The following is a 288,358-nucleotide window of genomic DNA, read 5'->3' on the forward strand; positions in this document are numbered from 1 at the left end:
GGGGCGTGCTACAACCAAGCGAATACGCGGGAGCACTTATATTGTGACAATGGCTATGTGTGAGTGCACAGGTGTCAGTGAAAGTGTAGGGACCTCAAAAAAGTGGTTTATAAAAAGTTAAAAAATTCCCTGGCATAGTAGAAAAAAATGTTTTATTCACTTCTCTAGCTGGGAACATTAAGAAGGGGTTGTGAGGTAGAGCAATAGCTAACTACCTAGTCGACATGTTTCGTAAGCAGTCCCCTACTGCTTACTCATCAGGACCAAAAAACGATCCCTACTAGAATATACTCAGTTCTACAGAGATATGCCTACTGTCCTACAAACAGCACAGCAAAAATAAGCTGACTGTTTGCGCTTCGGGGCATGAGTTGGCCCAGTGAAGCAAAAATAATACAAATAGTACCAAAAAAGGACCTATTATGGTCTCTGTGGAGAAAAAGGAAAAAGAGAGAAAAGCAACACATATGCGTAAGTTTACATCGCAATCCAATGATAAGTACAGACACAAATTAGTTGTGTACCAGCATAAGCCTAATTGAGACCCGCGCTTTTTAATATGCAGTATTAAGCATCGCGCTCACAAACCCAGCGCATAATGTTTATGACGCTCAAAACGCTGACACGCCCAAACCAGCGTGTGAGAGCGCGCCCGGCAACGTGTCTAACCTTCGAACAATCTGTATTGAGCACCGCGCCTACAAACCTAGCGCATAATGTTTGCGAGCCTTGAGACGCCGATACGCTCACACCAGCGTTTTCGAGCGCACTCATCTACCCGCCTAACAATAGCTCGGCTAACGCGTCCAATCACCTTAACACACTGCATTAACACGCTGCATCTTAACGAAGGCACTCATTGAGCACCTCCACGTATTCCCAGAAATACGAACCACTCGGATATAATAAAAACATCCCTAACGGGCCAGATGAGGTTAGACCATTTGACCTGAGCCCTCCCCAAACCTTACTGACGTTATTATTATTCTGACTAACTGGTTGCTGGGCACTGAGAGACCACACACGAAGGGTGATTATAAGGAATTATATAATGCACCCTTCCTGAGAGGTACTTCCAAGATATGTTTTGATTTGATATGCCCACATGAATGGAATGCACTTAGGTAATCTATGTGGAGGAGTGTGACTCAATGGTTAGAGCGGCAGACCCTGATGCAGAGTTCTGGCTAGGGACCAGGGTTCGATTCCCGCCTCGGCGGGGTCTCGGGCTCAATTTCCTCAGACCTGTTAATTCTCGCCTCGGTGCCTATTCTAATCAAGGGTCCCACGCTGCAACTCTGGGCAATAGCTTGCTTAGCCTCCACACCGGCCCCAACAGCGCTAAGGATGCCTGGCTTCACCCTGGGGGTGCCCAGGAGTGGACACTTCACAGGGAAAGCCAGGAGGGGTTCCACAGCGGTATGAGTATCAGCGCCAGGAAACCGCATAGGCGACACCGCAAGGTGACCGTCTGGTGACAGTGCGCTCTATAAGTACCATGACATTTACATTTACATTTACTACTGTACAACAGCGGTAGGGCATAGCCTAATTTTGGATGTGTCTAAGAACTAATTTTAAGCCTTTACCCGATATGGAGCTTGGTAATAAAGCCATACACAGCGACCCAAGAGTGTTGCTGGGTCAGAGCTGACCATAAACATTTCACCCGCCCCTCCCACCACCACTAGGCAACTGTGTGTAAATAGAATTCATGAAAAATGTTTTATACCATTTGCTGTTGTGCTTGTTTTCCTCCCTTCCTCCCCCCCCTTTTTAGCCTTAAACCCCTATGGTTCTTTCCCCTTGATGTAAATCCTACCGGGTACTGTTGACACCTAGACACCTTGACCTATAGGTGAGTATACATGTGACCCTCACTATAGGTTGTGGACGGACGCCTGTACAGTAATTGCTGCTGTTTTTAAACCTTATATTTTATTTTTAGCTTTACCTAGTAGTGCTGTGTTAAATAGCAGTGTGATATGGAGTCAATACATACTGGTCACTAAATTATCACTGGTATGTCACTATCTTTATGTCACTGCACCCACCACAGCACGGCTTGTTCACGGTCACTAGAAGGGAAATGTTGTCACCAAACCATGGTAATGATCTCTTTTGTCTCCCTAGGCAAGAGCTGTCCCATACAGGTAGTACAACTTTTTTGAACTGATACTTAATAAGGTCATGTCTCACTATAGATAGATGTAACCATTAGGTCCTGAAGAATCGCTGCCAGTGTGCATAGGCGAGAAACATGTTGACCTCACGATATGTATTGTAGTCCTGGATCGTTACGTGGAATCCTAATTTTCCAGCGATCATAGGCTACTCACTGTTTTTACTTGTGGCAAGGGACCACCAGAATAAATTGATCTCCGGTACCTTGTGCCACATTTTAACCCACTTATTTACACTATCCGTTCTTCTCTGGCCCCTCACTCGCACTTCACCCTTAGGCAGTTGGTAAAAAGATCTCCGCCAAAGAGCCCCTCTTTGAGGTGAGCCCGTTGGGCATTGCACCGCCTGCCCAACGAGGAACAACCGCCAATGATGAAGCATGACACTCGCAAGGGTGTGTGAGGCCATTAATACCAACATATTGGATACCCAGGGTAGCCCTCCACCGAGCACTACCTTATCCTTTCTTGTGACCGTCGCCCTACCTTTAACTTTTCCTACCTTCAAACCTACAGGAACAGCCGAGTCTGCCTTTGCTTGACTTTATCCCTTTGGGCTCTAACTGTGGCTGGACCTTCCATTCTGAGGTTTTCCTGAATGGTAATTTGAGCCCTTGGATCTTGTAGAGATCCACTTCCCCTCCTTTTTGACACACAGCCCATATTGTGTGTCACGCGGTGGCACTGTGTGAGTTGGCAGGTATGCATTTTGTGGCACTTCTATTGCTTCTTGCAAAACATTTGAGAGCTCTTCGCTGCATAAAAGGACCAATGCCCTCTCTGGTCGGACTTCTAAGTGCCACTGTCTTATGTCAACAAGATGTTTGCTAATATTCAGCATATAAAAACTAGACCTACAGATATATGGCACCTCTGCCCCTCTATTTTTCGAGATAGTATGGAGATGTCCCTGACGATTGATTAGCATTGCTATCAGCTGAAACTAACTAATGCTAACTTTTAAGACAGTTTATATAGTACACACATCATCTAGAAAGGTATAATGCAGAATACGTGATCATGGCATCCTGGATCGCATCTTGATATGATTTTGAACTTACTTTCTGAACACTAACGGGCCCATTATGATGGCGGGCGGATTGCCCCCGCCAGGCTGGCGGTGGCCACCGCCAGCCTGGCGGGGGCAATCCGCCCGCCATCAACTCTCGTTTCCCCCCCGCCATATTAGTACGGCGGGGAGGACCTCGGCGGACGGAAAGACCGTCTATCGCTTTTCCGCCCCGGTCGCCTTGCGGCCGGGGCGGAAAAGGAATAATAGGGTGGCGGTGTCTGTCAGACACCGCCAGCCATATTATGATAGGCATTTCACAATGCCTTTCCGTGTCGGCAATGCCGCCACGGAAAGGCATGTGGACTTCACACTGGGGGCCCCCTGCGGGCCCCCAGAGTGAAGGACAGTAGGGGGGTGCACACAGGGGGTACCTGTGGTACCTCCCTTCATTTGCATTTACAAAGCGGCAGACACCACGCGGTGCCTGCCGCTTTGTAAATGCAAATGCTGGAAAGCATTTTTAGCATTGTGGCGGGCGGTGCAGAGAGCACCGCCCGCCACAATGCTAAAAATACAGGATGTGCCCGCCACTGTGGCGGGCACATCCTAATACCACCCCTGGGACCCCCGCCCTTATGGCAGGCGGTCCCAAACCCCGCTAGGATGTCCGCCCGTCATCCTAATGACCCCCTAAGACTTTTTCGCATGCCATGGAAACTACCGTTATTTCTTTAAATGGGGCAGTAGTTTTGATACGTGATGTACATATTGAAATTTGAGATAAATAAAGTTAATAAAAAAAAAAGGAATTTTTGTCTTGTAAAATGAGGGTTTTTTTATATCACAGAAAGGTATTTTGCGCCCCTAAGACCTGTGATTTTGCAGTCTTCAGGGTTTGCATCCACAACATCCTTTAGTGCATTAGGGACCCAAAATATTATTTTATTCTTTGGCTATACATCATAATGTCCAGATGCTGTCAGGGTGACTTAGTGAGATAATTGTTCACAGATGAATAATGCATTTATCTACAGGTCACATGTTCAAATCCTAACAATCCTACCTGAGTCTTACATACTACTAAATCCAGTAAATGGAGTACTGTTCAATCGGGTAATAGTAACACTTGTTACAGTGATTAGGAGTAGTAGAGGTTTGGGAAAAGGTGCTATACAAAAACAAGTCATTATTGTTATATTACATGTGTTTATTTGACACAACACAAGATACACAAGAGATTATTTATAAGCCCATTGCACCACCAGTATGTCACTTTTTTGACGCACGGTCTCCGCAATGGCCCTGTCCACATGTACAAGGCTACGTGACTTTTCGTGGCCTTGCAAACATGGGCCCCTATTAAGCATTACTCTGCGTGAAAGGGGCATTCCATGAGTGTTGCCGTGGGTGTTCCCAAGAAACATCCAAGGAACTTGACGCATTCTCAGATTTACAACATTCTGTAAAACTGCGAATGCATCAGATTCATACGCCTGCCCAGTGGAGGCGTATGAATGTTGCAACAAGGAGAACATTTTCAATTTTTTCCTTTTTTTTTTTTATATGCATGCAGCATTCTGCAGCACGCATAGAAAGAGGAAAATGCCATTCATAATTGCTTTTATGCAGGAAGGTGTTCCTTTCTGCACAAAAACAATCATTCCCGCAACTCAGGCACCCTTGCAAAATGACGGAAGATTGCCTGCACTGGATTATGGCAGCCAATTGTGCACCAGCGCAGGGGGAAGCTAAGGAATGAGTCGTATTGTTGTTAATATGACAAATATCTGTATTTTGAAAATGATACAGCATGGTGCAACTAAATGGCTTGAGGTGCCATGTCATTTTCTTGTAGATGAGGCCCACAGTTTCCAACGGCATTTGATGCTGTTTGGCATGCAACAGTTGTCTGATGAGTTGACAAGCTGCAGTGTGCTTTTACAGGTGATTAGTCCTTGTGATACACAAAAGCAACAGTTTTCCGTGTGCTCATACCTGTAGTTTAACTGCGCTGGTTGATCAAGAAAGGGTTTGCCAGTTAGTCTAGTGTGGATTGTACTGGAAAAAAGCTGATAGCTAAAACTTTATCCACTCCTTCTGGAGTTAAAAGCAATGATTTGTCTTTGCAGGGTTTACAAAAAGCTGTGGTGTATATTCAAAACTTCTTACCCTATTCCATGATTATGTTCAACATAGTATCAGCAGCGGCTGCTGCCAAAATAAAACGGTGAGGCAGCACGGGGGCAAATAAATAAAAGATAAAAGACTCACCTGCTTTCTTCTTGAGCTACCAGATGCCTTGGTGCTCCTTTCTTAAAACGGTTGGCCAAACTGACATGTGCTGCATGTGCACATATGAGACAATAACAGCGTATTCTCTTTTGCTGCCTCTAAATCTGTGGACCTTGTTACTATCTGAATCACCATGTCGATCAGAAGTGGAATTAGTACTGCATATGTCACATGTGGCATGAACAATAGGAGTACCGATGCAAACTGGGAGGGAAACGCTATCCAGACTGGAAAATCAGCAAAGATAGGCGAGTGACATGTTAGTACAAAAGATACTAAACCAGAAAGAGGCATGATGCGGTGCCAGACAAGAGGAGGACATGTGAGGATCTCTAATGTCTTTCTCCTACTGGCATCACCCACATTGTAATCACCAGATCTCAATGTTGGAGCTTGGGGAGCAAACATAGTGGAGGAAATCATTTAAATGGAACTGTGGAAATTCAATGATTGTATTGTTGGATCAAGGACTAAGGGAAGAGACGTTCAGGAGAGATCAACAAGATGAGGAAATGGGGTATACTGGCTCTCCCTAGTGCCAAAACCATCCTCATGTTATCGAGTAGGCTGTTGTGGTGACAGGACTGCAGCAGGCAAACAAAACCCTTGGTGGAATATCAGCTATGAAAGATGGCCACCAGATCCCCCGCACCTGAACAGTCTATATTCTGGATTGACACGTGCATGAATTTCTACAGTGAATAATGAGAACTTGAAGCAGCCATTCTATCACCCCTCTTCTCTTTTATTACTAGGAATAATATCATTACCGCAACAACTACTTCTACTACTCCTAATAATATTATAATTAAATATTAGTGTTGGAAAGGCGACCCCGGGGGAGACAGAAGGTGTCTGACTGTCCGCCCCGAGACCCACCTCTCTGTATGGTCTAGGCCGAGCGCCATAGGGAGGCCTCCTTGGCGAGGCTCCTCTCCTACAATCGTAACAGCAGAGTAATCACACTACTTACAGATAGACACTACACAGGAAGGAGGTTCACAAGAATCTTTATATAAGTCCTCGAAGCAAGTTCTTGGCAGGATAGCGGCTAGGATCGAGGGATCCGTAATGTCTTGATCTCGGGGAAAAGGGGGTAGCGGGACAGTCTTGGCACCCACTGGTGCGTGGATAGTTCAAGGGTTCAGGCCGCGACAGCGTCAGCAGGGCATCGAGGATAGTTCAGCTTGGTCAGGCCGCGACAGCGTCAGCAGGGCCTCGAAGGTGGTTTAGCTTGGACAGGCCGCGACAGCGTCAGCAGGGCCTCGAAGGTAGTTCAGCTTGGTCAGGCCGCGACAGCCTCAGCAGGGCCTCGAAGGTGGTTTGGCTTGGACAGGCCGCGACAGCGTCAGCAGGGCCTCGAAGGTAGTTCAGCTCGGTCAGGCCGCGACAGCGTCAGCAGGGCCTCGAAGGTGGTTTAGCTTGGACAGGCCGCGACAGCGTCAGCAGGGCCTCGAAGGTAGTTCCAGGTGCAAGAGTTCGGATCAGGATCAGCCGCGACGAGGTCAGCAGGGCTTCCACTCCAGATACAACTGCCGTCTTGATCCGGGGCTGGCCCAGATATAGGACTGGAGGGCTTTGATGTCCGGACCCTCGCGCCTGGGGGTCAGAGGGGCCGGGATGAAGGTGTCCAGACACCCAGCAGGGGGGCGGAGCCAGCGCCCAGGGAGCCGGGAGAGCGATCGATACCAGGCGTCCGGGGGTGGGGGAAGGCCCCTCGAGACTCTCCTCCTCCGGGGTCTGGTCGAGTGGCCACTTTACCACCTGGGAGGATCCTGGTGCCTCAATGTCTGGGCTTCGCTGGGGCCGGACCCGGGATGGCTGCGGCCACGTGTTCGGGGCGTGAGGGTCCCAAGATGGAGTCGGGCCGGAAAGGGTGGCCGGGTCAGGGTGCCAGGCTGGCAGCGTTGGCGAGCAGGTTCCGCCGGGGTCCCAGGGAGGGGGAGAGCTGTAGGTGGCCGGGGAGGCTGCTCGTGCCGATGGTTCGTGAATGTGCGGGTCAGGGGGGTCGATAGTAGGTAAATGGAGGGCCGATGTCGTCCCGGGCCCGCCATGCGGACGGGGTCGGACCACGCCACGAGGCCGTGTCCAACACACGTCCCCTCCAGCTGAAGGCGGGGAGAGTCACCCATCGTCCTGGGGGCTCTCTTCGTCGAGGCGGAAAAACCGGGACAGGCCGTCAGCGTTGGCGTGGTCACTGCCAGGGCGATGCTCCACCGTGAAATCCATGCCTTGGAGGGAGATGGGCCATCGCAGCAGTTTGGGATTTTCGCCACGCATGTGCATCAGCCACCTTAGGGGCCGGTGGTCAGTCTGCACCCGGAAGTGGGTGCCGAAGAGGTAGGGCCTGAGTTTCTTGAGGGCCCACACGACAGCGAAGGCTTCTCTCTCGATGGTGCTCCATCGCTGCTCTCGGGCCAGCAGCCGCCGGCTGATGAAGGCCACAGGATGGTCAGTTCCCGCGGAGTCCATTTGCGATAGGACCGCCCCGATGCCGTGTTCCGAGGCATCGGTCTGGACCACAAACTCTCGGCTGTAGTCGGGGGCCTGGAGCACAGGGGCGGTACACATGGCTGCTTTCAAGGTCTCGAAGGCCACCTGACACGCGGGTGTCCACTGCACTTTTTGGGGCCGGTTCTTCGAGGTCAGTTCCGTGAGGGGGCCCACAATGCTCCCATAGTTCTTGACAAAACGCCGATAGTACCCCGTGAGCCCCAGGAAGGCTCGGACGGCGGTTTGGTTGACCGGGGGTTCCCAGGCTAGGATGGCGTCGATCTTGGGTTGGAGGGGAGCCACTTGGCCGCTCCCCACTTGGTGTCCCAGATAGGTCACGGACCCTTGGCCTATCTGGCACTTGCTGGCCTTCACAGTTAGCCCGGCCCGGCGGAGGGCGGTCAGGACCTCCCAAAGGTGTTTCAGGTGCTCAGCCCAGTGGAGGCTGTAGACCGCAATGTCGTCTAGGTAGGCGGCACTGAACTCTTCTAGCCCCGCCAGTACTTTGTTTACTAGTCTCTGGAAAGTGGCCGGGGCGTTTTTCATGCCGAAGGGCATCACCTTGAACTGGAAGTGGCCGTCGGGTGTGGAGAAGGCTGAGCGCTCCTGGGCGCTAGGGGTGAGGCCGATCTGCCAATACCCGGCGGTGAGGTCGAAGGTACTGAGGTACTTGGCGGCCCCCAGGCGGTCGATCAGTTCATCGGCCCGGGGGATGGGATGTGCATCGGTTCTCGTAACAGCATTCAGCCCCCGGTAGTCGACGCAAAACCGGAGTTCTGGCGGGGCGCCAGTTGCGGCGGCCTTGGGGACCAGGACCACTGGGCTGGCCCAGGGACTGTCGGAGGGTTCGACTACCCCCAGGGCCAGCATCTTGGTGACTTCCGTCTGGATGCAGGCCCGAACTCGGTCGGGGACCCGGTAGGCCCGGTGTCGTACTGGCTGACTGTCCCCGGTGTCGACATCGTGGACACACCATTGGGTAACCCCGGGGGTGAGGGAGAACAGATCTGTGAATTGTCCCAACAGTTCCTGACAGTCTCGGCGCTGTACGGGGGTCAGGTCGGGGGAGAGAGAGATCCCTTCGACGGAGCCGTCCTTCTCAGTGCACTTTAGGAGGTCAGGCAAGGGCTCGGAGTCGTCTTCGGTCCCATCGTCGGTAGCGAGTAGCAGGCTCAGTTCGGTGCGGGCAAAATGAGGTTTGAGCCGGTTGGCGTGCAGAACCCGGAGGGGGTTCCGGGGAGACTCCATATCCACGAGGTAAGTGACGGGGCTCTTGCGCTCGATCACCTTGAAGGGCCCCGACCATTTGTCCTGGAGGGCACAGGGTGCGACCGGGGACATGACCCAGACCCGCTGGCCCGGCTCGAACTCGATGGAGGAGGAGTGCTGGTCGTACCAGCGTTTCATGTCCTCCTGACTGGCCTCCAGGTTGGCCTCTGCAAGGGCCCAGAACTTCCGAGTCTGGTTTCGGAGGGTCAGGAGGTATCGGTAGACATCCGGGGGTGCGTCTTTGATGGTAGTTTCCCAGCCCTCTTTGACCAGGCTGAGCGGACCTCGGACAGGGTGTCCGTACAAGAGTTCAAAGGGGCTGAACCCCAGGGATTTCTGTGGTACCTCCCGATAGGCAAACAGGAGGCAGGGCAGCAGGACGTCCCATCTGCGTCGTAGTGGCTCCTCTAGGCCCTGTATCATTCCCTTGAGTGTCCGGTTGAACCGCTCCACAAGTCCATTCCCTTGGGGATGATACGGGGTGGTGAACTTGTATGTGACCCCGCACTGTTGCCACAGGGACCGCATATATTTAGATATAAAGTTCGTGCCCCGATCGCTCACGACCTCCCGGGGGAATCCTACTCGGGAGAAGATCCCCATCAAGGCTCGCCCCACCACGGGAGCGGTGATGGTTCTGAGGGGGATGGCCTCAGGATAGCGGGTGGCGTGGTCCACCAGGACAAGTATGAAGCGATGCCCTTGCGAGGTTTGAGGGTCCAGGGGCCCCACAATGTCTATTCCCACTCGCTCGAAGGGGGTGGTCACTACTGGAAAAGGTTGGAGCGGGGCCTTCACCTTCCCCCCGCTCTTTCCGCTGGCTTGGCATGTCGGGCAGGTGCGGCAGTGGTTATGTACATCAGTGCGCATTTTGGGCCAGTAGAAATGGGTCACCAGGCGGCTGTAAGTTTTGTCCTGCCCCAGGTGCCCTGCGAGGGGCACATCGTGCGCCAGGTTCAAAAGGAAGTCTCTGAATCGCAGGGGAACCACTAGCACTCGGCTGGCCCCCAGCTCGGCAATTTTCTGTTCACTATATAGGAGGTCGTGGTCCCAGTAGACCCAGTGGGACCCTGAGGTGTCCCCGGTAGCTTGGGCAGCGGCTTGTTGGCGGGTCCCCTCGAGGGAAGGGCAGGTCTTCTGTTCCTGCCGAAATTGTTCTCGGGTGGGACCACCCTCTTGGCGCCATTGGGCGAGTTCGGGGATGTCGCTGAGCTCGGGGTGGTTTCCGGGCTCCGAGGGCCTGGTCTCGGAGTCGCATTCTTCATGGATGGCCGAGGGTGGTGGCTCGGGCCACTCTGGCTCTTCGGTCGGGGCGGCCTCGGTCGCTGCCGGGGCTCGGGCCGCCATAGATCGTGTCGTCGCACAGACCCACTCTGGTAGTCCCATCATTCCTAGGTGCTCTCTCCGCTCGACTTGGGCCCAGGGAGAGCTCTCGAGGTCGTTCCCAAGGAGGCAGTCCACGGGGGCGTCGTCCCGGACGGTCACCTTGAGGGTGCCCGACACTCCCCCCCATTCGAAGGGAATTCGGGCCATCTGGCATAGAGTCTCGGAATTGTCGGCGGCCCTCACGGGGCAGCGTACGTTCGGGATGATCTGTTCGGGGGTCACCAAGTGGCAGCGGACGGCGGTCACACTGGCTCCCGTGTCTCGGAGGGCTTCGGTCTGCCGTCCATTGATGTGGACCCACTGACGGTATTTTCGAGTGTTGCTCGGTAGCGGGGCCTGGGGGACCATGTCTCTATTGCCCAGGCAGGCTAGGGCCATGGCGGCCGGTTCATACTCGATTTGTTCTTCCTCGTAGACCTCTACGTCTTCTTCTCCCTCTCCTCCCAGAGCTGCAGCAGCGAACTGGCGGGTTGGAGGCCCAGTGGTGCCGGGACGCTGGTTCAAGGGGCAGAGGGGGTCACTGGCATAGTGGCCGGTCCGCTGGCATCTGTGGCAAGTAACGTTCGGGTGGGGCCCCGGCCGTGCTGGGGGGTCCCTCTTCAGGGACGGCGAAGTGTTACTCGGGGGGAACCCGGGAGGGGGGCCCCGGTCCGCGGCTGGCGGGAAGCTTCGGCTCTGGTTCTGTCCTCCTCCGCCCCCCCGCTGGCGGGGGTGCCCCCGGCCGCCCTGACCGGGTTCTCCTATCGGTGTTCGGGGGACCCGGGTGCTCACCCATCGATCTGCCTCGACGGCGAGTTTCCGGGGCTCTGTTAGCTTGCTGTCGAGTAGATGCTGTCGGTGCTCGACAAAGCAGTTGTTGGAGAGGTGTTCCCAAACGATGAGGTTGAACAGCTGCTCGTAGGTGGACACTTTGCTGCCCTTTATCCATCCTTCCAGGGCCCTGCTATAAAAGTTCACGTACTCGACCCACGTGGTACCGGGGATTTTCTTGCAGTCTCTGAATCTCTGCCGGTACATCTCGGGGGTGAGGCCATACCGGACAAGCAGGGCGTCCTTCATGTGGTCATAGGAGGACATTACGTCGTCGGCCAGTTCTAGCAGGGTGTCTCTTCCTTCGCTGACGAATCTCCCCCATAAGCCGGCACCCCAGTCTGATCGCAGAATGCGGTGCGCGGTCATGGCAACTTCGTACGCCTTAAACCATTGCTGGATATCGTCATTCTTGTAGTACTCCTTTACGATATCCTTCGGGATGTGGACCTTTGGGTCGGCAGGCGGTGAGGGGTTCCGGGCTACCGTGGCGCCAGTTCCTTCGAGGTTGGCTTTGAGTTCGAGTTCTTTGAGGCCACGCTCGTGCTCGTATGCAAGTTTTTTTTCTTCCAATTCTCTTTGCCGCCGCCTCTCTTCCAGATCTCCCTCTAATCGCCGTTGTTCAAGGGCCATTTTTTTTTCTGCTAATTGGAGTTCTCCGTCCAGCCGGAGTCGGGCGAGCTCTAGTTCATGGAGCCGACTCCTCTCTCGCTCCCGGGCATCTTCGTGGGAGAGGCCCGGGTCCCTGTTGGCGGCTCTTTCTTCTATGGGGGCTATGGCGGTACTCACGGTTACTTCTCGGACAATGTCTTCGTTCGTTTGGGGTGGGGTCTCTCTGGTCTCCACCCAGGTTTGCAGCGCTTCTTTGAAATCGTCTTTTGTACTTAGTCCAGTGGTAGCGATACCCAAGTCTTTGCAAAATTGTTTAAGTTCTTTATGGGTATACTCCTCTAACAGGTCTTTCTGGAATTCTGCGGTCGTTCCGGCCTCCTTAGTAGTCATCGTGGCTGTGGATCTCTGTCAGTAGTGACGTGTTACTCTCTGTACGATTTGTGTGGGCTCGGATCCCGTCGCTTGCCACCAATGTTGGAAAGGCGACCCCGGGGGAGACAGAAGGTGTCTGACTGTCCGCCCCGAGACCCACCTCTCTGTATGGACTAGGCCGAGCGCCGTAGGGAGGCCTCCTTGGCGAGGCTCCTCTCCTACAATCGTAACAGCAGAGTAATCACACTACTTACAGATAGACACTACACAGGAAGGAGGTTCACAAGAATCTTTATATAAGTCCTCGAAGCAAGTTCTTGGCAGGATAGCGGCTAGGATCGAGGGATCCGTAATGTCTTGATCTCGGGGAAAAGGGGGTAGCGGGACAGTCTTGGCACCCACTGGTGCGTGGATAGTTCAAGGGTTCAGGCCGCGACAGCGTCAGCAGGGCCTCGAGGATAGTTCAGCTTGGTCAGGCCGCGACAGCGTCAGCAGGGCCTCGAAGGTGGTTTAGCTTGGACAGGCCGCGACAGCGTCAGCAGGGCCTCGAAGGTAGTTCAGCTTGGTCAGGCCGCGACAGCGTCAGCAGGGCCTCGAAGGTGGTTTGGCTTGGACAGGCCGCGACAGCGTCAGCAGGGCCTCGAAGGTAGTTCAGCTCGGTCAGGCCGCGACAGCGTCAGCAGGGCCTCGAAGGTGGTTTAGCTTGGACAGGCCGCGACAGCGTCAGCAGGGCCTCGAAGGTAGTTCCAGGTGCAAGAGTTCGGATCAGGATCAGCCGCGACGAGGTCAGCAGGGCTTCCACTCCAGATACAACTGCCGTCTTGATCCGGGGCTGGCCCAGATATAGGACTGGAGGGCTTTGATGTCCGGACCCTCGCGCCTGGGGGTCAGAGGGGCCGGGATGAAGGTGTCCAGACACCCAGCAGGGGGGCGGAGCCAGCGCCCAGGGAGCCGGGAGAGCGATCGATAGCAGGCGTCCGGGGGTGGGGGAAGGCCCCTCGAGACTCTCCTCCTCCGGGGTCTGGTCGAGTGGCCACTTTACCACCTGGGAGGATCCTGGTGCCTCAATGTCTGGGCTTCGCTGGGGCCGGACCCGGGATGGCTGCGGCCACGTGTTCGGGGCGTGAGGGTCCCAAGATGGAGTCGGGCCGGAAAGGGTGGCCGGGTCAGGGTGCCAGGCTGGCAGCGTTGGCGAGCAGGTTCCGCCGGGGTCCCAGGGAGGGGGAGAGCTGTAGGTGGCCGGGGAGGCTGCTCGTGCCGATGGTTCGTGAATGTGCGGGTCAGGGGGGTCGATAGTAGGTAAATGGAGGGCCGATGTCGTCCCGGGCCCGCCATGCGGACGGGGTCGGACCACGCCACGAGGCCGTGTCCAACAATTAGGAAGAATAATAATAAGAAATTGTTAGAAACAGCTTCACAATACACTTCTTCCGTTTCTCATCACAGCAATTAACAGGTGCTGGCAATGCATTTTATGGTGCAATAAATAGTACATAGTAGCACGGAAATATTTAGGTTGTTTAAAAAGCCCATACACCATGGAAATCTTTGGCAGATCTTTAGATGCTGTGGAATTGGTATCGCTGCGCTCAGACATTTTTAAAACAGGATGCGTCGTATTTGCAAAAATACAGCGCACACCTGCGTTTACCCTAGCGCAGGCACCCTTGCTCTATGTTGCAAGAGTGACTGCTCTGCAGGGGCAATATTTTATGCACAGGAAAGGACACCTTCCTGCAAATAAACAATCAGTGAAGGATGTTTGCTGTTTCTATGTGTGCTCCAGAATGAGGCACACACAGAAAGAGCAAAATGCGAGGAAAAGCTAATAAGTGTGGCGTTCTGGTGGCAATATCCCAATGCAAATATACCCCTTTGTTCCGCAGTTCCACATTTACAGAACACTCAGCCTCCCCCTTAGACTAAGTGACTTGCGTTTAGTGCTCGCCTGAATATGCAAATGTGAAAGATTTTTATAACGAAGGCAAATGGCTGACTCATTCCCCCGCCTACCAGGTAATCCTGACCTGCTACAACACGGAGCCAGTAAATATCAAATAATGGCTGCATATCCAACTGTCTTTTTTTCTTGAGGTCATCTGCAATCTGTTCGGCGGTAGGCATCTCTTGCATGTTGCAAAGCTCTTAAGTGCTTTGAAAAGATGTTTGTCAGAACATTTTAATAATGGAAGTCAGAGTAGCAAAGGACAGCAGCGGCTACCTTGGTAACCTTGGTCCTGGCTTTGATGGACCCGTTTTTAGAAGCCCTGATTCCTCTCTGCAGGTTCCACCCCTGGGACCTTCCTCTAGGCCAGTGTTTTTTAAATTGGTGGTTGTGACTCACCCGATTTTCAGTGGATTGGCAAAGTCCAGGCAATTGATAAAGATGTCTTTAAATTCTGTATTTATCTTGTCACATTTGCTGCACTTCAAGAGGTCAATTGTCAGGCTATGTCTTCTGTTGCTTTTTTTTATTTCTGTAATTTTTTAAATTGTAGAAAAAAATATATATTTACATGGAGCATAACATATACATGGGTGGGGGAAGAAAAAGACGAAAAAGAAACGCCCGGGGGGGGGGGGGGGCTGCTTCGTTTTCCAGCTTACAGTCTTATTGGGGTAAAGTCCGATTTTCAGTCGTTCGAGCGCGACTTTGTCGTTTGGTCCTCCGTCCCCCGTCTTCTGTTGCTTTTTTAACACTGGAACTGGTTTTTAGGAACGCCTCTTACTTTGCAGTAAGAGAAAGAAAAATATAGTGTATTATGTGACAATCCTGCTGGGGTACACCAAGTGTAAAATGAGAGGAGTGGGATTACATTTTTTACCTAACACACAACAAATTGTAAATATCTGTAAATTAGTCATACACATTGAGCGGTTAGGAAAGCACAACGAAGTACATGTTGTTCTAATTATGAAGTGTGATGGATATAAAGATTTTAATAGTATCAGAACAAATCAAGACACTTTACTTACAGATGCACAAATAATACAAATTCACTGAAACTCAATTTTCACACATTATGTGCGTGCAGTATAATTTTACTAGTAAAACTGTATGTCTTGCAAATATAGTGACAATTTCAATGGAAAATGTGCTGTTAGCCAGTGGCAGCCACTGTAAAACTCAAGGGGAGGGTGGGGTTGAGGGGGGGGCAGGCATAGGACGGGGGATTACGGAAATAATTCTGATAAAATATAAAGGTACCTGTTGTGATGCTGCCAGCCACCTCGGTGCTGCTCTTTTCTCCTGATGGTGTCCCAGCAGTCCCTGAGAAATTAGCATAGGCTCCCCACCCAATCACAGCACTTCTGTCAATAGCATGACAGAAGCTTCAGGATTGGTCTGAGTGGCTTGGTTTGCCACTCAGACAGTGCCTGGAAGCCTGTGCTCTTACTCTAACACAGCTGGGTTGGAGAACCTAAGTGCGCACAATGGTTTGGCCAGCCTAAGACTGACGGCCAAACCGCCATGCACACGTACAGTGTGCACTACTCGTTCCCTTCTGGCTGTGACAACAGTCAAGCCCCGTCTAGACTTGGCTGGCTCTAGAGGGAAATGGGAAAAATAAAATAATAATAAATCCAATTTATTATCATTTTATTTTTACCATTTCCCTCCGCCAATGCGGAGGAGTAGCGGCTGCTGTTAGCAAATAACAAGGCACTTCAATACCATGCTTAATTACATTACAAAATCGCCCACATAATGTCCATTAAAGCTAGCCGGGTCGCGAACATTTGTCATACTAAAAAGTGGGTTGTGGTTCTAAAATCTTTGGGAAGCACTGCTCTAGGCCCTCAACAGCACAGAGGAGGTTGCTGAGGGGCTTAGGGTTGGGCAAACGTCCAGATGTCATCAGGGTCAAAGGACGCATGAAGTAACGCCCATTGCCACTGACATGTTAATGAATTGACAGTCCATGATTTTTTTAGTTACAGTCACAGGGAAAACAGGTTGAAAACCATATAACAGTATGCATGCATCTAAGATTTGCTAAAGGAGAAGTTGCACCTGAGATGTTAAATAGTATTAAAGTCAGTGGCGTAACAAACGTTGAGGGCCCCCCCCCTTGCAAAGTACATGGATTTGCCCTCCCTCCATAAGTCTCAGATCAGGATACTGTGCTGAGGGGGTGCACTGGAGCGCGTGCCCCTCCCCCCCTAGCACCGAAGGGGCTGCAGGGGCCTATGTTGAGCCAATGATTAAAGTGTTGGATGAGATAGGATCTTGTGATATGGACAGCTGACAGCAATAGCAGGGAGCATGGGTGCATCAGGTACAAGCAACTACAGTCAAGGATTGGCGTACATCCACTTGCTTTGTGGATTGCCAGTAATAGTACCAGGAAAGATGGTACTCACCAAGAAACTCAAACAGTGTGGACGTCCAACAATACTCACAGGCAGCATGGGAGCTCAGTAGCAGCCACAATCAATCCAGGGTGTCAGCAATATGCAAAGGCACTATAAATCATCAGCAATAACCCCAATAAGTGCAGGTGCTTGGAAATAATCCCGGGCAGGATAGGTACTCAACAATAATATGCAAATGAGAAGAGGGTAATGGAGAAAGTCACTGCGCTATTGCCTCAAAGGACATCTCGTCAAGGTGGAAACATGCGCGTATATATGTTCTTACATATATAGATGGGCTTCCCACATTGAAATTACGAGCCTCAGTGACTTTCAATGATTTCCATATTTTGATATTAAATATAAAAAATATGCAGATATTACTTTGATATTAAATATTAAAATATGAGAACTATGGAAGGCTGTTGGTGCTCGTGAATTCAAGTGCATAAGGGCAACCTAGCAAGAATAGAGTATTGCTGAGTCAAAGGAAACTAACAAGTGAGGGACTGCAGGAAGGTCTGCTTCAGCTAGTTAAGTTGAAAGTTAAATTGTAGAAAACAATATTGGTTTGTGACAATTGAAGTTTACAGTTCCTACTGAAAATAGTGCAGCTATGCAACTTCATGCTAGTTATCTTGATATTTGTTTCATAATATGTAAGTTGTGCTATTATTTGCCATTTGGGCAATATGAAACTGCACAGATTTTTCTGAAGTGTGAATTGGCATTCCTGACTACCATTACATGTTCAAATAATAAACACAATCTTTCTCAGGCCAAACCACAAAAGTCACTAAATAAACCAGTGCTCAACCCTTTGATAGTTTGGCTCAAAAGCAGTCTGCCTTAACTTGGAGGCAATATATAAGTATTTTTGAAGCACACAAACAGCAATAAAGTGAAAACACACCACAAAGATGAATCCCAAACCAATTTAGAAACAGAGTAAACTGTAATGAATTAAATGATGCAAAAATACACATATTCAATCAGTTGAACCAGAGATATTCATTTTAAATGTTTATTAGAAAATAGTGCCAGGAAGACCAAAGCGCTACTCCAACTTATCTGGTCATGCTAGAACAGGATAAAGTCACAAGTTCAGGCTGACCCCGATGGAGCAAGGATCGGACAGAAGGAACAGGATAGTCCTGCTGAAGAGTTACTTTCTCTGGACCGGCATGAAGAGTTCAATTTGCCTTGGCAGGCACGCAATGAGGAGGCTTTTGGTGCAAGGAGCACGTTGAGCATTGCAGACAGTCATTGCTGTAGCGCAAAGAGCCAGCTGTCACTGGAGCTTCGAATGATGTGCAAGAGAGAGTCTTGCAGCAAGTTGATAAGTTGATGCATGATTTATTGTGGTGTTAGCTCTTCACATGAGGTATATAGATAGATGAAGATTTTCAACTTCCCAAAGTCCCAAATTTGCAGTCTATTATAGGAGTTTCAAAGGTCTATAGGAATTTTACTTGAACCAGACAAAATGTGAAAGTCTTGTTATTCCAATGGTGAAGTGAGACCTAAAAGCAGCCTTGAAAAATGTGTTCACACTAGCCTCCTGTTGTACAGCGTGAGTGTAGGCCATAAGCCTGTCTCCAAGCTAAATTGGAGTGTAAGGGAAAATGATACACATGTCCACAAGAAAGCTGTGTGCGTTCCACCATGGTTTTTTGCCTGGCTGGATAGCAGATGATCCATCCATCATACACACCACGGGGGACCCCACATGGGATTTTACTTTTATTCCATATAGCAAGTCCAGTAAGTAAACGATCGTGACATAAAATCACAGACAGTTCTGCCATATATTCCTCATATGCCGAATAGTCAAGTATATAGTCATCAGAGTACACAGTGTATATACAAATTTGCCATGTAGCACAACATTTCACAGTACAGTCATTACTGTTGAACGGACTGGCAATTGTTCAAGTGTGGACGTTTCGACCCCATTAAGTGTGTCGGTGTTTCCGACCTTACTCGCAGGGTCTTCCTCAGGACAAGTGGAAAGTGTTGTGGGGGGAAGGGGCACCTAAAAAGAACAAGCATTTTTCAATTCAATGGTTTCGGCATTCTTGAAGTTAGAGCTATTGGCATTGCTCCTGACATTATTTTTATTTCTGTTTTTGTTTTTAAAACATAAAAAAATGGCATTGTCATTTACAAGCACAAGCACTGAGGGGGGACAGGAGAGCAAGCACAACCAACGAGCGGGGGAGGAGAGCAAGTACAACCAACGAGTGGGGGGCAGGAGAGCAAGCACAGCCAACGAGGGGGGGCAGGAGAGCAAGCACAACCAACGAGGGGAAGAGCAGGAGAGCAAGCACAAGCAACGAGGGGGCAGGACAGCAAGCATGAGGTGGCAGGAGAGCAAGCACAACCAACGAGGGGAGGCAGTTGAGCAAGCACAACCAACAAGGGGGGGCAGGAGAGCAAGCACAACCAACGAGGGGGGAGGCAGGCGAGCAAGCACAAGCAATGGGTGGGGCAGGACAGCAAGCACAAGCAACGAGGGGGTAGGACAGCAAGCACAAGCAACGAGGGGGCAGGACAGCAAGCACGATGTGGCAGGAGAGCAAGCACAACCAACGAGGGGGAGCAGGAGAGCAAGCACAACCAAAGAGGGGGGGCAGGAGAGCAAGCACAACCAACAAGGGGGGGCAGGAGATCAAGCACAACCAGCGAGGGGAGGGCAGGAGAGCAAGCACAACCAGCGAGGGGAGGCAGGAGAGCAAGCACAACCAACAAGGGGGGGGCAGGAGAGCAAGCACAAGAAACGAGGGGGGACAGGAGAGCAAGCACAAGCAACGAGGGGGCAGGACAGCAAGCACAAGCAATGAGGGGGCAAGACAGCAAGCATGAGGTGGCAGGAGAGCAAGCACAACCAACGGGGGGCAGGAGAGCAAGCACAACGAATGAGGGGGGGCAGGAGTGTAAGCACAACCAACGAGGGGGGTAGGAGAGCAAGCACAACCAACAAGGGGGGGCAGGAGAGCAAGCACAAGCAACGAGGGAGGGCAGGAGAGCAAGCACAATCAACGAGGGGGCAGGAAAGCAAGCACAAGCAACGAGGGGGCAGGACAGCAAGCACAAGGTGGCAGGAGAGCAAGCACAACCAACAAGGGGGGGCAGGAGAGCAAGCACAACCAACGGGGGGGGGCAGGAGAGCAAGCACAACCAGCGAGGATGGGCAGGAGAGCAAGCACAACCAGCGAGGGGGGGCAGGAGAGCAAGCGCAACCAATGAGGGGGGCAGGAGAGCAAGCACAGCCAACGAGGGGGCAGGGGCAGGAGAGCAAGCACAAGCAACGATGGGAGGGGCAGGAGAGCAAGCACAAGCAGCTAGGGGTGGCAGGAGAGCAAGCACAACCAACGAGGAGGGGCAGGAGAGCAAGCACAACAAGCGAGGGGGGCAGGAGAGCAAGCACAACCAGCGAGGGGGGGCAGGAGAGCAAGCACAACCAGCGAGGGGGGGCAGGAGAGCAAGCACAACCAACGAGGGGGGTCAGGAGAGCAAGCACAACCAACGAGTGGGGCGGGAGAGCAAGCACAACCAGCAATGGGGGGCGCAGGAGAGCAAGCACAACCAACGAGGGGGGCAGGAGAGCAAGCACAACCAACGAGGGGGGGCAGGAGAGTAAGCACAACCAGCAAGGGCGGGCAGGAGAGCAAGCACAGCCAGCGTGGGGGCAGGAGAGCAAGCACAACCAACGAGGAGGGGGCAGGAGAGCAAGCATAACCAACGAGGGGGGGCAGGAGAGCAAGCACAAGCAACAATGGGGGGCAGGAGAGCAAGCACAGCTAAGGAGGGGGGCAGGAGAGCAAGTACAACCAACGAGGGGGGGCAGGAGAGCAAGCACAACAAGTGAGGGGGGGCAGGAGAGCAAGCACAACCAGCGAGGAGGGGGCAGGAGAGCAAGCACAACCAGCGAGGGGGGGCAGGAGACCAAGCACAACCAACGAGGGGGGCAGGAGAGCAAGCACAACCAACGAGGGGGGGGGCAGGAGAGCAAGCACAACCAACGAGGGGAGGGCAAGAGAGCAAGCACAACCAGCGATAGGGGGAGGCAGGAGAGCAAGCACAAGCAACGAGGGGGGGCAAGAACACGGGCACAATCAGGGAAGATAGGGAAGAAAAGTGAGCACTCACCGGAGGACTCGGCAGCTTCTCGGCTTCATCCGGTGGTGGTCGGGCAGAAATGACGTCAGAAAAGCACCACCATTTTCGCATTTGGGGACGTGGTTTTTGCTGTTGAGTGACGGGTGACGTCACGGAGTTAAGAATTGCAAAAAACAGGCCCCCGAATCCGAAAAAGACGGGGCTTGACTGGAGTGATTCCCCTCTCCTCCAATGGGTGGCCTCCATTTAGGAAGCCAGCCAATGGAGAAGAGGGGCGGGTTCAAGCCCCCATACACTGTAAACATAAAATCTTGGCTGCGCAACACTGCTGCGCAGTGTACGCTAGGCCGAGACCTAAAAAGGATGGTGTGTCATATCCTTGCTAAAACTAGAGAACACTTAAAAACGTCCCAATAGCTTGGGCTTAATCAATATAATTACCGTGAATGCAATCACGGGGGGCCTCTCACTAGTCAATGGTGGAGCAACAGGGGGCTCCGTGGCTCCCAAAGGAAACTCGAAGGTAGGAGTGAGAAGATACCTGTGGGAAGAAGGTGTCCATCAGCCAAAATTTGACAATTAATTTAAACAAGTATGATGATGGGAGCTGTGGAAACTCGGCACTTACTCCCATAAAAGATAGGAAGCTATCGTGTGTCGGGTTATAAAATCCCAAGTATATTTAGAGAACGTCTGGTACCTCAAATCAATCAAGGGTAGAGACCAGATTCAATCTAAAAGGAGGACAACAGGCCAGCTAATATGTGCGTCCCAGCAGACGATGTTCATATTTAAAGATAATGCAGAGGCACAGAAACATGCGGGCAGAATGCAATATTAAAATACCAACTTATGTGACCCTAATGGTCATGTTACAGCCATCTGGCAGTTACTCTGAGAAAACGGTATGCAGTGCTTCAAAGTAATCGCTTTTGGACGGACTGCACATGGTAGCGGGGAGCGTGATTAAATAACGCAGTATGATTATAAGCGTGGGAATGCTCGTTAAAGCAGCGTGACAACAACCATGCATTTACATCGGTAAAGCGGCGTGACAAAAACCATGTATTTACATCAGTATTTATTTATTTAATTATTTTTTAGATTTATACAGCGCGTACAATTGCCCGTAGGCGTCTCGGCGCTAGAAACTTGCTGTAACATGACCATTAGGGTCTCATGCGTTGGTATTTCCCATGCTTGCAATCATACCACCGAATCTAATGTTTTACCATTACTGATGTAAATGCATGGTTGTTGTCACGCCACTATACCGATGTAAATGCATGGTTGTTGTCACGCCGCTTTACCGAGCATTCGCATGGTTATAATCATACCGCGTTTTTAATCACGCTCCCTGCTACCACGTCCAGTCCGTCCAAAAGCAATTACTTTGAAGCACTGCATACCATTTTCTCAGAGTAACTGCCAGATTGCTGTAACATGACCATTAGCGTCGCATGCGTTGGTATTTTGATATCACATTCTGCCCGCATGTTTCTGTGCCACCTCATTTCGGCATTATCTTAAAATATGAACATCGTCTGCTGGGACGCACATATTAGCTGGCCTGTTCTTCTCCTTTTAGATTGAACCCGTACCCTTCCCTTGATTGATTCTGGGTAACAGACATTTTCTATATATACTTGGGATATTATAACCCAACACACAATGGCTTCATATCGTTGATGGGACCATTCATTTTTTAAATTCATTCTGAGTAAGTGCTGAGTTTCCACGGCTCCGATCATCATACTTGTTTAAATGAATTGCCGAATTTTGACTGATGGACACCTTCTTCCTACAGGTGTCTTCTCACTCCTACCTTCGAGTTTCCTTTGGGAGCCACAGAGCCCCCTGTTCCTCCACCATGGACTAGTGAGAGGCCCCCCCTTGCATTCACGGTAATTATATTGATTAAGCCCAAGCTCTTGGGACGTTTTTTAAGTGTTATCTAGTTTTAGCAAGGATGTGACACACCATCCTTTTTCTTTTTAGGTGCCCCTTCACCCCACACCACTTTCCACTTGTCCTGAGGAAGACCCCGCGAGTAAGGTCGAAAACACCTACACACTTAAAAGGGGTCGAAACGTCGACACTTGAACAATTGGCAGTCCGTTCAACAGTAATGACTGTACTGTGAAATCTTGTACTACATGGCAAATTTGTAGATACACTGTGTACTCGGATGAATATGTACTTGACTATTCGGCATATAAGGAATATATGCCAGAACTGCCTGTGATTTTATGTCACTATTGTTTACTTTATCTCACTACCTGCCTGTCTTTGGCACCCTGTTTGCACCCTCCCTTCCCATTTGTCTGTTAAGGAGAGTAGCTCTAAACATATCTGTCTACTCCTTAATACGAGGTCATTGCATCGCCACACTCAAGAGATCTTTGATCTTCTGTCAACTATCAGTCCCACCTGTCTGATGCTTACTGAGACATGGCTCAATGATTCCTCTAATCCGGACATAGTGGCTGCCATTCCCACTGACTACACCATCTATCGTCAGGATAGAGACAAGGGAAGGGGAGGAGGAGTCGCCCTGATTGTGAAGAATTCTCTTCCGTGCACGGTCACTCACACACATACCATCGAAGGGACCGATTCATTAGCCTTCACCATCTCTTTATCACCGCAACAAGCATTGAAGGGTATGATCGTTTACAGACCCCCGGGCGCTGTCGGCTCTTTTTTCGAGGACCTCCAACAGGCCATGTCGGTCCTTGTTTTGAGATCGGAGCAGTGCTTATTGGTAGGCGATTTTAATTTTCACATGGACGACCACAATGACCAAAATGCCATCAAATTGTTGGATATTACATCTACCCTGGGCCTTTCCCCTTATCTTTTTGGTCCTACCCACGATAAAGGCCACACACTTGATCAGGTTTTTTCCACCATACCTATCATGAACGTTACACTCTCGCCTATCGTTTGGTCTGACCATTTCCTGGCCCACTTCGAAATACATTCTATCTCGGCCCCCCCTGCCAGAACTACGAGACAGCAGGGCAGCAACTACAGAACACTGCACAGGGTGACCTCGGACATGCTCACACATGCCTTAATTGATCACCCTGTGGTCTGTACTGGGGATCTAGAGGAAGATCTGGAGAGCTTACAATCATGGCTCCTCGCCAGACTCGATGAGTTCGCTCCCCTCCAGCCACCCAGGTCCGCTGCTCGACGGGTCTCTGCTCCCTGGTTCACGGAGGACCTAGCCATTGCCCGCAGGCATTGCAAAGTGGCAGAGCGTGCATGGAGAGCCCAGTATGAGCCTGAGGCTAAACAACGTTATAAAACAACGATGAAGGCATACCATGTACTTGTTCTTCAGAGCAAGAAACGATATCTCGCCAAAAGGATTGACGACGCTGCCAACTCCTGTAAGGAGATTTTCTCAATCGTGCGGGAATTTACTGGCCCTCGGTCTGTTTCCACTCAGAGTGCCCCGACAGAGATCTGGGCCAACACTATTGCCAACTTTTTTACCACCAAAATCAGGCAAATCCAGGCCTCCTTTCCGCAGAGAGACCTGGACAATGTGTCTGTGAGGCCGATTGAGGCAGTGCCTCTGTCTCCACCGGGCCCAGTCCTGCTCGATTTTCCTCCTCTCTCGGCTGACATATCTTTAACCCTGATGAGGAACCTTAAGTCGGGCTCACCATTAGACCCATGCCCGGCAAAATTTCTGGCGAGAGTGGCAGATGCTATAAATCCTATAGCCAATCCCATCCTTAATCTTTCTTTGAGCGAGGGCTTTTTGCCTCCGACCTGGAAGCAAGCCATGGTCATTCCTCTGATCAAGAAACCTAATCTTGACCCGGAGGCTCCTTCCAACTACAGACCAATCTCGCTCCTCCCAGCACTGACCAAGATCTTGGAAAAGCACGTACATGGCGTGCTCTCCAATTTCCTGGAGTCTAATGATCTGCTCCATGAGTCCCAATCGGGATTCCGTTCCAACTTAAGCACCGAGACGGCGCTCTTGGAAGTCTCGGAGATCATTAGAGAGGTGCTGGATATGGGAGGCAGAGTGCTGTTAGTCATGCTAGACCTGTCGGCGGCGTTTGACACCGTCCCCCATGAGGATCTCCTCATTAGGCTCCATGACATCGGGCTTGGGGGGACGGTGTTCAACTGGTTTTCTTCCTTTTTGGCCAGCCGCCGCCAGACGGTCTGGGTTCCACCCGGATCCGCCGAGATGCCGCCATTGGGAGTCGGAGTGCCTCAGGGCTCTATCCTGAGCCCCACTCTTTTCAACATCTTGATGACCCCTCTGGCGACATTGGCGGAGTCCTATGGGGCCCGGATCGTCTCTTATGCTGACGACACTCAGCTCCTCTTCACCTGTCGTAAGGGTGAAGAGTTTGATGGCGAAGGGATCCGCGAGTGCCTTGGGGCTGTTTTTAGCTGGTTTTCACAAAACAGCCTCAAGTGCAACTCGGATAAGTCCGAGATACTATTCTTCGGATGCCCCTCTGAACCAGATTGGCGAGGCTGGTGGCCTGTAGACAAGTTCCCTCCCACACAGTCATCTAAGTGGGCTAAGAACCTGGGAGTCAAAATCGACAATGAGCTGTCGCTCAAATCCCAGGTGTCCACCCTTACGGGAACCTGTTTCGGGATCCTCAGAATGTTGCGCAAGTTTTTCCCCTTACTTTCGGAGCAACATCGGAGGATTACCGTTCAGGCCCTTATAGGGTCCAGATTGGACTATGCTAACGCTCTTTATCTGGGCCTGCCTGAATACCTCCTCCAACGCCTGCAGATCACCCAGAACGCTGCTGCGCGTGCCATCTTTGGCCTTCATCGTCGGACTAGTGCCTCTCATCTTCTTGCATCCCTTCACTGGCTCCCGGTGCGGAAGAGGATACTGTTTAAGACCATGACTCTTGCCCACAAGGCCTTATATGGCACTGGTGCCAAGTATCTTCAGAGGAGGCTGGACTTTTATCGACCGGCACGCTCCCTTAGGTCAGAAACTTTGGCCTTGGCTCGGGTTCCACGTATCAAAAAGGCTCGGCTAGGCGGCCGGTCTTTTAGCTTTCTCGCTCCTAAGCTTTGGAACTCATTGCCGTTGTCTCTGCGGAGCACCTCTAATTTGCTTATTTTCAGGAAAAACTTGAAAACTTGGCTATTTGCCGGATAATTCTCCCCTTTGTGGCCCCTTTTTTTGTTACTGTTGTGTTTTCTGCCCCCCTTTTGGTTTGGAGCTCAAAGCGCCGGGACACTCCTTTGGAGTAGCCGTTGCGCTATATAAGCCCTAATTTAACATAACATAACATTAACATACCACACTTGGATCACAACCCTCCCCCTTTTTTTCTCTTCTTCCTTTCGGGCAATGTCATATTGAATTTTGACATACAAATATATGTAATTCAAAATCTGTTCGATGAACTGACGCTGAGTTTCAGTGTGATTAAATAACACTGAAACAACAAAAAGTTTTTTATGTTTACCTAATTTCGAATGTTGTTTTGAATTTTACTCCCCACCCCACACTAATGTCGTTATTGTATTGCGACCACCCTAATATATACTGTTTTGTTCCCAGGTCCCAGTGATTCCGGGTTTACCCTTTTTTGTAACCTAACCGTACCAAAATTAACGGCATTTTCCTGCTCTGTAAATTTCTGCGGGTCTTCATGCGTGAAAATGTTCAGGGTGCTTTAATAATTGAAAATGTCAATATTTCAGGTCCCCTGCCAACAGAGGCTTATCAGAGCCCTAGCTTTAGAATTTAATCGACAAGGTCAACTTGTATCTGGCTCTCAATTTAAATACTCATGAAGACTTTTGATCAACCTTAAAGAATTGGGAATGCTCAAGGGGTAGTGCAAGTAAACTCTACACCTATATATTGTTGTTAGGTATTATGGACCACAAGCATTAAGCTTATAAAGTGTTTCTTCTACATTGTTCAGACGCAAGACTTTTTTTAGAGTCTTATAATGGCTGCAATTTTGGTTTGCCACTTGCACCATTGGCCAATTAGTAAAGGTTCCACCTCTTTGAGGATGAAACCTTCATTTCATCATCATGCTTTTACCAAAAGCAAGAAAGACAGAATCTGAGAATAAAAGCTAATGAGTAAGACAGGAAAACAAAGACAAAGAGAGGAAGTATAGATTAACGAGAATTGTCAAAGTCAGAAGGCCTCTTCTCTGGGACCGAGGGGCTTTGTCAATGTTTTTTGCTATGCTATACAAAATTTGCTATGCTGTGCAGCTTGTTTAAAGAATGGTTGAAAAAGCCTTTGAAGAAACCAGCTGTAATATTTTGCAGGCTATTGCACCACAACGACATTTTTTTCTTGATGTTACAGATCCAAGTTGGATGAGTTATTTAAAAAAAAACAAAAAAAAGAACAAAGGTGTTTTTAAGAAAGTGATGGAAGCAAGGAGGATGGAAGCAACACTGGGTAAAGCAACACGGAGGCATGGGTGGGGGCGGAAGAAACACTGGCTCATGGGTGAAGGAAGCAACATGGAGAGGGTTGGTGGGGAAGCAACACAGAGGGTGTGGGGTTGGGAAAAGCAGACGACAGAGAGGGAGCAAAGTAGAGCTCTGGTGGGAGTCAATGGATGAACGAGACCTACGAGGAGCAGGCAGGGGAGAATCACACGGGTGGGGATGCAATAGCGGGAGTAAACAAGGGCAAGCACAACATGGAAGAGGGCATGGAGCAGCACACAGGTGATAGAGAGTAACAGCACAGAGACACAAGGGAGACAGGTGGAAATAACATGCATTTCCACGGAGAGCTTAACTTTAAAGAAAAAAATATTGTTTGAAAACCAAGCAGTTGAATCATAGAAGTCAGCCAAACAATAGAGATGGCAAAGAGGCTATGCTCCATGGGATGGACAAACACAAGATTGACAAGCTGGGACACGAATAAGAAGGAAGAACGTGAGAGCGCCAAAAAAGCCACCTAGTGGAAAGCAAGTGGTAAGGCGAGATCCATGCCACTTTATGTTCTTGGTAAGACTTCAGTATTATTTTTCAACCAGAGAGCTGAGCTGTCTGGTTGGCTGCATCTAAAACTGGTCTTTTTTAGGTTGGAGGTTTTATATATTCATCAAGCATTCTCCAAAATGTCCAAGACCTCACAATTGTGCATCTCTGAAACCAACCCTGAGTAAAACATACCAGTTCAACTAATCTTCACAATCATGAACATGTACATTCTTACACATGCACTCATCAACACATTATCTATAAAAACATTCCTTTGCAATATATATGCCTTGTATTCCCTTACTTCTTGTGTTTTTACATATCCTTCCTCCATGATTACACACTGACTCGAGCTAGATACTGGAAATAACAGAAATTTTGCACACAAAAGTAAAAGGCTCAAAATTCGAATCAAAATGAGATTCTATTCCTCCTAAAAAGCAAAAATAAGACAAGAACAATGTTCCCTCTGGAAAACAACCCCTCGTTAACACAGAAACTACAATACTGGAGTGAGATTGAGTGTGAAAGTAAATACATTCCACCACTGAATATACAACTAAGGGAGAAACATTAGACACAAAATAAACTCAAAATAAACTTCCATTTCATGACACGAGGTAAGATAATAAGTCTTAAAATTCACATTAAACAGGCGAAATTTGAACCTAGTTTGTTTATTCATGAAATTTATATGTATGGTAATAATATTTGAAACGTGGAAAGGGGAGAATTTGCACATATTTCTTCTTCTTCCACTGTTCTATATACATTTAATTAAAAAAGGTACAGGTATTACTGTATCTTTGCACATTGTAGAATAATATTTGCAACATCAGATGCTCCATTGATAACAATAAAATGGCTTAGGGCTAATAATGGCTGGTACTGGCCTTCTGCTTCAACATTCCAAAGTTTTTTTAATTTAGAACTTTTTACCTTCACCGGGTGGAATTTTCTAATAGCCTTCTAGCCCTTAAGCTTCGGGCTATACCAGTCATTAAAGGCCCTCTCTTTCAATATATGCACTTGCTGTGGCATTTAACAGCTGGTATACCCCTCGGCAGAAGCCTATAAGGAATTTGAACACAACAACTAAAAGTACATTGAAGACAATGGAGTGAAGAAAGTCCCTAATGGCTTGTACGAACCATCTGCTTCAGCACATCAATGTATTTTTTTTGTCTGACCCTGTTTAATTTAGAACATTTTGCCCTCTGAGGTGGTGTTTTCTCTAAACTCAACAATCCTTCTCCCTCGGCCTATATTGGTTCTCAAACAGCAGCGGCCGGTGCAGGTAAGCACGGTGGGGAGGGGAGGGCACTGCGGGGGTAATGTTGACAGACGACGGAATAGAAGTTATTAATTTATTTAATTTTCCCTACTCTGTCGTCTTTCGAAATCCCCCCCCCCGCAGCACCCTGCACCACCGCTCCACAGCGCTTGCCTACATCGGCTGTTGTTGTTAGCGAAGCCCCCCCACCCTATTCTATATAGTCTGTGCCCTTAGCTCAGCATTTAACTTGGGCAGATGGACTTAAACAACTAATAAGTTCTCTGTATGACCTATATATAGGACCACGTTTTCGTAGTTCCCAGACCAGTGTATCATACAGTCCCCATTCTGAGGGATGTGGGAATGCGCAAGGGGTACCCCCACACCTGGATATACTGATTCTGTAGGTATAAGAATGTCCATGGTATGTTGCAGATATCAGTAATTCCATAATACCAGAATACCAGAGTATTCCAGCTTACATCCAAAGGGTCCCTTGAGAAAGGGTAACTATGACTTGAAGCCCTATAACAGCACCTGATTTTGGCGATTTTTTTAATTTTTATCCCTTCTGATAGAGAAGGTATCCACCAACAATATTGAGTTTAAAAAGTATTGGCTACTCCACAGGGCCTACTGGACGCCATCCAAGCTCCACAAGGTCGGCATCGCAGAATCAAGCACATGCTGGAACTGCCAGAAAGAAGAAGGCACCCTGGAACACCTCATTTTCACCTGCGTGAAAGTCAAGAGGTTCTGGACACAGATCAACACCTTCTTGAATGATATGCTCAAAACCGACCTAACAATCAGCTTCGTAAGCCTGGCGACAGAACACCTAACCGCGAACCTAAAAAGTAGAGAAGAGAGAGAACTCCTAGACCTACTCCTCACAGCAGCCCTTAAAATAATCCTAACGAACTGGAAGAACACAGCCAAAGCGAACTTTAAAACATGGATTAATTGGGTCACTTTCCTGAGAGGAGCAGACAACATCACAGGCAACTTCTCAAAAGAACACAACGCCAAACTACACATGTGGCGCCCACTCGATGACCACCTGAGGAAACCCCAGTAAACCCCCCCCCCTTTCTCTCTTTTTTCTCCTTCTTCCCTTCTTGTAATTTGAGGGAAAACAAACGACAAGAGCGCGCATCCACAAATGGACTGTTATAGAAAAGACCGCTATTGTACGCTCCACCTATATATATATATTTTTGTATGGTCTTTTTTTTATATGCCAATAAAAGTTTTTAAATAAAAAAAAAAATTAAAAAAAAATGTCCAGGCAAATATCGAGATCAGAATATAAATTACCATGATATAGCCAAAGTAAATATATGGAGGTAATTATTGATATAATATAATTAACTCAATATATACGTACCTCAACAGTATGTTAGGAGCCGTAGGTATGTGCTTACCAACATATTATAACAGTGAATATTGTATCCACAATATTCTGTCAGGATTATATGTTGGTACCTCAGAGATTATACGAGATGTGAGGTATTACAATGTTGAGTAAGGACCTGGACTGGAGTATTTCCACACCTTAATTCCCAATTTGGCACATTGTCTGAATGAACTGTTAAATTAATCAAAGGTTGTAATGGAAGTTTATGTCTATAGCTTGGATTAGAGTTCTTGGTAGGCAATCATGATCAGGCCAACTTTTAAAGTATATAATGAGTATTGTGAGGCAAACTGTGAGGAAATCCTATTAAAATACACTGTACACATTGCTAAGTGAAATACACTTTGCAATGTTTCTTTCATCTCACTGATTTCAATCTTTGAAATGACCTGATTGGTAGTGTATTTCCATTAAATAATATTGTAAGCCTTATGTAAATGTTGTGACAATAAACTGATATAATAATAAGCATGGGAAACCATGGCTTCCACCCTGATAGAGGGAGATGCAAATACACAGGAACCAAAGCACCAGACCCACTCATAAGGTCTGAATAGTAAACCTATATTATATAAATATGATTGCCTTCATGACATAGTGTTAGTCAATAACTGGGCCACGATATTGTGGAAGGCTGACATGTTGTGCTATTCTGACATACAACCTTGTGGAAGGTCACAAGACCTACCACTGGAGCCTCCGCCGCTGAGAAAACACAATGATGCATAACTATATGCATACCAAAATGGGTATCATCCATGATCAGACTTTCTTGGGTAAACTGACAATTGACCCTGCGCATATTCACATGGGTAGCAGGGCCCCCATTATTGTGTAAACCCGTGACCAGAAGAGTCTGCAATCTGAGACACCTATCACAACCGAAAGGCCAAGGACTTTGCAACAATGAAACTATTCAAATACCACATTCACAACATACCATGTAAACACCACATATCATAACATAGGGGTTGAGTAATATAATAAATGATGATGTGTTGCCAAGCTGGGTGTCTCCCAAGGACCCATTTTTTGCACTCTCCTCAGCTCTGAATACACTAGCCCCATCAAGAATCTCATTTTAAGCACCCTACACCACTGCAAAAACTATACTTGATCTCCATTACTACTCTTCACTTGCAGTAACCTGTTTTGCCACTTAAAGACCAACAAAATCCTGCAATATTTACTCTGTTGACTTCTTCAACATGAGTGGCTCAGAGTATACAACAGGACCTGATTTAAAAATTCTCATACTAGCATTTAATTTGGCCCACTAACATTATCTTGATACATTTTCCAAACTGTTTCCTCTGTGCCCCAAGCTGTTCCTTATTCATACCACCCTTTCATCATTGGGCTACCCAAACATCTTGTGAAATCTACTTATTTATATGATATTTGCTCTAACATTCACACAGAGAAATGCACGTTACTGCCCCTGAGGATGGCTAAGTCTGCAAGAAGTCTAAACCCCGCCCCAAACCACTTTATTTTTTAATGTCCTCAATAGAGGCCCACTGTGATCAGCAACACCATATTTTATGATGCCCTGCCTATTTTCTGATTGAAAGCAACAACCTCTATCATACCAAACACAACTCATTCCATTCGCCCTCTCTGCCATGTTCCGTCTTACCACCATACGTATAAGCAACTACTCTACAACATTTATAGATATACTTTCTAGTTAAAATGCTTGCTAATGAAGTCAATGCAAAAACACAAAGAGTGGTATGTTATATTATGTTATAACAATTTATTGTGCGCACTACTACCTGAAGGTGTCTAGGCACTCACAGTCTCCAATAGAAAAACTGAGTCGGAAGAACTAGTTTCTAAAAAGCCAAGTTTTGAGCAGTTTCCTAAACTCCAACAAGGAGGAGGACTTCCTGAGAAGGAGCGGAATGGCATTGCATTCCTTAATAGTATTGTAAGTGAAACTCCTTCCCCCCCAATTGGATCTTTTAATTCTGGGGGTGAGCATCAGGAAGGCATTGGCTGAGCGAAGTGATCTGTTAGGAGAGTACCAGCTAAAAAGGTCCTTCAGAAATCGTGGTCCTTCTCCATGCAAGGCCTTAAAGGCCGTGCAAAGAGCCTTAAATTTAATCCGCTGGCCGACTGGTAGCCAGTGTAATTCCCGAATGCCTGCACTAATAGACTGATATTTCGGGACATCCAGGACTAGTCTTGCTGTGGCATTCTGTACTGCCTGCAACCTTCTGACTAAGTTAAATTGTAGATTGATATACAGACCATTGCAATAATCCAATTTGGATAACACCAGGGAGGTCATCACCGTTTTTCTAGTATTTATGGGAATAAAAGGCAGAATTTTCCGTACCACTGTGATGGTAAGGAAAGCGGAAGAGACCACCTTAGAAACTTGGGACTTCATGCCAAGTTTATCATCTATAATGACCCCCAAATTTGCTGCCTTAGCCACTGGTGTTGGAGTACTACCCAATGTATCCGGCCACCAAACCAGAGACCACTGAGGGGAAAGATTGCCTAAAAGCACCACCTCAGTTTTTCCTGCGTTCAGCTTGCGGCAGTGTCTACCCATCCAATCGCTCAAGGAGACCATACAGTCATGAAGTTTGGTTGAACATTTAATGTCCTTATCCACTGCTGAGATGACCAGCTGAGTGTCATCAGCATAGGAGGTTGGACATAGGTTAAAACTCCTGATTAGAGGGGCTAATTCCGAGACTTAAATGTTAAAAAGCGTGGGGCTCAGGTAAGACCCCTGCGGCACCCCACATGGAAGGAGGAAAGGTGCAGAGTTAAAATTGCCCAGTTGCACAGTTTGTGTCCAGTCTGAGAGAAATTACGTTAAGAGAGAAAGAGCCCATCCTCCTATCCCGATGGTTTTTAGGCACTTAACTAAGCTCGTATGGTCCACGGTATCAAAAGCCACGGACAGGTCAAGGAGAACAAGGGCTGCCGACCCCCCCCACCATCTAGTGTCTTGCAAATCTCCTCAGTGGTTTTTATAAGAGCCGTCTCGGTGCTGTGACCCGCTCTGAAACCAAACTGACTCTGATCCAGGATTCCGTTATCCATGATAAAAGTGGAGAGTTCAGTATTTAGCCTTTTCTCAAAAATATTGGCAGGAATAGGGAGGCTAGCAATCGGACGGTAATTGGCAGGATCAGCAGTATCTAGATTAGCTTTTTTTAACAGAGGCAAGATACAAGCTTGTTTCCATATTGAAAGGAAATGCCCTTGCAATAGCATCTGATTAAACACATTAGTTAGCAGTGGGCTAATAATGTGGCTGATGCTTTTGAAAATCCTGGGGGGACAAGGATCATCCGGGGATCCTGATTTGGTAGAAAAAAGGAGAGTAGAAACTTGCTCAGAGCAGGCGGGATAAAAATCTAAAAAAGCCACTTTGCCCACTGGTACTTGAGCTACGTTATTAGTGACTGATCTATGCGTGGTGTATAGGTCATATATTTGGTCCACCTTGTACTTAAAATAGTGGGCAAGAGTGTTGCAGAAATCTTGATTAGCGTTGGCAGCGCCATCTTTAGGTGCTGAAATAAGGTTCTTTATAGTTTTAAAGAGTTCCTTGCTGGACGTGCCAGCCCCCTCAATTAGCATCGTAAAAAAACTGACTTTTTTCCATAATTAGCTCTTTCTTGTAGTCAGCCAATGTGGCTTTATATTTTTCCTTCTCTGCTTCTTCATAGCTTTTCCTACATCTTCTTTCCTGCCTTCTGCATGCTTGCTTATCTAATTGAGGGGCCGACGAAAACCAAGGGGCCGACAGAACGTTCCTATTTTTATTTATCACTGTGGTCGGAACTACCATTGCAAAATTTGACTCTAGCCATTTAGTGTAATTTGTGGCTGAGACTTCTGCTTCCTCGTGCAAAGCAGGTTGGCGTTGAACTAACTTGGCATCCAGGATACTCTGGTCAATTTTTGCCATGCACTGCCGAGAGTCTTACTGCTGGCCATTTTACCAACAGAAGGTTGGAGCAGGTTGTAACTGAACAAGACAGCATGGTGATCCGTCCAGGTCAAAGGGAGTGAAGATGTCTTAGATATGGCTGGATTGTTGGTGAAAAGCCCATCCAAAGTGTGACCTACTACATGCGTGGGATAGTGTATGATCTGCTGTAGCGCCACTTCTATGGTGGCATCAAGAAGTTCACGTGTATCCCTCTCCTCGTGGAGATCAAGATGGAAACTCATATACCCTAGGATAGTAAAGAATTCCGAATGGAGCTCTAGCTAATAATGAGTGAAAAGTAGTAAGGAACCTATTTCTAGGGCCAGGAGGATGATAACTTAATATACCATTAAATGTCTTCTGGTCATCAATGGAAATCTTAAAATGAACTGCCTCACAATCCGGTGAAGGTATGGATGCGCTGAGGGTGTTGAGCTCATTCTTATGAATAATTGCAAGCCCTCCCCCTTTTTTAAGTTGTCTATCCTGTCTGACAACTTTATACCCATGGGGGACAGTGATGTTGAACTCTGAATCAGATGATTGGTCACCCCAGGTTTCAGTGACAAACAGGATGTCCAGTCTATTATTAGTAATAAAATCTGCAATTTCATACTTGTGTTTGATCAAGGATCTAGCATTAATGAGTGCTAGCTGGAGCTCTCTTAATTCCGGGGCTAAAAAGTTCCATATTTTGTTGGGTTTGGGAAAGAACCGGGTGCTCCTCAAGATTTTAATAATTTCTGCACGAAGAGGCGCTTCACAGGGGAACAGTGCACAAGTCTTACTCCTATATTGGTGGAGGGCGTGAAGATTATCCCCTGAGTAAGTTAGTAAATCCCTACCTCTGATGGAAGGTCCAGGGGTTCTGGCCCTAGGCCCGGACCAGGCACGGACGGGCGCAGATGGGCTTGCCTTAGGTGCGCCTTTGGCGCGCCAGCGACGCGTCAGCTGCGCGTCCCCTCCAGCCTGCCCTTAAATATGTGCAGCAGGAGAACTAGAGCGTCAACCTGGGCGGAAGTGCGGCCCCGGAAGAGTGTAACCTAACTGGTCTTCCCTCCGCAACAAGCGGTACAAACCGTGGCGGACCGGTGAAGCCAGACAAGCAAGAGGTGAGCAAGAGGTGAGCAAGAGCACCCAAAAGTGCGAGTGCGAGAAAGAAGTTAACATTTTGAATATGGCTTAAAAAGTAGACGTACAAAACATTACAAAAACAGCAGCAGTACAGAAATGTAGTTAAAATGTGCCAGAATATCAGAGCAGCAGCTTAAGTGAAGGGCAGCCAGAATCCAGGCTTCAATGGAGAAAGAAATATCATCTGGTGGTGCACAGAGATGAAGATGGGCAGCCTGTGAAGACTGCAGCACACAAAGCGTGGAACATATGTGCCAGAGCAGCTTGCTATGGGACTGAAAAACTTGGTCCCAGGCTGTTCATTTTGAGGCAGGGCCAAGACTGATTTTCCTGTTTGGATTGATATGGAAAGTACGAACGTGATTCAGTGCAATGCGGCTCAAGTAATTAGCAGTGGTTGCAATTAATTCAAACATTCATCCATCAATTTTTTATTCTTCATTTTGACAAATGCAGCACAGGAAGCATATAGGGCCTGATTTAGAGTTGTGGCATGGCGGAGTGCCCTGTCTAAAAAAATAATGGTCCACTTGCTCATTTAGAGTCAGGCAGGTCTACACTTTTCCGAGGGCGGTGCCCCTGTTGCCTCTCCCGACACAAACCCTACACCGACAATCTGGCAGGGTTGGAGTTGGCAATGTAGGTGCAGTAGACTATCTGCCATACCCCGGCTGTCCCTAACAGAGATACATAAAAATTACCCCTACACCCTGTAAGAAAGCTCCCCGCTTTAAGAGTTTGGTTTTGTAAAGCAAAAGTTTTTTTGAAGAAGCTACCTGAAACCTGGTTGCAGCAGAGCAGACATTATGTACTTTCAGAGGAGCTGGTATGGGGTGCTCATCTGAAGGCTCCTCTGGAGTCGTAGAGATCACCCCAGGAGGAGGAACCTCTAAATGTTGGTGGGTGATAGTTCGGGTGGTGGAGGTAATTACCTCCATCACCTTGACGGTCTGCGGGTTGCCTGCCATACTCTAAATAAGATCTCTACTTTTTGTTGATGTTTTTAAACTACGAGTATCACACTCTTGTGTCGCCCTTTTGTCTACAGATAAACATGAGCCCTGTCTCCTGACATTTCTTCACCACTCAGCTGCCTTCACACTATTAAACAACCCACCCTCATTCACATGCTGAAGTCCCAACATTTCAGAATGTTTTACTGACATGATTAAGAAAGATATTTAAGAACTCCTTTTAGCTTTCTAGAGCTCTAACAATAATTTCTATGACATAATGAACCAATTTCATTCATTTATAAAGGCAATGCTCAAAGTTTTACAGCTTTGATTACATCAAGATGGCGTTCGGGTGTGCCATAATAACAAATACAGAATTCTATTGCTCTAGTTGTACATTTGAACATTGTGGGAAACTGCAGTAGAACACTGGGGGATCAACTGCCAGATTTCAGCTGTTGTTGGGCGAACATGTCCTACACATTGTTCTCACATGCCAGGCTGAGGAAGATAGTGTGAAAATATAGAAATTGTGCTCTCACAGCTTCTAGAGCACCTTCCAAAATATTTTTGAGAAAATCATGCGAGAAAACAGTTTTCTCTTAAACATGGTTCATCAAATCACAAGGGATGGTCAGCACTTTTCACAGGGCAAAATTACCTGAGAAATCACCTGAATTCCCAAAATTAGCCTAATACCACCAACAAAAGATTTGGATTGTGACTAACATGTGTTCCCACTTTTCACATGTATTACTTTTTGTGACAATCAAAGCAGGCAATCACTACACTGCATTTAAATGAAGTCCTTTAATGGCTGCCACAAATGTGTCCATCTGGTGAGCACTCAGTCGAGAGGGGTGGGAGTCCTTGTGGGACTTCCCCATATGCCCCTGGGGCTCAGGTTCTGCTCACCCTACCCACTTTTATTTTTTAACTCTTTTTCAGAACACAGGGGCCATACCCAAAACATGTAATGCTTGTCATTACATATTCATGTTGTGCCCAGCAAATCAGTTTTAAATAATCTCCAATACATTGGCCAATCAGTGCATATGTGGACACCAACGGTCAAGATATACCTAATTTCTTAACTCCTTCATTTCCCCTCTTGAACACTACTTTCTCACAAATGGCTGAACCAAATCACAAAAGAAAGATTATGAGTAAAGTTCTAACTTTTTGGCAAAATTGGTGTAATTCAATTAAAACAATTGTTTCTTTACCAAAAGCAGAATTTCCTGTGGGAATTACTATTCAAAATCACATGGTTGCCCTTCATTCTTTTTTCTCATCCCTCACTTCACAAATCATTTAAAAACTTTGTTTTTAGAAAATTTCATGCAGATTTGTCAGACAGATGCAAAGTTATTAGTAAAACAAAAAATACTCTTTCTATAACCCAGTGGATTGTTCTGTCCAAAATTGGGCAATCACTGAATGTGATTATAGCTGTGGTCTGCCACCTCAATTACAGTACAATTCCCTGGCCAAAATGAAGGGGGGTTTCAAAAAAGATGTTGGTTCACATTTTGGCTCCCATAGGTAGTTTTGCTTGCACATAAAGCAAAACGTGCTAAATTGATTTATGCTAAAGTTAGCATGAAAGTAGTACTTTACTCAGAAGCGTGTAATCTGTTATAAAAAATATTTTTGAGATCTAGGCATTTACAAAATGCTGCTGGGTAGACTTGAAAGGAGTAAAACGTGTATACAATTTGGCTGTTGTAGACCACGGTAGCTCAAACACCACATCAGTTGCCATCTGCAAAATAAAATTTAAAAAAAATAGATTCCTCTTATAGGTCAAAGGAACTTTCTGCATTTGTCAATCACTTTTGGTCCAGACACAAAAAACCCAGGCACCCAACCTGACATCAGAGATTGGCTGGTAGCAAGAGTAAAATTACTCTTGCTGCTGCCATTGCAGTATGTGGGGCATAGCCCCTGCATCCAAAAAATAGAAAGGCGGCATAAGGGGACAGGGTGAGAACACCCTGAAACCCATCCCTTAGTGAAGGGACTTTCCACATACTAAAATAGCACTGGTAGTCCTCGGCCGTGACAACAAGGTCTCGGACTTGATATAGATGGAGCCCTGAAAATTAGACCGCGAACGGCAGGCACCATCTTAGGTGTAACAAGTCTGTGGCCTAGTTATCAGTGCCATTTCACATGGGACAAGTCCTTGGCTTGAAAAACTAGTCCACATATTAAAAAGACATTTGAGGAATGTTTTAGATTTAGAAAATGATAGTTTATCTACATAAAAAGCCCCCCTAGGTGTGCACTGGACTAATTTTTGGATGGTCATTCATATTTATATTCATTCTGTGTTTTTAAGTGTGCAAAGTCTGTGGCCTCTATCACATACGCATGCCAAGAAACAAGGGCTTCACTTCCTGGGCTGTCTGTGGGAAATTTTACATTTTAAAGAACTCTCCAAGATTCTGGGTGGATGCCAACTCGGGTAACATTCTTGGCAAAAGAGGGAGAAGCACCACTTTACAAAGAGCAGGAGCCTGCACAGTTGTATTTGGGGAAGAGCTCATTTCCAGGAGAAAGAATGCGGACAACAGCCAGCAAGGTGTTACAGGACTGTAAGAAATTGGGGTATTAGTTGAGGGCTGTGAGAACCCACCTCAAATAATACTCACAAACCTTGTCAGGGTGAAACACAAAAGACACTAAATAAACCTGTGCCTACCCCTCTAGGCAGTATGTAAAGCATGTATGCAGTAGTAAAACAATGATTAAGTCACAAATGCAAAACAATAAAATTCTCAAAATTATTTAGAAAAATAGAGCATAATTTAATAAACAAAATGACACCGAAATAACATAAAACCTTTAAAAGGAACCAAAGTTATGAATTTTTAAAGGTTTAAGTAAAAACTTTGCATTCCCTCAGAAGGCCGTGTGATTTAATTGGGCTCCTCGACTTCTTCATATCACACAGGCTTGTGTTCAATGTCTCTTTGGGCCAAAAAACTGATCTATTTCCATTTTTGACCTGTTCTGCCTCCAACATTAGTCATGTCTTTCCTCCATTCAGACCCGTGATTTGGCACCTCAGGTTTAAATATGAAAACGCGGGGGCTTGGCCAAGATGGCAGCGTGAGAAGGCGGAAAGCTCCGTGGCTCCCGCTGATGGCCCAAATAGCACCGGCCTCCGGGCCGTAATTGCATTCAGTGACGGCGGCAGAGGGGCGATTTGTCCAGTGTGGCCCCATGTCTTCTGTTGGTGCCGGTAGTGGCCGCTGAGAGTGGCATGCGCCCGGGAGCCGGAGGAGCCCGTTCCGGTGACCTGAACGCGGAGGCCTGAGGAGGCGGTTCCCTACTTAGGAATCAGGTTGACACCGTCCCTACTGAATACGGTAGATAATAATTATGCGCAGTTACGGGACAGGAATTGGGGCAGTGGAGGCACTATCCCTTATCCTGGTTGGGTAGGGTTGCGGCCATAAAAATGACGGTTCTTCCGTAAATTTTATATTTGTTTCGCACTATTCCCCTATGACCTCCCAAGGGGTGGATAAAACAGACGCAATCTGAATTGGCCCAATTAATTTGGAAGGGGAAGAAACCGCGCCTCAAACTCAGATTAGCGATGCTCCAACCCAAACATGGTGGGATTGGCCTCCCAGATTTGTTATCATATTTTCAGGCGGTCCAGCTCCGATACTTGGTGGAATGGAGTATGTGGGAGTCTGAAAAGCACTGGCTTTTTCAAGTCCAGGCGGTGGCCGGCAGACCTTTACAGGAGGTCCCCTTTCTTCGCAGGCATCATAGACCCCCCAACTTGTACGCCTCGCACATCACCAGAGTTCACCTAGAGGTTTGGGATAGGACGTACACTAGTCACGAACTCACCACTTTTCCGTCCCCGCTTACTCCTATTTTGGGCAATCCAGATTTTACTGCAGGGCTAGACGTTGTGGCCTTCGCGGGCCAGCGGCCTGCTGGATGTCGATTTCTTTACCATCTATATGCAGCTGATAAGGTGATCCCCTTCTCTAACTTTCGTCAGGAGTTTAGGTTGCCTGAAGGGGAAAGACTTTGCTGCCTTCAGGCATGACATTGAGCTCTCAGCGAGCAAGTCCGCTCTGAAGCGGACAGACAGCTTACCCCCTACGAATATTGGTTAATCACGCGTAAGACTGACAAGAAATTATCCTCTGACCTTTATAAGATGCTATTGAATAAATATACACATGTTTATAGTGCTAGCAGGATGCGGTGGGAGAGGGAAATAGACAGGACTTTTACGCTCAAAGAATGGGAGGGTATTTATTTTAGGGCAGGTCACTCCGCTTACCATATGGGACTTACAGACACTCTAACAAAAATAGTAACCTATTGGTATTACACCCTGGAACGTCTTCACAAAATGGATCGTACTAGGAATGCACTTTGTTGGCGAGGGTGTGGACAGGTGGGGAATCTGGTGCATTTGCTCTGGGACAGTACACATCATCAGGGCTATTGGAAACAGGTTCTAGATGAAGTGGACGCACACTTTGACACAGAGATACCCCGACTCCCCTCATACGTCCTTTTGGGACTTACAAACCCCCTGATGTACCCGCTACGGGCCCGTAGAGGTCGCTTGATTGCGATTGCGCTAGGCTCAGCTTTGCAGAATATTGTAGTACATTGGAGGTCTGCGCTTGTTCCCAATTTGCAGGGATGGCTCCATCGTCTGTGGATGGTGCTTGGCATGGAAAAACTCTCTCTAACAGCGACTGGGAAGGGAGCAAAATTTGCGGAATTGTGGCAGCCCTTTTTGTCCCTACTGTCTTCTGAGTTTCGTGAGGTTACATGCCCACGATATTTGAGACTGCTGCGTCTCTCGGATGTGGCTGGTGGAGAATAGAACTGGCGGAAGACTGTGGCTTCATTTGATGGACAAGGATCAGGGGAAGGGGTGGGTTAGGGAGGGTAGGGTAGGGGGTAAGGGAAGGGGGGGTCCGGGAGTAGGGTTTTTCCCTTGTTTTGTTTTCCTCTGTCTCTTTCTAACTGGTTTTGTTTTTTATGTAGGGGCTGTACACACTTAGACATGGTATCGACTATGGTCTGTAGTCGTGGCTCGGACGCAATCTAGCCGGTGTATTTTGCTTTGGTTAAGCTACTTTATGTATTGTCATTGATATTTTATGTATGCTTATTGTGTGTCATGCCTTTAATAAAAATGATTTAATACTAAATATGAAAACGCATACAAAAGATGCCAGCAGGAAAAGAACAGAGCAGATGAAATGGCACTTTGCCAAGCATGTTGGAGGATTCGCTGAGCTGTCAAGAGGAGGTGGTGGACCTAAATCTGAGAATTGTTGCTCTATACTGTATGGAATGTTAACTTCAAATCTGTACATGCCAGTTCACCTCCTGAGGAAGGGCTGGTGTTCGTTGGTGAACCAGAACGCCACTGTGTCTGTTCTGGTTGGAACAGAGTTGCAATTTAGATTAATTCATTGTTGTGTCCCCTGGCTTGAGTCTTGCCAACCCTGGCGCAGCCATGGCGACCCCTGGAGTTCGGAAAGTCTCAAAGGCAGTGCTACTGTGAAAAATAGTAGTTTTATATTTTTCACTCAAGTCTCGGGTTGTTGCTGTTTTGGAAAGCAACTGAACTTGATGGAAACTCTGTATAGCTTCAACTATGAAAGTTAAACTGTTGCCATTGGTATGGACCTGCCAGAAGTGTTTCCTGGCAACAAGCTCACAGGCCGCCCTGACCCCAACCACCACAAGGCATGAGGCAGGAACTATTCTGTGCTCCGTTGACACACAATACTGGGGCCACACAGCACAAGAAAATGATCATGCCTGGACACCATACGTGTGCATTGTGTTTTTTAATTAAAAGATGGCACGGCTACTGCTTTTGCCTTATATTAGAAGGGAAGGTGCACAACCTCCAAACTCCAGAGGCACATCTGAAAATATTTCACCTTAACTGCACAAGAGCTGAGAAGAATGGCAAGCCACTATCCAGTATTACCCAAAGGCAAGCAGCAGAAAGTTCAGATAGGGGATGGAGGGCAAGCAGCAGGTAGGAGTAGAATTCTTTGTTATTTATTAGTTGCTGAGTTGAGCAGCCAAACATCTTCACAATTGTTATGTTATGTTATGTTAATAACACTTTTATAGCGCACAGCTGCCCCAGCCAAGGGGCGTCCCGGCGCTTCTGAAAGAGTACCCAAACACAACACAGCCGTACAGGAGCAGAAACGCACAGATCTGGAACCTAAGGACTATGAGGGAACAAATAAATTTGGATAGCCCTCCTGAATTTCAGCAACTCATCAATTTCACGAATGTAAGACGGAAGAGAGTTCCACAGTTTTGCAGCCAGGACCCGGAAGGAGCGACCTCCCGCTCTACATAATCTAAACCGTGGAACCACGACCAGGTTTTGGCCCAAAGATCTCAGGGGACGCGAGGGCACATAATTGACACGCAGAGCTACATTAAAGCATTACTTCAGTACCTTTAAATATGTCCAAAGAGCTTCCAAGTAGCCCCATGTCATGGGTAAGATCATCAGCCGTATGTGACTTTTTAGCCAATGGGATTTTGCACAGTGACATTTTTACAACAATGTTTTCAATGTTAAGGGTGAAACTAACAGTTCCTGACTACAATACATAACAATGCAAGGCTCTTCTAAAGGTGTCACATTGTATAATGCTACTAGGCAGCTATGCACTGTACTCACTACTTTTGTATTCTTTAGTAATGCAAGTTGTATGGAACTCAAAGCACAGAAAAAAAAAGTATCCAAATCACGACTGGGCACACTTTTTAACTCAGTCCCCGAATTACAATAAGAATTTTGATGGAAAATGGACAGTGGTTATTTACGCAAATTTATGGCTATATTAATACTGTGTAAATGCAGATTAAGCATCAGTGCCAACTTTGGGGAACTGCTATGCCTGCACTGGGTGCCAAGGCCAAGAAAGCGCCCTTTGCATGGCAGGTTGGAGTGAGACAAGAGCTGTCTACAGAGATCTTTAAAATCCTGGTATTTTTCTGAAGATAATGACATGACATCTCTGGTGGTTACTGCATTTGGTGGAGAGATCTGTATATTGTCTAGCCACCGTTTTGACTCATGATAAAGTAGCATGGATGGTTAATGTTCCCGCTGTAAAGCACAATTTGTAACCTGCAGGTCACAGATTTATATTTTACATAGATAGCTGAGTGGGTCACTGTTTTTGTCAGAGAGATCCTTTTGCTACTTGGAATTCATACGTTACAATCCTTCTAAAATAGTGCACGGAGCTATCAACTCGCTCCAAAGCTCTGCATCAAGACATAGATTTAGAAACATGTTTTTTTCCTCAATCTTTGGTTACTTCTAAGGTTGCTAAAAGGGGTTTCTTTGGATAAGTAGTATAAAAGTATTAAAATAATTACCCCAATCATTGTGTTATGTTTCACTTCCTGAGTTTATGGTGCAGGATTACAAATACTTTGCACTTGGTTTGCATCACCAACGTGATGCAAACCTGGTGCAAAGTCTTATTTTGGGGTTTACTTTTCCGTTAAAATCTTCAATTGCAATGGAAAATATCCCTAAATTAGTACTAAGCACTACTTTGCTTCACCCAAGCGTGCCATGGGTAATACATGTACATTACTATGCACCCACTCATGGATTTTGAAGCTATTTCCTATCTATTAACTTTGGTAGAAAGGGATTTGCATAAAATATTATGACTCCTCAAGGGAGGCGTAAAGTTGGTGAACAGATTTATTTTCTACGAACCTTTACAACTGTTCTTGTGTGCTGCACTGTACAGCACGCAAACAATGTGGTAAAGTGTAAATTATATGCTGGAAGGGCACACTTTAAGTGTAAAACCTATGCTTGACATCAGGTACAGGTGCAAGGGTATGTGTATTGCCACAAGGCAGACTAAGTTATGTCAACACCAAAGGAGATAACAACAGCACCATATATCAGTAGATATGGTGCTCGAGTTTCTCACCTTTTCAGGCAGTGCAGCGCAGCAACTTAGGTCACTGCACTGCGTGACTACTTAGTAAATCGCGCCTTTGTTTCTCCAGACCAAGCACTCTTAGCATATACTGCCTACCAGTATGGCTCCTACATCTTGGAGTACTCAGTGGTCCGAAGCAATATTTACTATGCATTGACTAACCCATGTGTATGACCCACTGTCTCTATATAACATGACTGTGATGTAAATCACTTTGACATGCTACATTAGGGTGAGTAGCACAATATAAAAATCTAGCAAAAGAGTTATTGGTGCCAGAACCTGGAAAAGCTTAGGGGCATATTATCAAGACAGGAGATAAAATTATCGCCGCTTTAGCGGCAGAAAAACTGCTGTTAAAACGGCGATAATGGGCTCGATAATATGCTCTATGGAATTCCAGTTGAAGCCCATGTTAGATGTCCTTCACATATAACATGGGCTTCAATTGTAATTCCATAGAGCATATTATCAAGCCCATTATCGCCAATAATTTTATCGCCTGTCTTGATAATATGCCCCTTAGTTCGCAAACAGACACACATTGCTGAGGCTAGAGAATATAGAAGCTAGAGAAATGGGTTCATGGTGAGAGAACAGCAGAAGGAAGCAAATGGATGGGGTCATTGCAATCGCACACTCACGGTCTTGCAGCTGCCATAGACCAGTCTGTCTGTAGGCCCACCTTATGTCATTAAGATTAGAGTTGGCCCACGACTCCAAGTCAGCTAGGTTATCAAAGGTCACACGATGTCACTACCTATAATGTCATCAGGTCAAAGGTGATATAATGTCACTTTCTTCAACATTCCAAGTGAAAGGTCACATAATGCAAATTTCTATGAGGTAACCGGATTAGAGGTCATGTGATGTCACTTCCTGTGATGTCATATAGGGTTCCAAGAGCATGAGAAGTATTTTCTGCTGCCCCTGGTACTTAGTCGAATTGCTGTTCATGCATGAAATCCATCCGCTATATATCAGATTGTTTATCAGATGCTTAAAAAAAGAGTAACAAATTAGATCAACCAGAGCATCATCTCTTTCAAACTAGAATCAAATGTTTGCATCGCACATTCCTTAAACGAAATAACTCATATGCACTCCATACAGCACTGTTGGATTGAGTTGAATTACTCGTTTCTGCGACTCTCTGTTTCATTCTCTGTGAACCACTGCCATCTTCTGGCCAAAGTATGTAGGATAAAGGCAGATCGTTCAAGAAAAGGTAAAAGAAGTTTACTAGTTCTCTTAATTTAGGAAACTGCCATATTCTGGTAGCCCAGACCAGTGGAACAGCTGACATTGACTTTATAGAGACAGCCTCATTTATACTTGTCTGTGGTGAGGTAAAAATGAGGGAAACATGAGGAAAAAGTGGGTTTATAGGCATCGTACTTCTTCCTCATATTTAAACCGTTTCCGCACCCGCTCAGAAATGGTGGAGAAATCTTTATTTAAAAAGCGGAGCAGTGGGGTGGGAGCTGCAAAAAAAAAATGCTATGAAAATGTGGTTTAGTATTCTGCTTTCGTATCCTCCAACCATCTACTTATGGATTCCTAGATGTGTGTCAGGAAGGTGGGGGTACAAGTTAAAGTTTGCCAGGATCGAGTTGGTTTCAGTGTTGTGCTTTTAAAATAATTGTTTTCATGCATCATTCAGGAAGTCTTTTTTCTAAATAAATGTTTAACTGTTGGACTTGGCCCCTTTTTGCAGGGTCATCCCTGAACTTTTTGACATCCTCCTAGTCTTTTTTTCTGACCTGGTTTTGCTGGTTTTAGGACTCTGGGCACATTAGCACTTCTGTCCAGTTTAAAGTGTGTGCTCTCTGTGGTAAACATGTTTAGATTGGTCATTTGGCGTATTAAATTTACCTGTCAGTCCCTGGTAAAGTGGTATCTCAGATACCCAGGTCCAGTAAATTAAATCCTACTGGTGGGCTTGCAGCGTTGCTTGCGCCACCCACCAAAGTAGCCTTTCAAACCTGTCTCAGGCTTCTGCCATTTCAGGACCTGTGTGCGCAGTTTACTGCCGCTGTGACGTGGCACCTAAAGTGTGTGCCACGTCTGTGACCCCCCCCCTTTTACTGCATGTCAGTCACCCCTAAGTTAGGCCCTAGCTAGCTCTATCGGCAGGGTGCACTGTAGGTAAAAGGTAGGACATGTACCTTAATTGTGTGACATGTCCTGGTAGTGACAAACAGCCCTTTTGGTTTCACACTACTATGAGGCTGCCCTCTCATAGGAATGCATTGGGGATTCCCTTATATGTATGTCAGTGGTAATTCCTGACATGAGAGGGGCAGGGTGGTCAAAGTTTAGCATGTTTGGAATAGTAATAATAAATGCTGTGTAATGGTGTGTGCAGATTTATTATCACTATTTTAGAAATGCCACTTTTAGAAGTTGGATTTCTGTGTGCTATGTGCCTTTGTGCCTGCCTGATGATGTGTATTACATGTCTGGCTCTGGAGTGACGGGAGCTGGTGAGGTGTGTGGCTCCAGAGGGGCAGGGTGAGTCAGTGCTAGGCTGAATAGGCAGATCTGCATTTGGAGTAGTGGGAGGAGTAGCCCCTGACCCTGAATAGGTCTGTGCCTGTCTTGTTCAAAGCTGGCTCCACCCCCCTGTGGTGTGTCTGGTGCCAGAGCTTAACCTGACAAAGGAGGGTGTGAGCACTGTATAGAAAGTTCTTCAGTACCCCCCCAGAACCAGTTGAGACAGGTTCTCCAAGCCCTGTGCCAGGGAAGAACAAAGACGAATGGAGCATAAATATTGGGGCTGTGACCCCATGTATGTGTGCTTTGGTGCTTACTTGTACCTGTTCTGAGGCGAAGGACTACTGGGTGTCAGGAGGAACTGCTGTGGGACCCAGCTGCTATCTCTTGGGGGTCCCTACGTGCTGGCCTGTCCGTGCCCAGCTCTGCCCTGGTGACTTTGGACTGAGGGAGTGGCTGCCCTGGATTTCCCCTTCTGCTAGATAGGGAGCTGATGGACATTGCCCTGAAGAGCACACTTGGCACAAGAAGGACACTGCCCAGACTGGAGAGAAGTAATCTAGAAAGAGGGCGTGCTAAGCGCTTTGGCTTCTTTGCCTTAGAACCCTAGAAGTGGGCTCAACATTCCTAGGTGCGGTGGGTGCAGTGTGTGTTCACGCCGTGCTGGGGGCAAGGGGCAGCCATCCCAACACAAAGAAGTTGCGGAGGCTTCGCTCCGTATTGCGTGGCTGAGAGGCTGGAAATTGACAGAGTCCTAGCGCTGTGATCAGCTGCTGGCCGGAAGTCAGGCCCAGCTGGTGCCTGTTTGTAGGAGGGGCTCCCGTGGCCAGAGAGAGCCCCGCGTGTTGCCAAGTCTGTTTGTGAGCCGTCCGAGTGCGACAGCATGAGGAGCGATGGCGGGAGCCAACTCCACATTCTTACGCCTGAGAAAAGTAGGTCCTTCTTCTAAGCGTAGCGGGAGCAGAAGCGTCGCACAAGAAGTAAGTCAGGCAGGGGTGAAGCCTGATTGTGGGCGGGCCGCCTTCTGAGGGGGAAGCAAACAGAGGCCTCGCTACGTGGCCTGCCACAGTAGCAGCCCAGAGGAGAGCCTTTGCAGCCAAGGGTTTGCCGGGTAAGAGATCCGCTTCACATAGTGTCCTGGCCAGGGGAGGCCGGTGCGGAATCTCCACCATCCCCGCATTTGTTTCAGACGGCGACACCGCGGGATCATGGGCAGCTGCCTTAGAGGCAATTCCTCTTTCTTTTTGTCCACAGAATGACCACCCGGCCAACCAGAGGAGGGCTGACCCGCCGTGTTGGCAGCTGACCTTTGCTGGGATGCTAGTAAGGGGCTGCCAGTTACAAACCCTTGAGTGCCTGGAGAATTGTCATATTCCCTGCTGTAGGTGGCGCAGAGACCTACATAGAGGGAACAGAGGAACCCAATTCCCGCATAGTACCTAATAAGGGCACAGGTACCTATGGAACTTTTGTGAGATACGTGCCTAGGACACCGTGACTATTGGGATGGTGGCCTGAAAGGTGATTTGAGATTACTGGCTGGTGTACCTCATATCTCAGGTGTCTTACCTTACAGCTTCTGCCCGATTGAAATGTATAAGTGGGGATCCTTTTCTAGAGGTGATTCTACTGTACTGTGTGCCCACTACTGGTAGTTAGTATGGTGTACTACTAATGATGTTTAGGCATAATGACATAATGAGTTGTGCTGAGGGCAGAACTAGCCAGTAGTTACTGGTTATCCTTGTTGTAAGGTGTTTATGACAGTGGCCCGATTGGCCTGGTGATTTATGCATAATGTGTTTATGCTACAGCTGACTCTACCAGTAGTTACTTGTTGTCCTCACGAATTGTGATATGTTGCTTCTGACAGTGGCCCTGTCATGTATATAAGTCCCCTGTAAAGTATTGCCTAGTGTCAATTGGCACAGTGTATATTTGTGATTATGATCTAATGTGTTTTTATGAGTAATACAAAGGCTATTTTTACATAACCTTGTGTGGAATTCCTTTTGCGGTGTGCTTAGTGTGTCGCTGTTGTGTCTGTGTTGCGCAAACGCTTTACACATTGCCTCTGGGAATAAGCCTGACTGCTCGTGCCAAGCTACCAAGGGGGTGAGGAGGGGATATCTTTAGTGTGTAACTCCCTTGCCCTGACTAGAGTGGTGGTTTCTGACTGTCTGAGGTACATACCCTAGCAACCCAGAAATCACATTTCTAACGTTAACAATAAACCCAACTGCATGCATAACATAAAAGGATGTGGCCTAAGGGCCAAAGCTGCTGACTTTGGAACTGCAGAATCAGGTTGGAGCCTCTGTGTAGGTTCAACATTCAGCGATTCCGGGCAAATCACTTAATCTCTCTGTGCCTACCAAAACTGAATGTGTCCTTGTGTAATGTAACTAACTGGTGTTCATGTGAATCGCACCAATGGGCCACGTTCCCGCTACATAAAACTGCAAAAAAAGGACCGCACAAGACTCCTACCAACATAACACCTTGGTAGTAGGGCAGGGCAGGAGGAAACCCATGATGGTAACTGAAAAGTCTCCAGAGGGAACAAGTGACTTTACCAGAGTGCTTGGTGCCAGACAGATCAGGAATGGAGAAGTATGCTCAAGACATGCGTTCTGTCCCCAGCGCTGACTGTGGAAAAAGATTCTGCCTTTTGTGCACTACTCCTTTTTGGTCAATATAACTCCAACAATACTGCATGTTGTTCTAAGCATACCATGTTGTATAAATATTGTGCTCACCTGTTATCCACTTATACAGAATCAGAAACATAGCATGAGCTTATAATGGGAGTTAAACTTGCTGTATTACATAGCAAGCATAAACACCATTAGCAAAGCCAATTGGTCTCAGCAATGCAAGAGATATTGCCTTTGTCACTGTCAATGTGTTTCAGCATTGCATGGCCAAATGATAAGTATTCCCCAGGCAGATGCTGCTCCTAAGCGTCCGCACCTGATGCGCTGTTAATATTTGGCGTAACCAAGGGCATACATGAACAAGCCATTCCAAATTAAACATACCAGTTGACAGAGAGCAAAATACAATATGAAATGTGTCAATTCCCTATAACGAGTGCTGCCAAAATTACCTAGTAAAATCATAATAGTTATTTTGTTCACCTCTCAAGAACAGAAGGGACAGCCTGGCTTAGTGCAATTCATACGTATGACTTGTGTGTTACTCACACATGCCTGCTGCAGGCACTCAACCCACTGAGCTATCCGACTGGCTAGAAGTATCACAGTAAACAATCCTCAAAATACAGAGATCATTGCAACCATAGATTCAAATTCAGGAGTCCTTTATTAAATCAATTCCCTCTTCCTAGTAGATGGTGCTTTGTGGGTCATTGTTGTGTCTATCTGGTTTGACATAAACATGGTATAGCCTGACCATACCTCCCTTCCAATCAGTGAATTGAATTTACAATGACCACCTAAATGTAAAGGCCATTGCAAGAAAGTGGTGAGCCAGCTCATAGAGCCACTGTATCATTATCACTGGGTCACGTGGCCAGATCGTGGCAGGGCTAACTCGGCCTTTGGATGTTCTGAGGTCGATAACATCAATCCTGTTCATTTGTGTAACAGTAACAAGCTTTGCATACTGAGATATGTCAGCCTTAAAGTGTTATCGGTGTTTAGACATTGTGCAAATGCAAAGTGCCTCTTTGGTAGGTTGCAGTTTTTAAAATCTGAGTAATGTTAATTTAGTTTGGTGCTGGGATCAACATTCACCAAACCTACATCTCAAATGCAGAATGCCATCTGTTGAAAATACCTTTGTTTATTTTGTCTTGCAATAGGCCTTTTACTGATCATTTCCTTTTAACCTGTAATTCTGCAAAATAATAAATCATGTGCTTGTGCTGTATTCTAAACCAAAAACGCTTACTATACAGATGCACTCCAGCGCCCAGGAGTGCAGTTGGTGGCATGTGGTGTTTTACAATGACCATCCAGTGAATTGAAACAAGCCCTTTCCGCAGCTTCTTTTATTAGTAACCAGTGAGCCCAAGGTGACGTGTTCCTGTTTTTTTGTAACTGTCTCAGGAGTGGGGAAGGGGGTGAGAATGAGTGAGTGAAGGGCTGCTGAAATGAAGCAGTCACATGTCCCAGGGCAATGTATAGTACTTAGGAAAGTTAGTGTACTGTAGGATGGAATATAGTACAGAGAGTACACTGCCCCCTGGTGTGAAGTGTTCTGTCTATAGAGGGATGTGTAGGCTTTATGGGACAGTATTCTGTTCTGAGGGCTATGCATGCAATATTGGGGGGCTGGGAATAGAGTCTCTGGGTTAGGAACAGTGCACTATGTTCTAAGGGGGCAGAGTTTGGTTTTATGTGGAGCTTTAGTCTGGAACTTAGTATGTTGTGCATGACATATTGAGAGTTAAGAGACAGTGTTGTCAGGAGGCAGGGGACAGTCTTCTTTAGTAGAATGCATTCTAGGGACTATGCATGAAGTAGTGGGGTTATGGGGTAGTCTTGTCTTCTAGGGAGCAGGAGACAATATCCTGGGTGTTGTCCCTTCAGTAGCCAGGAGTAGATAGTCAGTAGACTCCAACAATGGTTCCAGTGCATTTAGCATGTGTGTGTGTGGAGGGGGTAGTAGAGGGTGTTCTGCGGTACGGTGCATTGTTTCTTAAGGGTCCTTTTGGTTTGTTCTTATTAGGCAGTATGTAGTCTTCTGGGTGATGTGCATGAAGCACCGATGAATAGGGGGCAGTAGACTGTGTCAAAGGTACCATTGCATGTATTATGTGTGTAAGAGGCAGCAGAGGGAGTACTGTGCTGCAGTGTAGTGTTTCCTCTGGGTCCCTGGGGACGGTTTTATGGGGGCTGAAGGCAGTATCCTTGGTGCTGTGCTTGCAGCACTGGGGTGTTGTGGGCAGTAGACTGTGTTCAGGGTACCACTGTATATATTATGTGTGGGTAGGAGCAGTACATGGGGTTCTGCAGTGCAGTGCAGTGTTTCCTCTGGGTCCCTGGGAGACAGTCTTCTGGGTACTGTAGGCAGTATCCTGGCTTGTAAGGGGCAGCTGTGCATGACGTATTGCAAGGTAGGGGACAGCATGAGGCCTCCTGTTGACAGTGGAAGTTCTTCTAGGGTGGCTGTGTGCTGGGTACAGGGATTACAGACTCTAAGGCTGGGGGTGCTGGTGGTTGCAGTGTACTGTGCCCTGAAGACACAGTGCACCAGCTGTTTGTGTCATGCCCCCAGAGGGTGTCCCGGGCATGCCTTACCCTGCCAGCCCCCGAAGAAGAACTTGATGGCCTTGGAGGTGGTCCGGGGCTTTGTGCTTTCCACCGGAGAGCCCATGGTGATGCAGGGACAGCAGCAAGGTGACAGCAGCAGGTCATGGAAAGTAGGTAGCGACAACAGACTGGTGTCAGGCCACTTCTGCGCCTCATCCCTTCCTCTACCGACACCTGCCCACCATCTTAGAATGGAGGTTCTGGCCTGCGCAGAACCGAAGCGCAAACAAAACAAGGACTACTTTGTTGCTTACTGAATGCGCCATAACCTTTTCCGTGCTGATGACGGAACCTCTCCAGGGCTTACACTGAGCGGACGGCGAACGCGGCCAGGAACTGATATCGACTGCTTAGCGGTACACAACCAAACATTGTTCGGATTCATTACGAACTCTCCATCTTCTGGAATTCAAAATTCAATGGGATAAAACCAAGGCGTTTTTTCCTTCTAATACAGAACACGGCTCTCCCCGGCGGCCATCAATCAAAATTGGACCCCCTGAGCCAGCCTACCACAGTGCTCACACCCCTACACCTGTCCTGAGGAAGGCCCCAAAATGAGGATTAATTAACCCTTTGCCAATAGGGGTCGAAACGTCGACAACACCTTTCAAGCAACATACACTATAGGACCACAAGAAGCTATCACTGCCCTATGTGTAATGTTGTTTTGTGGGAACTCATGATCAACAATAGACTGTAAAGGTTCCATCATAGATTACTGAATTGTGTTTTTATCACAACGCCTTTACCCTGTCCCTCACTGACCTAACCACACCTATCCTACCTTAAGTACTGTCCTTTTCTTGCACTTATGAGCACTGTATAATAATGTATAAAAGACTGTGTATTTCCAAAAGTGTTTCTGATACAGAAGTATGTATTGACACAACCCACTGAATGAATTAAATTCAGGTTATATCAGAGGAACACATGTGTATATAGTTTTGCATTTACCTATGGTCCACTGTTGAGTTGTTTTTATGAATGAACACTGCGCCGACCATTTCACATTTGTACTTCCGTCATCAGCCGCGGTGGCGCTGTGCTGATGACAGGGCGGTTCCGTCATGGCCCGCCCGACGCGCCTGCTCGGCGCTGATTTCGCACCTGTGCGGCACGTTCTATTAAGCGGGCGGGGCCATGACGGAACCGCTCCGTCATGAGCACAGCTCAACCGCGGCTGGTGACGGAGCGGTTCCGTCACCAGCATGGGCGTGCCGCGCGCCCCCCGCCCCCTTAGTGCTGCGGCGGAATAGCCGCCGCAGCGAAGGTGATATATGGTCGTATAGTTTGGAATTTTTTTTTTACATACTTAGCGTAGAAAATAGATGTTTTTTATATTAATGATTCAACTTTAAACATTAATATCCTTACTATCACAGCGTTCTGTGTGTACTTGAAGGGGTGACATTGAGCGGCTCCAGGGAGGGCACAGGGTTTAATGGAAGAGAACAAGCGCTTACTAAGAAAATAGTTAAAGCAGGGTTGGTGGGATGAGAGGTTTAGCATAGAAAGCAGCAACTGGCGGGAAGTGGTGGTGGGGTGACAACACAGAGAGATTAAGGAAGATTAAAAACAATAAAATTTAAATGCAACTATCAACATGCGGTTGGTGGTGGAGGGGATGGGCACGAGGACATGAAGGGATTTACAGAATATAATTCAAAATAAGTAACTCTGCAGGCACACAGTGGAGAAGGGGGACATCAAGCTTGGAAGTGACAACAACATAGCTTCCGGCTCAAAAAGTGCTCCGACCAAGGAAAAAGTAGTGCCTGAATCAGTTGTTAAAATGGGACATATATAAGGCTACAAATAATGGGGCAGTGCTCTGTGGAGTGAACAACTGACGAAAAGGAGGGACAAATAGGAAAGATTAACCACTTAGAAGCAAACGTTTTTAAAGGACACTGAAAAGCAATGGGTGGGTTTAAGCCTATAAAGTGTATACAGCATGTCTTCAAGAGACAGGACAATCGCTGTCTACTCGAGAACTAATGAGAGTGTAAGTAGGTGATGGCAGTGCAAGAGAAATGTTGCAAAAGCACAGAGGAGGCCTTTTGCAACACTCAGTTGGCAGCAGTGCTTAATCTATAAACACAATAAAAAAAAGTGTCAGAGTATAATCTATTTCTGAGAAGCCCTATCACACACATTTACAGTGACAGGAAAGCAAAACATCAGTACTGAAGAAACTGTATACACAACTATAGCATTAGATTATAGGTTCATTAAGAATTTAGCTAATGCTTGATATTTTTGATTAACATTTATTAATACATGAACATCTATCAACATGCATCTTCTCACTGCACAGTAAACCATACGATGACTGACTAACAAATCACAATAAGATTCATTGTTGGGTTGTTTACGTGAAGTCGGTGGGGCGTACAGGCGAGGTCTTATGGGCCTATAGCAACACATTCATGAAGGTAGCAATCAAAAGTGCAGCTGGTGCATTGGCACTTCAACCTAATCCTAGTCTGGGGCAAATTTTCTCTGCTTGTATTAGGACACAGGGCACCCTTGCTACATCAATAAAAACATTAATTTTCCAAGACAAACTACAGCTATGTGTAGGATAGCCAATAGGCCTCTTTTTATGATGGCTTGTGCACATCCTCATTTACCTTGCCATTTGAGCTTGAACGTGGGGTGACATATTCAGGGTGTAGTCAAGGAGTTTTTGGCAACCCTAAGTGAAGTGAAATGTTGACAACTGCCATATAAAATCCATCAACTATGCCACCCACCCTCATCTGTATGCTATAATAGGGCTTATGCCAACCATCTTCTTGTTTGTTTCCTGTTTCAAATGAGATGAGGATGTCAAGAGAGTTGAGGTCTCTGCCAAGCTCAGACCTTTGCCAAAGATTCCTGAATTTCTCTCCTGATGGGCATTGGGGAAACTAGGAGTCCAGTGAGGGAATCATAGGCAGAGGGAGCCTGGACTTATTCCTTAGCTATTAGCACAGCAGTTTAGTAAGGTAAACTATTTGATTATAATGCAGGTGTATTTGCTTACCGTTCAGTTCCACTGTTTGTGCAGTGTTTCTTCTGGTCATGTCCTCATTGTGGCGGGAAATGGCTCTGTTGTCAGTGCTTAACGTACATGCACTAACTTTCAATTTCAAGCTACTGATCAAGAGAAACTTGCACAGTCCCCTGGGGCATTTTGTTTCTATAAATGTTCAGGTAAGTGTAACAAGTGAGAGGAGAAGCATTTGTAATCACTGCAGATGTTGTTTTTCCTGATTTCCGCTGGGAAGCTAAAATCCTCTGTGGAGTCTGGCTATTTATTTCCTGCTTGTTATCATGAGAAAACATTTATGAAATATTTCACCATCTTCTTCAAGCTCCTCTAGAACCCCCTCTCACCCATAAGACCAAGGCAGGGCAGAGGTAATAAGGAGGAAAATTGAATCAGGAGTATAATTATAGAAACGTTGGCTCCCTTAAAATGAAGGCAGTCTGGTAGTAGAAAAGGGACAAACCAAGAGGTTGTATATCAGAATGTAATAGGATCTGATGACTGCAAGGGAGCAGTATTACCTTGCTGTCAGAAGGGTAAATATATTTTAAAGGGTTCCTTCTGTCCTTGTTAGAGAAAATATAAGCTTTCCTGTTCCTGAGAACCCAGGAACCTAGTAGGTGACTCTTCTGGGGCAGTTCAAGACTGCTCCCTCTGCTGGAGTTTCTGTTCAGCAGAATTTAATGGAGGTAGAAGTGAATGCATAGAAAGACCCTGATAGGATTTATTTGCAAGATTTATGGCACAACTCTGTCTATAAGAAGATATGGAGAGACAGCTACCAGATACAGTACATGTTCATTCTGTGATAACCAGCCTCCATAAAAGATCCTCAATGGAGAATATTTTGAAGGTCCCTGCTGGAGAGAACATGGATTCCAGGCTTGAAAAAGGGTATATTCGGATTCACACTGATCATCTGCATGCAGGGTTTTATGGAGCCTGCTTTGCACAATCCCTGTTTACAGATCTTAAGGCTCTACTTGAAGCATCTCAAGAGGACCCTAAGGAAGATCTGGAAAGATAAGTTATTTCTTTGTCAGACACTTCATTTCATGTAGTACGAGCTTTACCAATACCTATGTGGGCCAAATTGCAGCCCATCGAAATCTGTTCTTAAAAGACTGGAATGCTGATGCTGCTCAAAGGTTTGCAGCTCCTAATGTGCCTGTTGAGGACATTCAGCTGTTTGGTACTAACTTGGAAGATGAGCTGCATGGCATCTTCATAGAAAGGAAACATACTTATCCATTCAGAAAAAAGCAGAATTAGATCCTCGCATCATGAAAACGGAAAATCTCTTTCAACCACCCTTCAAGAAGACAACAGTCATCAAATTAATCATCAGAATTCCTGTTTTAGTTGCATTCCAAGAAAACTGAAACAAGAAAATACTACCAATTTGGCCAAGAATTGCTGGTTGGTGGTCGAATTCCCTATTCCCCAAACAGATTGGAGAAATTAAGTCAGACAGTTGTGTTCTGGACATTGTCTGAGAGTGATCCATGATGGAATTTTTCTCCCCTCCACCATGTCCAGTGACCATTCGTATGCCCTCGCCAAAATGTCCAATCAAGAGGAAAGCTGTGACTGAAAGAGTGTGTGCATCAGTGAAGAAGAACGCAATAATGCCTGTGCCAGAGACAGATGTTGGATTGGGATCTACACAATTGTCTTCCTGTTTCCTAGGTGATGGGGGTATATCAGATTGTAAATAACTCAAGAGATTGAGCAAGTTTTTGAAAAACATCACTTTCAAAATGGAGTCTGTGAAAAAAAATATTCCTGTGATACCCACACATCACTTCATTTTCACAGGCGATTTGATGGGAACATATTTCCACATTCGTATTGCTAGCTACCACCAGACATTATGAGGCCTTGTACTCAAAACCTGCACTGGCAGTTAAAGGTTACCCCCTCTTGGACTACGTTCAGTACTAAGAGTCTTCATGAAATTATGTTGCTTTGATTGTAGAATATCTTCGGGGATTGCCTTTTATACCGGCCCCCCATAGAATAATAGACAACTGGATTGCACAACATCCGTAAGTGATAAAAAGTCAGTTTACATCTATGAAATCCATGTGTCTTACATAGAAGCAAAATATATCACAGTGAAAAAGGTTAGTAAGGTATAGAAAAAACACAAAGTGCATCAGTGTCTGGGCATATGTTTTATCACAGGGTCTATTCGATATTGTCGAAGGATCATATTGACCCAACAGAAGCAGAGGTGTCTTCTTATGCTACCCAGGCACATTCTAGTCAAAAGTGATCTCTCCCATGGATTGTTAATCATGACCAAATAAGGCATTATTACAGTTGTTGTCTGTAAAATGGAATATTCTCACAGTTGTTTTTTCATTTCATTCTCTTCTCTAATCGCGTTGGCAATCAACACGTAAAACATTTTCACCCATTTATTATCCCCTTTAAAGATGTTATGGGTAGCAAAAACAACTCGAGTCTACCAAGGGCTTTGGCAGTTCTCTTACAGTGTTTGACCAAAGGGATTATGTTACCCTGGTCGCATGTGCTATAATATTTCAAATGAGGGCGGCATGTTTGTTCCTCATGTTGATGCCCACAGAAGCAATGGTGGCAATGAAATGTGGTCTTCAACACGCAGCATGGCTTGTTGTTCATGGAGGAAAGAGGGGGGACCAAAAGCGAGTAGTCCTAACAGATGGCTACATAATCGATTCTCTTAGAATTCTATTTATTCAGTAAATCAATAACTTCAAAGAGCAGCCCCGTAGGTCGATAGTAGTAGACATCTGCCCTTGTATATTTAATAATGAGGGCAAAACAGGTTTGCTCACAGTTCTCTTTGCAAAGTCAAACAGGGCCCCACTGAGCGGTTAAACCTTAGGCATATGTTTGAAAGATTTGATAATTACAGAGAACATTAATCAAATATCACAGCTATATATGAGTAGAGGTTCACCTTCATAACACAATTACCCTTAACTGACATTGGTCTAATTTTGCATGTTTGTGTTTCACACACCATACAATGGGTATTTGAGAGGTTGGTCTCAAGATCTAAGGTGTCCATAAATTAAAAAAAGTTGTCAATAATACCCCTAAGACCATTGGGAGTTTGTGCAATCAAAACGACATCATCTGCGTTTAGTCAGATCGAAATAGGAGCTAGGTGGACAGATGGCATGGCTTCCCCCAATAAGAACAAAAAGAATTTCAGCTCATTGGTGTCTACAAGGAAATAAATAGGAGCCAAAACACAACCTTGGCTGCCGCCCGCTGTAGATCCCTCTACCCCGACCTTACAGATGCCATCACCCCACAATGTAAAGCACAAAGGAAATCTACTAGATCCAGTCCCAAACCCAGATTTGAAAGAATCTTCCACTGCTTAGACCTGTCAACCCGGTCAAAGGCCCTACTAAGATCCAAGAAGGAGAGATAGAGTGCCCCTCCTGATGACTGAAAATTTATTCAGGATTAGGTGTAAATTAAAACACTGTTCCTGCATTAGAAACATCTCCCAAAATATATTGTACCACTGTTAAGGCCTTGGTTTTTTCATCCCATGCCCCTATGTTTGATTATACAACCAACAATTATAACAACTGAATCTAGCAAAGAAATTGGTGATAACAAGGGGAGAGGGTCATGTTGTAGTGTCCTCCACAGCCCGGTAGCACAGTACAGACAGAGCTCGGTATTATACGTCTTTATTCTCTAGAGCAGACGTCTTCACTCTGTGGGGCGCGACCCCCAGGGGGGCCCTGGAGTCCTGGGAAGGGGGGGCGCGACCCCCAGGGGGGCCCTGGAGTCCTGGGAAGGGGGTCGCACATTCCCCAGCCTCACTTTGCCTGAATTCTAAAACATTTGCTTTAATTTTGGGAAAAAGACAGTTGTACTGGCACAGCTAATTTCCATCGTTTAAAATGTTTCAGCTGAGTCTCCTGTGCTGTGAAGCTTTCCTCCCAGGGTGCATCCTCTCCTGAAAGAAATACAAATGTGCCCCATTAGTTAGTCGGCGAGTGTAAAAGATGCTTGGGACCTGGTGAATCACTCCAAGCTTTGTGATGACAAATATTTTTTTTTCTTTAGAGTGGTTGTGCAAAGAGGTAACAACTGAAGTGTTTGTTTTTCATTGAACTTATACAGCAGCCCTTAGTACCCCTAAGGAGGTGTGGAATGGACAGTTAGGTAAAAAAGCAAATGCATTACATACTCCCTGGTTTTACCAAAATCTACATTTTGGAAGCACCATTTATTTTAAGACTATTTTGTATCAGTCTTTATTTTACTGTGTGTAATGCAACGCAAATATGAAATAATAACTTGCATACTCATAGTGCTTTCTGTCACAGGCTCTGACCTCGTAGTACTAAAAAAACACTATTCTCCACTGCACCAACCAAGATTTAATTCTGTGGCTCTCTGGTTACACACAGACCTCTGCAGTGCATTAACTAATTGTGTTTCATAATGTACTACAGTGCATTTCCCACTAAGTAACAACTTTTTACATTTATTTTTCATTTACGCTGCCCATTATTTCATATGTAAGTACCTGATGGCGAAAGACCTAAAAAACATACAGAATATTTGGGGCTTATTTATGCGAGGCTTGCGCCACCAGAACACGCGCTTCTTTGACGCTCCTGCGGCGCAAGCGTCCCAGCCATACCTATGAGGTGACGTAAAGTCACTCTGCATGGCTTTGCATGGCCTCATAGATATTCGGTAAGACAAAGCAGGGCAAGTTTCTGCCTCGACCTAGCTCTGCATCAAGGCGGTGTTCCAGGGGTGCTGCGTGGGAGTATCCACACAACACCCATGGATTTTGATGCAAATGGGAACAGGGCAGACCCCCGGAAGCTTGTTTCCTTTCCAGTAAAGAATTGGCTTGGTAGTTTGGTCTGCCCTGTTCCCATGATGCACTGGGCCAGGGACAGACTAATTTGCATGTAGCCAGGTTCTGAACTGGGATGGTGCAGTGAGCTAAAAAACGGTGATGGATCAAGCCCTGATCTTTTGACTGGGTATGAGTGTTCTGTTTAATTCAGATGCTCCGTCCATCACCACCCCCTTTTCTGAACCCAGACAAGGAAGCATTGAGGATGCATGCACTTTTGGTGAAGAGAATAAAGGGTATACCTACCCTCCATTTACTTTTATTCCATAACTTCTATACAATATTCGGCCGGAGGTAGCCGAGGTAATAGAAATAGATTCCTTCTGGCCACTCAGAACCTGGTTTCCTTTGCTTCAGTGTCTAGCTTTCCTTCCTCTTTCGATTCTTTCCCTATCCCCATCTCCTTTCACACTGTTGTCCCTTGCTCTAACTGTTATGTTTGTGTGGAAAATGAAAGGCTAGGCTTACCAAAGAAACGTCTTCCACTTAGGTAGAAGATAATTAAGGATCCAGGATACCGTCAACCTTAAGATCATTTTTTAGGTACTGGGATTCTGTTCACAAAAGCTTTGCAGTCTCTTGTTCTTTACCTTCTATTTTAGAATTTCTACTCTGAAAACTCAATTAATTTCATGATACTGATGTTTGGAATCCAGATTGCCTAAGAATTTTTGACTTTCTAGTCTTCTTTCTCATCCTGTTTCTCCAGCCCAAAACGTTTCTTTGATTTTTAAATCCCTTCAGACTCATTCTTCCACACATCTGACAACAGCTCATTTGGAAATTGTTTTCTTACAATGTGGCTTTGTTTGTAGGTCTCATGTCAGCTTGTAGGATTGGCAAGCTTTTGGCTCTGTTATGGTGCCCTGCATTTCCAAACTTATTTGCGAGTGGAGTAATATTGAAACTTGATCCTTCCATTATCCCAAAGATTAATTTCTCCTGTCAGAACCCCCGGCAGGTTGCTCTTCCATCTGCTTTCCTTCTCCTTCTTCTGATGAAGAACAATTATTGCATTGTCTTGATGTCAGTAGAGATATGTGAGTTTTTGTTGACAGGTCCAGTACATTAAGAAAATAATACCACTTGTTTGTAGTGTTTGGTCTAATCAGTAGAGGTAAGAAGGCAACCAATCTGGCACTGTGTAAATGGATGAAATCAACTATTGCACTGGCATATGTAGGACAGGTGAACTCTGTCCGGGAACTAACTCAAGAAAGATCAACAAGAGGCTTGCCTGCCTCCTGACCTTAATTTTATGGAGTTGTATTACAGGAGATATGTAGAGCTGGAACTTGGGCATCAGAGCACACGCTTGTGAACTGCTACAGTATATAGACGATTTTGAATATTGATGAGAACCCTGGTACAGCTACTCTTAGCTTTGCAAAGGCACAGTTTCATCAAGAACGTTTATTTTTGAATGTATGTGGGCAGTAATTCAACAAGGTTGATTTAATTATTATGCATTACATTTCAAGTGCTTGCATGTAGGGGATCTTGAGGTTTTTCTTGTTAAACGTTTTCAGGCTTTAATATACCTCATACAAAATAACTGAGAGGAGTGTGGTTGACATTGAATTAATGGCCAGATTCCTTACAGGTAATCATCATTACTTTTACTCATACTACTCATCTTCATCGCAGTCATTACGAATCGCCCACCCTCCCTTTTTACATAACAAAGGAAGAACAGGACGATGCTTAGAATGCCAGCCTAGCATGGAACCCAATTATGGTTGGGCAGTGGTTGTATTTTCAGCACTGCTGTTTATTTTCTGTTTCGGGCAGTGGAATTCCACTTGAATGAATACTAGGATTACCAGTACTATACTTGAAGAAGATTAAGTGAGAGGTCCATTGAAACTCTGCCTAATTATGGGCCCACTTTACAAAGGTAAACTTTGACCTGAAGTCTAAGGGCCCATTTCACGAAGGTAAACTTTGACCTGAATTCAAAGATTACCTTTGTGAACTAGACCCTAAGACTTCTGGTCTAAACCCAATTCGGAAAGGTAAACTTAGACTTGAAATCTAAGATTAGACCTGACTTCAGGTCTAACTTTAGGGCCTGATTTAGATCTTGTCAGATGGGTTACTCCGTCACAACAATGACGGATATCCCATCCACCGAAATATAAATCCCATAGGAAATATTGGGATTTATATTGGAGTAACCCGTCCGCCAAGATCTAAATCAGTTCCTTTGATTTGAAGTCTAAACTAAGACTTCAGGTCTAAGTTTACCTTTGTGAATTGGGCCCTATCTGTTTGCCCAAGGGCTGCAAATTTCCCGGAAACTTGTAGTCAAGGGTTGAATGATTTCATGATGAAAATGGCTTTTTAAAGGAGACATCGGAAATCAAACATTTTATTCAGAATGAATAAACATGTTTAGTTTGGTGCTTCAATTCAGCTCAGATCCCCTGAGACAACGCGAAGCACAACATATCAAAGAATCTTTCCCATTTTTCTTTTGTACCAAGACCGCACCAAGTCCTTTGTCACTTGCGTCAGTGTACAACATGGTGGGCAAACCAGGAACAAAAGCATGAAGTGATGGTGCTTTATTCAATTCTTTCTTTAAGTTCAAAAACTCTGATTTGCAATCAGATGACCAATTAAAAACAGAATTTTTTTACTATTAATTTCCTTAAGTTATGTGTTTTCTCCGCAAAATTAAAAATGAATTTCCCGTAAAACTCTACCATACCTAAAAAAGAAAGAAGTTCTTCTTTACAAGTGGGATCCTTCACTTTATCAATGGTCTCTACTAATTCCATTTTTGGAAAGATTCCATTACACGTGATACGATGTCCTAGATAGTTAACCTCCTGTACACCAAATTTGCATTTCTCCCTTTTTAATGTCATGCCAGCACTTTCCAACCTTTTTAAGACCATGGAAACTCGAGTATCATGTTCATCAGCACTGCCACCATATATTAATAGATCATCTTGGTAGCACTTTACACCACTTAGTCCTCTCAATATCCTTGACATGATCCTCTGAAATACTGAGGCCGCAGAAACTAGGCCAAACGGCATTCTCCTGAACTTAAAAGTACCCATCGGTGTTATAAAGGCAGTTAGGTCTTGGCATGAATCATCTAATTCTACCTGGTGGTAGGCAGAAGCGAGATCAAGAGTAGTAAAATATCTCGCTCCTTCTAAAGTGGAAATCCTTTCATCAATATTAGGAAGTGGGAACCTATCGACTACCACCTCCTTGTTTAATGACCTCAAATCAATGCAAAGACGAATATCTCCTGAGGATTTCTTTGCTATGACAACAGGAGCAAGCCATTCTGTGGCTTCAACTGGAACAATGATGTTGTTATTTATAAGTTTATCCAACTCAATTTGTACTTTAGTCTGTTCTGAGAGAGGTATTCTCCTAACTTTAGCCATGACCGGAATTGCATTCTCTTTCAGTCTAATTAAATGTTTATACCCTCGCAAACATCCTAGTTCATTTTTAAATACATTAGGAAATTTCTTTGCTAACGCAACAGATAAATTTACATTACTTGTAGTATTAAGGGAATCAGATATTTCTTGGATTTGAACTTGAGGAGAAGCATTGGGATCAAGAGTGACACCCAACTGTCGTTGATGTAGCCAACCTAATAATGCATCTCCCTTTTTAGAAATATACACTTTTCCCACAATCTTACGAGAACCTAGTTCAATTTCAGCCAAAAAGTAACCCAACATAGAGATGGGTTTTTCACTATATCCTAATGGAACAATATCACATTTAAACATTTTTACTTTTCCTGTAAATAGATTATTAAACATTTCCTCATCAATTATAGTTATTTTGGAGCACGAGTCAAATTTTAAGTTTATCATGTTATTCTCTACTTTGACCATAAATGAGGGATGATCTGATTCACCATCATTCACTTCAAAACAAATTGATCTTACTTGAGGTTGTGACCATCTTCTCCTAGGATTATCATTGCTTTGTGGCTTTGATCTGCAAAATCTAGCATAGTGACCCCTTTTATTACATATGTTACAAATTGTTTTCAGGGCAGGACAAATAGGTGAATTGGCTAGATGATTAATTTGACCACATCTAAAACAAGAGAACCTAGTATTTGGTGAGTTCATTTGTCTATATGTTCTTTCATCGGGATTTGGCCCATCAGTTTTTTTAACTTGACAAATCGTTTCATCAATTTTTACTTCTTCTTTAGAATCAGCAACAGAGGATTTATCTTTTTCCTTTTTTAGTTCTCCAACACATTTCGTCATGTGTTCTACTTGTTTAGCAATTTCAAGTACTTCTTCAAGAGGAGGTTCGTCTTTTAACCAAAGCTCCTTTCTTATATCATCATGAGCACACCTTAGGACAAACTGATCACGAATCCTTTCATCAAGAGATTGGCCAAAATTACATGAGGAAGAAAGTTTTCTTAGAGAAGATACATAGTCTTCGACGGATTCATCTTTCTTTTGCTCTCTGAGGCCAAAATGGTACCTTTCCATTATGGTGCTGAGTCTAGGTAAGTAATGTCTATCTAGTTGTACTATAGCAATTTCGTATTCATTTAGATTCCTTTGTTCCGCAGCTGTAAGGTCAGGTAAATGTTCTAGAACATCTTGTCCTTCTCCTCCTAGGCAATGTAATAAAAGTGAGTGTTTTCTCTCAGCACTGAGATTTGTTCCACATACTCTCGCATAGTTTGCAAAAATTCTTTTCCACTTTTTCCATTTTATGTTCGGTTCACCAGGACTGACCAGAAAGAACGCTGGTTGTGTAACATTTTGCATTTTGTGTACTTATAAAATTTTATTTCTAGGTAAGTCTCAGTCTTTTATTTATCATAAGTGTTATTTGTTTTTTTATTTATTGTAATATATTATTTCACATTTTAATAAGCCAATTTAGTGATTTGAATGTCTTAATAATAGGCTTATTCAATTATTTGTATTAATCCTTGGTTGATGTTCTTTGTATATTTTCTCTGTGTATCTCTTTAAGCGTTTATTCAGTTGTGTGGAAATTGAGACTGTTAAAGATGCTGTTCTCCAATGCGTAATAGACTGTTCAGACACTGTTTTCCAGTTCAGACACTGTTTTCCAATGCGCTTGTGAAGCTTTTTATCCAGCCGTGTGGAATTGAGGTTGTTAAAGACGCTGTTCCTCAATGCGCAAAAGCCTGTTCAGACGCAGTGTTCAGACGCTGTTCTCCCATGCGCTTGCGAACCCGCTTTCTTTTGTACTATTGTGACGTGTTATTGTGACGTGTCATTTTCTTTAGTAAAGATGATTGGTTTCGCGTTGGAGCGCACCGCTGTAGCGTTCATGAAACGCAGCGTACGTCAGCGTCAGACGTTTATGTGCGTAGACGAACGATAAGTGGAGCGCGAGGCCAGTCTAGCGCGAGCTAAGTCACGGAATTTTAAATAAATAGTTTATCTCTTCAATATATCGGCCCCATTATTATCTTTTGCCTTATTATTGCCAGATATAGTCCTCCCGCTCTCCTCACCGCATTAGTGTGAAATTACAGCCGCTGGGAAGTCGACGCTTCTCTTTTCTTTTCTGCCGCTGGAGGAGAAAACGAGGTATTTTCTTTTGTAAGTTGTTCAGGTTGAGGTGTCCAATCGTCGCCAGTGTAAAATTGTATAATTATTAATATATTAAATACGAGGAATCAGATAATTTGGATGTAAGTGGGTTTAATAAAACCTCATCCCATGAACAGCCAACAGCAACTGACATGGTGAGAATCTTCAGGCATACATATTCTTAGAACTTGGAATATGAATAGAACATTGAGCATTAAAGGGGAAGAGGCAAATATCACAATTAAGCCTTCTGATATCCTTGTTTATGTAATCAATCAAATTAGACACAGCTCTCGATCACATGCAGGCATCATGGGAAGGACGCCTACTTATACACAGACCTCAGAGAACCACTGGGGGAAAAATGGTGTGTCAGATGCACCTCAACCCTTGATTGAGCACTGTTCAAATGAATACCAAAGTTTAATATTTTCTGGAATAAACATCATCACATGAATTGCCAAATTTTTATGTATTTCCACTAGCCGCACATATTTTTTCTAACATAGGGCCCGACCTACTAAGCCATTCAGCAGTTGCTAAATCACATAGTTTGCAACTTCTAAATGGCTCTTTACTATTGCTAAATATATTTTGGTTACCAAATTGCAAATTCGGTTTAAAAATCTATAACAAATCACAATTTGAAAGGGGCATACTTAAATAATACACATTTAAGGGGCACTTTTAAAGCTTACATACCTTCCAAATTGCAATTTGCAATGCAATGTATCAATGGTTTGTGACAGGAAATTTGATTGCAAACCATTTAAAAGTTAGCAACCAAGCAGGTGGTAGCCAATGCCAAGGGGAGCCCTTCCCTTTTGTGAATGTTAGAAAAAGTGTGTTGGATAGTATGGAGTGGTCCAGGGGACCATTGCCAACTCTCAAACTTACTTCTCAGAAATAGTCAACATTTTTTGTTAAACACTGCTCGGTTTCCTTTAAGGAAAATGGACTGCATTTTAAAAAATGTTTTGTTTATTTAAATGTGATTACAGACAATGTGGTCTACTGACCATGTCAGAGCACCACACCTGTGATGGCATGCAATCAGAGTAAGTTGTAACTTGGGATCTACCTCATTAATATTAATGAGATAAGCCAGATTGCAATACCCTCTGAATGGTGATTTTAGGAACCAATATATTATGGTGGTTTGATGAAACCAGCAGACCTTCATCCCTGTGATGGCATTTAATCGAAGTTAGCCACAATTTGAGACTCATCTCATTAATATTCATGAGGTGGACCAACCAGATTGCAACCGATTTTGAAGACAAATGTTTAACCAACCGTATATAACCTAGGTCTGCTCACAAGATTTAATTCAATTCAAAACACTTGGAGCACAATTTGTGGCCACCTTTTGCAAATACAGTCTTACTCCATCTGTGCTATACTACATTAGGAAGATTTTTATTTTACTGTTTAGTTTTCCTTTCATATGCAATTTCACCTATATGTAGGCACCCTGAATGGCCAACATCCAGAATAACATCATGTTCTAATAATATATATAACACACATGTTTGTGAGATACTGTTAAAAGTACATGTTGCTACTGCTACCCAAATCACTGATGCTCACATTATCAGCCAAAGGACGATGAATGTTTGCATATGCCAATTGTTAGACCTGACATCCTTGGTATGTTAATCCTCCAACCCTTTTGCCTTCACCCTCTCCTGTTTTCCTCAATTAGTTTTGTTAGCATGTGTTCGTTGCCACTGCTAACCAGTGCTTGAGCTCTCTTATTCAAATATAGTAAAATTGGCCTACATCTAAATGGTACATTTAATTTAAGTCCCTAGTAAATGAGACTACATATACCAAGGTCTTGTAAATTAAATGCTACTAGTGGGCCTGTGGCACATGTTATGCCACTCATTAAAGTAGCCTTTTAAAACATGTCTCAGCCATGCCACCGACTGCAGCCTATAGTGCAGTTTTAAACTGCCATTTCAACCATTCAAAATAAACCTTTTGCCAAACCTAAACCTACCTTTTTAATATTTGTAAGACATCATCTATAGTAAGACCAAAAGGCTCATAGGGCAGGGTGCACTGTGTTTTAAAAGTAGGAAATATATACTTAAGTTTTACATGTCCTGGCAGTGATAAACTCCTAAAGTTGTTTTTCACTATTGTAAGGCCTATTTCTCCTATTGACTAACACTGGGTTACCTTATTACATTTAATAAGTGATAACTTTGGATTGGGAGCCGATAGAAATATGCTGTTTACAATCCCATTAACCGTAATTTAAAATCCTCTATAATTGTAAAGTCGGATTTTGAGTCACAATTCTGAAAGTTGCCATTTTGTTGTCCTAACCATTTGTGTCTTACGACAGTGTCCTGAGTAACATGACAGTGAATCACTCTGTGGTTGTGGTTTGTGCATTGCTTTCAGACAGTAACACAAAGGGGGCTTAGGTGTAGAAAGGATGGGCCATTCTTCCAGGATGACTGGGAGGGGGTGTACCCAGCTACACTCACATGTGAAAGGATTTTACCTCCAGCACCAAACACAATGGAATCAGGCACCAGGCCTGTCCTTTCTTTTGTCACCCCAGACAGTTTGGAGCCATGAGAGGGTAAGGGGAAGACCTTTCCAGAACCATATTTGGGGGTAGGACAGGGAGTCCGCCCACACAAAGTCTGGCACCAGGAATGAATACTGGACCTCCAGAGCCACTCTTCAGAATGTCGCGGGACCTGTTAGAATTACAGAAGAAGGACTATCATGTTGCCAGAGGACTCCTGTGCTGCTTGAAGGGCGGCCTTGCTGTCTGAGAAGGGTGACTGCTTCTACTTGCCTCCACCACCGGCTAACAACAGTGACTCCGAGGGTCAGCTGGCTGACCTCCTGTGTGAGCTACAGGACACAACAAGCTTTATAGGGCTCCTTGAACTGCCCAGATGACCTGTTGTACTGGTCTTGAAAAAGGACCAGCACTCCTCCTCCTGGAGTGGGTCCTGACACCCAGGAGCTACTCCCAGGTCATGGACGATTAGCTGGCATCTGAGAATGCTCTTCCCTGCCTAACCGTGGATTTCATCAAATCAAATGCAGTGTGATGCAGCTAGACACAGGACCCTATAGTATAGCCCCTCACAGCCCCTGATCAACGGCCTCTTAGGGACCAACGAAGTGTGATGCAACGTGAGGCAGAACATTGCATCGCAGGCCTGGCAGCTCCTCATCAGAATGGCGCAGAGTGATGCATCTCGATGCCAGCTCTGCATCGCAACCTTCACAGCTCCTGATTGGAACCGATGCAGTGGATTGAAACTCGACCCAGGACTTCGCATCGCAGAACCGGGCTGCTCCTTATCGGAACCGATGTTGATCAACACAAAGCCTTGCATTAAATACATAAAATTCAACTCTCAGTAGGTCTAATTTGGTCCCTAAATCTGACACATGCTCCCTCGTGTTCGGCATGTCTTGAACTTGTGACTTTGTTCTGGTCCAGCATAACCAGATAACCACAGCTGGCGCTTTGTGCTTTTGGTGCTATTTTTACTAAAACCTTTAAACATATATGTCTCTGCTTCCCTTCTTCTGTTATGTTGTCACTTGATTACTGTTCATGTGCTGCATAAATACTTTACACATTGCCTTTAACTTTAGCCTGACTGCTTTTGTGCCAAGCGGATCACTGATAGAATATCGACCCCCAAAATATCCCATACACAAATATTGATCTATAATTATCAATGATACCAACATCCTATATTTATAATGGTAAGTACAAAAATATAGAGAAAAGAATATCGATGTAAAAAATATAGTTGTCCAAAATATCGATTTTATTATATGTATAAAAAATAATATTAAATATATTAAATAATAAAAGTAACTTTAAAAAACAAATTATATTTAATATACATTGTAACAAATATACTAAATAAATGTAATTAAAAAATGTAAACATACGTATATAAAATCTAATATATATATAAATGTATAAACTGTTCATTTTATTTTTTTTATAATTGAATACATGAAAATCTACAAATATATATATATATATATATATATATATATATATATATATATGAACTCCAACCTGTCCCTGAACGCACTTTACGTGCAGACACGTAACGGGGACTCCAAATGACGCCACAGCCAGTCTGAATTCAAAGGTGATAATCTTTTATTGGTGCATGCAGGGTGCAAAGCCTAGTCATACGCGTTTCGGGCACCGGCTGTGCCCTTGCTCACTGACAATTTGTTAAAACCATTCCACAGTTTTAAATACACGTAAGTACGGCAAATTGCGCGCCAACTTTCCCCCATAGTCATGAACATAATTGAAGGACTAGAGCAAATGCAGATCACAAAAAGTAAATGAAACCCACTCGGCCATATTGGAACGGTGTAAGGCATTGAGATCCCTTAATAGCTTGATGGCTATATACATCCACAATGTGTATTTCCAATATAAGTGCCTTCTACAGTTACGCTATTAAAGGTCATATAATTCATATTGTGCATGACAGCATAGCATGTCCTTCAATTGTTTGTTAAAATGTCCAAACTTGTGTCAAACCACGAGAATAATTTGATGAAATAACTTCCCTATGTGTGCATCTGCATATTAAGAAAAGCTATGTATTTATAAAGCCCTTTATATATATAGATATACACCAATAACATAAAATCTAATAAAAAACATTACATTATAAATTAAAACATTAAACTATTTAAAAATCCTCTTCAGTGAGTGCAACAGTAGGTAAAGTGTTGGATAGCGGAAGAGTAAAAATTACTATTCCCACTACAGTGAGTGCAACAGTAGGGAAAGTGTTGGATAGCGGAGGGGTAAAAATTAATATTGCCACTTCAGTGGGTGCAACAGTAGGAAAAGTGTTGGATAGTGAAGGGGTAAAAATTACTATTCCCTCTCCAGTTAGTGCAACAATAGAGAAAGTGTTGGATAGCAGAGGGGTACAAATTAATATTCCCACTCCAGTCAGTTCAAAATTTAAAAGAAACAAAATATCACCAACACAAAATATTTTAAAATATATATATATATATAAAAATATGTAATACATCTAAAAAATAGAAACATATAATGTAAAATAGATTTGCCAAATACCTAGAAATATTATATTAAAGGCCAAAGCTGAACTTCTTAAGGCAATAAAGCAAGGGGCTTGCACTGTGACGATAAGGGCAAGAAGGTCAGAATACAGAAACCAAGTCCAGAATGCCAAGATTGATTGGGACACTGACAACTGGTGCGAAATGGTGAGCGCTCTTAATTTTAAAGACGCTCGCAAATTTTGGCAGATTGTCAACAATGGCTCTGCAGATCCAACACCAGCAGTAGAAACAAATATTGCCCCCAGTGCTTGGGAGGCTCATTTCAGCTCCTTGTATTCCTTGGCCGATATAGATCAACAAGTTGAAATTTGTAATTTACCCAGGGGCCCTGGCTCTGAAATTCCCCAGAATGAGTTTACAGTTGAGGAGGTTGCAGTTGCCATTGAAAAATTAAGTGCTTAGAAAGCCCCTGGCTTGGATAGGCTGCCTGGAGATTTGTTCAAGAACGAACCAATTGCATGGGCTCCTTATCTACAGGTCCCTTTTAATTCAATTTTGGGTGGGATGGAGGTACCTAGTACTTGGCTGGGGGCAGAGATTGTACCGATCTTCAAGAAGGGCTCTCCTCTGCTCCCAGCCAACTACAGGCCTATCAGCCTCATAGACGTCCCCCAAAAAGTTTTTGCTAGGCTTATTCTCGACCGCTTATTGGAGTGGATGCTTGAACACTCTATCCTGAGCCCCTATCAAGCGGGGTTTAGAAAGAAGGTTTCCACTATAGACCAAGTTTTCCGCTTGGTTCTCCTATATTGGAAAACTGTAAAGTTGGAGGGTGGCAGCCTCTATACCGTTTTCGTAGATGTACGGGCCGCATTCGATCTCGTACCCCGTAGAAAACTCTGGTCTGTTTTTGTCCAACATGGGGGTACCACATCACCTTCTAAACATGATTATGCGCCTTCACATAAACAACTATGCGCAGGTTAGATGTGGCCGGGATGGTTCACTTTTCCACAGATTCCCCGTTGACAGGGGGGTGAGACAGGGTTGTGTGCTTGCACCGACCCTGTTCTGCCTCTATGTCAACGGGGTAATCTCTCATTTAAATGAGGTACTTGACAGCGATGCCCCTAGACTTGCCGGAAGCAGGGTGCCGGCGATCATGTTCGCCGACGACACCCTGTTCCTGTCTAAGTCACCCATGGGGATTCAACGAGTCCTCAAGGGTTTTGAGGAATTTTGTGGAACCCATGGTCTTGAGATTAATGCTCTTAAGACCAAATACATGATTTTTAACCCCCCATCTAAAACACGATCTAATCCCTGCATTGGTGGTAATAGGCTGGAGAGGGTCCAAACCTTCGAATATTTGGGGGTGACCTTAAATGAGCATATGTCTTGGTGCCACCATCGGACCAAATCGCAACTCAAACTGGCCCAAATGGCGGGAGGAGTCATTGCCCTTATAAATAAAAACAAATCATCCATCAAGGCAATTGCCCCCCCCCCCTAGAGATTTATAGAGCTCAGGCTAGGGGCGCGGCTATGTATGGCAGTGAACTTTGGGGCCATATGTGTCGCCGCGAGTTAGCGGCAACGGAGAATACATTTATTAGGCAACTTTTATCTCTCCCCTCAAGTACTCCCCTGCTGCCTATGAGGCTCGATTTGGGACTAAGGCCACTCGACGAAGATTTGGGGGTTAGGCCCCTAATCTTTAGGCGTTGAGTTTGGACCACACCAGAGCTGGCAAGCTACAGGTCTGAGCTTCAAGAGGTCGTGAACTATCCAATCGCAGGGAATATCCCCTGGTTCCAGCACATAAAAAATGAGTTTGTGTGTTTGGGGCTACCCAATATGTGGCTTGACCCTGCGACCGCCTGCTTCACGTTTTCAAGAAAACAGCTGCTCTCACTTTACCATGAAAGTAAAATAGTAGCCCGGAGACAAGCCACACAGTCAGGTACCCTGTCCGACTCCTTCCTAAAGGCTAAGGACACCTACAAACTGGAGGTATTCCTTGATGTTATATTTCCATCCCACACTAGGAAATTGTACCTACAGTGGAGGTACGGATGTCTCCCAATCCGAGCCTTCACTAGTAAGTGGACTGATCCCTCTTTGAGTCATTGCCCTGGGTGCAGCTATCACCAAGAGACTAAGCTGCACATACTCTTTTTTTGTCATTCCTATTGGCAAGCAAGAAGGAAGTGGTTAGTCCCGACCTGCAGAAATCTAGGTTTCACTCATTGTATGCAGGCATATAGGGTTTTGAAAACTGACCTTTCTCCCATGATAGTGTGTGCGGTAGCAAAATACTTGGAAGTTTTCTGGTTGAAGAGAAGAAGTCTTCTAACTAGGCCTGTAGATTAAACGTACAATGTCATAATCATCATCACATATAATTACTTTTTATTGATCTTGATTTTTTAACGGATTAATTTTACTGTTTGCCAGGATGATATGTAAAAAGACACTGGCTCTATGTTCTTATATATTGTAGTTTTAATTTATGTAATGAAATGTACTTTCTTGTTGCTGCATTGTATCCATGTTTGCTTGTATGGATACTTCGGCCGAAATAAAGATTCTGATGATGATGATGATGATAAGCGCTGCGAGGCCTCCGAGTGAATGGCGCTATAAAAATATAATTTTTCATTTCATTTCATTTCATATTAAATACATTTAAAAATAATTTACAAACAAATAACTATTTTTAGTTAGAAATTATTTATAAACAAAAACATTAATTATTACTTAAATGTAATTTTTTTATTCCCTACCCTATAATACCGCACAATTCACAACATCTACATTTTTCAAACATGTACCACCATAATGAACATAATTAACTATCAATTAAAAAAATATTATTAATTAAAAAACTCAAACGTTACCCCTATATAACTAAAACTCACACAAAAAAAAGAAGCAATTACTCAAATTAATTATAAATTGATAAATTAACATTAATGATCAACTCATTATTAATTAATTAAACATAAATTACTGTCCATCCTCTACCCCTATAAACCTCACAACCCACACATAAACATCATACTAAATTTCCATAATTAATTTTAAAATAATAAATTAATCAATTAACAACTACTTAATAATTTATTAAAAATGAATTACATCCCACCCTTTTCCCCTATAAACCCCACAACTCACATCTGAAATTAATTACACAATTGCCATATTTAAATTGTAATTAATTAATTAGCATTAATTAACAAATAATAAATAATTAATTAAAAATAAATTACTTCCCACGTCTTACCCCTATAAACCCCACAACCTGCTCCTAAAAATTGGCACAATTAACATAATTAATTACCAATTAAATAATTAAAAATAATTAACAACCAATTAATAATTACTTAATAATAAATGACTTCGTACAATTAGCACGATAAAATCTAAATTAAATAAATATGAATATATTAAAAAATCATTAATTTATGATAATTAAATTACTTCCCACCCTTTACCCTATAAACCCACAACCTGCTACAGAACTAAAAAAATGCAAAATGTTATTAAAATAAAATTGATAAGTTCTAAAAATGTAACACATATATTAAAAAACAAAAACAATACTTGTGCAAAAAAATATCACTTACATTTTAAATACATACTAAAATACATAACACTAATAAAAAAATCGATATTTTAAACAACTATATTTTTGCAGATGATATTAATGACTTCGATATTTTAAAAAAACGATATTTCTTACCTTAAAATCGATATTCTTGACCACGATATTCTTGCTGTCGATATTTCTGTGTCACGATATTTCCAACTCGATATTTGTGTAAGTCAACATTTCCAACTCGATATTCTGCCTGCATACAGTGCCAAGCTACAAGCCAGTTAAACAAAAGTAAATTTGGGAGAGGAGTTGGCCTAACGGCTAAGGCACTCGACCTCGGACCTGGGGATCTGGGTTCGAGTCTCGGTAACGACGCCAAAAAACCTCCTGTGATTCTCGGCAAATCACTTAATCTTCCTGTGCCTAAAATGAAAGTGTGTCCTCATGTAACGTAACTGGTGCTATGTAAAGCGCTCTGATACCTGATTTGGTTCGGGTCTAGTTCACGCTACATAAAACTCTGCAAAAAAAAATAAAAAAATTGTCTTTTGTGGTTCACTCTGATAGGGATTTTGGTTGTCGTCTGAGTGGGGCCTCCACCACCGCAACCAATAACCCCATTTCTTACACCAATATAGAATAGAGCTTTATGACCTTTAGTTAAAAAAGATATTTACAGAGGGTGCAATAACTCACTTAGCTATCTTACCACTACCTTCTGTACTTGCTCACTTGCACTGGACATTGCTCAAGATTAGAAGTGTTAAGCATCCTAACACCAGCATTAGAATATGAGTCACCTTGGCTGGCAATTTTCCTACATTATATTGTGAGGATTCAGTACTTGCAAGAAGATTGTTGGTGAAGTAATTCAGAAGCTAAGAGACAGTAAATCTTATTTGATCTTTTCCTCAAGACTTGTGATGGTTATAAAAAGGGTCTTATTTACTCTAGGCAAAATACACAAATAGGTATGAATGAGAGCAAAAATTACTAATCTGTGACCTTTTCAGAGCAGGGACAGTCCATATGGGTAATAAACAACTGTGGGTGGTGGTGAATGAAGGTGTTACAGTGTAGCTGTTTGCACAATATTGTTGCAGAGCTTAATCGATGTAAAGACAATCACAGACCTGACCTTCTCAGCAACTTATGAATTAGTAAAAGGGATCATCTCGGCAAAATAAGAGGAAGCAGATGGGAGATGTTTGCAAGAGTCACCAATAAGTGCGCGTATTCCGGGTTTGTGCCTGTTGGTCAGATCTCAGGTAGCTGAATACTGACCGACAAGATAATGCAAGTTTCTCATCCCATCAAAAGGCAACCCCACTTGTTGTGAGTTTTTATTTAAAACAGGTGTTAGATATTCCGTCATGCAATATTGCTGTATGTGGTTTCTTGATTGGCTGATCATGAGCATAACAATTAAGCAACAGGCCCTGCGTGGCTGCATTTAGTTTGAAGGCCATTTGCCTTGTCTTCCAGCTCCAGATAGAGACACTTCATTACTTTTTGGTGAAGAGAACCTGCAAGGCTCTCGCAAACAGAGAGCAACGATGCTGTTTACCCTAGGCACCCCTTTTTTCCTGGTCACATGCTGGCACTGTTGTATTTCTTTTTCTATCACATAAAGGGTCTGCGTGATGTTAGGGACCCATATCCCACAAAACCATCTTGAAAACACAAATGAAGGAAACGAGAATGGAATGGCACCGTAAGTCCTGTCACTATCTTAGCATTAACACAAAAATGAGTACGGCGACAGCTTAAGAGCAAACTACGTGGTGTACTTTATGCTCCAATTTGTTTAGTCCAGTGCACGTCTACAGATGTTTTTGGGGAGGAAAAGTAAAACTTTGCTTTTTAGCTGTGAAAGGTCATCCTTAATGGAAGAGGAAACCTCACACACTTAATAGTGTCATGCTTCATCATCGGAATCCTCTCCCCACCCCAGAAGGTCAAAGTCACTAAGGCAGACTCAAACTCTTCGAAGGGCAGGTACATAGATCATTTTGGTCTTGGCAGAGTTACTCATGAGATAGAGGATAGACATCCAGAGTTGAATTTTTTTGAGGCAGTGAGAGTTTGGATTGGAGATCAGCACTAAAACTTGAGGAGACGAAATCTTTGAGTGCACCTCACATAATAAAGATAAAAGAAAACAGACCAAAGTATGAGATGATGTCTGCAAAGAATGTAGTATGGATGTAAGAGGGCAGAGGGACCATAACTGAGCCCTGGGTATCAGGCATTAACCGCATGCGCGCTAGCGGTTTTCCCGCTGCGCGCTGCTTTTTTTAAAAGCCGCGTTACATGACGAGCTGAGCTCATCATGAGCGTGCGCGCGGCACAACTCATGACGAGCTCAGCTCGTCATGAGCGCGGAAGGGGTTAAGGGGTTGGATTAGAGACTGAAAAGCACTACGAGAAAGAAACATTTACTTGAAAGATGAAGATAAAAACAGTTGAGTGATTGGTTTGAGACTGCTAAAGTTAAGAGTGTAGAAAGCAGGGTGGCATTGTCAATGTCATTAAACATGGCATCACGGTCGCGGAATATTAATATTGACAATATATTCTAATGAGCAGATGTGATGAAGCAGGAGACATGACAAAGTGCAGTCTCCCTGAAATGTATGAATCCAGAATGTAATGGGCTAATTAGATTATGGGTAGAGAGGAATGAAGGGAGATGACTAAGTACAAGATTTTCCAAGATTTAAGAAAACAAGGCTAGAAAACTCCTTCTATGCTCATGACAGAATGGTTCTGTCATGAGCAAAAGTGCCAGTGTGCTCATGACAGAACCATTCCGTCATGAGCACACATTAAAAAAATCCCTCTGCTGTAAACAGCAGATGGATTTCATTTTTTGTTTTGCTTTGGGGGGCGGGGAAGAGCTTCCCCAACCTCCCAAAGTATACTGTCTGTTTTCATTGTAATGACGATCACGCGCATGGCGCTCTGTCGTCATTACAATTAAAACGAAACGGAAACTTAGTTTCAGTTTTACAGTTTTGGTGCTTGTGGGGCTATCTCAGCCCTCCGAGCACCGAAAAACCTGTAAGGGGTATTGTTGGAAAGGGCAGAATCACCCATTTCCAATGGTTCTCTTCCCTAGTGGATGCCTGCTTGGGGATCGTCCCAGGAGGGCGATCCCCAAGCAGGGATCCACCCACTAGCCACCAGGGAGGGGGGAGCGGCCCCTTGGGCAAGGGCCTTTCCACCCCCCTACAAAATTATGACAGACAGCCTTTCTGCCCCCCTGGGGAGCAGATGGGGCAGTAGCCCCCAATATGCCCCCCCCTCAGGGGTACAGAAAGCACCCTAGGTGCCAGGGATTTGTTTTTATATGCCTGGGGTGGGGGCTGCCCAGAATGGGCGTGCCAATTCCCCCACCCTACCCCCCAAAGAAGGAACAAGACTTTCTGCCCCCCCCCGAGGCAAATGAGGCAATAGCCCCTGATTTGCCCCGGGGGGGGCAGGAAGCCCACTAGGCCCCAGGGATTTTTTTATTTTATATATACGTAGGGGTGGGGGCTGCCCAGGATGGGTATTCCAATGCCACACCCAAATGATACAGTCTTTCTGCTCCACCTGAGAGGCAACTAGGGCAATATCAATCAATCAATCAATCATGGACATTTGTACAGCGCGCTACTCATCCGGTAGGGTCTCAAGGTGCTGGGGGGAGGGGTCCGCTACTGCTCGAAGAGCCAGGTCTTGAGGAGCTTCCTGAAGGAAAGTTGATCCTGGGTCAGCCGGAGGTGGATGGGGAGGGAGGTTCCATGTCTTGGCTGCCAGGTAGGAGAAGGATCTTCTCCCGGCGGTGGCTTTGCGAATGCGTGGTACGGCGGCGAGGGCGAGGCTGGTCGATCGTAGCTGGCGGGTGGGCGCGTAGAAGGTCAGGCGGTTGTTGAGGTACTTGGGGCCCAGGTTGTGGAGGGCCTTGTGTGCGTGGGTGAGGAGCCTGAACGTGATCCTCTTGCTGACGGGGAGCCAGTGCAGGTCTCTCAGGTGGCCGGAGATGTGGCTGTGTCGGGGGACATCCAAGATGAGTCGTGCGGAGGCGTTCTGGATGCGCTGGAGTCTTTTCTGAAGTTTGGCTGTGGTTCCGGCGTAGAGGGTGTTTCCGTAGTCCAGTCGGCTGGGGACGAGTGCCTGGGTGACCGTCTTCCTGGTTTCGGTGGGGATTCATCGGAAGATCTTACGGAGCATGCGCAGGGTGTTGAAGCATGATGATGAGACGGCGTTGACTTGTCTGGTCATCGAGAGGAAGGAGTCCAGGATTAAGCCCAGGTTGTGTGCGTGGTCCGTTGGCTTGGGAGTGGTGCCCAGGGCAGGGGGCCACCAGGAGTCGTCCCAGGCGGAATTCGATGATCCTAGGATGAGGACTTCCGTCTTGTCTGAGTTCAGTTTCAGGCGGCTGTTCTTCATCCACTCTGCGACATCTTTCATCCCTTCGTGCAGGCTGGTTCTGGCGGTGGCGGGGTCGTTGGTGAGGGAGAGGATCAGCTGGGTGTCGTCAGCGTAGGAGATGATGTTGAGGTTGTGTTTGCGTGCGATGGCTACGAGAGGGCTCATGTAGACGTTGAAGAGGGTTGGGCTGAGTGATGATCCTTGTGGTACGCCGCAGATGACTTCAGTGGCTTCGGATCTGAACGGGGGGAGGCGGACTCTCTGGGTTCTTCCGGCGAGGAACGAGATGATCCACTCCAGTGCCTTCTCTTGGACTCTGATGTTGCTGAGGTGCTGCACTAGGGTGCGGTGGCAGACAAAGTCAAACGCTGCAGAGAGGTCCAGGAGGATGAGGGCCGCTGTTTCCCCGTTGTCGAGCAGGGATCTGATGTCATCAGTGGCTGCGATGAGGGCGGTCTCGGTGCTGTGGTTGGCTCGGAAACCGGACTGCGAGGGGTCGAGAGATCCATTCGTCTTGAGGAAGGCGGCAAGCTGTCTGTTGACGGTCTTCTCGATGACTTTGGCAGGAAAAGGGAGGAGCGAGATGGGGCGGTAGTTCTTGAAGTCGGTGGGGTCTGCTGTTGGTTTCTTCAGGAGGGCGCTGAGCTCCGCCTGCTTCCAGATCTCCGGGAAGGTGGCGTTGTTGAAGGAGGTGTTGACGATGTCCCGGAGTTCGGGTGCGATGATGGAGTCGACCTTGTTGAAGACGTGGTGAGGGCAGGGGTCGGTTGGTTATCCGGAGTGGATGGTGTTCATCGTGCGGGTGGTGTCTTTGGTGCTGACCGGGGTCCAGGCGCAGAGGGTGGTGGTAGGGGGGCGCTGGTTCGGTGGTAGGGTGCGTGGTAGGTGCGCCGAAGCTGTTGTGTATATCGGCGATCTTGCGGTGGAAGAATGAGGCGAGAGAGTCGCAGAGGTCTTGCGAGGGGGTGATGTTGTTGTTTCCGGTGCTGGGGTTGGAGAGCTCTTTGACGATGCTGAAGAGTTCCTTGCTGTTGTGGGCGTTGTTGTCCATTCGTTCTGTGAATGCTGTCTTCTTGGTGGTGCGGATCAGCTGGTGGTGTTTGCGGGTGGCGTACTTGAGGGCAGTCATGTTGTCTGTGGTCTGGTCGTGGTGCCAGGCTTTCTCGAGGGTGCGGCAGTTCTTCTTGGAGTTCTTGAGTTTGTCAGTGAACCAGGAGGCTTTCTTGCTGCCGGGTCTGTTGGGAGTGTTCTTCAGTGGTGCAACATCATTTGCGCAGTTGGTGAGCCACTGTGTGAGGTTGCTGACTGCTTCGTTGGGGTCCGTTGTGCTGGTGGGAGGGTTCTGACGGAGGGAGGTGGTGAGCTGCTCGGTGGTGATCTTGCTCCAGCTCCTGTGAGGAATTTGTTGCGGGTGGTGGTGGGTCGTTGTTCTTCTGAAGCTGAAGTGGATGCAGCTGTGGTCAGTCCAGTGGAGTCCGGTGGAGTGACTGAAGGAGATGTACCTGCTGGAGGAGAAGACGGGGTCAAGCGTGTGGCCAGCGTAGTGGGTGGGGGTGTTCACCAGTTGCTTGAGTCCGAGGTTGGCGAGGTTGTCCAGCAGGGTGGTGGTGTTGCTGTCCTTGTTGTTCTCCAGGTGGAAGTTGAGGTCCCCTAGGAGGATGTAGTCAGCGGAAGGGAGGGCGTACGGGCTGATGAAGTCTGCGATGTCTTCGCTGAATTGTGTGCGTGGTCCTGGGGGTCTGTAGATGAGGGTGCCTCTGAGGGTGGTCTTGGGATCGGTGTGTATCTGGAAGTGGAGGTGTTCGGCGGTGGTGAAGGTGTCGTCGGAGTTGGTCGTGATGCAGATGGTGTTCCTGTGGACGATGGCGATGCCTCCTCCGGTCTGGTTGACGCGGTCCTTCCGGGTGATCTTGTATCCGTCCGGGATGGCTGTGGCGATGTCAGGCGCTGAGGAGGCGTTCATCCAGATTTCTGTAAGGAAGGCGAAGTCTGGTGATGTTGTGTCGAGCAGGTTCCAGAGTTCGACGGCGTGTCTGTGGACTGAGCGGGTGTTGAGCAGGATGCCCTTGAGGTGGTTGCTGCTGGTGCTCGGCTTGTCGGGTGCGGTGCAGGTCTGGATGCAGGTGAACTTGCAGGCTTGGCAGGTGAAGGGTCCGTGGGTGCGTTTCAGGGTGGCTCGGTAGCAGGCGGGGTTCCGGCCGTGGTTGAGTGCGTTGAGGGTGGCGGCGTCGTAGGTCCGTCACGTGGGCTGGCCTCCTCGGGGGCCAGGGGTCCTGGCGCTGGGCGTGGGCCAGGCGCGGACGGGCGCAGACGGGCTTGCCTTTGGCACGCCTTCGGCGCACAATCGGCACACTCGCTGGGCGTGAACGCTGTGCGTACGCGCTGACTCTGCCATAAATGGAGAGTGGGAGGGAGGGAGGAGCAGCTGGGAGGCAGGAGCGGGGTGGCGGCTAGGAGGGGGCGAGGGTACAGAAAAAGAAGGGGGGCAGGGCCGCGGGGGAGCAGCGGCAGGGAGCGGGGGAAACAGCGGAAAACAGGCGGCAGAGGGGCACAAAACCGGATAAAAACAGGGGCACAACGATCAGACAATAAGCACAAGATTGGGCACAAAAGCAGAGAAAAACACAACACAACAGGCGACAGAGAGAGGCACAGAACCGGAAAAAAACTGGGGCACGACGATCAGACAATGAACACAAGATTGGGCACGAAAGCAGAAAAAAAAACACAGCCAAGGGGCACCTGAGCCCAGGGGGCAGCGGCGAACAGGCGTCAGCAGCAGGGGGAACCGGCGCACTCAGGAGGAGCCACGCGGCGAGTGGAGCGACCGGCTCTGACCAGGTCAGGTCAGCCCCTTATCTGACCCCCCTGGGAGGCGGAAAGCCCACTAGGCACCAGAGATTTTTTTTCCAAAGTTGGGGGTGGGGTCTACCTAAAATGGGTATGCCAATGCCCACCCCACACCTCAAAAAATGCCACAGTCTTTCTGCCCCCCGAGGAGACAGATTGGGGCAGTAGCCCCTGATCTGCCCCCCAGGGGGAGTCAGAGAACACACTAGGCGCCAGCGATTACGCTGGGTTTTTTATGCGTGGGGGTGGGGGTTGCCCAGAATGGGCATACCAATACCCCCACCCCCAAACTAATAAACTAATAGTCACAGTCGTTCTGTCCCCCCTTGGGGGCATATCCGGGCAAACCCCACCCCCGATTACCCCCAGGGTGGCAGAAAACCCACTAGGCACGGCCTTGTTTTTAGCAATGTGCCTACCTGTGGGTTTTGGGCCTAAGCGCAACTGGCACATAGGGAAATCTAGCAAACCTGTACACTTTTTTTAACTAGACACCCAGGGGAATACAGGATGGGGAGATTTGTCTGGCTCTCACCTGGTTCTGTTACCCAGAATCGTCACATTTCTGTGGTGGAAAGTTCTGGAATCTGCGTGGATCCACAAAATTTCACCCATCACGCATTTCCCAAAGTCTTCCGAGAAAAATGGTACCTCACTTGTGTGGGAAGGCCCAGTGCCCGCAAAAGGAAATAGCCCAAAACGCCTAGCTGTAGATTTTGAACCCTAGCTCTGCCGGCACCTAAGGAAACTTAGCAAACCTATACATTTTTGAAAACTAGACACCCAGGGGAATCCAGGATAGGGGGACTTGTCTGGCTCTCACCAGGTTATGTTACCCAAAATCCCTTGCGAACCTCAAAATCTGTAAAAAAACAAATTTCCCTCACATTTCTGTAGTGGAAAGTTCTGGAATCTACGTGGAGCCACAACATTCCACCCACCACGCATTCCCCAAAGTCTTCAGAGAAAGATGGCACCTCACTTGTGCGGGTAGGCCTAGTGCCTGCAACAGGAAACGTCCCAAAACGCAACATGGACACACCACATTTTCACAGTGAAAACTGACCCTTTTTTTGCAAAGTGCCTAGCTCTAGATTTTTAACCCTAGCTCTGCCGGCACCTAGGGAAACCTAGTTAATCTATACGTTTTTAAAGCTAAACACCCAGGGAAATCCAGGATGGGGTGACTTGTCTGGCTCTCACCAGGTTCTGTAACCCAAAATCCCTTTCAAACCTCAAAATGTATCCAAAAAACATGTTTTTCTCGCATTTCTGTGGTGAAAAGTTCTGAAATCTGCATGGATCCACAAAATTCCACCCACCCAGCATTCCCCAAAGTCTTCTGGGAAAAATGGTACCTCACATGTGTGGGAGTGTCAAGTACCCGCAACAGGCAATGGTCCAAAACTTATTGATGAGACATCAAAATTACCTATCACAAAAACAACTTGGTTTTGCAAGGGGGGTCCCATGGGTTTTTGCCCCAAGGCTCGGCGGCCATCTTGGGAAACATACCACACCCACACATTTCTGAAAACTAGACATCCTGGGGAGTCCAACGAGGTATGGCTTGCGTGGACCCCCCCAAAGTTTTCCTACCCAGAATCCCCTGCAAACCTCAAATTTAGCTGAAAAAAATTAAAATGTTCTCAAATTTCTGTGTGGGAAAGTTCCGGAATCTGCATGGATCTACAAATTTCCTACTACCCAGCATTCCCCCAGGTCTCCTGATAAAAATGGTACCTCACTCCCGTAGGTGGGTCAAGTACCCGTGACAGGCAAGGAATCAAAACTTATTGAGCAGACATCAAAATTACCTATCACAAAACAACCTGATCTTGCAGGGGGGGGGGGGGGTAACCTGGGTTTTTGGCCCTGGGCTTGGAGGCCATCTTAGGAAACTACCAAACCCACACATTTCTGAAAACTAGACACCCGGGGGAGTCCAGCGAGGTGTGGCTTGCATGGACCCCCCAACGTTTTCCTACCCGGAATCCCCTCAAACCTCAAATTAAGCTGATAAAATCAAATTTTTCTCAAAGTTCTGTGTAGGAAAGTTCTGGAATCTCCATGGATCCACATTTTGCACATATATTCTTGTGTGGAATCACCGTGCTGGCACAAATGTCCTACCCCACAGTGTTCCCCTCAGTCTCACGAGTAAAATGATACCTCACTTGTGTGAGTGTCCAATGCAGAATTGCTTAAAAAAAAATTTTTTTTCAATGTAGTGCTTAGAATTCTCAGTTCTATACCCTTAATCCCTATGTTTTGGGCTCTTCCCAGTCACAGGCTCCTGCCCCACCCACACAACCCACACAAGTGAGGTATCATTTTACTCGGGAGACTGAGGGTAACGCTGTGGTGTAGGACATTTGTGCCGGCACCGTGATTCCACCCCAAAACATGTAGAAAATGTATTTTTTTATCTAAATTTGAGGTTTGCAGGGGCTTCTGGGAATGAAAATGTTGGGGGATCCACTCAAGCCATTCCTCGTTGGACTCCACCGGGTGTCTAGTTTTCAGAAATGTGTGGGTTTGGTAGTTTCCCAAGGTGGCCGCCGAGCCTGGGGCCAAAAACCCAGGAGACCTCCTTGCAAAACCAGGTTGCTTTGTGATAGGTAATGTTGATGTCTCCTCAATACGTTTTGGGCCCTTGCCTGTCGCTGGTACTTGACCCCCCCCACGTGAGTGAGGTACCATTTTTATCGGGATACCTGGGGAAATGCTGGGTGGTAGGAAATTTGTGTGTGATTTTTTCAGCTACATCTGAGGTGTGTAGGGGATTCTGGGTAGGAAAACGTTGGGGGGCTCCACGCAAGCCATACCTTGTTAGACTCCTCCGGGTGTCTAATTATCAGAAATGCGTGAGTTTGGAATGTTTCCCAATTTGGCCGCCGAACCTGGGGCTAAAAACCTAGGTGACTCCCCTTGCAAAACCAGGTTGTTTGGTGATAGGTCATTATGATGTCTCCTCAATACGTTTTGGTCCCTTGCCTATCATGGGTACTTGGGGCACCAACATGAGTGAGGTAATATTTTTATCGGGAGACCTGGGGGAACGCTGGATGGTAGGAAGTTTGTGGATCTACTCAGATTCCAGAACTTTCCACCACAAAATGTGAGGAAAATGTGTTTTGTTTGACAAAGTTTGAGGTTTGCAAGGGATTCTGGGTAACAGAACCTAGTGGGAGCTAGACAAGTCACCCCATTGTGGATTCCCTTTGGTGCCTAGTTTTAAAAAGCTATATAGGTTTACTAGGTTTCGCAAGATGCATGCAGAGCTAGGGTTAAAAATCTACAGCTAGGCACTTTGCAAAAAAAGGGTCAGTTTTCACTGTGAAAATGTGGTGTGTCCATGTTGCATTTCGGGCCGTTTCCTGTCGCTGGCACTTGGTCTACTCACACAAGTGAGGTACCATTTTTCTCAGAGGACTTTGGGGAATGCGTGGTGGGTGGAATTTTGTGTAACCACGCAGATTCCCAAACTTTGCACCACAGAAATTTGAGGTAAACGTGTTTTTTTCGACGATTTGTGAGGTTTGCAAGGGATTCTGGGTAACAGAACCTGGTGAGAGTCAGACAAGTCACCCCATACTGGATTCCCTCGAGAGTCTAGTTTTAAAAAATTTATAGGTATGCTAGGTTTCCCTAGGTGCCGGCAGAGCTAGGGTTAAAAATCAACAGCTGGTCACTTTTCAAAAAATGGGTCAGTTTTCACTGTGAAAATGCGATGTGTCCACGTTGCATTTTGGGCCATTTCCTGTCATTGGCACTAGGCCTACCCAAACAAGTGAGGTACGATTTTTTTCAGAAAACTTTGGGGAATGCGGGGTGGGTGGAATCTTGTGGACCCATGCAGATTCCAGAATTTTCCACCACAGAAAAGTGATGAAAATAACTTTTTGGGGACACATGTTGAGGTTTGCAAGAGATTCTGGGTAACAGAACCTGGTGAAAGCCAGACAAGTCACACCATCCTGGATTCCCCTGGATATCTAGTTTTCGGAAATGTATAGGTTTGCTATGATTGCTGGGTTTCCCTAGGTGCCAGCAGAGCTAGAGTTCAAAATCTACAGCTAGGCACTTTGCAAAAAAAGGTTCAGTTTTCACTGTGAAAATGTGGTGTGTCCACGTTGCGTTTTGGCCTGTTTCCTGTCACGTGCCCTAGGCCTACCCACACAAGTGAGGTACCATTTTTCTTGGAAGGCTTTGGGAAATGCGGGATGGGTGGAATTTTGTGGATCCAAGCAGATTCTAGAACTTTCCACCACAGATATCTGAGAAAAATGTGTTTTTTTTCAAAGTTTGAGGTTTGCAAGGGATTCTGGGTAACAGAACCTGGTGAGAGCCAGACAAGTCACCCCATCCTGGATTTCCCTGGGTGTATAGTTTTCAAAAATGTATAGGTTTGCTAGGGTTCTCTAGGTGCCGGCACAGCTAGGGTTCAAAATCAAGAGCTAGGCACTTTGCAAAAAAAGGGTCCGTTTTCACTGTGAAAATGTGGTGTGTCCAGGTTGCATTTTGGGCCATTTCCTGTCTCGGCCACTACACCTACCCACACAAGTGAGGTATAATTTTTATATGGCAACTTAGGGGAACACAAACAATATGTAAAAAATAAGTCACTTTGAAAAATGACCTATAATTCACAGGCTGGTATGGGTACCCACAATTCAGGAGATGTGCAAATAGTATTGGTTCTAAATTCTGTTTTGTTCCCATATCAGAAATACAAAGGTGACTCTTATACCGATTTTTCCCTGTTTATATTTTGCCAAATGAACTGCTATATACCCGGTACACAATAAAAAACCATTACAAGACGCTGCTCAGTTATTGGCTCTGGGTTCCTCGAGTTCTTGGTGAACCTATAAGTCCTATATATCCCCACACCAAAAGGGTCCTTCGGATGTAACAGTATATTGCTTTCAAACATCTATCATACTTTGTAGAAGTTACAGGTAAAAACATTGGCACAAATGGCTGTTTTTTTTAACTCAATTTCAATTTATTCTATTTTCAACTGTTAGTTTCTATACAAAATCATTGATGGATCTACTTAAATGACCCCTTGCTGAATTTAAAATGTTGTCTACTTTTTAGAAATGTATAGATTTCTAGGATCCATCACTGCTTTCATACCCATTTTTTCCATTAACTGGAAGGAGGTTGAAAGCACAATAAATAGCAAAAATAGTCTATGTCCCAGAAAAATGCCAAAACTGTATACAAATGTTTGGTTTTTTGACAAAGGTCTGCTTGTCCCTGAAATCTGGTAAGATGGTGATTTCAGCACCACAACTCCCTTGTTGATAGCATTTGCAGGGAAAAAACCAACCACTTTTATCTATAGCCCTTTTTTCCCATTAAAAAAACGCATTTGCTGTATTTTGGCTAATTTCTGGGTCCCCTCCAGGGGAATCCACAAACCCTGGGTACTTTTAGAATCCCTGTGATGTTGGAAGAAAAGGACGCAAATTTGGCATGTGGTCAAAAAGTTACGGGGGCCTAAGTGCGAACTACCCCAAATAGCCAAAAAAAGGATTTGCAAAGGGGGGGGCTAGCAGCGAAGGGGTTAAGAGTAGAGTTGGGCATCTGTCTGAAGGGTGATCCCATCCCCCTCCTGAAAATCTTGCAGGGACTGCTGGTATGTCTGTTAGTGCAGAACTGTCCCAACGTGGACTTGATAGCACATGTGCAGGTGTCGGCACCATAATCAACTTTTACTGAAGCATCGAATTCCCATCACCCCCAAGTGGCAAAAAGGATTGGTAAGATGCCCTCTGCCTGGTGGTGCAGCCATTGTTTTTGTGACCTTGATGTAAGCATGAGTCCCATTCAAGGGGCTTCTGGAGCCCATTTTCTGCTCCAGGCATCTCTGACATGTACACATGTCCGGAAGACTTCAAGACTTTCATTGAAGCCACTGGTATCAAGCACTTTCGTATGTAACGGCACAGACGCTCCACCATTTTGCCAACTTACATTGAGGGAGAGGTGTGGTGCAGAGGGCAGAGCTGCTGACTCAGGGGCTCGGGCTCACGGTTCGATCGCCGGCGGCTGCTCAACTCGACATCATGAGACGCTGTGCAATAGCTCACCTAATCCCGCCGACGGCCCCCAGCACCTTTAAACCGTAAGGAGTGATATGTTTGCACTTTACAAATAGGAATTATTATGAGGTACCTGCAGTTTAGTTTCTTTCAGTAGCTTATCCTATATTTCGTTATTTTACATACTGTGTAGGCTCTTTGAGCAGGCTACATGCGGTTGTAAACAGCAGGTGTCGGGGCAGTGGTTTCGGTGTCACAAAATACGTGTCTCATAAGTGAAAGGACAGGGGCACCATATCTGCGGGTAATTACACCAAAGTGTATTCGACGTCAGGAACAGTGGCGTAGCTAGCCCTCTGGCCGCCCGCGGCGGTTCATGCATTTGCCGCCCCGGTTCAGTGAAGAGCGGGGGTTGCTGGCTAATTTTCTCTGCTTGCCCTGCGGCAAACACACTGAGGAGCAGTGGGGGGCTTTTGCCGCCCCGAGACGGCAGGTAAGAGTGGGGGAGACCACCACCCGCAAAACTTGTGCCGCCCAGGGCAGACCGCCCCCGCACCCCTCTAGCTACACCACTGGTCAGGAGTTCCTTCAAGTGTGCTAGTACAGTGGCTTCATGATCCTATATCTAATATTTCTTCTCATGATTGGGAACTGAAAGTTATTTGGCCCTTTTGGTTAAGAGAGCAGAGAAAAATTACTATTTCCTTACAATCATTAGAAATGATTTGGAACATCTTAATTATTAAAGGCTGCACGCCTGAAAATGCTTAATGACAGAATGACAATGTTCACTGACAGAGCAGGATAAAAATCAGGGGTGTAGCTTCAGGGTCGGTGCTTGGGGTGTTACACCCCCTAGTAAATGTATTTTCTGGTAAAGAGATGGGTCCAGGTTGTGAGAGGTGATCCTGGTATATGATGTCCCCTAATTAAACTGGGCACCTTGCACCAGTACAAACAACCCTTATGGTGATTTAAGAGGTCAACGATAACCTTATGAAAGCTATCCAAGTGGTAGCTGTTTAGAGCAGCCTTCAGGCTAAGTCCTGCAGGAATGTTAAGCAGCCTTTTTGTATTGGTTAAATGAAAGGAGAACCACACAGTAGTTAAAGGACTATATATTTATTATTATAAGACCTTAAATACCTCACTGTATCTGCTACACATATAGATAAACATGCAGATAAACATAAAGCACACGCTACTTTAGCACAGAAACAATTGTAGGTAGCACTTATACACAGTGGGCTCCAGAGGGAGACCAAACCATATACTAAAATAGTGGTATAAGAACTACGACTCGAGTCAAGACAGAGTCTAGAGTGTGTAGAATTGCAGGGACCCCAAGGAACCACCCAAGGTGAGTAACTAGGGACCCCATGGAGGATGGGTGCAGTGTGAGAACACAAATGCGTGCTACGGGCAATTCAAGAGGAGTCGTGGTTACAGTTTTAAAGTTAAAGGACCCTTTCCAGTGGATTACAAGGAAATCCTTTGGAACATAGAAGGTTGGGGAGCCACCCTACCCGTGGATACCAAAGTACCAGAGTTACCTATTCCAGAGAAGCCGGGTGCATAGGTCTGAAGAGGGGTCGGAAACCGCTGTCATTCTCAATGAGAGAAATGCCACTGCTGGAAAGAAGAAAAGTGTCCGGTGGAATTTGCAGGTGGACTTTTGATGGAAGGAACCTGAAAGCAGAGGGGACAGAGTCTGGGTCACTCAGGAGTAACCAGGGCTCTGTAGACCAATGCCTACCGATGTTGGGTGCTTCAGGTGCAAAGAAGGAGACCTTGACTCTACAGCTGCAGGGACCAGGAGATGTCGAGGATGACCAGGAACCGGTTTCTTGTTCAGAATCTTGTCCACGTCGAATTTAGGGTCCTACAGCCAGGTAAGCCCTTTTGTACCCACGGAAGAGGAATGGACAGATTCAGGGGACCCTCCCAGGGGAGGGTCAGGACAGGGGGGTGGTTACACCCATGTTCTTTGTCCAGTTTCATGCCGGAGCAGGAGCCAACGGCTCCCAGAACTGGTTTGGACTGGACTAAGCACAGGGACACCAAATGTGTACCTCGTGCAGATTTTCAGGCACTTTGGAAGTGCATCCACCAAGCTCCAATACACTAACTCCTGTCTGGGAGGTGGTCACACCTCCCTGTGACAGGATGCCTATCGTGCTGCATTCCTTTGCTCGAGCTTGGCTCAGCAGCTGGAGGGCAGAAATGTGCCGCTGGTTGGCAGCATCCATTTTATGTTTTACGGGTCAAGAAGGCCGGTACCGGGAAGACCAGGGACCCCCGAAGCTTGCTTCTGAGGGGTGAAATCATACGTCCCACACTGGTTACCGGTGTGGAGGTTTGATACCAAACAGGACATGTTTTGTTTCAGCCGTTTTTGAGATAGCATTTACCGCAAGGTTATAATGCACCTGTACCTGTATGTCTGGCTGTGTCACTGACAACACGGGTGTATGGTCTCTGTAGGCTGCAGAGGGGCTCTGCTCATGCAGGGGCACCTGTCTCACGTAAAACCCAGCACCCTGCCTTCAGGATTGTCAAGGCCTGCTATAGGGGTGACTTACAGGTTTTAATGTGTAGTGACCTATAGATATAGCAAAACCCATATCTATCGTAAGTATTGCATGCACCATCTTACACAAACTGCAATGGCAGGCCTGTAATTCCATTTTGCATGGCCTCTCATGGGCATCATAATGCATGCTTCAGTCCGAGGGAGGCCTTGGGGTACCTATGCCTTGGGTACAGGTGTACCATATACTACGGACTTATAAGAGTACCCCAGTATCCAATCTGGAGTGTACCTAAGTACACGTCATAACATTTTAACTGCTACCTCGCTAGCGGGTTTTCCCGCTGTGCGCTGAATTTTGAAAAACGCGCGGTTTGTGACAAAGCCAGCTCGTCATCCGCGTATCGCAGGTAACGCCCATGACGAGCTGGCTTTGTCATCCGCATCGAAGGGGTTAAGGAGAAAGCAGATAGACTGGGGTCCTGATTAGCAGGATTTGTCAGACTAGTCAAAAAAATTGAAACATCAAGTAAAAAGTGGGGATAAACATAGGAAGCAGATCCTACTTTCCTACACAGGTGCTTTCAGTCGGGTATGATGAGGTGTCTGTCGGATTTCACCTGGAATTATTCCATACACACAAATAAAAATGCACACACACTCTCTCCCTCTCCGTCTTCAAAAATATTAGTTATTTTACAAAAGATTGTTTCCTCTCCCTTCGTATGTGTACCAATCCTCATTTGTCTCCCTCTCCACTGACCCGTTAGCTCCTCTCATGCGCCCTGCTTGTCATAATAGTGTGATTTTAACATTATATGCCAGTGTGATTGTTGTTAAATCCGAAGTTCACCCCCCCCACCCCATGCACTCCCCCTCCAGTCTTACACCAAGACACGCCCCTGGTGAAAATGCTGCATTTAGCCTATGTTCACCTCTAAAATATCTGCTATAAAATTATACACAAATGTTAGAATGTTTGCTTTTGAGAACAGTGCTAGACTATGAAAAAAATGAAGGCCACATTTGGGCCATGTGCCTGAAATCGCGCCAGTTTGAAGAACGCCGAAGAAAGCTTCCTTTATTCATGTCCTCGGTGGAGTTTATTGTAATTGTACAAATGTCAACTCTTTCGAAGGGGAGCCAGCGCAAACATCTGAACTGCCCTCTGAAGTTGGCAATTCAAACAGCAGAACGGTGCCTGAATGCCATGCCATGCCAAGACACTTCACTGGAGGTTGCCCTTTAAAAATGGGGCCTGGCCAAGTGACGCAGAGGGAACGTGGGGGGAGGGGAGGGACTAGGGAGTGAAGGACGCACAGGCCCATCCACACAGGCATCTGTACTGTTACGTTTTATGCGAGCAGCCCTCCCATTCAAGTGATAGTGCCCATTTCTGTGGATTAATGTAACCGGAATAAAATTATAGTTGTAGCATACTTGGGGGTAGAGAGGCACGCAAAAGGGCTGCCCCTATGCCCCCCATGTACTGGCTATGTAAACATTGGCCATATAAATACATCAAAATCCGGGTATCCCACTGGGGGGGGGGGGGTCGACGATACCATTTCTTTATTTGCAGATGATATTCTTTTCGACTAAGGAGTCTCGGGGTAAAAAGTGTACGAAGCAAAATTGGAGCTTCTTCGTTTGGGTCTTTCAGACATGGAAATTCAAAATCTTAGGGAACACACTCCCTTTAAAATTAATACCAACGGAATTTGCTATTTGAGTGTTAACCTTACTTACTCACAGGCGGGTTCCATGCCCACATGCCCAAACTTTGGAAATATATCAAACTAGACATAGATACATGGAACCGACGTTATATCTCATGGCTGTGATGTATTGAAGTGATCGATATGAATTTTGTACCCCAGCTGCTCTTCATTTTCCAGACTCACCCCTTGTGCATTCCATAATCAACGCTGTTCGGCTTCAGAAGAGCTCTAGTTTAATTTGTTTGGCAGGGTAAAGCTACAAGAGTATCCAAGAAAATTCTGCTTGCACCAAAAGAGAAAGGGGGTTTAGATTTTCTGCATAACCTTAACTACTATAGAGCTGCACAATTAAGACTAATAAGGGGAATGGTCTTAAAGAGAATCCTGTAAACACTGGTTCCATATGGACAGTGCCATTGTAGGAAGGTCATTATGAGACATAATTTGGAAATCATGCAAATAGAGTCCTCAGAATGCATACGGTAGACAGACAACTAGTCTTTTAATGGAGATATGGAACACCATGGCCACTAAATGTGCCATCACAACATTTTCTTCACTCTTAGCCTGTATTTTAGACAACCTAGACTTTACACCAGCAACTGACCTTCCACCCACATCAGGAGAATGATATTAGCTATGTTCTTGAAAGGAGAGATTCAAACCTTTTTCAACTGATGGAACACACACAACCTTCTGAAACAGGAACAGTTCAAGTACCAGCAGATACGTAATTGGGTTCTGCATCCACAAATAAAAGAAGAGCTGCATGACTACTAACACAGGGAGAGTGGCTTCTTACAAAAAATCACAAAATCAGGGAGTGGGTATCAGCTTATTATAAATATCTCTGTGCCTCACCGATATTGGCCTCTTGCTCTTATATGCACACGTGGGTGGGTTACAGCATTCCAACACAACATCACTGTTCAAAGTTGGGGATAGCTATGGAGGGATATATGAATATAATTCGTCACTCCAACACAGAGAATCTGCACGTAAGGTAATGACAGGCTGGTACCTTACACCTGATAAATTGTATAGGATGTTCCTGCAAACGACCACAAATAAATGTTGGAGTGGGTGTGCGATTATTGGGAACCCTTTACTTGTGTGGTAGAGTTGCCCCAAACTGCAAAGTTATAAATAAGCCCCAAACTGTGAGCCCTAGATGGAGTTCATGGTGTTGGAATATTTAGGACACCATGGCACTAGAAAAAGTAATCAGTCGTGTGGCCAAAAAGACAGAGAAAACCTAGGGAAAACTGCTATATATGGACAATGAAAAAGGAACTGTGACATGCCCACTTAGACTGCATGCATTAAGACTATTTGATTGATTGCATTTGATTAATCTAGACATGCATGTAGATTCAAAGGTTAGAGACCGCTGTGGAACAAACATAGAAACATAATCCCTTTATTCACTGCGACTGCGCTGTAGGGCTTAGGATGCCTATGGTGCCCCTCTAAACTTCCCTATACTGTGTTGTGCCTGCCCCACAGTGCAGAGATGTTTCAAAACATCAATTTTTCAATAGACTCTTGTGCTGCGGGCCTTTTCCGCCCGCCGCACAAGCTTCCATTGTAAAAATGGATGTTATATGGGAGGTCCCATTGTAAGGGTGTGGTCGTTTCTGCAACGGTTCGTCTGCGCAACATCGTAATACGACCCTAAGTGTCTGAGAGAGGCAGAAGGTATTTTTCCAATAAATGTAACTTAATGTGTGAACTGTGCATTAACAAGATTATTTTATCTTGGTGAACCTTTAAAAATATATATATATGTTTACTTTTTGCTATTATTTTCAGGTAAATATTTGTATTTTATGTTCACAAGTTTATTTGTATATATAGTTTTATGCTGTGAGTAGTTTTTGTCAGTGTAATATTATTTTTCAAGGTAAGAGATGCTTTATAGATCATATGGTGTATTGTTTAAACTTTAATATACTTAACTGTTTTATGAAGATATTGTGGTCTTCTGATTTTGGTCGATATTTTTGACTTTACAGGCAAAATATATGGCCATATTTTGTTGTCGATATTTTTGTATGTGATATTTTGCCAAACAACCCATTTGTGCATGATTTCACCCAGTCCTGGGTATTAAATCAGAAATGTGTACAATTTGCACTCACAATTTGTGACAGGTTTTACTGCCACTAATTGCAGGAACAAACTCCTGCTCTGGGTGCAATTTTCAACCGGAGGAGTGAGAAAGGCTTTGTGATTCTAGGACATTTTACTATTGGGATAAAGCTAAGCTTTTATTATGATTCATATGTGATGTTACCTGGTCTTTTGGTAGTCGGTTTGCTATAATGGAAGGTTCTTGATATGCTGAAGTCTCTTTTGGTAACATAGTGTCACGAGCCATATTTAGAGCATTTGACAGAGATGTCATTGTCCCATTCGAGCAGTAGACATTAGGCCATATGTAATTTATGAGAATTCTGAAGATAGCAGTAGTCAATTAATCAGTGCTAACACAGTCCTCATCCTCGATTCCTGCAGCAAGGGATGTTCTAATTGTAGAATTCATGAAGACGATGTAGGGCAGTTTGCCAGCATGCCAGACTGCCTGCGACTGATGGCACTGTATCTAACGGGTGAGCTGCTCAATGCACATGGCATGTACAATGCGCATGTGAGACAAAGTCCTGTTATCAGAGGTATTGGAACACTTACCGCTATTGGAGACTTGATAGGCACCATGGCATTTCCTCATGTGTATCCTCATGATGGATAAGCAGCAAGCCAGCCTGTTTCCATTGCATTCACTGCGATTAGTAATTTAGTATGTCAAATGAGGAATATAAATGATCACCAGTTATGTTTTCAGTTCTTGATTTTTCCCTTGTAAGCAGGAGATTGGCCAAACTGTCAAAGGACACTAGCCTGCCAAAACAAAGGTCTCTGCTTAGGCATTTCAGCACTACAATGTTCACACTCTTTAACACTGTCCCTCACTCACACTCTTTTTCTATCACTCTCTCGTTCATCTCTCCCTCACTCTACCACTTATTCTCACTCTTAGTCTCATTAATTCACACCTTAATCTAACAAACTCTCCTATCTTTCTCACTCTTACACTCGTTCTCAACCCCCCACTCTTGTTCACTCTCACTGTCACTAAATCTTTAACTTACATTAAATCACTCTCATGCTCTCTCACACAGTCACACTCTCGTGTAGCCTTTCTCACACTCGCTTTTCCACTCTCTCCCACATTCTCTCAGCCACTCTCACTCTTTCACACTCTCCATGGGCTTGTAAATAAGGCACACAGTTCCTACCAGGGGAATGGGCTAATTCATAAAGCATTAATGGGTAATCAATCAATCAAGCAATCAATCATTTGTAAAGCGCACTACATGACCGCGAGGGTCTCAAGGCGTTGGGGGCGGGGCGCTACTGATCGAACAGTCAAGGCTTGAGTATCCTCCTGAAGGTCAGCAGGTCTTGGGTCTGTCGTAGGCTCAGTGGAAGGGTGTTCCATGTCTTGGCAGCGAGGTGGGAGAAGGATCTCCCACCGGTGGTTGTTCTTCGGATGCGCGGGACGGTGGCGAGTGAGAGATCGGCGGAGCGTAGCTGGCGGTTGGGGATGTAGAAGGAGAGCCATCTGTTGAGGTAGGCTGGGCCAGTCTTGTGGAGTGCCTTATGTGCGTGGATGAGGAGCTTGAAGGATATCCTCTTGTTGACGGGGAGCCAGTGTAGGTTTCTCAGGTGTGGGGTGATGTGGCCGTGGTGTGGTACGTCGAGGATCAGTCTTGCCGAGGCGTTTTGGATGAGTTGTAGTCATTTGATGAGCTTGGTCGGGGCTCCAGCGTAGAGGGTGTTTCCGTAGTTGAGTCTGTTGCTGACGAGGGCCTGGGTGACTGTCTTTCTTGTATCTGTCGGGATCCATCTGTAGATCTTGCGGAGCATGCGGAGCGTGTGGAAGCAGGAGGAGGAGACGGCGTTGACTTGCTTGGTTATTGAGAGCGTTGAGTTGAGGATAACTCCCAGGTTGCGTGCATGATCGGTGGGTGTCAGGCTGCCCCCAGTGCCGTCAGCCACCAGGAGTCGTCCCAGGCTGAAGGGTTGGAGCCGAGGATGAGGACCTCCGTCTTGTCCGAGTTCAGCTTCAGGCAGCTGGTCTTTATCCAGTCGGCAAAGGCTTTCATTCCTACATGGAGGTTGGCTTTGGCGGTGATGGGGTCCTTGGTGAGGGAGAGGATCAGCTGAGTGTCTTCGGCGTAGGAGATTATGTTGAGGTCGGGCTACGTGTGCGAGCAGGGCCATGTAAATGTTGAAAAGCATCGGGCTGAGGGAGGATCCCTGGGGTACGCCGCAGATGATCTCGGAGGCTTTGGAACGGAATGGGGGAGGCGGACGCTCTGGGTTCTACGGGAGAGGAAGGAGGTGGTCCGATCCAGAGCCTTGTCTCGGATCCCTGCGGCGTGGAGGCGTGCCCCTAGTGTGCAGTGGCAGACGGTGTCGAAGGCGGCTATCTTGCGGTGGAAGAAGGTGGTGAGGGAGTCGCACAGGGCTTGCGACGGCGGGATGTCGTTGGTATTGGAGCTGGGGTTAGAGAGTTCTTTCACGATGTTGAAGAGCTCCTTGCTATTGTGTGTGTTGTTGTCGAGGCAGTCATTGAAGGAGGTCCTCTTGGCCACCCTGATGAGGTGGTGGTGGTTGCGGATGGCGTCCTTGTGTGCTGCGTGGCTGTCCGGAGTTTGTTCACTGTGCCATTTCTTCTCTAGTTTCCGGCAGGCTTGCTTGGAGGCAAGGAGTTCTGGGGCGAACCAGCTGGCACTCTTGCTGATGTCTCTGTGGGGGGTTTCTTCAGCGGGGCGAGGGTGTCGGCGCAGTCCTCAATCCAGAGTCTGAGGCTGTGGGCAGCGTTGTCGGTGTTGGAGGGTTATGTGGGTGGGCAGAGAGCGAGGTTTGCGTGTAGTTGGTCTTCGGTGATTTTGCTCCAGCAGCGTTGGGGGATCTGTTGGGTGCGGTGGTGTGTGGTGGGTTTCTGGAAGGCCAAGTGGATGCAGCAGTGGTTGGTCCAGAGGAGTTCGGTAGTGTGGCTGATGGAGATATGCAGGCTTGAGGAGAAGACGGGGTCGAGCGTGTGGCTGGCGGAGTGGGTGGGCATTGTGACGAGTTGCTTCAGTCCGAGGTTAGCGAGGTTATCGATCACAGTTGTGGAGTTGCTGTCGTTGTTGTTCTCAAGGTGAAAGTTCAGGTCTCCGAGGAGGATGTAGTCGGTGGAGGTCAGGGCGTGCGTGCTGATCAAGTCGGCGATGGAGTAGCTGAACTGGGGTGGGGTCCAGGGGGGTCGGTAGACAAGGGTGCCTCTGAGGGTGGAGTTAGGGTCTGTGTGGATCTGGAAATGCATGTGTTCGGTGTTGCTGAGCGCGTCATCGGTGCTAGTCGAGACCCTGATGCTAATGCTGTTCTTGTGGACGATGGCGATTCCTCCTCCGACTCCGTTGGTGCGGACTCTGCGGGAGATCTTGTAGCCGTCTGGGAGGGCTATGGCGATGCCGGGTGCGGAGGAGTTGTTAAACCAGGTCTCTGTCAGGAAGGCGACGTCCGGGGATGTTGTGTTGAGGAGGTCTCAGAGCTCAACGGCATGCTTGCGTGCAGAGCGGGTGTTCAGTAGTATGCATCGGAGGTGGTTGGGGTCTTTCTTGGTGGGTGGTTCGTCGGTTCTGAGGCTGGTGTAGCTGCAGTTCCGGCAGGTGAAGGGGCCGTGTGTGCGTTTCGGGGCGGCCTTGAAGCAGGTGTGGCTCCGTCCGGAGTTGAGAGCGTGCAGAGTGCTGGAGTCGTAGTGGCGGCAGCTGTCGTGGCGGGTGTGGGGTCCAGGGGTCCGCAGACGGGCTTGCCTTAGGCATGCCAGCGGCGCGGCCGCACAGCTGCCAGCATATATGGGGAGGTGGGAGGGAAAAGCAGCTGGGAGGCGGGAGGCGGGGGCATCAAATGGCCAGTGGGCAGTCAGGGGGGCGGGCCACAGGGGACTCAGCGGCGAGGGCGGTGAGGGACAACAAAGGTAGCAGAAGGAAAAAGGGGCAGAGAAACGAGCGAAAAACGAGTGGCACAGAGGGCAGAAGGGCACAAACAAATGAGTGGAATAGAGGGCCGAGGGGCACAAAACACGAGTCGAACAGAAGGCAGAAGGGCACAAAAAATAGGGAAAAACTAGTGGCACAGAGGGCAGAAGGGCACAAAAAAGCGAGTGGGACAGAGGGCAGAAGGGCACAAAAAACGAGTGGAACAGAAGGCAGAAGGGCACAAACAACGAGGAAAAAACAAGTGGCACAGAGGGTAGAAGGGCACAAAAAAACGAGTGGAACAGAGGGCAGAAGGGCACAAAAAACAGGTGGAACAGAAGGCAAAAGGGGCACAAAAACAAGGGAAAAGCGAGTGGCACAGAGGGCAGAAGGGCACAGAAAAAACGAGTGGAACAGAGGGCAGAAGGGCACTATAAACGAGTAGAACAGAAGGCAGAAGGGCACAAAAAATGAGGGGAAAAACAAGTGGCACAGAGGGCAGAAGGGCACAAGAAACGAGTGGAACAGAGGACAGAAGGGCACAAAAAACGAGTGGAACAGAAGGCAAAAGAGGCACAAAAACTAGGGAAAAGCGAGTGGCACAGAAATACCGTAAAAACGAGTGGCACAGAGGCAAAATACAGAATACAGAAATACAGGGGCAGCTGAGAACAGAAGGCACGAGAGGCACGAGGGCAGCGAGGGGAACAGAAGGGAAAACCAGGCAGGGACACAGGGGCAGCAAGGGGTACAGAAGGAAAGACCGGGCAGAGAGAGCACGGGGACAGTGAGGGGAACAGAGGGAAGAAAAAGGGGCACAGACCACGTACAGGCAGCGGGGGAAGACAGACAACAGCAGTCACAGACACAACAATGAAAATACAAGCAATACAATAAAAGCAATAAAGCGGAGGATGAACAAACCTACCTACGGCCTACCACTGGCCACCAGGGATGAGGCGCAAGTGGTAGCCTGCGGGTGGTGGAGGGCCTCTAACGCCCTCAACAGCAGCAGCTGGGGCAGGGAGACACAGGCGGTGCTGTGCGGAGGGGGAGCGACCTACCTGGTGGGGTAAGGGAATCACTACTACAGAAGTATGCTTTTATGTACTCTGAGAAGCCTTTGGGTATCAGCCTTGAAATGTCCTTTAAGTAAAAGTGTAAAGAGGGCACAGCATTTTCTATTTGCACTAACTTTATACGAATTTTCCCTGAATATATCCAGGTAATTCCCATTTTAGATGTTTTGTCAATTCACAAACGCATGTAAGAGTACATAAAAGAGTACTGCTTTACGTACTCTGATTTTCCCTCTTGAAAAGGCCCCGGAATATAAAAAAGATCTGTGTGGAAGTGTTTGGATTACATAGTGTAAATCTAGCTACAAGGTAATACACAGCTGTATAAGTGAGGCGTTTCCAGTCAAACCGTGGGAGGAAGAAGCATGATGCACACTTGGTGGAGAAGTTAGGAGAGGTTCCAAGGATTCAAAGACAAGGGGAGCCCCAAGAAGCAGGTTATAATAGGGCGCAAGAGGTTCTCGGTACAGTGGGGGAAGTCATGGAAATGAAGTATAAAGACGAGGCTTACCAATTTATTGTTGTGATGAGAATAGGAAAAGAACAAAGAGGAGTGGCCTAGGAGATGGGAAGGGTAACGGCAGGAATTATTTAGGAAAGGCCAGCAATCTATATAGATTGGGGTAAATACTGCAAGACGGTGCTCTTTGAAGAGGCGTGGCTTAAACTGGTTCCAGAGTGGAAGGCAGGAACTCAAGGTAGTAGTTATGGATTGGGGTGCAGAGCAGCAGCCTCGGTGCACAGAAAGAAAAAGACCTGGCATTTTGTCTTTTCCTACCTGTGTTTCATGATTCCCAGTCTGGCAATGTTTTGCTTTAAGTATTTGTATCCATAGCAATGGTGGGTTATCTTAAAATGCTTGTCGTTCTGATCTCAGCTGTAGGTTGTCGACATAATACACTATGTATTAAGACCAGCAGGTATAATTAAATGTACTGATGTCTCAAATTTTAAAGTTACAATTTTTTTTTCTTATTTTGTTAATTTTAGTAGTTTCTACAAATTGAGTATAATACTATAACCCCGAATCCTAATTATAACATTTTATTTTACATTTTGAAGTAATTTTCTCACACACATACAAAGGAACAGTCACTCTTAGGTTGAATACCATTTACTATTACAAGCCTTTTCCTTCATTGTCCTTATCTGTCTCCATTTAAATTATTTTTTCATTTTGTTTTTGTCTGTATTAAAAACATTGAATTGAAAATATCTAATTGAAGTAACACATTACAACGCCACTGCAATCTATATTACAACTATCTCATTATTCTATGAAAACCTACGCAAATATTAATATATATGTATATGTCAGATTCACACTCGAAGTACTTAGGGAGTATTGAGTTAGCTGGTCGACTTTACACACAGTGCTTTGTGTAAAGTATGCATTTTGCCTTTCTCAGGATATTTAAATAAATGCAAAGTAAATGAAAATGTTAAAACATAACATCTCTTCTCAATCAATAACTTTATTTGATACTTTTCAGTAACATAAAAGTATATTACAAAATAGATAAAAAGCTTAAATTTTTTAAATATCTCTTCGTTTATACAGTGCGATTATTAACATTCAAGAAAGTAAACAATTAAAACAAAGTGCCATTTACATCCTCTCTGGTGACTTTTTTTTAAAAGCGAAAATTGTCCTATGGGAATACCCCTGCATGTTTTTCCTTATTTTCAGCACCTGCCATATATAGGAAGACATTGTACAAAATACACATGGGGTGTGTAATTGTTGCAAAAATAGGAGTACTGCTCTACATTATCTAAATTAAGGGTTTTACATACAGGGAAAATATATCTCTTCCTGGAATCATCGTAAAATTTGCAAAAGAATATCATTTGCAAATTAGTTATAGGCGACACACTATCACATGAGCACATTGCTAACTCGGACAAAGAATATTTTCTCAATATTGACTATCTGCTGGAAAGAAGAGGTATATAAAAAAGATAAAAACATGCAGTGTATTTTCTTCTACTGTTATGGTGAAATCTACAGCCTACATGAAGGGAGATCAGCTGCCTCAAAGTTGTCCTTCCAAGGTTATATTTCTCTTAATGTGCTGCCTTTGCTTTCAATTAATTTGTTTTTCATTTATTTGTGATTACCATCAAGGTGTGGAAAGAAACTAAATATCAATTAATCTCCTTAAATCGCTCAGTTTTTCATGAGCCATCAAATTACGTCATTATATTCTTATATATGTTAATAAGTACTCAAAGGACTGAATCCAATATGTCTTTCAAAAATCACTGCTTGAGTTTCCTATCTTCAATCTATCAAATAGGACCTGATAACCATTCCTTTATATCATTTTTGGTACAAAGATGCCAGTTGTTAATCCTCATTCCTATGACGCTATGTTTCCTGCCAGCTTTACTATAGATGGGAGGCAGCATTTTAAAATGGGTTTGTAACCATCTCAAGAGGGCCACAAAAATGTGCAATGCATATGTGGTGTGCATCTTTTAGGAAATTATAATATTTTAACAAGCCCCATTCACAGATGGCCATCATGAAATGAATGCCTTTAACATTGGCCATCGTTGAACGGGATTCGTTGAAATATTAGAACATGCATTAGAATATTTCCACTGCAGATGTCTGTGCATACGCATCTTTAATGCCTTTCTAATATATGGTGAGAGAGTAATCATATATTTTGGGGAAATAGAAATATATTGCAGGCTTAGATAGTCAATTCACAAACATTAAACCTCAGTGAAAAGTGTTTACAAATATGAAAATAGCAGGAGCCCCAAGTGAAGTAGCACTTATGTAAATTCTAAAATATTTTCATTTCCTGGACTGAAATAAAGGCATTGTGTTGATTCACTTCTATTTTTACTATCAGGGCAAAGATGAACATGTCCTCTCAGCTCTTCTCCAGCTCTGCATGCAGAACCAGTGGGTGCCATTTTAATCATAGATAATCCAAGGGTGACCTGAAACGTTTGCCCTTTTCCCACAATGGATAAAAAAATTACAGAATGCATGCGAAGATGGCCATTGTGAATGAATGCAGATCCACAAAGGCCATTTTCTAATTTTTAAAGTTAGGTATAACAAAGGTTTTGGCTAAGCCAACAGGTTTCATGGCGTGGAAGTTATTACATGATTATTAGAATTGAGAATTATTAGGTTTGAATCTTTTTATTATTACAGATGCTATGTCATGAAACAATAAGGCACAACACCACACATTTCAATAATAAAAGAAGATCAAGAAAAACAAACCCAACACCCCCTCCCTTCACCCTTCTTCCATTCTCCCTCCCGGAGCTCACCCAATACATTTCAAATACACTTTACCCCGCACCCTCAAGTACAAGTTGATATAGCATCATCCAGGCAAAGCTAAGGCCTACCAGCCCCATTGTCATTTGATGCAGATGGAATGGATTCCTGTGGGAGCTCCAGGAGCCTCAACAGGCGCAGGTACTTGGGGCATGAAAGCTCCCTTATCTCCGTTCCGAGCAATGTAAAGAACAGGCGCCACAGATCTGAGAACAAGGCTGCATCTCCCTGTAGTGAAAGAGTTATGCATTCCATACCCAGAATGTACCATAGCTTGTGCAACCACCCCTGATGTTTGGGTATCTTGTTAGTGCCCCAATAGGACAATATATTTTGCAGTGCCGCTTCTAGGGCTATTTCCATTTGTTTTCCTTTACGTGATTTAAGGGGAAACTCGAGCTTGTTGGGCAGACCTAAAATAACATACGCCATGAAGCGCAGTATCTGCGTGTTGAGGTGGTTATCTATAGCAGATAATACTTGTTCCCAATATGAGGAAATAGCTGACGAGTCCCATAATATGTGCGTTAAGGTGCCCTCCATTCCGCAATTTATCCAGCAGTGCAGGGATCGGTTGGGGCTATACCTGTGTATTCTGAGGGGTGTCAGGTACCAGTATGAGACTATCTTGTTCACTGTCTCGATACTGTAGACGTTCAATGCAGAATGGCACGCACAGTAGAAAATGTCCCTCCACTCCCCCTGTGACAACGCCCGCCCTATCTTTGTTTTCCAACACCATTGCCCAGCCGTGGGGGCCGCTGCCATAGGGGGGTGCAGCTGGTCATAGAGTGCGGTAATGAGGTGTGCATTGGATGTCTTGGTGTGCAGCCATTTTTCGTAGGTAGTTAGTGGTCTCTGGGCTCCCGGTCGCACCGAGGGGTGCATGACCCAGTGTCGGATCTGATGGAAGCGGTATCGCTCAGATTCCAGCAAAGCGAATATGGAGGGAAGGTCTTCGAAGGCCAAGGGGCCGTCCACATCAAAGAGGATCTGCACCCCTCTCTATGCCAGAATTGAAAGGCCCCTTGAACCAGGCCTGGGGTATATTCCGTATTTTTAACTATAGGTGTAAAGGGTGATGGAAAAGTAGTCAATCCATATTTTATCGCAGTGGAGTCCTGGGCTTTTAAGGTTGTGCGAATGATTGGTGAGTCGTACAATCCAGCTGGGTGTTGGATCTTGTGAAGAAAGGGGATTCCCCAGAGCGCCTGACCTGCAATTGCTCTCTCCATAAAAAGCCAATGGTTTTCCAACTCCCCACAAGACCATACTAATAAGATATGTAGCTGTGTTGCTTGGTAGTATCGGGTCATGTTAGGAACCCCCAGTCTTTCCTCCCGGGGGTCTGTAACTTACTTCTTTGCACATTCTAGGTTTTTTGTTGGCCCACACAAATATGAAAAATTCCGGTTGGAGCGATTTAATAACTCTAGGAGGGGGCTCCACTGGGAGTGTTTGAAAAAGGTATAGAATTTTGAGTAAGGCATTCATCTTAAGTGCCACCACCCGTACGAGCAAGGAGAGGCTATAAGGCCTCCATCGATTTAAATCTTTACGGATCAGGGTGAGACTAATAATTTAGGGTGACTGTGGTGCGTGTGGAGGTCGTTAACTTGATCCCCAGATAAAGGATCGACTGTTTCCCAATGGCATGTGAGAGCCTCTTTAGAATGAGCCTGTAAGGAGACCCCATAGGGCCTGCGATTTTACAACATTAACCCGAAAACCAGAGGCCTCTGCAAATTCTCCAAGTTCAGCAAAAAACGCAGGGATGAAGGTGCAAGGGTCCTCCAGCATGGCGACCACATAGTCTGCATATAAACGAATAGTATGGGTATCCCCCCAAATCGGACTCCTGAGATCAATGGGCTCTCCCACACTCTCTGGGACATAGGCTTTATATAGAGTGCAAATAGGAGTGGGAAGAGCAGACACCCCTGGCTTGTCCCTCGGGTAATCGGAAAGGAATTGGAAGAATGGCCGTTCACCCAGACAATGGCTGTGGGATGGCTATAACCGCTAAATACACATTTGCGGGAGCGGTCGCCCATTCCAAACTGCACAAGGGTAGCCTACAGATACTTCCAGTGTACTCGGTCAAATGCCTTTTCAGCATCGACTGATATCAAAACCCGCTCCACATTCTGATGTTGGGCTTTGTCAAGGAGATAGAGTAGCTGTCTTGTATTGTCACTGCATTGTCTATTGAACATGAAGCCAGACTGGTCCAGGTCCACCAAAACCGGCATCATAGGGCTATCCTTGCCACCAGGATCCCCATAAATAGCTTCAGGTCAGTATTCAAAAGAGATATCGGCCTGTAAGAAGTGCAATGTCTGGCGTCTTTCCCAGGCTTCGGGTTCACTACAATTAAGGCCATTAGCATGACGGGGGGGATTTCGGAAGCTTCACCTATCTCGCTGAAGAGCCTGGTGAGGATAGGAACCAAGGTGGTGCAAAATGTCTAATAAAAGATGGCAGGGCCAGAGGACTTAAGAAGCTTGAGGCAGGCAATTGCCGATATCCCCTCCTCTATACATATTGGGCTATCAAGACTATCCACCTGATCCGCTGTTAAATTCAGGAGAGTGCCCCCCTGGAGGTAAGTAAGGGAGTCTGATTCTGAGAGATGTTGGGCTGTGAATAGTTTTGTGTAGAAGTCGCGAAAAGCTTGTGTTATGTCTGAGTGATTAGAGCACTCGCTACCTGTCTCATCCTAGATCATGTGGACCGAGGCTGCCTGGCGTTGGGCATGGAGTTTGTTGGCTAGGAGATGCCGGCACCTATTTCCTCCTACGTAGAATGAATGGCATAACCAAAGGGCGGCAGACTCAGTCTTATCCAGATCCAACCTGGCAGGTAGCCGAAGCGAAGTTTCTAGTTTTTGCCATACCCGTGGGGCCCCCATCCCCTATGGATAGGCTCTAGCTCCTGCACCTGCTTTGTGAGGTCTTCCCTCTTATCCCTCCTAATTTTATTGTCCACTGCAGAGGTAGCAATAAATTCACCCCTCGCAAATGCTTTAAGTGTTTCCCAAAGTGTCGCGATGGAGACGTCAGGGGTATCATTGGGGGTCAGGAATGCTTTTAATGCTGCGTCGAGGCCTTTTATCACCTCCTGGCGGTGTAGGAGCGTATTGTGCATTCTCCATGTATATACTGGTCTTTCTGGGGAGGGGAGTGCCAACATGAATGTCAACGCGGCATGATTGGAGTGGGAGCGAGGTTCAATATCGGAGGCCTTTATGTTTATGAGCAGCGAACAGGACCCAAAGTAATCTATGCTGGCATTTGTTTTATGTGGGTGTGAATAAAATGTGTAGTCTGTGTATTGCGGGTGTAATATCCACCAAAAATCGACCAGCACCAGGTCCCTCAGCCATTCCCGCCCAGCCCGTGTGATAGCACCTGCCTGTCCATGTCTCCGTGCCGACCTGTCTAGTTGATTATCAAAGAAAGGTATAGATGTCATTCCCCATTATAAGTTGACGGTCTGGTGTGGTCTATAGATGCATCACAGCTCGCCTCAGGAACGACTCCTGCTTTTCATTTGGTGCATATATAGAGCCAATAGTGTAGGATTGAGCGTCAATGGTGACTGAGTAAGCCAAAATTCTCCCCTTGCTTTTGGCCCGTTTCACACCCACCTTGCCCCAGAAAACGCGCAACACGAGAATTGCGACCCCAGCTGTTTTGGTGGTGTGTGAGGAGAAGTATTGTTGTGGGAAAGCCCTTGATCTGAGTCTGTGTATGTCCCTGGTCAAGAGATGGGTATCCTGTAGGAGGCATATTTGGGCTCTGGATTGATCTTGATAAGATAACACTGCCCTTCGCTTAATTGGATTATTTAACCCCCTTCGTCTTGATATAGTTTCAAACTAGAGCTCAACAGGAGATAACCATCCCTCCAGTGCCAACCCCCATAAGCACACTCAGGGGATTCAGAAGACTCGCCTTTTAGAAAGCAACTTCTGCAGTTAGGACTACAAATTTGTGGAGCCCATTAGGAAGAGCGAACTAAGGAGAAAAACTAAACCCCCAACAAATAAACGTACATGACAAAGGTTAAACATCATGGTGTAAAGCATTGTCCGAAGCAAAGCTCCTAAGGGAAATGATGATGAAGGATACCAGTGGTCAGTGTCTCCCTGCCCCCACCTGGGCCAGACCCCTTAGGCTATGATAAGAAGCTGGACGGAGGTCATCGCTAAGCGTCTGCTATTTTCTCCCCCCATACCATTTATTCACTGGAAGGGTCCCCTGCGAGAGTCGCCAATACTGCTTGCAGTTCTTTAGCCATGGTGACCTAATCGGGGTGAGATACACTTGCTGGAGATTTAATTGTAGTCCACTCATGGCTGCTGCGCCAGTTTCTGCTGATTTTTCTTTGTTGTGGGCCTTTTTCCAAAAGGACCTCTAGGGACAGGAGTCTACAAGCCTCCACCACGAGCAGAGCTTTCCGAGTTTGCCATTGTAGGAGAAAATTAGCCGAAAAGAGTGGCCCCATGAAGAGATGCCAGCTGACCTTAGGTGTGTGGTAACTGGCCGGAAAGTTTTATGTTTCAGCAAGGTTGAGGCAGACAAGTATTGGTATAGGATTGGTTTCTGACCCTTGTACTTGAATGTGTAATGATCTCTGGAGGCACGCAGAATCCTCTTTTTAAGTTGGTAATCGTATACACAAGTTAAGATGACGGGTGGAGGGGCATGGGATGGTCTCCGGGGGCCCACTCTGTGTGCAGTCTAATTTGATACAAAAATCCTCCGGCGCCCCCAGAAGCACACAAAAGAGATCTGACACCATGGCCTCGATATTGCTCTGTTCCTAGTGTAATGTCTCTGATACAAATATTGTTGCACCTAGACTGGTTTTCAAGGTCTTCCGTGTGCGCCTGGAGGTCGAGGTTATGCTCGCTCAAACTAATAACTTCTTGCTGTAGGCCCTCTAGCTCCTCAGCCCTACTTGATTCGTGATCCTCTAGTGAGTTAACTCTCTCCCCTATTGAGTCTAGGTTGCGGCGCACCTCCCGGAGGTCTGCCCATAGGTCTCGTTTCATAGTGGTGAGATCCTCTCGGAGGGAAGCAAAGAGGGACTCCAGGAAGGAGCGACTGACCGGGCCCTCTACATCATCAGGTCCTCCTGATTCTACTGATGGCCCCTGAGGAGGGGGGTGCCCTCCGAGTGTGACTGGGGAGTCTTGAGAAGCAAGTCCTTTACTGACCTGTCCTTTTTTATTCTTCCAGTGGCAATGTCTAGACTCGCACTCACTTTGATTAGCTCTGTTTTTCCCCCTCCAACAGGGAGCAGCGATAAGGTTCAGTCCCTCCCGGGCTGTCTTCTTATGACTTCAGGGGAGTCCGCGCATATCTGTCTCGGGTCTCCCCATTCCCCATTCTCCTTCACCTCCAGCTCTCTGTCATTTGCGTGGAGTCTCCAAGGCCCCCCAGAGGACCCTGTCGGCAGTCCATTAGCCGCTCGAACGACCCCTCACCAACTCAGGGTAGTACCAGTACGGTCACGGCTTGGAGTCTCGCTTTTTCAGACAAGGAGTGAGTCTTCAGCTTCACACTCTCTCCACGAGTGCCGATGCCCCAGGCCTCCCTGTTGCTATCTTCGCCCGCTGCCCGACACTAGACCGTACCTCCTACAAGCTTTCCCAACTCAGCGTGCCTGCTTTGCTCCATTGTGAACTCCAGGGCTGTTTGTGTTGTGGTCCGTGGGTACAATCCTCCACTCCTCCCCTCCAGTCACACTGCACGTCCGGGGGTCTATTTAAATGCCAGGTGCCCCAATATTATTTGAACTCTCCTCACCGGTGGCCCCCGGCCAGGCCGTGCACCCATCGGGCCTTTCATCGCACTCACCCGCTGGGTTCGGATTAGTCCTGGGGCCGCCTGATTTCTATGGGCCGAGGGCCAGGCTTCTTCGTCTCTACCTCCTACCATAAGGCCAGGGAGCCACGCCCCGGCTACCGTATCCCTGGCCCAGCTCACCGCATGCTCTCTTCAAGGGCGCTCTGCAGGCCTACAGCATGGCCGCTCCTGAGTCTTCTTTGCTTCGGGCCAGGTCTGAGGGCCAGCAATTTCACGGCCGTCTGCACCGTCGCGCACCCTTGGCTCCAGTTGAGCTCTCCGCTGGCTACACTACTGGTGGGGGGAGATTTCCCCGTGGAGATTCACCTCTGCCGGTCCCCGAATCCGCTGCTATAAATCGGGCGTAGACAAATGAGAGTGGAGAGATGAGAGAGCATGTCCTACCGCTCCGCCATCTTTTCAACGACCCTAGAATTATGAATTATTAACAACGTACAGAATAGAACTCTGAGCTTGAATTCACATGTACATTTTTTTCTAGAGTTTTATATAGCACAGACTTGACCCAAAGTTATCAGAGCACGTTACAAGAGCACCAGTTGTGTTACAGACTGACACATTCATTTTGGGGGGTGGGGGGGGGTGTTAGGCTGGGGTAGATTACGTGATTTGCCCAAAATCACGGTATGTTGAACGTCCCTGCAGAGACTCGAACCCAGTCCCCCCGCGTCGAGGTCCACCGATCTGGCCATAAGGCCACATCCTCTCCCATGCTGATATGATACTATTACATTTGAAATTATTTTGATATCGCCTGTTGAATTTTATTTTCTTGGATTATGCTAACTAAGCGTCAGAGAAGGCTCGAAGCCATCAAATTCAAAATGGAAGCCTCATCATGTCCGTGCTCTGTTTATTATTTCTGCTGCACGCAATCAAGCACTTCATTTTTATTTATTTCCAAGTGACACAGTTCTTAAAGAAGACTAATAATGGCTCAGTATTTTAACTTTCGGCGAGGTCCTTCTGCTTGCATGAGGTATTCATTCATAATAGTTCACTGCTGCTTACGTAGCTAGTTTGTTCAGATATCTCCGGATGACCTTAAGTCAGAGGGATCTGAATCAATATTCACATAGTGGGTTAGTACTTGGGTGAAAAGGGTGTATGATTTTTAATAAAGCAATGTCCTGATTCATTGAGAATTCCATCGCTTTTTGCTCAAATCATGTTGGTTTTGCACTTTCAATGTATTTCTACGGAGAGCTTTCCTAAACCCTAAAATTTGGAGGTGAGCCAGAAACCTTTCCTATGTTACTAGGGGTGGTGTCCGATTTCTGACTGATTTTGCTGCTCATTTGGGACTTACAGTATTTTTTTGTTTGCCTATTATTCAAGGCAGTCTTCTTGCCAAGAGCCTGCGTGGTAATGATTTTATGCAGCTGCATTCTAAATATTCTGTTTTGTAAATGTTTGTATTACATCTTTCTTAAATGTTCTAATTTCTCCCTAGAATTTACATATTGAGCCATTCCTTATTTATTTTACTTCATTTTTTGTTATGCTGGTTTGCACCTTATTTTGGGATGCATTGCCTCATGAAACTGAGGTTTAATACCATCCTAGATCCATCCGCCCATAGGCGTGCTCCTAAGATATCTTTAGGGGTGTAAGTTTTAGGGGTACACCATGCCCACAATGGTGAATACATATTTGCTTTGCCAATGCTTGCTCTTTTAATTAACAATTTTTATTAGAGTTGTAAAATACAAAAAGATCAAAACATTCATAATTCAAAAACAGTCTCATGATAAACAGTTTACAACATCTGATAGCTAGATATAATGAAAATAAAAAATGTGTATAAGAAATATTAGCAAAGTGTTTTAGCCTGTTCAAAATATCTACTATGAAAAAGCTTAAGGTTAAGGCTGGAGACATTAAAGGCTTAACTCACCGTGTTTCATTTGAAGTACGCGCACGGTTACAAAGGAGAAGAGGCTAAATTCCACCAAAGGGAAGGAAATTAGAGCTCAGCCTTAGAAATGCATGGCCGCAAAATCCTGCAATCCCCCACTGCAGAGCTAGAGTAGTTTGTTGTACACCTGGTACCTTTCTAGGGCAAAGCAAAATATTGAAGCAAGTCTCCTGGAAGTGGCACATAGGGTAGGGTTGTGTCCTGAACTCACCCCTCCGTAGGATGGGGGGCGTAGTTGCAAGTCTTGTGGGCTTTTGCAAACTTCAGGGGTGATTCATTCACTTAACTATCAAATCAAATCAAAATCAAATTGCATGATTCTGTTTGCATGAGAGGGACCTAACTGTGCATTTTAAACATTACATATTGCATGCCCTGAGTACTACAATTGTGCATCCCTGGTCCATTCTCAATTTGTTAAAGAAATAGTCCTGGGGCCCAAAGTTTTGCTCAGAAGCTCATGTCCGGGCGCTGTTGAAGGTCGGGCTTCCAATACTGTGGCTGTGTAAACTTGATTCCACCTCATACCTCTTTATTCCACCACCAGACACTCCATGCAGCCTTATCTAACTAACTCTTGCAGGTTATTTTTCATCCCCACTTTCTCCCTTTGTCGCAGGTTTTCTTTCTCTTCCTCCTTGTGTCCCCCTTTTGTGTTTTTCTCTCTCTTGCTCTAGATCAAAGTTTGTTGATGAAAAATAAGTGATCGTCCCCAAAATCGAGTGCCTGTTGCCCCCACTTGAGTATGGATTTCTCCTTACTGCCTTTACCACCAAGCATTTTACTTATTAGTAGTTCTAATTTACACCTTTTGAAGGTATTTTACTTTCACCTTTCTTTCCAAGTTCAGCTGCTATCAGTCGAACCTTCTGAGAGGGCCGCCATCTTTTTCTGACTCTACCCGTTTGTCCAAACTGAAAGTAATCTATTGGTGCAGCGCAGCAGGAATGGAAACCAGCCTGCCAACAAAAATATCTACAGGCTAGCTGGGGAAAGGCCTCGCAGAGCAGTCCTGAAGCCTTTCCAGCCCTCTGACGCACTTTTTCCACAAAGGACACTAAAACAGCTGGAGAGGGCTCGTTTGAAATGGAAGTATTTCAAACTCAGGCGTGGGCAATGACGCTGAAACCAGAGGTGCAGAGGGTGATGCAGAACACTTAGATACCACTGAAGGTGTTGGGACAGGCAATAAGCAACAAAGAGCCCTTTTATTTTTTTGCAGCGTTTAATATGTGTTAAAGGACAGGCAGTCAAAGGTAAGGCAGTTTCTTGGACAAACTGCTGCCATTAACGCCAACACAGAAAGTCATTTACAAGTCCAAGGTATTAACTGTATAATTGGGGGAATAATCTAATTTTCAAATATTGATACGCTTCCCACAGACTAGTACTGTGTGAAAAGATAAGAATACAGTATGTTGAGGGTTTTCTAACACATGTAAACAACAAGCATTTGCAATGCAATAGGTCTCGCATTTAAGCGAGTTTAAGCTATTGGCATTGTAAATGGCAATGCCTTTTATTTATTTTTTTAAAAAGAAAACAAAAATAAAAGGCATTGTCATTTGCAATGTCAATAGCTGAAACTCGCGTAAATACAAGACCTATTGCATTGCAAATGGTTTTTAGATTAGTGAGTTGAAACGCTCTCTTTCGGCCCACGCACCAAATTAATTAAATAATGAAGTGCGGCCACTAAAGTGAAAGCGGACCGCGCTGCAAATACAAAAAATAGTGCTTATCGACTTATGAAAGAGACTATGTAACGCCACAAGTAAAAAAGATCCAGTCCTCATGGGAGGTGACAAATAGCGAAAAGGGCGGTAACAAAGAGGGACTAACAAGCCTCAATATCAATCAGAAACCAGCATTTACCAAGGACAATGACAACAGCCAACTAAAAACATGGGCGAAGAGAAGGCGAGGCATCCACAGCATACACACCTACTGCATGCCTCGCAGGGTGAGCAGTGCATGTGTGCTGCCACTAGGCTCGACCTAAAAACATTTTAGCGCTTTGCAAATTAAATAGGGCAAAATGTGTGAACAGCAGGGCATACCGTGGAGCATACCGTCTGTTAATACTCAAGTGAATTGAGAACAAAGCTTTTGATAGGTTTGATACAAAGACACAATCATTTTGCTGTATGTGATACCTACAAGGTTGCACTAACTCTGATGTATGGGCATGTTTCAATTAACCTGATACTACTCAAACCTCAGAATTACAGTATTTTGTATCATAAATTGCATCTTACCTTCAAAACGACACATTAGCAATCAGCGCGAGCAAGATCATAGTCCTCGTTGTGTTACAATGCCATATCTTAAATGTATATGTTCTTCTATATGATATTGTTAACTGATCCCTATTTTTAACTTTGAATACCTTTTTATGTAGCTGTATGATTGAATTTTTATTCTTTGTTAATAGTATACTTTTTATGCCGTTTTTTATTGGTGAAATAAAGTGATTATGGCTGACACACTAGCAATTACTTAGAGTGCTATGAAATGGTAACTATGGGCGCAATCACAATTTTCCCACATATAATGACCGTTTGGGCTCATTTGATTCTGATTATGAGTTAAACTGTAAAACAACTTGTGTCATGCAATTTTAATTCATCGTTGACAATGTAGAAAAGGCCCTGCCTTAATACCACCAACATGATGCCGGTGGTAAAGGCACAGATTAAAATGTGCCACTGCCTGCCACAGGAATTTAATGAGTGTTGGCTCAATTTTACTTGAAAAAAATGCTCACTAGAGAAGGAGAGTCCAGCAGAGACATTATTTCTGCCAGGTGTGCAACGTCCATTGGGCTCAAAAGGCTTCAGCCCCCCTCCCTCCCGCCACCCCCGTCGTGTGTGTTAGCCCGGGTAAAACAGCTTCCCGGGCACACACACACACAGAGGGGCATATTACCAAGGGTGGCGATAGGCAATTATAGCCGGTTTAGCGACCGTTTTTGGCCGCTAAGCGGCGATAATTCTATCGCACTATTAGCAAGCTGTCGCTAACTGATGTTAGCGACAGCTTTTAGGCGATAGCGAGCGGTTTGGGGCAAGCATTGCATGTCAGCGATATTTATCGCTAATGACATGCAAAGTAGGCGTACCCAACCTGTTAGCGACTGAAAGCAGTCGCTAACCTCGCTATCGCCTATTAGCAAGGCAGGCGTAGCGATGGAAATATTCCCGCTCTCGCCAAAAACCAACGCCTGCTCAGACCAGTTCTTAGCCATGTTATCCAATGGGAGGTGGATAACATGACTAAGAGCATTTTGTCGCTAATGCGTGAATATCGCTGTATTCTCAGCGATATTCACGCATTTCGCCTGATTTGTATCGCTTTTGAGATAAACCTTGCTAGTAGCAAGTTATCTCAGCGATAAAAACCGGAGATGCGCGGCGATAAAAATATTGCCACTAACCCTACTTAGCGATAAATATCGCTATTTGTTGGTAATATGGCCCAGAGTTTTTAGCTGCTGTGGGCTGGCCTCCATCTTCTTACAGCTGCACCCGAGTACTTCACAGGTCTTTAAAAGAACATTTCTTACTAACGAGTCTTTGTTGTTTTTTACTCCTTCTTAGAGCCCCTGCATCTCCACTCTGCATATTGCTGGAAGAGTCTGCCCACCCCAAAATAATTTTTTAGTAACATCCCCCCCCCCCCCGAAATTTGACTCTAGTTGCTCCTCTGATTTCCGCTATCGGTTTATACGTCAAGCTGTACATATGCAAGTAATTTCAAAATACTCCAAAAACAACAAATAATGGAGACATTTTGCTCAACATGTTGAGCAAATGCACTTCAAATTTGCACTACCCAATACCGTATGGCTTTTGTGTGTATTGTTTGTCCAGTCACAGCATTTTCTTGTTGTCCATTCTCATGGCAACATATTTATGCTGGGCGTTACTTTTGCAATGTCTCAGTGTAGTGTGTCAGACTTTTCATCAACTGTGCACAAAATGTTTCTAATGGTTTAAATAAATGGTTTTGGACCTACGGAGGGGTAATGAGGCAGTGTCTGAATTGTTTAGAACTTGTAAGAGCTCACTGCAAAAAGCCCACTAATAATGTCTGGACACTTTTACACTTCCATCAACATGCTTATGTAAATCACTTCCACAATCCTAGTGGCAATAGCCAACAATACACATACCTTTAGCACACTGCCTCTAAACCTAATACAGGGGAATGGAAGGATGCTCTTACAAGGGAGAAAAATATAAAAGAAGAATGGCAGAGAAAGGAAGATAGAGAGAAAGAGACTGAGAGAGCAGAACATTATTTTACCTACTTTAGCATACCCTCCTGTGTTCAGTGAGCTGTTTAGTTGCACCAATAGCAGTATATAAGTAATGCACAATATCAACAGTAGCAATAAATCAATAAAGTTCATTTTCAGAGGATGTGGGGAGTACATCAGACAATACTGCACCACGGCACAAATTTGCAAAAATGTGCTTCAAATTGCATCTATAGTTCCTTGCTGTTCCACCCACAATTTTTTAATAATCGGTTATACCCTATTAGCTAAACGTGTTCTTAAATTTGCTATTTGATTTTGCACAGCTCCTATGGCTTATATCAAGACAAGGCTGATTGCCAGCAACCCCAGCCACCCTACCCCCCCCCTCCCCCACACACACACAAAAAATGTGTTCCAACGCAATTAGACGCCTGGCAGAAAGAGGAAGAAAGCAGTGTAAGGGAAGTACACACATTCTGTATCGACTACCTGGCTGACGCTGTTTAATTTCTAATCAGAGACATTTTAAGGCATGGGCAGAGTGGGCTCTGGCCCAGGGCCCCAGCCTTTCAGGGGCACCTGATAGCACCTGCTCTGTTCTGCAGAGTGCCTTGCGCTGATGACCTTGATTATTTTAAATATCGTTTTCCTTTAATTTATTTTTAATGTGGGTGATGTGTGAGGCTCTATTACAGACATGTTGCAAAGAAATGCAGTGTTTATGTTTCATGCAACATAAATAAAAAAAAATTAGGTCAAAAAAGGACATGATATATGAGAAATGGGAGGGTTTCACAGAGACTATTTGAAGTAATATTAGTGAGCCGCTGCTGTGTTACAATGTTAAAAACACGGGTCACTATCCCTGAATATTTGATGTAAACATATTTAGAATTTGGACAAGTGTACCAGTCCACAGTCAGTGACCTGGGTAAAGAGAGCATGAAAAAGGTGAAATTGGATCATACATTCAAAGCTGTTCCCTAAAATGACCACCCAAAATACGTTTCGCCCAGGGCCCCCAAAATCCTTAAAATGTTTGTTCCTTATTTCTAAAACCGTAGCTCCTCCATTCAATTCCTTCATTATAGGGGCGCGTTTTAATTCACGATCCGGCCCAGTGCTCCGCCTGCTGCAGTCCTGCCGAGTATCACTCTTCAGGTGTGACGCTCACGCATTTCAGTGCGGTGTTCCGCAACACCGCACTGAAATGAATTGTCACGCATTATGCCACTCGCCAGGGCGCGCCACCAGCGGCGCCTGTGCACTGGCTCTGTTGCTCCGAGGGACGTGCTGCGAACAGCTGCAGCTTGCTGGGCTGAGTTCAATAAATAGTAAAAGAGCCATCTGCTCTCAGCTCTGGCGTGGCTGAGAGCGCTACAATGAAACAAATCTGCCCAGACTGTCGTGCCTGGCTGGCACCGCGTGCTTTCCTTTGACTCTCTGTCACTGCTGCCAATGATTTACCGACCGACGGGGGTCCCTCTTTCAGCAGTCGATGCTACTGGCTGTCAATCACTGTGGCACACCAGGGTGCCCCAGTGCCGTCACGTCCGGAGGAAGAGGAAGTATGGCAGAACGGCGGCGACTCAATCTGAGTCAGTCGAGTCCTCCTCGCTGGGTGCGCAGTCTGTGCTGATTCTTCATTCTGCAGTGTGCAGGCAGCGCCGCAATTTAATTAAACCCCTGGCGTGCCCGCGTTCACATAACTTGCCAGCCCCTGTGACGGAGGGGGAGGGGGGACTCGGAGAGTGACTGACTGACTGACCCAGAGTGAATTAATTTCACTCGCCGGCGACACAGGACACTGAGGCTTTAATCACTAGTGACTATCTTGGCTAGACTGTTCAGTTTGGAGACCTTTTTGATTTGGTCTGGTGCTCGATTTCTCTGGCTATGTCCAGACAAAAGAATCAACAAACCACGTGTCAAATAGTATCCTTAATAATAATCTGCATAGATGCCTGTACCTCGCTAAACACCTGACCCCCCCAGTACCCGAGACGAGTGGTGCAACCCCTCGCAGTGTACTGTGTAGAGGTAGTCGGGCAGGCAGCATGCCGTTAGTCGATTTTTACAGAGCACCACGGAGAGAGGTATCACATGCTGGCTGTGAGATGGGAGGACCGGTAAGTCAGTTCTCATGGGTACCTATATGCAAACTACATTCCTGGTACAGCTGGAGTAACATTGTAGGCCATTAAATCAAACACAAGACATTGGAGAACATCTGGTATTACCACTAGACCTGCAGACTTTAGAACGTAGGAACCAGGTTCAAGACTGAGCATTGGCTCAACTTCGTGCAAATGTTCACAAGTGACTGGTTCTAAAACCAAATCTGACCTTCACTAATCTAACTGGTGCTCATGTAAAGTGCTCCAATGCACGCTATATAAAACTGCGACAAAAAGCAACGAACAGGAGTCCAATTTGCACCTCAAAAAACAATTTAAGTCATTTATTTTGTGCTGTGGTCATCTACTGGTAATAGCCATAGTCATTTAGAAAATACTTAGTAATCACAGAATACTTTCTCTTCTTCGGATTAATATATGTACACCATCTGCGACATGTTATACATGTACAGAGTACAGTCAAACTGATATAACTTATGATATTTATGTTTCCTGTGTCTTAATTACTTGATTTTACTTGCGAGAAAGTGTCACTCGTAGTCGTTGAAATGTCACTCAAAATGTCACTGAAATTATGAAAACGTCACTCGTAGCAATCTGAAACCTTGGCAGCTATGCCGCTGCACAAAGGCATGAGTCAGAGGATGGGCCTGAGAAACGCTTAGTTCACACACTGAATTCCAGCACATCCACCTTGTGCGTTTACCCCCTAATTCAAGGGATCGCCACTGCTCGCATCACCGAAGGAGAGGCCTGTGGATTGTCGGCTGTCCTCTCGTCGTCCTGTTATTCCCCAGGCGGGGATGGCAGCTTTCCCGCGGTTCCGCTCACAGGCGCGAGCTGGGGTGATTTGAGGTCTCCTCGTCACAGGAGGTGCCGGTGCTGACGTCAACGCGCTCGCTCGAGGGACGCGTCAGTCTGGGCTGAAGGAAGCCATAGGATAAACATTCTGTGAGCAGCAGAGACGCAGACAGGTTGCAGAGCACAGCAGGCAGTACTCCATAAAGGGAACACGAACAATCTACTCAGACGTTTATACGTTCTTTATCTTTGCCTTGCGATGAGTGTCAATTATAATTAGCAAAGAACATCTCTTTACCCTGCTGCTAAAACATTCCGTGGAAGAAAAGGAGTGAGTTGCCTTAGAAAACTAGTGCAAAACAGAGCGTGTAATTAAAAAAGGCCCTGCACGGTGTGCAAAAATAGATGTGTGGCTCTGTGGCAATTTATGTAATCCGTAATTTAAAAATTTGACACACGCGGCGGCTTAACAGGCAAGCATTTAGAAGAAGCAGAAGCAATGTAACAACCTGCAGGGTGTGATGAAGGCTATAGAACGGCAGACAAGTTCCTATGCGAGCTATGTAAAATAATGTATGTTATCACTGAGCGTGGTGGTTGCATTAGGGTAACCACCAGGGCATCTTGGATTTGCAAATTTAATGTGTGTGCTTTTCCGAGAGGGCCAAATGAAACCATAGAAAGGCAGGTGTTCATGCATGTTCCAGTAAATATTGTTGAAAACTTGCATTTCATTTGCGCTAGTGCATCACTATCTACGTTTTCTGGGTTTACAATAACAATGAAGTCATTTTGTGCCCCTCTGTGGATGCAACGCTGTAGTCTGCTTGCAAGTATTTTCGAATGTCCCAATATTTGATTCTCAAGATCTGATCACACTAGGGGAACATGTACAAGGGAAGTGGCGGAGTGAGGCGTTACCCTTCCTGGCTTAACGCCTCACTCTGCCACTTCAGAAACGCAGGGCTGCACCATATTTACAATAATATGTTGCAGCCCTGCGCTTCCCCCTGTGCTGGCGCTACACTTAGCTGCCTAGCACCAGCACATGTGTCTGTATGAAGGGGAAGATTGTTTATGTGCAGGAAGGCCCCCCTTACTACACATAAACAATCTTATTAAGCAGCACACATAGAAGTTGCAAAACGGCATTTAAAAAAATTGTTTATGTGCAGGAAAGGGGACCTTCCTGTACATAAACAATAATTGGCCTTCTGCTGTTTTCATGTGTGCTTGACAACGCAGCACACATGAAAACAGCAAAAACTAAGAGAAATGAAACATTTCTCATTGCGCTAGGGTAAGATCAGGTTTTCCCTGGTCTTAATTCTGGCGCTGGCTCTTATTCACGCCTCTTGTAAATAGGGGACAGTGTCAGAATCAATGAGTGTTGCGGTGGAACACCCATTGCAAGACCCATTGCCCTCCCCTTTCACGCTAAGCATAGTGTGAAAGTGGGCCTTATTTACAAGGCAGCGTTAAGGCCCCTTACTGTGGCTTAACACTGCCTTGTAAATAAGGCGAAGCCCGTATCACCACAAGAACTAAAAAGTGATGTTCCCATGGCAATAGGGGCTTGAAATATGCCCCCATGTTGCATGGCTGATCCAGCGTTGTGGCACGCACTAAGTCCATTATTAAAAGTAGCATCAAGCTAGCCACTGAAGCCTCAGGTCAGGCTCGAGCCAGGCACCTGTTTCTGACTCAGCTCATGGGCCCCTTGTGCCCCGTGCCCAAAGCAAGCCAAGCCTTAACCCCTTTGCCGTGCTGCAAATTCCGCTGCGGTACGAGGGGGGCGCGGCTGGCCGTGGTGCTCGGGTACTCAGGACGGCTCCCGGCCATCATGAGTCACAGTAGGCATGTGCTCATGATGGCCAGGAGCCGTCTGAACTCTGCCCACTGATTAATTCTCTGGCACAGGCTGGGAATTAACGTGCGTGGGCGGAGTGGCAACGTTCGTACGGCTCCCGCTCATCATGTGCACACGACTACCGTGACTCATGACGGCCTGCAGCCTTCCTGAGCATGGATGTGGTTAATGTGGCTTCTGCCTCACTTGCTAGGAATCAATGACAACAAAAAAGAACAAAAAAAGTGAAGAGCAGGTTGCTTGAAATAATCTCAGCCATTGGCGGCAATCCAGCCCATTGTTTTTTGCCCACAGCATCACCTCAGACAGGAACCACCTATATGCAAATCAGCGTTGGTCCTTCTCCAATAGGAACAGTCCAGCCTAAACTGCCAGGCCAGCAGGAACACAAGCAATCTGTGACAGGTTTTAGACTTAAAAATACCTTTCAGCTTATTTGAAAGATTTGAATTAAAGACAAAGCAATGACCGTTGATGCAAAACAGAAGATAGCTGGAAATACACATCTAGTGGCTGGATTACACAATGTGAAACCAGAAAACCTGGGATCAATCCTTGCTTTCCACCTTGACCAAATTGTGTGATCATAGGGAAATTTTATTTCAACATGCCTCCTTTTGCTTCATTATTGCATATAAAAGCACATTGAAACACACATGTTCAATAATCAATGCCACATGACAATTGACAATTGACTTGCCTTGTATACAAACTATCACTTGTAATAAATAAATTTAAATGCAGCGATATAATATGATGCAATAAGGCGAATCACTTCCGCTTGTAATAGAAGACACTTTTTTGAATTGTCAAGAGTCTTTATCATATTTTTATATGATGTTTGTTGAACAAAATGTTGCACAATTTACTAGGCAAACATTTTCATGACTCATGTGCAGGCTTGTGCACAGGCTGTTTGTGCCAAGCCTGACCCTTAGGTCAGCACAGGCTCAGCACTCCCTGCAAATTAGTTGGCTTGCTCACTTCTAAATAAAAGTGGGCCAGATGAGTTGAGGTATTTAACTCACTGATACCTTGGTGTTCAGTATTTACCTGGTGCTGTAAATACCTCAAGTTCAAAGTTTCTCTTGTCAGAATTACGAATTACAATCAACATTTGGTGCTCACTGATTAAAATTCCTTATGTACCAGATATTATCATGCATGTTTGCTCCTACTAAAGTTCAGCAGGTTTGACTTCCCAAAATTCACCAGGATAAATTTGTGGGTATGAGGTCATTCCCTACCTACTCATATTTTGGATCCGTGAGAAAAAACTTGGGAAATAGTTCTAGTTTTCCTTGTTTGCATTACAGAAGGTCTGAAGTGATAGTACTATTTTACGGTGCCACCTAGCAGCTGGACTGACAAGATTGAACAAATGGGACCTGGCATAAATCATCCTTTCATTGCTAGGTCAAGTATGATAAGGCAAATACCTTTTTCTATGAAAATGTATTTAATTGAAAAATATGTGATTTTATTTTCGAAAGGGGGAAGACCCCCAACCCTCTACAAATCTTTTTTCATCCATCTATCAAGATTATTTGTATTGCCCATTTTGAGTAGTTGGAAAGCTTATGCTTAATATAGATGGGATAGTTTGGTTATGGTTGCAAGCCAGTGATCTCTGTGATAGGCCTGATTTATTTATTATGTAAAGTTACAACAAAAGCAGTATAAATGACCCATTTATTGTGAAAACCATATGTTAAAACCTATAGGTATTTAAGATTGGATTGTGATTACACTGATTGTTACTAAACTCTTGTTAAGAATTGGTTTCTGGTTGGGACAGTGTGTACCCTATCTAAGCAGAAACCACAATCCAAGTCAGGGTAAGTCAAATACATGGCAAAAATTAACCTGTGCTCACCCTCTGGTAGTTTAGCACAGAGCAGGCAGGCTTAACTTGAGAGGCAATGTGTAACATGTTTGTGGAACGCATCAAAGGGTAACAGTGAAAACATCACAAAACAATCCACACCAGCTTAGAGATGTAGACCATTATATTCTAAACAAAGCAAGATCAAAATGATAAAAATCCAATAAGTCGAAGTCAAGATATGACTCATAAGGGCCTGATTTAGATCTCAGGGGTCAGGTTACTCCTTCACAATGGTGACAGATATCCTGTTGGCCAAAATAATAAATCCCATAGCATATCATTGGATTCATACTTCGGCAGACAAAATATCTGTCACCATTGCGACGAAGTAACCTGGCTGCCGAGATCAAAATCAGGCCCCAAGTGTCAAAATAGAAGTAAAACAGGGTTGCAGTGGACAAGGACAAAGTCAAGAGTTCAGGCTGCCCGTGACCGAGCGCAGGCCAGCTAACAGACCCACACAGGGCCAGCTGAGCAAAGTACCTTATTTCCTTGCCACAGAACAAAATGGGGGTGTGATGCATTGATGCTCCCTACTCAGTTGAGGTTGCCATGGATTTCTCCATGCAGTAGTGGTAATGTGTCTTGGCCGGGGACAAAGCGTCCATTCCAGAGTGCAGCAGTTCAGAAGGCGATGCGCTAGGTTAATGCCACCCTGGAGGCAATGCGGCGATCTCCACGCTGTGGCAGCGATGCGTGGGTTCCTGATGCAGTGATTCTGTAGGCGCTGCAGCGATGCCGAGTGCGAAGGGCCGGGTCCAGTCCTCGCAGAGGCAGTGAATGGTTGATCACGATCTTGCCGCAGGCATTGGTTCCGATCCGCAAAACGATATCGATGTGCAGGTTCTTTTCAGATACAGCACTTTAAACTCCCTTCCAAGAGCCCTGGCCTGGATTTGGCAGAGCAGGACTTACAGCAAGTAAAGTCCAGGTGCTGGGTTGAAAATGAAAGGCGAAGTCTTTGATATCCCTGAGACTTCAGCAACAGGAGGAAAGGCAACAAGCCCTTGTAGAGACTTAGGTTCAGGGAAGTAGAGAGTAGGTCCAGTCCTTCTCACTCCTAGGCAAGAGGCAGCAGGCCAACACAGCAAAACAAGTTAGCAAAGTTGCAGTCTCTCTTACAGCCCAGCAATCACCAGGCAGCAGCCCAATGAAACAAAGCAAATTAGCAGAGTGGAAGACCTCCTACAGCACAACAAACCTGGAAAAATGTCCTTAGTTAAAGTAGTGTTCTGAGTTGGTGGGGGTCAGAGGCCCAGTATTTATACCACATTTGGCCTTTGAAATAAGGAGACTTCAAAGAGATGCTTTGAAGTGCACAAGCCCCTGCTTTCCTGCCCTGACTACGGACTCACTTCAGGAATGTATGCAATCCTTTGTGTGGGGACAGGACCAAGCCCTTTCAGGTGCACAGTGTCCGCTCCTCCCTCCCCTCCTGCTCAGGATGACCTATCAACATGCAGATGACTAGGCAGCCACAGCTATCCTTCATTAGTGTGTGCCTGTCTAAAGTGAATGCAGGAAGCCAACTGTCACCCACCCCAGACGTCTACTTAAGAGACAGGCAGAAAAGCACCAAATGGTATATTAAAAAATGGCAACTTTCTAAAAGTCGCATTTTCAGAACTACGATTTAAAAACCAACTTCAGCATCCGTTGTATTTTACAACTGTGATTCCAGAGACACTATATTTGGTTTTCCTATCTTTTCCCAGTTGGAAACTGCACCTATATAATGTGAAAAGTTAGTTCCATTGTTATCCCATGGGAGAGATAGGCCTTGGAGTAGTGAAAAATGAATGTAAGAGTATTTCACTAAAAGCCCATGTGAAACGTAAAAGTACATATCCCACTTTTAAAATACACTGCACACTGCCCATGGGCTTGGCAGGACCCACCTTAGGGGTGACCTATATGTAATAAAAAGGAAATTCTGGGCTTGGCAAGTAGGTTAACTTGCCAGGTCGACATGGCAGTTTAAAACTGCGCACACAGGCTCTGCAGTTGCAGGCTTGAGCCATGTTTAAAGTGCGACTTAGGTGGGTGGCACAATCACCATCATCATCATCATCATAAACTTTATTCAGCTTTTCAAATAAAAAACATAAAAGTTACACTTAAAACAGTACGGACAGATATAAAAAGGAACAAAGTGCCCCCAACCTATTAATGTACACAGTCAGCAGAAAGGATACAGTATCTCACAAATATTGTTAAGTTAACAGAATGAAAAAGGATCTAGCAGCCAAATGGGCATAAAGTTCTAATCGCAACTCGATCTGAGCCTAACTGCCGCCTTAAAAAAACTAAGGGTCTTCCATAATGTGGACCCTGAAATTAAAGCTAAAAATGTAAAAGCGGGACGTACCTGATTAAAATGTAGGAATCTTAAAAGTGGGATTATAAAAGTCTTCCTCGGTACCTCATAAAAACTACAAAACATTACAAAACGGATCATGTCCTGCGGAGACCTGTTGTCCCAACCGCATAAAGGCAAGATCTGGCCTTTGTTACACCCTGGGGATGGGCAAGGAGAAGATAAAATAAATTAAGATGGAACCTTGTCAATAAAAAACGATCATACGTGTTTGGGAGCCCAAGGAGATGTGGTTCCGTTGATTGTACTGATTTTAGGATAATGTATCTCCGTACGCTGGGCTTAATTACTTCTGACTCCTCCCTTTTTACTGCCTGCAAGCTAAAAAATTGCTCCTTAGCCCAAGCCCAATCTTTCCTGGTGATGGTTACCGGGTCACTATAGAGTTCAGCCCTCCTAAGAGTCCTGAACCCATCCCCCATATATTTTAACCAGGGGATACAGGTGTGTGATTGAGAGCCATGCAGTTCCTTATGATATCTCTGTGGGTACACAGACAAAATATCGAGTTTTAAATTTCGATATACAATTATATCGAAGTTTAAATATCGAAGGGACATAATATAGAAGGTAAGTAATATCGACACTCTTAATATCGATATTAGTAATATCGAAGTTTTAAATATCGATGTCAGTAATATCGAAGTAAATAATTTCGATGTTACTAATATCGATTTTTAAATAAATTTTGTGTATATTATATTGTATTTATTATGTTTAATAATTTATTTTTAATGTAATTTAATTAAATGTTGTCTTTTAGAACTGTAGCGGGTTGTGGGTTTATAGGGGAATAGGGTGGGAAGTAATTTAATTATGTTAAATTAATTATTAATTAGTAGGAATTATAAATTAATTAATTGAGAATAATTTTTAAATAATTATAATTAATTGAATAATTGATAAATATGTTCTGTAGCGGGTTATGGGTTTATAGGGGAATAGGGTGGGAAGTAATTTAATTATGTTAAATTAATTATTAATTAGTAGGAATTATTTATTAATTAATTGACAATTCTTTTTAATTAATTTTAATTAATTGATTAATTGATAAATATGTTCTGTAGCGGGTTATGGGTTTATAGGGGAATAGGGTGGGAAGTAATTTAATTATGTAGAATTAATTATTAATTAGTAGGAAGCATACATTAATTGTTATTAATTGGTAAATAAATATAATTAATTGGTAATTAATTTTAAATAATTCATTAATTGATAAATGTGTTCTGTTGCGGGTTGTGTGTTTATAGGGGAATATGGTGGGAACTAATTTTAATGTAATTAAGTAATAATGAATTATTTTTATAAGTATGTTATTTCAACCCCTACGCTATCCAACACTTTCCCTACTGTTGCACTCTCTGGAGTGGGAATAGTAATTTTTACCCCTACGCTATCCAACACTTTCCCTACTGTTGCACTCTCTGGAGTTGGAATAGTAATTGTTACCCCTACGCGATCCAACACTTTCCCTACTGTTGCACTCTCTGGAGTTGGAATAGTATTTGTTACCCCTACGCTATCCAACACTTTCCCTACTGTTGCACTCTCTGGAGTTGGAATAGTAATTGTTACCCCTACGCTATCCAACACTTTCCCTACTGTTGCACTCTCTGGAGTTGGGATTGTAATTTGTAATCCTACGCTATCCAACACTTTCCCTACTGTTGCACTCTCTGGAGTTGGAATAGTAATTGTTACCCCTACGCTATCCAACACTTTCCCTACTGATGCACTCTCTGGAGTTGGAATAGTAATTGTTACCCCTACGCTATCCAACACTTTCCCTACTGTTGCACTCTCTGGAGTTGGAATAGTAATTGTTACCCCTTCGCGATCCAACACTTTCCCTACTGTTGCACTCTCTGGAGTTGGAATAGTATTTGTTACCCCTACGCTATCCAACACTTTCCCTACTGTTGCACTCTCTGGAGTTGGAATAGTAATTGTTACCCCTACGCTATCCAACACTTTCCCTACTGTTGCACTCTCTGGAGTTGGAATAGTAATTTTTAATCCTACGCTATCCAACACTTTCCCTACTGTTGCACTCTCTGGAGTTGGAATAGTAATTGTTACCCCTACGCTATCCAACACTTTCCCTACTGTTGCACTCTCTGGAGTTGGAATAGTAATTGTTACCCCTACGCTATCCAACACTTTCCCTACTGTTGCACTCTCTGGAGTGGGAATAGTAATTGTTACCCCTACGCTATCCAACACTTTCCCTACTGTTGCACTCTCTGGAGTGGGAATAGTAATTGTTACCCCTACGCTATCCAACACTTTCTCTACTGTTGCACTCTCTGGAGTTGGAATAGTAATTGTTACCCCTACGCTATCCAACACTTTCCCTACTGTTGTACTCTCTGGAGTGGGAATAGTAATTTTTACTCATACACTATCTAAAATGTATTTAGCTTTTTTATTAGTATTATGTTGTTATTAATTGTTATTTATGTGATTATTTTATGTATATAAATGTATTAGTAATTTATTATATATTTTTTTTTTTATAAGTTATGAAAATAATTAATTTAGAGTTAATATTAATGAAAATATATTATGTATTATATATTTATTAATATTAATTTGTATTACATTATGTATTAATTTTCAATATTATAGTACATTTTTAAATATGTTTATTACATTTATAAGTATTGTTTTGTTAATATTAGATTTTTATTTAATTAAAAAAAACGATATTTTACAAAAACGATATTTTTGTCATTCTATATATTTTTTTCGATATATTTGTACTTACCTTGTTAGGGATAGGATTCCTATATTTTTGACTTCGATATTTTTGTTCCGATATTTTTGTATATCGATATTTGTGTTATCGATATTTTGTCAGACATTCATCTCTGTGTAATGAGGTCCCCTTATCCCCCCACACTTTAAGCCAGTATAGTAAAGGGCAAGACGACAATAGGTCTGACAAGTAGGGTATACCCAGTTCTTTGTGTGCTAAAAAGGTTGGGGTTCCCTGAGGCACACATAGCAGTTGTCTTAAAAATCTATTTTTAATTCTTTGTAACTCTTCGGCCTTGAAGTAACCCCAGATTTCACTACCATATGAAACCTGCGCTACGTACGTGGCTCTATGTATCTCCAGTATTGCACCTATTGGTTTTCTGCCCAACCAGGAGGCAAAGTAAAAAATGGCCGAATTGGCTCTTAAAAAGTCCCCTTTCTTCTTTCTCCTTAGAGAGCCCCAATTTAATTTTGAATCCAACATGACCCCAAATAAGAAAAAGCCCCAGTTTTGGGAACTGATGTGGACCCCACCTTAAAATTAAAGGACTTCCCTGTACCGGGACCCACCTCCATCACATAGGATTTGAACTTGTTGACTAACAGGTCCCAGTCCTCCATACAGGGCCGGCTCTAGGGCGGTGCCACCGGTGCCACCGCACCGGGTGCTAACTTCGCACAGGGGCGTTAAAGCACCTGCTTCCCCTTTCCTGGCCTCTAGCAGTGTTCAGGCAGTAATTAAAATGTCCATAAAACTCCGGTGATTCATGTTCTTCCAGGCGAGATCGGAGTTTTGTCTAATAGAAGTTTCGGCTTGAGGGAGTTGTTAATCTTGATTCGGTAGTGCAGAGGGTTGATATGCCTGCTGCACAGAACATGTACCGTGCAGATCACAAAGTGAGTGGAATGTAAACAGATCCGTGGGTTACTGCGTTTGTCAGAGACTTCCTTTTGTTAGCTACCATTTACAGTGAGCTAATAACTGTCATCAAAGAACTGCGTGCAGACTTCAAGGTATAGATTAGCGCGTAAGGGTTTTTTCCTCAGACTTTCATTATTCTAATGTTGCAAAAGGGTTCAATTGGGTACAAATGTGTTCTTGTCATTAAAGAGAGCCCAAATCCATTGTGTTACATTTTAAATTCAGAGTTTGTGCTTCTCCACACAAGTACTCTTCAACTATACTGCCTACCAATATGGATGACATGTGAATTCACCCCTTGTTATCCTTTGTCTTATGTAACATGTCCTATACACTGATTTGCACACCTATGATTGATAGTCTCTCTGTAATGTGTGCGTTATGTACAGTGCTCTGACACCCTTGACTTTTATGAGTAACGCTATATAATGTATTAAATGCATCTGCGAGAGAGTGGTTATGGAGACTGTTAAAGGGTAGTAGGGAGGGAATCCGTGGCGGAGGTGGTCACTGGGAGGGGGGCGCCAAAAAACATTGTCGCACTGGGCACCACCAGTGCTAAAGCCGACCCTGCCTCCATAAATTCCTCAAAGAAATTGAGGAGGGTTTGTAGTCCTCTCTCTGTCCTAAACATGAGGACAGCATCATCTGCGTACAATAGTGCCGGCAGACCACGCGGACCCACATGTGGGGCATCCATCTACCTGGGTAACAGTCAGGGCCTTCTCCAAATCATTAATATAAAGATTAAATAAAAAAAGGGGCCAGGATACAGCCCTGGTGCACCCCTCTCTGGATAGGGAATTGCTGAGTAACCTGACCCTCTTTCGTAAACCGTACCACAGCTTTAGTGTCCCTGTGTAGCTCTCGGAGGAAAAGGACGATCTCTTTCTCCACACCCATGCACTGTAAACACTCCCATAACTTGTTTTGGTTAACACAGTCGAATGCGGACAACAAGTCCATAAATGCAAATTATATCCTGCCTTAACCAGCAACTGTGTATTTACTAATGATCATATACAAGTTCAGGCATTGGTCGATTGTGGACCTCCCTGGGCGAAAGCCATATTGTATATCTGTCAAGATGTTGTTAGCATCAGCCCTTGTGGGCAACCTTTCCAACAGGACCTGTTCCAGCACCTTGACAGATATATCCAAAAGGGATATGGGCCTGTAGCATAGGGTGCTATCTCTATTTCCTTTCTAAAAAATGGAACTATGGTCGATAGGGACCAGGTGCTAGGCAATTCCTTGCTTATAGTAGCATTTATAACCGTAGTGAGGATTGGCACCCATAGTTGAGGTTTAGATAAAAAAAGGTCTGGAGGGATGCCATCAGGGTCAGGTGCTTTGTTCTTGGACAGCCCTGCTATACCTTTACTGACTTTCTCGGTCGTAATAAGGAGGGATGACTTCCCTCCCGCTGCAAGTTGACATATGTCTGCTTGCTGGCAGAACATTCCCTCAAAGTGACAGACCCAATCCTCTTCTGTAATATGTGCATCTAGGGACTCAGAGTTTTCCCCTGACAGAAAAGGGCAGTTGACAATGCTCCAAAACTGAGTACTATTTTTCTGGCGAAGGCCTCATTACATTTACTCCAAGCCTCCTCTTTAAGCTCATTCTTCCGCCTTGCTATTTCAGTTTTGTATATTCCTCGACTCACCCTTATCGCAGCTGGATTCCTTGGAAGGGTACTCAGGGCCGCCCTCAGGTTCCTAGCTGCCCTTGAGCAGCCATGATCAAACCAGCTCATGGCACGTCCCTTCCAGGATGTGGGTGGGGCCTCAAGAAGGAGTGCAATTAGGCGTGAGATGGTCAAGAATGCCTCCAACGCGGCATCTGCCTCCACACATCCAGTTGTACAAATGTCAATTTCCCTCTTGCACAATCAGTGATGCAGGCTCACTAGTAGCATTTAATTTACAGTACACTTAGTGGCCCTTTAAAACAACACGTGTCAGGGCTGCCACTGCAGCCCATATGTGCAGTTTTAAACTCATTTCAGCCAGGCAAAATAAACCTTTAACCAGGCATAAACCTTCCCTTTTAAGACATATAAGTTACCCCAAGGTTAGCCCTTAGGGCAGGGTACAGTGTATTTGAAAAGTTGGAATGTAGTTTAACGTTTTACATGTCCTGGTTGTAAAAAACTCTTACATTTGTTTTTCACTATTGCAAGGCCTACCTCTCCCATAGGTTATCATTGGGTTTCCATATTACATTTAATAAGGGGAACTTTCAATTGGGAACAGGTAGACCGGTCGAGTTTGGTGTGTAAATAATTGTAATTAAAAGCCCTGTTTAATGGTTAAATCAGATTTTTTGTCACAATTCTGATAATGCCACTTTTAGAAAGTTGCAAAAACAACAAATGATGGACAGAATGTTGAACAATGTCAAACATGCACCCCCAGTACGAAGATCTGGACCTAAATCCATTATTTATTTGCTCACCACGCCATTCCAGGTTGGACCCAGCCATATGAAAATCAGTCTTCATCCTGCCCCCACGGGGAACAGTCCAGCCTGAACTGCCAGGTCAGGTCCTCCCGGATCAGAAACAAGCATCCTAGGAGCAGCTTCAGGGTATCACCCCTCATCAGCCAGGAAAGCTTGACTCCATTGGCGCGGTGAGCACAGGACCCACCTCAGGGCATACCCGTCCGTCTTAGGGTGAAAAATGCAAAAAGAACAAATGATAGATGGAATGCTGAACCCTGTAAAGCACTCACCCCCAGTAGGAGAGATCTGGGCCTAAAGTCATTGCTTTTCTGCTCACCACACCATTCTAGCTTGGACCCAGCCATCTGCAAATCAGTCTTGACTTTGCTCCCCATGGGAATAGTCCTGTCCAAACTGCCTCAAGACTGATTTGCATATGAATGGGTCCAAACTGGAATGGGGTGCCTATATATTTATTTATTGTTGGCCCCGCTTGTACAGGCAGATGGGGTAATGGAGATCTAGCTTCTCCTATATACCCGATTTTTGATTTTTAACCCTGTTAGGGGGGGAAACAATAAATAAATATCTAGGCACCCATTTAGATAGTCTTAATCACTATTCTTTCTGCAATAGGGATCCCTCATATGAAAATATTATTTTCTTTTCTATAAAAAAACAAGCGTTCAACTCTGAGTGTTGGTCTGCACCAGGGTGTGTTAGCAACCCTATGATGAAGCATGCCACTACATATTGGGTGAGGACATTCTTAAAAACGCCTTGGGCTTCCCAGTAGGTTTCTTTATTTTCTTTTCTTTTTTCACCTCTTCAATTATTACTTGATTAGTATATTCCCAGCTCCTTATCTCAGGAGCAGACATTTGTCCTTCTTGTGTAGTGAGGTCTATGGTCTGGTTGGGAAAGTGAGGGAAGGCTCATTTCCTAGTCCCTCCTTGTTTTGTGTATGTATAGTACAAGTCAGGGCACACTGATTCCAATAAAGGAGGGCCCAACAGTGACAGCTGCAAATCTTCACTTCGCCTTAAGCCCAAGATCATGCATTACAATGTCTCTATTTGTCAAATTCATTTCTGTAACCATTCATTCATTTTTGAAACCTATGTACAACATACCTGATTATAGTGCCCACCAATTAGATACATACAAATGCATGACACATTGTTTGCTTAAGCAAAGCTTAGTTATTATGAGTTTTTAAATGGTACTGCCGATGTGGGTATTTTTGAATCTCAAACATCGGGTATAATCATTGAATAACCCCCGCCGTTAGTCGTAAAGACCTTTGATAGTCTAGAAGGAGAGGGTATAAGAAGCTATCATTTACATCAATCACCACGAACAGCGAAGTCAAATTGGCACTTCACAAAAATCAACAAAGATTTAGAGTGAGTCTAAAGGGATTGATTATCAATTCATTAGTTCAGTAAATATTTAAGTTTTAGTCATCTTTATTGCAGATTCAAATAGTCTAAATTCACTATTTCAATATCAGATAAAATAGTACATTTGTAAAACTTACAAATAGAGTGCAGAATATGCAAAAAGTGTGTTCTCTAAAGGAAAATCTCTAAGCTAAATTAATGAGGATTAGTTGTAAATGGTATGTATTTTAAGTAGGCAAGGTAAGGTGTTAGCTTCAGAAAACCAAATGAAGGTTTCAGATGAGAGAATAGAAATGCATAGGCATGTAGCATTAGCACTCACTCGGTGGAGTTTAACAGAGGCTAGAAGGGTCTTCTCAGCTCAGTCAGCAAGCATCTGTAATATCTGCTTTCTAAATTCTGCAACAAGGTCTCCTGTCTAGTCCAAGGAACACACGTTAATATAATTCAACAAAACATTGGTTGCAACATTCTTCTATTTTCCAGCTTCATTGAACCAATCAGTCTTCGGCTAATTCTGTGATCAGGTAAACTCCCAATTTTTCATGTCTTTAAAGTGGATTTTACACAACCATGTCCTTGGTTTGTTACTTTGAACAGATTTTGTGGTTCAGACAGTTCTTTCCATGAGTCATGTTTCCTGCCATCTCCTCTCCGCCCTATGAGAAACTCATTATCAGTTGTCTAATATATAAAACATGCCTATTCACTAGATAATAGAAGGGTTTTGGAAAATTACAGCATTTGTAGTGGGAATAAAGAAAAAAACATATCATGCAAAACAACAGTTTAAAAACAAAACCGATCTCTTAATCCTAATGCGTGAACTTAACATTCAAAACAACATCTTAACTCGTGTGCTTGCTAATATTAGCTAATTGAGATTGCGGACTTCAAATTTTTGTGTTTACTGTGCACATGTTATTTAACGTTAAAAATTTCACTTTAATACATACGTTTAATTAGTAAAATGAGAAATGTCGCTCTTTCAGTTCATAATTTACTGATCGCTCGAATGCCATAAACTCACCTTGGGAGATAAAAATCATGTGACCAAAACCCTGATTTAGAATATGGCAGGTAAATAAATTCAAAATGGCTGCATCTGAATTACTGCAGTGGCGAGAAGCAATGTTTAGAAAATAACCAATGGTAACATTGTTACCACCAGTCATTTCCACATCTCGTCTGTGGCAGAAAAGGCAATTGGAGACATTTCCGAAAATCACTAATAATTTAAGGGAAAATTGTTACCAGTGGGATGTAACAAATGTCCATTAACCAAGCAACTGGATGTTTCTTCTGTTCTATCCTCATTCTGTATGTTTCAATTTAGACAAAGAATGCTTTCACAAATATCAAAACCAGCTTAGACTGACCCAGAACTGATGGCTCGGTAATGCTTGTAGTGCCAGGCAACACTAGGGTTTGCCTCTCTCAAGAAACGGGCTGATCTCTATCAGCTGTCTGCCAGGATCCTAATTCTCGTCTTCTTTTCACAGTGTTTGACTAAAGGGGTATGCCCCTACCGCGACCAGAATAGCTGCGCAATTCTCGTAGCTCAAGTAATTATATACTCAAGCGATAGATATGCGCATAATTGATTGCATTTGGATTGGTTTATCACGAACTATGGTTACTATGTTTTTAAACTATCACTGTAAAGTAATGATATTTCACGTTAGCCGCTGTGCCACATGCCGCATGCAGAAGTTCTCGTTCTTTTTTAGTGCACCACATACTATCACTAGACTTAGATGATAGTCCACGTGAGTCACTGCGCCACCTGACTCACGCAGCAACTCGCACTGCAGTAATGGTCACTAATAAATTCTACAACCTGAAGCATGCTTGTATACAAAAATGACACACGCATGTTTAAGTGCTTACTGAGCAGTTAGTTGCATGGAATTGGTATCAATGCTGACACACAAGTACGTGACACTGAGTGCCTTGATGCACAGCACAAAATGAACAAGTGACAAACTTCCCAGAGAAATTGAACAGCATGAACTATGACTTATGTCTCTGTTGTTTGTCTTGATTACTTGTTATTTCTCCTTCCAGGTAATTTCTAGCTGTGGACCCGTAAGTACGGTCGCACCACAGCATGCACAGCACACCGTAGGGCGTGTCCTGAAAAATCAAAAACATGTGGCATAATTTTTACCACTTTCACTTTTTTATCACCCTCTCACTTTAATGTGGTCCTGAAGAAAGCCTTATAATTTTTTAACAAGGCTGAAACATGTTGACCAACAGGATAATAAAGAACAATTACCAGTCTTCATAGGTTATCCACATCTCCGTTTTTAGCCCCTTTCCTGCTTCTGTCGGCCAACGGCCATTGCAAGCACTACCTTGGTAGTGCTGCGCACGTCCGTTGGCCGATGCGGCCCCGCCCACTTAATTAAACCACCACACAGTGGCAGAATTCGCGCCACGGTTAAGCGGTTAGTATACCCTGAGTCGCTGGGAATAAATAATCAATCAGTACGAATCCCCAGAGGTATTTTTAATTCACACCACTTCACCACATACACCAAAATCCTGCTCCGCTGTAATCAGGCGTTGAAGCACAGCTGGGTAGCATTCGGCTACTCAGCTGGGAACCCGATGATGAAGCATGCCACCAACTCGGTTGGTTGGGGGGTCATCTAACAAACCTTAGTGTTGCCTGGCACTACAAGCATTACAGAGCCATCAGTTCTGGATCCGTCTAAGTTGGTTTTGATATATATGCCTAGGAACAGGGACGGTCCCACTTAACAGTCCTTGCTCTCTTTTTGGTTTATCCTGCTTTCACAAATAGCCGGGTTATCTACATGAATCTTGAGGCAGCGAAGTAAGTAAACACACATTTTTTTTAAAAGAAGGTTTATTTAAAAGGTATGGCCTCCAGGCAAAATAACAGTCAACGAAAGACAGGAGAAGGCGACTGGTAATTACCAAAGAGGTCCTGCCAGAGAGTTGTGTAGAAACTGTACTTACTTCATTAGTGAGAGTTGTTGGGAACAAAAAGATTTGGAAGTCCTGTGTAGCAGCCACCCACAAGATATATCAGTCAATGAATTAGAAATAGATGCCAGGGAAAGACAAGGCCCCAGAATGGGTATCTAAGCCATGCCATGGATATCATAGAAACCAGGAAACACAATTAGAAGCTCCATTGCACCTCTTGTCCTTTCCTTTGAGATTGATAGATACCCAATGAGATTAATTTGATGTTTGTCCAATAAAGGATTTTGCAGGTTGTTTTTTAAACTCATATTGAAAATGGTCAGTCTAATCCATAAAATATTGCATATTAGAGTTAATACTCCTTATTCAGGTTAGTGTAAAATCATATTCCACTAAAATGTTTTTAATTTCTTCCTCTGATTCAGTAGACCCCTCTACCATCACCTCTCTCACATCAATTGTCGAGGAACACATATTTGTAGTCTATCTTAAATTAATACTCATTGAGTGAATGTAATACAATTCCATAAAAACTGATGTTATGTTATATTTTGTTTTATGGCGTGTATCTGTATAGAACACTTCTACTATTTGTAATTGGCCTGTGCCACTCCCCGAGGCTTGGCACCCTTCACGGCGCTACTCTACACATGGTGGTTTTGTTGTTATTGTCTGTTGTTTGAGAAGAACTTGTTCTCCAACGTATTATTTAGTAATTTATCATTGGCTAATGATTGAGTATGAAGTGTCCAATCCTGTTTGGGATCTTTGTCGCATTTTGTGTGTATGGATCTCTGTGTAAACATATGGACTTTCCCAAGCATTTGCTTCTCCAGTTGTGCACTGTTGTCCATTGAAACGCTTGTTGAAGTTGTTATGTTAGGAGACACCATTAGCTGGTTATATGGCTTAAACGCAAGGATTCACTAACTTAAGAAGCATAGGTATATGTAAATTTATGAGAAGCTATTGATGTGCTGCTGCCGTGCCAATGCGTAACCAACTAACAGAGCAATTTCAAACATATGTGAGGAATTCTGGTTTATGTGTTTTGATAGGAGGAGGGTTGAGTCATATTTTTTGTTGGTTGGTCTTGCTTGGAGTATAAACAACAAAGGATATATCTGTGTGGTCTGTTAAGAATGGTCTATTTGATTTCGCGGTGCGATGTTGGAAATACGCATACAGTGATGTAGGTGCACACATAACAGTCATATATACATAAATCGCATCAGTTATGTAAATTAGATACCACGTTAAAAATATGACAATTTTCTACCCCTTTTGTATCAGGAAGGGACAGACGAGATGATTTTGTCATATTTGTATACATGATTTTCTTGGTACCAGATGTTGTCTACGTCAGTATAGGTCTCTTCCTACAATGTTTAGTAAGTCAGAGCAGTTCCATGGAGTGGGCATTGTGCCCTCGGGTTGCGCCCACTAGGAGATGGGTGAAGGTAGGGGCGCTAGGCACAGAGTTGACACATAGATAGAGGCAGATTAGGGGGTTGGGTGAAGGTATAAGGGTATGAGAATAAAGAATTGAAACACACCCAATACTCAACTTATAAATACAGTTGTAGTAAAATCCTGGTAGATGTGAATACACAGGTGTATTTGTAAAGAGGCAGCAGGGCTGGAGGCATGCCATTCTTATTCAGTTGCCGAACATGAACAACAACTCTTCCCTTAGCCAGATATAAGTTTCAGGCCTTATTTAGGAAGGTCTTACACCGCCGTTGCATCATTTTTCAGTGACGCAGCGGGGTTATCGATGTGCCATACAGTGACCTATTTACAAAGTGACGTATCTAGGGAGATGTGTCATTTTGTAAAAGCCTGCGCCACAATATTCCTGAGTCAGGTATAATGTATGCAGGGTGGGTGTTCCCACGTAAAATAGGCTTGTAGACGTGACACAGGGAAATCTTTGAGATTTCACGCGCCAATATTAGGAAGCCACTGCGTCATAACCTTACGCATGCTTCAAGCAGTGACGCAGGGCCTTTAACACCATGTGTAATGATACCATTGATGGATTTGCGTCAGTTGACCAATACACACCAGCAATGCATCATTACTTGCCCACCAGATACATCAGGATTCTTGACTTATCTGGTCAATCCTTGCTACATGAATGCCATAGTGTAAATACGGCGCATCCATGTTGTCGCAAGGAGGGTGCAATCAGAAGTGTTGTATCGCTGTTTTTCTTCAGCGATGCAACACTTTTCATAAATGAGGCACTTAGTATAAGGCTTGTGCATTGCAGCACACATCAGGTATGTTCTGCATTCCTTTAGTGTTGATATGGTTGGAAGCCAGAATATTGAGCACAAAGTATTGTGCTGCAAGAATATAATTGCAAGAATATGGACTACCAAGATATTGTGAAAGTAAGTATATGGATGTATGACGTTACAACTCATACTTTTACAACGCATGCCATTACAACGCAAAAACTTTTACAACGCATGTATTTACAACGCATGTTTTTACAACGCAGGTACCTTTACAACGCATACCATTACAACGTAAGTATTGGTAAGTATATATTCTTTTTTTTAAATTTAAAATAATTGAAAATAATATAATTTAATTTAATTTAATTTAATTTTATTTTATTTTATTTTATTTAATTGATTTAATTTAAATTTAATTTTATTTTATTTTTACCTTATACCCCTGTACCCCAAAAACCCAAAACTGACCCTGAACCCTAAAAATACCCCTGTACCCCAAAAACCCCAAACTGACCCTGAACCCTAAAAATACCCCTGTACCCCAAAAACCCAAAACTGACCCTGAACCCTAAAAATACCCCTTTACCCAAAAACCCAAAACTGACCCTGAACCCTAAAAATACGCCTGTACCCCAAAAACCCCAAACTGACCCTGAACCCTAAAAACACCCCTTTACCCAAAAACTGAAAACTGACCCTGAACCCTAAAAATACCCCTTTACCCAAAAACTGAAAACTGACCCTGAACCCTAAAAATACCCCGTTACCCAAAAACTAAAATCTGACCCTGAACCCTAAAAATACCCCTTTACCCAAAAACTGAAAACTGACCCTGAACCCTAAAAATACCCCTTTACCCAAAAACTGAAAACTGACCCTGAACCCTAAAAATACCCCTTTACCCAAAAACTGAAAACTGACCCTGAACCCTAAAAATACCCCTTTACCCAAAAACTAAAAACTGACCCTGAACCCTAAAAATGCCCCTTTACCCAAAAACTGAAAACTGACCCTGAACCCTAAAAATACCCCTTTACCCAAAAACTGAAAACTGACCCTGAACCCTAAAAATACCCCTTTACCCAAAAACTGAAAACTGACCCTGAACCCTAAAAATACCCCTTTACCCAAAAACTGAAAACTGACCCTGAACCCTAAAAATGCCCCTTTACCCAAAAACTGAAAACTGACCCTGAACCCTAAAAATACCCCTTAAAAAACCCAAACATATAAAATTTAAAATATAATTATATACTTACCAATACTTATGTTGTAATGGTATGCGTTGTAAAGGTGCCTGCGTTGTAAAAACATGCGTTGTAAATACATGCGTTGTAATGGTTTTTGCGTTGTAAAAGTTTCGTTGTAATGGTAGTGCGTTGTAAAAGTTGCGTTGTAATGGTTGTTTCCCAAGTATATAGAGATAAATATAGATTTACTATTCTTAACTCTGCATCCATGTGCATTAAGGATACCTTATTTTTGGAGAAAAAAAAACAGCGTCTTTTTGATTGTCGCTTTAAATACAGATTGCAGAGAGACCCAAAATTAATGCTGTAGCTTGGGTAATGTTTGTGGTAAAATATTAAATTGTGTTTGGAAGCTGTTACCATTGTGAATCCATGTTTTTTGAAGTTGAAAAACATGATTAGAGAATCCTCTTATTGAGGAAGCCACACTCATGAGTGTTGAAATAAAAAAAAGCATTTGGTGCCAGATGATGCCATTCTCTTAAGTCTGTTTTTTAATTCTGTTTAAATACATCAGGCAAAACTCTGGCATTACAAAATTACAGCATAACAATTATGAGTGTGTTCTAAGAATCACAACTTGTCACTTGAAACAGTTTAGTAGATTGGCCTGGATATACTGCCATTGTTAAAAGGCAGAATGTGTAGGAATCTGTAGTTCTGCCAAAGCTGGCCTACTAAAAAAATTCCTCCCTACCCACTTCAAAGCTACTCTCAATGCTAAAGATAAACTTGTCTCCTGTGCCAGACAACTGGGTCACAACACTCCAATCCAAATAACTCAAAAGGCTAGAAAGAAGTCTCTTCAAATCTGCCTGTCATGTGGCCTTGCATGAACTGACCACAGATTACCTATCCAGTAAATGTATAATCTATGGAAGCTCCTCAAGAATTCAAAGAGAAGACTCTTAGGGCTTAATTACGAGTTTGGCAGTGTGGAGCGGAGTCCGCCCGGTACCGCAACGCCAAATCCGTATTCAGGCCGCCCACCAGGTTACAAGTGTTTCTTGTGTCTGATAGACTTTTTTTTTACGTTCCTACGGCGGTGCCTCAGAAAATGGGCACTGCAATGGGAACGGCCCCCTGCATGCACCCCATGGCCCAGAGGATATTTACTCTTTGTCACAGTTATCATGGAGGAGGAATCGTAATGAAAACCGTGGCTGATAGTAAACTTGTAATATGTTTGGCGTGACTAAGGCGGTCCCTCCAAGCATATTGCTGCCACTATAACGCCACATCACTGCCAGGCAATGGTGGTTTCCTGGTGGCTGCGGCAGGGCAATGGCAGTCCGACCGCCCTAATTGTAATAGGGCGGTCGGACTGCCATTGCTGCGCCCTGCGGTCCGCGGACCACCAGACTGGTATTTGAGTCCCAAGTCTTAACCCAGAAACTCCCCTCTTAAAAAAACCACAGGAACTCTGAAAAATACTTGCTCATAGAATGCTCAAAAATCCTGGAATACCATAACTCCGACCACAAAGGACAAATTAATTCTAGAACACCTTTAAGAAAGATCTTAAAGCCCTCCTCTTCATAACTAATGCACAGCACAGGTACACATTCAAGTCCTAACACTACCCAAGTGCTGGGGCAACCAAAAGAAATTCGGAGCTGGACAGGAAATTTTTGGTTGCTATGATATCAGCTGGTGATCTCAAACATTATCCACTATTCTTATTGATCCCTTTTAGTATCGTTATAAAACACTTGACTTGTCATCCAGGTTGTTTACTTCCCCCTTTTGGAACTTTCATTTCTTTCACTATGTGTACACTAAATTTTAATACTAATCTGTGACACAATTTACAGTCCTATCCAAAGAGATCTGATGCTTAACTGGGTGTGGTTTGCGCTATAGAAAACTGAAAATAAATAAATAAATAAATAATAAACTGATTGGGCACCTTACGTCTTCCCCCCTCCCCCTCCCCACATTATCTGTTGCACACACATGCCCCACAGCTATGATTATTCTGGCAAGGGATTCTGTGCACTGCAGTTATGCTCGGGCACATGCCTTTGGTGAGATTCTTAACGGGAGTGTGTTTTTAGCCCATTTTGCTAATTGGAATTGGAGTGTAGAAACTGCTAGCCTTCTTGTAGGCATGTCACTGGCAGATTCCTGTTGGCCTTCATGGTAGTGGCATAGCATGGGGGGCGGGGGGCACATGGTCAGTTGCCCCGGGTGCTAAATTCTTAGGGGGGGGCGCAAAGTTGTTAAATAAAAAAAATTGTACTACTAATTTATTTTATTTTTTTAACATTTTGCGCCAGGAAGTCCTAATGGTCCACGGGTTAGGGGACGCAATACTTGCCTTGTCCCGGGTGCTGGCAACCCACACTATGCCACTGCTTCATAGAGCCCCTAAATGGGCTCTGCCTGTTACTTTTGTTGTTTTAAGAAGAAGTGGCCTAGGCACCCAGAACTGCGCAATATTAATATAGATTCAGGGAGATTAGGATCAATACCTTGAAAATTGTTTATGGGCACACCACTCTGGGAGTCTAGCAACGAATCCTGAAAAAGGACACTGGGGTTCTCTCTAGTCCAAAAACAAAGTTTGATACTTTATTTTGTTAAAGCGAATCCTCTTACTGAGGAGTCCACTCTCATCAGTGTTGAAATAATGCAATAGTAAGAAGTATTTGGTACCAGGGAATGATGGCGTTCTCTTGAATATACATGTTTAATGCTGTTCCACCTCTGCTTAGTTGCATTGGACAAGACCACAAGATTACAACCTAAAATTCCGATTGTGTTTTGACAACCACAACTAATTTACCACCCGTATATGTAAATTGCGTAGATATAGTGACTATGGTAAAAGACAGAGACCCATTAGCACAGCCATTTTCAGAATATGATGATGAGTGACAGTGGCCCTGTGACAAACTCAGTGGGACTGATGAACTGTAATCTGATTTTTCAAAAGGCACTGCAAAATGAACGTGCTGTGCTTCTATTTTACAACTTTTTCCCATACCTCTAAAATATTAAGATAACTACCTACTCCACCTCCTCCCAATTTTGAAAAGGAAATGCATTTTCTTTTTGTCAAGGAAGGGGAATGAGACACATTCAGTGCTTAGTTTAAGCCGTCAGTTTCCGGTGCACTGGCACTTAATTGTGAACACCGGAACTTATGAGGGTCTGCCACATAGTGGCACAGTCTGTCTCATTTAGAGTGAGCACGGCAAAAGTTGTTTACTAATTCAATATACCTTAAAAATGACTAATACCTGCCGCCCAAGTCCTTCTTCAAGGTTTGGGGCCTGGAATAGTCTGAATTGTCACTTGTAGGATTGTGATGGTTATCAGTTTTGTTGATACAGTCATTGGCAGGGTTAGAAGGGGGCAATGAGGGGTACAAGCTGCAGTGGCCTTCTGATGATGGCCCAGGCACTTATTTGTAACAAATGAAGCACTGGCAGCCGGCGCATTGCCCTTAAATAGCATGCAAGAAAAGATGGCAGCTGTGGCCAGAATGCGGCTTGTATTTATTGACATCCAGGGTTGGTTTCAGTAGAAAAGTGGCATGGGTGCTTCCCCCCTCAACCCCTCTCCCTCAGGAATTAAATGTTCATCTCAGGCAGCAGCAGCAGCACTGATATTGAACATTTGGAATATTGGTACTACAGGTAAAGAGTAAGGAGTTTACAGCTCTCTTGGCTTTTACTGCAGTTGCTCGCTGAGAGAAGGACTGTGACTGTGACCATCTGTGTGTCGCCAAAGTAATAAGTACCTTTTATATTTAGGGCCTGGTCTAGACGTAATGTGACAAGTGGCTGCAGTCCTACTGGATCACAGTATGTTTGGTTGAAGGTACCTTCCTGCAAGTTTACAGGCTCTGTTCCTTCTAGGTTACAGCACAAAATATGTGTTGTGTATGTGATGGTGTGGTATGTACTAGCAATCAGGTGCCTCCTTTGCCATTTACCGAATGCCACTAAAACACATACTAGAAGCTCACCTGTTCATCAGGTAAACACACTTTGTATTCATTATTTAAAGTCAAGAGATACTTGGAGAAGTGTGGCTCAATGGTTAGAGCGGCAGACCCTGATGCAGAAGTCTAGCCCGGGACCAGGGTTCAATTCCCCGCCTCAGCGGGTCTTGGGCTCAAAATTCCACGGACCTGATAATTCTTGCCTCGGTGCCTATTCCAATCAGGGAGTCCCACTCTGCAACTCTGGGCAATAGCTTGCTTAATCTCCACAACGGCCCCCACAACGCTAAGGATGCCTGGCCTCCACCTTGGGGGTGCCCAGGAGTGGACACCTCACAGGGAAAGCCAGGATGGGTTCCACAGCGGTATTCGTACAAGCGCCTTGAGACCCTTGCGGGTGAGTAGTGCGCTATACAAGTATCAATTTACATTACATTACATTTACATGTGTTGGAAATGGCCCTTTTTGCAGGGTTATTCCCAAACTTTTTGTTTCTTCCTCCTTTATTGTTCCTGACCTGTGATTGTTGGCAATAGGACTCTGAGCACTTTACCACTGCTGTTCAGTGCTAAAGTGCATATGCTCTCTGTATAAATTGTTATTGTGATTAGTTATCCATGATTGCCATATTTGTTTTACCAGGAAGTCCCTAGTAAAGTGCACTGAGTGTGCCAGGGCTGGTGATACAAATGCTACTAGTGGGCCTGCAGCGCTGATTGTGCCACCCACATGAATAGCCCTAAAATGGTGTCTCAGGTCTGCCACCACAGTGCCTGTGTGCAGTCTATAAACTGCCATGTCCTCCTGGTCAGTGTCCCCACTGACCAGGCCTAACATTTCCCTTTCTGTACACATTGGACACCCCTATAGAAGGCCCTAGGTACCCCATGGACACGGTGCAGTGTATATGAAAGGTAGAGCATGTATTGGTGTGTGTGACATGCTCTGGTAGTGAACTACAGCCATTTTCGTTTTTCACTATTGAGAGGGCCATCTTACCCATAGGCTATAATGGGTAATGCTGAGTATAATGTTTACCTGCATATCTTCCCATAGGAGCAAGATAGAAATTTAAAGTTTGGTATCCCTTAACTCAGAATTTAATAGCACATCTTTTAGGAAGGATGGTTTTTAAATCATGTGTTTGAGTACAGCACTTTTAGAAAGTGGCTGTTCTCTTGTCTAACCTTTCTGTGTGCCTTGGCCTGTTTGTGAATTGACTGTCTGGGTTGTGATTGACAGGGCTGGGGGATTCCAGGGGACAGAATGAGTCCGCCCAGTTGTGAATAGAGAGATCTGCATCTAGATGGCAGAGAGGAGTTCCACCTGGGACCAGAATAGGACTGTGCCTGCCCCCCACAGTGCTGGCTCCACCCCCTGTGGTGCCTCTGCTGTCTCTGCCCTGCACTGTGAAAGGAGAGAAGGAATCATGTCAACAAAGTGCTCCAGGGCTGTGCTTTCCCTCCACAATGCTGGCTCCACCTCCTGCGGGGCGTCTGATGTTTCTGCTCTGCACTATGGAAGGAAAGAAGGAGTCATGTAAACAGAGTGCTCCAGAGCTGGTTTGGACCGGGCTCAGAGCCCTCCTGCACAAAGGGAACACAGACTTTTAGGGGTATAAGTACAGGACCCCAGACTACAGAAAATTAGATCATCCTGGAATCAAGAAGGAATCTCTGCCAAGGAGAAAGCTGGAAGATTGAAGAAGGAAGACTGTCCTGCTGTTGCTTTGCTGGACTGACCTGCAGTTGCTTTGCTGCCAAGGAGAGGGGAAGAACTTTGTTGTTGCTTTGTCCCCTTGCTTGAAGAGATCTCCAAGGGCCTGTTGTGAGCTGGCCTCCTGTTAAGAAGTCCCAGGAACAAAAAAGCAGCACCAGACATGGCTTGCATTCCACTCTTGCAAGCCATGTCTGGTGCTGCTCCATGTGGTTTCAGGTAGGGAAAAACCAGGCCATCACCACCTTCTTGAATTTGAGGTGGTTGTCAATGGCTCTTATACTCCTCAAAAGGGATTTACATAACTTTGCAACGTCCAATGGAAATAATATATCACCAATAATCTTCTTGATAGGCGGTGTGAGTAGATGTGGTGCCAACCTGGATTGCAGTGTCTTTTTCAGCGAGCTTCTCTTGAATTTTGCTGGAAGAAATCTGGCTCCTTGCATTTATGGACATGTGCGTTATGCAAAGAATCCTAAAAGCAGGTCTTCTGGCAACAAGTGATCTAGTAAAGATCCTTTTTAAAACGGGTGATTTGGTCTTGTAGGCCTACATGTACAAATTGTCTCACTACTGCATTTTGAATTACTTGCAGGCATTTCATAACTGAAAGTAACCCTCCATGATACAGACCTTTTGTGTAGTGCATATGTGAGGTAACAAGGGATATAAACGCCTGAATCTTAGGAGGGAATCACAATTGGGGATATGTTGTGGTGTTCACTTAGTGTGAAATTCACTTTTTGTCTCTTGGTTAAATGAAAGCTCGATGGAGAAGGCAGATTTCAAGGTGAATCCTAAGTGTATGAATTTTGTTGCTGTTGATATTGCTGCCCCAAATTGCTGGAACCATCTTGTCAACAGCTGATAGTTTTTTTGCTCACCGTATGTCAGAAACATCATTTTAGATTAATTGAATTTAAGTGGATTTGTTATTATCCAATGTTCAGTTTCTTGGAGACAGTGCCTTGCCTTGAGTTTTAAACTTTTCTTGGATTTTTCAATTTTACCGGGTCTGGTGGCTCAGTGGATTAAAGCAGCCACTGTAGGGGCCTGTGTTCGACCTCATGCTCACAGGTTCAAATCCCAGCGGGTCCACTCAGCCTTTCATCCATCTGAGGTCGATAAAATGAGTACCATTGAGTTGGGTAACAATAAGCATTTGTTATTCAGCGCCAGGACACCTACGGGTAATTGTGTGCTTTACAAATACACCTGTTATGTTATGATCTGTGTGTCATCCAAATATTCATATCAAGTAGACAGAATTATACATTGAAGAGAAGTGAGGGAAAGTATCAAACAGACAGAGTTCTATGACTAAAGATGACAAGAAAACAGGTCGAAACACATCACTTACAATACCATACAGTACAATTTTACAGGCTGATGCCAGTTTTATAGATGATGAAGGGGCATATGTATGAAGCCCATTTCCCGTTCGCAAACAGGCCTATTCTCAGAATGAGCCAGTTTTTGAAAGGGAAAAAGCCTTTTTAGGGTATCATCCCAAAAGGCCCTCGCAAAATAGGGAATCGCAAAATTTGCAATTCCCTATTTTGCGAATGCATTTAAGGAATCGCAAATTGTGTTCAATGCACATTTTCAAGATATACTTCCTGAAGGGTTAGGAGTTCAATCCACTGGCGAAAAGAAACTGGAGCTTGGGGCCCCCTCATTGCAGGGGCTGCAGGGCCTGCATTACGCCACTTGTTTAATCATTCATTCAGCTATTTTATTTATAGATCATGCTTAGGGTAGTGGTCGTGCAAGACAACATACAAATTACACATTCGAGGGTCATAGACGGGTCTAATATGAATTACTCAAAGAGTCACAAAAGAGTTTATTGTATTTCATTGATAAGCCAATTCTCTTCACAAGGTGCTCGATGTATTGCCATCCACTTGGTCTGTCTACTGCCAGTTAGACCATTCCACCAGTGATTAATTTGAACCGGTGCTTTCTGGTGCGAAGAGGGGGCCCCAAGCTCCAGTTTCTTTACGCTAGTGGATTGAACTCCTAACCCTTCAGGAAGTATATCTTGCCAATGTGCATGAAACTTGTACTACAGCATTAATGACCACATATAGCAAACTGATTAACAGCTATAACTTCCAGTATACATCGAAATTCCACAACAACTTGCGTCCAGAATTAGATTTTTTAAGACAGTTTGCAACATTCATTTGTAATAAATTGCCCAAAATACTCCAGGTTTGACATGACATGACAGCTGCATGATAAATATCACGACCAGCTGAACTCCTTGTGCATGTCTATAAGGGCCTGGTTCATGTTTTGGTGGATAGTATGCACCGTCACAAACGGGAGTATGTAGCGTCTGCCGCATTACTAGTGCATTATATTCGGCGGCTCTTGAAATACGGCGGACAGGAAATCCATCATGTTTGTGAGGAGCAGCCTGTCTACCGAAATATAGATCAAGCCCTAAGTGTCTAATGTTGTAGGCACCCGCAGAGGAGAGTGCTACCCACTGCTTAATTTGTAATAAAAAAATATGTGACAGGGACCTCACCAGTCGGCCACTGCAGCTTTAACCGCCCATTGCCTTGCCAGCGCTGCCAACGACAATAGCTATGCAACTACCAACCATAACTTTCCTACAAATGTGATTATTCTGACTATTCCACGCTCCCAAAGCTTTAAGAATTGCTTGGGTGTCAGGAATTAATCGTTTTCAATGTATATCGAATTAAAAAAAAACAACTGTTAAATACACAGACAGCACCACCATGTGTCAGACTGTCATATTTCCTGTGTTTACCGTTAAGTGCCAGAGCCGAGCACCGGGAACCACCAGCACAAATTAAGCACTGGTGCTACCCGTCCACAAAGTGCTCTTTAAATACCCATACCACAACATATCATAAACGTGTATAAGTCAATGAGTCTGGGTGTTGTGAATAGTTCAGAGGGCTATTTACATTTGATACTCAAAACACTTTTAACGAAAGAAATTGTGTAATTTATCTACTGTATGTTGTCAGCTTTATTAAGATTTGGTGGACCGAACTTGCTTAGTTTTGCATTGTTATGTAGTAGCAATAAGCATGGTTTTGATGGCTCTAGGGAACATAGTCAACCACCCCCCCCCCTTCAATCCCCCCACCCAGAATAGACTGGAGGGCAGTGGACTTCGTTCAGCACTGGTCAGACAGAAGGATGCTAAGGCCAAGAAGAAGCGTTAAAGAATCGTCAAATCTGCACATATATTTTAGGTACATGCATTATTTGGCTGCACCACCCGCCTGAAGTATTCGAATACTTCATGAGTTTCTCATCAAAGTGATTGTGAAGTATATGGCTTGTCAACCAATCTATGTATTAATTTGTGCTGTAAAATGAAATGTTTGACTCCATTTTAAGAAAAGAGTGTTTTGGAGAGCCAAACCTCCGGTTCCTTTACTAAAAAGCGTCCGAGTAGGGTTGTGTCAGCTCCAATGTGCAGTAGGGGAGATCTGGGTGTAACTTTTATAGGTGCTGTGGTACTCGGGCCGAAAGCTATGAGAGGGCCGCCCCACCCAATTATGGTTTTATTTGCCGCTAAGCCGGGGTTAAACCATGCTCTGGGGCTGCTTTTGCTTCCGGTCCATCACTGGCAAAGAAGGGAACAAATGAGAACACGTGATTTAAAGTCACCACTTTCCTATCTCCCAATGGGGGCTTCACTGTCGACCAATAAACCCATGTTATAAACAGAAACACCAATATATACACAAACACTGCACAATAATTCAGGATTTCCCCTTCCACTTTCTGGGACGAGGGATGAGTCCTCTTTAGTACACTGCTATATTCATTCACCAAAAATCGCAAGCGCCCGTTGCCCAAGGTCACACAGGTGGCAAAAAAGCAAGACGTGTCAACAAGGGATTTCCTGAAATGTAAAGGCGAGTTCTCATGGCAATTTTGGATAAACAAGGAACTTGCGCTCAGTAACACAATCTCGCGGAGTACAGATATCTCATTCTCAATTCTTCCCTCCAGCAGGCGCATTAGTCATAGCATATTAAATGCTGAAAACTTCCATTTTAGGTAAAAACGTGCAATGTCCTCAACAGATATAAACATGGCTAGATTTGCAGTTCTCTGTGGATGATACGCTTCCATTACTGGTTGAGTTGGACGATGATTAACGAGTGATAAAGTCCCTTTTAAATATCGCCCCCAAGGGGAGCTCTCTGAAGTTAAGCCGCTCTGTCTCCTTAATTAGGATCACTGTGTCAAATGCAGGATTAAAACAAGATATTGAGAAAAATGGGAGGTTTTTCTACTGTGTAAAAGCATCTCTGTTAAAATATGGTCCTGCAGCTGTTAAATTTACCTTGAAGAGGAAACGCACTCCCACAAGCCACACACCCACCACACACACACACACACACACACACACACACACACACACACACACACACACACCCACCCACACACACACACACACACACACACACACACACACACACACCCCTCCCCCCCCCACACGCACACATCTCCAAAATGTAAACTTCAAATCCCTGCTTAGACATTTTTCAAACAGGTGTAGATTTCTGTAAAAACCCTTTGTAGTTACTGTAGCGGTCTAGTTGCCTGGAAAGTGCCACCCGAGACCCCAGGGCCGGACTGGGACTGGGACTGGGAACCAAAACCGGCCCTGGCAAAGTGCTCGGCCGCCCCCACCCCCTGGTTTTCGGCCGATTTTGTTACAGGGCCGATTTTGCAGCTATGCTGCAAAAACGAACCTGTAACAAAATCGGCCCCCAGGGTCCAAAACTAGCCCCCGCTCGTGCGGCGCACCAGGGGATTGCCCGGTGCCCGCTACGGCCAGTCCGGCCCTGCGAGACCCGTGGCCTAAAGGGCCTTTACACATTGTATCAACCTCTGGCCAGGCGTGGTTAGAGGGTATAAATAAATGGGCTGGGGTCGCTCGGGACTTCCGGCCCACTCTGTGCACTAAGGTTGTGGTGTCAGTTATTTGCGCAGCGACATTGCTTGGCACCAACACTCTGGGCCGCTAATATTACAGTTACCAAGACTGATCATTGATTCTATAACGACTGATTTACTGCTGGGTCTGACTGGCCTATAGGGTAATCTAGCAGTGCCAGAAGGGCAGGTCTGACACGTCAGTAGGTGTGCATAAACAAAGAGATTCTATCAATGTGTGGTGATTTAATTTTTATATTTATTTTTGTGGGTGGTGAAAAAAAATAATAATAATAAACTCTCTCTTAGGGTGGTAAAGATGAGAGCACAATGTGCTTTTTAAAATACCCCTCACACACTAAAAAAATCCAGTAGTGTCATGCTTCATCATTGGGGTCTTCCCGTCCCTCTACGGGGCGGGGCGTGCTGCGACCTGACGAACTACGCGGGAGCACTAGTATAGTGACAAGGCTATGTGACAGTGCAAAGTGAGTGGTGTCAGTGAAGTGTAGGGACCTAGTAATGTGTGGGAATTAAAAAAGGCTAAAAATCCTCTGGCTAGTGGAAAAAAACAATGTATTCATTTCCCTAGCTGGGGACGTTAAGAAGGGGGTTTTGAGGTAGAGCAATTAGCTACAACCTGGTCTACATGTTTCGTAGGCAGTCCCCTACTGCCTACTCATCAGGACCTTCTATTGGCCCCTACTAGAATAAAGCTTACTCTGAAGAGCGGCAATACAGGTAGAAGTAAGGCAATATGATTATGCGGACAATAGCGCCGCGGTGAATACCTACCGATTGTCAGCTCATGGGGCACACCACATGCGCCACAGCAAGACCATAATCAGGTCATCTTTTTTGAAATTTTTGCTTCCCTGGGGCCAGCTCATGCCCTGAAGCTAAAACTAACAGTGGATTTTTACTGTTAGTTTTTAGGACAATAGGCTTATCATACTTAGCAACTGAGCTTTATTCTAGTAGGGGCCAATAGAAGGTCCTGATGAGTAGGCAGTAGGGGACTGCCTACGAAACATGTAGACCAGGTTGTAGCTAATTGCTCTACCTCAAAACCCCCTTCTTAACGTCCCCAGCCAGGGAAATGAATAAATTGTTTATTTCCACTAGCCAGAGGATTTTTAGCCTTTTTTAATTCCCACACATTACTAGGTCCCTACACTTCACTGACACCACTCACTTTGCACTGTCACATAGCCTTGTCACTATACTAGTGCTCCCGCGTAGTTCGTCAGGTCGCAGCATGCCCCGCCCCGTAGAGGGACGGGAAGACCCCAATGATGAAGCATGACACTACTGGATTTTTTTAGTGTGTGAGGGGTATTTTAAAAAGCACATTGTGCTCTCATCTTTACCACCCTAAGAGAGAGTTTATTATTATTATTTTTTTTCACCACCCACAAAAATAAATATAAAAATTAAATCACCACACATTGATAGAATCTCTTTGTTTATGCATATCGGATTGGAGGGTGATTCTGTCAATACCTCTTCACTTCCTCTATTGTTTTGGAACGTCAGTAGGTGTGCCGATTTTTGGTATTTTGTGGACCTGTTTTATGGTCTGGTGAGTTGGTTTTTACTGTTGATTCCCCGGATTGCCACAATTATTCCCTGCAGCAAGCACAGATGCATGCGGTCACCCATACCGGTTGTATGACATGACAACGCATGCTTTTACCACTCATGCCATTACAACGCAATTTTTACAACGCAAGTCGTTACAACGACTTGCGTTGTGGGGCGCTGGATAGTGGAATAGTTTAATTTTCTATTCCAACTCCAGTCCCCGTGGATAGTAGGGAAGGTGTTGGATAGAAAATTAAACTATTCCCTATCCTACAGCGCCCCCCAGCGCAAGTCGTTGTAATGACTTGTGTGGTAAAAGTTGCGTTGTAAAGGATGTTCCCCCCCCATACCTAGCAAAACAGCTTGAGTTTAAAAGTTCAAAACAACCCAGGTTTACAAAGGTGGACCACTTATTTAATTATCTGGTTTGCTAATAGGGACACTTATACTTTGGTGCCTGGGCCTATTTTCTATCTCAGTACAGCCAGTGATTAATTTGTAACATAATGAATGCTAGTTCCCAAAGCACTGCTCGTAAGACATTGGCTGGTGCTATTAAATGTCCCTGTGTAGAATACCAAGATTGCGTAGTCCTGAAACCACCTAATTTCTCTTCAAACCATTGCCAGACACCCACTGCCCTTTTCTCTCACAATTGCAGACTCCTGCCTTCTCCCTGTTGATGGTTTTTCCATCTTCTCTTCCCTCCCATTTTTTGTGTTTTCTACTGTCTTGCTCTTGGGGAATGTCTGATTAGGAAAAATATGTGCCGGTGCACCCTACTGTCCCAAAAATGAGTGCCGGTAGGCCCCACCAGAAACCACCTGCTCACATTAAGCATTAAGTACAGCCCTGCTTACTGAAAAACCTAGACATCACTTTGAAAACCAAAAAAAAAACTACAAATCATTGACACTGAATTACAGGTTATTAAATGTATTCATGTTTGTTTGCTCTAGTGTAAGACATCAATATACTATCTGCCATTAAATAAGTAGTGAGATACTGTTGACAGGATATTAATGATTATGGTGTTCCATTTTCGTACAGTCTGAATCATCCCGGCTCTATATCATTTGATTAATTGCGGCCTTTTATCTTGGCCCCTTTGGAACAATGTGACTGCTCAGCCCACCTTCCAGCATGTTGCCACCCTTTCAGGGCATCAATATGTTATGTTATGTGTATTTGTATAGCGCATCAGTACACGAAGATATCCTTGCTCCATGCTGATGAGTGAGTAGATAAACTGAGCTTTTTTATTTTCTCAGGATCGTTCACAGTAGAGGCTTCTATAAATCTCCTTCAAAATGCAGTACAACAAGGCTAGTACCAGAAGCAGGAAATTGATTTACCTGAAGAGCCAAGTCTCAGCTTCTTATAAAACTCGAGAAGCAAGGAAAAGGCTCTGATGTGTAGTGAGAGTTTGTTCCATGCTTTAGGAGTAATGTAAAAGAAGTCTCAACCTTCAGTTCTGCTTCTGTGACTGTGTGTGATGTATGCTAGTCATGGTCCGACTGAGCGGAGGTACCTGGATCGTTGGTGCAGTGTATGCGGCTGTTCAGGTAGGCTGGGCCTCTGTTGTGTAGTGCTTTGTAATATTTGATGAATAGTTTGAACTGTACATACTTGCATATCGGGAGCCAGTGGAACTCTCTCTGGTGTGGTGTGATGTGAGTGCTTCATGGGTGGTTGAGGATGAGTCTGTCGGCTGCGTTCTGTGTGCTTTGCAGGTTTCTCTTGAGATGTTTGGGGATTTCTGCATGGAGAGAGTTCCCCTAGTCTAGTCTGCTGGTAATGAGGGCTTAGGTGATGAACTTTCTGGTGGTGTTCAGTAACAGCTTGTTGATCTTTCTCAGCATCTTAAGAGTGTGAAAGCAGGATGTGGTTATGGTGCTGACCTGGGCGGACATGTCCAGCTTGTTATGACTTGAGAGCGTGAGATTTCTGGCATGAGGACAGGGGGTGAGAGAAGGTCCCAGATCTGTTGGCCAATAGAGGGCAGGCGCTGGGCATGGGCAGCGTGGGCATCTTCCCAGGGCCCTGCGCCTGCTTGCAGCCATAGGGCCTTGCACATCTAAAGACTCCAGAGTTTTGAGGCCCAGTGGGCCCCCTAAGAGTTGATATTGTTTCTTTTTTTTGTCAATCTCCCCTGCTGCCCCTCCCAGTGGGCCTAATGGCTGCATCTGCATGTTTATGACAGCAATTAAAAGTGACCTTGAGTGTATAGTGCGCCCTGCCCCGGTGTGAATAAAAAGCAGAATATCCTGCAGGGCGCGAAGCAAAAGATAGAGTGTTGGCGCATCACAATGGACACTGCCTAGCTATCCTAGGATGAAGGGAAAGGGTGAATAAAAGGGGCAAGACATCCTTAATAAGGTGAGGTGGGGAACAGATAGGTGTGAGTACGGCAGTGTGACAGGAGGTGCATGCAGAGGAGCAGAATCAGCATGTAAAAGTGTCTGGAGCAGGGCTTAAGTGTGCTGGGTCACTCAAGTCTCCGACTCGGTAGTAAATTAAAATGGGCATTGAAAAGGGCCATTATCAGGCCTTATATTCATGTCCTTAACTTTGCCTGAAAAACATTGAACAGGTGTCTGCACAATTAATGTATTGCACGTTAGCAGGTTTAGACTGGTCTATAGGGCAGTCAGGCTGTGCCCCATGGTCTAATCTGTCAAGCAGGGTTTTGAGTGGGCTGGGTCCTGAGAGAGGTCTTTATGGGGCTCTCCCTGTTTGCCCTCACCCTCAGAGTGGAAACAAAATCTCAACTCTGCAGCAGTACCACCCTTCACTGCCTTTAATGAAACTTCAAAGAGACTTGTTATAGTTCTTTCACAGTCTCATCCTTTCAGCACTGAAGCATATTCAATATTCTATACGACGAAGCCATAGTTGTTGCTGACTCATCTCACGCAACTAATAACCACTGACAAAGACAATAATCCTGGCTTGTTGTAGGTGTAATGTTACTTGTTGTATTATTTATCTGGAAGCCCTGACAGAAGCAGCAAAATACCAGTCAGGTGGCACGCTATGCTAAGCACAGATTTATAGCTTACATGTTTTTAAGCCACGCTCTTAATTACATCGACCACGCTCCTTTGAAATATACCCCTCTCCCCAGTATTTTCATCCCACTTCAAACCCTGCTATGAGGTCAGTATGTAGGCCATTTGTTTAGCTATTTGTTAAACTGCTTTTTGGTCAGGTGAGCTGGTTTGTACTGTTGATTTTCATGGTATTAAATCAAACATTGCGTACAGAAAATTCATATCAATGCAGTCTTCCATATCTTACAAAATAGTTATACAGCATGTCTTTACAAGTAGAAAACTGCCCTAGTTTGCAAACACAGGAACTCTTCTAGCTACCTAATTCACTAAAGGGGGCCCCTTTTATTTTGGTACTGGGGCCTATTTTCTGTCCCAGTCTGACGCTGTATGTTAGGCAGGGCCACTGGAATTATGCTATTTTGCAGAGGTGGCCATTTTTGCATAATTATACATTTGCCACATAATCCATCACCTGCCGCATAATCTACAGTATTACCAAGTTTAAAAATGACAAAACAATTAAGTAATACTATTTCAAAATGTGCCACATTATACTGCATAATTGTCATTTCTCGCTACATAATTGACTCAACTGCCACTTAATTTAGCCCTCTCCGCTGCATAATTCCAGTGGCACTGATGTTAGGGTAATCCATGGCACTGATTTTTTTCCTGTTTATATTTCACATGCTTTACTTAATCTTGCATTACCCAAGAGTGCTAGCTGTTTCCAGGATGTGTGTTTCTGTATTTCATTTCACAGCGTATGAGTCTTGGATGGTGCACACATTTTACTGAGTCACCTCCAGGTGTTTATAAAAGGCTACAGTTGAGCACTATGGAGTTGAGGCTGCAGGCAGCACAACTTTCACACTGTGCCTGTGGTCATCCCAGGCTTTGTTCAATTCCAAAAGCCAGCAAAAAAGTATAATATATTTGGCTGGCCATCTGGGGGCTTATCCGTATATATACGAATTGGCCACAACACAAAAGCTAAAACCGTGTTAGTCACGGACATGGTTCAAGCTATTTACCTCCAGGGATTAAAACTGAACGGCCACCCATTAACAATCCTCCTTTTGAATGTCTATTTTAATTGCAAAGACAAACCAAGACACTCCGAGATGAGAATCTTGGTTGACACACTTGAAGATTTGCTCAATAATCATTCAAATAGTGGAATCATATTGGCCGGGGACTTTATCACCCAGAATCTGGGGACAGCAAATGATGCCCTACTGCACAAAAATCGGGCTGGCTCTTATTTAATACATTTTTAAACACGTACAGCGTGAGGCCAATACAAGATCCACTACTCACCAACTATGTCACGAATAATGCTTCAAAGGGGAAAACCAAACCTCCAATTGATTACATCTTCATGTGCAATCACTTGCATGATCACGCAGCTGCACTATGTAACCCAGTGCTGCAGACTAGTGACCATCTCCCATTAGCCACAGCTATTTTGCTGCAAACAGCAAGTCTCCCATACATTTCCCTCATAGGTCATTCCAATGGGGAGGAAATTCACATACTTTTGAGAAGGCTAAAAGGGAACAAAATAGACACGACTAGCCTGTTAAACTGGAAACGTAATTGGTCCATGTTTGCGAAAGATTTCGCAGCTGGCAATATAGCAGAGAACTAGACCAACTTGGCACCAGAGCTGTATCGCCTTTTGTCAGGCAAAAGACCACACCATCAGCAAGATTGTGAAGAAAGAGAGTGCTGCCAATTTCAACCAAGATGTGAAAAAATCGCACAAAGTAAGCTGGCCTTGAGACAAGCCAACCGTGAACATAAGAGTGAGGGTTATGACAAAACACTTCAAAATTGGTTGCTAGCAAGAAAAGCTCACAGGAAAAACCTATGGGACCACAAAAGGCAACTGCAGGACTCGCAATGGTTGCATATCTTCAGCCTGCTGACGTCCAGTAAACAGGCTGAATTTTGGTCATATATCAACAGGCTGACAGGTTATGGGCACGACCGGCACAATGGGGTCGCCAGCCACACATGGGTCTCCCATGTGACTAAATTGTACTGCAGTGCTCCAGATCATGGACCAGCACATCATCAAAGAGTTCCTAGTAACACCATTTCGATTAACTCTCGCACACGGATCACGGAAGAACCATTTGAAATTTTTGAAGTAGGAAATCGGGTATTGCCAATATTAAAAAAGATCAGAAAAGACGGGCCCCGGGACCCAATGGCCTGCCTGGAAGCCACTTCAAAGTAGACAGTGATTTCTGGGGAACCTTATTTACTCCGCTCTATCGGTTTTGCCTGGATAACTCAAAGGTGCCCAAAGCTTGAAAAGGCTCCTTGTTTTAACAGATTCATAAAAAGGGCGACACTGGAGACCCAACCAATTATAGGTTGATAGTCCTTTTGGATATTGAGCCAAAAAGATATGCAAGCCTCCTCCTGCAAGACCTGCAAAACTGGGCTAATGATAATGAAATTCTTCCAGCATATCAGTCTGGTTTTAGGCCAGGAGTTGCAACATTAGACAACATCCTAGCGATTGCCTACCTAGTAGAACAGTCTACTAAGAAAAAACAGCCCCCACTCTTCGCATGCTTTGTGGATTACTCTGCAGCATTCGATGGCATCAACAGGAATTTGCTGCGGAGGAAATTACAAGATTGGGGGATTACGATTACTCTGTTGAAAGCAATCACTCCTCTCTACACCGGAACTTGGGTATGAGTGAAAGTAATGACGAACTCGGTGACCAAAAAAATCTACACAGACTGTGGTCTAAAACAAGGGTGCGTACTGGCACCCTTGCTTTTTAACCTCTACACTGCAGACCTCTGCAAAACAATTTCCAAAGCCAATTTGTTACCTCCGAAAATTGGGTCTACCAGACTGTTTTTACTGCAGTATGCAGACGACATGGTGCTTATGGATCATACCAAAACAGGTATGCAACGAATACTGGATGCATTAAACATCTATAACAATGAAAACAACCTAAGAGCAAATGTAGGGAAAACGAAGGTTGTAATCTTTGAGAAGTATATGAATAAATAGTGGAGAATGGGTAACCTGAAAATAGAGACAACAACCAAATAGAATTACTTAGGATTTCGGATCATGAGCAGTGGGAAGTCTGCAGCACACACTGCATCCATTGAAGCAAAAGCCAAGGCAGTGACGTATGCCCTCTGCAAACTAAATTCCATACTAAGCACTCCGACAGCTGGACCCGTTAGAAAGGTTATAAGAGCCAAGTTACTCCCCTCGATTACATACGGCCAACTAGCATTTCCTGCGGCATCAATCAAAATCATGGAACGCGCCAATTACCGGACATTTAAACAGATCTTTCATATACCTGCCCATTCTCGAAACACCTTGGTACGCCTTGAATTTGGGCTAAACAAACAGCGCTATAAACATAAACATTGGGCTATAAACATTGGGCATCGTTTGTTTGGTACTACCGTGGGGTTTGTGCTGCCACAGTGAAGGCAATCTTGAAGGAAATCTTTGTGAAAGGTAACAACTCGTGGGCCAACGGCCTTCCAACTGCTTGTACTGAATTGCTCATTGACTTGTCCAACTTGCAGGATTGTATTGATCAACCTGGAACCTTAAAAAACATTCTAAACAAACAAGTTAGATTGCAACCCAAGGAAGAGGAACTGGAGTCCTCCAGCAGCAACATCAGGCTATTAGCCAGTTCCTTCCATGATAAACTGAGCCAGCCATACCTTGACTCTGCCCTGAATAAGTCAATTTTAAAGCAAATTCTGTCAGTGAGATTGATGGTACTACCGATAAAAGACATCAACAGCCGTTGGAAAACATTAGAGGTTGTTACTACTTGCAAATTGTGTCACCAGTATGAGGAATCCATGGCCCACATGGCCTGTATATATCACCGTTTGAATTATGCACGTCGCACTTTACTGAAACCCTTGTTTTTAAATATGGGATACGCACCTGTTTATATGCCATGAAACTTCTCTTTAAGCTGGCGATCCCAATGGAACTAGCAAGATTAGCGAAATTTGCCAACAAGGTGAAAGGACTATTACATAATGACTCAGTCAAAGACTAGAGACAAACGGTAGTTTTAAACTTGTGTGTAGCATCCTGCTACAATGAATACAGACACTATCATTTACTTATACTGGAGCTTTATTCTTGTACATCCTGCCTGTCTCCTGTCCCTACTCTAACTGCCCTCATCCTGTCCTGACTCCTCCTCTTCCCTCAGCCCACCTAGCTCCTCCCATCCCAGCTACTAGACTGTCAACTATATTACATCTCCCCCCTTCTTAACAAAATGAGCTTAATGTCTTCAGTGTTCGCAATTCTTCAATCCACCACACGGGCCGGCGGACGGCCTGTTTTTCAAGCTTCAGTAGTGTTGAATCAGTGGTGGGCTTGGCTTTGGTCAATCTTTCTGTTGTCTTGATCAAGGCATTCTTGATCACATTGCGTGTAAACTGTTGACTCTCGCGGTCCGCAGTCCCCATGTTTCCTTCCGGTGGTGTAACTACGGTTGGTTCAAATGCTCGATCTCTTTCACGAGTGGATAATGTTCCGGTCCTCTTCCGAGCGCCCTCATCTACTTTTGCTTCCTTTTGTCTTGTCCGGCCGAGGGCAGCACTGCCCTCAAATTCAGAGTCATGTATACCAGACAGTACGGTGTTACCTGATGAGACTGTCTTGGTTTGGTTTGGTAACTCATTCGCCACATCTACCCTTACTTCCTTTTGGCTAGTCCGGTCGAGGGCAACACTGCCCTCCAATTCAGGGTCATGTATGCCGGGCAGTGCGGTGCTATCTGATGAGACGGTCTTGGTTTGGTTCGATAACTCATTCACGGCCTCGGGTTGTCTGGCGAGCTTGTGAGCTATCGGTGCATGGTGATGTTTCTCTCTCATCTGATGATATTTCTCTACTGACACGTCCGGCTTTCCTTGCGGAGTGACTGGCTGGTCCTTTCCCATCCGGTTACTGAGGTACACTGTCTCTGTCTTCCTTTTGTAGGTCCTGTGAGTCAGCCTTGCGGACCCCTTCAGGGGTGACGGGGTCTGATCTGTGTCTGAATATACTTGTGCCTGACATGACAGGTTATCCGGTGAGGTGGCTAAGTATTCAGAGACCTTAGTGTGTGACATGTTGCTCTTGACGGGAAGGATGTCCTTTGGTTCCATGGTGCGTTCGGGTGGTTGACGCCATGTCTGTTGTCGGGACCATGACTTGGTCGACTCACGGGATTGGACAGACATGTTCTCTGGGTCAGAGAAGTCTTTCGTCGACCTCCAGGATCGGGCAGATGCGCTCTCTGAATCAGAGGAGGTCCGGGCCATACCCCTTTTAAAGGATCGGACAGATGCGCTCTCTGAACCAGAGGAGTCCCTGGCCATAGACGTGCTTTCCGGGTCAGAGAAGTCTTTTGTCAACTTCCAGGGTTGAATGGATGTGCGCTCCGTATCAGAGAGGTTCTTCTTCCCATTCCTTCTCAAACATTTCTTTGAAACTGTCTTGGGTAATGGATTTTGGAAGTCCGTAGTCCGCGACAAATTGCTCTTTCCCTGTGAATTGTCTTTGATATGCTTCTCCGTGTGCCTTTGTTGGAGCATCTTCAATGCTGTCTCATTTGGGGGTTCGTTTGATGACCCCGTGCTTGTTCCTTGTGCTTGATCCCAAGCTTTTGCCTCTTTGTCCTTCTCGCCTGAAGTTAACGATTTCCTCTCCGTTTCTTCGTTGTCGCGGGAGCCAAATATGCATGGATCTTTTCTGATTCGTTGCTGTGGAAGATCAGTCCGTCTTGTGCGATCTGTTTCTCCTTCACGCTTGTTTGATGCTCTAACACCTCTGATCTGGGGGTGATGTGGTCTCCTGCCAGATGTTTCCTTGGCCTCGTCTTCACTGCTTGACGACTGATGTTCCTGCGCCGACTTCAGGTGTTGACCAGTGCGACCCCTTCTTCTAGGGTTTGTCTTTCTCTCCCACTTGTTGTGCAGGATGCCCTCTTGTCCAGGAGTGCGATCTGTCCCATTAGACTCTCTTTTCTCATCAGAGTACTGTGTGTCATGCTTTGAATGACTCCTTAAGGAACTCTTGAGGGGTGAATAACTCTTTGGAATTGTCTTTTGGATGGTTGACTCTGAGTCATCTGACTCTGAATAATCCTTGGTTGACTTTGAGTAGTCAGACGCTGAGGAGTCTGACTCTGAGTAATCCTTGTCGCTTTCTTTGTCGCTGTATCTTTCCCGTTGTCTTTTTGAATGACTCCCTGAGGAGCTCCTGGGGGGTGAATAACTCCTTGGAATTGTCTTTTGGATGGTTGACTCTGAGTCATCTGATTCTGAGTAGTCCTTGTCACTTTCTTTGTCACTGTATCTTTTCCGTTGTCTTTTTGCTGGTCTGCCTTCCCTCTCTCTCCTTTCAGTTTTGTTTGTTTTCTGAGTTCTATCTTCCCAGGTATCTTGATGGTTTGCTCTCAGGTGCACGTCCCTGAATCTGTCTCTTGCTTTTATCTGCATTCCAATTTCGGCCTTCTTGATGATTTCCTTTAACGACCAATGCCCTTGCAGGATCTTGCGCTTGGTGTCAGGGTTTATGCAACCTTCAACGATCCGAAGTCGGACCGCATCCTCATTTGTAAAAGTGTTGAAGTGGCAGCCTCGTACCAGACTTTGTAACCGAGTGATGAAGTTTGGCAACGGTTCGCCTGGTTCCTGCCGTGCTGTATTGAAAACTATGCAATTCTGATCCACATCTGTCTGTGCGTTGAGATGGGCACAGAGCTCCCTTTGGAGTCTTTTGTAGATATCTGTATCCTCTTTGGAAAATGTCCTGATTGGGCAGCGGCCCTCAGGACCCACCAGACGGAGGAGTAGTATCAGACATTTTCTCTCTCTTTGCTCACCATTGGCTTTTAAGAAATCTTCCAAAGCTTCGAGCCACCAGTGTCGTTTGAGATCCGAGATCCACTCATCAGTCTGCACCGTTGGGGGCGGTACCTCAGTGTCTGGAGTGACCCGCTGTGCTACGTCTCTTCCCGCCATGAGAGAGGGAGATTCTGGTCAAGGTCTTTGGTCTGGTTGTTTGCTTAGAAATTGATAGTCTTTGTAACCATCCCAGTATGCGCTGTATGAGCTGGTGAACGAACTTGGATGGTTCTACTTTCTCCGGGGTCCTCTGTAGGACTGCCCTCCTCTGGGTCTTCTGCAGTTCTGCCCAGCAGCTCTTCTCTCTTTGACGCTCTTTGGTTTGTGCTCTGTGTCGTCTTTATCTGTCTCTTGCATTTGCTTATGCTTGTTCCATTGTGCTGTTGTCTTTGCTTGGTCCTTGTGTTTGCTTGTGCTTCTTCTGTCTTGGTTGCCAAGACTTGTTCATTGTTGTTCACGCGCCGTTGGCCACGCTTATTTATTTGCCTTACCAATGCCTATTTCTTGGCATTTACCAGTGCCTGTTTATTGGCATGCGCCAACACTTGTTTGTTTCCTTTCGCCACTGCTTGTTGGTTCCTACTCGCCACGGCTTGTCTGTTGGCTCTTGACAGTACTTGTTTGTTCTTTGCCAGGGCTTGTTTGGTCTTCGCCAATGCTTGTTTGGTCTTCGCCAATGCTTGTTTGGTCTTTGCCAATGCTTGTTTGGTCTTCGCCAATGCTTGTTTGTTCTTGGCCAGTGCTTGTTTGGTCTTCGCCAGTGCTTGTTTGGTCTTCACCAATGCTTGTTTGGCCTACGCCAATGCTTGTCTGGTCTTCGCCAATGCTTGTTTGTTCTTCGCCAATGCTTGTTTGGTCTTCGCCAATGCTTGTTTGTCCTTCACCAATGCTTGTCTGGTCTTCGCCAATGCTTGTTTGTTCTTCGCCAATGCTTGTTTGGTCTTCGTCAATGCTTGTTTGTCCTTCGCCAATGCTTGTTTGTTTGGTGACGCCTGACTTTAAAATGGCCGCTCTCTGGACATCCAGGGGTCTCTCTCTGGGTTGCCTGACTTCAAAATGGCCGCCCGGGTACTGCTTAGTGATGTCCTCTAAGGCGCCTGACTCTAAGATGGCCGCCTCCATGCACTCTCATTCTCCACGAGGTCTTGGTTCTCATGCACTCCTCAGTTCACTCACCGATGGTCTCTTCACTGGATCACCAGGATTTCCGCAGCTCAGCTTCGATGCCACTCTCACCCTACAGGTAGGTCAGGGGGGCGTTGAGCTCCGGTTTCTCTCGTCGGCCACTCGCCGTTTCTCACGCATCGGGGGTGAGACCCGATGTCGGCTGACTCTGCACTTTCTCTCCGGTGCCTCTGCAGGAGTCACTTGACTTCCACATCCACGAGTCACTTCAGTGGGACTGGGGTGGGCTCCCAGTATCTCCTTTATCGTCAGCGTCACTGGGGCAATTCCGGCGCTTTCTTTTGGCGCGAAAGCGTCTTTCAAACGCCGGCCATTCAGCAATTATTTCCGACCACTTGCCGAAATTCACGCATCGGGCGTGAGGTTTTTCCGCCGTCGGGAAATGCACAAACCCCGATCGCTGCGCTCTCAGCAGCGCTTGACAGCGGCGCTTCCCAGACGACGTTCGCTGTTCTGGGGCACTTCTGCACTCACTGTGTGGCGCTGTACAGGGTCGGAATGGGCTCCCGACTCCTGTTTCTTTCTGGCTGCTGGGTTACACACACTCGGCGGGGCTCGCGCTTTCAGCGCCACAGGGTTTCTTCGACCGAGCGTTTCAGCGCTCCCAGGTCGGGATTTCCTCGGGGTTCCCTGGCTTCTTTGGGTCGCGTTCACTTGTTCTGGGCCACAATCATCAGGCCTCAGCTTTACTCGGCAGCGGAGCTCTTCCCTCGACGCTGCATGGGACAGGGTGCCTGTATGTGGTCTCGTGGGCTGCAGTCAGTATCATCCCACCCTCGTCGCCAGTTGTAGCATCCTGCTACAATGAATACAGACACTATCATTTACTTATACTGGAGCTTTATTCTTGTACATCCTGCCTGTCTCCTGTCCCTACTCTAACTGCCCTCATCCTGTCCTGACTCCTCCTCTTCCCTCAGCCCACCTAGCTCCTCTCATCCCAGCTACTAGACTGTCAACTATATTACATCGTGGTCCCCCTTTTTTAGGTTTCGCGTTAGCGAAATACCTATTGCTGCCTAGTCAGCGCTGAAGGGACCACAGGCCGGGGCACGAGCGCCGATTGCATCTCGTGGACGCGCACGCATGCCCAGCCATGCACATCTTTTGCTCTACATTCCACAATCACAGCGTCAGCCTCTCTCATTCACGCGCGCACACACAGCTACACTCACGGAAGCATGCACACACACACACACACACACAGGTAGACACGCACACACAGACACACACCCCCACGACTAAGCCCCACTTACCTTATCGCATCAGCAGCCTCATCCGCCACTCCTGACTTCTGCTGCCACCGCTCCTCTGGGCCGGCCATCCACTCCGTGGGCGCATAAGAGGAAGTCCCGCCCTACGACAGCCGTGAGCGTGCACATCCCGACACCGGAAGTTCGGGAGAGTGCACGGTCACGTTGTATTTTTAGCAGACTTTTGCTTTTCTTCTTTGCCGCTTCTCACGCCCTGTCTTCTCGCTATCTGGCCGGTGCTTGCAGGAGGCTGCTGTAGCCCGAGGGGACTCTCCTCACACATCCCTCTGTTGACATAGTTCCTGCGCAGTGCGCGAGCTGAAACGCCGCATGCTTAGGGACTGCTGTGCTCGCGCTGAACCTCGGGAGACCCCAGGACTGCCGCTTCTCGCCTTCATTCTTCTATGGAAAACCGCTGAAAACTATGGGTTCCCCTGGAAAGCAGGTACAGCTATAACCAAAAATACATTCATATTCCGAAATAGTTTCCTACTTTGAAATCTTATAAACGCGTCTTGCGAAGCGGTTTCCTGGAGCAGAGAAAATGTTTTTAGCAAGTCCTTTCCGCTGTGGTTTCTTTTGAGACAAAATCCTAAAAATGTGAGAAATGCGAGTAATGCATATAGAAGAAAAACATGACTATTTATCTGGACAATTTCAGCTGGGAAATAATCTGTTTTATATACCGGGTGTGCTGCACAGAAATACTGCTCTGTACTTACGTTGTTTTGAATGAACTTTCATTGTAGTTCTAAACTCTAGCATTACTAAATGACTTTTATTGCAGGCAAATTCAGGGACGAGTTTAGCTTAATTCAATGTTGGTAATTCAGATTCCAGCACTATTGCAATTAAATAGAAATAAATGAAATGTGGTTTCATTGGTCACTAGATTATATTTATTCTTGATCACGATAAATGGGAAAAGTTGCTATCAGAAAGGCAGTTTTGTAACTTTCAAAAATAGAATTAGTGCACGTGCAATTGCATCATTTTTTCCACACTCTCGAAGCTCATGTAAAATGTGTCCAGGTGAAACCAGGACACTTCACGAAGAGCAGGTGAGTTACAGCGTGCGTTTAGTTTTGCTTAATGCTAATTTTATAAATTGCATAGACCACGAAACCACACACGAGCCAACTTGCTTAACACAGTCCGTTTTTGAGCTGAAGAACTGAACAAGCATTTACAATGCAACGGTTTCGCCTTTGGAAAAGTTAGAGCTATTAGCAATGTAAATGACAATGCCATTTATTTATCTGTTTTCAAAACCAACACATAAATACAAATTTTGTCATTTACAATGCCAATAGCTCAAACTTTTCCAAAGGCGAAACCTTTGCATTGTAAATGCTTGTTCTTAAATTAGTAATCACCAGAATGTTTTAAAGAAATGATCATGTCTTATATATTACTAACAGTTTTGTTAAATGAAATGATCATGTTTTATTTATGTTCAAAAAAGTGTCTGGACGGAGCGTTCTCCAACCAGCCTTTTTTCTTTTGTTAACAATTTTAATTAACTGAAACAATAAACAAATAAAATACACTGTGCCTGTCTGTCGGTCAAAAAGGTGTTCAGAATACATGATCATTCAATACATGGCCCCTCTGCAGAGCACAAACAGCAATGGTTCCGTATACCAGTTGTGATTCTCTGCAAATGTGTGTGAAGGAGTTACTTATTGATCAAAACAGTGACACGGTGAAAGTAAAATAATTTATTGTTGTTACTCATTTAGCTTAAACAGCTAACAGCCATTGACAAAACCAATACTCCTGGCTGTTTTTAGGTGTGTGTCAGTTGTTATAATTTATTTCTGGATTCAATGATGGAAAGCACAGAGAGAAACCAAAGTACTTGTCAGATGGAACATTAGGAGAATCACAGAAATTTAGATTATGTGTTTAAGCTATGCCCTTAATTACATAGTCCACATCCCTTTTAGAGTCCCACCCATTTTTTCTTGCGGGAAGGGAGAATGGGGAAGATGAGAGATAGATATTATGGCCAGAATCAATGCAGACAAGCTGGTAGATAGATGAGGTGAAGGGCATTGCATGCAAAAGACAATGATGTAAGAGGGGTTGAATCCACGCAAAAAGGTAATAGGTAGGGAGACTGGTGAACTTTAAAATGCAGAGGTCCTTAATAAAACATACAATAATTTATGGTGTGCCAGGCAAGCCTCAACCTTCCCAGTGATTTCAGGTTTTCACCGTCCCCAAGAATACTTTGAAAAGTGGCAGAAGATAGTATGTGTGGCTCAGTTTAAATAAATAGTGGTCAAGATGCCAGATAAGGGATCCATTCTATCCAGTCTGCACCACTTTCCTGTGCCTCATTCTCATAAAATAACTGCACTCCTGTATTTTCCCTTCTTCCTTCTATAATTCCCACTTACTTTCCCACGTGCTCCATTTTACCCTTTCAATCAATACACTTTCCTGTCTGCAACATTTACTCCCAGTAATCACCTCTCCTCATTGCGTACTGTTCTCTAATCTGCTCTATAAGCTACTGCTACACCATTATAACTCATATGTACCGTACCTGCATTGTCTCCTCTATTCCTAGAGGAGAAAACAGGAGCAAGCACCATTTGCATGTGAGTCCTAATGTAAACATTACTGCTAATTCAGGTGAAAATTCTCTGCTCAACTCTTTCTGCCACACCTGGTTCAAAATGACCCTGACCAAAGAGAAGTCTAAAAGTTATCTCCATTTGGACTCAAAGTATATAGTCTACATTAGACAGAAGAACCATCCAGGAATTTGACATTTCAACTTCCTTCAGAATGCAGGTTTATCTAGGGGAATAACAGTATTTATATTGCAAGTGGCAGTAGGTCACAAGTTTTAGTTGGCTATCAAGAAAACATATTTACAAAGCTTAGTACTGGTAAATGTGTGATATTAAGAGCTATATAAAAAGTTATTGATCCATTTACTTTTCTTTGCACTTGAAGTATTCCTACCCCTTGAAAGGTGTTCCTACTCAAGGGTAGACAATTCAATTTTAGAAAAGTTCAATCAAAATGAATACATATCTGATTTACACCAAGGGCTCTCACTGATTTGCGCAAAATATTAGTTTATGTTCGAACTCGGAAATAGGAAATACTGCATCACAGAAGGTACATGGCAGAATAGTGCCAACACACTACACTGATCCACTGTCCTAGCTTCTCAAATAAAATCAATGTACAATCATGGTTGCTACTTAGATTATACATCTTTTTTTACATGTGCAGTAAGGCTATGATATTGGAAAATCAAAAAGTCAACATGCGGTGAAAGTCTTCTTAGGAACGGGACATTGTATGATCACAGGTGATTCCAGGCTCAATGATTTTTCACACAGTGTGATAGTTGGCTGATACAATGTGGGACTGACTGCACAGCATGCCATGGCTTTAGGGTGGAATCAGAAACCTGGCCAGTGGGGAGCAAAACAGACTGGGGAAACCTCGAGCAGTGGACAGTCCAACTTACCAACTGGTACTGAGACAGGTTTCTAAGTACCAGCTCTTCCCCTCTGGTACACTCAGTCCTCAAGTCTGTGTCTCTGCACATGAGTTTTCTGACATTCCAGAAGACAGGATTGGATCCGAGGCTAACCCTTCTATAGCCTCTATCATGGCTTTTGATAGGGCTCGGGGCGAGACGGCTACACAACGATCACCACCCAAGCATGCGCCTATATTTCGCAGGACTGCATTTCATAGAGCATGCACTGTTTTTATTGGTTTGTGAATGTGTGAAGGGTGCAGAAGGAGCATAGCACTTATGAAAGTAAACCGTCAAACTGACTATTAGTTTGGGTGTTTATACATTTTGCCTTTAAAAGCTGTTGAAAGTAGATTTTTTTAATACCTGTTGATACTTTGCAGCGGTACTCTGGCCCCCTCAGGCACCAGCCGCCACTGGTAAAAGGATTGGGGAGACTGGGATGGTGGAAGGGTAGAGGTGGATGTAAAAGAGAACAAACAAAACAAGACGAGAGATTGGGGAGAAAAGGGGCAAAGATCAGCACATGCATAGGAGAAGTACATTTTATACCGTCAGAACCAGCAAGAGTAAGGTAGAGGCGGGGGAGAGATGAAACATGATGAGTAGAACATGGAGGGAAGAGTTAGATCTAAAGAGTGCAGAACCATAGAAAAAAAGTTGAGGGTGGAGGGAAAGGTAAAATGTGCAAGATAGTAGGTAAGAAGCTAGGTAGAAAAGCAGGGGAGAAGTAGCTGTTACAGGGTCAGAACAAGTGAGAAAGATTAGAGGCTGGGGAGAGTGGAGAGATGAAGTGTGCAGCAGGGAGGAGAGAGAGGGAGGAAAGAGGAGCAGAATCAGCTAGAAAAATCAGAGTTGGGGAAGGATTAGGTGAAGTGTAGAGCATGGAAAAGGGCAATGGATGAAAGAGATTCAGAAACAGCGAGACAACGTAAGAGGTCTGTGACGAGGGGGACCAGGACTCGGGCCCTCCGGGCATACCTGTTAATGTCTCCCCTCTTTTTGAACAGCATACGGACTCCTGGAAGACGCAAGACGATGCGACGTATGACCCCGGGATGCACGAAAAGGACCCGTGTTTCTTTAATTGGGCGGAGCTGGAACCAGAACCCGCCCCCCAACTCAGGTAGAACCCAGCCCAAACACGGCTCAGGTGTGTGTTACACCCGGAGGTGGAGAAGGAGAGCGGTGGCGAGAGGACAGAGCGGAGTGGAGGACGAGGAGAGAGGAAGATCGGTGGCGAGAGGACGGAGCGGAGTGGAGGACGAGGAGAGAGGAAGATCGGAGGCGAGAGGACGGAGCGGAGAGGAGGTCGAGGAGAGAGGAAGATCGGTGGACGGAGGAGGCGAGCCAGGAAGAACAAAGGACGGAAGAGGCGAGAGAAGATCCGAGGACTGAGGAGGCGAGCAAGGGTGAGCAGAGGACGGAGACATCGAGGGAAGAGGAGCGGAGCCCGTAAGGAGCAGGAGGCGGAGACCGAGACAACAACGACAAGCCAGGAGGCCACCGGGAAGGCGCATCGCCCAGCCACACTTCCCGAGAAGTGTGGCTAGAGCAGGTACGGTCTCGCTTCACGGGTTGGGCGGTACGGAGGTGGAGTAAACCGCACTGAGGAACAATCGGCACACCTAGCACTAAACCCCCCCCCCCTCACTTACCGACACTTGGACAGGGTTTCGTAATCAGCCCGTGTGTGTCCTCACTTCCCCCCCACTATCAACCGGCTAGGCAGCGCCTGGCTAACGCTGGTTTCTTTTTCTTCCTGTCGGTTGCTGAATCATCATGGACAACGGCGGAAGAACGGCCTACAACTCCCAGAAGACACCGGGAGCGGCGGCTGGGAGCCACGAGATCCACAGCGGAGGAGACCGACGACCCCCTCCCATTCTACCGCCTACCAGTGCAGAAGAGGCGTCTGTACAAAACAATAAAACCAGCTTTACCTAGATTCCCGTTGTCTGTGAGCCTCTTTGAATCCACAAGCGAAGGGTCACAAGGTCGGAGGTGAAAGGGGAGAGGTGTATTGAAAGGGGACTGATGAGCAAAAAAAAGGTACAAGACTGGAGTAGGAGATGTGATGTGAAGGGAAGCACATGGATGGGAGCTGGTCAGAGAGGCAGAACCAGCAGAGGACGTAAGTAAAGGGGGAGAGAAAGGTACTAGTGAGAGGCGCATTTAAGAGGGGCAGAATCAATGGGTACTCTAAGAGTCAGGCAGGCAGAAGAAGTGAGTGTAAAGCATTGTGAAGAGAGAATACTTTGTTGTTTAAAGTTTACATAAAACTACAATCAATAATTAGGTTATATAAAAGACATCACTAAATACTTATTAAAAATCGATGAATTAAAAAAAATATATATTTTTCTCCCAGACCTGACCGGCCTGCCTCACAAACTTTACAAGGTTGCCCACTACTTCTACAAAACCACTTTAAAGCACAATAATACACCCTCTGGTATTCTTCTTATGCCCTCAGCATTAAACAGTCAGTCAAAAAGCTTTTATTATCGGTTAAAAACCATATAAAAGACAAAGATATCCATCATATACAACAATACTATGTACAAATAAATTAGTAAATAGATATAAAAAATTCATAAAAAGACATCAAAACACGGCGTACTTAAGTTAAAACGAGCGTTGGTATCTCTCTATTGTACACAGTTTGGAAGCTGACCCACCTCGCAAGATAAGTAGAAAGAAAGAGGGCCACCCATGTTATAACTATTTGGAACCCTTTAGAATCGCGCACCTTGTGAACCACATTGACAAAAGAAATTTAGAGGTCACAAGAACAAACATAAAAGACGTATCTGATTTAAAAAGTCTAAAAGCCTCTCTGTAGTCTCTTATGCCTCTAAGCCGGCAACACTGAATTAACCACTTAGTTCTTGCCCTAGAATAGGAGGGGCAGAAGAGCAGAACGTGAAGATATGTCTCTCTGCTAGCCTCACATCCTGGGCAAGTACTTGTGTGAAGTGGTATTTTTGACCACTTGTCGGTGGTTTCCCTCAAGGGAAGTGTGCCATGCCTAAACTGGAGATAGAGTTTCTTAGCCAAAGGTGGTTGGATTTGGTCTAAGAATCTCTCAAAAGAAGGGTGGGCCTTAATCTCTAGAAAGGCATTAGTGAGCCTACCCAGGGTCGAATTTGTTGATAGGAGAGCCCTCCCGTACTCTTTCAGTGCTATGCCCAATACCTTCCTAGGGAGCGAGGCACAAGCCTCCTCAGGGGAGGACGACAGGTCCCCCCTACCCAATTTCTGTGCGAGGCATTGGATGTACTTTAACCACGTGATCTTGCCCGCACCCCCTCTGGCTAGCAGATCCTGCAAGTCTTCCCTATAGCTCTCGAGTTCAGGGGTAGCCCAAAGTCGTCTCCAGTATAACAGAGGGCGGTTTGAAACAACCTCATGGATTGGCACCAGACCTAAGTCCAACCTATTGGAACCAGGGGAGTGCTCTGAGGAAGGCGCAGGAGGCGTCTTATAAAGCTGTTCTCAGTGAGGGAAAGGGGGGCCACACTTGCATGCCCCCAAAGTTCTGCACTATAAAGTGCGCCACCTCTTGCCTGCGCCTTGTAAATTTCTACAGCCGGTCCCATAAGTTTGAGGGAAGATTTACTGTGAACTTCTAGGATACCACCTGATGACTGGACAAGTTTTATATTGGCTTTGGCGATCTGTGAACCCCAGTCCATTTTATCATTGATGGTAACCCCCAGATACTCGAAGGTTGACACTCGGTCTAGGGCCGTTCCATCCAGATGTGGGTTGGGGCAGTTCGAGTGATTCGAGTTAAACGGCATGTATTTCGTTTTGGCGAAATTAATTTCCAGGTTCCTCATTTTACAAAAGCTAGAAAAAGCTTCTAATGTTCGCTGTATACCCCCCAGTGTTTTTGACAATAGGAGGGTATCGGCAGCGAACATAAGTGCCAGAATTTTCCTACCAGCTAATGAAGGGGACTCCAGATTGTTCTCTCCCAGTAAGTGGGCAATAAGGCCATTGAGGAATAGGGAAAAGAGCGTAGGCGCTAATACGCATCCTTGTCTGACTCCCGTTTCCACTGGGAAAGGGGAAGTCAGTGCCCACCCCTTCCCATACCTCACCCTTGCGTACATGCCCGTGTGCAGCAGCTGGAAAAGTTCACATAGGTAAGCCGGTGCACCCATCTCAGTTAAGATGACCCAAAGCTTGTCCCTCTGGACCAGGTCAAAAGCCGACCGCAAGTCCACGAATATCAAATACAAGCTGCCGCCCCCCAGAGTAACAGTCTTCCAGTAGACCAGCTGGAGTCTAAAAAGCTGGTCTATCGTTGACACCCCCGCCCTGAATCCAGCCTGCAGAGAGGACAGAATGTTGTTGTCATCCATCCAACTCTGCAGCCTGGTCAGGAGGACTCTGGAAAAAAGCTTCTGGAGGACGTCAATCAGGCTTATCGGTCAGTAGTTGGCCGGGTCCAGGGGAGAAGCCTTTTTAAATATGGGTACAATTTCGGCACCTAGCCATGTAGAAAGAATGGCAATGCCCTGCATGATGGCATTAAAAAAAAGTGCAGATATATGGTGCCCATACCCCGTCCTCAGTTCGATACAAATCCCCAGGGATTTTATCCAAACCTGGGGCCTTTCCCGGGATCAGGCTCCTAATTGCTGCCTTAATTTCCAAGATCGTAAATGGGTAGCCATCATGGACCCTATCCAGCACAAGGTCTGTATCAGAGGTGATTACAGCCGCACAAGGAGGCGCCAGCGCCTTCACGGCTCCCAGTGCATATAGAGGCTTAAAGTGGGCAAGCCACACCTCCTCACTAAGGTTGGGGATGATGGCAGACGCGCCTGAGGCCGAGCCACCACGAACCAAGTTCCAGAATAACCTGAAATCACGGGCCTCAAGGGCTTCTCTAATTTTCACCCAATTGTCGGCTTCCCATTCAGCCTTGGCCGCATAAATTAGTCTTTTATAGGCAAGCTGAGCATTTCTAAAAGTCAACGGGGTGCCTTGCTTCAGCTCCTTGATCAAGTTAGATTTAGCCTCCCTACATCTTAGGTTAAACCAGTGGGCTTGCTTAACTGGCTTCCCCCCACCAGTGTGAGATGTTACAAAGAAATCAGTCAGTTGTTTGAATAGGGAGGTATGGGTAGCCTGCAAAACCAAAAGGTGGGAGGGCTCGTGGTCACCTCCCCCGAGTTCGCTAACCACATCTAGTGCCCCCGCTACGAGGTTGTAGATCTCCGCTACCCTATCCGGTGCTTGGGCAACCTTCTCCCACCTAACTCGCCTGCCTCCCGAAGTCTGGATGAGATTGGGGGGGGGGGGTGAAGTCCTGACTTCTGGTAGTGATTGGTTCCCTAGGGGATTCACTAGTTCAAGAGAAAGTAGGTTGTGATCACTATCAGCCCTAGGTACTACAGTAAATTCTTTAAGATATGGCCATAAGCCCACGTCTACAAGTATATAATCAATGGTCGTACTTTTCCCTGGCCTGTTGAAAGTACAGGCACCTGGTACGTCAGGAGAAAGTCTCCCATTGCAGGCCCTTAGGGAGAAAGTAACAGCCAGCTTATTAATGGCAAGTGCCAGCGGCGTTAGATGCTTTGAAGCATACATACTGCATTCCGGAATAAAGCGAGCCTCATCCTCTTCTGAAGTAACAGAAGGAATCCCAGGTAATGGCTCAAAGTGGCAGTTGAAATCTGCCCCAATGATAATGTGGTGGGAAGGGGGGAAGGAAGATAATAGCACCTCAAAAGCCTCCAGGGTAGATAAGGCCTTCTGGATGGGAACAGGGCGCAGATAGATATTTACCACCGCCAAAACCAGCCCCTTACCAAATGAAAGTGTGATGCACAGGATATCTAGGCATTTGGTGTCCATTACCTTGACAATGCATCCCAGGTGCACCGCCACCCACGTGCACAGCCCTCCCGAAGGTCTACCCCTTGACCCCTGAGATGCCGCTTTATAATAGGATGCAAAGCCTACCCTAGCGGGAGCAGACAAGAGCCAAGTCTCTTGGAAGAGACAAAGGTCAAAAGTATCAACCAGCTCTCCCCATTCGGGGTTTTGTAGCTTTGTCCCCAACCCAGCTACATTCCAGGACCCAATCATTGTAGGGCGAGCAACCACTAGCTCTGTTGTTGATACACTGGGGTAAGCATGACCAGGGGAGGTGGATATTTGTGAGGCTCTACATCCCCACCCGCCCCTCCCGCCGCCTGCCTATCCTCAAAATTGTGTGTTGGGGTCTGGGCACCCCGAGTTGGTGGTAGTCAGTCCACACTGCTCAGAGCCCTATAACGGTTAACCAAAGGGATATTAAATTGGGAGGGACAATTACCATGTGGGAAAGGGGGTTGATGTTCACGCTGGGCCGGGGCCCAGTTTGTGCTGTAAAAGTAACTCAAATGTCGAGTATTAACAATGCCCGGGATAGCCTGGTCACCACTCCCCACAATTTGTTTAACTATAGCTGGGTCCCTGAAGTTGACAAGGATACAGTCCCCCTCAATATCTTTCGGTCTGGTTCCCAGCCAGTTGACCCTTCGTACGAGCATGATCTCCCCCTGGCCCTGTCCCATCAATGGTTGGTGTATATTCAGCCAATGAATAACCCTATTTTTCAGTGCTGAATAGGTTTCCCCTTGGGCGTTGTTTAGCCCTGGGACTCCAGTGAGCACCACCACAAACGGAGCTACATCAGGTGGTAGCTGAGGGCAGGGAGGGGGTTTCACCTGGCTAGCTTCTTGAGGTTTGGTAAAGCGAGAAGTTTGACTGCTACCAGTGGTAGATTGCTGCCTTATAGAGACCTGGGGGCAGGGAGGGGGGCTAATCGAACTGTCCAACACCACAGTGGGCGTCTTAGTGCTCATGGGTAGTCCGATATTCGCTGGGTTTTTAGTAGATTTTTTAACTACGCCCCGTGCCTGAGGTTTTAGGGACGGGGCCGGGGGGATACTGTGTCCCTGTCTGGGATCTAAGGCGGGTGTCTTACTGATGGCAGGGCCGGCACTCACATCCAAGCTCCCTAGGGTGCTAAGTGCCTGCGCTTTCCCTGCACCCTTGTTGTTAATAAGGGTCGCTAGCCGATCTATCCTAGATGACAATGTCTTAAAGTGGGAAGTTATCAGCTGCTCCATATGGGCCTGAAGGTCTATAATCATATGAGTGGCCCAGAGTGGCGGCCCAGGGATAGCTTTAGGCAGGCCGGGCTCCGGCAATACCTCAGCCGTAATGAGAACTACTATGTCAGCCTTTTTGCGTCCAGGTTTCTGGGTCCTAGTTTTCTTGTTCAGCCTTGTAACCTTCCTTATCACTGGGTTGGGATCCGGCAACTCATCCATGATGAGGGCACTGGCGTCTGGGACCTGCTGCACACAAGGTAGATCTGCAAAGGACATAAGGATCGAAGTACTTTCAAAGGGGTTTAGTGTGGCCTCTGGCACATCACCTTCTACTTGTTGAGGTATAAACCCAGAAGTTAACGAAAAGTGCCTCTCTGTGTTCTCTATGGCAGTAGAGACGACGCCTATCGTTTTTTGCAGCATTTTGTCTATCGCTGTGAGAGTGGGGAGGGGTTGGGCGGAAGCAGCTTGCTTCCTTGTCACGGGACGTGAGATGGTACTCAAGTTAGTTTTCCCCATATTGAACTCGTTGGTTGAGTGAGGGAAGGCTATGGGTAAACTCTCCTTATACTAAAAATAAGTAAACTCTGCGTTTGTCAAATTAAGAGATAATAACAAGTGCGGTCCCTAACTGTTGAACATAGACCAGTGGGGACAAGCTATGACTGAAAATAAGCTGCTGAGGTGGACCTGTAAGTTTTCAAACAACAAGGTTAAAAACAGATACACCACCTGGTAACAATTAATTTAAAATTAATGACCATAATAACTCAGAGGTCAGAGGTATGGCCCAGCCCTGCCACGTCCTGCCCCGGACAGCCACAGACGGCCCGCCCTTTCCCCGGGCTTTGCCCGGCTCGTCCCGCGCGCGTCCCGCGAAACGCGGTGCTGCTGATGGATTTGAAGCAGCTGTGGGGGGCGTGGCGGGAAGGTGCCTCCTTGTCCCGATGACTCCTGGGCACTGTAGTGCAGCATCCCTCTTGGCCCCTGCAGCCCCAACAGCGAACGTTTCCCGCGGAAACGTGAGTAGTTAGCAGATGGCAGATCAGGGAGCGTGATACTACTTCTTCTCGTGGCCCCCACTTCACCAAGAGCAATCCGTTTTTCCTGCGTCGGCAACAAAAGTCTCCCGCGAAACGCGGTGCTGCTGCTTGATTTGAAGCAGCTGTGGGGGGCGTGGCGGGAAGGTGCCTCCTTGTCCTGATGACTCCTGGGCACTGTAGTGCAGCCTCCCTCTTGGCCCCTGCAGCCCCAACAGCGAACGTTTCCCGTGAGTAGTTAGCAGATGGCAGATCAGGAAGCGTGATACTACTCCTTCTCGTGGCCCCCACTTCACCAAGAGCAATCCGTTTTTCCTGAGTCGGCAACAAAAGTCTCCCATTAAACATTAACTTTAAATATTGTTTTCACATTTCTAGTTGGGCTGGGCATAGGCACATTATATGTTCAATGGTCTCTTTGGCTAACTTGCATTTCCTACACAACCTGTCAGTGCCGCCTTTTAGTTTCCATGCATCATCAAAAGCCTTAGAAGAGAGATTAAAAAACGGATCTCAGAAACGTGGTCTTGTTCTGCAGCCACAAATTAAAATCAACCTAAAGTTGCATTAAGCTAGAAAAGATGTCTATGATATATCTGCTATGCTTATATCTGAATGCTGCATCAATGTCCTTACTCAAGGTTAGGATTTTCTCTCCCTATTTTTAACACTAATTTGTGTGCTGATCTAGGTATGGATGCTAGTGTCACTATTGAGGGGAGCTTATATTCTTCCAGTAGCTCCTCTGTGGACAGAACCAGTAGGAAATAGGACAATCCTGGGGGTATAGGAGAGATGGGTGTAAGAGGGACAGAATACACAAGGTAAGGTAAGAGTCTGAGAGAAAGATGAGAAAAAGAGTACAGCATTGAGAGGGAGGTGGATTTAAGAGGGCCAGAAACAACAAGGAATGATAAGATGGGAGGGGGAGAGATGGGTGTAAATGAAGTAGAGCAAGGAAAGAAGTTATGAGGCTAGAGGAGAGATGAGTGTTGATGGGGAGCAAATGGATTGTCATGGAGAGGGGCTTTGCCTTTACACTGTGTTAAGTTAGCTTGAGCTTATTAGAAGTTTAAACACCATTTTTCCTCTCTGCTGCTTTTGCACTTTGCCCACAATATTATAAATGTTTAGAGTCTAGCAGAATATTTTGCTTTACACGAGAATAATATGTTATCCTATAGTAACAGCCTTGCTTGGTAAGCTATGTCTGAACAGTGAGTCCCGAGGCCTTCAAGGTTATTTCAACACAGTGGTTGTTGTTCGGTCTGATCAGCGCACGTTCTAGACATAACACATATGCAGCTGTGGCCACCTCTGATTTTGCCCGTTTAATAATGCACTGCGCAGAGCATGCAAACACAGTTTGGAGAACATTTGCATGCAGAGAGCTGGTGTAGAAAATGATGTGATACCTTTCTACTAGGACCAGAGGTATGGGGCCGCCCTTGTAATCCCAAGAAACCTTCTGTAGATATAATTTAATATACTAGCAAGGAAGGGTAAGATTTAGGTGCAATTTAGCCTTCTTCCCTTTAGCTTTTTAACATGCTTTCTCCCTTTGTATTTTATGGAATAGTAACTATGCTGATAACCTTGTTGCTTATAATATGTCTGCTTGTATTAGCTAGGACACTGCGCCTGGGAACACGGCATTAGAAATAAATATTTCAAACTTGCACGTGTCTTCATTTACTCCTCGTTTTGGACTGGTATGATAGTATAACGAAAGAGTGTACATGTGTTCCACGTTACCTGAGGTGTTCTAAGTTCATGTTCTGGGTTGTCTAATCATTGGGGGTATAGAAGAACCAATGAGACACTGATTGCTAGTCTGGTAGGCGATTTTGGATACTAAGGTGAGTTTTGGTACACCCTAATTCACTGAGGTTCCAAGTCTCTATGTACAGTTCTATATAGGAGCAGAATCCCTGTGATTAGGATTAGATGTGTGTATATAACAGAGACAGACCCAGCAAGGGAATAAAAGCAGAGTGGAGAAAGAAGTAAGGGTGAGAGGAGCATAGAAGAAAGCAGAACCTATCCAAAGATGGTAAGAAGTTGGACAGAGAGACACAGGAGAGGGAGGTGGAAGTTAGATAGGCAGAACCAGCAAGAGAAACTTAAAGCAAAAAAGTAACAGTCTAAAGGGGAGGTAAAAATGCTCTTAAAACCTTCAGCTGGTTCAAAACCTATCAGCATCTTCTGGCATATGTTGTTGCACCTTTCTCGAAAATCCTAGAAAAAAGAAGTCAACTTCCAAAATGCTTTCCTAAAAAGTACTTTACTAATTGACATCGTACCGGTTGACTTCTGACAACTCTAGGAGTTTGAAGTAGCATTTTGTGTAGTGTCAGATGATTTGTGGCTGAGTATTGATCATGGAGTTAGATCAGCCTTAATAATACTAAACTTTAGTGCCACATTTGACACTGGTTCCCAGCCAGTGCTTACAAATCAAATAGTACAACCTGGAATTTAAGGTATTTCCCTGGTGTGGCTTACCTCTATCATATCTGGGAAATCTGAAAAAATCCATGTGCTACCTATTTCTGTTATGTACTAAATCTTTAACTTGTGGATTTTTGTGGGTCTGCACTGTTTAATCTTTATCAATCCCAGTTAGTCTTATTCATACAGTCCTTTGGTTTCTTGCTGGTATCTTACGCATATTAATAGTCAAACATGATTTCACCCAGTGGCAATCAGGTCTCTGCCGAAGAATATGTTTGTACGTGCATGCTAGCTGTTGATTTCTAAATGAAGACACATTCATTAAAACCTTATAGTGACAATTCAAGGGTTCTCATTTTTAAAGGACCTCATACCATATGGTGTTCTGTAGTGAGGGCTGGGCCTTGTTACTCACACTGCTATGTTAGCATAGGCTTATTAGAAGTTTAAACGCCATTTTAACTTTTTGCTGCTTTTGCACACGACACTGCTTATAACTGTTGTTGTAAGATAGGCTGCATGAAATGCTTCACATGAGAATGGCTTGTTTACAACATCCCTAGACTTACATTGTGACTCTAGTCTGCACACTGAGTGCTAAAGCCTCCAAGGTTATCATAACAAGGTAGCTGTTGTTCAGGCTGATCGGCTCACATTTTAGCCATAACACATATGCAGCTGCAAGCCAACGTGATTCTGAAGCCTTTATTAATGCACTGTAACCATGATTTCACACACTTGGAAGAAGCCCGTTTTTCCAGAGAGACAGAGAGCTTTCGCAGATCCTGATGTGATACACTTCTGCTGATTCTAGAGGTATTGGGTCCCCCGCACAAGCCTAAGAGACCTTCTATATTTTATAAAACATAGTTCGTAGCTCGGGAGGGTGTTATACTAGGCACTATAAGACCTATTTTCACGATCATTGTAATATTATCTCTCCCTTTGTGTTATTTGGAATTGTAACAATGCTGATCATATTATTTCTAATCATATGTCTGCTTATGTTAGCAAAAATACTGCATCTTAGAGCACGTCGTCAAAATAAATATTTTAACTTTGGCCGTGTCTTTATTTACTCCTGTTGTGGACTGGTATGAGAGTATAACGAAAGAGTGTTCTTATTTCCCACCATTCCTGAGTATAACCTAAGTCGCATGTTCTCGGTTGTCTAATCATTGGTTCCTTTGCTATAGGACGAAGAGCTAATGTGACACTGATGCTAGTTGGTTAGGGTTTCTAGGCACGAAGGTGAGTTTTTTTGGCACACCACAATTCACTGAGGTCCTGGGTCTCTGTGCACAGTTCTGTGTAGGAGCAGAATCCCTGCGACATGGCGCACCTAACGTTGTGGTCTTATTTTGAGACTCGGTTGCGATGTTGAAGGTGATATCCCAGAGGTACTTGGTATTGCAGGTGGTGCAGGTACATTTTGGCGCTGTGTTCTACTTTCTTTGTAAACATTGTTCACAGGATGTAGGGATTAAAGGTGCTTGTGCATACTAGCAGTGCCACAGGAATATTTTTTGTCTGTGTCGTAAATAAACCAAGGCTAAATTCCTTACTGTCTGTAGTGTAGATACAAAGCTGAATTCGAGTTGTGAATCCTACTGTTCGCAGTGTACATCAAAGCTACTATTCAGCACAGTTATATAAGAATGCTTTGTTTTCACTTATTTTAACAAAATCTGAATACATACAGTATAATTGACTCTGCATTAAATACATCAAGGCTGAATTCTTTACTGTCTATAGTGTAGATGAAAAGCTGAGCTGAAGTTGTAAACCCTGTTGTCCACAGTGTAGATCTTAGGGTGGACTGCATTATCTGTAATCATAATTGAAGTGGAAGATAGAACATATATGCAGCGTACATTTTATTATTCAACTAAATCTATAAGTGATATAAAATAAGTTTTTGAAGGAAGCATTCTAGAGGGATATTGTGTAGGATTTGAAAGGTGTTATACTTAGTTTGGTTTGCACTGAGTTAGTGGTATCTGAAATAACAAGGTTCTGTGGAGCCTGCGATGATGCGCGGTTCGAGCAGGCCGCACTGATACTAATGTTTTTTGTCTTGTAAATTCTACCTTAGTAAGGCAATGTGATCATGATGTTTGGTGCACTGAAATACTAGTACCTTTGGCGCTTAGCGTGTACATATCCTGCGATGATGAGTGGTCGGGGGGTACAGTAATTGGACTAATGTGTATTGTCGATTGAATGGAGCATACATTCTTTTAAAAGGGACAATGTGTCTCATTGTGACACAAAACTGTTCACTCTTTTTTGCGATGATTTATAGTGCACTGAGTTAGTAGTATCTTTGGCGCTGAGCTTGTACGTATCCTGCGATAATGCGTAGTGCAGGGGGGCCGAACTGTGAGCAATGTTTTTTGCCTAGTGAATTCTGCCTTAATAAGGCTACGAAGAGATGACTTGTGGTGCAGTGAGTTAGTGGTACCGAAAGAACTCAGCGTGTGCGTACCCTGTGATGATTAGAGGTTCAGGGGGGTTGCAGTGGTATAATATCTCTTGTCTACTGGAATGCGTCATGTACAATCGTCTTTCTACCTGAATGGTGAGCCCTCACAATGTAGATCGAAGGCAGTAGTTATCACTGACATCATGAAATTCTTTATGTCGTATATTTTTACAAAATCTGAGGACATAAAGTACAATTAACTCTACCTTAAAAAAAACAAGGCTAAATTTCAGGCTGTTCGTAGTATAGATTGAAAGCTGAATTCAAAAGGTGAACCCTGCTGTCCGTACTGTAGATCGAAGGCAGAAATATCGACAAATTATTTTTGTCACTTATTTTAACAAAATCAGAACACATACAGTACAATTGTCTCTGCATTAAATAAACCAAGGTTGAATTCCCTACTGTCCGTAGTATACATGCAAAGTTGACTTCAAGTTGTGAACCCTGCTGTCTGCAGTGTAAATTGAAGGAAGTAGTTGACACAGACATCAAGGAATGCTTTTTTTGTCACATACTTTAACAAAATCTGAGGACACAGTAAAATTGTCTCTGCCTTAAAGAAATCAAAACTGAATTCAATGTTGTCTGTAGTGCTAATGCGCCACTGGTATCAAGTCGTAAACTCTGTTGATCACAGTGTACATTTGAAAACAGTACTCAGTACTGAGGAATGTTTTTTGTGGCATCCTTTAACAAAATTGTCTCTGCCTTACATATATCAAGGATAACTTGAATGCTGTCCGTAGTGTAGATGAAAAGCTGAATTCAAGTTGTGAACCCTGCTGTTCGCAATGTAGATCTTAGGTTGCACTGCATTATCTGTAATGTACTCCATACATTGACAGTTGCATATGAGACTTATAAACTGGTATCAAGTGGTGAACTCTGTTGATCGTAGTGTACATTTGAAGGCAGTACTCAGTACAGTCATTGAGGAATATTTTTGTCGCATCATTTAACAAAATTGTCTCTGCCTTATATAAATCAAGGCTAACTTGAATCCTGTCCGTAATGTAGATGGAAAGGTGAATTCAAGTTGTGAACTCTAATGTACGCAGTGTGGATTGAAGGCAGTAGTTGACACAGACATTGAGGAATGTTTTTTGTCACTTATTTAAACAAAATCTGAACACATATAGTAAAATTGTCTCTGCATTAAATAAATCAAGGCTGGATTCCTTTCTGTTGATAGTTAAACAAAATATGAGGTCAAGACTGAACTCAATGTTGTCTGTAGTGCTTCTGCAGCACTGGTATCAAGTTGTAAACTCTACTGACCGCACGGTAGATCGAAGGCAGAAGTCTTTTAGTCTCCTCATTTGCTCTCTTGCGAAGTTTCCCGGATGTTTTGTCTGAAGATGTCTCCTCATACTTGCTGTTCCACAAGAGTATTTTTTTTTAGGGTCACCCCTGCACAGGACCGCCTTGCAGATTTTGAAAGTGACTTTGGTGGCATTAACCTTCTTCTGCATCAGAGGAAAAGTAAAAAAGTTCCAGACAATTGATGTATAGTTCTCTGGAGGGGGAGGTTCAGGCATAAATTCTTAATTTCCAGAGTTTTCTGAATTAGAAGATGCTTCATTAATAGCTATTTCTCTAACTTTGCTGAGAAACAGGTGTGCAAAATTGAAAAAGAGTAGATCTTGCTAGTAGATGTCTTCTCCTCAGAAAGGTCTAACAAGAGTGATTGAAATGGGTGGGGTACTTCAATACTTACAATAGGAAGTGTAATGAACCAATCAAATCTCTTTTTTCTGGTCACATGGTGTCTGGGCACGGTACACACATGCAGGTGGCACCTAACTCGCACCGAGCGCGACTTCGCGAAATTGCATTTAAAAGAAATTTAACTTTATTGAAAGTTAAAGAATATTATTTTTATAATTAGCTCAGATAAAGTCTTGTCTTAATATTTATATTAAATACATATATATAGGTTTTTGAACAGTAAAAAATTCCACAGGAGTCCAGCACCTACCGCGTCCCTTGCATATGACATCACACGCAACCGTGCGACCGTCATGTCGCGTAATACGTACATCTCGCGTATGCGCCACGAGTCGTGTACCAGTTCCATAGCGTCCGCGTTCGGAAAGTCATACTTGTCGCACACCATACGCAGACCCTAAACTTAAATCCTAAAATGGCGGATATGTTCCACGCAGTGAACAAGAAGGGTGCACTTTGGTTGCGCGATTGTCAAACAAAAAAAGAAAAATATAAGTATATTTAAAAGAATATAAAATAATAAAAAAATATATATATTTATTTTAAAAAAATATGTGTAGAGTATTTAAAAAAAATATAGACCAAAAATAAGTAGATTAAAAAAAAGGTACTTAAAGAATATAAAAAAAATAGAACACAGAAATATATTAAAAAATTATCATTTAAAAATCCTTAGAAATTCATTGAAAAACCCATAGATTTCCGACATGTTATAGTTAGGAATTAGCATTTAAAAAACCTTTGAAATTCACTGAAAAAACCATAGGTTTCAGGGGTGTTATAGTTAGCTCGACATTTCACTCATACAAAACCATTGAAATGTCTTCATTATAGTTAGTTGTACTAACTGTAACTCTCGCGCCTGCAATCCACTGGTGATGTTGTCACATATTACATCATTCATGACATGGTCAGTGACATCACTGATGACATCACTGATGACATCTCAAATGACATCCTGTTCAACCTTAATGTACACCTACAACAAACAACAAAAGGGTTTGCTTTTGGTGTAACTCCGATGCAATTATTAATACTCATTCAGCTCCCGCAGAGTCCCATAGCAATCCCCGGATCTTACTGTCGTTTTGGACTCGGTGATCCACTCGTAACCCACCACAATTATAAGAGCCTGATTGTGAAATGGCTGTAATCTGAATATTTGGTATGTGGATAGACTCAGGTAGATTGCTTTGTATTAGTCTACCTCGGAACCTACCAATGCTGCCTCAGTAAACTGTTTATGGAATTACATTTTGCTCAAACAATGGAGATGAAAGAAACAGTTGTAGGCAGTTGAGGAAATTTACCAGGGTAAAGAGAATTGCACCTATTTTATCTCTGAGATTACACACCGGCTTGAGACTGGGCCCCTCCAAAGGACAGTTGTTCTCCCAGTGTTGTGCAGTCAAAATTATCAATAATTAGGATTTCTGTCTCCCCCTCATTGAGTTTGAGCCAATGGTCAGCCATCCACTTATAGATTTGTCCAAAACAGGATTGGAGAGATTTTGACGACCACACAATATCATCCAGCTGTATGATAAACTGACTATGAATATAAATATAGAAGACAAATTCACGGGAACTGATGAGTCTGGGCAATCGGTCAATACAGATGTTAAACAAATTAGGAGAAGATCTTAGACCTAATGGATCGGGCCAAGAAATACAGGAAATAGAAAGAGAAAATATGAGTCAGAAAATTATCAGTATAAAAGAGTGCAATCAAGTCAGCACTGAACACTTCACTCTGAAACCGAGAGATCTAGAATAATCAGCAACACCCGGCACCTTTAGAACAATCAACAACATACACTACAGCCTGCATATAAGTGAGCACTGTCAAGAAGACTGACAGTAACGTGGGCTGCAGAGAACCTGCTGCATGAACATCTAGAGCCTGCAATTAAGGTTTATTTTGACACTGAATGGATTAGGTACAACTTTTATTTGAGTTAACAGAGCCCCTACAATATCTTCAAAAAAGCTTTGTGCACTGATGTAATCATTAAGAAGCTGGATCTTCCTTGTTGATTAAGTAAGTTACTTTATTCAAGTTATGATGTTAAGTAGTAAGTTATAATGACAACCCCATCAGGAGCAGCTGTCCTGCTGCTCAGCCCTCACCCAACTGACATTCACCAAGCACTAGCATTCCACTCATCCAACATTCTACATCTCATTCATTCTTGCTGAGCAGCAGGGTGACTCAAGATACAACATATCTCCCTTCGTTATGGGAACAATTGTAATGCGAAATATAACAATGAATTAATTAAGATAATGAAATACAACATATCTCCCATTGTTATGGGAACAATTACATTGTAAAATATAACAGATGAATTAATTAAGTTAATGACCATATGAAATGTACACATAGTCACAAACTTAAAACAATGCACAAAAATGAATATGCAATATACGCAATACCATTCTACTAACCAAGAAGATACATCTTGAATCGCTATACCACGGTTCACCTAACAACAAAAAGAATACAACTCGAGACGCTAAATAACATCTCATCTCGTACACCACAGTCTGGGCAGAACGTCACATAGATCCCTGAAATAAAGCACTATCCTTCACTCTTCATCATCGATCCCAAATACCACAAATCATACCAGTTGGCCAGACCAGTACAACAAGCAGCACCCACTGGAACAAACCTTAACACTAAATAAATCAGGAAACTACGTGTACCATTCAGACAAATGAACAAGCCCCTACATAACTCATTCATACTCACGTCCCAATCACAACCCTGACGTGCGAGACAACAAACATCTCCATCGCAACCCTGACGTGCGAGGTAACAGACATTTTAACCGCAACCCTGACGTGCGAGACAACAAACTTCCCCATCGCAACCCTGACGTGCGAGACGACAAACATCCCCATCGCAACCCTGACGTGCGAGGTAACAGATATCTTAACCGCAACCCTGACATGCGAGACAACAAACATAACCATCGCAACACTGACTTGCGAGACGACAAACATCTTCATCGCAACCCTGACGTGCGAGGTAACAGACATCTCAACCGTAACCCTGATGCGCGAGACGACAAACATCTTCATCGCAACCCTGATGTGCGAGGTAACAGACATTTCAACCGTAACCCTGACGTGCGAGACAACAAACATCTCCATCGCAACCCTGACGTGCGAGGCAACAGATAACCACATCGTAGACAACAGACATCCCAACCGCAACACTGACGAGCAAGACAACAAACATCCTCAACGCAACCCTGACGTGCGAGGCAACAGACATTCTTATCACAACACATGTGATGGACACTCCCAACACAAACACACCACTCATACACAACATACACTGTGGAACAGCTCTTGGTGAAAACATCATCAACAACCAAACAACAACAATGAAGAGAGTTGTCCCCAACGCTGGCTCTTAGACCCAGCACACCCTAAAGTTGTCAAGTTCTTGTAACTATGTTTCTAATGTAAGGTCTACCACCCCGACTTCATGCTTGATAGGCTTTCTTGACTATGCTCCAAACATGGTCTCTCAGATCCGCCACAATTACAGGAAGCATAGTCCCGTTACAGCGATCAAAAATGTTTCACAGTTCTCTTTGTGCACGCCGACTCGTTTCAATTCTTGAGGCCCTTGAGCAATTCCTGCAACAGTCAGGTTCTAAATTTCGCCAAACTTCTCATAAATAAGTTAACGCCATATGTATAAATGTTCTGAAACAGTACCTGGTTCACGCAAACAAGTTCCTGGTAATAACTATGGCAATACCTTTCCGTCATGATGAATGCCAAGAATTGTCACATTCAAAATGGAAGCATGTATTACAACGTCGAGACGGGTGGTTCACGGCAAGCACATGCGTCAAAACATTTTCCAGAAGAAAAGACGTCACAGAAGATAACACCGATGCTTGTTGCGATGTTAAACCAGTCTCGAGGAGATTTCAAAACAAAAACGGTAACTGTTGTTTCTCTAAGTTCATGAAAACGGTCATCAAAATAAAGTGTACTTTTCCAAGGTAACTTTTCAAAAATGACGACAATGTCTCGACAGCCAACCCCACTTTTGCCTCATATATTTTCGCACCTCAAGTTCACAATAATTTGTCACAGAAGAGGCTCGATTTCCGCCTCCGATTTCAAGCAAACCAGGCGGCTGTTGCTCCGTATGGCTCAATTTGTTACTACAGTACTCAGCTGCTGTTGTTGTACCAGCCACACCGAGGCTCGAAATTCAGCCTCCGAACCACAATCCAATTACAGATCAGCTGTAAATAAACCCTAGGAAACACTGGAAAGTCTTTCGCCCCTGGGTTATCTGATAATGGCTCGATCTTTGCTCCAGAACATCCGACTAAACAATTGCAGGTAATATGTACAGACTTCTCACTGAGACCCGATTTTTGCCCCGTGTACATATAAATGGTAGAGCGGCAGTCATTAATCATGCACTCTCTAAATGCTCACACTTCTTCTCCGAGGCCCGATTTTCGCCCCCGATTATAAATAAACAACAGAGCTGCAATTATTGTTTCTCTCCACCGAGGCTCGACTTATCTTTGTCCCTGAACTCCAATCAAAGTACAATTCATCACTCTCCACAGATGCTCGATTTAACTGCCTCCGATCTACACATAATGACGCAGCAGCTGTCAACGTGTAAATGCTTTACACTGAGGCTCGATTTACTGCCCCCGAATATAATTAACAACACGGTGATGGATCTGGCAAACTCCGGTTTCAGGGCGACCGATGTACGGGTCACTGATGGGGTTAGTTTGCCAGTTTGCGTCACACACCCTTATTTTAAGATTCATTTACCTCGAGATATCCTGGTTCCGATTTCTCTTTTCATCATGTACCTTTTCTCTTCAGGCTTGAATTTCTCTGTTTTTCCTTAACAGTACTCCTTATCTTTTCGTTTTCTTTTATTTTGCACGCGTAGATTCCCCAAAGATGTCGCCAAATGAACATTCTACATCTCATTCATTCTTGCCGAGCAGCAGGGTGACTCAAGATACAACATGCACCTTTGGAGCAAGGGTGTGGGCAGTGCCCAATTTAGGATGGGACGGCATCTCTGTTGCAGAACCCTCTATCCACAGAATGGTTATTCCTAAGTCCTTCTTTCCCTGATATAATGACTAAGATAGTTGGAAACCATGGTCCATTTGGGTTTGCCCTGACATTTCTGGGGCTGAAGTTCTGCAAACAAATACGATTTATTACCATGAGAGTAATCTGTCACGTATATTCGTATATTGGGTAAAATAGTTTAAGAATAAAGATGAGTTTCATCAAAAAGGATAGGACACTTGTAACCACTTACTCCAAGAGATATATTGAAATATGATGAAAAACCCTCATAAACGTTGTGTTTTACAAGAAGCGGTATATGTTGTTCTCCGCCCCACACAAACGTTATGGCAACAGTCATTGGGTTTTTGCATTCAGTATCTTGCCAGCCTCACCCGAGGCGATCTCTGGTTTTATCGTGGCAGTGTCCAGAGAAAGTTTGAGTGACCCCACTGAAGCTGAAAAAGTGAGTAAAATAGTTTCCAGGCGATACTGTATTTTATTCAAATCGCTGGTCCACTAATTAAAATGTAAGGGTATGCTCTGGGGATAATTAGGAATCCTTAGCATAGGTCATTAGGACAGAAAAAACGTCAACATGTTTCTGCTCTCTTGGCCCGTGGGTCTAAGAGCATTCGTCAGGACAACAATAAACACACACAGTTAAAAGTATATTGTCACAAGACGCGGAACACGCGGAACACGCTTCCAACGCGGCCTGGGATTTAAAGTCCGTACCTCCTGACGGGACCTGGTAACAATTACCTAAAGGTTCATTCTGTGTACACCCTAAATAGAGGTGACTATTCAGAACCTACATGGGTAAGACTATTATGTTGTATAGACCCACTATTGTCACAAAATAGTGACAATATACTTTTAACTGTGTGTGTTTATTGTTGTCCTGACGAATGCTCTTAGACCCACGGGCCAAGAGAGCAGAAACATGTTGACGTTTTTTCTGTCCTAATGACCTATGCTAAGGATTCCTAATTATCCCCAGAGCATACCCTTACATTTTAACTAGTGGACCAGCGATTTGAATAAAATACAGTATCGCCTGGAAACTATTTTACTCACTTTTTCAGCTTCAGTGGGGTCACTCAAACTTTCTCTGGACACTGCCACGATAAAACCAGAGATCGCCTCGGGTGAGGCTGGCAAGATACTGAATGCAAAAACCCAATGACTGTTGCCATAACGTTTGTGTGGGGTGGAGAACAACATATACCGCTTCTCGTAAAACACAACGTTTATGAGGGTTTTTCATCATATTTCAATATATCTCTTGGAGTAAGTGGTTACAAGTGTCCTATCCTTTTTGATGAAACTTACCTAGTTATGGGGAACAGATAGGACACCTATTCCTCTTCCCTCATTTTGATGAAATACTCTAAGAATAAAGATGATCAAAGCTGTATACCACTACAGGGCAATCTGTTGGACAGGCCACATGAAGGGCTCGCTCCCTCCCCGCAGGACAGGGCCCGGGCCCCCGTCAGCACCATTGCCCGGCCCAGCCGCCATCTTGGACACGGCACCACGCGGCCGTGCGGCCTCAGCCCGACCCCAACCCTGGGCCTGGCCAGGCCCCGACATCCCGGCACCACCCTCCACCCAGGAGGTGAACGGCCCACTTGGCAGGTCAATGGGAGTACGAAGTGTCGATGGCTCTCCCCCGCCAGGTGCCGAGCACCCCCAGCCTCCTCGGGCGCAGCCTCCACCCCCCTGCTGGGTGTCTGGACTCCCTCATCCCAGACCTCCCGACCTCCAAGAGCGAGGGTCCGGACATCAAAGGGCGCCAGACCTATAACTGAGGCAGCCCCAGGACAGGAAGGCAGTTGTATCCTGGAGTCGAGAGACACCGCGACGAACTCATCCTTGACGGACTGCTGGCGCTGCCACAGCCCTGCCTTGTGAACTATTGTCCTGCCTGCTGGCGCTGCCGCGGCCCTCTGCAACCTTCATCCTCGTTGGGACCTGCTGGCGCTGCCGCGGCCCGTTGTAACCTTCATCCTCGTGGGACCTGCTGGCGCTGCCGCGGCCCGTTGTAACCTTCATCCTCGTGGGACCTGCTGGCGCTGCCGCGGCCTCGTTGCAACCTGCATTCTCGTGGGACCTGCTGGCGCTGCCGCGGCCCGTTGTAACCTTCATCCTCGTTGGGACCTGCTGGTGCTGCCGCGGCCCGTTGCCACCTACGACCTCTTCGGGACCTGCCGGCGCTGCCGCGGTCTGACCCCTCCGAACACCGAGCTCGAGGATTGTGAGCCATCACCGTTACACCCCCGTACCCGTGGGTACCCAGACTGTCCCGCTACCCCCTTCCCCTACTAGAGACTAGAATTGAGAGGATCATCGTGTCCTGATTGCCTTGTATCGTACCACTCTACTCCCAGAAGTGCCTATAAAAGGTGTTACCCTGAACTTTGTGTGGTGTCCATCTGTGGGGGGGAAGTTACCTGTCTGTGCGATCACTGTGCTCGGCCGACCCTCCAGGTCCCCGTCTAACATTGGTGGCTAGCGGCGCGATCCGAACCAACGCGTACCGTACAGACAGTAACTCACCCTACGACTAAAACCACAATGACGACCAAAGAGAGCGGATCGGCGGAGAAGTTCCAGATGGAAAAGCTGGAAGAATACAACCACCGAGAGCTCAAACAATTTTGCATGGACTTAGGCATTGCTACCACCGGGCTAAGCACAAAAGAAGACTTCAAAAACGCCCTAGAGGCCTGGACAGAGACAAATACCGCAACCCCCCGGGACCCCGCAGCCCCGGAAGTCAACACCACCCGGACGGAGGAACGGAGAACAGGCCCCTCCCATGAAGAGATCCAAGAGCGGGAAAAAAATAGATTACACGAGTTAGACTTGGCACGACTCAGATTAGACGGAGAATTGAAACTGGCGGAACAAAAAATAAACTTAGAACACTTACGGCTCAGAGAAGAGCGAGAGGAAAAACAGAGACAGAGAGACCTCGAAGAAAAAAGACTGGCATACGAGCATGAGTGCAAACTAGCGGAGATAGAAATGCGCAAACTGAACAAAAACCTAGGGGTGCCCGAGCAACCGCACTCCCAGGGTCCTACCGAGCAGAAGGTCCACATCCCCAAGGATGTGGTCCGAGAATATCACCGGAACGACGACATACAGCAGTGGTTCAAGGCCTATGAGATTGCCATGACCGCCCACCGGGTCGCTCGAAGTGACTGGGGAGCCGGTCTATGGGGGAGATTCGTCAACGAGGGTCGTGATGCCCTGCTGCAGCTTCCGGACCATCAAATGACGTCCTATGACCACATGAAGACCGCCCTCCTCAGTCGATATGGACTTACACCCGAAATGTACCGCCAGAGGTTCCGCAACTGCACCAGGATCCCAGGTACGACGTGGTTGGAATACGTGAACTATTTCAGCCGAGCCTTCGAGGGGTGGATCAAGGGTAACAACGTAACCACTTACGAACAACTCTTCAATCTCATTGTGTGGGAGCACCTCTCCAACAACTGCTTTGTCGAGCTCAGGCAGCACCTCCTCGACAGTAAATTGACTGAACCCCGGCAGCTCGCCACCGAGGCTGACCGGTGGGAGAGCACCCGAGTGGCCCGGAGTGGGCCGAATGAGCAGAACAGAACCAACCAAGGTCACCATCGTCCCCGAGGAGGAGGAGGAGGCCCGGGCCGGGGCAGAGACGCCGCCCCGGCCGCACCCACTAACGCCACCCCGGCCCCAGCAGGCCGGGGAAACCCCCCGATGCGCCCGGGGTTCCGAGCTAACGTGACGTGTCATCGATGCCAGCGAGTCGGCCACTATGCCAGTGACCCGACCTGCCCGAAGAACCAGGCCCCCGGGCCCCGCCAGATGGCGGCCGCCGCCCTGGGAGAAGAACAAGTCTCCGAAGACACGGAGACCTATGAGTCGGAGCAGTTCGAGTGGGAACCCGCCGCCATGACCCTGGCATGCCTAGGAGGAAGAGACATGGTTCCGCGGACTCCCCTGCCCGCCAACACTCGGAAGTACAGCCAATGGGTGAGCATCAATGGGCGCAAGGCCGAGGCCCTGCGTGACACCGGGGCCAGTGTGACGGCCGTCCGCTGTCACCTGGTGACCCCAGAACAAATCCTACCAAACGTACTTTGCCCCGTCCGATCGGCAGATAACTCGGAGAGCCTGTGTCGGATGGCCTGCGTCCCCTTCGAATGGGGAGGAGTGTCCGGCATGCTGAAAGTAACTGTCCGTGACGATGCCCCCGTAGACTGCCTCCTGGGGAACGATCTCGAGAGCTCCCCGTGGGCCGCTGTGGAAAGAAGAGAGCATCTGGGGATGTTGGGTCTCCCGGACTGGGCGTGCGTAACCACCCGGTCCATGGCCACCCGCACCATCCCTAGACCAGAAGAACCAGAATGGGCAGCACCTCCGCCCTCGATCACTCCAGAAGAAGACTTCCTCCAGACCGACCACCCGGACCCCACCCCAGAGGGGTCCACACAGCCCCCCGAGCTTCCCGACCTGGCTCAGTGGCGTCAAGAAGGGGGGCCCACCCAGGAACAATTCCGGCAGGAGCAAAAGACCTGCCCCTCCCTCGAGGGATTGCGACAGCAAGCGCTCGCCCAGAGCCAAGGAGACACCACCGGGGCCCACTGGGTTTATTGGGACAATGATCTCTTGTACAGCGAACAGAAAATCGCAGAACTGGGGGCCGGGCGAGTGCTGGTGGTGCCCCTCCACTTCAGAGACTTCCTGTTGAACCTAGCCCATGATGTCCCCCTGGCCGGGCACCTGGGCCAAGACAAGACCTACCACCGCCTGGTGACTCACTTTTTTTGGCCCAAAATGAGAAATGACGTATCCAACCATTGCCGGTCCTGCCCGACCTGCCAGGCCAGTGGGAAGAGCGGCCGCAAACTCAAGGCACCCCTACAACCATTCCCCGTGGTGACCACCCCGTTCGAAAGGGTGGGAATAGACATTGTGGGGCCCCTGGACCCCCGAACAGCACAGGGACATCGCTTCATCCTGGTCCTGGTGGATCACGCTACCCGCTATCCTGAGGCGGTCCCCCTTCGTACGATAACAGCCCCAGTAGTGGGTCGAGCCTTGATGGGGATCTTCTCTCGAGTGGGCTTCCCCCGGGAAGTCGTCAGCGACAGGGGTACGAACTTTATCTCAAAATACATGAAGTCCCTCTGGCAACAGTGTGGGGTCACCTACCGATTCACGACCCCCTATCACCCTCAAGGGAACGGACTGGTTGAGCGGTTCAACCGCACGCTCAAAGGGATGATTGGGGGGTTGGAAGAGCCCCTCCGTCGCCAGTGGGATGTGCTACTACCGTGCCTTCTCTTTGCCTACCGAGAAGTCCCCCAGAAGTCCCTCGGCTTCAGCCCTTTCGAACTCTTGTATGGACACCCGGTGCGAGGCCCGCTCAGCCTAGTCAAAGAAGGCTGGGAAATGCCCCCTCTAAAGAACCCTCCAGATGTTTTCAAGTACCTCCTAACCCTCCGCAACCAGGCCAGAAGGTTCAGAGAGATGGCAAAAGCAAACCTGGAGGCCAGTCAGGAGGACATGAAAAGGTGGTACGATCAAAATGCATCCTCCATCGAATTTGAACCCGGCCAACAAGTATGGGTAATGTCTCCCACCGAACCATGCGCCCTGCAAGACAAATGGACGGGGCCCTTCAAAGTAATCGAGCGCAAGAGCCCTGTCACCTATCTCATCGATATGGAATCTTCCCGAAACCCTCTCCGGGTCCTCCACGCTAATAGACTGAAACCCCACTTTGTACGCTCCGAACTCAGTCTCCTGATGGCAACCGACAATGGACCCGAGGAGGACTCCGAACCCCTTCCTGACCTCCTACGGTCACGGGAGAAGGACGGCTCCGTGGACGGGGTCCGACTCTCGGAGGCCCTCACCCGGGAACAGCGCCAAGACTGCCGAGTCCTCCTGCTCCAGTTCTCCACCCTGTTCTCCCTCACCCCAGGGGTCACCCCCTGGTGCTTACACGACGTGGACACTGGAGACAGTCCCCCTATCCGCCATCGGGCCTACCGCGTACCAGATCGGGTACGGGCCTGCATCCAAGAGGAGGTGGCCAAGATGCTCACACTCGGGATCATCGAGCCCTCAGACAGCCCCTGGGCCAGCCCAGTGGTACTGGTCCCCAAAGCGGCCGCCCCCGGCGCCACGCCGGAGCTCCGGTTCTGCGTCGACTACCGGGGCTTGAATGCGGTCACCAGAACAGACGCACACCCCATCCCCCGAGCAGATGAACTAATCGACCGCATGGGAGCTGCCCGCTACCTCAGCATCTTCGACCTGACAGCGGGCTACTGGCAGATCGGTCTCACACCCCGGGCCCAAGAACGATCGGCATTCTCTACCCCTGATGGCCACTATCACTTCAAGGTCATGCCATTCGGCATGAAGAATGCGCCAGCAACATTTCAGCGGCTAGTAAACCAGGTCCTGGCAGGACTCAAGGGATTCAGCGCCGCCTACCTGGACGATATCGCTGTGTACAGCCACCACTGGTCCGACCACCTCCACCACCTCCGAGAGGTGCTACAGGCCCTCCAACGAGCTGGCCTCACGATCAAGGCCAGCAAATGCCAAATTGGCCAGGGGTCCGTGACCTATCTCGGGCACCAGGTGGGAAGCGGTCTGGTGGCCCCTCTGCAACTCAAGATCGCTGCCATCCAGTTGTGGCAGTCCCCCATCACCCAGACCGAGGTCCGCGCCTTCTTGGGACTCACAGGCTACTACCGACGGTTCGTGAGGGACTATGGCAGCATCGTAGGGCCCCTCACGGAACTTACCTCCAAAAACCAACCAAAGAAGGTCAACTGGACCCCAGACTGTCAAGCGGCCTTCGAGAAGCTGAAGGCCGCCATGTGCTCCGCCCCGGTGCTCCAGGCCCCCGACTACAGCCGGGAATTTATCGTCCAAACAGATGCCTCCGACCATGGCGTTGGGGCAGTCCTTTCCCAGCTGAACCCCGAAGGACTTGACCAACCAGTGGCTTTCATCAGCAGACGGCTCCTGGCCCGAGAACGACGCTGGAGCACCATCGAGAGGGAGGCCTTCGCCGTGGTGTGGGCCCTCAAAAAGCTCCGGCCTTATCTCTTCGGCACCCACTTCCGGGTCCAGACCGATCATCGACCCCTGCAATGGCTCATGCAGATGCGGGGGGAAAACCCGAAACTACTACGTTGGTCCATCTCCCTGCAGGGGATGGACTTCACTGTGGAACATCGACCCGGCCAAGACCACGCCAACGCGGATGGCCTGTCCCGCTTTTTCCGCCTCGACGAGGAAAGTCCCCAAGAAGATGGGTGACTCTCCCCGCCTTCAGCTGGGGGGGACGCATGTTGGACAGGCCACATGAAGGGCTCGCTCCCTCCCCGCAGGACAGGGCCCGGGCCCCCGTCAGCACCATTGCCCGGCCCAGCCGCCATCTTGGACACGGCACCACGCGGCCGTGCGGCCTCAGCCCGGCACCACCCTCCACCCAGGAGGTGAACGGCCCACTTGGCAGGTCAATGGGAGTACGAAGTGTCGATGGCTCTCCCCCGCCAGGTGCCGAGCACCCCCAGCCTCCTCGGGCGCTGGCTCCACCCCCCTGCTGGGTGTCTGGACTCCCTCATCCCAGACCTCCCGACCTCCAAGAGCGAGGGTCCGGACATCAAAGGGCGCCAGACCTATAACTGAGGCAGCCCCAGGACAGGAAGGCAGTTGTATCCTGGAGTCGAGAGACACCGCGACGAACTCATCCTTGACGGACTGCTGGCGCTGCCACAGCCCTGCCTTGTGAACTATTGTCCTGCCTGCTGGCGCTGCCGCGGCCCTCTGCAACCTTCATCCTCGTTGGGACCTGCTGGCGCTGCCGCGGCCCGTTGTAACCTTCATCCTCGTGGGACCTGCTGGCGCTGCCGCGGCCCGTTGTAACCTTCATCCTCGTGGGACCTGCTGGCGCTGCCGCGGCCTCGTTGCAACCTGCATTCTCGTGGGATCTGCTGGCGCTGCCGCGGCCCGTTGTAACCTTCATCCTCGTTGGGACCTGCTGGCGCTGCCGCGGCCCGTTGCCACCTACGACCTCTTCGGGACCTGCCGGCGCTGCCGCGGTCTGACCCCTCCGAACACCGAGCTCGAGGATTGTGAGCCATCACCGTTACACCCCCGTACCCGTGGGTACCCAGACTGTCCCGCTACCCCCTTCCCCTACTAGAGACTAGAATTGAGAGGATCATCGTGTCCTGATTGCCTTGTATCGTACCACTCTACTCCCAGAAGTGCCTATAAAAGGTGTTACCCTGAACTTTGTGTCGTGTCCATCTGTGGGGGGGAAGTTACCTGTCTGTGCGATCACTGTGCTCGGCCGACCCTCCAGGTCCCCGTCTAACACAATCCCTCTCCCTAATAAATTAAATCTCACTCAACAGAGAAGTACTAAAAGCAATATCCTATCCCCTGGGATCCAAGATAGGCTGGAGCTACAAATCATGTAGTTATCCACATAGGAAAGGTAACTCTCGTATCTACTCTTACCCAAGACAAACAAGGGGAAGACAAAAAATTTCTTAATACTGCCCTCACACACTTTGCTGTGTCATGCTTCATCATAGGGCCGCATCATACATCCAGGTGCAGACCAACACTCTGGATGGAGTGCAATGTGTTTTTTTTAACGAAGAACAGTGGTGAGGGTAGACAAAGTAGGAAAACGTGATGGAACACACAAAAAACACGTACAAGAACTTGATACAACTAAAAAAATGGGAGGTCTATTCCCCTGTGAAACAGGACCAAACAGTGCAGTACATATACGTAAATTCTTTTATTATGTCTGTGAACCCCTGGTAGGATTAAAAATACACTAAGGGGTATAAAGGGGAGGTAACGACCCCTATAGCCCCACTGCAGATACCAACATGTTTCTGCCAATATTATGCCCCCACAAGGGTCGCGCTGGCATTCATCAGGGTGTTGGTCCCTAATTAGTGGTCTTCACCCAAACTCAGGTGTTTTACCTTTTTATTCGGTCTGTAGATAATGTCCAATTCTTTTATACTCTGCGGAATTTCCGAGAGGGAACTGATTTCTATGAAAACAAAAAGTGGGGAGAGAAAACATAAAACCTCTCAAGTTTATGTACCCCTTTGTCTGTGTGTTCCTCCTATGTAAAAACAAACATTATCTTCAACCCTTCAATTTAAAAGCAGGCAGTCTCTCAGTAAAGGCCCAGAATAAAAGTGTAACTGAACCCCAGTCCATCCCACCTGGGGCCACCACACTCCCAAGTCACATCTGATTACTCCATCATCATACATACTATTCACTTGCCCTTATTCCTCCAGTGTATGTCATAAATCCATTATATATCATATGTTTGTGATGTCTTCATTTCATACTCACACAAGAAGTTCACAAGTATTTCTCTGAACACGGGACTTAAGTGCGACTGTGCTCTCGCCGTCACACTGTGGAATACAAAGCACACATAAAGGTTGTACAAGATGGGTGATATATGTCATATCCTTGCCAAAACACCCTTCATTTGTTATATCTATAAATGAGTGGTTCCGCTATCCTCTCACAATAGGTATTGTACCTTAATTCGTCCTGGCTTTTCCCCTTCATTGTGTTACTCCCAAAGTCCCCTATTTTTAAGAGAATATTGAAAAAAGTAGTGCTGCCACATACACACGTGCCAAGAGCACACAGTCTCTCAGCCTATTTCCATGCGCCGAGATTCTCAATCTCTGTGCCTCCACTCGGCTATCTGTCCACTTACTAATCACAAGAGACACGCAGGATAACGTCCTCAAATCAGTCCACCTCCGATAACGAATGACCACCATTTTCAAGTCAATTCATAATAGTCTTTATTCGATCTCATAATCATAAAAGACATATACAATTTAAAAAAGTAATCATAGTACTTTGACAATATTGCAAAATACAAATACCCCATGGAAACATCCAAAGTTACATAATTCATTTATACTTTAATAAATAATTTAATAAAACTTCATTAAAAAAAAAACAGTTTATACCCATAAAACATCACCATCATGTAATAAAAACCAAGTTAATTGATCAGGTCTTTTCATCCTAATTTTTCGTTCCATGAGCATGAATTATCCACATGCCATGTAAAAATTTCGAAATGGCTATTATGGTTAGCTCTTTCTCATCAGTTTTTAAGATCTGTATGGCTTCAGTGCCTGAAGTAACCCCCAGTGACTGAAAGATCGGCTTTAGCCATTTAAACCTTACATTCCGGTATACTGGACAAATAAAAAGAACATGGCCAATGGATTCCAATTGTGTTACACAGAACAGGCAATTCATACATGAACCTGCACCCCATTTGCCCGTAAATGCATTGATAGGGAGAGTACCTATCCTAAATTGGTGGAACCATTTCCTGTCACACGGGACCGCTATAAGGTCCCAGTATTTCTCATAAGCAGGGGCATGTTTGGTCTCTAGGTAGACCCTAGACAAAGAGGTGCTGGTCATGGTTGAGAATCGTTTTATCGTGACCATGTTCCAGTATAACTCTTTTAGCTCTTTACGAGATGGGAAACTTGCATTTGTTGGATTTTGCCACAACGAACTCAACCCAAGGTTGCTAAATATTTTCTTGACCTGCTTGAACCACAGGATTTTTCCTGCACCTACAGTGTCCCTAACCTCCAACAGAGCATGGGCATATTCAGTAAGCTCTGGAGTGATCCAGAGCCTTCTCCAGTAGGCCACAGGTCTGAAACGGGCCACATCCTCCAGATATTGACTACCCAGATCATAATAAAGTGGTAGTAGAGGGGTGGATTGTGGTAAACCTGTGATGGACCGCATGAATTTATTTTGCAGGGTACTGAGTGCAGATAAATCACTAAAGCCTTATAATTCTGCCCCGTACAATACAGAAGCTGTAATTCTTGCATTATATATTTTCAATACCGGGGAAATCGGCTTGGTATGGGATTGATGATGTTCTCTTAACAAGGCACCAGACAATTGGGCATGTCTAAGCAACAACATGTCCAGGTGTGAATTCCACTTAAGTTTTGATGTAAGTATTATGCCTAAATACGTAGAAATATTTGTCTGCTCCAGTGCAACACTATTCATAGTGACTAGCCCTTTTACTTCTTTCTGTTTATGAAGGACCATAAACTTGGTCTTGTCAACATTTGTGCTGAGTCCATGGTCCTTACAGAACAATTCAAATCTTGTTATAGCCTTCTGGAGCCCTTGCTGTGTCTTTGATAATAACAACGTATCTTCGGCAAACATTAGTAAGGGTATTTTACTACCATTTAGGGTCAGCGCATCAGTGGGGTGGTTTTCATAATATTTGGTCACATGATTTATATAAAGTGAAAATAAAGTAAGTGCCAATACACACCCCTGCCTGACCCCACGTTCAACCTGGAATCTGTCAGTCACTTGGGCATGCTGACCCCAACGAACTTGGGCAAAATTCCCTTCATGGAGTTTAATCACAAAGGACAACAATTCCCCAGGCAAGCCCTGTTTGGCTAAGACATCCCATAACCTGGCTCTAGGAACCAAGTCGAAAGCCGACTTTTGGTCAACAAAGGCGGCATATATTCGCCCGCCATTGAGGATAACGACACGCCAATAAATTAAAACAAATCAAAAAACGTGGTCAATTGTGCTCCGATGGGAACGGAATCCTGCCTGTAATGGGGATAGAATATTACATTCGTCGATCCAATCCAGGATGCGGGCCAACACAAGCCTAGCTGTAACCTTTTGCAAACAATCAATTAGGCTGATAGGCCTGTAGTTTCCTGGATCCGATTGATCCCCTTTTTTAAAAATAGGTAAGATCTCAGCGCCTTTCCATGACTCAGGTATTGGGGAACCTTTCGCAATCGCATTTGCAAGATGCTCAATATATGGTACCCAAAGAGCCTTATTAAATAAGAACAAGTCAGCAGGAAAACAGTCAAGTCCAGGGGCTCTGCCACTCTGTAAACTGTTAAGGGCAATTTTAACCTCCTTTTTGGTAAAACACAGTACAGGAGAATCAGCTTGTGCAACCCAGTACCCCTGGGAAAAATCTAATTCTACGGGATCACCAGCAAATTGTTTGTTAAAGTGGGTTACCCATAATTCGGGTGCCACATGGTTTGTCGGTGGTTGACTAATACCACCCTTACCCCACTTCAACAAATACCAAAAACCAACCATGTTCCTTTCAAGGCTGGCACCATACAACTCCTGCCAGTATTCCTCATCCCACTCTTTTTTTGCTTTATGTTGAGCCAGCTTGTACTCCACTCTTGCTCGGGGGATCCTATCCCTGCCCTTAGATCTAATAACTGAAGCTACAGCTTTATAGGCCAACTTGCATGAAGTGCCATACCATGAGTCTTTGGGAACCTTTGTGGCATCTTTCATGTTTAAAATATTTACGGTAAAATACCCTTTCAGGTTGTTAAAAAGATCATTATGTACCGATGTAACTTTGGTCTCATATCCTGGCTTAGCCTGGGAGCTACGGAGGTCCACTAGGGCATTTGACACCAGGGTATTAATAGCCTCCAAATGGTCTTCATTTAATATTAGTTTTGACCATTTGACTCTTCTAGTGTCATTACTTAGGTGGATTTCTACTCCCGGGGAGCAGACAACATCTCTATCTGTGCCCATACAAGCTATTTCCAATACCCGGGGGTTATGGTCACTCTCTACCCTATCCTTAATGGTCATATCTATTAATTGTGGCCAAAACTCCTTATTAACTAAAATATAGTCAATAGAACTACCACTATTATGGGTTGCTGACCCCTTCTTGTCAGACAGAGTCCTCCCATTAGCTGCTCTTAAACCATGCTCAAGGCATAGAGATTTTAACTGGATGGCTGCCTCTGTCCACTTCTTAATTGGGGCCAAGAGTAATTTGGGGATTTCCCATAACATATCTTCTTCGTGGCCCAGATCAAAGTCATTTAAGTCCAGGGGTTCAAAGGTACAATTAAAATCACCAGCCACCACTATGTCTTTTGTTCCTTTGTACTTATTAGGATAAAAATCGAGGAGATCAATGGTACTAGATGCTTTACCACCGGGTAGACCTCTAGCACATACATTAAATATTATGAGATCATTTGCACCCATTCTAGTTACCTTACTTATCAAAAGATCCTTTCCCTCTGTATCCATCTCCTGGACAGTATGCCTATCAGACTGCCTTACCCAGGTAATAAGCCCCCCCATCGGTCTCCCCCTTTGGGCGACAATAGCAGGTTTGTAAAAGTTAATGTAACATGTTCTAGATACCGGATCAACTAGCCATGTTTCTTGTAGGGCCACAACATCATTATCATCAATAAAAAACTGCCAATCTAGTGACTATAATTTATTTTTTACGCCCGTATATTCCATGAAATTAGGCCAAATTTGCGTTCCTCAATTCGAGGAACTCCACTATCTATTACTTCAATAGGACTACCCTCAACCTCGGAGTTAGCCCTGTCAGTTAACACACTCATGGCATCTTGACATGTAACCTAAGGGCTTTCCTCCACCTCTGTAGAAATACCATTAAATTGATGTCCAACCTGGGGAGTAACTATATCCCTTCGGAGGGGTCGGCTTTGATAACTAGTTTTAGTACATCGCATCTCGCTAAGGACGTCAATTGCTAGAATCGTTGTTATAAAGTACAATCTGTGTCTTCAGGCGGGCCCAATCCCGGTCACGTGATCGCAACACCTGGGCTCCCAGCAAATGTGCGGAAATTAAAAGAGGACTCTATTGGTAACAATGTATATGCGGTCTCACAATCACCGCCATGTTAAAAGTACCTTTTTCATTCTTTTGGGCATTTTACGCATTTATTTAACTGCCGTATCACAAACACCCTTTCATCTTAAATAAATTACTGCCACTACTTTCCATTCGGGATAGATAGCTGGTGGTTCACTCGTTTGCATTATTTTATTTGCAAACCATTTCCAAATTCTCTCTGTCTCCACATATCCAGATCAACAAGATAATATTAAGCCCTTTCCACTAATTCCTGTCCGGGAAGCCTGATTCACATACACCCCTTACATATTTACTCGTATCTTGCTCCTACCTGTCTTACAATGTTCAAGACAGTAGTAGCGGACATTCAATGAATCCTATGGAGGGTGCAGCCGAAATGAGATCCTGTTTCTAGGCTCTATAGGATATTCATTATTATCAATAAGAATAACCCTAGCGGTACACATAAAGACAAATATAGATATCTTTTGGGAGCTTTTTAGTCACCTGTGAAAAGTAACAAACCTTGTCTCAACTATTTCATACAGCATAGAACGCACAAGTGCTCGCCTTTCCCAGTATCCCAAAGACTAGTTATCTTCTTGTTATACCATGTAATTGAAACCACGGAATACAGTCATTAAGTCCATTAGTACTACTCTTGAGCCTCTCTACCCAGCGCTGTTCCCTTATTAAAAGGAAATTTACAATGTCATTGGTGTCAGGTGGAATGAAAGGCTTGTCAAGTACTGTCCATCTCAGTTCTAGTTCACTATGGCTACACTTATGAAAATGGGACGTCATTTTGGTGTTCGTTTTTCCACATCGGTCTTAACTTTCCGAGTTGTCATTCCAACATACTGCATGTTACACGGGCATTTAATTAAATAAATACAATTTTCCGTGTTGCACGTAGTGTGTCTTCTCAGTTCCCATGGGCGACTAAAGCCGATGTCCACACTCTTCCCATTCATAGAAAGTGGGCATGCCCTACAGTAGCCACACGAATAATGACCTGTTACTGGTGGTAGGATCAAATTCATATTCAAAGTGTTGGGGGCACTCCTCGATGTTCTTGGGTGAGAATTAACAATCATGTCTTTAATACTGGCACTTTTCTTAAATGAGAAAAATGGCATCTGTTGGTCTAATCCATTTGAGTTCAGAATCCTCCAGTTCTTTTGTATGATTTTCTTCACATGGTTGGATGCTGTATTAAATGTATCCACTTCAGGAAGATTGCAACCACGACATTCTGATACCGACATTCGCTGATGGTTAACTTCTCCATCCCTGTAGAGGAGAACTACATTTTCCTATCCAGATCAAAAGTTCTAACAACCGATGCCAGCAGTCTGGGTTAGGGGTAGTCTTGAACAACCAGATAGCTCAGAGTCTGTGGGATATATCGGAAAGTTCCAACTCATCAAACTGGACTCTGGGACTGAGTGGGCTGGCATTTCTATTTGAGATATATGCAGAGCGGCCACGTGGTCGTCCCCTTCCACCTTTATCTCTCATTATAGACTTGATATTGCTCAGGGGTCTGAACTGTCTTTGGGTCTCAGCTACTAAAGGGATCAATGTGTTATCAAGATCTTATTTCTGCTTTCTTTATTGTTACACCAGTCTGGTTTTTTATGTAGTTCCTTTGATTTCAGACATTTTGAAAGCTCACCTTGCATTGTGAAAGATCTATGAAATTGAAAGTCAAAAAAAGTCCTCCCTTACCATTATTGTCCGGTGTGCTCACTTTAGGGCTGATAAAACTGCTGGACTAGCACTGGGAACGATGACTCTCGGGTAGCCATACGCTTTATAAAACTGGTGAATAGAACAAAATAGAATGGAAGGGATATTGCTTTGGCATACCTCAATGACTAAGGAATGGGACAAGATAGAAGAAGAGGGGGGAATTCTCAGATTACTTTCCGATAATCTTCAATACTTTGATTCTTCCTTACTCGTCCCATTACTTACGACCTTCCCATCACACCCTGTTCTTTCTTCAGCCCTCATTCATGACTTATGATGGAAAAGGAAGGGTTTGGCGAGGGGCGAGAATTTATGGGAGGTCCTTGGCTTTTTTTATGGAAAGAAAAAACAGCTTTACATTTGTGTTGATGTGAGAGTCAATGGGTACACTCACTTAATCAGTAAGCAATGGGACGAGTTTGGAAGAATCGGAGTAATGAAGATACTTGTAAGTAACCTGAGTATTTTAAATGGCCTGTAGGCCTTAACGTAAAGACAGACAATCATTGAAGCATTGCATGGTGATCTGTTACACCTGATGATGGCCACTCACAAACCAGATGTGCATGATATAAACTAATTTACAAAATGCCTGTTGTGGCAAAATTTGACATCATGTGCCATTCACCCACTGATGATATCACAGACTGGACCCCTTTCCCACTCTTAGACTTTCAAGAGCTTCCTATTTGCTGCAGAATGGCTAGGAGAACTGCAAGGAGTGGAAACTATGGGAAGTAAACATGACGCAAGGAGCTCTTTTCACTTTTCTCTTCCTGATCCTGCCTTCATGACCCTTTAGTTTCGGCCAAGGGTAGCAGAGTCGCTGCCAGGAGTATCAAATGGTAACGTGTAGCAAGTGCAGTGCCATGTGTAGCACCTGTTCATACTGCATTATGCTTATAAACATAATATACAACAAAGTACTAGGCTAAAATGGACCATCTGAAAAATCAAGAAAAAAAGAGCTGTTAAGAAATAAAATTGCGTGGAATTTGTGTGGCGTATGCAAACTGGATAGAAACAAGCAACATCGATTATCTGTTTATCGAGTATCTAGTTTGTTTGTCATGAGGGAAGTGATTACTCCTGTCGCGGGTGCTATTACTCCTACAGTTTGCAGCATATATTCGCCGTGACAAACTTTCTTGGTGGGAAGGTGTGACGTAGGATGGCGCGATGTAAGAGCTCATCAACTGGTAACACAACAAGAGCAAAGGTTGATTTTGAAGTGCTGCATGAGCAATTATTTGAGCACTAGGCAATTATCTGATTTGATTTCATGTAGCACAGAGCATGTTGTTATGACTCATTTTCACATCAAGTGGTTTTGTCCTTAAGCAGCAGCCTGGGTGCCATCATCTTCTCTACATGTGTAGTTTTTATGCAGATCCCCATCCAAAGTTCCAAGAATCTCCTCAGAAAGAAGAAGCACTGACACCTCCTTAGTTAGAGCCTCCTTAATACACATTTACCCACAATCCCATGGCGGACAGGGGATCGGAGGGGAGCAGAGGCATTTGCTATAGTAAAGGATTTCTCCTCAGGGGGTTGTGCAACTTGTTTATTCTGGTGTGGGCTGGACTGGGTTTTCAATGTTCAAGACCTTAACAAAGATTGCCCAGATGGCTGCTTGGTTAAGTCCCTGAGTTTTTGGCATGGAATTTGATGCGGGCTGAAGTGCACATTTCGGAAAAAATTGCAACATCAGGAGTGTACAGGCCACAGAACGCTGCTCAGTCTAGTTGTGATTTGAGGGGCAAAGGCAAACAGACAGATTTGTAGGAAGTAGATAGTTTACATAGTTGGATGCCGGCATAATAGTGAGAGAACCTATATCTGCCAAGCAAAACAATGCAATGCAAAATATTGTATGAACCACTTAGTCAAGTAAGGTGAGAGTAAGCACACAAATCAACTAGTGACCCATAAGTGGGCTGTGAATGTTTCCTATCCAGGCTGTTGCCTTCTGCTCTTTCTCTGTGTCATATCCCGTTTGGGGACATGGAGAAGGATATTGTATTACTCACACCTAATCTCCTAATAGACATATCAAACCAAAGGCTATCATAGTCTGTCAAATCCTCACTACCCCAGTGCCAACATCAAGAAACACTTGATCAAGGTCAGTGGCCAAATGCCCTTAAAAAAACACAGGATTGCTCCTAAAATCTTTACCTAGAAATCCCATGCAGCCTCATCCCAGTAAAGTATTGTTTAAATTTTAATAGATTTTTCTAATGATATTGGTCTAATTTGCTTACAAAAGCATAGTTTCCATTAAATGTCCCTAATACAAATCCTTGGTTTAGAATCTGCATATCCAGTGGAAAAGTTGCCTTTCAGTCTTACTATAGTTTGACAAACCTTACTGGTTTATTGTTGCAATTACATTTGTACAATTTACCATAACATTGCCTGAAATCATAGGAGGCCATGCGCCCATGCTAATGCGGGAATACCCCTTAAGAAAGGGCCGGCGCAGATAGTAGCAGCCCTGTCTGTATTACAGAGGGGGCTGCACAAGTGTCTGCCTTTACTTCTGCAATACTAAAGTGTCCCAGAGTCACAGAAAGTAAGAGCACACACTTGTCACACTCCAAGGCATTTTGAGTAATATGACCCCTGATTGTCCACCTAAAGTTGCCCAAACATCTAGCAAAGTTATGACTAATGTGCTTATACTCATGAGATGCCTGGCCAGCCTATTTAAATTAAACTTTTTAAAAAGTCATCATCATTTATACCTTGCTGGTGACACCCAGAGGCTCTAGTAGAGAGTTTGTCAGTAGTGTAAAAAATCACGCGATGTGCTGAAAGTGTATTTCCATGCATTCAACAGGATTTTTCTCCATGGAGTCGGGATTCCATGCATTTTAGAGAATTGTTCTACATAGGGCCTGATTCTGATGCGGTTAAGAGAGCATTGCCACCTAGGGCCTTATTCTGATGCGGTTAGGAAGGCCTCCTAACAGCATTTGCTCCTTCCAAAGTGGATCGGGAATGTGTCTTCCCAACGGAGGGCCCAATTATGATGCGGATAGGAACATATGCTCCCATTGAAGTCAATGGGAGTCCAACCAAATCGTATGGGGAAACATCCGGATACATTGTACTCCGTCGGTCGGACTCTCCCGATCAGAGTGGGTCGGAAACCATTTCCAAACCGATTCAGTCGGGAAGCTTTCCAACCCGCATCAGAATCGAGCCATTAGTCTGGATTGCATACATTTAATAGGAACTTCTACATTGTGATGGTATGAGTTTCACAACTTTGTCCAGCTTTATCTTAGGAGAAGTTTCCTGCACCTGACCTTGCAGCAATGATTTATTTTGCTGTTGGATGTTCCCTGAGAAGACATACTACTGTAGCTGGGAATTTTACTGGGGGCATCCAATCCTCCCACAGTCTCCCAGGGATGAGGTAGGAGGGTGGAGATCAGAGGGCAGTGCAGATGTGGGAGGATTGTAGGGGCAGCTGTCGCTCCTAGAAGTGGATAGTGCCTGGTGCAGGACACAGCAGATAAGGGCACAGTGCTTCACTGACAAAATATCGATAGCAAGGATACAGATGAAAAAAATATAGATGAAAAAATATAGAATGCAAAAATATTGACTCCTTATAATTAAAAAGGTAAATACAGAAATATTGAATCAAAAGTATCGAAGTTAAAAACATAGATGTAAAAAATATCGATTAAAAAATATAAATAAAATAAAATGATATATATTAACCCCTACCATGCGTTCGTCGCAAGCACTACCTCTTTAGTGCTGCGCACGTCCGTTGGCCGATACGGCACAGTCCACTACGCTAAACTGCCCACCGCAGCGGAATTGCCGCCACGGTTAAGCAGATGAATAATTTATTTTAAATATATAAGCGCACAAACATAATAATGTATACATATACATATATTTACTTTAAAATAATTTATTAACTCTTATCCTTATTTAATTTTAAACGTTTAAATTATATAAAAATAAAATATATACATATATCAAAAATGTACAATTAAATAAAAACATTCTATAATTAATCACAACTTTAAACTATAAAAAAAACTTAAAACATGCATTTCACAATACAATAAATACAACAGTAGGGAAAATGTTGGATAGCGGAATAATTAAATTTACTATTCCAACTCCAGTTAATACAACAGTAGGTAAAGTGTTGGATAGCAGAGGGGTACAATTTACTATTCCCACTCCAGTGAGTGCAAAAGTAGGGTAAATTTTGTATAGCGGAAGAATTACATTTACAATTCCAACTCCAGTGAATACAACAGTAGGTAGAGTGTTAAATAGCGGAGGGGTAACAATTACTATTCCCACTCCAGTGAGTGCAACAGTAGGGAAAGTGCTGGATAGCGAAGTGGTAAAAATTACTATTCCCACTCCAGTGAGTGCAACAATAGGGAAAGTGCTGGATAGCAGAGGGGTAAAAATTACTATTCCCACTCCAGTGAGTGCAATCGTGGGGAAAGTATTGGATAGCAAAGGGGTAGAAATTACTATTCCCACTTCAGTGAGTGCAACAGTAGGGAAAGTATTGGCTAGCAGAGGGGTAAATATTACTATTCGCACTACAGTGAGTGCAACAGTAGGGAAAGTGCTGGATAGCGGAGGAGCAAAAATTACTATTCGCACTACAGTGAGTGCAACAGTAGGGAAAGTGTTGGATAGCAGAGAAACCAAAATTACTAATAACATTTAAACAATTGAAAAAACTTAAATAATATTAAAAATAAATAAACAATATTTTAAAAATATACGATTAAATATATTAAACATATAAAAAAACACATATTACAATATTATTTACATATAACAAAAAGGTACAACTATTCTAATAAAATAATTAATAAATATATTTATAGTCAATATTTAATTAAAAGGAGCAAATATTAACAAACAAATTATTTAAAGCATAAATGAATTAATTGTATTATTTAAAAAAACATGTATTGAGTACACGTTCTTTAACACTATAATACCCACAACACACACCTAAAATTAATTACACAATTACCATAATTAATTACGTATTAGTTAATTTAAATTAATTAACAATTAATTCATTATTCATCAATAAAAAAAAATACTTCCCACCCTTCCCTCCATTTACACCAATAAACACCACAAAACACTCCTAAAATTAATTACACAATCACCACAATTAGTTGCCAATTAATTAATTAAAATTAATTAACAACTAATTATTAAATAATTAATAATAAATTAAGTTACACATTTAACACTATAACATCTAAATTAAACAAATATTAATACATAAAAAATAATATATAAATATATTATAAATTAAATTACTTCCCACCCTATTCCCCTAAAAACCCACAACCCACTATGGAACTAAAAACACAAAATTCAAATAAATAAAAGAATAACTACTAAAAAAAATCAATGCATTTCATATCATTAAATTACTTCCCACCCTATTCCCCTACAAACCCACAACCCGCTACAGAACTAAAAACGCAAAATTCAAATAAAAATAAAACTAATAAAATGTTATCACATATAATAAACATACAATCAATTCTTATACAAAAAAACATACATCACACACATTTAAAATATATACTAAAATACATAAAATTAATAAAAATTGATATATTTAACAACTATAGTTTTGAAAAAAGATATTAGACACTTTGATATTTTTTAAATCAATATTACTTACCTAAAATCAATATTCTTGACCACGAGAATTTGTCTGTCAATATTCCTGACCCACGATACATGTATTATTTTTTATTTCTATTTTTAGATAAGAAAAACAAAGTAATAACAGTTGACAATAAAGTGATACAGTGCATGTATACATTTACAAACATTTCATTTCCACCAACCAACATGTTCCATACATTACATATTGTCACCTCTGCTTTGGTAACTGCTTATTTTCAAAGACTCACTCATTCCTGCAAGGGGGGGGGGGGATCATTAAACGGTATACACAACATTGAGCCATGATATTTTTGACACAATATTTGTGCAATTCGATATTTTTTACTCGATACACTGGGCATAGTACTGGGTGGGTCCTGCTAAAGATAATTGTATGGGGCAGGAGCATGGGGACTAGGGCTTTTACCTGGTGGTATAGGGCTCAGATAAGGAGACAGGGATGGCTATGGCTAACAAGGAGCACCAGTCCACCCCATTCTCATCGCAGCCAATCACAGTGCAGAAACATATTCCTATTACCTCAAGGGACCACTATAAGAGGGCTTCTGAAATACACAAGGTTGACAGTTTGATGACTTTGCATCTTCGCACACACGTAATCTCATTTGTGGTTATGTTAAGATTACTAGTTTCCCAGTTGCAGTAACACAATTACTAGACTGATCGATTTTCCATAAATAGCCTGGCAAACTTTACTTGGAGAGTTGTGGTTTTGTTCACACCCAGGTCCCTCCAGTTCTCATCCCATTCATGACTTATGAAGATAACCATCTCCCAGACAGAAAATAAAACAGAGGAATTCTGGGACCCCTACCCCACCCCCTCCTACTAGTAGTACTTAACCAGTATTTACCCTGCATTCCCCCTGTTCTTTTTTTCTGTCTGTGGACAGAATGGGCCGACGTTCTGCTGTGAGCTGCTCCTGCTGGTCGAGAGTGGCGGTCTTCTTGATTTCCCCGTCTGACATCTGGACTGTCCTCAGCGGGGGTTTTCATTAGCCTCCCAGCCTGCAGGACTAGCCGGGGGCACAGAGGTTGCCAGCCGGCCCTTTGCGTCTGGTGCTCTGGATCATTTCCGGGTTGCAGGCGTGCGTCTTCCTGATGGCTGGGCCGGGGGTAAGATGCGCTGTGGCAACATGTCTCCACCCTGGAGCTGGGGCTGGGTGTGTTCTGTAGTTGCTTGGCTGACGGTAGGGGGCAGCTGGGTCCCCGGCGCGCTGGCATGTGGTGCGCACATGGGCTGGTTATGGGGATGTTTTTTGGCAGTCTGTGTATTGGGAGTGTGCTGCCCTGAGGGTAAGTCCTGCATAGTGGTTGTGCTGTCTTCCTACTGTTTGCTTGTTTTTGCGACATGGGTGTTTCTGGCTTCCTTCCAGCAGGGGTTCTGTTGCTCCTTGTATTTTAGGCATTAGGTTGTGTGGTCATCCTTTTTATCACTAACTCTAAAGTAAAGTAAAGTCCACATTTGTAAAGCGCACAATCACCCGTAAGGGTCTCTAGGCGCTGGGGGCCGTCGGGAAGATTAAGCGAGCTATTGCCCAGAGTCACATGGTGCTGGGCTAACCTGCCGCCGGAGCCGGGGATCGAACCGTGGTCTCCAGATTCCAGCGTCAGTCGCCCTGGCCGCGGCTTTCTTATGAAGCTGAGTGGCCATCCTTTCACTGCCCTGGCTAGTATTCCAGCAGGGCAGAGATGTCGGCTGGGAGGGTGCCCGGTCTTCCTGCATACACAGGGTGCCTTGTGCTAGGGTCTCACATGCTCTCTCTGTATTTGGTGATCCAGTCTAGGGTCTTTTATGTAAATCAGTCTTGACCCTGTTCCCCACGGGAACAGTCCAGCATGAACTGCCAGGTCAGGTCTTCCCATGAGGAATAAGGTCAAGAATGATTTGCATATGGCTGGGTCAAAACTGGCATAGTGAGCAAAAGAATGATGGATTAAACCCAGATATGTAACTGGGTTGAGTGATTGAGAAGTTTCAGCACTACTTCCATCACCCTGTTGTGTTTGCTATGTTCGCCCTAGGTGGCCAGGGTTATGCCCAGACATGGGTCCCTTGCTCACTGTGCCCCTGGATTCAAACTAGCCTAGCTGATGAGGGGTGAAACCCTGAAACCGGTTCCAGGATGCCTGTTTCAGGTCCATGGAGGACTCAGCCTGGCAGTTCCATCTGGACTGTTCCCATGAGGAACAGGGTCAAGACTGATTTGCATATGGGTAAGTCCAAACTAGAGTGGCATAGCGATCAAAAGAATGATGGATTAAACACAGATCTGTGACTGGGGGTAAGTGGTTGAAAAGTTTCAGCACTCTGTCCATCATCTTGTTGTGTTTGTTTTGCAATAATCTTTATCGCTTCTACTGCTGTGTCTTTGGCTCGGGGTTGGTGAGCCTGGGTGTTGGCAGCCTTGGGCCCCTATGGGTGCCCTTCTGGCTTTTCGTGCACCATTGGGTGTTAGGTCTGCTGTGGTCATCCTCTGGGCCTGTTGTTTGGGTGACTTTTTTCCCTCTTTCCCATCCTGTGGTGTCGCACCTGTCTCCCTTTTGAGGTGTTGCCTTTGGACTTGGAGTCTCTGTTGTTAGTCCCCTGGCCAACCTTGGGTGTTGGTTGTCGTTGCTCAGTCACCTTTGTGGTGGTTTTCTGGACAAGCTCCCTTCCGCTTGGCGGTGTGGGGTTGGGGCCCTGAGGGCCAGAGTGCACTGATTGTTAGTCGTCTGTGGTTGAGGGGCCTCCTTTGTGCCTCTGGTGGCTTCTCCTTTCCTTTTTGTTCTGGGGCTGGTGTCTCCGGCTGCAGTGTTGGGTCCTTATTCTTCAGGTGACTATTCCTGTTGGTCTGTCCCTGGTTTTTGCTGGGGTTTTCTGGCTGCTCTGGGTCTTCTTCTGACTGCGGCCTTTTTTTGGGTTGGGAGTATGGCAGACTGTGTGCTCCAGCCTGTTTTTTTTCTCTGGTTCTCCTGTTTGCTTTGCTTGTGCTTTCAGTGTGGTGTCCTTGGTGTTCTTTGGGGGTTTGGAAGCTCGGTTCCTCGCTTTGGTATGCTCCATAAGTCATAAATAGACAAGGACTGAAGGGACTATTACTTACCGGTACGTTTCATTACTCCTGGTCCCGCTGTCCTCTTCCCATTCATGGCACCCCTCCCTCCTGGATGGCCAGCCTTCCTGTTGGTGGCATGGTAGTTTACGGGGAGTGCTGAGTAAGTACTGGCTAAATACTACCAGTGGGAGGGGTTGGGGTAGGGGTCCCAGCATTAATCTGTTAGTTTTCCTGTCTGGTAGATGGTTATCTCCCTAAGTCATGAATTGGACGAGGGCAACGGGACCAGGAGTAATGAAGATTTCCTGTAAATAATAGAGTATTACTAGATTACTAGATTGATCGATTTTCCATAAACAGCTTGGCAAACTTTACTCTGAGACCATAGAGTCCTGGTTTTGTTCACCATGCCTCATTCCTCTCTGAGCACAAGTAGAAGACTGCTAACCATTCTGTTTCAAGTAAATGCACTACAAAGGTGTTAGGTTATTGTGATAACCGCACAATGATATGCATTTACTTAATTTCACCTGGCTAGCTCCACCTCCAATGGATGTTTACTGGTATAGGAGGCGGGCAAAGTCCCTACCCAATTTTGTTCATTAATCATGCATGTCACTAATATTTCCCTAAAATCTGGAAATAAATGCAGATGCTCTATGGGCCGTGGCCTTTTATGTTCCAGATGCTCTCAGTGAGGCTGAGTGATAGCTCTGCATGCAGGTTAATCACAATGCAACTGGCACCGTGTTAGGTTTATAAAATAATTGACTGCATTGTAGGCATTTAAATTTTGAAAAAATCTACAAAAGAACACGTAGTCTCAAAAATTGCAACAACATTAAATGCAATGTCAGACCAGTTCTCCAGGCCTTTGCCACTCAAGGGCAATCAAGCAATCCTTGTGGAAGAATATTGCAGATGCCCTTCGAACCACAGGAACCAGGCACTACTATGAGCTCACTGAGTTCTCGAGCAATTCATCTTTTGTCTTTGAAGTTCACGAGATATTATGATCAAACAGTGAAGGTTTACTCTTGTAGAGGGGTGCTCACTACAATGATTAGTTATATTTTGATTTATATTAAGAAATATGGTTAGTAACTTCAGAAAGGTATGTAACTATGTCAGTGTCTTAATGAGTCCTACGTGCACCTCAAACAAGGCTACAGTTACAAATCTTAAGCAGCAAGGCAATAGCCAGAGTGTAGTGTCAGGGTCGTCTGGCTACACTCATATCCTGACAAGCTTCAGCCAAAGATGGGGATCCACTGAGAATCCATTGCGATCCCCAAGTCTCTCTCATGCAATCAACCACTTTAATCCATTGCCATCCCCAAGTCAATCTCCTGCAATCAATCACTTTAATACTTATGATAGTAAGAGAAGAGGAAAAGGGGAACGAGAAAAGAAATTACTAGACCATGTGCAATGGTGTGGCATTGTCAGGAATACCCATTCTGGGTAGGTGTCTAATAGAAGACTTGTGTGCTCAATGACTCTCAGGCAGAAGGTGAAGTGAGTTCTAGATAGAGAGGTTAAGTGCTAGAAAGTCAATGAATATGAAATACAAAGCAAGATCTTGACCAGTGGGAAGACTATCACTATTGGAGGAGTATCTTACACTGATTGAGGATCAGAGAGACCAGAGTGAGACCAGACACTGACCAGGATACCAACACTGATTCAAGGATGCTAAAGAAAAGGGAACTCTTCGAGTGGCAGCAGTCAGATGGTAGATGTTAGACCTGGCCCTCTCTGCAGGCTCACCACAAACCTTTTGCCTGTCCTCTCCACTTTTTTGCTACATTTGTTTTTGTTGTACTTATGACTCTGTGCACTTTACCAATACTAACCACTGCTAAAGTGCTTGTGCTCATACCCTAAACATGATTTAATTGGTTTTCATCTGATAGGCATACTTAACTTACTTATCAGTCACATTTAGAGTGGTATACCATATACCCAGGGCCAGTATAATAGATGCTGCTAGTGGAGCTGCAATAGATATTGTGCCACCCACTTAAGTAGCCCCTTAAAACATGTTGCAGGTCAGCCATGCAGCCTAAATGTAGTTTTAAAATGCCTATTTGACTTGGCAATATAACCCCCTTGCCAAGTCTTCTACTCCCCTTTTATTGCATATACGGCACCCCTAAGATAAGCCTTAGGTAGCCCGCAGAGCAGGATGCCTTGTAGTTAAAAGGTTGGACATGTACTTTTAAGTTTTACATGTGCTGGTTGGGTAAAAATGGCTAAATTTGGTGTTCACTAATGTGAGGCGTACCGGGTGTATGTTGTTACTTAGCATACCGTTACTTCACAGGTATTTACTCCGAACTTTTTAATTCACAAATACCATTACTAAGCATGATTTTAATGCCCATGCTTTTACTTCGCAAATACATAGAAATACTTCAAAATGCGTTTTCTGAGCAGCTAATTATTACCCATACCGTCACAACACGTTGTTGGTAGTTTAAAACTAAAAATTATTCGTAATTGTAACCTATCCCCTGGCACTGGATGCCAGGGAAATAGGGCTTTCGGGTGGGGGAGCATTTCAAAAATACTTGTTAAAAATTAATACTCGGGTATTATTTTAAATACTGATTACTTTTTTTAATACTCTTTTTTCGAAATCTTATAATTTTATAACATATGTCCAACATTCATTAAATAAAATATAATCAAAATCATGTCTTTTAAAATATCTAATCGTGTCTTCATCTAAAACACATAAAAATATGCCTCAATAGTTAATATCTATCCAAAGTCACATCTACATGCATTCCCTTTCTAGCTTACATCGCTAATGATTATTTTTTGCACTTACAATTGATTCTTTTCTTTTCGTCAACAATCTAACTATCCTTTATCCTCTCACCATCTATTTTCTACTACATCAATAAGTGTTTATTATAATTTGTAAATCAGCTTACCTGCAGATCGTACCTCCATGCTGCTCCAACTTTACGCGTTGAACCTGCAAATGACGTTTTACGTTATCGAGTCTTCGTTCCTCAGAATCCTAAAAATAGAAAAAGGACAAAAGTCACAATATATAGCAATGACAAACTGTGATGAAATACATGTAACATCTTTTTCTTTTTAATAGGCTTTACTAAAAATATAGTAAAACATATCATCCTAATCAAACCGTGGGAAAACTTATATATTATACACACTTTTTTTTAAAAATAATAATATAATTCTTTTTTTAATACAGTAATCCATTACATTAGTCTTACAAATTTTTTAAAACATTTTTTATCAATCTATTCCATAAATTGTCTAGAAACGAGCTAACGCTATTACTTTAACCATTTAAATGTATTACAATACGCTTACAAAAATGTTGTGTTTTTTAAAAACAACTTACCTTCATATGTGTGTTTAATGCATCTCCTGCTCTCCTCTCCAATCCTCCCTCTGATGAACATTAATGTGTTTCTGTTTCCTTTTTCAACTAAAATAGAAAACTGTAAATTTAGCCACCTTTTTTATTCAAACATTTTTAATCAAATATTTAATAAAATCCTCTTTTACATTACTATTATAATTATGTTCATTTTTTCTCAATAATAATAACCGACAATCAATTTCTCAGTTAAGCTGTATGCTGAATACATTTATCAATAATACTTAAATCTTTTAATATTTTACTAATCAATGTCTTTCAATGTATGCATCTCCTCATCTCCCCGCTTGAACGTGCTGCCTGCCAGTCCAGCTGGCTCCCTGTTCTTGTTACCATTGCCACAGTGCATACCTGTGACTCTGTGTCAAATGTATTTTAATTAGTTAATTCTCGGTTATTTTTTCAAAAGTACCCTGTGTTGTTCATCAGAGTGGCAGACTATTAACATTATTACAACTCGGGTATTTTTTGGGAGTACCGTTTTTCTTAATTCTTTTTTTTTGTTCATCAGAGTGGCACATTATTTTCAGAATTAATACTCGGGTATTTTTTTCAAACATCCCGTTTTTCACTAAATATTAAGATCTTTAATATGCACAGTAATTCTATTATGCGCAGTAAGTGCATGCAAAGTAATTGAACATGAGTAGTAAATGCATGCTAAATAATGGCATCTGCAAAATAAAATATGGGTAGTAATGGTAATGGATGTATGACGTTACAACGCATACTTTTACAACGCCTACCTTTACATCGCAAGTTTTACAACGCATACCATTACAACGCATAATGCTTTTGGGCGCTGGATAGTGAATAGTTTAATTTACTATTCCAACTCCAGTCCCCGTGGATAGTAGGGAAGGTGTTGGATAGTACATTAAACTTATTCCCTATCCTAGAGCGCCCCCCAGCGCTATGCGTTGTAATGGTTTGCGTTGTAAACGTTTCCTTGTAAAGGCTGTATACCAATGGTAATACGAAGTAATGACCGCGAAGTGGCTGTGCCCTGCCCTCGTGCATAGGACTTATCACTTCCACATTGTCACTGCAGCCAGCTTGGAGCCAGGGCAGGGAAGTTAACACATGTAATGCACTTCAAAGAAACTTTATAGACGCTTCTCCCACCCTCCAGAGGAAGGGCACCAGGTATAAAAATAGGACTCTCAGATCCATTCTTCAGTTCACTCGTTGGCCTGCGGAAGGACTCTCAGAGGACTGCCTGCTGCTTTGACCTGCTGTGTACTCTGCAGATCTTCTTTGCTGTACCTGGAAGGACTGCTTTGCTGTCTGGAGCCTGCCTTGAAGCCTCAGAGGCCACCCTGACTTTGAGTCCTGCATCTGCACCTGAACCCTGGACTACCAGAATGACTCCAAGGGCTAGTTTGATGGTCTCCTGTTCAGTCAGAGCCACAGGGACACAAAAAGCCTCCACCATCTTGAACCCACCCCTGGACCCAGCCTGAGGGAGTCCTGACAAGGACAGAGTTAAACCCGAAAAGGGAAAACAGGAAGGAAGAAAGCAAGAAAGATGCACTGATGCTAGGTGCTGTGCTGTTACATATGTTCTACCACTATTGATTCAGAAGTGGAATCCTGAGCTATGAAATTCCAGCCCATGTGGTAGTTATCTGTCCAGTGGTGTCCAAATGTCATTACTCAGCCTTCCAAAGTTTCCACTCTCTTCCTTGTCTGAATTGGATGATTATATGACTCACTTGGTGTTTGATGATTCAATAGTGACATTGTCTATGGCAGGTCTGGACTGATCTCATGTTGAAGTAATAGCTTAGTGACCACTTCCCAAATCATTTCAGGACTCAAATCCAGATACACATATCAATGTATTAAGTACATGATCAAAAGGAGTGTACCTGTCTTCTTACAGAATGCCTTGGGACAGCGCTACCCTTTCTATGTTAACAGTAAATATTTCCTTTTCTTGTATTCTCTTGATGGTTCAAACAAATATAATTGCACGTTGCTGGGATAGGCACTTCGGTCTATGCTGGAATCAGCTCCCTCACAAAGGGGAAAAGAGTCAGAGCCACGATGATGGGAGACAGAATTATTTGGGCATTCCATTGGGGTAAGTGTTGTGGGCAGAGGAGTCTTGAGTGCAAGCATTAGTAGCAGGCACACACCAACCCTCACACTTCTCTTCAGTGACTCTCAGGGGGAACAACGGTGTCACAATTATGATGCAGGCCTATGGGCTCTCATGCTTCTCTTCAGTGCCACTTGTCATTATGATCTTCAGTCCAGCCAGGCAGCTCCTCAGACCATTGATGATGGTTGTTGCTATCTCTTCAAAGTCTTTCACACCAGTACACCTGGGAAGCTAGACTTATCAATCAATCAATCAATCAAGTCATTTGTAGAGCGCACTACTCACCCGTAGGGTCTCAAGGCGCTGGGAGGGGGGGGGGGGCCGCTACTGCTCGAACAGCCAGGTCTTGAGCTTCTTCCTGAAGGAGAGGTGGTCTTGGGTCAGGCGCAGATCGGTGGGAAGTGAGTTCCAGGTCTTGGCGGCCAGGTAGGAGAAGGATCTTCCTCCTGTTGTCGCTCTTCGGATGCGGGGGACGGCGGCGAGGGTGTGGTTGGTTGATCTGAGGAGGCGCTTGGGAGTGTAGAAGTTGATCCGGTTGTTGAGGTAGCTCGGGCCTTGGTCGTGTAGGGCTTTGTGTGCGTGGGTGAGGAGACGGAAGGTGATTCTCTTGTTGACCGGGAGCCAGTGCAGATCTCTCAGGTGTCCGGAGATGTGGCTGCGTCGGGGGATGTCGAGGATGAGTCTCGCCGAGGCGTTCTGGATCCGCTGGAGTCTCTTCTGGAGTTTGGCAGTGGTTCCGGCGTAGAGGGCGTTGCCGTAGTCCAGTCGGCTGGTGACGAGGGCTTGAGTGACCGTCTTCCTCGTCTCGGTGGGGATCCATCGGAAGATCTTACGTAGCATGCGCAGGATGTTGAAGCATGACGAGGAGACGGCGTTGACTTGTCTGGTCATGGAGAGGGAGGAGTCCAGGATGAAGCCCAGGTTGCGTGCGTGGTCCACTTATGAAGTGATCTAAATCAGGCAGGTCCCCCACATTGGTAGGTGGTATCCATTCTTCTTTTTTTCTTCATAATAATTTATTGACGTTTTTAGTAATACAAAATCTATTACAGAGAAGAACACAAGGGCGAAAAGAAAACCAGTTAGGAAAAACTACTATCAATGTAAAGACGTGCACATCATTGTAGCACTTATGAATAGCATTGGAAATGTAGGCTGTTGTTGTTTGATAGGAGTTGCGATAAGGGATTGTAGCTTGAGGCTATAGTTTTGGTATGTGGGAGAGATATTTATCAATAGGCGGTAGAGGATATGATTAATCTCAAGGGGGTGTGTCAGTAGCAAATAAAAATCATACACATCATTGTAGGTGTGGTCTGGTTCTTTTTCTATATTCTCCTATATTCTGTATTCTTATATTACTCTTGAATTACAAGAATATTATAAGAATTATATTATATTATATTATATTATATTATATTATATTATATTATGTTATATTATATTATGTTATATTATATATCATGTCATGTTATATTATATAATTATTATATTCTATATTCTTCTTTTTCCATATTCTTCTAAATTCTTTTATTATTCTTATGTTACAAGAATATTATACGAATAATATTGTATGATAGTTTAATATATTATATTATATTATATTATATTATATTATATTATATTATATTATTCTTATATTCTATATTCTTCTTTTTTATAAGTCAGCACCAGACTGGCAGTTTTATCTGCTGAACAACTTCCAGGATACTGGAGAAATTAAGGCCAGTTTGTAAGGCATGTAGTCCATGGTGATGTGGAGCTCCGAGGAGGTCCGCATCCACATATCGTGAAGATACATATATTATAAAGGTAAAAATATGTGGAGTTATGCATAGTAAATCTATACTTACCTATATATAGTTATATTCAAACTATTTGTTCACAATATTTTTGCATGTTGATGTTTGTAACTCAACAATGAGGTGCCATACCTAATTATGAGTCAGGTGGAGCGTTATTCCTAGGGGAAGTAATCTTTTGCCTGGTTCCAAAAGGGTTGGTGTTACTGTTCCCGAAATTAGCATCTCTGCAAAAATCTGAGCTAGTAATTTTGGGTCTGGACTGGGAAAGCCAGCTAGTGTTGACAGGAGTAGAGCAGCTGTAGGCAAATGCACAGCCCAACCAAATGTTTGGCCATACAATGTTCTACCCACAATGGTCTTACCATTCCATGCCCCTGCCTCTATCTCACAGCCCCTCACCCTGTCTAACTTTCCTTCACATCACCAGCAGCAATTATATATATGCATCTTCAAATCACGCCTGGGGTTAGCAGCAAAGGCCTGGGACAGACAGTATCCCACATCGTCTCACAGCTACATCATAGGGAGCTAGTGATGCTTCCCCTACCATCCCCAAAGAACTTGATCAGCTCACTGGCAGCGCCCCTGCTTCTGCCCGCAACCTTATATGGCTAGCCGCCAGTGGCGACTGCCACGCAATAGTACAGGTGAGACGGAGGGTGGCAAAACCTTCATGCGCACTTAAGTGCCACACCCATTCCTCCCCCTGCTGGGTGCCCCGTAAAACTGCCTCAGTACAGAAATAGAAAATTATAATAACATTGTGTTATTATCATTTTATTTTTCCTTTTTTTCCTTTTTAATAGTGGGGCAGTGCCCTTCGACCTTTGCAGAGGAGCCGCTGCTGTACCCTTCTTATTTAACACCTGCTTAATAGCAGGTGGGGGAAACAACCTTTATAACGCAACTTTTGCATCGCACTACCATTACAACGCAGTCATTACATCGCAACATCTTTTACAAAGCATGCCATTACAACGCAACCATTACATCACATGTCACTACAACGCATACAATTACAACGCATGTCATTAGAATGCAGTAATTACAACGCATGACATTACAATGCATACCATTACAACACATAGTACCCTTACACTATCCAACACTTACCCTACTGTTGCCCCTCCTGGAGTTGGAATAGTAATTGTTACCTCTATACTATACAACACTTACCCTACTGTTGCACCCCCTGGAGTTAGAATGGTAATTTTTACCCCTATACTATCAAATACTTACCATAAATGCAATGTAATGGTATGCATTGTAAAGGTAGTATGTGATGTTTTGGAATGCGATGTAAAGGTAGTTTCTTAAAATGCGATGTTGTATCATGAGATGTAATGGAATGCTTGTAAAGGATGTTGCGATGTGAAAAATGCGTTGTAAAGGCATGCTTTGTAAAAGTATGCGTTGTAACGTCATACAACCGCAGGTGGTAAATGGGAACATGAATTCACACAATATTGGGAATTCTATGCAGAATAGAAGCCGGAAATAAATTGTCCGAATAGTTATTCCTCTATTCCATAGGTTATGAAGTTGAACTTGGCCATAACTGGTGAGGTGCATTCGCATGGTACTGGTGTTTATGGAAGTGGAGTTTGCACCTCATTTACAATGATAATCTGACCCCCATTAGCTTTCATTAAAAAAAAAAACATGTGCAAGAAATAATTCATTGAGATGCCATGGATACTTTAGGTTGCTTTTCCGTCTTTTTGGGATTTTTACTTGCCTTTAAGGGTAAAGGGGGTAGAGAAAGGCATAAGGAGAGAGAGAAGGCAGGGAAGTAGGGAAGAGAAGGAACTAAGAATAGAAAGAAGGTAATGAGGAAAGGAAGGAGGAGGAGCAAGGATGAGCCAAAGTGAATGGAAGATGTAGACATGAATACACAAGTTAGGGAATCAGAAAAGAAAGTGAGGGGACAAAGTAATGGAGATAGGCGAGAGACGAGGGAGGGGAAAGGAAGAAGGCAGAAAGCACGAGGGGAGATAAGGGAAGGTGTGATAATAAAAAAGAGATTGTAAAAAGAAGGGGTGAGAGATAAGGTCATTGCCAGTAATGGTCATGTGCTACACTTGCTCGCATGATGCAGAATAGAGTTGCTATGACAAAAGTTACACTGGCTGCTTTAAAAGGCAGCTGGCAGCAACAATTAGTGATGGCGCACTCACCATAAATGCTGCTGGCTGCCGGGCACTCCAAACAAATGTTCTTCTCCCCGCACTGATCCAGGGATTGATGAGGAGCAGGAAGGAAAGGGAGGGACTTCCCTCCTTGTGCTACACAAATCCAACCAATCCTGGAGCTGCTCTCATTGGAGCAGGCTAACCCAGCACTCATTTTGAGGCTGAAGCCCTGTGCCTGCAATCCCTCTGCTGTTTTACAGCACTGGGATTGCTGGCTTTGAAGTGTGCATGTCAGATTGGACGGCTGTAGGAGCCGGCCAATCTGACATGGTACTTGAACACCTAAAACTTCATCCTGCACTCTGCAGGAATATGCCCCGCCTCCACCATCCACTCGCTACGGCTGGAGGCATACAAAATGATAAAATGGTAATGACCATTTTATTATTCTGTGTTTACCACTGTGCTCGCAGCAAGTGGGGCGACGCTTTTCTGCCCAGGAAAGAAGCCACCCCTGGCTGCTTTTGATTACCAGGTGGGCCCTACTTCAATTCATAGCAGCAAGAAAGTCTTGTACAGTCCTCGATTATATTCCCTCTCCCTTGAGGCGAGGCATTCAAAGAATCTGCCTCTGGTCCCTGACAGGCGAATACTCGATACTCAAATGGGGTTTGCTTATTCCCAGTACAGTGGTACCTGGGCACTCAAATTCAACGTTAGAACCCAGCTTCTGGAGGGAGCTAATAAAAAAGGATTGTCTTCATCTTTGTCATGGCCACCTGGGAACCAAGCTTCAGAGGATTGCTCTCTGATTTTGTGGTATGGGACTCAGGTTAGCTCGGGCCAGTCATGTGCTGTTGCTGCTTTCTTGCACCTCCAGCAGAATAGGGTGCAGGGTATAAGGGCTGGGCAGGTAGCTGGCATCTTTGTCTGAGATGTGTGCCTTTGGCCATTACTTTGGTCATAGTCATTGTTCAAATGTTACTGCTCTCAGCCCACAGGCTGACCTGCTGGGGCTGCCTGTTCTGCTTAAGCACAAATGATCCTTCCACAGTCGCAGCCAGCATTGCTCGCAGGTACGGGGCATGGGGGTCATGGGGGAGTCGCCAGAGGGAGGATTGCCCGGGTGGTTCGGAATTACATTTTTAAAAACTTCTTACCTTGAGCAGGATCCTGCGTCTTCTCTGCTCCTGCTCTCCTGTCTTGGACAGGAACAGGAAGCAGGCAGCCAGGCTCCCTCCCCTGACCAATCACAACGCTGCAATGCTGAGTTTTGATTGGTCTGAGCGCCGTGACAAGGCGCTCAGCCAGGGGCTGGAGGGGTGGGCATGTTTTTCATGCAGGCCGTACTGCAGCCTGCATGGAGAAGGGGAAAGTTTGGTTTGGGTGGCACGAATGTGCAGAAGAAACAGTCATTGCGCAGTCAGCAGTGGGCAAACCACTCCTCCCCTGCCCTGCTCAGCCCTGCACACCCACCAGCTGCAAAACAGCAGGACATGAAACATAAAATGACAATAAATCTAAGTTATTATCATTTTATGTTTCTCACTGCTTAAAAGCAGTGGGGCGATGCTCATCCGCCATAGCGGAGGAGCCGCCCCTGTGACCTTGCAGCCGCGGCCAGTGGAGGGAGTTCCGGTCGGGCAGGGGAGGGGCTGGGTAGAGGGTGATAATTTCAGAGCGCGCCCTGCATCTCATTTTGCGATGCAGGGCACGGAACGAAATTAGTTTTATTAGTTAAATTGTTTACTTACCTGCAATCATCCATATTCCGGTGTTTATCACCCCCCTCCCCGCCTGCCTGCCCCACGGAACTCCCTCCACGGGCCGCGGCTGTGACCTTTCAGCTCTGTTCAGTTGCTATGACTTCAAACCAAGACCTGGGTACTTAGATTTACAATATTCTCTTTGGGGAGAGGACAACAGTGGCCTACCTGGCCGCCAAGACCTTCTCCTACCTGGCCGCCAAGACCTGGAACTCCCTCCCGACCCACCTCCGCCTGACCCAGGACCACCTCGCCTTCAGGAAGCAGCTCAAGACCTGGCTGTTCGAGCAGTAGCGCCCCCCTCCCCCCTAGCGCCTTGAGACCCTCCGGGTGAGTAGTGCGCTCTACAAATGCTATGATTGATTGATTGATTGATTGAACAGTGCAAAGGCAGCAGGGAGAAGAGGAAACAGGAACACTGACTTTGGCTAAACCCCCTGGACCACCTCACATATACCTACGGACTCTCACAGGCATGACACAGTTACAGGGAATCAAAAACCCTCTGGAACATAGAACATGGATTTACACACGAAGAACCGGTAGGCAGTCTTCCCACTAGGGTACAGGTTAATAGACCTGTATCCAGTGCTTTAAATGGGCCGGTACTCACCGGTACTCAGTACCGGTACTTCTCATTTTTATCGCTCTGAGTACCTGCACTTCTCTGCTGCCAAGGAGAGCAGTGCTTAATTTGAGCCAGAGCTTTCAGGTGCTAAGCACCTGCACTTAATTTGTGTCCGGTGCTCGGCACCGGCACCTAATTGTCATTACTACACTTAAGGCAGTCTGCCACAAGGTGGAGCTGCTCATGTAATTTAGAGATGAGCAGTTTATCAGTTGTTTAGGAAAACCATATACGTTAAAAAAATAACTAATACCTGCCTTCCCAGCCATTCCTTTAGCTGTGAGGACCTGGAATAATCTGAACTGTCGAATTTACACGCAAGAGAGATGGTTAGTAGATGTTTTGGCAGCAATGACAGGGGTGATGGGTGGTGCAAGCTGCAGTGGCCTCCTGATTCGAGCCCTGGCACTTAATATTTTACAAATTAAGCACTGAAGGAGAGTACCGGTACTCATCAAAGGTAGGCTCATTGTTGCTAGTGCTCACGAGCACAAACGAGGCTGTCTGACAGCCAAAGCGCCTCTAGCCCAAGCTGAGCCACCCCAAACAATTCAGCAAGGCTCATTTGCACAATGTCCGAAGTTCCCCACCAGGCTGTGTTTGACAGATCAGGACCCATTCAGGCCCTGTGTTGTCAATCACATTCACGTCATGGTGTGTATTTGTGCGCACACTCGAATCCAGGCATCCCGCTGACAGCAGCAATAACAGCAATTAAGAAAGCCGCGGGAGATAAGGAGTGTAAAATGGCCTTTATCCCACCAGAGTCTTTTGTGTGAGTGTCTGTCTGCTTGTGACTGGGTGTTTGCCTGCTTGTGTGCGCATGTTGAGAAAAGCGAGTGAAAGAGGTAGAGAATCCAGACACTAGGGAGGTATTTTAAAGGACATTCTTGGAATGCTTTGCGTGAGCATTGCTGCTTGTTTCTGTGAGTGCGCACTCAAGAATATTTAAGTAATTGGCCACATAGTAGAAGTGTCTTATATGTCGTGTCCTTAGCCCCGCCTACTTGCTACAATCATAGCTCATTTTAAGAGTACCTGCACTTATTTTTTCCCATTTAAATCACTGCCTGCACCACAGGAAAAATGCCATGCTATAGGGAGCACCACCGTGGGAGTACCCCCGTCGCCCCAACTGAGTCTTGGTGATCAATGTATAAAGTCACAGAGAGGACCTTTATTGATTTATAACGTTTTCAGGCTTCTCATGACATGCGCAACGTGCAAAAGAAAACATACTGAGTCAGTCAGAATGAGAAAATGAGAAGCTCGTCACAAGGAAAAAAAACGGTATAGGGGGACTTTCAACACTGCATGGAGCGTGCCCTAAATAGACCTAAACACGCAAGAAAGATAATCTGTCCTGTCTGCAGCGCGTGTCCTTATGTAAGCTATTACTCCTGACTGAGTATGTCGGTGATTACCGCCGCTGTTTGCCACTTACGTGCGCCACAGAGGAAATTCCTGTCGGGAACGCGTGACGTAGGACGGAGCACTTTAAGAGTCTCATAAACAGATAACACAAGGCGCCCAAAGGTAGATCTTGATTCCCCGCGAGCAGGAGCTCGTGCGATAATTAGAGCGCCACACAATGTGCTCATTTCGTTTCATAGAACACAAATCACGGCGTTCTGACTCATTTTCAGAAGGAGGGGCTTTGTCGTCGTTAATAAAGCGGCGCAGTGGGGTGGGTCCTGGTGCGCCCGAGACGGATTCAAGGGGACAAAGCTACGAAGTGGGAATCCCCTGAAGAGAGTGGGTGTTTTGACTTAATTTTCTTTCCTGCTGGTAGAATCGATGCCGGAAGCCGGATTGATGACTCATTTAAAGTGCTTCGTTTAAAAAGTGATGCAAGTCGACTGTTTAGATTGATGGCTGCATGTGAAAGATAAAGGCCTTGGCTAACGTGTGCCTTTTTTTCTGTATTTGTTTTGTCTAAGTAGAGGCCTCGATGTGATTGCAGGCATGTTAATGGGTAGGGCCCTCTCTAATGCAGGGCACTGAATAACAGTGTTGGGACAACATGGCAAAAACTCTGAATTGGTATGATTTTGTCTTACACTGTCCAAAGTAACTTCCTGTGCAAGGCCCTGGCTGAGAAAACATGATTTTTTAGGTACGAGCCTCCATTTTCCTGTGGGCTCGGCTCTTTTGCGCCACCAGAACGTCACTTTTTTGACGTTCCTGTGACGCAATGTACCGCAAGATATTTACAAAACCACGTAAAGCCACTTTACGTTGCTTTTCATGTCCTTGTAAATATGTGCCCCAGAGGTGTTCCATGGGTGTTGCTGTAGGTGTTCCTATGCAACAATCATGGAACCTGACACGTTCCCAGATTTCCAAGAAATCGTAAACCTTGTAATGCGTCAGAATCTAGTGTCACCCCCACACCCCCGGTCAGTGTTAGGGAGGCACAACTAGGAGAATGTTCATTTCCCCCTTGTTCTATTTGTACTGCATTCATAGAACGAGGAAATCACCTGGAATGTATTGATTTTGTGCAGGAACGTGCCCTTTCCTACTCAAAATCAATCAGCCCTGCAACGCAGGCACTTTTGCACCATGGTGCAGGGGTGCCTGTGTTGGCGCAAGGCAGCCCATTGTGCCCCAGCACAGGGGAAAAGTCAGGAATGTGACGTATCTCATAGATACGGCGCATTCCTGCCCTTTTGTTTTAACGCAGTTCAGCACAGCAAGATTCCTTGCGGCGCAGCCCTGTGCCGAAACCTCACAAATGAGGCCTCCGGTTGGAAGAATGGGATACACATATCACCTGATGTGTGTAATATATGCCCACGTATTGAGGGGCTTATTTACAAGCCCCTTGCGCAGCCGGTATGTCACTTATTCCCATGTTAAAAGTGACGCACCGCTGGCGCAAGGGGCTGGTAAATAAGCCCCTGAGTCCTGGGCAATCTCATGCATCGACGGTTCAAGGTGACCAGCTATCCCAAAGACTAATGAATGTAAGTATGTATGTTTGCATGTATGCACATAGTTTCTATAGTGCTTTAAATTAGGACAGGCATCCAGGTGCGGTACCAATCACTGAATCAATCATTCGCCTTTGCAGGACTCTGCTTCTTGTGATGTACAACACAAAGCTATTCTTCAAGCAATGAGTAGAATCTCAGGAGAAGCTTACCAGATGCCCTAATGCACATTAGAGGATTTCCTTTGGTCCACCGGTAGCCCAGGAAGTCTCTACAGGATTTAAGTGGTTTTCCAGGACATCTTGGTACCTGGAACTTCTCTAACCTGCTTGCCAACAGGCACAATTCCCAAAGGGAAAGCTATTCCAGTGGGACAGCTTCCTCTGTGAATCAGGCACCCCCCCAGCTCGAGTGTTGTTTGGGATCACCGATTTACACCTGCTTTGCTGTCGTAAAGCACTGACACATGCTATTGTGAATCATTTATGAGCAGAATCCCCTTTCACACCACCTTGTAATTACAATTCGGAATATGCCACAAAAGGCCAGTCGGGAAGGCTTTGCCAAATCACAAAACTGCTTCGACATACTGTATCCTTGCATTTTGGGGTCGCAAAGGTTGTAATTGAGTGAATCACTTGTTTTTACATGGTAATTTACAATGTGTTTTGATGAATTTAGTACTCCGTTGTCTAGCTCCATGGAGTGTAATGTTGATTTTCAGATGTACTTTTATGTGGAACTCTTCGGAGTTCCAAATCATAATAAATAATTGATTGATACATGGTAATATATAATGCAACATCGGGCATTGACTTGTGAAGCTGTATTTGTTTAGTGCATAGCTTCGCATCCAGAGCCAGGGAGGTAGACATGCTTAAGTAGTGCCGCATGCTAGATATATAAAACTTTCTTTTTTTCATATGAAGAGATTTTTCCCTGCTTAAACACGTGCCTAAATGTGTCTAAGTCAGTAGCACAGATACTGATAGGCCTTCCGGCAAGAAGCTGCCAGGGTTTATTAACCAACAACACACACCAAACAGACAACAGAAGCTACTTGTGTGTAGGGAACTAATCTCAGATTGGAAGCCGTACTGAAGGAAAAGTGAACTATATGTATGATATTTCATCCCAAATAGCTTCATACCGACCTATTTTTACAAGTAGATAATATTTACAGCTACAATTCACCCATTGAAAAAATATTGAAAAAATGTTGTGACAGACTAAGGGCCAAATTACGAGTCTAGCGGTCTGAAGACCGGCAGACTTGTGTGGGTGCTGCAGTGGCGGTAAACCCACCGCCACACCAGCAGTCCAACACTTCAATTCCTGTGTTCATGCACTCCAGTTTCTGCATGGCATGGACTTTACAATCCATCCAGTGCAGGAACTGTTTTGGGCGTTGCCATTGTGGTGCCAATGTTCAGAGGCATCACAATAAAAAGCCAGCCAGACATGAGGAAACTCACAATCTGGTGAGCAGTGCACACAGAGTGTTTACCTACATATGAATCTTCAGGTACCATAGCATTTATATTTGTAAATGTTGTTGTTTAAAACCTATGTGTATATGCATTCTTTATTAACAATGATGTGCATGACAAGTCTACCCATATTCAATGCTTTATTTACCTATGTTGGAATATCTTTGCCTGTCCCACATAATCCTAGAAGCGAACAGTTGGAATAGATTTGCTATTGTAGGTCGAATTTTTAATATACTAATTGGTATATTTGATGCTGCATTGATAATTCTCACATAGGCTGTGTATCAGGGTCACGCCCAGACTGGGAACCCAAAGCAGACCTGGCAATTCTTCGAAGGCAGGGGGGCGAGGTGCAAGTCTGAAGCACTGCTGCTTTTTTTTACAGGGGGCTGACACTGCAGCACTGCTGCAAAACTGGCCCCCAGTAACAAAACAAGCCCACCGCTGCAAAACCAGTCGTCAGCCTTCCAGGGAAACACCCGATGCCTGCTACGGCCAGGCCAGCCCTGATCAGGGTGTACAAGAACTCAGATCCTGAGGACAATGCAAGACTAAGGTTCCATTTCTTTTATTTCCATTCACAGCGCTAGACCACTGCTTATTGAAAGCAAAATATGAAGAGAAAGTGCCTAGAAAAGGTCTTCATACATTACATACTCATGTTTACCAATTAATTTTTCTCATTGAGCGTTAAAATACACCATTAAGCACTATCTTTCCAAATTATATCTAAGGGCAGTCTTAACAAACCCCTTAAATTGTTTCCGTTGTTAGGAGTCAAGTCTGTTTCAGTTTTTGTGTTTTTTTGTTATTTTCACAATAATTCTTTGGTGAATAACCCAAAGTGGTCTTCCAGTCTGCAATGGGTTTTCAATGTCTCCGGCCCAACCTGCTTTAAAATACACTATGGGCCTGATTTCGATGTCGGGTAGCATTGCTTCATTCCGACACTGACTTGGTCCTGGAACCAACCGACACCAGGTCGGTGGTCTCGACCGCCTCATTAGGATGTGACCAAACACTGTTCGGTCACATTCCTACATTTCACTATGGGAGAATGCATTATGACCTTAAACAGCCCGTAATGCAGGCTCCCATAGTGAAATGGGATGTATGGTTCATTCCTGCACCCCGTGGCAAACACCTGAAGGTGCCTGCCTCAAGGTGCAGGGATCAAAAGGGGGGGCACCATAGGTGCCCCCTCATTCTCCAACCGGAGGCCGTGCACCAAAGGGGGCCCTGCTGGAGGCCCCAAACACGCTTTCTGACATGGTTTCCATGTCTGATAGGCCGGCATGGTAAGGCCGGCATGAAAATCATGCCGGAAACCGTGCATTGTAATCTCAAGGGTGGAAAAGCCCGCCCTTGAGATTACTGGCCGGATTCCGACTGGCCGATGGGCTCTTCAAGCCAGTCGGAAGCCAGCAAGAATGACTGGGCGGTTTATTTTCTGACTGCCTATATTTGAATTAGGCGGTCGGAAAATAAACTGGGGGGCGCATTGTGATACGGCTTGGAAGGCTCCGACCGTCGGTCAGAGCCTTTTATGCCGCATCGTAATCGGCCCCTATATGTCCTAAAAAATAATTGGAGTAGACACCAATCCTCATATAAAGTGTTATTTAAATACTCATGTTTTACCAATGTTACTGTTGGAGTATGTTGTAAGATGCATCATTTGATTCTATGTTTCGTATAAATCTTCTTTTTAGCTTGTGAACAGGGGCCTCCTGTCTCAGGAAGCTAGAGTGGTTATCATAATTGTTAATAAATATTGGGGCCTATTCACAGAGGCACTTTTACATATGAGTAAATCTATACGCATGAATGCATTCTTGCACTGTGTAGGCAATTTACTACTGATAGCTAATCATTATTTCCAAGTGTATATTTACTACAAAGTGTAGATTCACAAGTCCCAAGCCCCTAAAAATGGGGTGTCACCACATTCTCTAGTGTAAACTCAATGGTCCCAATTCACAGAACTAACTTAAGACAAAATTCTAAACTTACTACCATTTTGGTATTCACAGAAGGCACTTACTCATTTCGGTATTCACAGAAGTCATTTGGGAGTCCTAAAGTTAGGAGTCCTGACTTTGTTACTCCTAAACTTAGAAAAATCCTAACTTTAAGACTTTCGGTATTCACAGAAGGCATTTAGGAGTCCTAAAGTTAGGACTCCTAACTATACTACTCCTAAACTGAGAAAAATCCTAACTTTAAGACTTTCGGTATTCACAGAAGGCATTTAGGAGTCCTAAAGTTAGGAGTCCTACCTTTAGGGAACATTCTAAAAGTTAAGTGAATTTTCCAAAAAATGTTTTTACGGTTGAGACATTATTTCTTTAAAAAAAAATAACATGACATTCATTTTTTAATTAAAAAGGGTTTTTAAATATTTTACAAAAAGGAATATTTATTTATTATTTATACATATTTCTATAAATTACATTTAGATATATATTTTCTAAAGGCTGGAATAATTAATTTATATTAACTTTATTTCCTATAGGCTGCTTTTTTAAGTACCTGTCTCCCATTATTTTCAGCTGGAGTTCAATTAAGACTGTTTGGAGACATTTTTGGCGGCAGTGGTTTTAGAAGCAAAGTTTGTGAATAGGAATGGGGTTACACTTTTGTGGGTGCGTGCATTTCCCTTCCTAAACTCCTCCTTAGCCCAGACTAACCCCTCCTTAACCCCACTAAACCTCACCTATTGAACTCCTACATCTTTGCTAATTTCCTACCACTCCCACTGTTCCTCCCACATTACCACAAAAATGTAAACTTACAGAAAAGATAACACCTATGTTTGCAAATATTATTTTGCAGTTTGTGAGTAGTTTTATGGAAATACTATTAACATACTACAAAAGGAAGTTTGTGAATATACCCCATTGTATTTGTTCAATGTCAAAAAGTTTGTCAGCTGAGAATTTCTGCAAATCAATATTATCGTCCAAAATATACATTCTGCTTTATAAATGTCCTACCTATTATCAGCACAGGATAGAATAATACAGCTACCCCTCAAAAGATGGTAATAACAAAAAATGTTCAGTATGGAGTACTGACTGCTAGAAAACAATTATAACCTCCTTTGTAAACAGTGAAATGTATGCATTAATGCTCTGAAAGATATTTTTGACTGTAGTGGACATAACTGCCCAATATAGAAACCACGGTACAGATTAAAATCATAATATTGTATCTCAGGAATGAGACTAGTTAGAAAAATAAGCAAAAAAATATTTGTAATAGTTATTAAATATTCAATTCAATTTACGCGAGCAAATCTTTTAGAAAGTTACCTTTTCCCTGCCTGAAATTCTTGGAGACTTATTTGCATTTGCTCTCAAACTTTCTCCAGTTAGGGGTTAGCATTGGAATATGTGTGAACATGGTGTAAAATGCCTCCCAGGAGCAAACAATAGGCAGACCTGAATGGGCAGAAGTGACTCATCTGAGCCTAACAGCATATGCAAGGGGGTGGCTGTACACATCTGTTTTGACATTAAAGTGTCAAATCCTGCTTGAGTGGTAAATTCTGCTTGGCAGGTCTGCTAGATTTTACATATAACACTTGGTGCTCACTTGAAAGGACAGGAACAGGGTGGCAAGAGGATTCTTGTGTATTCTCTGTCTGGTTGCAGATGAACCCTGCTTTGTCCTACCAGACATCTGACTCAGCGTTTATTTAGGGTGCAGTGGCTGCTTTAAATTGGATTTCAGTGTTAGTGGGAGGACACTAGAATTAACACAGTACACTCCCCACACATACCTCATTCCTCAGTCCTTAGAGTCCATGATAAGTGTGGCTGAATACTTTCACCATCTTGAAAATTCCCAAAGTGGGTAGGGTTGGGCCTGGAAACTTTTTTCCTCATTGGTTAGGCCCAGGAGCTAATCCCACCCACTAGTTCATTCCAAGCATAAATGTGGCACCTCCAAGCACCCACTTCTGAACAATTTCTGGAACTGAGGAAGACCAGAAGACCATCTGTGTATGACTTGAGAGTAGACTTGAAGAACTGGATCTGTTCCCTCTCAGGACAAAGAAGTGGACTCCAAGAATTATAAGACTCACCTCCTGTTCAAAATACATACAGAAACCTACTCAAGGCCTTTCCTGTAACAGCCCAGTTGACCAGTAGCAACTAGACCTGGACTGGACCATGCTGTTGGCCCATTGACTGACACCCTGTGAGTTTCTAAGACCCTACCCTGACACGCCTGGTTGGTTTTTCCGACCCACACTCCATCGCAGTTAGCCTCAAATTGCACGTTGGTCCTGGTCACTTAGTCAACCGCAACCATTGACTATGATTGACACTCGTGCTTTTTAGCACTATTTATAATTAAAGCTTTAAAAAATATCTCTGTTTCCCCTTATTAGATTTTTGTTATTGAAGTGCCATTTTGGTTATGAACTTTTACTCTATTATTCTAATTTAGTTTGGGATTTGGATTATTTTGCATTTAGATTTTATTACTGTTTAGGTTCTGATAAATTCTTTCCACATTGCCGTAAGTTAAACATGTTTGCTCTTTGCCTTATTATCAGGGGGTTGAGCTCAGGTAATTTAGTGCCTTTAAAGGTTCACCCTGACAAGGGTTGTGAATATTCTTTGAAATGGGTTGTCACCCCACCTCTTCCTGAATTATTATCCACAATACTACACTGTCCATGCTGTCTCTCCCACTGTGTCATATTTCTACATTGCTCAGAAACAAACCTCCAAAGCTTTTTAGGTCGAGCCTAGACGAAAGCAAAGCGAAGCTTTGCTGTCTAGGGCTCGACAACTTATGCTATCACTTTTGGGGGAATGTGGACAGCAGACTGTCACGAGCTTCTCCTGCCGGAGATTTGACCTCGTGGGCGCGCTTTGGCGCCTTGGCTGCTTGGTGGTGCGCGCGCTACATCGTCAGTTTCGGTTCGTGGGCGCGCATTGGCTGCGCGCGTGCTACATCGTCAGTTTCGGTTCTTTTTCTTCTTCTTAAAAGGGGCTGGCGTCAACGCGTCTTGAACGTGTGGCGTGTCTCTATATTGAGTCAATAATCAGGGTCCGGGTGGGACCGACTCCCCAACTAGGGCCCAGGAAGCCGCGAGCGCGGCTCTCCCCGGAGCAGCGGGAGAGCCGCTCATTTAATATGCGGCACAGCCCATAATGCCTTGCAGGCCAGGACCGGACTGCAAGGGCAATACAGCGTTTTCTTGGGGGTCTCGTTGGAGCGGCCCTGCTGACCAGGTGGGGCCGCTCGGTGGCACGGTGGCAAGGTCCGTAGCTCTTCCCCCCCCCCCCACCTGACAACACTCACCGGGCTCTGCTGGCGGGGGCTACACGAGAGCTCCCGCTCCTCGGGGCTCTTTCCGCAGCACTTCTCTTTGCTCGCGGTGTGACTCCTCGGCTCTGCAGCTCTTCTCCGGGGCCTGTGGGACAAAAGGCTACTCCTCTGCGCAGGCGGCTCCGGGGCTCTCCACAGCTCACGGGAGCCCCGGGCCGTGGGAGGACATTTCCTCTCCTTTCTCGGGTGCTCGAGGAGGCGGGACTTCCGGCCGCGATGCAATTGGCCGGGTGGCCGGCTGGGCATTGTAGGCGGGGGTTGAACTGTGAACGCGCACATCTCTTTACACACTCTACCACACGTTCGTGAGCGAGTGCCCGAGCTGCAGATCACGCTGTTTTTTTTTTATCCATTTCACGTGAAGCGCTGACATCTTTGGACAGCCTTTCAAAATTCCTTTGTTGTGGGTAAAAACTTTACTTTCTCCCGCCTTTTGGCTGTCTGTTCCCGCCCTACAGACTAACACTTATTTTTATTATCGGCCATATATAGTGTCTGCGCAGTGCTTTCTCTTTTGCTATGGCTTCTTATCTTAGTTTACGCCTGAGGTCCAAGCTCTGCTCCTATCTCTGAGCACCGTCTGTTGTCCATCTGTTGTCCGTGTTGCCTTTGCTACCGCCCCCCTCCCTTGTTTTTTAATGTAGCAGAGTGCACATGCACTCTGCTAGTTTTGTTTGTCTTGCGGCACCACTTTACGTCACGCATGCTTGTTATATGAGCCCTTTCCCCACCCGCGAACACAAATGCAGCATTTCCCTTTGGTCGTCCGAAGGTTTGGAGGTTTGGACGAATGAGGGGCACGTTGGGCTCACACTTTGCCCTCAAGCTGAACTGCTCTCTAACAAAGTATGGAAATGTTGATGCACTTGCCCCATGTGCTTCCGTCTTCTCCATCCAGCTTCACAACTTTCCTGTCTCTGGCAGAATGACCATGAGTAACACCGCTTCCAATACTTGGAACACATGTCCAACATGGCTGCCATTTTCCCCTATCAGGGACACATGCAAGTCCTTCCTCACGTTCCATGGCGTTGCCCTGACACCAGAATTTATCCCTTCACTCCACATAGGACGCAGTTTTGCTGTACGGTGATAACAGTATGTCACTTCCCACAGCGGTGCACTTACTATTTCTTTTTTGTATTGTGCCGCTCTCATTTTCATCTCCTTTTCTAGTAGAGACGGGTTACCAGGCACGGGTATCTTGTATTTGGATCATCTTAGGGCGGCCCCATGAGAGCGTGCTCTCTACAAATGCACCATAGATACGCGACTATTTATTTATCGTATTGTCCAATTCTAGGGTGGTTCATGAATTGCTCATTTTTACAGATTACTTTATTCAGTCCAGTTGTTCTTTTTGTGGAGTGTACTCATACTTGCCAGTACTGCTAATCTCATGGAGGTTACGTTCCCGTGATTCCTTATGGGCCCCTTTCCTTATTTTTTTACTGATGTACCTATCGCTCCTTGGTAGGTGCCTTTATCTATGCGCACATTACACAGTGTATGTATATTGTGGTACTATTCTTCACATGTGAGGGTGTGTACTGAAACTCCATGTTGTACTCATACTTGCCAGTACTACTAATCTTTTGGCGGTTATGTTTCAATAATTCCTTATGAGCGCCTTCCCTTATTTTTTGTAACGCTGTACCTATCCCTCAGTGGGTGCCTTTATTTATGTGAACATTTGCACAGCTTTCTGTATGTATATTGTTGTAGTATTCCTTAATTTCAGGGCATTATTACCTTATTAACTTCACCAATCCTCGATATTTGGCATTTTTCAGACAGCTGGTTGTCCATTGGGGACGAACTGTTTCCCGTCCCCGCATCCTGGTGGGACCGGTACTGGCCCCCAGCTGCATTTTAATGAGTTTCTCCTACTGCAGGCATGACATGCTTTCCTTCAAAATTCAGCACGCCATGCACACTTTCACTTTTCAAGCAGCCCCGGACAATGGCAGCCGCTTCTTTGAATTGAAATGGGTCTAGCATTTGCAAGAATTTCAGCTATTAGCATTGTAAATGACTATGCCTTTCATTTATGTTAATTATCAAAACAGATAAATAAAAGGCATTGTCATTTATAATGCCAATAGCTTAAACTCTCCCAAATGCGAGACCTATTGCATTGCAAATGCTTGTTTTTCAAGCAATGTCCCTTACATGCTGGGAGCTTTTTCTTTCTTGTCAGGAACATTGTGGCTCTTTTCTTCTTTGCAGTTCCATGGTTTGCATTGTGGTAACAAAGATGGCAACGTGTATCAGAAAGCTCATTCTAAGTATGAAAGTCTTTCTAAAATCCATTGGAAAGTTGATCCTGGGACTGCTGTCCTGCTACTAAGATGTTCCTGACAGCATAGCCAGCTGACATTCAACTAGCAGAAACAAAGTGGTTCCCCTTAGGGTTGGACTGGGAAAGAAAATAGGCCCGGACACCAAAATAAAAGTGACCCACATAAGTAAATTAGGTAGCTAAAAATGTTGCCAATGTTTGAAATTGGGGTAGTCTTGAACTTGCAAAGACACAGTAGGTAAGTGGTTTGCAAGGTATGGGAGAATCCATGGATTTGAGCTTGTTGCAGGCAATGATGGGTTTAACATCAGTGAAATCAACAGTAAAAATCAGCTCAGCAGACCATAAAACAGGCGCACAAAGAGCCAAAAGCCTGGCCAATACACTGATCATCCAGACCAGCCCATCAGGAAGTGCCTGATTGCACTACAGTCAAATCCGGACCTCAGGACTGCCTCCTCGCTCTGGGAATTCAGGAAAGGACTCAAGACCTGGCTGTTCAAATGAACAAGATCACCACGCGGCAGTTAACAACTCCAGCGCTTTTAGACCCTCACGGGTGACTTGCAGTGCTTTATAAATCTTTGATTGATTGATTGATTGAAGAAATAGATCATTAGAATGGCCTGATGCCACCCATCTTTAAATGAGGCCCAAAATATGTTATATCACATTGTTTCAAATAGAAAGGAATGCCATAAACCACAACAATTTCATAAATGCATTAGTACCTTGTCCTAAACTTTGGGCTATAAGGCATATGCATATTTTATTTTTGTGATTCCCACATAACACTCCCCAGAGCAACAGCAAGAGCAAACAAATTGAAAGAACTCAGTATTGCACCTGCTTGCACAAAGCAGACAGCAGGTTAGCAACTGATCAACAAAGGCATCACTTACAGGTTTAATTCAGTAAGATCACAAAACTTTCTCCAGCATCACCGGCAAATTTTCTCTAATACTGTATCTGCATTGTTAGTGGAATACCATATTTGCCAAGAAAACTTTTCATTGAACCTTAACGTAAGCAGCAGTTTAATATGTGATGTAATCTCTGTTGTACAAGATTACTGAGGTCCTATTCAAAGAAAGCTCAGGTACTGTGGGTATTGATACACTTCGTCTGGCAACTTTGTGTATCAAAACAATGAACAGACGTGTCAGCACACGAGAGCTGGCTTTCTGCCCGATACTCCCAGCGATGGCATACTTTGTGTGAATTTGCTAGTCAATACTGACAACCAGGGCTGAACTCGGAGCACAAACCAGTCCTGGCAATTCAGTTGGACCGGCTCTGTGGGGAGGGGGGGGGGGGGCGGGGGGATTGGGGGGAGGAGCTAGTGAAAAGCACTGCTGCTGCTTTTGTTACAATGGGCCGATATTGCAGCACTGCTGCAAAACGGCCACCAGTGAAAAAAGAAGGCCCCCACCACTCAAAAAACGCCCCCCACCGCTCCATATCATCTGGAAAATACCCGGCGCCCACTACCCACTATGGCTTGTCCGGCCCTGCTGACAACAATCGCACAAATCTTTTTATTTCTTTTACCACACACAGATATACATGCAACCAAAAAGCAGGATAACTGAAGTCTCAATAGGAGTGGGGGAGGGGGAGATTTTTTATTTTGAGGGAGAATTAGGGAACCAAATTGATTTCTCTATTGTGAGATTCTATAGTATGGTAAAGATGATTTTGTTATATCATACCACAAGCATGCAATAAGATTTATGAGTTTTTTCAATATACAAGACGATACACCTAATTAGTAGTACAGGTGCTATTTATTGCATCTGATAAATAATGATACCACAGGGTACATTATTTATTGATATGATAAATAGCACCTAATATGAATCTGTGGGGAATTAAAAAACTGTCCACGTTTTCAAATTGAAGCAACTCTGATTTTTAAGAAATTCTGCATGGTCTGTAAGGTGACTACCCAAATTTGTGTCCACTGCAGGACATGTTTGTGGTACTAGATTAAGGGAAAGTAGCAAATAAATGCACTATATCCCTTCCCTATGAAAAAAGATAACATCAATAAACTCCTGACCTTCTGCCCGCAATGTGCTATTGCTGTTTAGATGCTGCCTACAGTGAGATAAAAGCATACACAATGCACTTTTTCATTCCCTCAAACATGTCCCTTGTTTTCCTTGATCCTGGTCCAACTTTTCTATTTCTAATGCCCCTTCCACCACACTACACTTTTACGTAACCATGATATCTTGTTAGGTTTCCAAAATGTGATTGTCAGGTTGCACGCAGTGCTTTACAACTGTTAAACATTCTCTGACCCCAGTGGTGACCGCCATACACAAAAGGTGGTGAGGCGGGTGGGCTTTGCGCTGGAGGCATAACACGGGGGGGGGGGGGGAATACAGTATTAAATAAATAAATAAAATGTACCTTATGCTGCCGGCCGCCTCCAGCATTACGTGTCTTTACGCCGCCTCTACTCTTCCTGCCTGCTGGTCCAAGCAGCCCCTGGGAAAGACTCCCGGTCCATTCCCCACGCTGCAGAGCAGGGCGGGATTGGTCTGAGCAGGCAGGAAAGAAGCTCTGCTCAGACTAGGGAGTCTGTGGGGTTTCTCTAGCCTGGCTGCTCAATGCAGCTGACCTAGAGAAAACCTAAGTGCGCATGTATGTTTTGGTCGGCCTGAGACGGCCGGACAAAGCACATGTGCGCACTTAGGGAGTGGTGTGCACGTAGCACTCTTCCTACCACTGACATGCATAAACCCCGCACCTCCCAACACTGCTGGCTCAGAGCTGGCAAATGTAAAATAAAACGATGCAAGAGCATCGTTTTATTTTATATCCATGTGCATGGTCCAGCCTGAAATTCTCTGTGCACCCAGTGACAATTACTGTTGCCTGTGCTAAGCTGCCTGCTTTTGCATCCTAGTCATTATAAAAAAAAGTGTTCATATCTCCAGCCCACACGCAGTCACAAAACTGGTCCACTTCACCACAAGACGGGCCTAAACACTGCCACAAAACAATCCCACAATCTCACGTGTCAAGCAGGTCTTACTTACATAGTCAGGTTGTCATATAGGCCAGTCCGACCCTGTGGAACCACAATGTCAATACCAACAAGAATGTTTGGTTGCACGGAAAAACTTGACATTCAAACTGGATTTCTTTGATTTATAGTATTGTATTGGTGTATATGTGTCGTTTTTCTTACCTCTTTTTCGACTCCAGGGTCGGACTGGCCGTGCCAGGCATCAGGTGTTTCCCCAGGATGCTGGAAGGGTTGGAGCCAGTTTTGTAGTGGTGGAGGCCGGTTTTGTTATTGGGTGCCAGTTTTGCAGTGGTGCTGTAAAATCAGCCCCCAGTAACAAAAGCAGCAGGCAAGCATTTCCTGCCCCTGGGGGCTAAGCAGTTTGTCTTCAGGGGCTGGTCCAAGACCATTGCCAGAGCTGCTTTGGGTTCCCAGTCAGGCCCTGGTCACTTCCTGGATTTACACTTCCTATAAGTTTGAGTTAAGGCACCAACCGCCACTCTTAAGCTGGTAATAAATGGTCACTTGTTGTTGCTATCATGGATGGTGTTCTGCGTACGCTTTTAGGGACAGATATATCAAGTGTTTTACCGGTTGTGACTGGTAGAAAGCCTCTTGGGATGCATCAACCAAAATGCATTCGCAAAATAGGTCATCACAATTTTTGCGATGACCTATTTTGCAAATGCAGTGATGGAATCATAATTTGCGATTCCCAAAATGAAATGCAGGAAGCATTTTAATAATGCAACTTTGCATTAAGGAATCGCAAATTACCATCAACTTCAAGTTGATGGTAGTTTGCAAATCATTAGAAAAATGCACAACATTTTATTTTTCTAAGTGCCACATGGTGCACACGCAAGTCCTTAGGGCATGTGTGTGCGCCACATGTGCACACTTACCTTTTTTGGAGATGCATTAGGGGGGCCTTAGACCTCCTAGCACCCTTGCAATTGCATTCGCAATTTGCGATTACCTATTAGAGAATGTGTAGGAATCACTATTTTTTTAGCAAATCCTACATACATTGCATTTTGCGATTCCAAAATAGTGAATCGATAAAATTCGCTATTTCAGAAACGCAAAATACATTCTTGCTACATCTGGCACATAGACATTAATTCACTATCAGCCTGATTCATGTACATGCCGTTTTGCGTGTCCCTAATAGCGAATCATAGCGATTCGCTATTGAGGACACGCAAAACGGCATTCATGTAGGAATTGCTACTTAAATAGCGATTCCTACATGTTCTTTATTTGCGAGTAGCAATTTGCTACTCGCAAATACTCCCCATTCATTCCTATGGGCCAAGAGGCCCATAGGAATGAATGGGGATTTGCGAGTAGCAATTTGCTACTCGCAACTAAGATAGCGATTTTAAGGGTGCCAGGGGTGTCCAAAGGACGCCCTGTAGCACCCCTAAAATGCACTTTTGGACAGGTGTTGCGCACACACATGTCCAAAGGACATGTGTGTGTGCTACATGCAACTTTGAAAAATGCTTTTAAAAGCATTTTTCTGAGTTTTTGCTATTTACCGACAGGTCTGACCTGTCGGTAAATAGCGGCCCCAAAAGTCCAAAATCGCTATTTTGTTTTGTGTCATGAATAGCATTTGAGGAATCTCTATTAGAGATTCCTTAAATGCCATTCCACGCAAATATGCGAATTCTTACATAGCGATTTTTGCATTTGGTATCATGAATACCAAATGCAAAAATCGCACTCGCAAAGGGCCAGATTCTCAGAATCTGGCCCTTTGCGAGTGCAAATTACCTACATGAATCAGGCTGAAAGCTTCTTACAAGTAGGAGTTCAATTTAGGTGTGCAACTTGTGATGAAAAAAGGGCAATCCTAGATCACCAAGTCGGCATTGGGGGAATTTAGTTTGTGACTATAATAATTCCTCCAGGATCTTGAAATCTTTGCATTTGTAAATATTGGTTTAGGGAGCGGTTGGTGGTTCAGGCAGGCCCACCTCCGTTAAAAAGTACATAAGTTTGTGGATGCTGCTGTCCCAGTTCTCATTCAGACTTGAAATGTAACAGATTTTCTGTTTTGAAATATATATTTTAAAAGGTTTTTAGATTTAAAAGCATTGTAAAGATTATTTACTATACTATTTCATTTGTTTCACAGCAACCAAGTTAACATAATTTTCTTGAAAAAGGAAATGTAATGCCTATGAACAAACAGTGGTATTGCTCTTAATAGAATGAAATAAAAATAAGAATGTTAGCTGTCAATGGCAATATGAAAAACAAGGCAACAAACTACGCGTTGTTCTAAAAGCAAGAGATTGTCATTGCTTTGCGTACATTGGCTCTACTGCCCTTTATCGATGCCAACTTTTGCTTGCACAAGAGGCACTGTCGCAGCACTGACTTCAATAGGCAACGTCAAGTACGCACTCAACCCATTCAGCAGGTTTTTCTTATGACTCAGCCCTTGCCTCACTGCTAAAAAGAGCATTCTCCTACGGTATTTCTCGATGCCACAGCCCTCGTAAACTTCCACACTTCCAGCTACACGTCCTCACACTTCACCATATCCCAAAATACGTCAGTGTTAGCGGGAAACAACCTTTACAACACAGTCATTACATCGCACTACCTTTACATATCCATATATTCAGTGCTAGCACCAATGTGAGGATTTGGAGGAAAGAAGAACAGAAATAAAGAAAGATAAATGGTGGCCACACAATAAGGAGATACATGAGCCATCAAAGTCAACTTACCAGTCAATAATATCCACATCGAAACACAGTCCGAAAATTTGAATGTGAGAAAAAACATTTTGGAGCATTTAGGTTCAGGTATAATTTATCCTTTTTATGTAGCAGTATTACAGCATTTTGCATCAGCGCTAGAATATGTCACATATTTTTTCAGACAGGAGATTAAGGGCCAGTTGTACGAAGTATTTGTTTTGCGAGTTCCTAATTGCGTTATTATGCTAATCGCTATTAGGAAACCGCAAAACACGAATGTGGAAAAGCTGTCCGGTCCCACTCTCCGGCAAGAAAATGAGTCGCTTTGCAAAATAAGGAATCCCAATTTGGAATTAGTAATTTGGTCGCAAATAGTGAAGGCATTAAAAAAAATAGAGATTTTTACTTCTTTGTTGAGGGAGATTACCCCTGAAACAGGAAGTGCAGGATCCCAGCAGCCAGGAAGGGAAACAGAGAGAGGCTGGAGAGATGCAGAGCAGAGACAGTGATCTAAGGACCCTAAACACCAGTCACCCAAAACCAGGAATAGCCAGTCAGGAGCAGGGGAAGGAGGTAGGGGGAAGGACAAGAAAATTGAAGTTCTAGGAGCAGGCCCTTGAGATTTTCACTGAGGAGTGTTGCAACAACCACAACCCCCTGTTTCGCCGGGCATCCATGATTATGCCAGAGATAAAGAAGCAAAAGATATAGAAGGGGATACAGCAGAAAATGAATGCTGTGGGTGTGACATAGCGTTCTTTCGAAGAGATTCGCAAAAGGTGGTACGACCCCCATTCATGCATTAAGGGAAAGGTTGCAACGCACCTGAGTGAGTCCCGTGCCACATGAGGTGAACCCGCAACTGCACCTCCACTCACGACACTGGAGGCAATGGTGGGGTCCACCCTGGAGCCAGAGGCTGTCATTGGATTTGCCAACTTGGACACGTCTGCCCCTGTCCTGTGCTGTGCCATCGCAAAGTAAGAGCAAAACTTTAATTATGGCAATATTTCTGAGCTTGGACCTGGTGTCCACATGCATGTAAAAGAAACTTAAAAAAAATATCTTCATAGGAATATTCCAGGTCCAAATTAGCCCACATGGTGCATTATGGAACTCGTAGTCATAGACAAAAACAGTGTAGTCACTGTCAGACATTTGTAGAATAAATATGTACAACCAATAAGAATGGATTCCACACATAACATTTTTAATGGCATCTCCATTATCCAATTAGATGCACCTGGGGAAGACATTGATCGCCCAATTGCTGATGGTGAAACACAGGCACAGATGGTGGAAGAAGAAGCAGTAGTGCTGTAAGTGCTCCATAAGTTTGTCCATCTCACCATAGCGCTATCTATAGAAGGTGAGGATGTAATACAGCAACCAACTCCAACCTCCAACAAGTCGTCAGGTCCCAACAGCAGCGCCCCACTGTGCATGCCCGTAGGCTTCGTCACAGTTCGTAGGCTTGTGGGACTCCGGTAACTTTCAAACAAAAGGGGTGTATGGTGGGCTTGAGTCGTCGATGCTACAGGTTCAGTGCCTGCAGCACAAACAGATCAGAATGGTCAACAGAAAACTGCAGTCAATGCAACAGTCCGCTACAGTGAGATTCAGCACAGTGGCCAATCAGTTGACAGACAATCAGGCCTGCTTTGACAAAAAAATGGACAAACTTACAAGTGCCCTTGAAAAACTCTGGACTGAGATGTCACAGGATAGAAGCACTCAAAGGCACAGAGAGAGGAGCAGTTCTGTGTGCATGGATGCCATGACCTGGGCCATTGCAAGAATTGCACTGTCCACCATTACACTATCGCAGCGTACTGTGACGCTACAGGTGGAGATGGGCCTCTTCAGTGGGGATTTCTCAACAGGCCTCAGCCCGATAACTGCTGCAGTGGAAGCAACACATTCTTACATATCGGCATTCACATTAATTGCCAGTACCTAATCCGTACTCATCATCAAACTCCCCACTTTCCTGTCGTCTGTATATTCCGCTGTGCCTAAACATGAAGGAGTCATGGGTGCTCCCTTGACACGATGTCAGTTACTATGTTGTGGGCATTGCAAACTACTTGTATATTAAGGAAATGTGTGTTTTTCTGATTCCTAAAATGGTATTCAAGATGGGATGGGGGACATATGGGCACGTGTGTCCCATCTATGCACCGTATGACCTGGGGAAATTTTGCAATCCTGCAAACTTGCAATTTTGTAATTCGCATTTCCTCATCATTCCTGGGCATGTATATGTGGTGGTGGATGTTGAGAAGCATGGCGTTGAGAAATGATCGGAAAAAACGTGAACGCTCACTTTGGGACACCCCACCTGCAACAGTTACCACATCCTGGTAACTGCCAGTGGCTTATAGGTGTAACGAGCACAACACTTGGACATGGGTGAGGATGGAATTGCTGTGCATAGTACTGCTTTCTAGGTGTGGCTTTAAGAGGGCAATTAACTCCAAATTTACAGTGCTATTTAGCCTGTTTTTGTCAGCTATCTCTTCCTCTGTTTGTTAAAAAATGGTCAGCCTGAGTCTGAATATACTCTCTTGTCTCCGCCTCCTCCTCCTCTGCGAAGCAACCAGGTTGCACATGCTCCTTGCTATCCTGAATAGGGCAGCAATTGTTGACAGTCGTGGTGCAATCTGGTTCAGCTTTTACGCTTTGAACCCAGTTACCACCTGGTAGGAATTGGTGGTAAATTGCATGTGCAAACGTGCCAAAGTGCAACTAATCGCTATTTGCGACTCCCGTGACTATCCTGTTTGTGAGTCGCTATTAGCTATTTGTTATTACTAACTCGCTATCTCCATTTGCAAAAAAATAGCGACTCGCACACCAGTCGCATCGCTATTTTTGGTTTGCAAATCGCTTCCGTACATGTTTTACAGCCCTTTTTCCATTTGCAAACCACTTTGCAACCGTTTTGCGAGTTGCTATTCTTTTTTACATCTGGTCCCAGGTTATTTGCCCAAAATCGTACAATGATGAGCTGAGGCCGAGATATAAACCCTGGACCTTCTCCAGTGAACAAACAAAAACTTAAAACATGCAGGAACCAAATTTGAACCCATCTAATTTCAATCAACCTAATTTCAATCATAAATGTTTAAGCTTCACATGAAAAGAAATCCCATGTCGGGTCAGATTTACAATCCTTCATGCAAAGAAGCGCTGTGTTAAAAATGCAGTTGCCTGACAATGATGTCATCAGCTGTGCTGCCACTAATTCTGGTTGTTATGTGTACACAGTGCATCACACTGTGGAAGAAAGGCAACGCTGCACTGTCAGAGGCAGGCTTTGAACTGCAGGTCCCATACAAATTCCTATGTGTAAACATCTACACATGGGGCAGGCATGTAAGATGTACGCTCTAGGGTAAAGCATGCATGTTACATGTAGACATACCAGGCTGTTTACAATACATCCCTTGCTTTCACCTGTTTTTCTTTGCATTACGTTTTTCAGCAAAGGAAGATCACGCCATTTTAGTAAATCTGGCTTTATACCAAAACCTAGGGCCTCATTTATGAAAATGACGCATCGCTGCGTGAAAGCAGCGATGCGTCACTTCTCAGTGCGCCCTCCTTGCGACATACCTGATGCGTCATATTTAATGTATGACGCACATGTCGCAAGGAGTTACAGATACGTCAGTATTTCTGACGTATATGTAAGCGCAAAAGTGACGCATTGCTGGAGTGTGTCAGAAAAGTGACGCAACTCCAGCAATGCGTCCTTTCACATGGGGCAAGCCCCATGTGAAAGGGCCTGCGTCAGTCTTACGCCTGCTGTGAGGCAGGCGCAAGATTTTGACGCAACGGCATCCTAGAAGTGACGCAGTGAAATCTCATAGATTTCACTGCATCACTTCTATGAGGCTTTTTGCGGGGGAACGCCCCCCCCCCCCTGCATACATTATACCTGACGCAGGTATAATGTAGCCCAGGGCTTTACAAAGTGACGCATCTGCTTAGATGCGTCACTTTGTAAATAGTGCGCAACAGGAGGCATGTTTTACGCTGCCGATGCGTCACAAAAAGTGACGCATCGGAAGCGCAAAACTGACGCAAGGCCTCATAAATGAGGCCCCTAATGTTTTGGGCTTGCGTACCTCATAAACACTCCCCTTGCATATATTAGCAGGGGATAGTACAAAGAGGTCTGGACGGATGTCAGATTCTGCACAAACTAACATTTGTGCATGAAATTTGATTAGTCAGTGCTGTTAGCAGCTCTTTGTGGTGCTCAGCCCTGCATGAGAACAATTGTAAATGCTTAGTAGATCTAGGGTCATATGTATCAAAGGGTTTTACCTATTCTGTGTCTGTGTTTGCACTCGTTGACGCGCGGACATCATTTTCCCTCGATACTACGACCACAAGGCTCAAGGCTAGGGATAGCGGATTTGCTTCCCTGAGCCTCCCGATCGCTTATCCGGCGTCGGACTTTTTCTAATTCCTTGACTACAAAGACGCTTGGAAAGCATTCTCTTCCACGCGTCCTCCGTCTCTAACACCCGATCAGGACCGGGTTGGAACTATCACCGGTCCGACGACACAGCTTATATCATCATGCCCTACAGCCCTGAAGAGTCACGGGTTCACAGCGGTGTTGACGAAACACGTGTCGGCTGGTTTTTTCTTGTGAAACAAGTACTGAAATTGATTGAATAAACACCTTACGAGTCAAAGACATTGGAGTTTGATCCTATCCTTTCCATCAAATGAATACCGAACTTAACTGTTGAATATATATGTAGGTTGTGTGCGCTTGACTTTGTGTTCATATTTACAGGAGATAGAGGTTCCCTCCATCTTCCTTTTTCTGAGACTAGGGTTATCTCAGAGCATGTAGCACCAACCACCCCAAAAAAATCTCTTTCAAGTAACCCATTCACCACTACCCGTAGAGCGCCTATATATTTCTGAACACTCTCTTAACCCCTCGTTGAACCTTATGGGGAAATATGTTAGTACATATAGCTCCTAATGTCTTGTAGCAGTGTAACAACAGTGCCTTGAGCCCTGGTGCACAAAAACAAAAAAATTATGGGTGGAATACTTAAGTTAATCTCAGACAATGGTAATTAACTGTGGCCACTTTCTTATCCATCGCAATTTTTATTTCTGCTCTATACCGCTCCAGGGACCAGCCATATGTACATCAGTTCTGTTCCTGCTCCAAATAAACACATAAAACATTAGGAGAATGCAATCCTAGAGGACGCTATTCTTTCTGCACTGTTCCTATAGGAACCATTTAGCCTAATGCGAGCATGAAAGATCACACCCTCTTCCACCTGGTTGATTAGTGACAAACAGCCAGAATTTGGGTGCAGTGGACCCCTCATGCCCCTAGGCTCCGTTCCACAGAATATCCAGCATTAGTGAAAGCTGGGTCCTTGGATGCCTTCAAAGAGCATTAAAAATGGAACCTGTTATGGTCTGTTCTGAGGCCCTGTGTCTCCGGGTGAACTAATGAAAATAGTCATTATGATGTAAGTTTATTCCTCATTTTCACTGAAGTAGTCCAGTGGTTAATTAAAAAAAAGAAATGCCTCGGCTCCCGTCAGGAGGCAGCTTGCACCAGCCCATTTCTCCTGTTAGTGACGCCTAAAATATAACCAACTGCTAACCATGAAAGTGGGTAGAGGATGTGGCGTAGTTCCCAGAGCTGTCGACTGCAGAACTGGGGAACCAGCTTTGAGTCTCGGCTCAACTTCCTGTAATTCTGGGTAAATTGCTTAATCTCCCCGCGCCTTCCATAAAATATTTTGTCCTTAATTGGTGCTCATGAAATGCGCCGGTGTTGATTAAGTGCCAGTGCTTAGCTCCGGAAACCACTGGCTCAAATTAAGCTCTGAAGAAACCTGAGCAGAAAGTAAAGTGGCATGCACATCAACATCTACTTTAACCTTACTACATGCATCTGTGAACAGGGCTGTCACCAGGGGAGGGCTGAAGAGGCTCTTTCCCCCAGCAGTATACTTTTAGGGATCCTACTCCCCTGTTAGAATATATTAAGAAGCAGTCCTGACCTGTTCCTTTCTGATGAAGCTAACGTGGCTACACCACTAGGTAGCGCCAATACTCTTTTCCCTTTCTGAAGCATAAATGTTTTCCTAATTATGAGTTGCTCCTTGCAAAGCAAACTAAAAAAGGAACCAAGTAAATGTTTGGCCCCAGCCCCTCAAAGCTCCTGCCAAGTCTGTCTGTGATTGATTTCCACATTTTGGCCAAACAAATTTAGCATCCCTTTGAGTTCAGAGAGTGTTATTTCACTGCAGAGGAAATATTGTTAAAATAAAGTGAGAGGCACCTTGTCATTGCCTGCTTATCCTATTCTCTGTGCACATTTACCTTGGCTAATGCGAACTCTCAATCAATGAATGAATCAATCAGGGGTGTTTAAAGCGCGCTACTCACCCATGAGGGACTCAAGGCGCGGGGGTGTGCAGCTCCGGATCAGTTGAAGAGCTAGGTCTTCAGTCTCTTGCTGAGGGTGTGCAGAGGGGGGAGTGTCTGATGTTGACCAGGAGCTCGTTCCAGTCCTTTGAAGCGACGTAGGAGAAGGCTCCACCTGCTCTGGTTCTGCAGATGCGTGTGGTCTCTATCAGGGCGAGGTCGGCGGAGCAGAGGTTCCTTTTGGGTACGTGGAAGGAGACTCTTTCGTTGAGGTATTTGGGTCCTATGTTGTGGATGGATTTGTAGGCGTGAACTCTGCCTCCTGACAACAGAAGAGAATGATGGTGATTGTCTCAGTAAAACTGAGGGAACTTAGTGTCAATTAATCCAGGAAACAGAGTGGATGACGATGAACAGACAGTGTAATGTTCTCACCTAACCTTTCACATGAATTGATAGCAAAAGCCAAAGATATGCCAAGGAGACTCAAACTTGGAGTTCCATCCCCTTCGATGGGCAGCAGCACATGGCCTGCAGATTCGTTTTTGACCTCTTCGGTTAAGTAGCTTCACAGAGTTACTTAAGTTGAATTTCTCTAGCAGCATCTCTTAGGTTCCCAAACAGGCCCGGACTGGCCGTTGCGGGCACCGGGCAATTCCCCGGTCGGCCGCAAGGGTGGGGGCCGTTTTTGGGCCCCTGGGGGCCGTTTTTGTGACAGGGCCGTTTTTGCAGCAAAGCTGCAAAATCGGCCCTATAACAAATTCGGCGGAAAAGCGGCCCTGGTAAAGAGCTTGGTGGCATCCCCCCCCTCCCCAGGGGGAGGAGGGGGGGCCGGCCGAGCACTTTGCCAGGGCCGGTTTTGGTTCCCAGTCTGGCCCTGTTCCCAAACAGCGTTCTCATTATTATTGTTCTAGGTTTTTAAGCAACCTTGTCAACGGTTCACTTCTAGACCAGGGCATGGCCTACAAGTAGTGCTTAATTTGAGCTGATGGTTTCCTATGCTTAGCACTTAATTAGTTTCTGTGTCTCATCGCCGGCACTTAATTGTCATCACCACACTTATGACACTCTGCCACATGGTGGCGCTGATCATCTAAGTTAAAGATGAACAGAACAATGGTTGTTTATGATGCAATATAAATTAAACAAAAATACTAATACCTTCCTCCCCAGCCATTCCTTTAGCTTCGGTGATCTAAAATAATCTGAACTGTCGCACTGTCAGGCCAGAGAGATGGTTAGTAGTTGTTTTGGTACCTTCATTAGCAGCGATGACGGGGCAATGGGTGGTGCAACCTGCAGTGGCCTTCTGTTCAGGACCCTGGCACTATTATTTTACAAATTAAGCACTACCAAGTATCTTCTTGCATTGCCCATAGGAATTCTCACTGAGATCATGGCTGGTGCTGTCACAGTCAGGTCTGCAATGGCAGTGATTCGTCAGCATAGAGGTCACTAAAAGCTCCCCAGTCAACATTTCATGCAAGTATCAAGAAATCAGACAAGGTAAAAGAGAAAAACGATGAATATAACAGGGCACAAACGTTAGTACACCAAAATCTCCAAGCTGCAAAGAAGAGTTCCTTTCATCTGAAATAACCACTTAAAAGATATTACTAGTGGGCCATAATTAAGTAACTAGTTATTTTCTTGCTCCACACAACAATGACAGCTGTTCTTCATTCACGTAGGTATGTGCAGGTAACGTTTTTTTTAAAGATTCTTTTTATTAACCAAGAAAAAACGAACGCTTCAGTTGGAAACAGAGTGAGTATACATGTCAGGTGGTGTAGCTTAGGCATATACATAGATACATTCATTTTGCGAAGTCCCGCAGACCCAACATTTCCTCTCATGAGCAGATAAAGTTATTCATAAACTTCATTGTTCAGCAGTACTGTCTTTGTTTTGTGGGATGGGTTTTCCAACCTTTATCCATGGTTGGTCGGGTGTTCTAAGACATATTTCTAGGCTAACCAATGACCGTGTTATTTTAATTACTTCCATATAGATTTGTTGTATGCACATCTTTCTCATGTGCAGTCTAAAAATAAGGTATGGATCAGCCCCTCTATGAACCATCATTGGGCAATCTTGCTTTGGGACATCCCCAAAGGCAAGTGGTGGCTGGTGACATTTCAAAGTGGTAGGGCGTAAAAGTTTGGGATGAATTTTGCAAAGGGAGCGAGTACAGCCAGCATAAGGGTGTTCAGTCAATACATTATTCACCCAATCATCCCCATTTATTCATCCATGTTTCCATCATCCACTGCATTCATCTGTTTCATGCATACATCCATCGATCTATCTAGAGACTCTCCCATTCACTCATCCACCCACCATCCCCCGCCAAGCACCCTGCCCGCAGCGATTGAGGCCACTCAAGCCTTGGGTTAAGAGAGGATTCTAGAAATGAAAACACAGCACCACAGAGGGATAGAACGTAGTTCAACAATGCAATTAAAGGTGTCCCTTCCTCAACTTGTAATGCAAACTTCATGTGTCCAGTTCATCAAAATGCCTGTAATGACTCTTGAAACCGATTTGAACAGCTTTGTTTTTTACAGACTGGCTTCTAATTTTTATAGAAGTGTGTTTTTTCCCGTTTTTGCTAGTTTTAGGAGACATCTTTGTGCGTTTTCTGAGTACAGTGTTCTGTGGTCTCACTTATTGTGGTGTCATCGGGAACAAAAGACACGTGATGTCACTTTCGTGATCCCTATGATATGGGTAAAATGAAACATTTAAGGAATGCATCTAACAAGACCACAAGATAAAAAAAACCTGTGCAATAAATAAGTGCCGGAGCTTGAAATTATAAGGGTGTTTCGAAGGTAGATTTGTAATAGGTATTTGGCATTGCCAATCACCCAAATTAGCCATCCCTCTTTGACTTACACCGCCCCCTCTGCAAGGTTAGTGTACGGAGTGAGTAGCCAGGTGCCCAGTCCTAGTAAAGGACGTATTTCTAAAATGAGGCACGGGGCACCTCACACAGAGGCGCAATGCCCCTCCCACCCCTGAAGAGGAACCGCCCCTCTCTGGACAGCTAAGAATGCATCGAGTACCCCAGCACAGGGGCACCCCCACATGGTATCCATTTTTGTCGGCGCTATTGAGCCGACTCAAAACAAATACAGACAATTTATAGGCCTGACAGGTGGCCCGGAAAGAAAGAAAATGAATGCTCTGAGCAAATGATGGAGTGATTTCAGTCTGTCTGTCTTTTAGGAAGGGTGCCTTTTTGGGCTTCAGAGAAGGTTGTTGTCAGTTGGCAGCCACAACCCCGTCGTAGGAATGAGCAGGAGACAGTGAGACTTACTTGCCAGCTCAGCAGCATTCCAAACTGCCCGGTAGCCAGTCCGGCCCTGAACTTGCGTTTGTTGCTGTAGCCTGGTGTAAGCATGCCCTTCCCTCGTAGTCACCCCGGGACCATAGCAAGGCCGGCGGCATGGTAGGCCGAGTGGAACTCCTAAGTGTCTGCAGGCAACGATGCCAAGATCAAAGGAGAGTCGGTGGAGATGCTGGGACTGAGCTGCCTGCACTCCGCATAATCTTGACCACGTGCCTCTCTCTTCTACAGTGACTGCAGCCGGTGCCAGTGTCTGTCCCGAGCAGCACACACATGGTATACAGCACACCTATTATGCCGAAATCAGAGCTGCGCAGCCAAACTCTTCCACAGACCACTCCCCCATCTCTCATTATCCAATAAGGAGGCCTACAAGTAGCTTGAAGGCAAGGGAGTGCTCCAATTGTTGCCAGCCACTACTCAGTCTTTAGATAGGCCAGCCCTGCCCCTTGCCATTCATTTCAATAGCACGCTGCTAAAAACGCCTGGGCTGCAGCATAAGCGCCCCATTTAAAACCAACCATTTGGGCGCTTTCTCTGGCCACTCCCTTCAGGCTGACATCACTCTTCTGGCATGTGCTTCGAGGGCGAGCAATAGTCCTCACCTTGGCCAGCACATACGCAGGAGGTCTCTGACCTCAACCCTTCCCAAAAAGTGAAACAGAATTTTTAATCACACGCAGCAGTGAGCACTTAATTTGAAGCTGCTGCATGGCGTGCCGTACAGTCTCTCTCTTTTATCTCCTCCAGTCGCTCCGGATACTAGTCCCGAAGCTAGTAGGGCAACGCCCCTTTCGCCCATTAACACCCTGCCAAAGGCACATCAGTGATGTCACTTTGCTTTGTGACCTATTCACAAAGGTGTATTCGGCACTAAAACCTATCATTAGGGTTGAAAATACCTCAATTTATGCCCGCCTGAATTCATAAAAGATTTTCTGGAAGGTGTAAGTTCAGGGCACCCACTTTTCTCACAGGCTGAACGCCATCCACCCTGCCAAGACTTTGGGCACCAATGAATATTGTGCTGAACTCGTTGTGTAATTTCCAAACACCGGGGCGCTTTCAGCAGCTTCTGCGCGTTGTCTGCTTTCCATCTGCAAAAAGGGGGGTATGGGGCTTTCTTATTCCTGACTCCTGCTGGGCTCATAACAAAGGCCGAATTTGAGGGGTCATCAGGCATCCTTTTTTTCAAATCTCTTGGCTGGAGCAGTCAGGAACATCACACCTGATGCAAATGAAGTGGAGGGCAAACAAAGGCTCACACCTTCTTAGCACTTCACACATACTTAAGAGAGGCAGCTTTTCGCTTTGTTCAGTCCCTGTTTTGGAGATATGCATGCACTGTAAGAATCTCAGATGTCAGATGTGTTGGTCTCTCCCACTATTTACACAAAGCAAATTGCATTTATATAGAGCTTATTTCCCCTGAGGAGGGGTTTAAATAATTTAAGTACCACTATTTCTTCTTGTACAGTCCTACTCATTCCAATGCAGAGTGTCAGAGAGCTTTACATCAACATGTGCATATTACATAGGCCCCGGATCCCCCAGCATGCTCCACACCCGCCTACCCACCGAAACAAGCACTTGGGAACAGGTGGGTTTAAAAAGGCCATGTTTAATTACACTTCATAAACATGACATGTAAATCGTTTATACATTTCTCAAATTATGAGCAACATCCCTCCTTTATTATCAACTCTTCTTCATCAACTTTATTATACGTTTCAACTTGTATTTATTTTGCTCATAACTTCTTGCTTCTCACAGCACCAAGGGGCCTTCAGGTTCGCATCCCCCAAGTAAAGATGCCCGCGCCAGGTGCAACCCACCTGCGCCCCCCGAGCGATGGGCCCCAGCCCTCGGGTCCTTGTCCGCCATTTCCAGGGCCCCACCTCTCATCCACCACGCTGCTAGGAGGCTCGTACCTGACGCCCTTGCCTCCCCAGCCGGTGGTCTCCATCCCCCTGCGGAGAGCTTACCCTCTCTCCCCTCAGTGCTGGCGTAGGGAGTGCGCAAGGCGGACTCCACTCCATTTTTCCAGTCTATCAGTGTTCAAATGTCTCTTTTCCGCAACGCACCCTCCAAATCACTGCCTCAAGGGACGGGTGGGTGGGAGATTAAAGTTAGCTGACTAACGGACAGGGAGTGGGCGATCAGGTCCGGCGCAGGCGGGGAAAGAGGCCGAGTTGACCGTGACCCAGACCTAAATAGGTCATGGCCTCTGCCCCACGCCCCCACCGGACGTGCGTCACCCGCCCCCTGACCCGGAAGTACTTCCCAGGATGGCTGCCCATAGGGCAGCCTCCTGGGACCTAAGACCAATAGCGGCGCGGTGTGGGCCGGGGGGCCGGGCCCTAAAGGCGGGCTCGTCTAGCCTCGCCCTTGGTATAGGCCCCGGATCCCCCAGCATGCTCCACACCCGCCTACCCACCGAAACAAGCACTTGTGAACAGGTGGGTTTAAAAAGGCCATGTTTAATTACACTTCATAAACATGACATGTAAATCGTTTATACATTTCTCAAATTATGAGCAACATCCCTCCTTTATTATCAACTCTTCTTCATCAACTTTATTATACGTTTCAACTTGTATTTATTTTGCTCATAACTTCTTGCTTCTCACAGCACCAAGGGGCCTTCAGGTTCGCATCCCCCAAGTAAAGATGCCCGCGCCAGGTGCAACCCACCTGCGCCCCCCGAGCGATGGGCCCCAGCCCTCGGGTCCTTGTCCGCCATTTCCAGGGCCCCACCTCTCATCCACCACGCTGCTAGGAGGCTCGTACCTGACGCCCTTGCCTCACCAGCCGGTGGTCTCCATCCCCCTGCGGAGAGCTTACCCTCTCTCCCCTCAGTGCTGGCGTAGGGAGTGCGCAAGGCGGACTCCACTCCATTTTTCCAGTCTATCAGTGTTCAAATGTTTCTTTTCCGCCACAAGGGAGACTAGGGCCCTCAGGTCCGTCGCCCTTCCCCCCTGCCGCCAAGTTCAGCACAAATGACCAAATGCCTTGAATCCAAGCATCCATACCAATGTCCGACAAATGCACCCCATCCTGGTGAAACATTTCAGATCCCGAGATCATCCTGTGCGGGAGATGTAGCAAGCGGCCCTTTCCTGAGCACATCTTTGCTAATTCTCCGTTGAGACGCCTCACAGACACATTCACCGGGTACGGCCGGATCCCATTGCCCCACCATCGTCGCGGGATCATGCATGACCATGCTATCCTGGCATGGGGGAAGGTTCGCCCCAGCCAAGCAAATTCTGTAAGTAGTGCCTCCTTGACTGCGAGGCGGCCCCTGTCGACCATGTCGTTGCCGCCCAAGTGGATGATGACCAATGCGGGAGACTGCCTCTCACGCCCCTTGATGTCTTCCACCAGCCGCCGCAGGTGCCGAATCCGCATTCCTCCCACACCATGCCACAAAAACTCCGTCCCTTCCAGCCCGGGTGGCTTCCGCACTCGCCGTTGCCGCAGTCGCACCGCTGCCCGTCGAACGAACGAGTGTCCCAATACCCACACCACCTTCCCTGGCATACTAGTAATCGGAGAGGAAATAGAAAAGTCAAACATGGGCATGGCAATACACGACGTCATAGCAATTCGGGCCTTACATATCGTTTAAAGCAGTCGGACGACCAACGGCCCACCTTCTTCACAGCCTTGGAAGAAAACCCTGCCCCTGCCGCCAATGTGGCAGCGCCTATCCTGAATGAATGGGACGAATAACCAGAATCCCCGAGGCCCAGGTCACCCAGAGCCACCCGAAGTACAGCCTTGAATTGGTATTGCGAGACACACTCACCCCCCTCATGAATGAACAAGGCCTGACTCTTCTCCCCAGGGCGGATGGCCAGGTATGCCTGCATACAGGCTACCGGGCACACAGGCGCTTCTGGCGCTGGGCACAACTGGATCCAGGCCCCTTTTCCCAGCTGGTCGGTCTTAGACTTTCTGAGGAATACCTCCATGGTCCCTGTTCTAAAATTGAGATCCCTGAACTGCAGCCCCCCATTATGATCATTGCGAGAGGACCCCACGATCTCCCCCAGACGAAACGCCCCATAAAAGGCTAACGAGAAGACTGCAGAGAATAAAGTGCTCTCAAAGGCAGAGGTGCACCGTCTAGGGAGGGCGTCTAGCATACTCTTCAAAGTCCCCACGTCCAGGGGACGTCTACTGTCTCGCTTAGGGCCTTCCCTCCTAGCCCACCCAGTTAATGCTCTCTTGACTACATAAGACATCCCTGGATCATACAAGCCGGCCAATCTGGCAAAGAATCCCACAGAAGTGACGTGCGTTCTGGCATAAGAGAGTGACCTGCCCTGGTCCCAGATGTGCTGAAGGAAGTGAAACATAGCTTGATCAGAATGCCAACATGAGAAACCCGCCTCTTGCACCAATGTCCTGTAATACAAAAAACTCTGCTGATACGTTTTCCGAGTGCGGTCACTCAATGAGGCACCTACCAGCCCCGCTAAAGCGGGGCTCCAATCTTCCACAGTGATGGTGGGAACACCGTCCTCTGATCCTCCGCTCCAGGATGGAACCTCCGAAATTCCTGCAGCTTGGAACGAGACAAAGCATCAGCAGCATGATTGTCGACCCCTGGAATGTGTGCTGCCTTAAACGTTAAATTCAACCTCAAACATGCTAACACCAACTGTTTCAACAATCTCAGCACATTCTTACACGTGGCCCCCTGTCGGTTAATGGCTTCAACCACAGACATGTTGTCTGACCAAAATATCACTGATCTGTTCCTGAAGTCCTCTGCCCAAACGGACACCGCCACCAGTATGGGGAACAACTCCAAAAAGGCTACATTTCTTGTCAAACCTGTTTTGTGCCACTCTTCCGGCCACTCCGCCCCACACCACTTAGGCCCGAGGATAGCCCCAAAGCCGACGCTGCCTGCCGCATCCGTGAATAATCCCAACTCTGAGTTGGACACCGGGACGGACGGCCAGACAACTGTGCCATTGAAATTCGCTAAGAAATCTCGCCATACTCTCAAATCTCCCTTCACCTCAGCCCGTAGGCGCACTCTGTGGTGCTTCTGAGTTAGGCCCACCATCGCCCTGGCAATAGATCTAGAAAAGGGGCGACCCATGGGGATGATCCTGAGGGCGAAGTTTAGCTGTCCAACCACGACCTGAAGCTGGTGCAAAGTCACCTTTGTACAAGCCAAGACCACATCAATGGCCTGGGAAAAGGCCTTCACTTTGTCGTGTGGTAACCTGCATTCCCCCGCCACCGTGTCAATTTCAATTCCCAGAAAAGTCATGCATGTATCGGGGCCCACTGTCTTGCCCGGGGCCAACGGAATATTAAACTCCCTGAACAAGGCCACCAGTTGGTCCAACGCCTGATTACAAGCTGTTGAGGCGGCTGGTCCCATGACCATGAAGTCATCCAAATAATGCACAACCTCCCTGCACCCTGTCTTATGCGAAAACAACCATTGGAGCATGCAACTAAAGGTCTCAAAATACTTGCATGAGACAGCACAACCCATGGGCATACACTTATCATAGTAAAACTGTTGGTTCAGTTGGAATCCCAACAGGTGATAATCCTCCGGGTGAACAGGCAACAGGCGAAAAGCGGATTCTATGTCTGTCTTGGCCATGATGGCGCCAGGCCCTAGTGACCTCACTTTATTCAAAGCTACGTCGAAGGACGAGTAAGATACTGAACACAAAGCTGGGTCGATAGCATCGTTCACAGACTCTCCCTTGGGGGCAGATAAGTTATGGATCATCCTGAATTGCCCCGGTTCCTTCTTCGGTACTACCCCCAGAGGTGAGCAGACAAAGCCTGGGAGCGGGGGGGGGCCCCGAACGGGCCCGCTACACGCCCCACACTAAGCTCCTTCCTTACCTTCAACTCAACCACCGCAGGCATCGCCCTTGCAGATAAAAGGTTATTGCAAAACTGGACCGGGGGGACCCCAAGTGCTGGAATGCGAAACCCCTCTGAGAACCCCGAGTACAAGAGTTTGGCTGCTGACCGGTCTGGATACTGATTCAGCCAAAAAACCAGTTTCCCACTGTCCACCGGGGTGGGCAGCTTATGGCTGGGAGGGCTTAACCTCTTTGCCCCCCCCTCCCCGTTCCTTGGATTTTTTAATGCACTTGAATTCGGGATGTGAGGGGTGCCCGCAAAAGGAGCATGCGTGCTTGAACTTGCACTTGTCCGGCGGCCAGGTGCACACCTTCCTGTTAAATTGCCAACATGTCCCCCGCTTCTCCCCAGGTCCCCCCTGGGATGTCCGAAAGGGCTGTCTATTGTTTTGCGACCCACATGCTTTGGCATTCACACTTTCTAACCGTACATTGACCTCCACCTGGTCCCAACCCATGTCTGGGTCCTGCACCTTCTCCCATCTGAAATCCCTATCATAGTCCAGCCAGGCTGTCCCTCCATGCGTCGTGTGCGCCTTCAAAATCCTATGCATATAGTACACCAATGGCCCCGCCAACTCTGGCTTCTTCTCAATAACCACAGTTATAAACACCTGGAAACCAAACAGCCAATTCGTGATAGATTCTTCCACCCTAGGTCTCCTATCCCTAGAGGAGTTATCCTTACCCTCCTTGTCCTTACTCTCCACTTCCATTCTCTTGGGCCTAATCAATGCAAATATATCCACGAATTCACCCTTCCAAATTTTTTCCTTCATTTCGGGAGATACGTGTGTAGCCAGGCGGCCTGGTTTAGACAAGACATATCCCTGGCCACCCCCCGCCAACGCTCCCCCCCCGGGCTCCAGGCCCTTCATCTCAGGCTTACCTCCTGAAGTACTAGGGGCGCAAGCAGGGGCCGCCACCACTGATGGTGCCACAGGGGCGTTCAAAGACTGAGCCCTAGCCAACAGCGCCAATTGTTCCTTGATCTCGCCCAGGGGGCCCCCATCCCTATTCCCAGGGGCCCAAGGCGTGACTGCCGGTACCAAGGTCGGTGCCACGGCTATTGGAGGAGGAGGGGGCGCTGAACCCGGGGCTCGGGTGAGCGCCTTCAGGGCAGTTAAAATTTCCCCCAAAGCGCCACCAGTCCCAGCGCCCTCGAATTGGGGCGGGGCGGAAGGGCTGACCACCACTGGCAGGGGCACTGCCACCTTCTCAGGAAGCACCGGGGCAGATCCCAGCGCCGCTATTGCACCCAAGATTTCTTTCAAGATGCCATCTGTAGGCTCAGAGGCCGGGGGTATCGCCGGAGCACCTGGTGCCGCTGGGGGAACCACAGGCGCTTGTGGCGCAGGTAGAGGGGCCCCTGGCGCTAGTGGTGCAGGCGAAGGAGTTACAGGCGCTTGTGGCGCAGAAACAGGAATTACTGGAGCTAGAGGCGCCGCCAACGGAGTTACTGGCGCCTGGGGCGCAGGAAGAGGAGCTACTGGTGCAAGCGGCGCCAATGGGGGGGCAATCGTTACTAACGGTTCTAAAGGAACCCTTGGAGGGGGGGGCGGCCCCGAGCCCCCACCGCTCCCCTTCTTCTTCTGTGCGCGTTTGCCCCTAGGGTTCTGTGCCCTCGGTTTCTTGGGCAGGGGAGGGAATGCTGCTTTGGGCGGGACCCCCTGCCTGCGTGGGCGCTCAGCAATGTTCGGGGGCTCCCCCTCCGGGTCGGAATGGGGCCCATCGGTCTCTCCTTCACTGCTCTCGTCGTCTTTTGAAGGAGCAAGGCCAGTAACTGCGCAATCTCAGGGTCTTTGCCCTTGCGCTTATGGCTCTGCCCCCTGGATGCCATGGTATCCCTTCGTACCGCTAACTCCCCTCTGGTTCCCGCTAACCCCACTCCCTCGCCCTTCGCCTACCCTGCCGCCAGGCAACGGCGCCGGAGCTCTGCTGCCCGTCTCTAGGCAGCTGCAGGCGAGCACGGGCCCGCACCACGTTCTCTGCCCCTAACACCTCACAAGGATGCAGCAGGAGGACGCGACAAACCAGTCCCGGACCCGCGCCCGCCCCCAGCCTCAGCTAACCCCGGCACCTCACCTGGCGACCCAGTCGGCGCTCTCTCCTCCGCCGCCCGTCGAGGTTCGTCAGCACTCCGTCTTTGTCCTTCTTCGAGGGTGAGACTATGGGGCGGGGAAGCTACTGGGCCACCTAAGTTTTTTTTAAAACTAAGATTAAAGTTAGCTGACTAACGGACAGGGAGTGGGCGATCAGGTCCGGCGCAGGCGGGGAAAGAGGCCGAGTTGACCGTGACCCAGACCTAAATAGGTCATGGCCTCTGCCCCACGCCCCCACCGGACGTGCGTCACCCGCCCCCTGACCCGGAAGTACTTCCCAGGATGGCTGCCCATAGGGCAGCCTCCTGGGACCTAAGACCAATAGCGGCGCGGTGTGGGCCGGGGGGCCGGGCCCTAAAGGCGGGCTCGTCTAGCCTCGCCCTTGGTATGTGCAGTCAATTATATAAGTTTGTAAAGGAATGTACAGGATGTGTTACATAAAACTCAGGGTGTTTGCAAGGTGTAGAAGTCATATATCATCTTCCATAGCTCACTACGCTATTATCCTTGCAAAGTGCTCAAACGTACACATGATAGACCTGTTAAACATATATGTGAGGGCTAAAGTTGTGATGTCACTTCTTGTGATGCCACTTCCTGTAAAGTCGTGGCTTGTGATACCACTTTCTATGATGTCAATTCCTGTGATGCCATGTGTGATGTCATGCGCTGTGATGTCATGCGTGATGTCATGCGCCGTGATGTCATGTGCTGTGATGTCATGCGCCACGATGTTGCGTGCCGTGATGTCGTGTGCTGTGATGTAATGTGCCGTGATGTCACTTGCATACTGCCTAACTAGGTTAGACCCCCCACTTCTTTTTTTTAGGACTTGTGCCCTGTGTAAGTGCATTGCCAAACTGTAAATGTTTCCACCACAAGGGGGAGCCACCCTTGACCCCACCAGGTAGGCTCCCCTCCACACAGCACCACCTGTGCCTCCCTGCCCCAGCCGCTGCTGCTGAGGATGTTCGAGGCCCTCCACCACCCGCAGGCTACCATCCCTGGTGGCCAGTGGTAGGCCGTAGGTAGGTTTGTTCATCCTCCACTTTATTGCTTTTATTGTATTGCCTGTATTTTCATTGTTGTGTCTGTGACTGCTGTTGTCTGTCTTCCCCCGCTGCCAGTACGTGGTCTGTGACCCTTTTTCTTCCCTCTGTTCCCCTCGCTGTCCCCGTGCTCTTTCTGCTCGAACTTTCCTTCTGTACCCCTGGCTGCCCCCGTGTCTCTGCCCGGTTTCCCCTTCTGTTCCCCTCGCTGCCCCCATGCCTCTCTGCCCGTTCTGCCTACTGGTCTTAGCTGCCCCTGTATTTCTTTATTCTGTATTTTGGCCTCTGTGCCACTCGTTTTTCCGGTATTTCTGTGCCCTTTTTGCCTTAGGTGCCACTCGTTCTTCCCTCATTTTTGTGCCCCTTTTGCCTTCTGTTCCACTCGTTTTTTGTGCCCGTCGGCCTTTTGTGCCACTTGTTTTTCCCTCATTTTTGTGCCCCTTTTGCCTTCTGTTCCACTCGTTTTTTGTGCCCTTCTGCCCTCTGTTCCACTCGTTTTTTGTGCCCTTCTGCCCTCTGTTCCACTCGTTTTTTGTGCCCTTCTGCCTTCTGTGCCACCTGTTTTTCCCTCGTTTTGGTGCCCCTTTTGCCTTCTTTTCCACTAGTTTTTTGTGTCCTTCTGCCCTCTGTTCCACTCATTTTTTGTGCCCTCCTGCCCTCTGTGCCGCTCGTTTTTCCCTCGTTTTTTGTGCCCTTCTGCCCTCCGTTCCACTCGTTTTTTTGTGCCCTTCTGCACTCTGTGCCACTCATTTTCCCCTCATTTCTGTGCCCCTTTTGCCTTCTGTTCCACTCGTTTTTTGTGCCCTTCTGCCTTCTTTGCCACTGGTTTTCCCCTAGATTTTTGTACCCCTTTTCCTTCTGTTACCTCCGTTGTCCCTCACCGCCCTGGCCGCTGCATCCCCTGTGGCCCTGCCCCCCCTGACTGCCCACTGCCCATTCGCTGCCCCCACTTCCTCATATATGCTAGCCGCTGCGCGGCCGAGCTGCTGGCACTCAGAAGGCGCGCCTAAGGCGAGCCCATCTGCGCCTGTCCATGCCTGTACCACGCCCAGCGCCAGAACCCCTGGCCCCTGCACCCACCACAACGACCGCCGCCACTACGATGCCAGCACTCTGCACGCTCTCAACTCGGGACAGAGCCACACCTGCTTCAGGCCGCCCCGAAACGCACACACGGCCCCTTCACCTGCCGGAACTGCAGCTACACCAGCCTCAGAGCCGACGAACCACCCGCCAAGAAAGCCCCAACCACCTCTGATGCATACTACTGAACACCCGCTCTGCACGCAAGCAAGCCATCGAGCTCTGGGACCTGCTCGACACAACATCCCCAGACGTCGCCTTCCTGACAGAGACCTGGTTTAACAACTCCTCCGCACCCGACATCGCCATAGTCATCCCAGACGGCTACAAGATCACCCGCAGAGGCCGCACCAACGGAGTCAAGGAGGAATCGCCATCGTCCACAAGAACAGCATCAGGGTCCCGACTAGCACCGACGACGCGCTCAGCACCGCCGAACACATGCATTTCCAGATCCACGCAGACCCTAATTCCACCCTCAGAGGCACCCTCGTCTACCGATCACCCGGACCCCGCCTCAGTTCAGCGACTCCATCGCCGACTTGATCAGTACGCACGCCCTGACCTCCACCGACTACAACCTCCTCGGAGACCTGAACTTTCACCTTGAGAACAACGACGACAACAACTCCACAACCCTGATCGATAACCTCGCCAACCTCGGACTAAAGCAACTCCTCACAATGCCCACACACTCCGCCGGCCACACGCTCGACCCAGTCTTCTCCTCAAGCCCGTACATCTCCATCAACCACACCACCGAACTCCTCTGGACCAACCACCACTGCATCCACTTCGCCTTCCAGAAACCCACCACATACCACCGCACCCAACAGATCCCCGCCGCTGCTGGAGCAAAATCACAGAAGACCAACTACATGCAAACATCGCTCTCAGCCCATCCACCGAACCCTCCAACACCGACGACGCTGCCCACAGCCCCAGACGCTGGATCGAGGACTGCGCCAACACCCTCGCCCCGCTGAAGAAACCCCCCCACAGAGACACCAGCAAAAGGGCCAGCTGGTTCACCCCAGAACTCCTAGCCTCCAAGCAAGCCTGCCGGAAACTAGAGAAGAAATGTCACAGTGAACAAACTCCGGACAGCCACGCAGCACACAAGGACGCCATCCGCAACCACCACCACCTCATCAGGGCGGCCAAGAGGACCTCCTTCAAAGACCGCCTTGTCAACAATGCACACAATAGCAATGAGCTCTTCAACATCGTGAAGGAACTCTCCAACCCCAGCTCCAACACCAACAATATCCTGCCGTCGCAAGCCCTGTGCGACTCCCTCGCCTCCTTCTTCCACCACAAGATAGCAGACATCCACGACAGCTTCAACACCCAGACAGCCCCAACAGACAGCAACACAACAGACCCTCCGTACACCATCGACCATGCTTCCCTGCTAGCCTGGGCCAGCGTGAGCATCAATGACACCATCAAGACCATGCACTCAATCCACTCCGGCTCTCCGTCTGACCCATTCCCGCACCACGTCTTCAACAGAGCAAGCAGCTCCATTCCACCCCACCTGCGCAATATCATCAATCTCTCCTTCGAGACCGGGACCTTCCCAGAGACCTGGAAACACGGCGAGATCAACGCCCTACTCAAAAAAATGAAGGCATACCCAAGAGACCTCTAGAACTTCCGGCCCATCTCTCTGCTCCCCTTCCCGGCCAAGGTCATCGTGAAAACCGTCAACGGACAACTAACCCGATACCTCAAAGAAAACAGAATCCTGGACCCTTCCCAGTCAGGGTTTCGCAGCAACCACAGCACCGAGACTGCCCTCATTGCCGCCACTGACGACATCAGGAGCCTGCTGGACAACGGCAAGACCGCAGCACTCATCCTCCTAGACCTCTCTGCCGCCTTTAACATGGTCTGCCACCGCACACTATGCGCACGCCTCCACGCCACAGGGATCCGAGACAAGGCTCTGGATTGGACCACCTCCTTCCTCTCTCGCAGAACCCAGAGCGTCCCCTCCCCCCATTCCATTCCAAAGCCTCCGAGATCATCTGCGGCGTACCCCAGGGATCCTCCCTCAGACCGACGCTGTTCAATATTTACATGGCCCAAGCTCACACACAGCCCGACAGCACGACCTCAACATAATCTCCTACGCCGACGACACTTAGCTGATCCTCTCCCTCACCAAGGACCCCATCACAGCCAAAGCCAACCTCCACAAAGGAATGAAGGCTATCGCCGACTTGACTAAGACCAGCCCTCTGAATCTGAACTCGGACAAGACGGAGGTCCTCATCCTCGGCTCTAACCCTTCAGCCTGGGGCGACTCCTGGTGGCCGGTCGACTGGGGGCAGCCCCGACACCCACCGACCACGCAAGCAACCTGGGAATCATCCTCGACTCAGCGCTCTCAATGACCAAGCAAGTCAACGCTGTCTCCTCCTCCTGCTTCAACACCCTCCGCATGCTCCGCAAGATCTACAGATGGATCCCGACAGATACAAGAAAGACAGCCACCCAGGCCCTAGTCAACAGCAGACTCGACTACGGAAACGCCCTCTACGCAGGAGCCCTGACCAAGCTCATCAAACGACTACAACGCATCCAAAACGCCTCAGCACGACTGATCCTCGATGTACCACGCCACGGCCACATCTCCCCCCACCTGAGAAACCTGCACTGGCTCCCCATCAACAAAAGCATATCCTTCAAGCTCCTCACCCACGCACACAAGGCACTCCACAAGACTGGCCCAGCCTACCTCAACAGATGGCTCTCCTTCTACACCCCCAACCGCCAGCTAAGCTCTGCCGACCTCTCACTCGCCACCGTCCCGTGCATCCGAAGAACAACTACCGGTGGGAGATCCTTCTCCCACCTCGCCGCCAAGACATGGAACACCCTCCCACTGAGCCTACGACAGACGCAAAACCTGCTGACCTTCAGGAGGATACTCAAGACCTGGCTGTTCGATCAGTAGCATCGCCCCCCCAGCGCCTTGAGACCCTCGCGGGTATGTAGTGCGCTTTACAAATGATTGGTTGATTGATTGAAGAAATCAGCAGTCGTAAATCCCACTAAAACAATGGGAAGCTGGTGTCCAACATGCGGGATTCCTTGGAAGATTGGAAACGTCCACAAGCAAAGCACTTGTGAGCATTCTCTGACCCTGAAAATTTACTCCAGTAAACAATGACTACTCATCCAGATGCCAAGGGAAATGAATCACCCCCGAATTTAGGGGATGGAATTTCTCAAGTATATAAACAATTGTTTTAAAAAGTGTGTGCTTGTACAGGAAACTCCATTTCTCATTTGTGAAATTCTACCCTATGTAGATTTCTGCATAGAGGAAGGAGAACCCTGGTGGGAGGGAGGGGTCATACGACATTTAAAGAAGTATGCAAGTTCTTCAGACATATTTCTGGGAATGTTTGTTAATAGAAAAAAAGCATTACAGTACATTAGGCAGAGAGGTAAATCTCCACCCAAACTTTTCTGGGTTTTTTCTTGTTGTCAATTGGGCTAATTATATTTCAGAAACCAAACTTATCAACGCTGTTGTTGGCAGCCAGAGTCCCAGTCCTGCACTACTGTCACCAAGTGCGCAACCCGGGGCTCCCCACTCAAGGTTAGGCCAAGTAAGGACACTGTTTGAGATAGCCCTGCTCACCCCCTTAGTAGCTTGGCACGAACAGCCAGGCCTATCTCCAAGGCACGAGTGTTCTGTATGTGCAACCACGCCCACAGCAAGCCCCTGGTGACACCACAAATGGACTCCACATGAGTTTGATACAAACGAGTTTAAACTTTATACAAAAAGATATACAATCAGACTACACGATACTTAAGCCAACATAGAATAAAGGGTAATATTCGTTCCGGCTGGCTGGGAGGTTCAAATATCAACCACCGCTTTCAAAATGCTATGCTGGTCGCAATGCTAGAATTACACACATTGCAATGGACAAACAATAGTGTACTGCGTAATGATAATATCCTGTGCTGGGCAAAGGAGATATAATACAATGCGTAACGATACATTCCAGTACCTGCAATAGGCGAAATAATGTTATGTACTGCGCAATGAGGGAATAATGCAATGCGTCACATCCCAATCACGTACTTTGCAATGAAGAAATAATGCAATGCGGGCTGCCACAATTATGTACTTTGCAATGAAGGAAAAATGCAATGTGTAATGACAATCATGTACTTTGCAATGAAAAAATAATGCAATGTGGGCCGCTACAATCATGAACTTGGCAAGGGAAAAATAATGCAATGTGTAGCGCTACAATCATGTACTTTGTTATGCAATAATAATGTCAGGCAGTTCGTTAGCAGCAATATTGACAATGTGTATTACGACAATTCAGCCTCATTGATAACAGTTGCCCCCCCATACGGTTCAACGATGACACAGAGTACAGCTTCTTACTCTGGCCCCTGTACTGCCACTCCTTTCGTCAGTACAGGCCCCACTCTGAACCGAAGCAAAGGCTCACATCATCAGAAGGACTGAGAGGCCAAAAGAGTGTCCCTCCGAGCCCGCACCCCGCCCAGGTAGTAATCCACGTTACCTGGGGGCGCGACCACACTCTCCTCACCTCCTTCCTTGAACTGGGCCTTCCGTGTATCACTCTCTTAACGGACCTCATCTGCTTGGCCTGGCAACTCAGCTCCTCTGGGGTTGCCGGTCGAGGCCGTGACTGTTAGGATGGTCTCAGGCGGCCGCAGGGCACACGTACCCCACGCCCTCTGAGATTACTTTTACTCTGGGTGCACGTTCACCACCGCAACCTCTGGGTCTCTTCTGGCAAAAAGCCACTCACACAATGCTGACGGTACGTCACGTCGACTCCGAGTGCGCGCTCACCAGGCGTCTTGCGGTCTCAGTTGGCACCAAGTCAAGCACACCGCGCTGCAGAGACTCACTTTCTTCCGGTGCACACGATGATCAGCCAATCACCTTCACAGTCCCAGGTTGCACCAAAGCACGCATGCTGCTTCACTGACACTCCAACTCCAGTGCCCCGATATCCAGGCGCTCTTCACCAACGTCTTCGGCCGCACCTCGACACGCTCACTGTGTCCGAGCCTCACTTCTTCTCCGATGCACTCGATCACCAGGCGCTCTTCACCAATGCCTTCGATGCACCCTGCACATACGAGACTCACTCCACTTCCGTTGCACACTCTGGTTAGGTGCTCCTCACCAATGCCTCCTGTGCACCACGACATGCACCCTGCACGTCCGAGACTCACTCCACCTTCGGTGCACATGCCGACCAGATGCTCCTCACCAGCGCCTGCATTGCACCATGACACGCACCCTGTGCATCCAAGACTCCCTCCAGCTTCGGTGCCCATGCTGACCAGGCACTCTTCACTAACACCTGTGGTGCATCACGACACACACCAAGCGCGTCCGATACTCACTCCACCTGCGATATCCAAGTTGGCCAGGTGCTCTTCACCTGTGCTTCCTGTGCACCACGACACACACCCAGCATGTCCGAGTCTCCCTCCTCCTTCGTGTTTTCAAGATCACAGTGCACACCTTCCGAGGGTCTCAAGCTGCCTCAACACAAGACCAACGCGTCGCTTGAAACTACTCCAGAAACTTTTATGTTCTTGTGTTTCCAAACAGGGATCCAGCTCACCTCGGGCCCTAGGGGTTACAGACACAGCACAAAGCACAGTCTCCGTCAAGCAGGGGACCCAGCGCCTCCAAGCACAGTCCCAACAGTCTCTTCCTTGGTTAGAACAGCAAACTGCAGACCAGCCCCAGATCACAAAGCAAGGATTGGTCTTTCCACAGCAGTCTCTTCAGTTGCTCCTTCTTTAGCAGACGTTCCTCTTGACCACAGAATGGGTCCAAACCTTTTCAGTATCAATCAATTTCTGTTTCATTCCAACAATTTGGGGTTTCAGCTCTCATAGTTATAGCCCTTAATGTCTTTGAAGTTCGTTTGTGCTCAGGGCTCCCTGACCCCTCCCTAAATCAGTTATGGGCGTCTCCCTCACAGTGTCACCTTTCTCCCTTTGATACTGGGGGTCTGGATCCTTAATCACTCAACAGGAGATGGGTCAATTGGTTTATAGCACCAGCCTAGGCCTTTTCACCTCCAGGGCTTCTCCTCCCTTACTCTCCAGATGCAGGGCAGCCTGGTGCCATCTCAACCTCTCTCTGGGTCAAGACCTCTCCCATCTCCTCTCATCTCTCAGATCCAGACAGTCAATCCACATTCAACAGAGACACACAGAAATGCTTAAAGCGCAAATCGCAGCCACTTTCTAAAAGAGTGGTTTCTGAACGCGCAGTGACAAAACCACTTCCATAGAAAGATGTGTTATGACACTGTGAGTTCATACATACTAAACTTCAGCTTTCCATTATAAACTTACAGGAAACTAGGCTACCAAAACACAATACCCAGCCTACCCATTCTGTCCTATGGGCAGAATGGAGTTCTGCAGTGAAAAACGGGTGAACAGTCAAAATATCGACTACAAAATATCGACTGGACACAATATCGAGTTTTAAATATCGAATGGACAAAATATCGACTGGACAGAATATAGACATCAAAAATATCGTTTTTAAGGTAAGTAATGTAATATCGAATGTTAAAAATATAGACATTTAAAATATCGAAGTATGTAATATAGTTTAATAAAATTATCGAATTTTTGATAATATTGAATTTTTTATATTGATTTTTATGTTATTATGTGTGTTAAAAGTGTGTATTTATGTTATAAATAATTTTAAATAATGACATTTTTATTTTTTAATTTTTGCGTAATTTAATTCTGTAGCGGGTTGTGGGTTTATAGGGGAATAGGGTGGGAAGTAATTTAATTATAATTAATTAAATATGTAAATGTATTTATTGTTATTCATTTTTAATTATTTGTTAATTAATTTATATTTGGTAATTAATTAACTTTTAATTGACAATTAATTTTAATTAATTGATTAATTGCTAATTAGGGTTAATTTTACTAATTTATTTTCTGTAGCGGGTTGTGGGTTTATAGGGGAATAGGGTGGGAAGTAATTTAATTATAATTAATTAAATATGTAAATGTATTTATTGTTATTCATTTTTAATTATTTGTTAATTAATTTATATTTGGTAATTAATTACCTTTTAATTGGCAATTAATTTTAATTAATTGATTAATTGCTAATTATGTTAATTTTACTAATTTATTTTCTGTAGCGGGTTGTGGGTTTATAGGGGAATTGGGTGGCAAGTAATTTATTTATAATTAATTAAATATGCTAACATATTTATTGGTATTGTTTTAGAATTCATTGTTAATTAATTTTTTATGGGTAAATAATTAAATTAGAATTGCTAATTAATTTTATTTAATTGATTAATTGCTAATTATGTTAATTTAATAATTTATTTTCTGTAGTGGGTTGTGGGTTTATAGGGAATAGGATGGGAAGTAATTTATTTATAATTAATTAAATAAAACTATTTTTTTTAAATGTATTTAATTAGAATTTATTATAAATTAATTTTTAAATGTGAAATTATTAATTGTTAATTTGTAATTAATTTGTATTAATAGTTAAATAATTGTAATAATTAATTTTAATTTGTAATTTTAATTGATTAATTATTATATTATATTAAATTCGTAATTACTTTTAATTCATTTTTGATAGATATTAATTTATATTTATTGAAATAATATATGAAGTATTTAATTTCCCTACTGTTGCACCTACTGGAGTGGGAATAGTAATTTTTACCCCTACGCTATCCAACGCTTTCACTACTGTTGCACCCACTGGAGTGGGAATAGTAATTTTTACCTCTACGCTATCCAACGCTTTCCCTACTGTTGCACTCTTTGGAGTGGGAATAGTAATTTTAACCCCTACGCTATCCAACGCTTTCCCTACTGTTGCACCCACTGGAGTGGGAATCGTAATTTTTACCTCTACGCTATCCAACGCTTTCCCTACTGTTGCACTCTTTGGAGTGGGAATAGTAATTTAAACCCCTACGCTATCCAACGCTTTCCCTACTGTTGCACTCTTTGGAGTGGGAATAGTAATTTTTACCGCTACGCTATCCAACGCTTTCCCTACTGTTGCACTCTTTGGAGTGGGAATAGTAATTTTAACCCCTACGCTATCCAACGCTTTCCCTACTGTTGCACTATTTGGAGTGGGAATAGTAATTTTTACCCCTACGCTATCCAACGTTTTCCTTACTGTTGCACCCACTGGAGTGGGAATAGTAATTTTTACCTCTACGCTATCCAACGCTTTCTCTACTGTTGCACTCTTTCGAGTGGGAATAGTAATTTAAACCCCTACGCTATCCAACGCTTTCCCTACTGTTGCACTCTTTGAAGTGGGAATAGTAATTTTTACCCCTACGCTATCCAACGCTTTCCCTACTGTTGCACCCACTGGAGTGGGAATAGTATTTTTTACCCCTACGCTATCCAACACTTTCCCTACTGTTGCACCCACTGGAGTGGGAATAGTAATTTTAACCCCTACGCTATCCAACGCTTTCCTTATTGTTGCACTATTTGGAGTGGGAATAGTAATTTTTACCCCTACGCTAGCCAACGTTTTCCCTACTGTTGCACCCACTGGAGTGGGAATAGTAATTTTTACCTCTACGCTATCCAACGCTTTCTCTACTGTTGCACTCTTTGGAGTGGGAATAGTAATTTAAACCCCTACGCTATCCAACGCTTTCCCTACTGTTGCACTCTTTGGAGTGGGAATAGTAATTTTTACCCCTACGCTATCCAACGCTTTCCCTACTGTTGCACCCACTGGAGTGGGAATAGTATTTTTTACCCCTACGCTATCCAACACTTTTCCTACTGGTGCACCCACTGGAGTGGGAATAGTAATTATTACCCCTACGCTATCCAACACTTTCCCTACTGTTGCACTCACTGGAGTGGGAATAGTAATTTTAACCCCTACGCTATCCAACGCTTTCCCTACTGTTGCACCCACTGGAGTGGGAATAGTAATTTTTACCCCTACGCTATCCAACGCTTTCCTCACTGTTGCACCCACTGGGGTGGGAATAGTAATTTTTACCCCTACGCTATCCAACGCTTTCCCTACAGTTGCACTCTGTGGAGTGGGAATAGTATTTTTTACACTTATGCTATCGTACGGTAATAATATTGGATATTATTTAATTATATTATGTTAATATATATATATGTTTTAACAAATATGATTGTAAACTTTTTTTTTATAACTTTCATTAATTATTTAATTATTATAAGTTAATTTAAGTATTTTTAAGTATATTTTAGTAATTAATTTTTAATTTTAATTTAATTAAACACTGTTTTTAATAAAGTCGATATTTTTTAAAACTATATTTTTGTAAATGATATTTTGTACTCGATATTTTTGTACTTACCTGTTTGTAGATACAAACTCGATATTTTGTCTGTAGATATTTTTTCCTCAATATTTTTGCTAGTCGATATTCTGTCAGTCGATATTATTTCAGTGATCCGAAAAACGAAATGGACTGCTTTTCACTGTCAGGACATAACACACACCTCAGTATATGTCCTACTTACACTGCACCCTGCCCAGGGGTTACACAGGACCTACCACAGGGGTGCCCAATGTGTATGCAAAAGGGAAAGTAAACATGCTAACTTAGCAAACTGCGCGCAGGCCCTACACTGCAGGCCTGAGTTCCCTTCCCCACGGGCCTTTGCATTACTAACCCTAGCACACACAGTGCACATCACTAGGGACTTTACTAGTAAGGCAAACATACCAATCATGGCCAACCAATTACCATTACACTTTACATAGAGATCACTTGTACTTTGACACTGATCAGCAGTGGCAAAGTACCCAAAGCATCTAAATTGGCAACTCTAAGTCAGGAAAACGGTCTAGGGGGAAAGCAAAAAGTTTAGGAAACTTTAGCCAAAAAGGCCAAGTCCTACAGCTGTACATCATTTGAGATGTTGAGACATGATTCAGAGTTCGGTACGTGACGTTCAAGTTCAAGTTCAAATTATGCTTTATTCGATTTTAGCAGAAATGCAAAATCATAAAAGCAGCAGTTAAAAATAACAATCAAGTTCATACAATATCCTCTTTAAAAGACATCATTCTATACAAGGAATAAATAAAAGAACTGTGCATTTGTAATATATAAAAGGATATACCGTACATAAAATGGCACTTATTTCTTTCCATACCATGGCTAACAAGTTATTACGTTCCGCTTCTTCAATATACTCTTTAAGAGACCAGTCATAATTGTAGTGCAATATTCGTTATCTAGTTGTTGCAGGGATAGATAAGCTGGGCGGTATTGCTGCCATGCACCCTGCTTCAGATATTGCTTAATCCACCTTACATGTTCTTGGGTGTAGTACTTACAAAATAATACTATGTGGATTGTCGTTTGCTGGGAGACATTGTCACAAGGGCAGACTACCAGATCCCTAGACCAGTCATTTTTCTTTGGGAACGTCACTAGATGATGGAAAGATTCAAATCTAAACCTTGTTAAGATGTATCTGTCAAAACCCCTCAGACAATAACACAAATAGGGTTGAATCCTATAGCAGGCCAGGGTCATCTGATTTTGAATGACAGATTTTTTATTGATTTCCCCAGTTAATCTTAACAGTTCAAAGTGACTCATGCATAATTGTTTCAAGGCCTTTTTGGAAATTGGACATACCTCCTCAGGATTATCATAAAACTCCGGTCTATTTAGATCATTACAAAACTTTTTAACATAAGATTGCCATGGAATTTGTCTTGCCTGATCCAGACCCATTACATCCCTAACACTTTCTCTATTTAGTCCCAGTGTTGGTGTAGACTAGACTCTATGCCATAATAGTATTGGTTGCAGTTTAATGAGATCTGTAATGTACTCAATGCCCAGTTCTGCGTGACAATTAAAAACAGATGTACTCTGTGGGACCGCAAGAATATATCTTAAAAAACTGTTTTCAACAGTTTGAATCAACGCCACATTACAAAAACCCCAAATACCCGCCCCGTACATTGCTATGCTCCTGCACTTAGCTATATATATTTTTATTAGGAACTCAGGTGTTCTTTTTCCTAATCTTTGTGCAAAGTTTATTAATGCCGCAGTCGATCTTCTAAATAAGAGGGTCCTGCTCCTCACTGCTGGGCCCCAGGAGCCTGCTCCCTCTAGGATTACACCTAGATATGAAAAGGTTTTAGTATATACGATATTAACATCGTCCACTGCTAGGTTCCTATCCTTATTTTGTCCTTTCCCGCACATCATCACAAATGTTTTTTTAGCGTTGAGGTTTAAGCCCCTATTGGACATAAACTCAAAATAAGTGGAAAGTGCTCTTCGGATACCTATCTTAGTTCTGGCCATCAGAACCGCGTCATCCGCGCAGAGAAGAGAGATGACCTGCTTGTTGTTATTTCTAGGAGAGTCCATTACGTTGGCCCTCAGTTCTTCCTCCAAAGCGTTGGTATATATGGAAAAGAGGAAAGGGGCCAAGACGCAGCCTTGTCTAACTCCCCTCTCTACGCGGAATGATTTGGCGCATTCTCCATTGAGGCCATATCTCACTTTGGCTGAAGCTCCTGAATACAATTGTCTTAAAAATTGCACAATAGCTGGCTCAACCCGTATGTCCTCTAGAGTGCTCCGTAGCTTATTATGCTCGATGCAATCAAAGGCGGCCGTAAGGACTGTGAATATTACATACAGGCGCCCGGTCTTTGCTTGGGTATACTTCCCTTGGAGTAGTGTAAAGTTTAAAACCTGCTTTACCGTGCCCATCCCCTCCCTAAACCCATATTGAACAGGGCTTAAAATATTATTTTCCTCAGCCCAGATTTGGAGTTTATTTAGTACCACTCTTCCTGCCACTTTCATTAAAGAATCTAAAAGCGATATTGGCCTGTAGCTTGAAGGATTTTCACGGTCCCCTTTTTTGTAGATGGGTACGATCACTGATTCGGACCAAGATTTTATGAACCCTTCTGAACAACAAGCCTCCAGGACTCGTGTCAGAAATGGGGCCCAAAGATCAGTGGTCGTCTTAAATAAATCGATTGGAATCCCATCGGGACCTGGGGCCTTACTTCCTTTACTTTGATTGATTGCCAGTAATACCTCCTCAAGGCCGATCTCGATTTCAATCGGTGATTTTGCCGGTTTACACGCTTCTGTCTCCCAGTTCCCAGAGTGGTTTACATCACCATTATTCTCCTTACTATAGACCTTAGAGAAGAATTGAATCCAGATGTTTTCATCAATAGCAATTTCCAGCCTTGTGCTTTCTCTATTTATGAAAAAAGGGGCATTCGCCACCTGCCAAAATGAGCAGGAATCTCTACACAGGGCGGCCTGATACAAATTAGCCCATGCCTGCTCTTTTATTTCTCTTTTACGATTCTTTCTTGCTAGATTATAGGCCTTCCTACAGGTTCTAATCTCCTTGCCATCCCTAGTTGGTGTACTAAGTGCGGCCTTAAGAAGTGTATATGTTTTAGTACACTATCAAACCATCCATTCCCCTTTATTTGCTTCTTATTTTTAGGGGTAGTCGTGATCTTTTGGATAGTTTGTGTTATCTGCATGAAAGCTTTTAGTACATCTGCATAAGAAGAGTCCACATTTAGGCATGTCATAATTGGTGTCAATGCCTTTGTTACTATAATTTTGTCTGTCAGCATAGGATCGTTTGACCCCCATCTTATCGTAAAACCATTTTGACGGGACAGCACTAAATCTTGAGCCCATACTAAGCGCTCTATCGTAGAACTGGTATTATTGCCAGGTACTAATAAATCAATACAAAGAGGCAGGTGATCACTTAATCCAATTGGGTGAATCGCAAATTTTTTCACCAAGTTGGCATAACGTAATGGTATGATGAAAAAATCATTCACAGTTCTAAAACCCCGTCCAATATAAGTAGGGTCAAAATTGGCAGTTAGAGAACACATGGTATTGACAAACCCAAGATCGAACGTTGCCATAATTTCGTTAAATGTCTCCCCTCTATCTGAATGAACAAAATGCTTAGTACATCCATTCTCATTCCTTGTTATTTTTGGCTATTCCACACACATTTAAATTACAAATACTTGTGTTAAAATCCCCTCCCCATATAAGGATTACCTCTTTTCCCTTAGCAATCGCTTGATCGGTTAGGTCCTCGCTAAGGTTTTTTAACACATCCGCATACTTATCTTTGTCGATATTATTATAAAAATTTACAATTAACAACATTATGTGTGATAGCGGAAAAATGGAGACCATTTGATAGTAGGGAGTACTTTTTGTCATTTTTATATTCTGAACTTTCAGCATATTTGATATATAAACACATATACCCCCCTTATTTCTCCCATGGGATGACCGTAATGCAGGGGCATGGAATGTTTTATAGCCGTCCAGGTGTTGCTCGGATAATAACCATGTCTCTTGTAGTCATAAGAAGTCATAGTTTCTGACAAAATCACTCCAAACCATATTTGCAACTTTTGACTCAAGGCCGCAAATATTCCATGATAGAATTTTGGCAGACCCAGAATTAGGTACAGAACTAATGATCTTGTCATATTCTTTACCTGCATATACATGTGTTGTCTCCACTTAAATGGGGCTATCAATGAATGTTCTATCTATAATAGACCGATTCAGAGGAACCCCTGTTCCATTATTGGTTGGTTCATCCGGAATTATGACTAAATTAACAGTAGACAAAGGATCATTTTTCATGTGGGTTTCTTGGAAATTATTCTGTGCCCGGTTCTTGGCTGGTACCATCTTCATTAAACAGGAGACAACAGCCCCCCTCTGGCATTCTTGTTGGTCAAATGTTTTACCCTGGTTATTAACCGAATTCTCTTTTAACTCACGCCTACCCTTTTCACAATTGTGGCCATCATGTCAATACGTGACGTAGGGCTCTCCATTTGGTCATTATAATTTTCTTTTTTTACATTACACAAGAACATCACACATATATATCGTTTTAGGCTCTGAGATAGTAAATGATTAGGCAACAGACACACATTTTGAGTTTAAATAGAGAAACTGGGATTAAACTTGAATCAGTAGCCTTTGAGAGCTCTAGGAGAACGACTAGAGCACATAATTTCCAATGGTTACTGCATCAACTGCAATATCACTGTTTTCTCAGACATACCAATTGAAATGTAAAACATGATTTATTGAGGGCATGAATGAGAAATATGTATTCCATTAGGCCTCAAGCTATATGGACATATGTGGAGAAATAGAAAACTGAAAGATTTATTTTCCATAGGAAGGTCTTTATTTTGGACGCAGAAATCAGAAGATGTAGTTGGCGCATTCATTAAAGGTGATATAGTGAAAATGTGATTTATAATATGACAAAAGAGTTTTTGTTTTTATTTTCCTGTGGTCTTTAGCCGTCCTTTCAGAAATGTGCATAATGGTCTCCCATTAGTCAATTGTGGTGGTAGGTTTAGTTTGTCAGAGAACTATGGCAGGAGACCTGTCAATCTTGAAATAATGTTCACCAACTCAGCCTGGATGGGTGGTAGAGGAGGAGTGTTGGGAGGGTATTGGAGGGAGATCGGTAGTGAGGGTGGGGGAAGTGCTTTAGAGTAACCATAAATACCCTCTCTAACAATCATAACAATTTGGATCTGAGTCCACCTTATGTTTTGGGGAAGTTGCAAAACTCGAAATAGGCTACCACAGCCTGCACACACATAACCTGGAAACTTAAGGCCTGATTTAGAGTTCAGTGTATGGGTTACTCCATCAAAAATGTGACAGATATCCCATCTGCCTTATTACTCGGGCATTATATCCTATGACACTTGTAATACAGTGGACGGTATATCTGCCACGTTTGTGACGAAGTAACCCGCCTGCCAAACTCTAAGTCAGGCCTTTACTCTATATAACCGTTTCCAGATGAGGATCGTGCTCACCATGTGATAATGTCTCTCTCCTGGGTGGACGAGTGAAAAGCGCCTATATTGTGTGACACTTCAGAACTGTGTGATTTAGCATGCCTGGTTTAGATATATATACTGAATATTCATTAAGCCGATTTTTGATTGTGTGGCTGGTTGTCAGTTGCAGGACTCACAGCTGAAAGCAGGTGTGCCACCAGCCAGTGCCGTCTTGATGCATGGGCACACTGGGCAGTTGCCCGGGGGCCCCATGAGCATCAGGGCCCCATGCAGATCAGAATTTAACACACACATTATTATTCCTGTGAGTGGTTGTGTAGGAAGGCATCAGTGCCCTGCTTTGCCCGGGGGCCTATAATACTGTTATGATGGTCCTGCTACCAGCAGCTAGTTGTGTATGTTTTTTGGTGAGACATTATGCACAGCCTTGATTTACCACTTTCTCTAAAAGAAAAGCTGTACTCTCTGCAATGCCGGGCAATCAACTCCTGCTACCTGTATAGAATAAAATACTGCTCCTCCAGTTTTTTTTAAATAAGGAAGTAATGTATGTCTAGTGTAAAGAAATACTATTTTTATTACTGATTACAACGTTCTCTTCTTCCATGTGCCCACTCAGCTCCTCTTAACTGAATGCAACTAAAACTTAAGGTGCATAGGGTACTGGTAGCGAACCGGGATCCTGACCTGTCCATCGAGGCGGCCCATCAGGTCCAGTTCATCTCGGACCACTCCCCGATCACTTGCACGGTCTGCTGGGGTGCCCCGGCCCGATTCCCGAGGGTCTGGAAGCTGCATTCAGAGGTACCGGACGATCCGCTATGATGGGTGTGCCCAGACGTCGGTCCCTTGCTCACTGTGCCACTGGATTCAAGCAAGCCTGGCTGATGAAGGGTAATACCCGGACCCGGTCCCGAGATGCTTGTTTCCAGTCCAAGGAGAATCTGACTTGGAAGTTCGATCTGGTCTGTTCCCATGAGGCACAAGGTCAAGACTGATTTGCATACGGCTGGGTCTAAACTGGGGTGGCATGGTGAGCAAAAGAATGATGGATTAACCCAGATCTCTTGACTGGGGTGAATGTATGATTTATTCAGCATTCTGTCCATCATTTGTTTGCGTAGCACTTTTCATCCTGTGTGGGGTGGGTATGCCCAGACGTGAGTCCCTTGCTCACTGTGCCACTGGATTCAATGTAGCCTGGCTGATGAAGGGTAATACCCAGAAACCGGTCCCAGGATGCTTGTTATGGTCCAGGGAGGACCTGGCTTGGCAGTTCAGTCTGGACTGTTCCCATGAGGCACAGGGTCAAGACTGATTTGCATATGACTGGGTCTAAACTGTGGTGGCATGGTGAGCAAAAGTACGATGGATTTAACCCAGATCTCTTGACGGGGGGGGAATGTATGATTTATTCAGCATTCTGTCCATCATTTGTTTGCATAGGGAGTAAGCCTCCCTCTCTTTTCGAGCTGGAAAACGAACACCTTAACAAACTTAAATTTGAACTCTCTACCGCTTTCCCTGCGGTGTTCCACTACAGGCACCCTCCCCTTCCATGATAGGTCATGAGGCCATAACTTACTAAAAATAGTGTATGTATATTGTGGGATCGCAAAAACAACGGCACATGAATGAAAAGACCTACGAAATACATGTAGAATACATCCAAAGAATGCTCTTTAAAAACGCTGGGTCTTTTATGTGAAACATTTATGTGTGTGTTTTTAAGTGTGTTTAACTGCGTAAGAAGTGACTTGAGAATCAGTATTGGGCAGCACAGCACCGACTTCAAAGAATGAATATGGTGCACCTCGATAATTTTGAGAGAAAAATGTATCACGGTGGTATTTACTGCCAACTTTCTTTTCCACATGATGGTGATATGTTTTATACAGTGCATTACTGTTTCCTTTTTATATTTGTGTTCTTTTATTGCAGGTTATAATAGATACTGACTAGGTATGATTTTTTGCATGCCTATTTTAGCATGAACAGTGGCTGAATATTAATTATTAGGCACTCAAAATACACATAATTAATCTGTGAGTAGAGAAGGGATCACACAAGGTCCTGAAGAGAAAGCCAATGGGATGGCTTTTGAAACATGTTGATCAAGTAGGGGGCAACTCATAAAAGTATACACCCTATGTCTCCCCATTTTTAATGTTTCCAGCAAGGGAAGGCAATAAAAAAAAAAAAATCACTAGCCAGGTAACTTTTAATCCTGCACCACTATCTTTCCTGACCCTACCACTCCCACCTCTGCCCAACATATAGTTTTTCACTTAATTAAGAGCTACCGCATCTCCGCAGGTCCTAGCACGCCCCACCCGACCCATAGAGGGACGGGAAGACCCCTATGATGAAGCACCACACTGAATTAATTTTTTGTGTGTGAGGGGTATTTAAAAACATATAGTGTTTCCCAGGACAATAGTTGGGCTCAACACCTTATCCCACCACCATCATTATAATTTTCTAAACAAGGAAGGATATATTGTAAGTGGTAGAATCTTTGTATTAGTGAACTCACACATTCAGTCTCCTGTAATGTTAGGTTCAAACTGATCCACTATAACTTCTTACATCGCAACTTACCTCACACCAATGATGTTGAGATGCATCTCCCATAACAAGGATGGTAAATGTCCCAGATGTTTATATGAGAATGCAGAGTTTACACCCATGGTATGGGAGTGCCCTGACGTGAGACAGTTCTGGGCACGTGTGGCTGAAAAGGTGCATACAACCACAGGTCTTCTGCTAAGAGAGGAACCGCTGCAATGCCTGCTGGCCCACATACATAGACCTAAAAAACAGAAACTGCCCTATGAACTACTTCAGCTGATGCTTATCCTGGCCAGATGTAGAGTGGCCATAACGTGGATGGGGCAGAGTAGCCAAGACTTAGTAATGTGGCTCAGAGATGTCAGGGAATGGGCATTAGCCAAGGAAACACACATGAAACTAACAAGTAAAGATGAAGCGCTACAGGCAATTCTGGGCTTGCATCGGTGAGGGAGGGAAGGAGCAAAGTGCCTCTGAGAGCAGCGGGAGTGATAGAGGCTGAGAGGAAAGCCAGGGGAGGGAGGGCAAGGGAAGATATTTGTAAGGAGTGCTTGCCTCAAGGCAAATTGTCTAATGATGTGCTGTATGATGTGATACTGTTGGCTAATCTTTTTTTGGACTCTAAAATACCTCACGTTGATCTCTGCTTCGGAGAATCGTACAAAAGGTGCTTACGTAATACTGTATGCTGTAATGTTTGTTTTACTTGTCATGAGAATGCATGAATAAGTATTTATCAAAAGTGTAAAAAATATATGGTTAATAAAAAATATAAACAATCTTTTCATGCATGCACACCAACTTTTCAAAGGAGTACAAGTATAAATGGGTCAATCTGTGTTCTACTTCTTTAATTGTCCAACTGAAAATTATACTCTAAATTGTGGCTGCAAGAAATTGCTTCCAACCTGGAGGTGCCTTGTGGGACATATCCATGTCTAATTATCTGTTCTTATTTTAAATTATCTGTTCATGGTTTTGCAATATATCTCTAAGGATTAACATTCTTTTTTTTTGTGAAAACTTTTTATTGATTTTAAAACAAGAAAACAAAAGAACAATACAAAACAAGGCAGTACATTAAAACGTGTCATCACGTGGCCCGTGGGGGGGGTACATAGAAGAATCAAGCAGTAGTGCAGTCAATAATTGGGGGGGGGTGAGGGGGGGGGGAAAGGAGACCAAAATATATACAAAACAACTATATTCCTGCGGAGGAAACGTCAGGTTGGGAGGAAGACAAATCAGCATCAAATTCCGACATTGGGGGAGTACATATATCTCCACGGTATGCGTTCCATTGGGTCCACACTTTTCCCCACTTGCCTGGTTTGCCACGGAAAACATACACAGTTTTTTCTCGAAACATGCACCAATCCATGTTTTGTGTCCACCCCAGAAGTGTCGGAGGCTTCTGAGCGCCCCACAATTGGGCAATATCACGCTTGGCAACCATGTTGCCCAAGGTCGCCCAGCGGAGCTGCGCTTGATTGTAGTCATTCGGCTCCCAGACATTCAACAAGCATCTTCGCGCTTCAGGCATTAATCGCACTCCCGTGACCTCACTCATTACTTCATGCACGCGGTTCCAATAACGTATCACAGCAGGGCATTCCCAGATAATATGAAGGAACGTAGCCACCATACCGCATCCGCGCCTGCACAATCCATCCATCGAAAACCCCATTCGAACCAGACGCGGGCCAGTCACATACACCCTATGCAAAATTTTTAGTTGGACGAACCGAAGACGTGCCGGGATAGCCACTTCCTTCGGGGAAGAAATCGCGGACTGCCAATCCTCATCATCGAGTTCTAGACCATCTCTGGTCCACAACCCTCGAAGACTATCTAGTAGATCAGTTCTGGTATTGATCAACTTTTTATAAATTAGCGAGATCGTGCTATCAGGAACGTGACCATCCAGAATCCGATCCTCGAGCGGGGATGCCTCCGGCACGTCCGAGCCTAGTGGGAAAACAGACAAGACCGCATGCCGGACTTGCGCATATCTGAAGAATTCCTTATCATTCAGCCCATACTCAACTTTCAATTCCTCAAACGTCTTGACCCTGCCCTTGATCCATACGTCATCTACCCTACTGATCCCGATCATGTCCCACCGATCAAATCCCTTCGATTGCCAAAGGGAGCCCAGTTTATCCGAAGCATATAGTGGGGTAGCCCGGGTCGGCCTGTCGGCCCATCCCGTGGCCGCCGTAGCTCTACGCCACACCTGCACTGCTGTTTTGGTGGGGCCCGTAAGAGTTCCGCCAGCTGATTTCGCATATAGAGCCCTATTGTAGTCCCCACCGGGTAGCAACCATCTGTCCATCGCAAAAGCCGGATTTAGTGGGGGAGTGTAGGTGCCATGGTTGATGGCCCCCAATTGAGAGGCCCAGTAATAGCGACGAATGTCCGGGAGAGCGATGCCGCCATCGTACCAAGGGAGTGTAAGCTTCGAGAGGGCGATGCGAGGACGGCCCCCCCATAACAATTGCCGCTGTAGACTCTCAATCTCACGAAAATAATCCGCTGGTACTACATCAAGCGTGTTTTGAAGCGCATAAAGGAATCGGGGGAGCGACATCATCTTAAACAACGCAGCTCGTCCCAAGGGAGAAAGGGGGAGTCTGCTCCAAGTCCCGACATCCGCCCGAAGGCGTCTGAGAGGGGGCAGCAGATTGCGCTCATACCGAAGTGTGGGGTCCAAGGTGACAAAGATTCACAGATATTTGAAACCATCTAGTACAACCGGAATAGGACAATCACGGGGCAGGAGAGGAATATCACCGGAGAGAACATAAACGCAAGATTTAGAACAATTTATAACTAAGCCGGAATTCTTACGGAAAGAAGTCAAAACGTCAAAAAGGACGATTAACGACTTTCGGGGCGATGTGAGGTACAAAAGGATATCATCTGCATACAGAGATACACGGTCTTCAAATTCCGGGGACCATCGAATGCCCTTCATGGATGGCTCCCATCGCAGCCAAGCCGCCAGTGGCTCTAAAGCAAGGGCAAACAAGAGTGGGGACAGAGGACAGCCCTGGCGCGTACCTCTACCGAGAGCAAAGGAGGCCGAGACACGTCCATTCACCACTACCCGGGCTAAGGGATCAGCATAAAGCAATCGAACCCAACGGATAAAGGTGGGCCCAAACCCGAATTTGGAAAGGACCGCCCAAAGATAGGGCCATTCAATCGTGTCAAACGCCATGGTGGCGTCCAAAGACGCCAAGATGGCCGACTCTCTCAATGTCCCCGCTCGCGCGAGGACTCCATGCAAGCGCCGAAGATTAAGTGCCGTATTGCGATGGGGTATAAATCCGGACTGGTCTGGATGAACCAGATCGCCTATAACAGTCACCAGACGATTAGCAAGAACTTTGGCCAGGATCTTGGGTTCAGCATTTATTAGGGAAATAGGCCTGTATGATTCGCAGCGGTCACGTGGCTTACCCTCTTTATGAATAACCACTATGGAAGCCAATCTCTGGTCAGGAGGAAGAAACCCTTCCGCCAGTGATTCCAAAAACATAGATCGCATATATGGTGCCAGCACATCCGGACGGAGCTTGTAGAGTTCTATAGGGAGTCCATTAGGGCCCGAGGCCTTCCCGGAGCGGATCGAATGGATAGCGGTCGCAACTTCATCCGCCGTGGGCGGAACTTCCAGCAGGTCCCTCTCTGAGTCAGACAAGCATGGTAGCGAGATATCGCGTAAAAGCATGTGGGAGTCCTGCTCCGGTCTATCGGACACAGGGGAGTACACTACCCGAAAATAATCGGCGAACCTCTCAACAATCCCAGCAGGGTCCGTGATACTTTCACCATTCTCGTCAACTATAACAGGAACCACTCGACTCGCGCATTCTCTCCTATCCAACCAAGCAAGCAACTTCCCAGCCTTATCTCCCACATCATACAGACGTCCCTGCTGTTCACGACTCTTCTCCTTCGCTGCATCAGTCACCAGAGCTCTGTACTCGTGTTGTTTTAGGTCCAACAGATGAAGCCTCTCAGGGGAGACCACAGCATCAAACTCTCCCTCAAGAACGGCAATTTCAGTCTCAAGACGAACTACCTCCTCTCGTCTACATCTCTTAACATTGCCAATCGATGAGAGGGCCTGCCCCCGAATTACAGTTTTGTACGCCTCCCACAAGGAGACAGAAGAGGATACTGACCCCACATTTTCGGCAAAGTATTGATCAATTGTTTTAAGTAGTTCCGCTCTAATCTTAGGATCACGGAGGTACCATGGGTTGATCGGGGCCACTTGACCCTCCGATCCCCCATGTGCGTTCACAACCAACCACAGTGGGGAATGATCCGAAATACCCCTGGCAAGATGTTTCACCTCCCCTATACGGGAAGTCTGGGAGGAGGGCATCAAAACATAATCCAATCTCGAAAGGCTGCCGTGGGCCCCAGAGTGAAAGGTATACTGTTGTTGCCCAGGATGATGTAAGCGCCAACAATCGGTCAGCCCCAGCGCCTCCATGAAGTCCCCAAGCCAGGATTGGAACTTAGCGAGAACTCGGGGAGGGTAACGATCGCACATCCCAGATACTACTGAATTAAAGTCTCCCCCGACTACAAGCAAACCCTCGGGGACTCCCAGAATCACTCTTCCCAGATCTGCATAGGTCGTAGTTTGAAGACCTGGGGGTATGTAAACAGAAAATAATGTAACCACCCTACCCTCCCAACGCCCCACAATGGCGGCGTACCGCCCTCTATCATCAAGTATAATGTCGTCAACAGCGAAGGGGAGGGAGGTCCGGACTAGAATGCCCACCCCTCTGGAGCCAGAAGTGAAACCTTAGTGTGCAATGAGACGGTAGCCACGCCTATTCATGGCGTGGCACGTATTACCCAGCAAGTGCGTTTCCTGAAGCAAAACCACATCAGGGGACAAGCGTCTCAGTAACTGCAAGACCACTCCCCGCTTAATTCTGTCTCCCAGACCATTTACGTTCCAACACAGTATCCGTAGTCCCCTACCCCCATCCCAGAGTCCACCCCAAGTCCCCCCCCACACCAGCCGCGACACCACAACACAGAAGATCATCAGCATTATGCCTTGAAAAAAACAAAGAAACACATCCCTGAACTTCTCAACCCCCCAGAACAGCATCATACCCCCACCCCGCACCCCTGCGTTAGACTCAAAAGCCACCCCAACTCGCAGCGTGCCTGTCGCCCTAACATACAACTAATCTACGAAAAGAACCCCAGAGGAGGAAGTCTCACCCGCCCTTCACCCACACCCCAGTAAGACAATGGAGTAGCAATCATTATTAGTATAGCATCGAACCACTGCCGAAAGTCAAAACGTCGGTCCGGGAGCCGATGTCGCTCCCTATTCCTGCTCCGTCGGGCCGCCCTCCGCTCCACCGGAAGATCCCGATTGTTCAAATCGCCCTCTTCCCGTAGGCAGCGAGTCCAACCAGTCATTAGCTGCTTCAGGATGGTCAAAGAAAAATGTTCTATCGTTGTGGACGATACGCAATCGAGCCGGGAAAAGCATGGCATATTTCATGTCCCTGTCTCTCAGTCTCTTCTTCACTCCTTGAAATCCCAGCCGCTGCTTCTGGACTTGTTGGGTGAAGTCCGGGTAAAAGCTGACCGCAGCATTCTCATATTCCGTGGGGCCTGATGTGCGGGAAGCCTGCAGTATCACATCTCTGTCACGAAAGTTGAAAATCCGCGCAATGATGGGGCGCGGAGAGGCTCCCAGCTTGGGCGGGCCACCCGGGACACGGTGGGCCCGTTCAACTGCAAAAAACTTGCTCAGGCCCTTGGGCGCTAAATGATTTAGGACAAGGTCCTCCACCAGTAGGTCCACAGCTGATGATTCCGTCTTCTCCGGGACACCGACCAGTCAGACGTTGTTCCGTCGTGCTCGGCCCTCAAAATCGTCCAAGCGACGGGAGAGATAATCACGGGCGGATCTCAGATTACCGACCTCCGTCTGTAGGTCAGAGACGTCGGTAATAAGACTAGTTGTCTTCAGGTCGAGAGACTTGACCTTTTCGTTGGTTTTTGCAAGATCCGCCCTGATAGAGTGACATCTATGGCAACAGTGTCCAGCTTGTGGGTTAGGGCCTCATACTGTTGTCCCATCGCGGCCTTCATCCCACCAATGGCGCACATGACGTCTTTCAACGACGGGTCATCACCCAGCAGGGATTCGTCCTCAATGCCAGCCGGGGGTTTAGCCATTCCGCTCGGAGAGCTCTTAGTGAGGGTATATCGGTCCATGACGTTGGATTGGACAGAACCTCCTCGAGCTGCCGGTCTTGTCTTGCGCCTCTCTGCTTCAGGCTTGGTGGCCATCTTAGGTCGTGTGCCCCGGAGCGTATTCTGAGACCTAGTGAAAATGGCTACACTCGATGTGCCCGCAGAAGCTCAGAGAATAAAGTGAGGACCAGTCACTAGGCAAAAAAGCAATGAAAGTCCGGATCTCCGAGCGATGTTGCGAATAGTTGAGTGAAGCAAGCAACCAGGGCGACCAAGGCAAGGTCAATGACGTAGGATCGTCAGAATCGAAACTGAAAGTAGAAGACCGAGCAAGGGAGGTTAGCGCAGGCCGTTGTTATTCAATTACTACCCGGCTGGCAGAGTAGGCAAGCCCGGGGCAGTGCCATGGAGCAGGCCGCAGATATTCAAAAATCCATATCTTCGGTTCCCGGAGACCAAATCGAAATTCGCAAACGGATAAGTGATCAGCAGGTTCTCGACCACAAAAGCCCGTCGTCCAAATCAGGATTAGTTGCAGGATAGTCGATGGAGGTGGCGAAGGTCCGGGAGCTCTGAGCTCACGCGACCATCTTGGGTGCGCGCTAAGCTCCTCCCTCAGGATTAACATTCTTGAAAAAGATTGCAAATACTCAAAAATTGAATGTGCGTCATTACTAATGGAAGCCCTTCCACGCTTCAAACTGTCAGGTTCTTCCCTGAGCAGTCTAACAGTGCTTAGATATGCTTTTAGGGAATATTACAATGAAGTAGCTTATAATGTGAAATAATACTAATTCGATTTAGCATGTTTTCAGGCCTTGTTGGAGACAGCTTTAGTTCTATGCAATCACAAGCGCTTTGTTTAATTGGAGTTTTATATAGCGCGAACACGACCTGAAGGTATCGGAGTGCTTTACATGAGCACCAGTTGTGTTACAGACAGACACATTCATTTTGCTAGGTACAGGGAGATTGAGTGATTTGCCCATAATCATACGATGCTGAGCGTCCCTTCTGAAACTCGAACCGGATCCCAGCTACAAGGTCGACTGTCAACTAATACATGTAAACCAGAAGGGATTTATTCCAAAAAGACATATTCAAGAACTAACACTGTCTTTGATTGGGACTATAGATCTAGCAATTGCATGCTCGAGACCCTTGGCAGTAATTACCATTGATGCAGCTAAGGCATTTGATTGTGATAGTTTGGCCTTCCTCTGGGTGGTTTTGGAATCAATGGGTTTTGATACAGGCTATATTATGGCACAAAAAAATTATATGTATGTCCCACTGCTAAGATCCTAGTACATGGCACCCTGACAAAGGGTTTCAAGATTTTAAGAAGTATGAGGAAGGGTTGCCTGTTGTCCCCCCTCCTCTTTGATATTTAGATCAAACTTCCGGCACATCCCCTGAGAAAAGACAACCAGATAATACCTATCCACTCACTCCCCTCCTGCAGTAAAATAGCACTATATGTTGAAGACTTGATAATCTATACCTCAAATCCATCCCAAACACTATCTAGGGTGGAGCCGTTAACAAAAGAATTTGGAGAAGTCTCCGGATATTTAGTGAATACTGCTAAGAAAGACGTGATGGTTTGGAACTTGGAGGGTTGGGGAGGCAGAGTGTGTGTTGGGATAAAATATCTAGGGATCATCATAGTTCATCAAATGAATGAGATCCCACTACGAAATCTAAACAGGGTGGCTAAGGAGGTTGATAGGTCCCTGTCTAGGCAGAAGAACCTTTCATTAACTATCTATGGGAGGGTCAACCTGGTAAAAATGACCATCTTGCCAAAACTGACATATTTTGTATACATAGACGGTGCACAGTAAGAAAGTAGTTCTTGGAAGCTCCAACTTGTATTCCAAAATTCCTTTATTTCAATCTTTTAAAACCTCTTCAGCCAACGCGTTTCGTTCACATTGAACTTCGTCAGGGCTTTCAAATGTCCAAGTTTCGTAATCCAGAAATATATGGGTCAATGTAATAGTTGCCCACCATTCAAGAAAAATAAGTGTGTATACTCGATAGTGTGATGAACAGGTCCCCACCGTGTGGTAGCGTTGGAGCAGTCGGACCTAGTTCTTTGTATATATATTCGTGTGTAGAAAGCAACATGTCGATAGGGGAATCGTAAAAAACTGACATATTTATTTAATTGTGTCCCACTGAAATTTCCCAAGGATATAAGTAACAAAATAAAAGGAAAAATAACCCGTTTTATCTGGGCTTCCCGTGGAATACGACTCTTCTGGAAAAAGTTGAGGCATCGGTTTCAGAAGGGTGGATTGGCCCTGCCGGACCTTAACCTTTACTGTATGGCATTTCAATTAAAAAACTTTCGAATGCTTATTGGGGAGCCTGATTCATCTACCTGGGGAGTCTTAATAGGGGAAATGATGAATGAGTTTGGGACAACCGCCTTTCTACATAAATTTGGTGCTAAAAAGTTCTTTAAAAAAGTAAGGTTGAAAGTCCTAAACACAGTGTTAAATCTTTGGTGTGCAGTGAGAAAGATGCTAAACATAGGATACTATTCGGAATTTGCACCAATCTTGGACTCCCCAGGGACACCGGAATGCCTGAAAGATGGACTGACTTTGCCTTTGAAGCAAGCGGGGCTGTTTAAGTGGGGGGAATTGATATCAGCAGGTAAATTGCTGCCCTGGGAAGTGTTGAGTGCGAAAACTGGTAACAAATTATCTAGATTCAAATATGTACAGCTCATGTTATGGTCTTCAACAATCTCACAGGAGACAGGTGGGCTATAGGACTTTGAGACGGCTATCCGGGACGTAAGTGTAAAAACCAAAGAAGTTTCAAAGTAGTATGGGCAATTTTTGGATGCAGAAGAAATGAAACTGGAGACTCCATATGCTATTTGGCAGGAAATATTTACACTTGTTAAGGATGGACTCATTAAAATTATTATATTCAATAGTCACACCCGCAAACTTTAAAAGACATAATTTCCTTGGAATAAATAGACTGTATTGAACTACTCATACAGCCTGTTCCCAGATGTAACAGATGCAACTTGCAAAAAGCCAATGATGTACATATCTTCTTTACATGCCAGCGATAAGGAATATTAGAAGGCTGTAGAAACTATTATAAGAGACATCCTGGGGAACCCATAACCCTGTCAGCGACCTTGGTATTTCTACAGGTAAATCATGATTAAAAATACAAATTGGATAGTAAACAAAGGGGTTTGATATTCTATTTGTTACTGCTGGCTAGACGGGAGATATGTAAACACTGGACAGACCCTGTGCCGCCACATCCTAAAGGATGGTTAAAAGTAGTTAAGTGGACTAGCAAAATGGACACTGACTGTAATCTACTAAGGACGAGGGACATTTGGCAGGATTTTATAAAATGGTCAAGTTACTATTGAGATACAAAAACAGGGCTGTGGTGAAATAAAATAAATCTTTCCATAGTCCTATCATTACACCAGATCATGGTAGCTTGGGAGGTAAATCCCTTCACACTGGAAGTGATAAGAGTCTTTTAAAAGGCTTAGGCGAGTGAACGCAATAGACCATGAGACAAACAAGGGCGCCAGAAAATGGTCCAAGACTCGCAGAATGCCATGGTGATATGAGAACAAGAAAAAAAAGGACGGCTGCTGTAGCCACTAGGCCACATCCTAGCCCCTGCAGTATTGAGAGAGGGACTTTGGCTCCCCCCTATGTTGATCTTCTTCTCTACGGGCATTTGACTGTTCAGCAGTCATGTTATTCCAGTTACAGGTTAGTTCTATGGCTCATAACCAGTGCCTAATTTGAGCCGGTGGTTTCCGGTGCTCGGCACCAGCAGTTAATTGGCAGCACCGGCTCTAGCGCCAGTCCACCACATGGTGGCACTGTCCGAGATGTGCACAACAACAGTGTTTATTTAGTCAAATGGCATTGAAAATTAATATTAGCCACCTCTCACACCATTATTATTATTATTTTGTGTGGCCTGAAATAGTCTGAATTGTCACACTTGTGGAAGTGCGATGGTTAGGTGTTGTGTTGGTACTGCCACTGGCAGAGCAAAGCATGGTATTGGCTGCAGTAACCTTCTGAAGCGCCCTGGCACTTAATTGTTTACAAATTAAGCCCTACTCATAACTGATAGAGGCATTGTTAAATATATTCGTAAAGAATCGCTATTAAAGACTCGCAAAACAATGTTTTTATACATATGCCCCTTGATTCTTTAAGTCTTCTTTACTCAATTCTTATCTTTAGAAAGGATTACAGACAGCACATTTTGTTTAAAGAAGTGCATCATACCTGAAAATAATATAATACATATATACATAAATATACAATTATACATATAACATTTCAACAGTACAAAATATATTGGGTTTCAGAAACATAATGAGTCTGAAATATTATAATCACAAGAAATTGCAAACAAGGAGAAAAAAACTAACCAAACGTATAACATTAAACACAAATGGTAATGTACTACGTTATAAAAAGACAAAGGGGGGAGACAAAACAAAGAGCATTACACATAAGAATGTATTTGTGTCAAGGTAAACGCGGAGCAAGTTAGGGTAAATAATGTCTTAGTGGGAGTTCCTGTGAAGGAAGTGCCCGGAACACTCACAACCACCTGTCAGCTTTCCATACAAATGAGGAGTCAGTCAGACAGTAGAGAATTCAAACCAAAGTTATTTTATTAGTCTTCACTCGAGCGGAGTCCAGTCTGACCAGCCTCCTTTGATAGCTGCCGGGGGACTGACTCCCGTCCACAAGGTAAAGTTAGATATACATTTTCAACACCTCCAAGACACGCCCAGACTGGAATTTTTCAGCCTGGGCACAGATAAACAAAGGAGGTACAGAAGAATGAGCTACCATCCTGAGACCAGGAACACACTATCTTAG

This window comes from Lissotriton helveticus, chromosome 6 (genome assembly GCF_964261635.1).
Source record: "Lissotriton helveticus chromosome 6, aLisHel1.1, whole genome shotgun sequence".
In the NCBI taxonomy this organism is placed as follows: Eukaryota; Metazoa; Chordata; class Amphibia; order Caudata; family Salamandridae; genus Lissotriton; species Lissotriton helveticus.